At 40.8% G+C, this 267592-nt stretch overlaps 5 protein-coding genes across 15 annotated transcripts; 1 reads left to right on the top strand and 4 right to left on the bottom strand.

Annotated features, from left to right (window-relative positions):
* Nucleotides 1-14333: 14333 nt before the first annotated feature.
* On the bottom strand, nucleotides 14334-16705 carry mdfic2 (MyoD family inhibitor domain containing 2; the record flags this gene model as incomplete). Its single annotated transcript, XM_079578386.1, has 2 exons — nucleotides 16626-16705; nucleotides 14334-14590 (listed from the first exon to the last, which is right to left on the bottom strand). The coding sequence occupies exons 1-2, from the start codon at nucleotides 16702-16704 to the stop codon at nucleotides 14334-14336; spliced, it is 336 nt and encodes a 111-aa protein (XP_079434512.1). The 5' UTR covers nucleotide 16705.
* Nucleotides 16706-75841: 59136 nt separating this feature from the next.
* Nucleotides 75842-245821, bottom strand: foxp1b (forkhead box P1b). Of its 11 annotated transcripts, none has more exons than XM_079578555.1 (21): nucleotides 245713-245821; nucleotides 240035-240113; nucleotides 227982-228065; nucleotides 214842-214883; nucleotides 193718-193784; nucleotides 171796-171965; nucleotides 139666-139779; nucleotides 119744-119881; nucleotides 118902-118988; nucleotides 114633-114783; nucleotides 106724-106910; nucleotides 98690-98797; nucleotides 92583-92670; nucleotides 90558-90641; nucleotides 87372-87576; nucleotides 87109-87185; nucleotides 86331-86432; nucleotides 85329-85450; nucleotides 84522-84591; nucleotides 84201-84367; nucleotides 75842-79711 (listed from the first exon to the last, which is right to left on the bottom strand). In XM_079578555.1, the coding sequence occupies exons 6-21, from the start codon at nucleotides 171952-171954 to the stop codon at nucleotides 79564-79566; spliced, it is 2007 nt and encodes a 668-aa protein (XP_079434681.1). In that variant the 5' UTR covers nucleotides 171955-171965; nucleotides 193718-193784; nucleotides 214842-214883; nucleotides 227982-228065; nucleotides 240035-240113; nucleotides 245713-245821; the 3' UTR covers nucleotides 75842-79563. The 11 variants fall into 11 exon arrangements, with proteins under 11 accessions (XP_079434681.1, XP_079434690.1, XP_079434688.1 ...); XM_079578564.1 differs by having other exon boundaries at nucleotides 84522-84588; XM_079578562.1 differs by having other exon boundaries at nucleotides 114633-114780.
* A 5006-nt stretch (nucleotides 245822-250827) lies between these two features.
* LOC306979984 (eukaryotic translation initiation factor 4E type 3-like) lies at nucleotides 250828-255467 on the bottom strand. The gene is made up of 7 exons (XM_079579171.1): nucleotides 255131-255467; nucleotides 254093-254165; nucleotides 253065-253159; nucleotides 252914-252974; nucleotides 252617-252683; nucleotides 252188-252343; nucleotides 250828-252106 (listed from the first exon to the last, which is right to left on the bottom strand). Exons 1-7 carry the CDS (start codon nucleotides 255310-255312, stop codon nucleotides 252060-252062), a joined length of 681 nt encoding a protein of 226 aa, XP_079435297.1. The 5' UTR covers nucleotides 255313-255467; the 3' UTR covers nucleotides 250828-252059.
* A 1166-nt stretch (nucleotides 255468-256633) lies between these two features.
* On the top strand, nucleotides 256634-259073 carry gpr27 (G protein-coupled receptor 27). Its single transcript, XM_079578235.1, has one exon. The coding sequence runs from the start codon at nucleotides 257125-257127 to the stop codon at nucleotides 258238-258240; it is 1116 nt and encodes a 371-aa protein (XP_079434361.1). The 5' UTR covers nucleotides 256634-257124; the 3' UTR covers nucleotides 258241-259073.
* A 2981-nt stretch (nucleotides 259074-262054) lies between these two features.
* Nucleotides 262055-263669, bottom strand: prok2 (prokineticin 2). The gene is made up of 3 exons (XM_079578913.1): nucleotides 263499-263669; nucleotides 262255-262380; nucleotides 262055-262182 (listed from the first exon to the last, which is right to left on the bottom strand). Exons 1-3 carry the CDS (start codon nucleotides 263643-263645, stop codon nucleotides 262057-262059), a joined length of 399 nt encoding a protein of 132 aa, XP_079435039.1. The 5' UTR covers nucleotides 263646-263669; the 3' UTR covers nucleotides 262055-262056.
* Between the last annotated feature and the right edge of the window lie 3923 nt (nucleotides 263670-267592).

The raw sequence follows: 267592 nt of genomic DNA, 5'->3' as shown, positions 1-267592 counted from the left end.
TAAGTCAATTTTTGACCAGTCACAACAAGTCCAGCATGTGCACAATCCAATAAAAAGGGATTTCTTATCAATTACCGGAAAACCTCTTTCCGCTATCTAAATGTGTGATAAAAACTTAACAGAACAATATGTTTATTTGAACTCTTCTGATAGTTAAACTTTATCTTGGGAGTTTTAAATAATTGATTTGGAACTCATTTTTCCACAAAAATGTTGCATCTTAGTCAATTCTACAATTCTGCGATACAGAGTCTTTTCATTTCATAGATATAGAAATTATAAAGGACCACTATTGTTATTTCACTCACTTTATAGAACCAAACTTTGGAAGAATAGTTTTGACCGTGAAAATGTACACATCATAATAGGAGCTGCTAAATTTTTGAGAAAAATGAATGAAACATAAAAATATAGGTCATACATTTTCTGACAGTAGTTTAAATGGGTGTTTGTGTGTTATTGCTACCTATGGATGCCTAAAACCTTTCCACTGTTAGTTACTCTTACTTTAGTTAATAATGCTAAAACTGTAACTGTGACCTTATGATTAACAACTACGTTTTGTAATCATTGATTTCATTGAGCTGCAGTTTTCCTGTTTATATTGTGAACAGAGATCAGTTGAACACAATATGTACTTTTGTTTTTTTTCTACACCATGTTTCATTTGCTTTTGCCATTTATAGTCTCCATGTTAATGATGTGGCAAGAAGTCAAAAGTCAAACTCTTCTAAAGTGACGAAAGTGCAGTATCCATAGATGGCCTTGTCCCTGCTGGCCCGCACCAGGGAAAATACCTTACCAGGCTCAAAAACTCTTGTGTACGATCAGCACAGATACAGCTCGTGGGTTCAACTCTGCTCTGCCCTGTTTCTTGCCAAATGGCTCTCAGGAGTGGTGCTTCTTCTTAATTGCTCCATTAACTGTTTGTGTGCGGGAAAACAATACTTGAAGGAGAGGTTAGCTGAGGACGTAACCCCAGCTGCAGCAATTACACAAAAGTAGGAGCCCAATTAGCACTCTCTGCAATGTGACTCTGTTGGTATTTATGTGAACAACTTCAACTTGTGCTCATTTACATAATTGTGGGATTGGTTCGTTAATGAGAACGGTGTGTGAGTGGATCCTATTAAGATATGCAGTTAGATCTAATCATCTCTTCTTTTCTCTGACATTTTTCTCCAACAAGGCTGTCACACATGACTGCAATTCCTTTTATTTTGTTTTTTTTTCTTCCCTGGAATCTCCCCCCAAATAATTGTATTGGTCAGTTTCACTGATCCACCACTGAGGGGCAGTGTAGAGACAGCAGCTTCAGACTGGCACAATGAGAAAAAGTTTTCTTCAAAGAGTTGGTTTACCCAGAGATCTGAGTATTGAAAAACATTGTCTTTACCTGACATTAGTAAAAGAACAAAGGGTCTCACGCAAAGAAATTCAATCTATTTCTATCCATAGGGTCAACTCGAAAGATTACACAGACAGATATGAATTAAATAATGAAAACAAATGTAAGAGCACCTAAGAAACCAATCAAAAAATAATTTTATGATGTGATATAACAACATAGTCAAACTAAAGAATGCACTGACTGACATTTAAGTACAGGATCTGTCAAGAGTTGCCAAATTAATGTGTGCTTATTGCTGTTACTTTGATATAATGTTCACAATACCTTATATAATATCAGAAAAAACACTGATCCACTGACCCGTTGAGGCTATGTCATTATTTGCCAAGATATCAAAGTAATATGAGCGAGCCTACTATATATTAGATCAGCGTTATTCAATCTGACTGAGCAAACAGACATGCCAATCAGAGAAACTCGCACTGTTACTAAACAAATACATATTATTTCTTAATATATTGGTCATTTGGTATGCATTAAATAGAATCCAATTTGATGTCAAAAGATGAAAATGAAAGAAGAAGATACGTGTAACAGTCATTTACATCAGTACATAGAACTCTTGTTGAACCAGTCATGAAGTAGATTTGGAGGTTTCCAGCTTTAAGTCAATGCTGCTGTTATATATCACAATAACTCAATGTTTTTTTTCTTTACAATCGCAGGTGCAACGGTATCTTTGGAACAGCAAAACATGATACTATCTTCCTCGAACGCTAAAGCCTGCTTCATGAAGTGTAAGTGATCTTCAATCCATTATTTATGACCTCCTTTGCTGCCATTACGGTGAAGAGTGGGTCCCTGTTGTACAAACCGCTGTTGTGCTAAACACGGCAGCAGAGTGAAGCCACTCAGGCGCTCTCCTCTCTTCAGATCAGCTTTGAATAATCGGCGCAGTTCATTGTAGCAGCCAAGTGCATAGTAGTGGCTTCAAGTCCATTCAAGTATAGTTGGTGTGTGTTGTTTTTAACCCACTTGTTGGGGGAAGTAAGGTATCTACATATTGATTTGTATTTTGTTCCACGAAGCTGCAAAACAAACTGGAAAAAACTGTTTAATCTAGCCTTATCTGGAGTTAAAGGTTGTTTTCGTTGCAGTTCAGAACCTAGATATGTTGGAGAGCCTGTCCGTAAGTCCAAGGGCTGGTGATGTTCAATCTCAGCTCCAACCAATGCCTAATGTTTTCTGCTTCTGAGTGGATGAGTTCATGGGACTGTGATGGCGGTGCCTGTGGTTTTTTGTCAATATTGTAGCACCACAGGGTCTTACTGACGTTTCGTCAAACACAACTCAAAGCAACAAAGTGCGATCGTTCTGAATGAAGTGCATTTCAGTGGTTCATGCAGACCGGATTTACTGCCGAAATAATAGATTAATGATTGGCCATTCTAACAGAGATTTTGATTCAAATATGATTAAAAGTGCAGTCCTAAAGACATGGGTTATAAAAAAAGGCGCCTGAGCTTTATGGCAGCAGCTTTCCCCAGCAGTCAGCAGTAGCAGTGCAAAGAGAGATCAGAAACCAGGTGACACGAGGCCCCTATGGGTTTATGGGCCACATATTAACATTTGACAATATCAATAATCTTTTACTGATGGATAACAGTGTCCACCCACTCAGCGACATGTTTTGAGGATGAAATGTTGCTCATTATGAACTGAGCGGCTCTCCCCCGATGCTATCATCCGACGTGTGACTGCGCAACAGCAGAAGGAAAATGTCAACATTTATCTTGTAGTAACCGAGCAGTGCCAGCTGAACTTCACACTTAATGACCTAATGAGTTTGAATGATTGAATGATGGTGAAAGAGAATGGGATTTTGTAATTGCAGCACATCAGACTTTATGAAAGAAAAGTGAAATCTACAAACGCGAGCTTCTCAAAATGGGGACAGCAAGGCCGTTTTGTTTGGTCCAAGTAGATTTCACATGAATTAAAGGGATATTTCAGGATTTTTGAAAGGTCCTCATTAGGTCTTCATTATCCAGAGTGTTGTTGATTTCTGGAGATATATTTTTAATTATTCATCAGTTCTTTTATTTGAAGAGTTTAGTGGTGCTAGGCTAGTGCTAGGCTAGTGCATGTCTATGGTAACTAGTAGCCTGCCTTAAAAACAGTCTGACCCAAGCACAGTGCACCTGAGGCAAATCACTTATTACACCAGACTACCCATATAAATGTCTGTGTAGACGGAATAATCTTTGAAATATAGCCATTTTGCATTTAAAAGAACTTATATTTGAGCTGCATCAGCTTCCTGGTTGTAAGCTACGCAGCGGCAGAGTGATCTGCTAGGTTACCGGATCTACAGTCGGGGGGAAGGGGAATTCACAAAGGAGCTTTCTACAGACATGCGCTAGCCTAGCACTAGCCTAGCCCCACTGAACTCTTCAAATATAAGGACTGCATGAATTAAAAGAAGGAAAAAAAAAATATATATATCCAGAAATCAACAACACTCTGGATAACTAGGAAATGAGGCAAAAATGTCAAAAATCCTGAAATATCCCTTAGGCTCCATTGATGGACATTTGATCAGTCAACTAATTCCTGCTTGTTTTAAGTTTTAGAAAAAGTCTTTACTTCGTTTTAAGTTCAAGTGATTTCATTTGTAAGACGATATGTATTTAAACACAATGATAAAGTATGACTTAAATGCCACTATTTTTACCTAAATGATTGCCTATTTAGAACAAGAACATACAGTAAAAAGTATCCTATTGGATGAGCTACTGGTTGTAGATCACACCTCTAACAGAACACTCCATTCCATAATCAGAAACCTGCACTTTGTGTCCATTATAAAATAGTTTCTGTCCTGACCAGACAGCCACTGAATATGCAACTGTTTTGTCCAAAGGTTTCCTATTTTCTCATAAAAGATCAATAAAAACATGATAATTACAGATCAAATGTCCATTCCCTCGCTGCTTTGGGAGATGTTTACGTCTTGGTAGAATATGACCCCCTGACCAGACATTTGGACTTTAATAGCGTCAATACTCTCCAGCCGATGATTCTTTTGATCATGTTGTGTCTGGCCGCGCGGCGCGTGATGCTGCTGAGCGTATTGCACTTGACTTGCTCAAAGAAGAGGATCCTTGTCTTCCAGTGTTTGTGATCTCATGTGTTATTCATGGAGAATCTGTTGTGCTGTTTGCTCGGCGCTTGCTACCTGCTGACTTCTCAAAGAGCCGTTTTAACAGGCTGCCGCGTGCACTCAGATGGACTGCAGACGAGCACCAAAAGCCCCGTGCAGGCTTCAAATGGATCATTAGAGCAGATCACAGAACACAGATTTTGACATTAAATCTAAATGAAAATAAAATGTGCAATAGTCATTTGTGGCCAAAAACGCTTTCCAGTCTACAATCCAGGATAACGGGAAAACTTTGCATTTGAGCGTAGTAGAGAAGTTCTGTGTTCTGTGTCAAAGTTTCTTCTCGCTCTTGTTGTCCGAATTAAGATTAACAACAGATAAGCTTGATCCTATAGTTACTAGTCTAGACTAGAAAAGCTTCTTTAGATATCGTATCTTCTGGACTATAAGGACTATAAGTCGCTCCAGAGTATAAGTCGCATCAGCCAAAAAATGCATAATGAAGAAGACAAAAACATATACAAGTCGCTCCAGAGTATAAGTTGCACCCATTGGCGAACTCGTTCCTCTAGCTGTGGCCAGCACGCTTTTAGCCCACGATTAGCCTTTTTAATTTTCTTCATTGGTGCAAGAGTAACATAACACTTTTCGCCATTCAGTCACAAGTTTGTCGCTCTCTCCGAAACTTTCTTTCTGCTGCTCTTCTGCTGTTTTCGGCTGCAGAATATGATTTTCTTTTTGGGGGAATTTGAGTTCAGTCTTAGCAGATACTGCCCTCTAGCGGCTGTCAGTGTGAAAATAACGAAATTGTGTAACGATATATTTTGATATATAAGTCACATCTGAGTATAAGTTGCACCCCCAGCCAAAGTATAAAAAAAAGAGCGACTTATAGTCCAGAAAATACAGTAGACTCAGTCAAACCAGTTTGAAAATCCCGAGATTTGAGAGCCACTAACATATTGTATTAGAGAGGCCATCATCAATTATAACATAAATTAATGAATAAAACACTATGCTAAACTCAGCGTTGATGAACCCCAACCCTTTCACTCAATTCAACTTGTGAATCCGAATTCAACATCAGTAAACCATGAGTTAATCTAAACTCAGACACTTTCACAGAATGTACTTTTTAAACAGTGTTCACCGCTTTGACGCTTCTGTTTCCTATTGATCCTAATGTATTAAACTGATTTACGATTTCTGACACCAGCTCTTATCTCCAAAACAATCCTCATGTGACCCGAATGTAAACCTATCGGACTTTTATTCAACATTAACACCGGGCTGGCCAAACAGCAATCCGACTTCTCTAATTACAATGCAGCTAATGTATTACTTCCTCCCCGTGCGGGATTACTTTCATCTCCCCCATTAAGATGCACATTTTGTTTGGATACTCAAATTACCGAGGCCCATATTAAATCTGACTGCGCGAAAGGCATTGATCACAGCCTCCGATAGCTGCCCTCCCCAACTTTGATTTAATTTGCGCTTCCATTAATATCTATGAGACGTCCGATTGTCGTCCTGGGCATATTGATGGTATTGTAAAACCCTGCCTTCATATAATGTTCCCGTCGGCACAGTGGGGAAATGTTACAAAGAAACAGACCAGAGGAGAGTCTTCAGATAAATTTTAACTGGCACAAAGAACCGTGGCCAGATAGGGGGGTCATGATGGCACCTGTATGGTCTCCAAATTGTATAATAGGATTGTACCTACTTACTTAATGCCTGTCCATCACAATGTCTTTACAGGCCTATATGTGGCTGCATCTCTATGGCTATTATCAGGCCAAATCTCATTAAAATCTCCTCCGATAGATCAAAATCACTCATAGAAAGCACAATACAACTCCAGTGCACGCTGGATAAGTGTCAGGCCAGGCTGATTTCATATGTTGATTAATGAAGTGCCGAGCCAGTATATATACACCCCCTTCCCTTTTGTTGAAGGCCTGACATGTCTGTTTTCTGTGGGGAAAACACGAGCCGAGCCCAGAGCCCAGAGTTATGCTGTAATTAATGCAATCATGAGGATGAAAATAGATGTTGTGACTAAGGAGGGACAATGAACAGTGGGCTCCTCTTGTGTGGTTACATGTAAGCAAGTTACAATTAGCAGCATAGTTGGAATAGAAACTCTGAAAAGTTGACAAATTGTAGAAATAAACTGTACCTTTTTCGCTTTTTACCTCAGATTTAAGTCCAGAGAAATTGCCTTTTTTTGTTGTTGTTCTGCATCTGCTCCACAATCCTACAATGGTGACAGATTTAAATGACTCGTCTTTAGAAAGATTTGGATATTTTTCAAATGCCAGAAATGAGGAACACCTTTGGGACCTTGAATGATTACCAACATCTAATAATTTAATTTATGTGTCTAAAGGAGCCCTCATTAACATTCACTTCTGTCGAGCGGGAGCCTGGTGCAGGCTGCCTCACAGTTTCTCTTTGAGCATAGCAGCATGGCCTCAATGTCACCGGAGACACAGCATGTCGTGCTCAGAACTAGCCACGTGATTTGTGATCCTTCTATCTTTCTATTTGTGGTGAAGCAAGCGCACTACAATAAAATAGACTACCCAATCAAAAGCAATAAAGTAGCAACATTGGACTTTCTATGGGAAAAATAGTTTAAAGGCTGAGGACAGAGTAAAGACGCAGCAGTGTGTGGAGAGTAAAATTAAAGATATATTAAAAATGTGGCCAAAAAAACCAAAACAAAAACGTAGGCAATTATGGTTGGCAGCTGAAGATATTGCAGTGTCGTTTGCGGATCATCAGCAGGTTTTTGATGCAGATGACTGAAAGCTGTAGTGTTTATTTTGGTCTGAGCTCTTTGTTAGCGCTCAGTTGCCAGAGCACACCTCAGCGTCTGTGCAGCAGATGTGTGCATGACACAAACTCAATAAGAATCGGCGTGGATTGAATCTGACACGTGCTGGTTGCTGACAGCTGCTTTGTTCTGTGGTCAGATTTCATATTTAACACATCAAAGAGTCAGGATACTTCACACTCTGCTATCTCTGATTCTGAGGCTGACACATACATACACAGGCTGTTTTCTTCTGAGACAAGTCACAATGCAAGTGCTTTACTGGCAGACGAACAACGTGGATTATTATTACACTATTATTGTCCGTATAATGTCACTATCACATACAGCATCATAACTTTTCAAGAAAAGGAAAGCAATATAGTGACCAAAAAGATCAGCCATTCTAAAACTCACTTTTAATTCATGCTCAAGTCATCTCATGTCTTCAAAAGGGAGAGGAAGAACGTAGAGAACAGTCAGAAAATGATCATCTTGCATCATGATCATCAAAGGAAGGTTGATATTTTCTCAACAACATTACCTCAGTTTAGTATAAAAGAGTGGTTCTTTCCGCTAAAGTGGAGGAGGATAGTGATCTACAGCGGACCTGCAGCAGAGCTCATTAAGTTTAGTGGAAACTCAGCAGCCTGAAGGAGAGTCAGGCCCTCCACACCCCCATGATATAAGGTAAGTGAGGCGGGCCTAATCACTGGGAGTTAAGCAGCACATTTAAAGCAGTGTGCAGAGAGAGAGAGCGCGTAAGAGAGGCAGCCCTTCTCCAGTAAGTCCTATCCTGCAGTATTCTGATGTCTCTAACAAGAACACAATAAATTGCTCCTCATTATTCAGTAATTAACTCCAATGCGCCGGGTCCCCATCCCCCTGCGCCGCGCTCTAAATCACCGGCTCGTCTGCGGGGCTCTTTAATTTCCTCTGCCGTGGGGGGGAGGAGGGGAGGGGGGGTGTTGGGGCGTGGAGGTGGCGGGGGCAGTACAGGCTGGAAGGTGCCGAAGTGGGCCACTCCATCATCCCCCAGGCACCACACCGCAGAACCCTTTCCGCCCTGCAGAGCCACACCCTCCACCTGCCCCATCCTGCCGGCACCTGCTGGAGGTCAGTGGTCACCGGGGCCAGGAGCACGGTGTACACAACAAGGGCATTTTTGGTCAACAAGCAGTTTAAGAGCTTAAGACAAGATGTGGTTAAGGTGTACTTTTACAGTCAGCCTCATTTTCGCCCCCAAAAAACGCACAAAAAGATCAAATTATGACATTTACTATCAACATTTTGAGCAAAATCTTACATAGAATCATGTTATATATTCTGGTGAGAGTGCGCTCCAAACTGTATGTCATGATGGCATTTAATTTTTAAAACCCAGATCCATAAAAAAAAGAAACATACGTGCATGCAATAAAAGCACACTATTCTAAGCCCTGCACACGCACCCTCCCCCGGTTCCTAATTGTTCAAACTATCTCTTTAATTGTCGGCGGAGTGAAATCACCTGTCATTTCTGCTGGGACTCCCGCGTTGATTGAAAGGTATCATAAAAAAAAATCCGCCCTGGGGCCTGGTTTGGTCTCGGTGCCTTGTGGGATCTCCCTGAGTGCCTGTAATCTCCGCCCATGGGCACCGCTCCCCCCTCTCTCTTGCCTTTATAAGTATGTGCGGACTGGTGACACAAATCCAGGCGCTTGGCCCAAATAACACATCCAGGATCCAGGAGAGTCTGTGGTGTCAGGGGGGAACTCCTGGAGGATGTTGTGGAGAGTGTTTTCCGCCCCTGACCTAATTGAGGAACGATGCACGTGGCGTTTCCTCCGTACGCCGCCCGGGTCAGGTTCATCTGTGGGGCTAATTGTGAGGCTGCCACTTAAAAGTAGGACAAATGAAGAAATGACAGAAAATGAGGACAGATGACAAAATACTTGATAGATGTTTAATGGCTTTTTACAATATCTTTATGCGGATGTAACAAGTTCATTCTGCAATAATAAGTCAAAGTTATGAAGTGTGTAGACTAGTCAGATTGAGGGACCCAATTTTAACTCTGATCATTTCATTGTGACCCATTTCCCCCTAAAACCAAGGTTATTTTTTGTGAATTATTCCACTTGTTTATATAATTTAATAACTATTTAAATCAAATCAAGCTTCAGATGATAAAAAGGACGTGCTCTTTCTTACTTTTCATAACCCTTCTTGCTTAATATCGAGTGTGAGTGTCACAACAAATAATAGCACATTTTCTAACTCAGTGTTGACTTTCATTTAGCTTTCGTTGCTGTGCAGTGAAAAGGGCGAAGTTGGCATTTATATATCTTTTTGTTCATAGAAATTTGAATCTGTTTCTTCATGAGTTTAACTCTCCACCCACATTGACTTTGTACACCCTTTATGCTATCTTAGCACATTTTCTTCAGTTCGGCTTTACCCAAATCTGACTGAAGAGCAACAGTGTAATGCCTCATTTGAAAGCTATAGACCTACAAAAGTGATCGTAAGTGAAGCGTTTTGTCGTGTTTTTATCTCTTTTTTGTCACTTTTTCTTTATTTTTTTTGGTCACATTTTGTTGCGTTTTCATCATGGCTTTTGTGTTGCTTTTCCAGCACATTTTTGATTGCTCTTTTGTCACCTATTTACTGGGTTTTCATCACTTTTCTGTTGTGTTTTTGCCTAGTTTTTGTCACTTTTTTGTTGCATTTTATTCTTGTTTTTGCTTTTTTTTTAAGCTTTTAGATTTGGGTAAAGCCAGACTGGAGAAAATGTGCTCGGTTCAGGTGGGGGTTAATGGGTCAACACAGTGAACATAAATAACTCTTAGATTTGAAGAATTTTCTTTTATGGACACTCTGTTTTGCCTCACTGGGCCAATAGAGGGAGTAGAGAGCTAAATGTCGAATGTTCCTCACCTGCTCAACAAACGCTAGTGATCAAATTAATATGGTCATAAAAACAAAGAGACACAAAAAACAATTGTCTCCACGTGTGACAAGAACCCCTAAACCATCTGGCCCCAGCTGATGAACAGTTTAAGCTGGCTCTCACATGAGTTTAACTTAAAACTCAATTATTGTTCAATTCAAAGCTATGATCTGTAACTTTTTGACATTTTTCAGACTCACAAAAACATCTGACAGTTGGGAAATTGGACAAACCCCCAAAAGGCAAATCCTCTCCTCATTTTATTTTGAGAGAATAACATATAACAGCAGGAAAATCAGGATGTCAAACTTGATGTTCAATAACAATGTCGATGTCACAGCGCAAAGCAATGTAACAACCAACCCCTATGACAACCAACCCGTGTGACAAACAGCCCCGGTCTAGTTGTGTGGCTCAGAAGGCCCGTCTTGATAGGCAATATTTGAAATTTAGTTGTGCTGATGAGGAAGAGCAATACTGTGTAAAATGATGCATGCAAAATGGCTTTATGGACTGATGGGCACACAGAGAATTGCTCCACTATAGGGCTTACATGAAGAGAAGAACCAGAAAAATAAAATAAATGGCACCATTCAACAAACTTTAAAACAACTTGTGTGAAATTGTGCACAGTGAGCACCAGACCCATGTTCTTTAGCGCAAGAAACACAAGCACCACATATGAAAAGGACATCAACTAAAACGCATCCATACATCCGTCACCTGGAGACCGCCACAATGCCCAATGCACCCCACAAACCGGTCTTTCCAAACGCTCCATTTGCTGAAGAAAATCACGGAATGTGTTGGCCGCATTAACACAGAAAGCCCATTAGACAAACAGGCCTGACTTATTGTGAAGACCCAGTGCTACATAGCGCTTCAAGACCCCATTTCCAGCGGGGCCTAATCATGAGGGGCACTACAGAAGAATGCTGACAAACTTGCTGTTTGAAATAAAACCCCTCTAAACACATGGCATTAATATTTAATGGTGAAGCCGCTTTCTCGGGAGGTTGCTCCAGGCTGCAGCATACTCAGAGGGGAGACTGTATTAACGCTGCGAGCTGTGGACCGAGCGCATCCTCCTCACGCTAATGAAGAGAACAGGGGCTGAACTCAGGGGAGCGTGCACGTCCGATTAGCCAGCGCACATGCATGTAAACACGGTCGAGCGGCAAATGATTACAGCACTTTGGTGATGCAGGCCACGTGTCGGCAAACAACAAGGAGCAGCAGGCACCTTCTGCACTCTGCTGTCACTTAGGCTGCATTCAGGGGAGATAGCACAATTGCATGTCTAAGCTCTAATGTTCAACTGAATTCTTCTCAAGATCTTCTGCAGCTCAGTATTGTGTGTTATCATGTCGCTTTCTGATTGGTCTATACACCTGTAAATCAAGCCCATTGGAACTGGCGGAGATTCTGTTGGCACTGCTGTTTTCCATTCAAACTATTCTTTTTTTTTTTAATACTCAATCGCCAAGGGCCTCAGCAGGGCCGGCAATAGCCAAAGGCAAGATTGGGATTTTACTAGTTATGCATAGTACAGGCAGTATTAATACATGTGTCTGTTTTTCTAGCACATACGCAGACATGGACAAAGCGTGAAATTTCTTTCCGATCCCAGTTTGGGCTTTGTTTACTAAATGATTTTATTACATGAAGTTAAATCCTGCTTATTATGCTAACACTTGCAGATATATTGTGTTGCCCTTTTGTGCATGTACGCATACTGTAAATCCCCACACTATTTACCAACACCAATTGGCCATTTTTCCTCAAACTGACAGCCAGCAGAGTGTCCCGTTGGGGGACTAAAAGTGCTATGTTCTAATAGGCCACAGGGGAAAGGACCCGCCCGTACTATGACAGAGTGAGCAAAATGCAGCCATATCTCTTTAATACCATTTCACTGTAGACTTCTATTTTAGATATTGTTTTTCTTCTTCTTTCCTAGAGCTCTTTATGCATTCCTCTCCACAGTAGTGTTCTGGATTAAACTACTTTCAAGCAAGTGGGCTAATGCTGTCCCCAGAACGCCAATTAATGTACGCCCGACCTTGTCCACACTGGTCTGTACGGGACACCATTTCAACATGACCAGCAAAGAGCTGACCATTTAGATATTATAGTAGCATTACAGCTCCTAAAGCCCGCGAAGCTCCCAGCGCCATCAGGTAATTTGAAAGAGATCCAGCGAATTTTAAGATGTGCAGATGTTTTCACTTTCAAACCAGCATCTGTTTATGTTGGGGAAACCGCAGAGGACCTCTGATAGGTTTTATGGGGCAGTTTGAGCAGAGCACTCAGCATTGTAATTGGGCTGTTGCAGGTAATGAGAAAATTGGTCACAAGCAGTGTTCCCCCTAGATACAAGCCACAGCATACAATTTAACACAGCACTCACATTTATGTTGCAGTCGGGCACATTTGAGCTGAAACATGAAGCAGAAGGTTGAATATATGTATACAAAATAGATATTAACCAAAATAATAATTTGCTCAAGGGGAATATTAACACTGAATAATCTGCCTTTATATGTGTCGCCGGTGAAGTCTTGATCACCGTTTGTTTGGCACATTTTAATCATAACCAAATAACTTTACTACTTTACTGAACATATAATCAGTATACTCAAGAGTCTAATTAGGATTTCTTACCATCAAATCATCAATGTATAAAGAATAAAGTTAATATTTATTGTTGTACAATGTTTTTCTGGAGGCTAGCTCTTCCGTCAATGATATTGACCGTCATGTTAGACATAAATGTGAGGATATTAAACATAAAACTTTCTCTATTTGGCTTTCAAACGTATAGTAATTGATTGTATATGAATTAAACAGAATTACATACATTCTTTAAAGATAGAACAATGTGCACATTTTCATATAGTGAATCAGGAAAAACAAAACCAGTATCATCTAAAATGCTCTCAGTAAAACAAGGAGAGTGTGCATTGAAGTCTGTCACGTGTCACTGAAGTGTTTGCCAGATATTTAAGTGTTCAAAGTGCTTTAAATACTCAATTGGCATTCCTTCATTTATTTCAAAATGTTAATGAATCACTTGTCATCGTTTTTAGCATTTGTCGGCACCAATAGGCAACACTATACACACAGCGCTATTACAGTGTTGTTTGTCCAATGAATTTAACAGACGAAAACAAATATTTTCTAATTGAGCACCATCCAGTCTGGCAGTGTACGAGGCCTCTGCTCTACGGTGACCCCTCAGGAAAACCCACAATATTTAACAACAATAGGCGCCAGTTTGCTATTGTCTCACTCACAACACAGGCGCTCTCTCAGCCCATTCACCATTATGTGACAAGGACATCTTTGAGGCTGGAGTGATCCAAACAGTCATGTGGCACTTGAGAGGACTGTCTTTGAGGAGAGGGGTCGAGGGGAGTGACAAGGACGAGTGCCCTACAAACGCACCATCCAGCCGCTCCCGAGACTCCAGTGGCACTTGAGTTGAAATAGGCACGCTCGACAGGGAACGGGCTTCAAGACTTGTTTCCCACACTTCACGCAGACCCGTGTGCAGACTGGAGTGTCTGCTGTGTGAATCCAGTGAAGAAGAGCAGCTCTACTTTGTTTGTCATGATACTGCTCTACACGTGGTGTCTATGGAGTGTTTCTACACTGTACCCAGTGCACTGCCCATTGTTAACTTTTTGGAAAACATAACACATTTTCTGTCAACCTGATTGTCACTGGCCACTTGCACAGCTGCATTAATGACACTTTTAATTCACTCACTGATCATAACAGTTTTATTATTATATACATTGTTATGTCCGTTACACTTCTGAATCTAGGGCAACAACAAAATCTCTCAGTCCCTTCTGTCCTAAACTTTATTTCTTTTATAACTAAACTCATAAAACTAATGTGTTCCATATTGAATGCCTACATACTAACAGCAGCACAAACCCACTAAATATGCAATGCGCAGTTTGGAAATAGACTAATGATGTATTGAAGTAAAATTTCAACACACTCTCAACAAAATTTGAAGGCAACATTCTTCCTTGATTTTTATTTTCCTTTTTCAGTGATAGCAGAGTTCAGACACCTCCATTGCGAGCTCCAGGCAGTCATTTGCGTCCTTGCAGGAGGCCAGCAGGCCACAGTCCCAGTCTATGGAGGAACCTTCTTCACTGCTGACCGGAGACGGCGCTGCAGGGGTCACCTGCTGGTAGTTTGGACAGCAGTGATTTGCCACTTTCTCACACGACGCGGGCAGCAGCGGGATCATGTCGTAAAACTGGCAGAAGAGGCAGTTGAGGACAATCCCAGCACAGTCAACTGCGGAAGAGAGTGTTTTGAATGTCTAAAAAAGCAACCTTGTGCACTTTTGCAATAAGCTTCTTAAACGGCCTGGGGTGAATAATAGTACATATTAAAAGCATATCTTGAGGCATAAATCTTGTGTGTCTAAGTATAGCAGGTGGTGTTCTTCACATTATATATGAGAACATTTAAAAGCATCCCCTCTTCCGTTATACATAATTTAGAAAATGCCTGGTGCCCTCACAGCAATGTGCTGGGGCGACATAATCAATTCTAAACTGTCTCTCCTAGATTTTGTGGTGTGTTGTGGCTTCACTAGAACAAAGCCGTCCTGTGCCAAATGCTGCTCCCATGGGTGCTATGATGGTCAAGATTAGCAAACAACACTGACAGACACTTATGATAGGCATAGGAAAGCATGTATGTCTGACTCAATACATGAAGGTGGGCCAAAAAGCATTAAATTAGCATTAAAATCAGGGTGAATTCTTTAGATCTGTTGTTTAATAACATAAAACATTAAAACATTAGTGTTTCATCTTCCAAAAGGAGTCTATCATGTGAGCTTTTAAGAATTTTCATCATTCATCACCAAATACAGACCTGCAGTCGTATTTCATCGCTTTCCTGCAGTTTAAGTATTTGGTAATAATGAGTAATGAGTTTAAGTGTAACGTTGTCGTTTCTTGTCTACTGCTGAAGCGCTCCAATATGGGCATTCTTAAAGCAGTACTAAGTAACTCATGCCCCTAGAGGCCATAAGTGCCACAGCAGGTGTCGTAGCATGTTGCGTTTTTTTACTCATTAATTGTCCGTGAGAGTAAATGCTACACTGACAGAAAACACAAAGGGAGAGAGGGATATTGTGCATCAATCTACACAATGGAGATAATTTTTTTCACTCAAACTTGGTTGCAAATACTGTTTAAGAGGCGCTAGCCTGCGGTTAGCTTTGACCGTTAGCCTGTTAGCTTCTTCTTTGTGATTCCATTAGTGTGTACTGGAGCCTCCGACTCGTAGCCATCCCATTAACACTTGTATAACCGGTATTACAGAAAGGATTTATTAAGGTAAACAATTTACTTAGTACTGCTTTAAAGCCCATATTCCATCACTGAACCGATCTGAGCAGTTCTATGATGAAGGTGCATCATCTGCGTCATCTGCGCCAACGGTCACTCTGACCACCACCATTCATTCCCCCGCACACATCATTCACCCTGGCCTATTATACATGTTTTTAGTGTATAATAGGCGTGAGCACTAACTGCTGAGCCATCGTGCAAGAAAATCCTTCATTCCGACTGCTGTCAGAAATGTAAATGACAACATCTCGGAAGGCAGTGTTTATCTTGTTCTTTCCCCCCCCCTCATTTTTACTGGTCCCCTTGTGTCCTGATGCACTTACAGTTCATGACGTCTGTATATGGTTGTATGTGTCTCCATTTACTGTTTTTTATGACCAGAGAGCAGTGAACAGAATTGCCCATTGGGATGAATAAAGTTGTTTTGTTTTGATTTGATTGATTGAAGAAGCCCAGTTTTTCACTCCTTGTCTTTTGATTACATGAACATTATTTCAGATACCAACGTCGAGATACCCCAAAGAATGTTTATAAGCCTCAATTATGCATGATACAACCACAGAAACTCTATGGACAGATCCAATTTAGCATGATTAAATTAAGCTTTATTTAATAATAGAACAGACTCTATACAGTGGCGTAATTACCACAATTTGCTTGGTTTGTGGGCCACTTTTTTTTTTTTGCCTTTTTAGCTGTATATCTATGTATGAATTATTGAACCATTTTCATAATTGATTATATAGTTGGTATTTAAGCATACTCACAGCATGATGAGGCATAAAGCGCCCAATTTGTCTAATGTTCTATTCTGTCTGTGCTGTGTGCGATTAATATTATGGATATTAATCATAGTTTGTGCCATCACTTATGTTAAATGGAACTGTTAATCTCATAACAAAAAAAGGCTTGCTGTCAAACTGAACTTGCATAGAGTTTAAAAAGGCGTAGTTGGGTTCACTCACTTCCTGTGTTGCTCGGCTGAGTCGTCAGAGAGTCCGTGGAGCTGTGGGAGTCTAAAGATGGCGGCCTCCTCAGGTACATCCTCAGAGAGAACAGAGGAGAGGTGGGGCTATCACATTGTTGGGGTTGCGCGCTCTCTCTGCCACTGTCCTCTGGCTCCGTGTGTGCATCCAGCTTCCACTCACTGATGTCTGACTGGCTTCGTGCGTTCTCTGTCAAAGACATCACACGGGGATGAGGGTGCCTATTTGCTATCTTACACCTGCAAAGGCATACTTTTAGGACAAATTCGGGCAAAAAAATGGCACAAAGAAACAAACCAACAGAATAATCACATGAGTGTCGTAAGAAAGACAGCAAGTAGTGAGTAAACAAATGAATTAAAAACTTTGTGTGAAACTGTTATGGTCACTATACCGTTTGTGCTTTCCATGGTTTATGGAAAGCTAAGAGGAAATAAGAGTAATATTATCATAAAATGGGCTTATTTTTGGCCTTATGTAAATATAACATATATTTATGTTGCAAAGGGGTGAGACGTTGCTATTACCCAGATGGGTTTTCGTAAGGAACATTTTAGAAATCTCGTATACGAATGAGGGCCGGACTTTGATTGACAGTCTGTTAGCATTAGAGCTAACGGCGCGGCTACGACCGAACTACACATGGCCCTTATGCCCTTTTTAGGAACATGCTACGTCAGAGCTGGGTAGGAGGAGTCCGTAAATCCGCCATGATTTCCCTTTCGAACGTGTTCATTATGGCAAATGGGGAGGAGTGAGGAGACGGAGTCTATTAATATTATGTCTATGGCGCTCGTGCTTCACAGCTATTAGGTTTCCGGGGTCAATCCCCAGCTGGACGGGGCTTTTCTGTATGGAGTTTGCATGTTGTCCCCATGTCTGCACAAGTTTCCTCCAGGGAACACTGGTTTCCCCTACCACAAAGAATGTGTCCAATAGGTGAATCCTCCAGCCAGGTGATTCTGACCATTAACCTGGCTCCACATATGGGTTCCCGGGCGCAGCACTGCGGTCGCCCCAGCAGCATCAGAGGATCAAGTGGGTCAAATTATGGTGATAATAAAGTGCACCTTACCCATATGTACTGATGCCAAAAAGCAAACTTTTCTGCTTGACTGTTTATCATGAACAGCATGCAAGTAAGTCACGCCATGAATGAGTAAACGACCTTCGAGCTTTCTGATGCCAAATTAAACCCAAGTGATACAACATGGTCACAACATGCTTCAAGGCTGAACACATGTGAAAACAGGAACACACTGTTTGTTCGACATCTTAATGAAACATTGTGGCTCCTGCTGTTTACAATCTCACTACCTATTTACCATGCGCTCTGTTATTCACCATCACATTCTCTTTTTTTATTTAACAATTAATGCTTGATTATTTATTTACACACTTTTGAAAGCTAAATAAACTCTTTGTTTTACACACATAGTTGCAAGCGACATACAAATGGACATTGCTTAAGGCTGTGTTGGCCATGATAAAGATTTTATTAGATGTTTTTCCACAATAGTCTCTTGAGCGCTCACCTTACGCTAACCTGTGACTGGGTAGGAGCTAAACAAGCCAGTGAAATGAACAACAAATGGCAATCAGTGGCAGTGTTGGTATATCAGCGCTGCGCTCTGATGCTGTGGGTTATCTGATGAATTAAGGAACAAGTGCAGATGCTCTATGCCCATGACCATTAGCTGATAGAGAAATGAGGCCTCCAGGCAGGACATGCATTTTTCAGCTGTGTTGGAGTGTTTTTTTCCCAACCTGTCCCCCCTCATTAGACACCAAAGCTGCTCAAGTTCAGAACCTAATTTGACTTTGCAGTTCAGATGAAAAATGTGTTTGTTTAAGTGCTTTATTCAGGCATTTACAACTAATATAGCCTTGATCATTTTTATAGTATACCTCAAAATAACACGTCTGAAACACTACGCTTATGTTTAACTATATGATAAAATGCAGTTATGCTTAAGGCCAGCAGAGGGCAACAGAGGTGAACAGAGTTGCGGAGGAAAACAAAAGTCCCAAAGCAGCTGTGTGTGGGCAAACACGCTAATCACATTATTTAAGCATTGATCATGAAGCGGAAAGCTCAGAAACATGTCCAAATCATTCATTATTTGTAATTTTTGGCCAAGACCTGCAAGTTCTGTGACTCACTTTTGGGTGCAGACCATCAAGTGCCACTGCCATACAGCAAGTGATGGATGTTTATGGGTGGTCACATGCACTATTGTATTATAATGAGCACTTGAAGCTACACAGAGGGAAGCCACTGTAAAAGAGCGGGGCCAAACAGACTACAAAGATATAAGTGGCTGTATTGAGGATCAATACTCCTTGCTGAAGAGTCTGGATCACTAACCCCTTCAAAATCAATATGTCTGTAGTTCAACATTATAGTGAAAATACAGCAGCACAATGACAGTCGGTGCTATTTCATTTTGCACAAATCTCACCTCTTGTTTTCCACGTCGAGCTCTCCTCCGTGGGGCTCCTTCTCCCCGTGTTTTTCGCATCAGCTTTGGTAATCATTTCATCTGCCATCTGCTCCATTGCATCACAGAAAAAAAATTCTCTTAGTTTGACAAGGGTGATTACCTCAAGTGAAAAACATGAGGCCCGTGGGAGCTGGAGTTGAACAGAGTGTTACCGCTGCTTGGGGTCTCGATGTTTTTTTTGTGTGTTAATCCTTAGCACTGGGTCTCCGAGCGATGGACATCTTTGTCTCCTCCTTGTGTCTGTGTGAGGATGTCAGGAAGCTTTTTTGTTTATTTGGGTGATAGAGGCAGAAGCAGAGTGGGCAGGATGAATCACACTTTACATTATAATGTCCATTTGGCCTACTGCCTGCAGAGCTGCGAGCCTCTCCAGTGTTCCAATGACGCTGCGAAAAAACACACTTTACACTTTTATATGCAGTCAGCAGAGGTGAGGAGAAAACGTGCATTGCAAAGTGAGAGGACATGTCTGCCAATTGTACTAACACGTTTGTACTTCTTAATATGACACATGCGGCAATCTTATTCTTTGCCATGTGAAGATCAAACTGAATGGCACAGACATATATTTAGATGTCTTTTTTCTCAGCAAGACCATCATGGGGTTGTTTTTCGGATATGTAACTTCTGCCACTGATTAACGCTGTATTGTGATATTCTTGTTTCCTATCCGAGGCGTTTATTGTATCTGTGTATGTACATCCATGCGCGGTTGTTTACACGCCGCAGACTTTTCATTCCCACTTCATGACTATGATAGTGTTAAACATATGCACAGGGCGCTGAGAGCCAGTTTGTTTGTTGGGGTGAAACATGGCGTGAAACAGTGCGGTGCATTCAAATTTCTCCCAACACACGCCAACCAATTTACTCTAATTAGGCTCAACACTAGAGTTGCATTTTAATGGCTTCCCTGCTGTGTTTGCATATGTTTAGAGAAGAGGAGCTATGCTAATTGAAAAATTAAGATGTGAGAGTATTTGCCCACTGAGCTCCCACTATGGTGCACTGTGTGTAAATAGAACTCCTGAAGAGAACTTGCAGTGAGAGCGTCACTCTTCTCTCTGGGGCTGCCCGTGATACTGGTGCAGTAGTGTTTTTAATTAAGTAGAGAGGGGGTTATATGGATGTCACATGGAAAATAGAAAAATATGTTAGAAATTATGTTATGTATGGGCGACAATAGCTTAGATGGTATACGGATCATAACCAGGGGGTCAGCACAGGCCATTGGGTCCTTGAGCAAGATTCACTTCATCCAGCTTTCCTCCAGCAAGTGGAAAAGCACTGTATGCATCGAAATTAGCAGTATATAAGTGAGAATTAAACAACGAGGAGCCGTGCATTAGACAGTTTTAATGCACAATGTGGAGGCAAGAACACCACAACGCGCAGGAGAGTTGTGTTCCTCCGCAAAGTGCATTAAAACTGTCTAATGCACGGCTCCTCGTTGTTTAATTCGCTTATACTATGGTCACACAAACTGGAACTGTTCATTGTGGCCTGATTGCTTTTTTAAATCCGGCACAGGAGTTTTTTTATGTTTTAAGCTGTTTTACCTGAAACTAGTTCCAACTCAAATGTTTGCCGTTACTATGGAAGCAGCTGCTGTGGACTGACATGAACATGATTGAACTGTTGCCAGACTAACTGTGCGTTATACAGTTTTAACGCATGCCAGTTAGCCAATCAGAATTGAGTATTCACCCAGACCATGGTTACATAATCTATGTTTGATCCAAACATGATGGTCTGATATCAAAATAATCTTAATAAATTGCTGTTTAAGCATTTCCATCACATTAAGGCATTACAAAAACAGGTTCCTCCATTGTTGTGCATTTCGCTGTTCACCTTGTGCTTTATTGGCGTGAAAGCAGCAAAACACATTGTTTGTTTTCTAGTCGATGCATCAGCTTTCCCCATCTCTCTGTGTCAGTTACGGTGAGAGTGATGTTCAGTGACAGGCAGAGATCAAGTTCACGTACAAATTACAGGCCATCTAAGTGACAGCAGTCGACCTCTATCACGGTGCTTACAGTCTCCTCCATTATTTACAGTGTGTACACAGGCTGTCCATGAGCACACTCACGCCCATTCATCTCCTCACTGTGGAGCTGGTGTGGTGTTCTGGAACCCGCCATTACCACTCCTCCATCCTCATCTTTGTGGAGCCTGTCTATTGATTGTGGTGTGCCATTTTAAATATTTTCTCATTGCAAAGCTTGGGAAGATATCTTTACTCTTTGTCTGTATTATATTTGATCTAAAGTACAATCAGTTTGGCAATGAGGGAGAAGTATGTTTTTGCCAACACTACAGCAAACAGGTTTCTTTATATGGATACCCATGCACAGACACAACTATTATGCAACTTATTCTTTCTTTTATCCCCTCACACTTTTTCTTCTTCTTTTCAGTCCAACTTACAATTTCCTCTTTATGCTTGTTCATGTGCAAGGGAAATTTGTTTTCTTTTTTCTTTTTCCTTTTTTTTTGTCTTCTTCTTCTTCTGCTTGTACCTAAATGTGTGAGTTTGTTAAACATGCTTATGGTGCACCCTCCCCTTTGGCCCTGTAATGACTCCCACTGAGGATACTTGTCAGCACTGGCTCTGGTGGTGACAGCTCAGTCCCTTGTCACCTTGAGACCGGCTCAGGCACAGGGGCAGCCACAGTCACTTTTTAGCAACAATTCAACCTTGGTGCATTTGGGCCTGATTGTTCAGGCAGACGGCAGAGTCCTCAAGGTAGACAAATAATGCAAATTTAACATGCCACGGGTCGGACCGCAGCCTTCATTTGGGTTCAATATTGGGATTTAGAGATGGCTTTATTCTCATGCCACACCAGTATTTACTCAAGTATAATTAATGAAAAGCACACAGTGTCCTGGGCAACAACACAGCTGTGAAACACCCATGGGCGATGTGTCTGCAAGTCAGATGTTACATTTGTGTAATTTGGAATAATGAAAGATACTGGCAGTTACATCCAATATATTAGGATGCTTTACAGATATTTCATAAATGTGTTGTTGCTGTTGAATTTACTTTGAATAAATTCATTTTATCATAAACGATAAAATAGGTGGTTTTATGGACCTATCAAAGGACTAAGAAAATGCTTGGTAAATGTTTTTGTATTCCTTTGTATTTCAACTTTTCTAATGTAAAATGTGTACATTCATACGCGAGCCTATCAAGGGTTAGCAGTAAACAACTTTTGTAAAGTGAAAATGTATGTCACAAACTGCAACTTCATGTACGATAAGTCAGGGGTAGGTTTTACATACTGTAAGTTCTGTGAACTTCAACCTACTCCTTTTTTTACTCTAAAACAAAAAAATATAAATGCGCATTATGTGATGAAACAAGTCGGCTATACGTACATGCTTTATAAAATGTCATTTCTTCATTATGAGAGTTCTTTCTCAGACGTTCTGGGGTCCCCACATAGGGGGTCACATACGCCCAGGTTGGAAATCACAGCTCTAAAATAATATTTTTTAAGTTTTGTTTTTGCATTTTAGAATAAATATTTTTAGACAGACAGGATGTGGAGCAAAATGGGAGATCTGTGTGTCTCAGATGCAGAGCTGCAGTGAATATGCAGGACTCTATTGTGGACATACTATGAGCTGTAATCCTTTCAGTTTGTCCAATGTGTCTGTGTTTTCTGCTGTTACTCTATCAGTAAAGTCAACACTATCTTGAATTACGTATATTTAGAGTAGATACAAGTTAATAGAGGCGTCAAAGTTACTTTTTCTTGCAATAATTCCGTTTGTTCTACTCCACTTCCACTGTACCTCAGTGATAAACTCACCTTATTTGCTCTTGGGAGTGATTCATCCCAACCTATTAAGAACACAATCATTCACTTTGGAGATTTTTTTAATTGAAGATGCTTAATAATCATCTGAGGTTTTTTTTTTTTTCAACTTGTTTAAGGACGTCTGCTTTTACCTTATGCGACAGCAGCGCCGTCTGCTGCTTGTCACCAAGGGCGGAAATCCGACTTTCCAAATTAAGACTGCAGATAAATGACCTTACAAAGCAAAGGAAATCAAAGAAGTATGGGAATGGGGTAAATTGGATTCTTAGGCTCCTAACAGTATATGACTTAACCCAACTGGGGATAGTGCACTGTGGAAGAAGTGAGTGTTTCCTTAGGCAACAGCCCCACCTGGGACCTCGCCATGATCCATGGGGTGCACGTCAAAAGCCTTCAAGTTATTCAACCCACAAAAAAAGCTAAATAGATTTTTTTTCTATTAACATTTGGGGCGGCATTGCTCTGATTTCAGAATGCTGGTTTCAGGCCATTTTCTTCATTTTCCTTTGTCAATATCTGTATTTAATTTGCATAGCTAAGAGTGTTAATGTCTGAGGTCTAATTGTGTGTCAGCAAGCGTCAACGAGGATTAAACAATGGGTATTTCAAACACTTTTATGCATCAAAAACAGCCATCAAAAGAATTTGAAATCAGTTTTATTTATTCTCGATTGTTAGTTGAATATTGTCCTTTTTTAACCACTTTGGCTGTTGATTAATACAAAAAATAGTATATTTTTACATAGGCAAGGCAAATGTACTTATACAGAACATTTCACACACAAGGCAACTCAATGTGACTCACAGCAACACAGAAAACACACAAACACAATAAAAACACAAATAAAAATACACAATAAAACAAATGAATTGATACGACTCATAAAAATCTATAGAAACATACTATACTATTATGTCATTCCCTCATTAAAAACATGCCTGAAGTGTTGCCTTGGCACATTCACGTATTTTTGAGTAATCTGTAAAAACTCTGATGGCAGACATTTTAGGGATAGGTTTGCCTGAGTCCTCCTAGGAACGCCCCCACCTCCTGGAGACGCCTCCGAGGTTTCGTCACCAGCCGAGTAACCAACCACTGCTCCTCAGCAGAACCCCCTCCCCACTGATGCCACAGACAGCGTGTGGAGGGGGCGTGTCGGAAAGGATCAGAGATTCTTAAAGAGACAGAGGCCTATTTCAAGACATTCACTACAGTCATTTTGAGAGAGCAATTTTATACACGGCAGTTATTCTAATTTACTGCATTTACAGACCAACAGAAGGTTTCGTCATCATTGTAGTGTGCTATAGACTGGTGCAATGTGATTGAAAAAAGCATAATACCCCCTCTTTAAAGTTAGTTAAAATACAGTCAATTGCCATAGGCAGCAGTAAATAAGCATGTTTCCAGCCTGAACATAAAAATAGTTAGGGTTTATGTCTGTCTCTTTGCTGCATGAAACTGAAACACAGCCTTACCGTGTTTAGTCCTAACTCTGGAAACCACCGTGAGACCCCTCCCTAAGGATCTCAGGGCCCGAGGTGGTTCATACAGCTGTAACAAGTCAGCAACATACTTTGGTGCCCGACCATGAAGAGACTTGTACACAAGCAGAGCTGTTTTAAATTCTATTCTCTGAGCGACAGGAAGCCAGTGCAGAGACCCGAGCACCGGACTAATGTGGTCGTATTTCCTGGTTCTGGTCAGGACTCGAGCAGCAGCATTTTGAATATACTGTAGTTGTCTAACAGCTCGTTTAGAAAGGCCAGTGAACAGGCTGTTACAATAGTCTAACCGCCTGGAGACAAATGCATGAATTAATCTCTCCAAAGTCTGATTTAGACACTTGTGTTTTTTATTTTAGCAATATTTTAAGATGGTAATAGGCTGCTGATGTAATTGGCTTAAGGTGACTGTTAAAATTCAGGTCTGAGTCCATGATTACACCAAGATGTCTAACTTGATTTTTAGGTTTCAGTGAAAGAGTCTCAAGATGATCAAAGACAACCTCTCTGTGTTTTGTGCTTAAGTTAAATAATTGTTGCTTCATTATGTCACCTACTTTTTTTCATACTTTGATTTCTAGAAATGCGTTTCATTTCTATGTTTTCCCCCCATAACTACATTTTGCCAGTTCTGGATTGGGCCCTTCCCCCTTAAACCTATACGCACCGCCTCTACTGTTTACATAAATGTGGACGTGCCGTCGCAGTCGGGTCATTTATGGAGTGATATTTGTAACCGCGTGACAGCAGTATTTGCAGAGACATAGAGGCGTCATGAGAAATCCCTGTTATTACTGCCCAATTTACCCCTCCATATAATCAATGCTGGCCCTGCCTTGAGCCCTTGCTGCACGGGCTTAAACGCTCCAATCGATCACTGACTCCTTCTCACCAATAAGCAGTTTCGAATGACTAATCGCGTGGCCCCTTGGAACGGCCCGGGCCTTTTTCGCTATTAGTGTAATGACGATATGACATCAGACAGTTTTCAGCGCGGCATTGTCTTGTTGTTATTGGCCAAGACGGATTATGATTGGCTTCTGGTCATTGCACATTATGAGATGCACCTTAAGTAGCTGCTCCATGCTGTGTCAGGGTGGTAATAAGAATGTGATTCATATATACTTTGGGAGTAAAGGGGGGGGTGGGGGGTACGTGGTTTTTCTCCAACCTGCGTTTTCTGCCGTCCTTGATGTGGGCAATCTGATGGCACTGGCTTTGTAGATCAGATGGCTGCTGCGCTGTTCATTGATACGCCGTTTTTTTCTTTTTCTTTTCACGCATTTACATAGATTCACTTTATCGCGCTCATTACTTTCATTACGACAGATACGTACACCTCGTTAAAAGGGCGAAACAGTTGCCTTTAAGTTGGGTATCTCCGACCAGATAACTCCACAACAGCTGTTAATTTTTACTGATGATACAGCTCATGCTCGTATCTGTCTGTTTTTGATGGCACGGGCAAAATGGAGAATTAATGAAAGTTGTAATGGGTGTGTTTTATCTGTTCCACATTGTCCCGAGCGTGCACCTGTGTATAGCCCACCACCATTCACTTATGCGTTAACGGAACATCTAAGCGCGCTTTTAAGTTGGCCGCCGTAGCCTGATGTAATTTATATTTTTAGCTTCAGTCCTCGTTTCTGTTGGCGCCCCATGAAGTCTTCCCCATCTACGTCTCAGTTCCTCGGCCAAATATTGACTTTGCGATCTGATTATTAAGCAATTTTCCACCCAACTTCAAATTACTATCTGAACAATTATTTTAAAGACCCAGTAGACCCCCAAGGTCTTAGGAACTGATTATGCAAAAAGATAATTGCTATGAAGATTTTAAAAAAGAATGAAATTGCTTTGACAAACCTATAAGTTGTTAACTACTGCTCAGTGCAAAGGAATATATTTGCTGACAAGGCCAAGAAGGAGAAGAAGACGAAGGATGATGAGAGAGGAGGAGACGCGCCTGTCCCATGTGCACAGGTGGGCGGGAGGTAACGCACCCTTTATTATCGCGGCTAATGGTGTTCCAGATCTGTCCTCAATTGTACCACAAGAGATGAGCGGTTAATTGATATTTACTGGGAAGGTTACATTGTGCAGACTTCAGCAGTGTGCATTGGTCTGTTGAACAAAAGGGGACGTCGTTGTAGATATTGACCAAGTCCAAATACTGGACAGGGAATAAAGAGGACATGATTATTCAAATGGTGCACATTTAGATTTAAGAATTTTGGAAGTTGACCCCAAAAATTACTGCACACTTTCTGGAAATCTATATATCTTTCAGACACTCAACACTTTTTTTTTTTTTTTTCATTTCTCATGGGGGTGAACTCTAAGACATACAACTTTTTTTAACAGACCCATTTCTCCCAAATATGGTTCACAAATCTGTCAAAATCTCTCCTCTTGACAAGTGTGCCTTAGGTTGTCTGTGTTGGGCAAGTTACTTAAAATGTTTAATATATTCTTTATTAGTGATTACAGCTCTAAAGAAAAAAAATGTTTGTAATACAGATTACTTTTAAAAATGTAGCTGAGTTACACTACTTTTGAGTTACTTTTACTCTTATACACCAGTGTCCAGCTTGATCTGGCATGCTGCATTTTAGGTGGAGTTTGGCATTTTTTTGTTCATGCATTTCAAGCAGTAGTAAGTAAGTCGTTGACCTTAATAAATCCTTTCCGTAGTCCCTCTGGGGGTAAGGTTAGGTTAGGTTAGGTTAATTTATTTGTACCCGTGGGTAAATTCGTTTTGCAATTCTGAGAACTAGTCGACACATTAAAACACATTATACAAAGATGAAACATCACACATATAAAATATAAAACTTGTAAGTGCTCCACATACTAACAGGATGTACCTTTGATACAAAAACAACTGAAATTTAAGCCACTTGACAGTAACAAAGATTTTAAAAAAAACAGTGTCAGGGGCAATTTGATCCCGACTTGTTAATAAAGGAAAGGGCAGCGGGAACAAAGCTTTTCTTAAAACGGTTTGTGTGACTTATTGGCATCAAAAACCGACGCCCAGACGGAAGCAATCGAAACTCTGAGTGCAAAGGATGCTCAGTGTCTTTTACGATGCTTCGTGCCATCCTCTCTACCTGTCTATCATGCAGAAAGTCCAAACTGGTCTGAGGCTGGCCAATGACTTTACTTGACCACTTGACCAGCTGATTCAAGGCGTTTTTGTTTCTAACAGAAGAGCTCCCGTACCAGGCGACCAGGCAAAAAGCTAGGGTCACTTATATACAAGTGTTAATGGGATGATTGGGGGGTCTTTCATCTCCCCCGGTGACTCTGGCCAAAAAAACACGCTTGCAGCTTTTCTGCATCGGGTCGGAGGCCCCAATACAGAATACACACTAATGGAATCACGAAAAATAAACAGGTTAACGGGCAAAGCTAACTCCGGGCTAGCGCCACTTAAACAGTATTTGCAGCCAAGTTTGAGTGAAATTTTTGTAATCTCCATTGTGTAATTGGATGAACAATATCCCTCTCACCCTTTGTCTTTTCTGTCAGCGTAGTATTTACTCTCACGGACAATTAATGAGTAAAAAAACGTAACATGCTACAACACCTGCAGTGTCGCTTATGGCCTCTAGGGGCATGAGTTACTTAGTTCTGCTTTAAATGCTCTTGTAACTTGAGTTGAAATGTAACGACAAATATATTCCCGTAATTTGTGTCAGTAATATGTTATATTCCTTTGTTACTGAGAAAAGTTATGTATTTATGAAGTTGTTACTTTTAATATAGTTGATGTTTTTAGTGGCAATATGCTTCCTCTGCTGTATTCCTCACTGTGAATTGTCCTGTTCTTTCCCAGGCTGACATGTTGTTATGTCCTGTGTCCTCCTGTCCGCTCACAGCCCATGTCCTGTCAGTGCTCCAAGATGTTGCCATGATTTACACTGCGCTAAACCAATGTTGCATAATTTGTGTTTTAAGATATGATATTAATCCTCCTTTTCATTGGGGCGAATGGTTACTTTGCGGGTTAAAAGTACACATGGTGAAAAATGACACCTCCTTCTGAGTACTTTTGAGCTGTAGGCTGACTTGTATAATTTTCCCATAAGCTCGCTGCCTTTAAGTGTGGAACGGGACGAATTATATGTCTCTGAATGGCTTCCATAATAGTGATATCACTTGCTAGAACAAAAGGAGGTAGGTTCACGATGAGCAGGGGATGCTATAGCTTGATTGGCCATTTCCACTGCGCTGACTGGGGTCATGCACCGCACCGCTGCGCCTCGGGGTGCAAGAGTGACACTGCGGCCAAGACGTATGGAGCACTCTCCCGGCAATCCTCGTTAAACCTGAAACCGCCGCAAAAATAATAGTTATTAAATTAATTGCGGTCTCGTAAAATATGTGTCAAAAAATTATATGCCGTTCGATTAACACATAACATGAGTGTCAGATCCGTAATAAAACGTCTGATCAATAAAACAATAACCGTGTTGTTAAAAGCAGTCACGGGGAGGTGTTGCTGGCAGCGGGCTCCAGAGGTGAGCAACCCTTTTAATATAAACGGATTTCATCTTTCCACTGTGTCACCTAAATCACCTCAATGTTTGTGTATACAATTAAAATAAGATAATAAATTGCTGCAATGGATGGATAAGAAACGCTCCCTTCGACCCCATACATCAGCGAGTGTCGGCGGCCCAGAAAATGCATGTCTAACAATCTGTTGATTACCGTGTGCGCCGGGAGCCACGGCGGGGTGACGCTGGCGCAGGATACATTATTTTAACATATTGTTATGTTTAAATCGATAAGTTTTAAACGAGCACTAACGACTGCTATTAATTACACTTTCAGAATCTTTTATTAGAAAAAAAAAAGGAGAAGTTAGCAGCAGTGATTTAATGAATGGTTTATTATTTCATTTGCTCGGCCCCCCGACCATTGTGCCCAAACGACTGGTCTTTTATCTTGAAAAGGAATGAGGCGAGGCGTAGTTTATTTGCAGCGCTTGCGCGATGATAACACTTGAAGGGCGTATTTGTTTTACGCGCTCAGAGGAAAAAAGGGGGGACTGCTTTTGAGCCACGCGGAAAATCATCCCCATCCTCACGCTTTTTTTTTTCTATTTAGCCCCTAAGATATTATTATTTTTTATCAGCGTGTTTATATGAAGTCATTTGAGTGGGAACGTCAATTTGGAAATGAAATTGTCTGCGCGAGGGAGTCATTCAGATTGGAAATTAATGCTTCTGCAATTAAAACTTGGGACTTCAGTATTTGGTAACAATTATGATAATGGCTCTAGCTGGAGGTGTGAATTTCACAAGTGGCGGGTGCAGGAAGGGAGGGGGTGTTGGCAGGAGAGTATGGTGAAGAGGTATTACAGGCTTAGAACAGGCGCTACAACAGTTGCACACAAAAAAAGAAAACATTAAACAAAATCAGATGTTAGTCTTAGTAATAGGGAATTACAACATATCTTGAAGAAGTTCAGTAAGCATGACAGGATGCCGTCTTCTGCAGTCCAACTCTCTCCTCATCGTAGTGTCCCTGCTGTGAGGAAGCTGCTATGCCCCCCTGTCCTGGTTGATGGTTCAGCTTCACCCAAATCTAAAAGGTTACATCCTATCGGTCAATGTAGACCTACAAAACTCATCTAAACTGATCTTTTTCCTTGCATTGTTGCTTGGCGTTGTCACTGGTTATACTTTTTTTTTTCATAGTTTTTTTGTTGTTGCATATTTGCCACTTTTTCCATCACTTTTTGTTTTTGGCACTTTTCTGCTTTTTTTTGTGTTTACGTCACACATTATTGTCACTTTTTCATTGCTTTTTTTGTCATGTTTTTGTCATTTTTTTATCACTTTTCTGTTACTCTTTTGTAGCTTTTCTGTTGCGTTTTTGTCACACATTTTTCTCACGTTTTCGTCACTGTTTTTGTCACATTTCTCTCACTATTTTGTTGCATTTTCATCCTCGTTTTCGTCTCGTTTTGGTTGCCATTTTGACGCTTTATTGAAGAAGCTTTTAGATTTGGGCACAGCCAAACCGGAGAAAATGTGCTTGTTCAGCCGGGGGTTAAGGTCCTCAATGACCTTGATCCAGTGATGACTGCTGCTTGAAGTTCCTAAAACACTAACCAAACGGGCTCTGTGTATGTTACAATCTTTCTTTTTAACAGACAGTACCACACAGATGTCGGTCCACTCTATTTAAAATATGTTTTTTTTGTTTGAGCACACTGATAAACCTGCTGTATGAGGCCATCTGCATCACTTCTGCCTGTGACTGAGTGTGTCCTACATTGTGCTGTGGTAATAGAGTGGTTTATCAGCTCATGTTGGGAGTAGCTATAGGCTAAGTATGGTCGCGAGTCACAATTACCCACAGACACAACATGCTGTTTGTCTGCTCATGATTAATGCGCTGGATCAATGTGGGGCGCCTTTTTTTTTTTTCACGCGACTTGCTGATGGAAGATTCCTTTGAGAGATTTTTTTTTTTCTTTTTGCCCATATTTTTCCTTCCTCCCACTGCTATCAGCCAAATTGGATGATCAGTGGGGGAATTGTGCAGCTCTCTGGGGGTTTTCGCTGCAGTTTGTAGATTTTGCCTTCAGCTTGTAAATTCACTCAAACTAGGAAAGCCCTTTATTCTGGGACTGGATTGTTTTCATTGAGTATTAAGCAAGTGCCCTGAATGTGGCATGGGTCTTTTTTTTTTAAAGGCGTCGTCAATGTGTTACGTCACATAAATCACATAAAGATGCAACATGTGACCCAACTGTCTATTCGTGAGCTGTTAACGTCTTAATCCCCACCTGAACCATCAACTTTTTCTCCTGTTTCGCTTTACCTAAATCTAAAAGCTTCTAGAAAAAAAGTGTCAAAATAGCAACAAAAATTAGACAAAAAACTGACAATAAAAGCCACAAAAGAGCAACAAAAAAGCCACAAAAGACCAACAAAAGAGTGACAAAAACATGACAAAAACAGCAACAACACAAGGAAAACGATCCGTTTGTAGCTTTCAAATGAGGCGTTGCACTGACCTGTAAGTTCCAGTCAAGAAACTGGAAGCAGTACAAAGGTTGTTTACCTTAATAAATCCTTTTCATTGTCCCTCTGGGGTAATACAAGTGTTGATGGGATGATTGGGGGTTCTTTCCTTTCCCCCTGGTGTCTCTGGCCAGAAAACCACACATCGCAGCTTTCCCTGCTCCGACTCGGAGGCCCCAATACACAATAATGCAATCACGAAGAAGAAGCTAACAGGATAAGTTTGTGTGAAAAAAATATTGCCATTGTAGAATTGGATGTACAATATCCCTCTCACTTTTTGTCTTTTCTGTTAGCGTAGTATTTACTCTCACGGACAATTAATGAGTAAAAAAAACGCAACATGCTATAACACCATGCAGTGGTGCTTCTGGCCTCTAGGGGCATGAGTTACTTAGTTCTGCTTTAAATTAGATTTCAAATGGGTAAAGCTGAACTGGAAGGTTAAGGTGGGGGTCTTGGAAACTTGGAATACATGCTCATGTTCTGTAATGCTCTGTAATTCTGGGTGGCCTACACCTATACTGTAACAGAAGTCGTCTTCTGGAGTTGGGATTCTCCTTGAAAAATCTATGTTTTACCATTTTGACTTCCAGTGTTAATTAGGTAAATAAACATCTCAGTGCAATACAGTACAATGAGCCAGTACCGTCTAAAGATCTGATTGAGAAGCTTCTGAAAGATCTGGAAAGGCACAGCCCAGTGCACATTCCAAGCAAATTGAATCCTAAACATCCAGATCTCACGTTTCTCTTCACAATTACCTAGAGACCCACACCTTTGATTACACTCATTAACCATTATTCTGAGGGCCGTTGTGAACTAGCTGAACCGCTGCATTCAGAGCACTCCGTCAATGTGACTGGCGTGCTCTCATGTCCCATTTCAGTGACGCTCAAACAAAAGCATGTGGCTCATCGGCAAATGGCAATGCTGGAAGTGCAGAGACCTGTATCTACCTTGCTCTGTTTCTTCATAAAATGCCCTTTCTTGAACAACAGTTAATATTTAATATATTTTTTCCATATGTTTATAATTGTATTTACTTTATTGCCACACGGTATAAGAATTACCGGTCACTCAGTAATTGAAAGAGTGAATCTCATTGTCCAATTACCCGCATTATCAGTGGATGCCCCTCTCATTAAAAGGAGAGGGAGGACAGAGAATAATTAAAAAGATTTGCAGTTCCGGCCATTTAACGATCACACTACGTTCGCCTGATACATTCACCAGGACCAAGTGATGCCATTGAAGGAGCTACAAAACCAGTACCCACTATACCAGTCACTGTGGGCCAACCGTCTTTCTAATTCCACAACGCCGTAATGATTTCAAAAGCATGTTACAGTGGGAGATTGCTATACTTTCTTGAAAGGTGGTTATTCAAGTCTGTGAATGCCTCAAGTGCCCTTAAAATCTTCTGATTATTCCGGGAAGAAGTCGAGGAGAGCCTGGCTATGCAATGTAAACACTTAAGATTGGGTGTAATAAATCTTTGTTTTGGCTCTTTAAATGTTGGTAAAAAATGTTCCTACACCAACGAGCTGACAGATGCTTTGGGAAATAGTCGTCTTTCATAGTGAAGTATGGGTGCAATTAGCAAAATCTCAATAAATAACGCGTGTGTCATTTGGATCTCTCGCCACTGGGGCCTGCACAACTCTGAATGTATTCTGAAGGACCCCAGGATTCACTATAAACATGCCTCGAGGGCCTCTCACCAGCAGTGTCCGTTTCACATCCAATAATCCAGAATCCGTTAGTCATCGATCATGGCATTACAGCTTTTCACAAAGTATAAATGTCTGAGCTTAAAACGGTTCTCATTCTTTGCACCCCTGTATAGGCCCGGGTCTGCTTTACAGTACGCGTCTGTGTTATGCTCTAAATAAATCGCATTTCCAACAATCCCATGTTGTATGTCTTTACAGAAACAGCTTCTTGCTTTACCCCATATTTGACAGTATTTATATGAATGCTGAGGTGTGTGGTTGTTTTTTTAATCTATCATATTGAGCCCTGTCCTCGATCTTAAATTCCTCCGTTTCAGTAAACATTCAGGAAAACACCGTGGCTGCTTCTGTGTCACTGTACAGCAGAAGAAAGCGTCTGTGGTTGACCTCACTGTGCGCAGAGCTGACACTGAGCTTTGAGACGGCCACAGCATAAACACACACATGCAGGATGGGACCAGTGTTCCCTCTGTCTATTTTGTTTTCCATAATGTTTCATACTGGTGTTGAATGAGTTCTCTTGTGTCTCGTTATGTTCCTATTTAGAGTGGCTGTAATGGAAGGTTGAGCACAATGCAAAAGATGAAACTGCCAGTTGGATCAACACTAAAAACCTGGCTAAACAGAAAAGGGCATCAGCATGAAACTTTCCTACACCAGCTATAATATATTTTGCCTTTACAAAAATCAGGTTCATTTAAACAGTGGGAGTGCTTGATTCTTTTGATCCGTTTTACAAACTTTTAAACCAAATGAATAATATGATATCTCTGAAATGAGGACATTTTGTCAGTGCCTCATGCTTGCAGATCCGGAGGCTTGTTTTTGCAGGTCGCCCTGTCTCAAGGCCCCCAACTTTTGAGAGCAGAATCCCATCCAAAGTTGATCCGCTCAGGCCAAGGATTTTCCTTAACCTCTTCTGAGAAATGGACCGCAGGGTGAATTCATAAAAGAGCAGTCTGTTGGACAATTTGTCTTTTGACAGGAAGGAACATTGGGAGCCTCCAGAGGGTGGTCAGCGGTGAGTGGCACAGCCAGCCTGGGGCGCTACCTGCAGGCCACTCTTCCCATGATTTGTCCTGGATGAGAGGAGGCTGCCATCTGGCCCGGCCGGGGAATAGGCTGCTGTGTGGAGCAGATGTTGTGTGTGAGCTGGCTCCGGCTCAGCTCAGGAGGAAGACGTGTCCATCAGAGGTGGCACAGGGCTCTCTCTGACCTTCAGCCTGTAGAATCTCACACCACACTTCTTCTTTATCAACGAGGAAAGAAACACTCTTATTGGATATTTGGGCAAAACAAGTTCTAAGCATTTTGTTCTTTTTCTTATTTTCTTTTTTGTATTTTAGGGGTTAGTACTCAATACTATGCAAATCACAGCATGCTTATTGGCATATTATACATTTTTGTGATCCCAAATTATTGATTCTTAAAGAAGTAACTTGTTAACCTTGATAAATCCTTTTCGTAGTCCCTCTGGAGGTAATACAAGTGTTAATGGGATGATTGGGGGGTCTTTCATCTCCCCTGGTGTCTCTGTCCAGAAAACCACCCTTGCAACTCTCCTGCCTTCGGGTTGGAGGTGCAATACACACAAGTAGAACCACAAAGCAGAAGCTCACAAGCTAACGGGCAAAGCTAACTGCGGGCTAGCACCACTTTAGCAGTATTTACAGCCAAGTTTGAGTGAAAAAAATTATCTCCATTTTGTCATTGAGTTGTGGCACAATGCACAATATCCCTCCCTTTGACTTTTCTTTCAGTGTAGTATTTACTCTCATGGACAATTAATGAGCAAAAAAAAACGCAACATGCTACAACACCTGCAGTGGCGTGTATGGCCTCTAGGAGCAAGAGTTACTTAGTTCTGCTTTAATGTAAAAAAAAAAAAAGAAAAAAAAAGGTCATTCATAGTGGAGCAAACTTTGTGCTGTAAAAGCTCTCTGAAAGAACACCAGAAAAGTCACTTCTCAGCACTTTTTGAGATTACAAGTTCTGACATGCAGCAGGACATTGGTATCAGTTTCCTTCACTGCCTGATGAACAAAATGCAAGAGCAGGAGTATTCATATCCTCGGCCTCCATCATCCAGATCTCAGCAATCAATAAGCGTTAAATCAGTCAATTAAATGGCACTAAATGAACTGCCTGCAGGTACGACCATCCCTAAGCACGTTGCCGTGAATATACAGGCCATAGGAAATTTATCTTTCGGAAAATGTCGCGACAAAATGAAGTTTTCAAGTCCACTACGCGTCATTCATGGGAGATATATAAAAAAAAGGATGGACCACATTTCTGGCGAAAGGCTATAAGAAGAGATAGGGAAAGATTGTAGCTTGGCATTTGATGTGAGGAGCAAGTCAATGGCCTTTGGTACCAGTGATCTACAAATGCACGAGCTTTTTAATCACACTACTTTTTTTTTTTTTTTTTTCAAACTTTATTTATTGAACTTTTTAATATAACCCAACATACAGTTGCAAGATTGTAAATATAGTGTGTCACATTTCTTAGAAATTAACTGCATGTAAAAAACTCCACCCACCCTCCTCCCCAACCAAAGGCCAATAAACCAATCACACAAAACATATACACACGCACACACAAACAAAAACAAAAACACACTTCCTTAAAAATACAGAATTTAAATTGAATCTAGAAAAAGAGGGAGAAAAATATATAAAAACAAAGGAATAAAATAAGTAAATAAATAAAAATAAAATAAATACCAAAATGAAAAAAAAAAAAAAAAAAAAAAAAAAAAAAAAAAAAAAGAGAAGAAAAATTATGTAGGTACGTGCAAACATTCTAATCATCCTCAAAAGGAATATTCAAAGAATCGATGTGTCGCAAAAAGGGATCCCATGTGTCGTAGAATGACTTTACTGCTCCATTGAGCGAAAACCTCAGCTTTTCAAGCTTCAGATTATACAATACCTCTCGTATCCAACGAACATGTGATGGGGGACAGGGAAGTTTCCAATTAAGCAAAATCAGCCTGCGGGCCAGCAAGGTGGTGAATGCTAATACGCGTTTAAATGCTTTTGGCAGGCCCAAAACAGCAGGAATACCAAAAATGGCAGATATGGAATTTGGAACAATAGTACAACCATAGGCTCTGGACAGTAGGTCAAAAATGTATGACCAAAATGGTCCTAACTTGGGACATGACCAGAACATATGTACATGATTTGCTGGTGATAAATTACATCTGCCACAGGAATCGCTCACAGAGTGATAAATTTTAGACAACTTAGAATTAGTGTAATGAACCCTAAAAAAAACTTTACATTGTATGAGTCGGTGTCGAGCACAAATAGATGATGCATGAACTAAAGATAAAGCAGAAGTCCACTGTTGTTCAGTTAATTTAACATTAAGGCTCTCCTCCCATACATTCTTAATAGCTGTGAGGGAGGTTGAGGAGGCTAACCAAATAGATCCATACAGGATTGAGATGCATCCCTTAGCAATAGGATCCACAGAGAGAAGTGAGTCTAACAGAGTTTCTGGGGGGCGATTTGGAAAGTGAGGAAAAAGTTTTTTGACAAAGTCCCTAACCTGAAAAAAACGAAAAAGATGGTGATTTGGAAGGCTATAAGTAGTGGAAAGCTGTTCAAATGAAGAAAATACATTATCCTTATATAGATCAAAAACTGACTTTATCCCATTGTTATACCAGACCCGGAAAGCTGGATCAGTTCTGGATGGTGCGAATGTGCAATTCCTATAGACGGAGGTTAGAGTAGAAGGGCCCGAAAGCCCAAATTGTTTTCTGTATTGGTTCCAGATCTTCAATGAAATTAGAACTACAGGACAACCTGCCAAGCGTGAGAGCGGAAGTGGAAGTTGTGAGCACAGATAATCACACTACTTTTGAGAGCGGAAAAATATTGTGCTCTTAACAGTGATTAGCTATTTAAATGATAGCCAGTGGATAGAAGGGAATTGGACAGTGATACGACATTGAACACACACTTTTTGGCTTACTGTAAAGTTCTGCATTTGATTCAATTGTTTATTGATGATGTTTTCTCTCACTGGTGCATCTGGAGAAAATATGTGGCTCTGTCGATACTGATGTTCGTAAAAAAAAAAGAAAAAAAAAAGAAAACCTCAATCTTCCATCCACTATAATTAAAAAGAGAAGAGATCAAAAGCAAGACGAATGTGCAATCATTTAACAAAAGGAAAAACAATGTAATTAAGAATGTATTAATGCCCTTGTTTAGAATGTTGATTGAGTCAACTACCTCCAAATGTATATTTGTAACAAACCTTAAAGGCACACTGCGTAACATTTTGGACTATACTGTTGCCATCAATACAAAACATGATCCCAATGACCAGCTCCAGACAGAAAATGTTATTTGTGCAGTGGGTAATCAAAAAATGGATCCGGATGAGGACCTAACCTGTTTAAATCTCAGATTCTGCTGACTTTAGTCACATCTCCATAAAGGGGAGCGGGAGACATACCCATTCCCAGTAAAGTCACAGTCATGTCTTAGGAGAGCTGAGCTGCTCGCAGCAAAAGCAAAAAAAAGTTTGTTTGTACATTTTTGAGGAATTTTTCAATGATGAAAATATCTGTCATGAAATAAATGCTTGTATATCCATTTTGTTTATTGGATGAAATTTTACTTGTTGTGGCTTTAAAGCTGGGGTACCTGACTTTTTTGTTGTAGCGTTAATGTCTTTTCATAACCTCAGAGTATGTGGTAAACACAGCAGAAAACAGACCATGTTGCATTGTCTTCACCTAAAGGTTTAGTGAGCAATGAACGATAGAAGTAGAATCTAAATTAGCATCATTTATTTTGGGAGTGGTCCTGCTTCACTTTGCCAGTGCTCAAAGCTGCACACGGGCGTGAAACTAATTCATTTTCTTGAACCATTCTGATGTGCAGAAGGGTTTGTGACAGCTAGAAATGAGTTTGGGCCAAAATTCAAAAAGTTTGAACAGAAAAAATCAGGTACCCCAGCTTAAAGCCTCGGACTATAAGAAAAGCTGATACCAGTAATTCTCAATATAAAAGAAAAGTTAAGGACGGGAAGGCCTTGTCACACTCAACTAAGAGTCATTCCAACTGTATGTTGTCAATGCCAAAAATGGACAAAGTAACTTGCATAATGACCTTTGTGACGATGTCAGAAGAAGGGCTGTTGAGTGTTACATTGTTGCTAATGTTTTCTGCGCAGCCGAAGCAGATCGACACAAGACAAAAGCCCGACATAATGCTGGGGGGCGCGTTGGCGACCTGGCTTGTAATTTGGGACGTCAATATTTAAATTGTTGAGGGGAGCGTTATGGCCGCTGCAGTCCAGCCCTTCACCTATAAAAACTAACATCTGCTGGGGCATACATTAAGTTTAAAAATATCTGCACAGAGATCAGCCGTTCAAATACAGTCAAGCAGATGTCCGTTTTCCAAAGTGCCAGATGGAACAATGAAAGTGAGATTGGAAATTTACAAAGTGCTGTGAAAGGTCAGATCAATTAAGAAAGCTACGGTGGCTGCCATGTGACAATTAAGACCCGTTTGGAACGCCGCTATGGGGAAGGAGGGAAACTTCTTGGGGGCATTGCAAACACAGTGGCAGGATGGGATGGACTGAGGTGCATTTAGAGCGGGTCAAGGTTAACGACCCGCACAGATAAACCTGATAGAGCGCCTCACAGCTCCGCGCACCACCTTTGTGCGTCAGTATTAAGTAGCCAATAAATTAGTGCTGTGACTTTATGTGACATTGAAATGGGAGAAGGAGGGAGGCCGCACACAGCGCTTTATGGCAAATGACAGTGTTCCTTTCTTTGAGATAACTGTGTCTTCAAGTGGCAACGGCACGGCCTGCAGGAGGTCACATTTAACTGAACTTACCTGCTTTCTACTCGCCTTTTAGCCTGTAATTGTTGATGCTTTTATGTGCATGCGAGGTATAAATAAATATGCCTTGCCTATTACATAATTTGCATGTAAACTATCCACTGCTACAGCAAAAATAGCTATTTAAGTTCATACACTAAATCCTCTACCGTTTTTGTTGAGAAAAAATGTAAATTTACTTGTATATTTCAAGGCTGTTTCTCATAGAGCATAGAGAGAATACTTCTGGGTCAGTTTTGGCTTAGTGTGAATTATATAGTATATGTTTCTGCATTCAACTGCAAATTCTTGTCCCTGGAAAGTCAGATGAAGCCAGAACAGAGGACATGGAAATGCTCACTGCCATCCACCTGCAAGAAACACTCTGCCCAAAAAGAAATAAACAGGGAAAAAGAAAAAGACAAAGGGGAAAGCAGCAGCGGGGTCACAGTCAATCTCACAAGGGCCACATCAATACAGGGAGTCATATGAAGAGCAGATGAAGATGTGATATCCATCGACAAGGCTTTGGCGCCTGCAAATACATAACTTTTCAAATCAAAAGGAGAAAGTTTAGTCGGGCCTTGGGTAAAGTTAATGACTTGAACTTATTGCTTCCAACTGTGGGCCATATCGTATGACATATTGCTATTGTGATACAATTTTTTGATATCGTAATTTTCGATATTGTTGTGGACACGATATCATTTATGTTACGCTCACCTCTATCAGAGCAGCATAAACACTCTTCCTAAGAGGCGAAAGGCTGAGATTTGAAGTAATTTTTCCTTTGTCAATTATATCGTCAAATATATCGTGATATTTCTTTTTTATATCGTGATATAGATTTTTGTTGTTATAAATGTGCTGTACAAATCAAAGATGACATTGACATTAGACACAGTATAATAAATATAATAATTCCAATTGCTTCATAGTTATTTTAATTCATATTAACATTAACTCAATTCAATCTTTGAAACAGTTCGAAATATGAGATTAATAACCAAACAATATCAACAGATTAGAAAAAGTCTGGTTGACAAAATGTCCCAGTTTTCTATAGCCCACTTATCTTCTTCATCCCATGAGAGCTCCTGCTTCACCACACCTGCCGTGTTTCTGAAAGGAACCCACACGGGCCTGTCCTGAAGAGGCTGCTGTCCCAGCTGGCTCCCCCTGCGCTTCACACAGCACTGAACCACAAGGGGGCAATATTTGCATTGTTTGTCTGCGTCCTCCCCAGGCACATTCATTTCCATGCAGCTTTCACACATTCAGAAAGTTGCTATGCTCTGTTTCGAAATATAAAGAGTATAAGTGCGTTAATATTATGAGCTTCAAGTGGGAAAATAAAATACACCTTACAGTAAGCATTTTAGGGAATAAATCCACTATAAACTGTAAGACTGTGAGTGTTTTTAATCAAACATTCATGACAATTTTCAAAGCTCTGTTGATGCAAGAAAAGAAAAGAAAATGCAGCCGGTCACATCACCTTTATCTGTACAAAAGGGCTCAAGGTAAAATATATTTGTATTTGAATTTTATGAATAAAAACAGGAATTTCATCAAGCAACGAAGGAGAAAAAAAAAGTGGGGAAAAACCACCCCATACTCCTGCGTATTATGTGTTCAAAAATCGACCAGTAAATCTGTCCAGCTTCTCCGATATCACGGCCATTTTACCAGAATGCTGAGATTTGAGCATGTTAATTCGTAATCAAATTCTTGCCCCTCCTTTGTCCATCCCAGTGATAACCCCCTGCTTTATTTGCCTTTAAGAACAATGTATCCAGCTTTAACCACTCTTTGAACTGTGTCCCTGGCACAGTGAGCGTGATATGTGTTATATCTGTTAATAGCTGCATTTGCATGTCCTTAAAATACAGTTTTAATTATAGATAAGGCATGCGATAGCAGCACCTCCGTGTCGGCTATTGCGCTCATATAATACTCTGGTCATGTGGTCACCGGAGATATTCCACACGTACATGTTAATGCAGCCCTGGATAGTGATAAGATGGCAAAGTCAACTCGTGGAACAGGACTTTGGCAGATGGACTGAAAAACATTTAACTAAACAAACACACCTGACTATATTTGGAGTTCTTCAGCATCGATTTACAGAGATTTGTATAGGAAACATCCTCCTGACGGGGTGTTTTAGGCCCAGTTTTGTTCCTCTATATATCGGGTCCCGTAAAGCAGTTGCCAACCCTTTTTGTCTCGAATACTCCTTGAGTCGTTCATTTATACTCCGAGTACCCCATACCTCGAGGATCTAGCCAATATTATTACAAAGTGACCAACCAAACTAAGATTATTCAGTATTTGATAGTGTGTTGTGTTCAAAAATCAAATCTTTAAATGCAAAACATACTTAAAACTGACTTTCCTTTGAAAAAAAAGCAGTACTAAGTAATTCATGCCCCTAGAGGCTATGGGCGCCAAAGTAGGTGCCGTAGCATGTTGCCGTAGCATGTTGCGTTTTTTTCACTCATTAATTGTCCGTGAGAGTAAATGCTGCACTGACAGAAAAAACAAAGGGAGAGAGGGATATTGTACATCCAATTACACAATGGAGATCATTCTTATTCACTCAAACTTGGCTGTAAATACTGTTTAAGTGGCGCTAGCCCACAGCTAGCTTTGCCTGCTAGCTTCTTCTTTGCGATTCCATTAGTGTGTATTGGGGCCTCCGACCCGGAAGCAGCAAAGTTGCTATTGTGGTTTTTTTATTGTGGTTTTTTTTCTGGCCAGAGACACCAGGGGGAGATGAAACCCCCCCCCCAATCATCCCATTAACACTTGTATTACCCCCAGAGGGACTACGGAAAGGATTTATTAAGGTAAACAAGTTACTTAGTAGTACTTTAATATTGAGATTCTACTGTTTCACTTCTCACTTTCACTGTCTTTTAATCTGAAATAATTCCACGTACCCCTAGGGGTCCCCGTACCCCTGGCTGGGAAACACTGCTGTAAAGTTTCGTATTGCATAGAACACATTCCCTTCAATATTGTACAGCCACTACGTTCCGTTTTGCATGTATTGATTGTTGGGCCACTCTGCTTCTGCTGTTTTATAAGCATTAATTAGACATCAATATAATAGACTTGGACACGCTGCCGGCCCGTTGTCCTTGAAGAACTCTCGTCGCAGGTGTTCAGACGGAGCGCTTCCCAGCCTTTGACCTCCGCCCCTGCCTCTTATTATCATGTGATTGACAACGCTGCCCTGATCGATATAGTTCCCTGGACACAGTTGCAGATTACAGATAAGGAGGCACCTGTTTGTCAGTGAGAATATGCAAATGTGTTAATTCAATAATTCTTTTAGTGTAGCCGCAGTGTGAGGATATTAAACATTTTGGCAGCAGTTTATTGTAATCATGAGATTTTCTCCACATTGACCTCCTTCTGACTTCAACCCCGGGCTAACCTTTGACCTTTTATGAACCTACTGATGCTGCCTTTTGTGTAACGCTTGCTCACTCTTAATGGGCCGAGATTGAAGGTAGGGCACAGGCGCTCTGGTTTGAAAAGGCATAGAATCACAAGCAAAACTAAGCTCTAATTCAGCCTCTGAGGTCCTGGGATTTTTGGCAGCGAGTTCCGAGATTCATTAAGTTTAGTTAACCTCTTAACCCCCACCTAAATTGAGCATATTTTCTCCAGTTTGGCTTTACCCAAATCTAAAAGCTTCTTGACAGCCTGTAGAGCAGTGTAACGCCTCATTTGAAAGCTAAGGCCTGCAAAACTGAGTGTGACTTTTTTTGCTGCGTTGTCGCTGCGTTTTTGTCACATTTTTGTTGGTTTTTGTCTCCTTTTTGTTGTGTTTGCATAGGTTTTTTTATTATTGTTTTTTTGGCCGATTTTCGGGGTTTGGAACAAGGTTTTTTTGTTTTTTGTCTGTGTTTTTTTTTTTTTTGTCTGTTTTTTGTTTTTTTTTGTCTGTTTTTTTGCCAGTTTTTTGTTCTTTGTTTTTGTTTCGAGGGAGCAGTTTTTTTTGTTTTTTTTTGTCTGTTTTTTGTTTTATTTGTCTGTTTTTGTTGTGTTTTTGTCTCCTTTTTCTTGTGTGTCTGTTTTATGTTTTTCGTCTGTTTTTCATTTTTTTCATTTTTTTGTCTGGGTTTTTTTTTTGGGGGGGGGGGGGGGGGGCAGTTTTTTGTATTTTTCTGTCTGGTTTTCGTAGTTTTTCGGCTGGTTTTCGTCTCTCTTTATCATGTTTCGGTCTTGTTTTCGTTATGTTTTTTGTTGTATTTTCATCTCGTTTTCGTCACTGTTTCAACGCTTTGTTCAAGAAGCTTTTAACATTTGGGTAAAGCCAAACATGCGCTCGGTTCAGGTGGGGGTCAAAGAGGTTGAATGATGCTTTGTTTGTGATCATATTTGTTTTTGTAATCCTGATATTTGACTCCCCCCTTTTGCACATCAACAATCACAAGCACACGTGTAGATCTCCTCTTCACAAGTGCCTGATGTTTGCCTCTCTGCAGGCCTCGCCGTACACTGCTCTCTGACTGACTGAGCTCATGATTAACTTCATATTCTTATCCTCTACAGCCGTGAACACAACAACACTTCCTGCTGAGGCAATAGCAATTTGTGCTCTTCATGACTCCGAATCATAAACGCAGCGTGCGCCGAAGTGCATAGTGAGTCTGATTATGGTGAGGATGAATAAGAAAATAAAACATTTGAGGTAAAACAAAAGGCAGAAATGCTCAATTAAAAAAAAGATGTTATTGTCAAATGGCATTACAGGATTTTGCTCCAGTAACCATCTCCATTTTGTCTTCATTGATCTACATGAGCCGAGGGGTGTTTATATGTGCGTGGTGAGACACAGGGATTCGGCGCAATGCAATTCATTCCTTAAGTGCAGTGGAGGCCATATCGCCAAACATTAACACGGCCCGGCATCTCCACGGCCTGATAATTAAGTAATCTGCTCAAACGATGCCAATATCATCAGTGTCCTGCTATCCGCTCCCACACCCGCATTATCCCACATGATTATTGCATTGTGATTTCAAAGAGCCATAGAAGGGAAGTAGCTATTGCTTCCAGAGGTGCGGAGCCAGTCCAGCGTTTCACATCACCTGTCACTGTCTTTGTATATACAATATGTACGGTATGTAATAAATCATTTGATCATTAAGATTAAGAAGTCATGTCCAATCTTGAACAAGGAGAATTTAGACCTTTTTTTTAAGATGTAAGAGTTTCTGTTTCAGACTAAATCTTACTTACTTGTGTGCCGTTCAAACTTTTTCTCCAGTTCGACTTTAACCTTTAAATCTAAAAGCTTCTTGAAAAAAGGCGTCTGAATATGGACAAAACGAGACGTGAATGGCAATGAAAATGCAGCAAAAGAGGCAATTAAAAGGTGACAATATGGCGACAAAACAGGCAACTCAAACGCAGCAATACAGGCGGCAAACAAGCGACAAAAGTGACAAAAATGCAGCAAAAGAGGTGACAAAAAAGTGACAAAAATGCAGCAAAACAGGCGACAAACAGGCGACAAACAGGCGACAAACAGGCGACAAACAGGCAACAAAAGTGACAAAAGTGCAGCAAAAGAGGTGACAAACAGGTAAGAAACAAGCAACAAAAATTGACAATAATGCAACAAAATAGCAACAAAATATGATGAAAAAGAGACGACAAGACGCCAATCAGTTTTGTAGGTCTTAGCTTTCAAATGAGGCACGACACTGGCCTATAAGAGCTCCAGTCGAGAAACTGAACTGGAGAAATTGCGTTTGGTTATTGTCTTTTTTGGGGAGGGGAGCGCTTAAGCCTTTTGCTTCGGCCCACTCCTTTTGAGCAGACTAACTGCTCAAATATACTAAATTAAGGCAGAGGTTAAGAGGTTAAAGGTGCTAAACCTGATCCTCCTTTAGTATAGTGTAACCCAGACATTTATGGGAAAAACACATCTAATTATAAAGCATTCTACCAATATTACGAAGCTTTGCAGGCTATAGTTTACTGGCATTTCTGTGAAAGTGACCCTGAAAAGTGACACTGTAAGTTGTGAAATCTCCCTATAAACGTGTCCCTGTGAAGAATTGGGATGCTGCAAATGTTAGGAAAGTCTTCTATTGAGTGTAATGAAAAAATAGGGTCTTTAAGGCGCAAAGAAAACTTACATTTGTCACATAGTAAAGCGCGGCATGCTTCCCTACAGTCCTCATAGCCATCCCCCATTCTGTTGGTTTTGTCACTCCTAAAATATTTATCCATATTGCAATTTACAACAATCTACAATTTATACCAGCAGCGTGCATCATCCATCTGTGTGCTTGTCCAAATGCATTTCCTTTGTTTCCTTAGAAGAAATCGAATCAGGGGAGCTTTAAGACAAGGCTTTCTCTCTCTCTTCCTCGCCTCTAACAAACGCTAACATTTTAATTCTTGCCTTCATCCCTCAAGACTGAAAATACGATTTGATGATCACCTCGCCGCTAGAGCCGTGTTTAATAATTCCCAATTATGCAGCGAGGCACCTAGACGGCCGCGTGCTGCGCCTGCCGCTGCCTTCTGTGTGCTCACTCACCTCCGTATCATTGATGAGCATGTTCCCATCTTAGCAGGTTACTACACAGGACCACCGCCTGCCGTATGAATAATACAGCACTAAGGGAGTTTACCAGGCCACCACTTCCAGGCTTTTTTCTTCAATTTGTTACGCAGTTTACCCAAACATGCAGCCTGGAGTGTCTTGGGCCTCGTGTGTGGCGGATTTACCAGCGCACAGGGATCCGAGGCCTACTTATTGTGTGAAAAACACTTGTGTAAAAAGCACTGGGTGATTCAGTTATTTACTAAATTGTCCTTTTATCACATTCTTGCATTCAACTCGGACAAAACGCTGCAAGATCTCTGGAGGGAACAGGCCTTTCTCTTGCCTCCGTGCGGCTCCTGGGATATTTATTATTTACATTTTACATTTATTAACTCTATCTCACACCATGTGTTGTGTTCAGGCTGTGTCTGAGACTGTTCTGAGTGAATGTGGGACAGCAAGAACTTTTACTGCTGCTTTCTCTTGATAGCAGAAATGTGGTTAGGTATTCTGAGGGATTCATTTATTTGTTTGGATCAGTAACCTCGAGCACATGAGTTTGGCTTTACCCAAATCTAACAGCTTCTTAGTCTATGTAAGCTATTATTTTCATCCAGGTAACATAAATGCTTCAAGAATTAAATATTTCAACTGGACCCTTTCTGTTTTGATAGAAGCGTCAAAAAAGAAACAAAAACGTGCCGGGAAAGCAACTATAACACAATAAAAAGGCGACAAAAACACAACAAAATAGTGACAAAAACAAAAAAACAAAGTGGCAAAAGAATGACAAAAAAGTGATGGAAAAAGTGTCAGAGAAGCAACAAAAAAACAATGAAAAAGGGACACAAAAAAAAGCCGGACTGGAGAAAATGCGCTCGGTTAAGGCGGGGGATAAGAGGTTAATGAACACACATTATGAATGGGGCTACAGTGACATGGGGCGGTAGAGAGTGTCGTCTCATGATCTGAAGGTCAGGGGTTCGAATCCTGGCTTCTGCAGGAACACTGCCATTGTGTCCTTGGGCAAGACACCTCCACCACATTTCCCCCAGTTCCTGCATACATTGGTGTATGAATGGGAGAGTTAAATGGGTGAGTCGTTCCCGACTGTAAAGCGCTTTGAGTGCCTAATTTACAGTGGGAGGAAAATGTATGTGAACACTTTGGAATTTCTCACATTTTTGCCTAAATTGGTCATAAAATGTGGTCTGATCTTTATTAAAATCATAAGAATGAGTAAACAGTGTCTGCTTATACTAATACCACTCAAACAATTACATCTTATCATAATTTTAGTGGCTGTAGCATTTAAACAAAACTGTCGCAGTTAAGCGAGATTCCCGGGTTCACTTACTTTTTCCTCCCTGTCCTGTGAATGTTTACATGTTATGGCCATTAAAAAAATGATAAAATATAAATGTTTGGGTGGTATTAGTTTAAGAAGATTCTGTTTATTCATTCTTATGATTTTGATGAAGATCAGACCACATTTTCTGACGTGGTGGAAAAGCACTATAAATATTGAGACCATTTTCCAGTTTATAGTCGCCCCACCTGGCACAGGAATCGTAACTGGCCAGGACCTTTGTGCTGCAAAACAAGCGTACCAACCGCTGCGACATCGTGCCGCCTAAACTCATATTGTTGGCGAGTCCTTTCTCCTCCAACTCATGTCATGTAGCCTATTAAAATTAAAAAGAAAAACACTTTTAAAACAACTTTGCACTTGACATTCCTTGCATTTTTGCTTAATAACACCACACTCAAATGTCAGTTGCGCTTCCAAGATTTCGATCCATAAATTCTAATGGAAAAAACCTCTTTACAAATGAAGTTACAAAACATCAACGCTTTCTCACCTGCGGAACCAGTGCCTTTGCATCTATTACGACCAGTGGAATGCCTCACACAGACGCACTGGTTCATTCCTCTGCTCTCATAAGCATCCCCTCCTGTGCTTCACACGTCACCTTTAATCTGTCGGCTCGGGTCCATATGGAAGCCGGCCTTAAAATTAGTGATTGCAGGTCACGCCGGGGTCAGCGCTCTGATCAAAACCACGTGTTGGCAACATTCTGTGGACATTTTTCACGTCAGTCCTCGTGGAGATCAATCCGTAACGCTGACCCACCGGTGCGCTCTGGAAAGAAGGTGCCGTATAGTTATGAACTCACGGTGTGGACCTGCGTGAATGTTTGGCTCATGCACAATGAGGTTTAAGGTGGGGGTGATCTACTTTGAAAAGTTTCCTACCATCAGTCACCAGCGTCCCCCCCCCCCCCGAACATCGTATTGTCTAATATTGCATGTCAGGCAGAGATTTGTCTTCATATCAAAGCAGCAGATGACACTTTGGTTTGGGGGATTGTAGCCTGGGAAAAAAAAAAAGGGTTTGAATGAGACAAGAGGCGAGAGAGTGCTCATCTATACATGAAAAAAATAACATTACACAATAACACAATATGGGTACATAAATGAATATAATCATAGGTTGAATCACGTTATTTTTATGGTGGAACTACATACATTGATTACGAGATGAGAAGTTAACAAGGACACAAGGAGAACAAAACAACAATAAAGGTTACAGTAATAATTCTAAAAATAAAATGATGAAAAAGAAGGAGTGAAGAAACAGAACAGACGTCATATATGTTCTTGTTTAGTATATCCTTGATACAGGAGCAAATGCCGACTTGAGCGACCGAGATGGAGTGTGGGGATGTAAGAGCTCAGGAAGGTACAATGGGGCAACATCATTTAGACGTTTCAAAACAAACCGAATCAGATTAAAATGGATCCAACCAGTGAAGTGAGGATAAAATTGGGGTGATGCGCTCAAATTTATGTGTGCCAGTTTTACCACCCGCCTTAACCGAGCGCAATGTCTCTAGTTCAGCTTTACCCAAATCTAAAAATGTACAGCTTGTAGGGCAGTGTAATGTCTTATTTGGAAAATGTGACCATGTTTTGGTCACATTTGAAGTATTTTTGTCGTGTTTTCATCTCTTTATTGTTTGGTTTTCTTGGGTTTTTTGTAATCTTTTTTGTCATTTCTTTGCTGCTTTCTTCTAATTCGTCTAATTTTTGGCACTTTTTTTATTGTGCTATTGTTGCTTTTCTGGTACGTTTTTACCACTTTTTTCATCGTGTTTTTGTCGCTCTTTCGTTGCTTTTTTTGTTCACTTTTTTTTTTTTAATCCTAATTTTTGTCACTTTTTTCACAAAGCCAAACTGGAGAAAATGTACTTGGGTCAGGTGGGGGTTAGGGTTAAAAGACACAGGCCTGACTGCAATAAAAACAATTGGAGAGATCCAATCAAATATATGGTCACACATATCATGCCATCTTTATGTTTCTAAAAAAACTGACCATACGAAGCACCTGAGCCGCAAACTCATTATTATGATTCATTTGATTCCTTCCAACCAACCACAATGTGTTTGACGCTCAGTAGCTCGCAGTTGAGTCTGCCATTTCCTGCGCCATGTGCCACGAGGGGGTCAGCCCCGTCCATTGTGCGTCCACAGCCCGCAGAGTGAGAGACACAACCATCTCCTAATATTGCAAATGAATGCATGAATGAACACAGGGGTGAGTAACTGAATTAATAAGCAAAAAGCATTTACATAATTGCATGTGGGGTATGTGTTTTCATATGTTATTTCCATGTTAACACTCTATAGAGATTATTCAGCCAATGCCATGGATCCAGCACGTAAATACAACTTTTTAGAATTAAGAAGCTGTAGAAATTAAAATAAATATGCAAATTATGCATCAGCTAAGGAGACACCCGCGTGAGCCTTCGGTGCATGGGTGAATTGCCTAAATTTCGGTTAGAACATCTTTTATTTGCATGAATTTTAAAACAGATAAATGAGCAAACACACATATATCAGATTACCTTTGCCCGCAGCATTGATCTGAGTGAGTGCCAACCAACCGTCCATTTCATTCCGTTTCAAATGTCAAGGGGTCTTTGTTGAACGCGTGTGATCACCTTTGTAAGAAAGTTGTCACCAGTGTCCGCTTGCATCATTTGAAGTGCTATTTTTCTTCATGTCACTGCTGCTTTGTGATCAAGATCGACGCAGCGACTTATGCGTGCTGACATCTTTTGAACTGTGACGAAGCGGCACTATCAGTCGGCGGCCCTTTTGTTGGTGTTTTACGCCGGATAAGAGACCGGTTAACCTTCAGAACGTCATGCTTTTGAGAAGATTGTGTTAGTGTGGAGGTGCAGGCCATGAAAAATACGGAATGCATAGCGTCAAATGAGCAAAGATGTGTTGTGAAAATAATGAACAGTGATATAGGACTGGTAAATGTTAACAGCATTTACAAACAGAGTTGGATCCAATATTTTAGATCAAGCAAATTTGTGCAAGACAACATATCGTTATCCAATCACGACAAAGATGCAATATAAAGTCAGATTGGGCACTGAGTTGCCTTGTGTACGAAATGCGCAGTATAAACATGCCTTGCCTTTCCTTGGCCCTTTGACACACATACACCCACCTCCTGGAGAGTGTTTTTGATCTGACCTATTGTTGTGAAGGGGTTTTTCTTCAACAGGGAAAGAATTCTTTGGTCATCCCCCACATTTGTCATCCGTGGTCTACCAGATCTTTTGGTGTTGTTAAGCTCACCAGTGTGTTCTTTCTTTTTAATAATGTTCCAAACTGTTGATTTAGCCACACCTAATATGTTAGCTATCTCTCTAATGGGTTTGTTTTGATTTTTCAGCCTAATAATGGCTGATAGTGATAATTCTCGACATGAGATCCAAAGTGTTGACAGCAACAGTATCCAAAATGCAAATATCACACTTTGAAATGAACTTTGGACGTCTTATCTGTTTGTTTTAAATGGGATAGTGACACCGGACCATGGAACAGCTGAGCAGCCCGTTGTCCCATTACTTATGATCCCTTTAAAAGTGGGCGGCTCACATAAAAATGCCTGTAATTCCTACTCTGTTCATCCGAATTGGATGTAAATACTCTCAAATTGAAGCTGAAAGTCTGCAGTTTATGTATGTGAAATCGATTTTGGTGTTTTATAGAGCCAAAAACATAAGAATTGAGTTGATGTCCCAATATTCATGGGCCCGAGTAGGAGTGATCTTTTGGGCCATGAGACAAGTCACTTCTTTCAGACAAATGCGCATCAATGAAAAAGTCGTCTGTCGGTCGTGTGTGTAGCTTCACTGTGAAAGGTGTGACCAAAGCTCAAAACCTTAAGAATCGGGATATTAGTAACTTTTTGGGCAAGTGCGTAATGAGTTTGAACCTTATTATCTACTCACTTTTTGAAAAACAGAATTAAAAAGAAGAAGAATAAAATATACTATAATGTTTTAAATCCATACCCTGCTTCAGGCCTTAAATATATATAAATATCAAGCAGCCACTCTATTGCTGCTACAGTCTTACAGAAATCATAAAAGGAGTGATCGGATAGACTACACTGATGTACTTACTCCTACTTCATTAAGGATCTCAAAAATAGCAGAACAAAGAAGGGTCATTTTTCCGAGGTGGCCCTTGTTGTGAGGTGTGGAACAGAGGGGCAGATGAAGAGAGAAGAAAAGCTGTGAGCTGACCAGTTTCCCCTTCACCTTTGTGCCGACCGTGTGGGGCTGCTCCGAGAGCCGGTTCAGGCCAGCGGAGGAGTCGGACTGCAGCCAGCACAGAGGCGCCCTCACCCCCACCACTGGTCCTCAAACCCCCGCACCCTCCACCTTCGCAGGGTCTTCCTGGCCCGCAGCTAGGAACATATTTTCTGTTGCGCAGGGTTAAAGTAGAGGGAAGCCGGGCACATCAAAAAGCACAAGTGTGTTTCTTGTTGACCAGGGCAGCCAGTGTCAAGAGATTTTATACAACAGATTTTTTCTTTCATTTTCTTCATTTTGCAGCTTGCACAAAGTAAATCTAAATTTTAGAAGTTAAATAGAATCCTAAACAAATCATACTTCATGGCTTTATTGTCCCTTAACCTGACAAACTGATTCACCTATTGATCTATTGATTGATTTATGCATAATTATGTTATCCAGAATGTAATTTTTATTTACTTATGTTTGTTCATTCATTTGTTATTTTATTGTTTATTGTTCCTCTCTTCTATAACCCAAAGTTTGCAAAGATGTTCAACAGCATTCAATAAATATAACAAAACCTGACAGTAAATAGATATTTAGAAAGACAGAAATGCTGCTATGGGATCTGACCATAGATCTGACATGTCGTCTCTCATATGAAAATCTTTCTCTTTGTTGCGAAATAATGATGTTGCAAGATAAATAAAACTGGAGTAATATTAAAACTGAATGATAAAATGGCCAGTCAGTCGGTAAAAGTGTGTTATAAGCAGTTATTGTACTGATGGTGGCAGCCTTCATTGATTATTTCAAAGTCATTGAGCATGGACCAAAAAGACTCGATCACACTTCATCTGGAACTTAAAGGAAATGGTATTACTAATTTTGTCGAGAAAAACAGGCGTTTAGTTGAATACAGACTGGGAGCGGCTGTGAGAGTGGGCCAGGCTAAACATTTGGTTTCAAAACAGATTTGTGTGTGTGTGTTTGTGTATGTAGCAATAAAAACTCTTTTGGTTGCGCAGACATTTTATTTTTCTTTTGATGATCTAAAAGCACCTCTTTCACTCGTGTTGCGTGTGCTTTATGACATAAGCCAAGTGAATCTGTAGATAATGCTGACGAAGTTCTGTCCTTTATTAATAGTATTGGCGTCTAGTCACTGTATTTGTCAAAGGGACACCATGACACACACCTTCTGGGGTCGTTCATACTTCATAAAAGAGCCGTTGCTCATAATACCTGAGAACTAATCACTGAGAAATAAACCTTTCCATAAAAGTCATAAAAACTCACAGCGCGACTGGTTTTATCCATTGAAAAAAAACATTTGGTTTCAGTTTGGCTGGGGGTGCGACTTATACTCTGGTGCGACTTATATATCATCATTTTTAATTTCACATGTTTGCCATTTTCCCACTGACAGCCACTAGAGGGCGCTCTATGCTTGTGTACTAGTATCTGCTACTCCTGTACCACTGAAGATTTAAAAAATGGTAATCGAGCAGCAGAAAGAAAGTGTGGAGTGGCCGAGAAACTTGTTAGGGAGTGGTGAAAAGTACCTCTCTTACCTTACCTACTCTTACTGCAATGAAGAAAACAAAAAAAGCTAATCACGGGCTAAAAGCTCGGTGGCCCAGCCAGTGGAAAGAGTTTGCAAATGGGTGCTTGATCACTGTGCTGCCGGGAGAGGCTTGTAAATGGTGCAGTTTCGCCTCCACGCCCAGGTAGTTGCCCAGGGTTGTGCGACTTATACTCCGGAGCGACTTATAGTCCGGAAAATACAGTATGTAAAAAAAGCAGGCCACAACATCTGTCCTGAATACATTGAACAACCACACCCTTTCTCCAGTGTTGTGTATATTGCTGTGCTTTTTCTTGTGTTATAGGATTACCTTAGAGAGAAACATGAAGAAACAGAAATCTGTCTCTTAAAACGGGTTCAATAAAGAGCTCTGTCACAAACATCACTAAAGACAAAACAGCATTTTAACTCCACATTCTGACAATGCCACTGTCCTCTCAGACTATTGCAAAAACAGCAACCCATTTTTCTTGTGTAACCAGCATTTGGCTTGTTTACATAAATTCTGCAGCAGTTAACACATTTTCACCCCCAGAATGCCTCACTTCTTGCAACACACGGGCTTAATTTGTTCACTTAGCTGTTTGTATCTACCTATTTGTTCCTTTACATGACAGGGTAGAGCTTCCTGTCAGGAGTGTTTGTGTTTCCTCTTCTCGTGCTCCCAGCGCTGAAATGTGCTGAACTAACAGTGCGCCGGATAGAGGAAGAGGCGAGAAAGCATAGCCACACTGGAGTAAATAACGCTTTGCCTCCTTAAATAAATCATTTGTTTGTGATTTAAGTGAACATTGTGCCCTGTTTTAGAGCGAGGCGGATCCCACAGGCAGATGGCGGGGCCTATGTAAGATGCATGAGAACAAATTTTTTTTGACAAGTTGAGTGATAGATTTGTACGAGGCTTAGATGTTTTCCGTAAGTCTCTGAGTGCTATTAATACAATTTTGAAGAATACATGTAATTTTTTTTCTTTGTTAACCTCTTAACCCCCGCCGCAACCAAGCACATTTTCTCCAGTTCAGCAGTACCCAAATCTAAAAGCTTCTTGACCTAAGACCTTTCAGCCTATAGACTAAGGTAATGCCTCATTTGAAAGCTAAGGCCTACAAAACTGAGCTTCTTCCTTGTTTTTGTTGTCAAGCTTTAGTCATTTTTGTTTTTGTCACGTTCTAATGGCTTTTTTTGTCCGCATTTAGTTTTTTAATGTAATTGTAATGAAGCCACAAAATGTGATGGAAGTGCAACTAAAAACATGACAAAAACACAACAAAAATGAGACAAAAACGTAGGGCCGCGGGCCGCATCTGATTTCATGTGGCCTTTTGTAGACCATGACTTTCTGAGTACGACCAAAAAAAAAAAAAAAAAGGACGTCTCTAGCCCATTCCTGTGCAGAGTTATGGATTTTTAAAGAAATAGCCACAATGCTCACTCCAGCCACTAGGGGGCAGCTTAAATTAAAAAAGGGAAAGAATTCCACAAATGTCCAGCAGAGGTCATTGACATAATAAGAGATCAGGATATAAACAACATTTTACAAAAGGGAGTGTTTTTATTTACTTTTTAATTGATGGAATATGAAGCAAAAGTGTTTTATTGGTTGAAGAAGTGCATTCTCTACGTGGGGATGTGAAGATAATAGAGATGTGATGGATACAATAGGGTTACAACGTATTTTCTGGCCTTTGCTAATAATAAACACTTGTTCGTTTACAATGGTTTGTTGTTGCAATGCTCCCTTATTTGTGCTTATTATTGCAAACTATCAAGCCATATTTAATTGTGTTTGACATTTCTTCATGGAAGACCAGTGTCCCATTGATTACAGGGACAGAAGCAAATGTGCAATTACACCAGAATTTTAGTCTGACCTTCAAAGCACCTGAAATTCTCACTTCTGTCTGGGCCTCGGAAACCAAACAAAGGTCGATTTGTCAAGACAAATTGACCTTTCATATTTCAGTACATTTGTGTTATATTTGTTGCTGTTGTTGTTTCTATTACACTCTAAATGACTCTCAAATGCACCCAGAGTCTCTTCTCTACTCATGTAATCTTCTCTCCTAATGTTTTTCCTCCTTTTTGTTGAACATGTGCCAGCAAACTTTAACTTAGTTTAGGTAACAGTTAGGAGAAACGCAGTGCAGGAAGAGGAAGACAATAATGCTTGCACACCCCTTAGGGTGCACATTACCATTGTTGTGAGCCAGGTTTAATGTACTTCAAACAAGGTTTATTATACACTGCTCTGCACAATAGTGATGCGGGCTGAGCAGGGAGTGCACAAAGTGAGGGAATACTCTGAGTATGAGTGCATGTCCAACTTACTTATGATCTGATCAGAAGTTATTATAAGTCAACTACATGAACAATATGGCCAATAAAATGAGTTGCAATCCAATTGGCTGGAGAGCTTCGTAATTTGGAAATACAGAAAACTTTCTTCAATAAACTAGAAACGGCTTCTAGCATTGAGATATGTTTAGGAATTGATTTTGCGCAAATAAATTTAAAGTGAAATCTCACACTATGTACTGTATATCCACATATGTGAACTGCTTTATTGTCCATTGTACAATGACTACAATGACAATGGTCCATTACTTGTAGGGCCCTATTATCCCGTTATCCTAAGGAAAATATGAGTGCATACTGTGGCTTAAAGTTAATAAAAACATAATGGAATTTGAAATTACACCATAAATGCTGGTAATCTGAACTGACTCTCCCTTCAGATAGAGGCTTTGCTCTCTGCTCGCAAAAACTGAAATATTTTTAAAATGTTTCTTCCCTCGGGCAATACGTCTGATGAAAAGCTCCTGATTGTTGTTTTCACTGAAGGCAAAATTGCATAGTCTGCGTCCGGGTAGTAAAGTTCTTTTTGCATTTCATTACAAGTTTATAATCCCTGTATGTGACAAATAGAATCCATCTATCTATCTATTTATTATGCAATATTACCACTAACATTAAATTCACTGTATAATCCGAGTAATTAACCAGTGATTTAACCCCTTTTATCAAGAAACTGCTCAATAATACAATACTTCAAAGACTTCTATTCCCATACATTTGACACCAAAGTATTTTAATAGATCTTGACCTGCTTTGTATTTAGCTCATCTCTATAGCTCCTTGTGCCCTAATCCCAATGGGGTCTAGTGGGGGGGACCCTCCCCTCTCAGATGTGAAGTCCAGAAGGGTGCTTTTAGTCCATCCCACAGAGAGGCCTACCACTCATAAATATTGCAGCAGAATAAAGTAGGCTGATGGTCAAAGACAAGGGAGCCTGGGTCTAATCAAGTGTTACTAAATGTTCCAACAAAAGGGCAGTATTAGGAGTATGGGCTGACGCCGGCTTGAGCATTTTAATGAATAAATTATCAGGACATACCTTGACCTCTGTGAGAGCAATGAGTACAAACAGTCCATTGGTATGGCTGTGTCCCATGTCAAATTCCAACCTGCCTTTTGATGTTGTTTGTGTAAAAGGCAAATAAAATAATGAAATATTATATCCCTTCCCTTGTTGATTGTTACATCTTGCTAAAGGCATTTAACAAATTTGATTTTGTAAACTGACAAAATAAGATCAAGTGCCTCTGACTTCCAATTGTTCTGTGTAACTATGTACACTGCAAAAAGTAATTAACTTGATTAGTATAAACATCTCAATTTGAGCATAATAATCCAAATTTTAGTTGTTTTGACTTGTTAAGTTGTTGTTGGGCATTTGTCCTAGATTATTTCACTTGTTCTGAGATGTTTCTGACTCGTTTCAATACATTTCGTCCTTATTTCAGGTAATTTTCTTTGCCAATGGGGTAAGAAAATTGGTCTTATCTCATTGGCAATTTTACTTTCATATTTCAAGCGAGATTTACCTTAGAACCAGTCTGAAATGTCCTCAAACAAGCAAAGTAAACTGGGTCCAATCAGGATAAATGTCTAAATTAGCGAAAACCGCTCAAAACAAGATATATTACCTCAATTCAAGTCATTTAAGACAATGCTTGATATTAACTTTTTGCAGTGTACAAATCAAACACGGAATACCACCTAGATCTGTCAGTAATAGTACATCACCCCTGACTCATTCATATAAATGCACTCTCACTTCACTACACCTATTCAGGCATATCTGTATTTCCTGTTTCAAATACCCATATGTCACTAATCGCCATGCTTTTCAACAAATGCTCACAGTCCCACGCAAAGCAAGGAAACTGAAATATTGCTTCCGAAACTGGCTCAAAAACAACCTTAAAATCAAATATGAAGTGAACACATATATCCATATACACCAGTCCAGCGGTGCAGATGGACCATCTCCTGTTGAGTTCTTGCCAGAATTTCTAAGTGCAAGCTCCAAGCAAGAACCGTCGTGCTGCAGAGCTGTTGTGACCTTTATTATTTAATGAAAGTCCAAAAACTCATACCTAGATCCCAGGTCTTTCAGTAGACAACAGTAGATGTCTGGGAGATCTGCAGTCATGGAGAGGTTTACCTTTATTTCAATTATGCAGAACACTGCGTATGAGTGACTTTGAACTCAGCAGGACCCCCACACCCTGCGCTCTTTTTGTTCATTACGTGGTGCTACCTACCGAGATGCAATAAAAGACCAATGAATGGTGCACATCCTGTATTGATTTGTTTGTGGAATATTAGAGTGATTTTTCAGATCTATTTTTTAATGTCCTTATTAAAATCCTCTTTGATCTACACAGTACAACAATAACACAATTGCCTGTGTTGTTTGCAGCCCCCTGATTCACCGTGTCAATATTAATTGGACTTTTATTGTCTTTGAATCCCAAAACGCAATCATTTTATTCCATTTTCTCAGATACAAAGCTATCCATCAAGCCCCACATATGAGTTGTTTTGATATGAATTAAATATTCTTTTTGAAATACAAACATTTTTAATCACTGGGATGGGTAGTAGATTTGACTTTGAAGGCCTGGTTGTCTCTTCATTGTCTCGGTTGCGGACACTGGATGAAGGGAGGTCAGAGATGTACGACAAGCTCAAGGATGTCATTTAGAGGTGACTGAAAAAAGAGCAGGATAAGGGGACAAACATAAAGACAACTGATAGGAGAAAAAATGTCTTTTGTCTCTGATTGAAAGAAAGATGAAGTGCATATTATTGAGTGCGTCTTAGCTCAAAAGTACTGCGAATGAAAAGTACGGCTTGAAAATAAATCTGTGATGGAGCTAAGCAGCAATCGCTTGATCCCATAACAGTTCCTGAGTTGATGATTGAATTCCGGCATATGGTTCCCCATCAATACAAGTGTAAATGTCCTCAATGCCCCTGTAACATGGGAGAAGATGATGTTTTCCAACTAATATCTGTTGTCCAGTCTCAGAAGTAGCAGGGGCAAACCTCATAATTTGCTTGGCATCTGCCACCAGTTGCTGCTTCCATCTTTGCCTCTTTGAAGAGGACGACTCATTTGCTCATGAAGATATAACAAAGTATCACTACTGATTACCTATTCTCGACAGCATTTGTGGTCCTGGCTTAAATAAAGCCCAATAACATGACATCAATTGCGTTTCTTACATGTGGCATTGTGGTTTTCTTTTAGCTTCTCATTTGGTCTTCTGGCCTGACATATTGCAGATGACAATTATTTGCAAACTAAACATGAAATATACCATCATAGTGAATGGCTGCATGTTTGACAGTTCTGGTTGTACCGGTGGTCCCAGTCCAAGACAGCAAACCATGTGCCAACAAACACAAATGACTTTCTCTACTGCTTGTTGTGATGAGGTGCAGTGCAGAGAAGCCAGAGTAAACTGAAATGGTGATTGCTTGGACTAGAATGCGTGTCCCTTTGTAATGTTTAGTTAAAGAACAGTTCCACATTAGAGCTGGGCTGGGAAACAGTTTGTATAAATATCTTTCAAAATGAACGAAATATTGTATGGTTTCGCGATAGGTTTTCTTCATGGATTTCACGGCAGCAAAAGTTATTTAACTGTGACCTTGAATTCGAAAAGGACGTTAAATGTTCCCTGCAAACTGCCCCACACATAGAGAGAGACAGCCCTGGTAAGTTAGAAATGCAAGTTCTTTGTAATGTACTATGTGAATTGTGTGGATGATTGGGAACTCCAACCAACACATAACAGAGTTACAAAGAGCTGGGTCTGGTAATGTCCTCATTAGGATGTAAAGGTAATCACACATGTTTGTATATAAATAAACAATAGAATTTCTCTAAAGACTCATCTTCCCGTTTCAAACACCACGCCTAATTATAGCCTTCAGTCAGGGGCTTTGATGCGTTTTCCCTCTGCAGGAATCCCTGCTTCTCTTTTCCTGGATGTGCTCGTGTGTTGCTCCCGAGGTAAACGCCTGATGGCACACAGCAGGCTCTGATCACTCCCAGCCTACAGTCCATTTATCTGTGGGTTTCTTTCATTCTGAACTCAGACTGTATGGAACAAAATCGTGACCACAAGTTGTGTCCGGCTAGTGCATCACAAACTTATTTAAATATTGGCAATCTTGACAATCAATCACAATTTGAATTTCTGAAATCGCACTTGAGGCCGAGGCATTTTAGACCAGTGAAGACATAATAATAATAATAATAATAATAATAATGGTTCCTTCACTATTGACAGCACATTTTGATCCACTTTACTTAAATGTGAAAGTGTAGCGGGGCTAGGCTGTGTTCAACAAAGCTGAGGGAGATGCAAACATGTCAGATCAGTTTATTCGTTGAAGTAATTGTGTTGTCTAACTATTATTTCAAACTATGATGTGTTTGTTGGGGAAGTATGCTGTTTTACTTTCAAGGCATTTCACCCCACAAACCCTGAACCTAATCCACAGTATTAAGCTTTGAACAAAGCCTACTCTTTTCCTGAAAGTACCTGTTAGGGCAAATGAAACAGAGCTATCATCCACTTCACTCTCTCCATCTTCTACTCTTGCTACCAGATAACCTTGGATTTACCAAACATAAATCACTGCATCATTAGTCTGCAGGTTCTTACTGTTAAACTGTATCAATAAACTACCGATCACTCTCACCAATAGGTTCCTGTCTAATTTTGTTGAAATCTATGTACTCGTAAGACCAAAATAACAGAGAACATGTAGCCCACAGGACGAGAAGTGTGAGGTTCCCCCACATCCACAGAGGTGCCAGTGTCTACCTTGTGCAGCGGCGTTTCCTCTTGGCTCTGTTCCCAGTCTGGGCCCACACCTTGCACAGGCATCAAGGTGGGTCCATGTGGAGGTGAGGATACAGCGGGAGAGGGGTTCAGAGGGAGGCTATAAGCAGCACTGAAGCTCTTTTCAATGGAAAGCAGGCCGTGGTGACATCCAGACATGTGTGGACTAATAGTTTTTACTGATGCGCCCTGATCATGACTTGTCTGCATACGAGCGACTTCTTGCGTAGCTCATGTGTTTCTCATCAGGGGAAGTCTGTGGTTGCCTTCCTGATTCTGCTCGACTGGAAAAACACAGCTAATATGGTGTGATCTGGAAAAAGCTTTGATGCCGAGGCTTTACAAATAAACCTCCCACTGCCATATGGTTTACATTCATTCTCCTGATTTATTTCCTATAAATGTCTATTGGAATACACTGCAGAGCCTATGTGTGTGTGTGTGTGTGTGTGTGTGTGTGTGTGTGTGTGTGTGTGTGTGTGTGTGTGTGTGTGTGTGTGTGTGTGTGTGTGTGTGTGTGTGTGTGTGTGTGTGTATGCGTGCGTGTGTGTGAGTGCGTGTGTGTGTGTGTGTGTGTGGGTGTGGGTGTAGGTGTGTGTGTGTGTGCGACTTGGAAAACAGAAGGCTAAGGAGGGTGGTTTGTGGCAATGTCCAATGGTTGTGATTTGTCTGCTTTCTTTTTCTATATACATGAGCAAAATGGGCAGTGAAAGAGGTCCAAAATAAGCAAATAAGAAAACAACAGTCTCATATAAGGCATTAACTTCAGTGCACGGTGGGCGAGGAGAACACACAGACATGCAACACTTAAAAAGCAATTAAGAAGTAATGCTGGAGCACATCATGGTGACTCAACAGATTCCAAACTCTTCGAAGCAGTTGGGCTTTTTTTTTTTTTTTTCAAATTAGACATGAAGGTGAGCTCTTTCATACATTATATTCAAGCACAGGGGACCCAGTGGTGTCCTAGATCAAATTGGGAGAGTTGAGACGTTTCCCGGTGCGCCACCAGAAAAACAATTGACAATTGCTACTGAATACAATAACTGAGAGACATTAATACTCAAATCGATAAAGACTCAATCAAATCAATCGAAATCAGAAAGAAAAATATATAGTTTATCTCATTCATGGAGTCATGGAGTCAATAGGGAGAAACCATTTGGCAGAGAACTTACTGCTGCTGTCTGCTCGCCTCACAAGAGCATGTGAGTGGAAACAATGTCTAGAAAAAGACCAGGTGAGGCTGACAAGGCGAGGTTAAGAAAACTGGGTATTAGCAATGCACATGTAGAAACTGAATAAAATAGATGTTTGTGTAACATGGTCTGCTGACAGATGGAGATGTTAGTCCCTGAATATGATTAGCTGTCCAGTGATGTGAAAAGAAAATGTGCCCTTGCGCTGTTGCAGTCTTCTGTTGCAATCTATACATTTTGTAAGGCACATTGGGTTGCCTTGTGTACGAAATGCACGGTATAAATAAAGTTGCCTCGCCTTGCCTTCTGCCATTTATTCCAAAATCCAGAATTATACGACTTCCTAAGACCATACTCAGCTGTTAGTCAGACTGATCCCAATGAATGTTGGATTCTGTCAGGGCAGCACTTTGTCCCCAATTATGTTCGTTTAACCTGTAAGAGCTGGAAAGGTGCTGTGTATAAATACAAGGTTAAAGCCTGTGTTTCTTTAACCATAAACATGTTGTCTCGCTCATTCTTAGCGTACAGCTTGATGTCATCCATGTAGAGGAGGGACTGATGGTGGCCCCGTTCCTGAGTCGGTATCCATAGCCAGTCTTGTTGATTATTTGGCTGAGGGGGTTCAGACCTATGCAGAACAGCAGTGGGGACAGGGCGTTTCCTTGGAATATGCCGCATTTGATGGAGACTTGTGCAAGTGGCTTGCCATTGGCTTTAAGGGTGGTTTTCCACAACCTCATCAAGTTTGCAATGAAGGCTCTTAGAATCCTGTTGATGTTGTATAAGTGAGTGTCTCGGACGATGGGGAACAGACGATGAGGTGCTGGAGGTCCCGTCATGGGAAGACAAGCCCCTACACGGGATATACCATCGAAAAATAACTGAAGTGGCAGATATCAGGAAATTCTACCAATGGTTAGACAGAGCTGGACTGCACTCATCATGGCTGCACAGGAGCAGGCCTTGAGTACCAGAGCAATAGAGGCCCAGATCTTCCACACCAGACAAGACTACGGTGTTGACTGTGCAAAGAGGCCCCTGAGACAGTCCAGCACATAACTGCAGGGTGTAAGATGCTGGCAGGGAAAGCTTACATGAGCGCCATAACCAAGTGGCTGGTATAGTGTACAGGAACATCTGTGCAGAGTATGGGCTGGAAACCCCAAGGTCAAAGTGGGAAATACTTCCAAAGGTGGTAAAGAATGACTGAGCCAATATCCTGTGAGACTTCCAGATACAGATGGACCGAATGGTAATGGCGAACCAACCAGACATTGTGATGGTGCGGAAAGAGCAGAGGAAAACCTCCAGGTATTCTGGTTTCCCCTACCACTAAAAACATGTACAATAGGCCAGGATGAATTCGAGTGTGCTTGAGAGTGCGAGTAGGGGACAACCGATGGAAATTAGCCCATGGCTGTAATCTGGCGTAGCTGTGTGGATTTGATTTAGAACAAGTGACTTCATATTTGTATGGCGCTAAAATTGCTCTGGTCATTAAAAGCACACTACGCAATGGCAAAATAACAAGCATATACTGATTTTTTTTTCCCTTGCACTTGCAGTTCTTCACATATAAATGAATAAATACATAAACACAGATAACAGTAACCAATATTTCCAATGTGTTATTATCTAATCTACAATCTAATTATCTAATATCAACTATCTCCTTGCTTTGACAGCAGCAGTGTTTATTTGTCCCTTTATTATGCTCAGAGGCTGCTATACAAAACAGCTTGGCACACACATGTCAACTGCTTATTTCACAGCCACAATCAAGAGTAAACTAACAATAGAGGCGTTTTTCTCTTGTCTGACCTTTTCCTCCATGATGTGTTTAATCTAGGCACAAAACCCCCAGAAATGCTTGTGTTCCATTTTCAGCAGCGTGCTAATATTCCCGAAGCTGAATAACACATATGAGAATGTCAAAAGGCTCGATAAACAATAAAGTGGTGGAAAAACTGAAATATGAGTTACCTTCTCTTCAAAAAAAGAAAGCAATCCTTTACTATATCCATGAAAGAAGTTGCAGAATGTTATTTCTGGCTATAGTTTAGTTCAGCATTTACCAGGCAAAAAGAGGCAAGTCTGTTACCTCTGATTGAAATGTAAATGTGAGCTTTCTAGCTGAAGTATTAGGCCGGTTGAGTGCACCATGCGGAGATATGAATTGCAATTCCCTGACAAATGTTTCTTCATCGGACAGTATGTAAATGGAATATAAGTGACCAGCCGAATTTGAAGCAAAAAATGATGCAGGGGCGACAAGTGTGAACAGGCACTGATATCAGACATGGTAATTAGATCATGCAAAACAGATCGATCTCTATAAAAGTGTAAAAGCATGTTCTTGTTTAGTAAGTGACTGCTGTTTTTATAACTGCAGAAGATGAAAATAGCCCTGCTGTACATGCACGACTTTAAAATGACTGTGTTTAACGTTTACATTAATTGAGGTTAACTTTAATGTTCCAAAAACCTCCGTACTTAAAATCATGTGCCAGTGAGCACTGACCTAGAGACCTGTTTTACTATCACACTGTTACCTGATGTCCATACAGCTCTGATTTATGACTTTAATTTATATAGTGTTCCGCTGGATGTCCTCTTTGGCCCAATACAAAGATCTCAGTCAGCTATTTTCCCTGTAGTTACATCCATGTCTCAGATGCATACAAATAGTCAAAGTGTGCAGTGGGGCAAACGCAAAATCACAGAAAACAGAGGACTTTATTCTGTTAATCACCAATGAATCTGATGTAATGACAGTTGGTCTTTAATTTGACGTCTTTGGAGTGTGTGGCTGTAGCGCAGACCTGAGGTGTGGTGATAGTTACATGTTTTAGAATGTTCCATAATGTACAGAAATGGCCTGGCCTTGACAATACGGGGCACTGGTGATGGGTGGACTGCCTGCCCCAGCCCAGTTTCCCATTTGTAAACAATAGGGTGTGGATTAGTTTAAAAACAATGTGTTTATTTAAAAAAGGAAACTTCCTGTGTGGACCCAGTCAGACTCCCATTAATTTTATTGGCAGTGGCTCCGTCTCTAAAAATCATTGTTTAGAAAAGGGGAAAATACAGCACAAAGGGCAAAAAGCATGTGTGTGCCTTTGGACTCAGTTCCTGTGTGATAGCAGCATTACAAGAATTAGAGCAGCCATTTATGTTTTAATCATGTGAGGATCTGGGCTCACAACACATTAATGAGAAAACATAGTGTTTTTGTCTCTTTGCTACGTGCCATGTGTATGGTGGAGTTTGGAGAAAAGCAAACGCAAACAGAGTTTGTGCTTATTCTAAAGTGCCTTAAGCGCTCTCCTCTCTGAGCCTGCAGGCTGCGCAGCCCAGCAGCTACTGCCCAAAGCCACATCCTGTCCAAAAGAACAGCCTTGCACTTTCTCCTCGGGAGAACACACACATTCATGTGATCTCAATTACCCAGAAAGCAACATGGAGGCAAACTCACACCTCTGCGCTGATCTGTTCCAACGCTAACACAAACACTGCAAGTTTAGATTAGATTAGATTCTTATTTATTGTCTCAGAACAGAGACATTTGTCTTGGACAATCCAGGGCAGGTATAAAAAAGATAAACAGAACAGAAAATCACACAACAGTCCACTCACATACACAACACAATGGGTATGTCTATGTTCAGTCTTTAAATTTTTATTTTTATTTTTTTATTATTATAAAAAGACACAGAAACGTGTACAAAAAGAAATCCACCCACATTCCACCTCTCTTAACACCAAAAGATAAAGACAGAAACCTGAAAATGAATTTCAAATTCAAGTTCAGTCAAGTCATTATGTTCAGTAAGTGAGTCCATGTCCGTTCAAAGATTGTGTACTCTGGTGTGCAGTAAAACAAAATGTCTATGTTTAAACACACAAATACTGACATCTCCTAAACTGGTTGGCCGAGCCCTTCCTTCCTTTGCTCCAGCCCTGATGGTTTATAGGTTAATTTCTTAGACTGACACCATGAGGCGGATGGGAGCATTAAGTCTACGCAGTGCCCTCACCCGTGGCAGCGGTAACAGGTAAACTCTGGGAGGGAGTCTAAGCCCTAGTTAGCCATGTAAATTCCTCCCTTACCGACAGCGCGCTCCACCAGATCCCTGTCAATTTCCTGCCGCTGTGCTTCACTGGATTTACATGAATACTCTATCACAAAAGCTTAGCTCGTTTATGCCCAACTTTTAGGGGTAAAACTGCTCATTTCCCTCCTGTTTATATTTTCTTGTACTCTCTATTGAAAGAATGGTTTTATTTACAAGCCAAGCAGCGTGGCTCTTTTGTAAATTGACTCCTCGGTTTTGTCCATGTTCCAGACACAAGAAGGTTAGCTGCCTGTTCTCCTGATAAGCTGGCAGAACCTATCACCCCGGCAGGCAGATAGCAGCGCTGTATTTCTGTCAGCCTTTATCATCAGCTGAGGTGAAACTAAACCGGTGTTAAGCGTGAGTAGAGGGACCATTTCCCTGGATTACCGGCGTCAACTTTAATTTCAAAGACCAGTGGTGTATCCAGACGAGGTGCAGGCTCTGCTGGCTCCAGATTGGCAGCGAGTACACGATAAGGCGGCGGTAGTATTCACTGTGGGGGCCTATTGATCTGCATGCGGTTGGCTAATTTCATGAAATACAAAAAGCAACGCTTCCCATTTAGCACAGGCACACTGGAGCTTGTGCCAAGAGCGGTACAGAGAAAGCACACCACAGGAAACGCCATATTCATTGGGAATGCTATAATACAGAGGTGACAGTTCAGGCTCGCGGAATACACTGCAACAAATGCGCTGAAAGATGCCTTTTCTTCAGGAAAGAAAAGAGGAATGGGTTTGTGTGTGGAATTCACTGGCTCAGCGGGAAACTCTCAGAGCAGGCAGCATTTGTCATTGCTGGAAGATGTTGGAGCAAACGTCAGGCTTTGTGCTTTAACAGTGGCATCCTCCCAGGTTAGGAAAGTGTTGTTTTAGGGGAACTTTTTAAAATCTCTTTGGAACCGGCTGTCATCAACTGTTAACGTTATTTCAACAAAAGTAATATAATAATTATGTGTTATTTCTCACAATAATAACTTTCTATTCTCAATTTAACAACCAAAAAAGAAAGTCATTTCAGATAGTAAAAATACAGTGTCACTTTATGAAAAAAACATCACAACATGAGGGTGGTTGTATTTTACTGTCTGGAGAGTGCAAATTACTAATGTGTTACAAACAGTGGATTTGCCTGCGGTGGTGAGCGCTGCCTCCACTCTGCGTGTGCTCTGATCTCCTCTCAGTGGGGATCATGGGGTTATGACATGCACTACCACCACGTGCACTACCACCACGTGCACTGTCACGCGCACACTCCAATCAAAGTGAATAAACAGGAAGGGCTTCTTGGGCCATAAATTCTTAAAAATTGCTCATTTGAATTTGTCATTATGCCCATTCCTAATGGTTCTAGGTGTGTTGCGAAAATTCAAATAGGACACTAAAATATGTACATATTCTGTGCGGAGATGGATTAGGTTTTGCAATGAATAATTAAGCGGGCATTATTATTAGACTATGCATTTCAGTGCGCGGCTGCTAATAATGAGTCATCAATAAAACATTGTCCTAATGTCACAAAGACAGTTGCGTGGCCGCTCTAATTTCACGCAGGGTCATTAGTTGGTGCAGTGTGAATGGCGATCGGTGCACACGACAGGGCACAGTATAGAACCACTGATGTGGCCTGACAGTCGCACATCAAGCGCTACTTCATTAATGTTAATCAGGGACCTATATGCAAATATTTAAACTATTTTATTTTTAATGGGAAGGTGCTTTTTAGTTCCACTGCTTGGATTTGCATAGAGGTTGAGTCTATTGTGTTTTGTCATTGATTTAAATATGTGTCCTTTGTGTTATTATTTTCACCCTATACGGCGTTCTCATCGTTGTAAGCCCGGGTCCTCTGCCCTTGCACTGCCCTTTTCTGGACGGAGTTGTCTGATGCTTGTCTTGGGATCTGCTGTAGTCACTCCAGTTCGGGGTTTACTGCCCCGTGAGCATGGGCATCAGTGCTGCCTTCAAACTTCAGGCCTTTTTCAGCTCTTTCTGAGGCCTTGGTATTTTGGTGTAGTTTCATGTTCCTTTTTCCCCAATGTTGAAATCACTAAGTAAGACAAGTTTATTCATTAAACTGTATTCACAGATAAATATAATATATATTGTTCTTGGCTCGGGCGTTATCTACCACCTTCTCGGTGTTTCCCACTTTGACCTTGGGGTTTCCAGTTCATTTTCTGCACATATGTTCCTGCACATTGTGCCACCTGGTTATCATGCAAGCTTGTCCTGCCAGCTTCTTACACCTTGCAGTTATGTGGTAGGTCTGGACCTTTAAGGAGAAGTGCCATGTTCTTCCTCTCCGTCCACCATTATTCAATAGCACAATAGTACAATAGTATTACAAGCAATATTGTAATAGCCTATCATCTTTGTGGTAAAATATCTGACCGCCCAACTATAATCAATTTACTAAAACTTCTTTTAACATTATGGCATGTGCATTGTGTGGGAAAGGAAGAAAAATCTTATTTGCAGTGCTTCACAAGGGATAATTATTCATTTACATACATGTAGCAGAGCAGCTCATGTCAATGTTTTGTTTAGCAGTGCATCATATTAGATTTGTTAGAGGCTGTAGGTACAGCACATGTCTTTGGGCTTGAGGAAAAGAGCTTTGCTTTAATTGATCACCTGACAGATGGTTAGCGGAGCAAACCTACAACCTCCTGAGAGGGAGGAGCGCTAACTACTCTGCTACACTGTTGTATGGTCCACTACATTAGTCCACTACATTAGAACTCACTACATCACACGACAGTCTGCTGACCTCCATGGCCTCCAAGCTCCTTTGCAAGTTTACATGAGCCACCTCATAGTTTATTGGTTCAGCATCCTTGTAATATCAATGGCTTCATCTCAATATAAAAGTGTGGTGGACCTGAGCCGTAATGAGAAAGTGAAACGCAGAGTGGAGACATGCCGCGCTGTCTTTTATTGCCAGCCAGCAATAATAACTTAATGCAAATTGTAACTAGTTAAGCACAGCCAAATAATCTGATCGCGTTGTCGGCAGCAGATTGCCATTATAATGTTAGCTTGTGCAAATAATCACATTTTCAGCCTGACACAATTACATTATTTGTTCTGCTTGTATCATACACCAATAAAAGCAAACATCATATTAGGATTCATGGCACTTTTCGCATCGCGTTATCAATATCTGGAAATAATTGTCTGCCGAGAGATTAAATTACATTATTGTGTATCTTTTTCATGCCTAATAAATAATGATGGATGGCTCTTATTTTCATCACCACCTGCAACCATTTTGTCTTCTCCTCGCAAGTTCTGAATGAGAGGAGGAATACGCATATGCAAAGTGCTGTCTTTGGTTTGTGCGGAGATAGATTCAGAAAGATAAAAGTGAAGCCCGCAAATATTAAGTCTGAGAGCAGTATAACTTTTGCTAATCATGTGAAACAAACCAAATTCAATTAGTCAGCACAACTTCTTTTTTTAATAATTTATTGACTCAAAGAAGAACTAAGTAACGTGTTTACCTTAATAAATCCTTTCCGTAGTCCCTCTGGGGGTAATACAAGTGTTAATGATATGATTGGGGGTCTTTCATCTCTCCCTGGTGTCTCTGGCCAGAAAACCACAATTGCAACTTTCCTGCCTCTGGGTTGGAGCAACCAATGCACACTAATGGAATCATGAAGAAGAAGCTAACAGGCTAACGGGCAAAGCTAACTGCGGGCTAGCGCCACTTAAATAGTATTTACAGCCAAGTTTGAGTAAAAAAAAAAGTATCTCCATTTTGTAATTGGATGTACAATATCCCTCTCTCCCTTTGTCTTTTCTGTCAGCGTAGTATTTACTCTCACGGACAATTAATGAGTAAAAGAACGCAACATGCTACGATACCTGCAGTGGCGCTTATGGCCTCTAGGGGCATGAATTACTTATTTCTACTTTAACTAAGACATGACTACAAAACATGTACAGCAACCAAAGAGGAACAAGACAAGGCATGTTAGTGAATATAAAATGCATTATTTTATTTTTAATCTGTTTGGGAGTCGTTGCAAATACTAAATAAAGTGTTGCACGGGCCACTATTTTTACATACTGAGATATGTTCTTACCTGAGCTTAGTTTGTTCTTACCTGAGTTTATATGTACCAGTTTGGCCTCTCCCAGCATATTCCTGTAGCTCCAAACGGGGTTGAAGTTGGAAGCTACCACGCTCTTTCACAGGCACAAAGACCACACAGGTATCAACTCATCTAAACTCAGGTAAGAACATATCGCAGTATAAAAAAACAGTGGCCTGTTCCTTTAACTGAGCACACATCTCCAGTTTGGCTTTAGCCAAATCTAAAAGCTTCTCGACTGACTTCTCTCAAGGCCAGAGTAATGCCTCATTTGAAAGCGAAGACCTACAAAACAGATTGATTTTTGAGGCGTTGTCACCACATTTTTGACTTTCTTGTCATGTTTTTGTCACATTTTGTTGCTTTTTTGCTGCGTTCCTGTCACTCTTTTTTTTTGGTCACGTTTTTTGTTGTCGTCGTCGCTATTTTTTACGCTTTTTTTCCAAGAAGCTTTTCGATTTGGGTGAAGCCAAACTGGAGAAAATGTGCTCATTTCCGGTGGGGGTCAAGAGATTAATCTTGAAACAAGTGGAAGACCTCACAGAAGTAAACCAGTCTGAAAACAGTCCTTTCCTCATATAGGGGGGGAGGGGAGCACGGTGGAGGATAAGAAAAATCAGACCACGAGAGCGAAGAAACAAGCAAACATGGTTCCCGGGCTGCTGTCTGTCTGTCTGCACGTTGTCAGCAGCTCGTCAGCGACAGATAAAGCAATTCGGCTGAGTCCTGTGTCACTCATTTGCATGTCCCTTCCTTCTTTGCTTTAATTCCATCTCTTCATTAGCTCTTGCCGCAGATAAGAGCATTGATTGGACTCCCCGTATTTTCCCCGACGCCTGAGCTGTCGATAACTGCCTCCTGTTGCACACTCTCTGCTGCTGTGTTGTGATAAAAAACCAGGCCGTGGACACAGTACTGGCAACTCTCTCCCCTCCGCTCCCTCTTTCCTCCCCCACAGCTAATTGGCATTGGGCAGAAAACACTATAACTTCATAACTTCGGAAGTCATGCCTTGTGCACAGCTCCACATCGGCTGTTGTAGAAATTTACATTTTAATGAAATATTTGAATAAGCACTTGAAATTCACTCCGGCAGGTCCCCCCCCCCAGCTTTCTAAAACCAACATGTGTGTTTGTGTTTTTGAGTGACAGTGTCGGTGGAATTAGCATGCCACTCATACAGATTAGGAGAGCATCAGTGTAAAGTCAGAGGGTTCAGCAGGTAAATACAGCCCTGGCATGTTTAAATGCTGCTGTGATTTTTTTTTTTTTTTTTTTTGCATCCATCTAATATTGTCCACATTGAAGTATTTCTGTCATAAAGTGATGCGGACGTTTCTGCATGAGCGAGGCTAGTGCATCAAAAAGAACAGAACAATTACGGATGGTGTAGATAAATATGAATATTGCATGAGCTGGGTAGAGGTGCTTTGGGGTTTGAACAAACAATTTCTGAGACAATGTGTGCAATAAACTCTTTGTGAAAGTAACAGTGCACATTTTCACGGCGTTCTATGAGGCTTATTGGTTGTTCTGATCATGAAATAATAACAGTACATAAACGTATTAAAGGCCCTGTACCGGATTTTTTTCAGTTTCAACTGAAATATATAATGTATGTAGAGTGAAAATATATTAAGACGTTTGTGTGGGGGGAAGGAAACCGCTATGTGCAGTGTCGTAAACCTGGAAGATCCACTGATGCACTGTTGCCTGGTGCATAATGTTATAGCAGAAGTTGTCGGTTGGACTGGGTTGTTTGAGTTGAGGAAGCTTGATTTCAGTTCCTGCAAACACGAAAGAGTTGCTCTACTCTGAAACATGCTCATAAACTCATCCTTGTCAAGAATCGAGATGTGAGGAATATGCTTGGAAATCTAGGACCACGATGCGAGCTGTGTTTTGATGTAAAGCACTTAGATCTGCCAAGTGTTGCTACAAAGTGCTATAGAAATAAACTTTGATTGATTCATTCGCAGTTTAAACACAACTAACTCCCTTTTTTCACATTAAAAGTGCTGAAAAAAACAGGTACTAGGCTTTTACAAAAGGAAAACATCAGTCAAATGCCATTGTTTGGTCCTTGTCATTGTGTTATGACTCACAGGACCCAATATATCTGGCATATAATATGAAGACGAAACTAAGCTTGGTCTGTGGGAATTTTACAGCAAGTCAAAGCGCTATTTAGGATTGCCATAGTGTAAGTTTTACATTTTAGAAGCATGCCATGGTTTCTATCCATTCGAACTATATCATTTTGAACAGTTTATAGATAACAATAGAATTTCAGCTAGAGATGCAAGGGTACTGCACTGCTCATAATTTCTTGAACATGAGTGGAGAAAAAATAAAAGTGGGAACAGAAATAAAAAAAACAGCAACATTCAAACTGTAATAGCGCCCCTGTTTGAAATGCTAAAGTGCTAAAGTAAAACTTTGTTGGAAGCAGTGATCTTTCCTCATGTGTGTATGTGTATGTTTCCCTCAGGTCTCGTGCTTTAGTACACCGTGAGTGGATGCCCGCCCTCACCCCTTCGTTTCCAGGCGAAGGAGACATCTGAGCATCTCGCCTATTTACCCAATGAGCGTAATTAGCATTGGCGCCTGACGCGGGGCCCTGCTAACTGATGTGATAAGCACCTTTATACTTTCATCTTCCTTTAGCGCACTGTGTTTTAATTGCCTGGCCTCTCTTTGAAAGCGAGCCTTGTATTAGCGCTGCAGCTGTGGGTCGGCTGATTGTTGTTATAGCCGGGGTTTGATTCAGGCCCGACTGTGTTTGCTGTTGTGTGTATTCTTGTGTCGGTGGGCCAGCGAGCCATGTCTTTTGAACAGCATGTGGTAATTGAAACAAAACAAGGCCTCATTAGGGGGAACGTCTGGCTAAACTCTCCATGCAAACAGCTCAGGAGGGCCCCCGCGCCGCCACAAGAGCGCCCCCCTGGAATAAAGTGGTCATCATCCAATTAACACTACACGTTTTAATTACGGAGCAAACCATGCGGCACGCTCTGTCAATTTAACTGATGTGCTAAGTGCCGGGTTTACAATATCCGAAATAGACAAATAATTGGGACCTAATTACAAGCAGGTCGATTGCACAGCAGCGCCCGCAGCCGGTCTTAATAAACAAATTTTGACATCAAACCGCGAATAGCAAACAGTGGGAATGTTAATTGTCTCCATGTTGGGAGTTTGCCAGATCGGAGTGTTGGGCTGGAGCAGAATGGATGAGGCTGTGTCTGTCTGTAATTACAATCAAGTGGGAAGCCCATTTGTTTTTGTAGTCTGATCGTGATAAATAGAAGGGCAGATGCAGCAGGTTGAATAACGCATGCAGTTCAAATATTTGTGGAACTAATTCTTGTTTTGTGTCAAAATAAAATGTATGCATGATTAGCATAATACTGTGTATAAATATAATGGAGTAAAATGAGAGTTATGACAGTGTCTATCCACAGTTGTTGAGTGCATTTCTAGTGAGGAATGAGAAGCTGAGATCCCCTTAATCTGCTCACTGTAGCCTCTGTTCTTTATCAGTAATAGATGGAGTTTATTATTTATAAGAATCATAAAAAAATCACATTTGTAACTTCAAAAATCCTATAAATGAAACCATAAACTTACAAATCTTAATGACCAGAAGGTTAGCTCTCTGAGTTCTGAAAAGACGGTGAACCTGGCTGAGAACAGTTCTCCCTTACTCAAACAGTCAACTCTATGATAATGTCTCTATGATAGCGCCTTTCACAATTCCTTATAAGCGCTTCACATTGTATTATTCATTGACTCCTCATTCACACTCTGTGGTGATAAGATACATCCATGGGTCTCCAATCCTATATACCCGGTGAGCTACTTTTACGTATTAAAACGTTAGAGGCCTAAAAACACTCATGTAGCTATGTGACTTGGGATGAGGACAGTCCTGGACAGTTAGAAGCCAGAATGATATTTCAAAGAAAATTTGTTTTGCCCTCATACTTTGCTATATTTATGTTTACAGATTGCGTTCAGCATGTACAGCAAGCGGGTGCATAAATTCAGAAAACCTTTGGCGAGCTCCCTAGAAAGGGCTGGAAAGCTACTGAGCGGCACGGTGGAGCAGTGGTTAGCGCCCGTGCTTCACAGCAAGTAGGTCCCAGGTTTTGATCCCAGGGCGGACGGGGTCTTTCTTTTGGCCTTTCTGCTGGTTGGGGATCCCTGTAGCCACAGCTGCACTGACAGAACCATAGCTGCATCAGCAATCATCACCAATCACTTAATTTCACTCAAACGTTTGTTTCACTCAGGCAAGTGTTATGTACAAGGACTCGTGGTGGGGCTAGAACTGTCAACATTCCCACAATCGGACAACCACATACCACAAGAGCCACTTAATCATGGTCATGCTATTATTACTTACTTATTGTTTCCTAAGTGACCTTGGTGGCCAGCCGTCTGAAGGTAGGACCAGGACCAGGCACCAGGGAGAGGTCTTTCAGGGGTTGTGTGGATGAGACCTCCTTCGTCCATGACAGTGTGGCGCAACCACGGGGATGTCACAACAGTCGTCCAGCCAGGCCCCATGGCCGAGGAGGCGGAGCATCCCTCTCTTGATGGCAGTGGAAGTGGGTGTGATGCAGCCTACTCATGCATAGACCATCATTTTTTACATGAAACCACTGGCTCCTGAGGTTCTCTGTGGAGTATTAAGCTGATGGCTGAATCAGGTGGAGAGTGTCCAGGTTTCAGATTAGCACGCAAGAACGGGGACTACACAGGTGTTGAAGGTATGCAACTAGTGAAAATGCAAACCTTCTCACTTCGCCACACTCTTTGAAGGGGCCCAAAGTGCGTCTGCTGCAAGAGGCGAATGATTTCAGAATCCGACAACATTACATTAAAGAGTGGTGACTTTGCTTGTGAGGGATCAGGGAAACCCCTGATCAAATGTGGGGGAGCCCTGTCAATTCTGACCATCAGCGCGCAAGGGGGTTGGTGGAGGCCTGTGAGGGCCCAGCCTTCGTCTTGTTGGCTTTCATACTGCTTAGAGTTTTTTACAGGAGCAGAGCTGTTATAGCATTGCTCCCGACCCACCTCTTTTCTCATCCCAGCTTGGGACCAGCGATGGAGGAGTCCCAAGCTCATATCTCAATTAATAATAATTTGACTATGCCATTCTGAAAGGGTTGCAAAAATAAAACTATATGACTATTGTCCTACCTGCCAATAAGGTTTGCTTTAAACCAGAAACTTTAGAGTGTGTGTGTGTGTGTGTTTAACATCCAAGCAAAGCAATTTAACTGATGTTTAGAAATTGTCCCGAGGTGTGCGGAATAAAGTGAATGAGCCTAAACATTGTGTGCTGTCAGTGCATGATTTAGCGTGCGTCTGCTGTGGGCTGGTCCTGTCACTGCTCAGTATATCCACGGCCCCATTAATATTTCATCCACCTTTATGGAGTCTAATCATATCACATGTTAATGCCTGTGTGGAGTTGTGACGAATTTATGTGATTGGACACAAACAGCTTCCATTAGAGTGTGTTCGCTGTGCCATCACTGTCCAGACAACAAGGCCGCTCGGCGTGAAACCTCTGAAATACAGCCCGCGGAAAGACTGCTTATGATTTTATATTGTTTCCATTAAATCTTGTCTCTCAAAGGCCTTAATTAATAACACTCTTGACATTTATGTTTAGCAGCGAGAAGCTCCGCACCAAACGATTTATGTCACCTAAAGCTTTTTAACAAATCAATGCAACTGTTTGTAATTGCTTGTTTCACAAGATTAAAAGTGCTTAGGCCTGATCTCTGCCTGGTGTTTAGTGGCCACTGTGACCTGCGTCCTCATCGTAAAAAACATGTCACACTGGTGCAGCATTAGCCCCGTCACCAAATCCATACTGCTGTTATTTCTGTGATTTTAATGCGCTGACAATTTATAGCTGATCAAATGCAGTTACCTAAATTGCTGTAAGGAAGACCGTTTATCTGTCTGTTTTTAATTACAACATAATTTAAGACTGAGGCGGAGGCGACAAACAAGAGCTGTGTTCATTGATTCTGATTTGAAATAAGTACAACCTAGCAAGGGCAATCTTTATTGTAGATTTCATTCACTAATACCTGTATTTTAGGTGATCGATGATTCTAATCAACCTTATAGTACATAAGAAAATCTTTGTCATGAAACCTTAACATAATTACAGTACATACACTACAAGTTTCATTTAAATATGTGAACTGGTCTCAAATCATCACTAAATAAAAGATCTTTTTAGTCGAAGAAAAATCCAAAGACGTCAGGAATCTGATCAACCAGCCTTTTATTGCATGTTTCGAATGCTCACGTCAGTCTTCGCCACTGACTACAACAGAGTGCTCTGTTTCAGACGCACTGGGAATGATAAAGATGGGGTGACGAGCATCAAAATTCTCAATAAAAACAGTAGAAAGAAACAATAGAGTACATTTTCAAAACAAGAAATGAAAAGAGGAAAAGTAGAAAAATGATCTGCAGTGGCGTGACAAACCCCTCCCCCGCTATATGAACCGTTGTGGATGAGGGCCATGGGACAGACAATAGTGCATTAGAGGTGTGGGCGGAGCCTCTGGTCTAATAGACACACCCCTATGTCACTGTGCCCAATGTGTGGATTATGGGAACTGGATAATGTGATTTAGTTTGTTGTTTTTTGTAACAAATGTACAGTATTGTGAAATGGGTCTTTATTGCCTTTACTGAAAATAGCAACGACTTGTGATTTTAAGTAAAAAGGAATCATGTTTTTTAAACTGACATTGTTTGTAATGTAAATAAGCGCTAGTTCTTGTTCTTTCAAAGAACCAAAGCCACATGTTTAAATTACAATCCAGTTCTCATAATGGTTGACCTTTGACCTGTGCTCAACTGAGTTTGCTGTGCTTGATAAGTACTCATTTACAGTGACCCTAATGTAGAAAAAAATAATAATAAATGTTTAGAACATGATCAACTACAGTCATGGCATAGATGATACATCTTTGATGCATACATTAGTGAACTCTCCAAGAGAACCAAAAAAGACAATGCTTAACAATATTCTTTACATCTTGGCACTGCATATTTTTCTTCATTTTCCTATTTATTTCATATAAAATATTAGAATGTTACACCCTTATATTATTACTGTCCTCTTAACCCCCCCGTTTTGCCGTGACCCTGGGATAAGTCATGCAAGAGCACACCGCCGGTAGAAGGCAGTGCTTGGACTTTTAAAAGTAAGTATCAAAAGAAAGTCTATACAAAATGCTTTGATCAGTGAAAACAGAGAAAAATCTGTCTATATTACAGCTTTAGACCCCCTATGGCCTGCCCCAGCCCCACTCACCCACAAGTCTGCTTAAGGATAGCTAAGTAAAATACATTTGCAGCACAGTTTGCTATTTCCAATACATACAGTAGTTTTTCTCATAGCTATTTCATAGGTAATACAAAGGCATAAGCAAACATCATAACACAAATGTATTTCCAGATAAAAAAAGTGATAGAAGTCGAGACAACGGGGGAAGACAATGCAGACATGTATGTACAACCCTCAAAAACAACCCAATGGGACAGGATACAGCTTGTCAACAAAAGGCCTGAGATTTGGATTCGACTACACATGCAATACGTACAGCGAAGTGCAAGGGGGTGAAATGTTATTTTTTCTTGCTTAATTGAGTCATTCCCTATAGGTTTGAACTGAGGTATGCACGCTAACTGTTTTCTCATGCTGTTATCTTTAGTCATGTCAGGCTGCACATGCTGAGAATGTTTGGACTCGACCAGCAACTCCGGCCCAGGGATCGGAGCGAGGTTTGGGGAAGAGCTCGCCCCTGTTCTCACGGTCCTGCCCAGAATACAAGTATTCCTCAACTGTTTGAAAAATACGCACGAGTTTCTATCTAATGAGCAAAAAGAAGGTTTTAACCGTTATGTCTAAGTGTCTATTTAAAGGGACAGAAGTGTTTTTTTTTAATAGTTGCCTTCCTGCAAAACAAAAATATCAGTTTGAACCATAAACACCACATCATACTGACGGGGACTCGCACATGGGTCATTTAATGGGTAACTCCTAATTTTCAAGATGAAGAACACAGGACCAAATCTATGCGCTCATTCATAAACTACCCTTCAGTTGCCAATTGCTCGAAGACAAGGTCATAAAAGAGTTTGTTTCCTCCCTATATTCAATTTTGGTCACTCCAAACATTGGTACAGCTGTCCTGTCCCAGTCAAACCCGCTCCCCTTTGGTTTGAAAGAAACAAATGAGAACATTTGAGAAGCTCTTTCCACCAGTCGCACATCACTGGCTCCACTCAGCAACTGACACATCCAAACGACCAGATATATTTGGCCTAACCTGCTATTGCAGTATAGACATAATCTTTGGTTGTCACAGGTATTCCAAAACATCAATAACAAAAGAAATAAAATAATAATACTTAAAAAATAAATAAGGAAAGTGGTTGATTGCAGTCTTGGTGTTGTGGTCTCTTAGGATTGTAATGTAAAAATCCCATATAAGATTTTTGGATGAACAGCACTCTTAGGCCATGTTTACATACACATATTCTAAAACAATGCCATTTTATGTATCATATTTCATTGTCTATTATAGTGTCATATCTTTGAGTATCTGACAGTTTGTCTCCTTTCTATCAATCATATACAACAATGTTTTAAATGTTATCAAGTTTGGAGCTCAATATAGAGCAATAGTCAACCCGGCCTCCAGTGACATGTACTGTATGTTTGGGCTTGGAATGTGCAATAATCTGGTCTTTTGAAATTGTAGCAATTTGGCATTTTCCTTTTGAATAGGAAAAAAAAAATGCAATTTCAGCTTTGTACAATTATTAACACTTGCAAAAAAACAAAAACAAAAAACCTACTCATGCATAAGAAACACACGTACGCAGAGGGGAATGCATGGCCTCGACCCGGTCACATCACAGCATGGGGAAAAAAGAGTAGTTTGATTAACCGTTGCGTTTTCAGAATCATAATTAGCTGGTCTAAATTATTACACCTGACATTTTCATTTTATTTCTTTCTTCAAAAAAAAAAAAAAGCCTTGACTTGTAAGTGATCAGAAATTGTGTTGCGGCTCGAGGCGCTCCGCCGTGGATGGGGGCTATTTTAGAGTACAATTTCATAAGGATAAATCATAACCTGCATGATTTCTCTGTCATTCATTGGCATCTTAAATTAAACTTCATTGATGCGTGGAGAGAGCCTTCATTACGGGGTAGTGCATCGCCGGCGGACTTTCGCTAGCGGGAGGGCGAGGTGCGGGAGGTGTCAGAGCGGTGACTCGAGAAAATACTAGTTGGTACGTGACATTCGGTTACTTTTTCTTACAAAAAAAAAAAGGAAAAAAAAAGACAACGAGTAAGGATAAAGAAATCAACATTCATTATCAAGTGCTGACCACAGAATCTCCACAGCATGGGCATGAGGTCTGATCCGTTTCAAGACACACACAAAAAAAAGATGTCACATCGATAAACAGCATGAACGACAGAAATTAGACGCAAATGATCTTTTATAAAGCAACAACCTCCGAGAATAGAAACCCAAAAAATAAAGAAACACCCCTCCCACCCGACATGGAATCAAACCAATGAGAAGTGTTGAAGGCAGTGACAATGAACACACACTTGCTCTCCTCTCCCTCTTGGTGTAAATTAAATGTCACTCAATTCTCCCTAGAGGGAGAAAAAAATAGGGTGGGGGAGACGTCATGTGACGGACACCTCTTTGCAGTCCAGCGGTGCAGCAGTCCGTCTTTGGCTGCGTGGCAAAAGGGGCAACTTTGCAAGGGACAATTCTGACCACCAAAACTGCCCGTACCAAAACTTGTCCATGTAAAAGGAATCAAAAAAACAAAGCCATTTTTGGGGCTGTAGGTCTCTCGAATGGCACTCAGAGTTTTTGTTGGAGACCGCAGTTCTGTGTTTGACCTGCTCAGAAACTGTCCCGGGCAGGTTAGGCAGACTGCCTCTACAGCATGTCCTCATGTCCCGGCTCGTCGTCGTAGTCCCTGTGGTGGTCGAAGTCCGGACTGTGGTTGGCCGTCGTTACCAAGGACAACGGGCCATCGTGGTCGTCAGGGTCCAGTGGTTCCTCCTTAACGCTGATGTGGTGGTGCCTGAGACACAAGAGCCAGAACAATGACTTACAACTATGCAAGTGTAAAAAAAAAATAGTACTTCAATCAATATATTGAGTAGAATAGAGTGTTTTTGAGATAATTGTGTATTTCTTCACATATATGATATATTTACTTGACTTAGATTTACCAAATAAAACGTGTTTTAAAATGATTACAAAAACAACAAAAAAGCATTAAATGCAAGACAAATGAACACACACACACACACACACACACACACACAGTCATTAAAGAGAACTCAGCAAACGTGTCTTAACTTGCATTAGTCTTCTATGTGTGTATTGAAAGAAAAAATCCTATGTCCGAAAAGTACATAAATAAATCGATAAAATAAAATAATGTATTGACTGTTGCCAGCCATCTACCGTACACATTAATAACCTCACACCGCTGCACTGAGCTCCAGACCTGGGCCTTTCTGTTTATAAAGAGGAGGCAGGGGAACAAAAACAAATGTCTGGCTCTGAGTGGGGGCCTCGCTGGTGCTGATGATAATTTCAACTTCCCTTTGAGCTCTTCCAATCCCCGTAAAGCTGCGGGCTTTTTATTTTGGTGGCAAGCGACAACAGGGTATTCACTTAGAATTGATAAATGAGTTAGATTACCAACGTGCGACGCGGACGGGCGCAGAATGGACTGTTGAGTCGTCAGCTCCTGGTGGCGCGATGTGTGTTCCCCTTCCTGCTCATTAACATGCACAACCTGCGAGGCGGGTCTCAGGAGGACGACCCTGCACCGGCTTCTATCATTAATCAACTTCAAGAAAACACTGCTCCAGACACCAGCGTACATACTCTCAACTGCAGAATTAATGCATTTTTTTTCCAGGCAAGTGTCAATAAGAGGGGAGAAAAGAGCTGGCAGGGAAGGCGCGCACACGGCACTACAGCGCGATAAGAAACAGAACCCTTCTGAGAATAATAACACTGTCACTTGTAAACAAGGCGAAAACACGAGGCGCCCCTCTACCCCTCACTGAGCTCAAAAAGAGCCACTAAAGAGATGGGATCTGCCAAATTTCTCATTACAGAAACAGAGCAGGAATAAAGCGCGGGGAGAAAGGGAGAGACAGGAAGGGGGAAAAAAGAACACATTATGAGCAGCTGGAGGGGACGCGGCGGTCTAACCCGCGGTGCCAGGCTGCTGGATGGAGGCAGAGCAGTGTCACAGCAAAGCACCAGGCTCATTTACTAGCACAACAAGGGACAGGCCGCTCACTGCTCGTCTGTGTGAGATCCACACCACCGCAACACTGTGATTATTGCCACGGACACACTCATATGCTAATGCCATATTTAAGGAGGGGAAAAAGTGAAGTCAGCTTTTCGATCATTTTCACATCAAAGTAAGTCTACAAGTGCCGTAGCCTCAGGACGGAGCACGGGGCCGCGGGGCAGACATGAAATTGTTATTATGATGCGATTGAACTGCATGCTGATTCCACACTTCAGCGTATAATTAGCCTGATACCTGATTCCTGTCTGGGAGTTTTTCCTTAAGAGAAGTGCTGTGCTTACAAAGCTGGCTTCTGTCAACCAGCAGGACACTCTCACATGTGGAAAACACATGTACAACACAGGCCTGGTATTTGGAACACAGGGAAAACGAGCAACAACTTTTATTTTCTCACCCTGGACACGGACTATTCAGCCTTCTCTCCTCAGGCAGGAGGCTACAGTCCACTCAGACCCGTACCTCCCGCCACTTGAACAGTTTTTTCCCCTTCGCCATCAGTCTCATAAGCAAAAAACCAGACCCAATAGCTTAGTTACAGACTCATGGATGTAATCTGCTCTGTTGCACTGTGTGGTGTGTCCATACTTAGATCCGCTGCTATCACTTTATCACTTTATACACCTACACATCTTTTATCTTATTTATTTTAATATTCTTTATGCATGCCCCTATAGCCTTATAGTTTAATGTTTAATGTTCTATAGCTTATTTTTATCTAACGTCCGCGTTATATGTTTTATGTTGCACGTCTGCACCGAGAAAAAATCCTAGTTTGTGAACCTGTTCTGAAACAATGGGAATAAACTAAAACTGTTCTCATTCTGATTTGCCCTGAATGGAACTGTATTTATCATGATTATATTAATTATTTCATTATGATAATTATTGGCAAAATATTGTAGTTTAAGAAGCATATATTTGTTTCGATTTCAATAGTCCTATCACATCTGCACTATACCTGTTCACTGTGCTATACATACATAATAAGGTGCTACTAATCTATGACTTCTGTGTGACTATTGAAGTATTGTGTCTGTACTTCACCATGATGTGAGCAAAGTTCTTTAAAAGCGTAAGCACACAGATAAAAGTGATTTAGTCATTGTATAAAGCTCCCACACAGAACTGCAGAGTGTGTGTAGGCTGAGCCTAAAGATAGCCTCGCAGGGGCACAGGGAGACGCAGGCTGCCTCTAGGCCAGCAGCAGCAGCAGCAGCAGCAGCAGCAGCACGCCCATCCTGTCTGCGCCTTTCCTGTTCCACAGCCACGCTCACAGCCATGTTCACACTGATTAGGGATGGCACATTCTCCTCCATTTGGCCACCAGCTCATTACTGCACCTTTTTGTTTTCAGGCACAACCCCCCCTGCCCCCCCTGTTAAGGAGGAGGAGGAGGAGGTAGAGGCCTTCCCCGATCCACTTCCACAGGCGGCACATCGGTGGTCTGCTCTTCACATCTGGAAGCCATGCAAGCGTGTGCCGTATTATTTTAGGCTTCAAACAACTTAGCGCGCACTCCTTTTACGACAAGAGAATGGGGAGCTGCGGTTTTCGAAGCCAGACCGCAACTTTCCTTACATGAGAATCTTGGATGAGTTCCCCCAGACTAATTACGCGTTTGTGTTTTTTATTTTTTTATTTTTTTGCTGCATTTCTCGAGAGCTGTTTTTTTAGATGCATTGCTGCTGAAATTTCCAACAGCCATCACTTGTTCTGGCATTTAGTAAATATTGTAACAAATTGCGTCGGTGTTTACAGTGAGGTGGAGACAGACGGCAGGGCGCGTACGGGAGAGTTCATAAAACAACACAAGGGCTGCTGGTGGAAGCTTTGAAAAGGTGGAGTTTCCTTTCTGCACGGAGGCCCGCCGCAGCTCTCTGGCCTTGACCTCTCGCATGTCAACCCACACCCCCTCGCTTTATTTATTGTCCTGTGTGCTTTTCATCTGCTGCCACACATTAGCTCTTTTCACTTGCTCTAACTGGAAAGATTTTCAAACACAAAGACAAACACACACTGCTTTTGTTTGCCCCTCGATACTTATCTAGGAACAAAACGACTGCCCAGGTGCTGACTCTTGGTGGCACTGTTTCAGTTGTATGTTTAAGAGGTAAAAATAAAAAGTACAGTAAGCTACGTTCAAGCCAAAGTACTGCTACTAAACATACATCTCAAAAGGAGTCGACTAATTCAAATCTACAAACAGCTACCGCACTACAAATGCTGGGAAGCCTAACTGTATAACCATTTAGACTCAAAGGAAAAACAAAATATCACAAATTCAAATAGTTTCTAGCCTTTCCGATATTCTATTACACTTGTGTTAAGGGAAACATTTAGTTTTAAAACCTGACACAGTCTAGAATAGTGAATGTCTTAATATAAAGTGCACCTTTGGAAGTTTAAACAAAGCGATTTCGAGAAACACATGTGTTACCCTCGTCTCTTGATATCACATGCGCCGGGTGACCTAGGGTTACAAATACAGACGCGCTCTGAAGCACAGATGAGGTATTAAGCCTAAACAATGAGGCAACTATCTATATTTTGATTTATGTTAATACAAACATAGTCCCTTAATACGATACATTACTGTCACACTCATTTGAACAGAAGAATAAAATTAGGGCCGGGACTTTTTTTCCGATGAATTCCAATTAATTAATGACATAAGGTTTAATGCGATTAAAAATATGAATTGGAATTAATCACACTTTACTTTAGCGACACAGACACTTATTTTAGTTTCCTTTTTTCCTGCACGATGTTGCTTAGAGACGAACACGGCATAAAGCCAAAAACAATTTTACTGTCAAACTTGTTTATTCCCACAGTTAAGCCGACATGAATCATTCTCCAGTGTCTTAGGGCAGGACAAAATAAATCAATTGTCTTTGAAGTGTTTGAAACGATATGATCACACAGGCCTCACATCTCCACTTAAAATAATTTGAAATTAATGAAAATTAAAAAAAAGCAACTAAAGTATACTATGCTTAAATATGATTAATTGGGATGAATCCATTACAAAGGCCATAATTAACACCACTAAGCAATATATTTTAACTGCTAAAATGTGTGCTAAGTTCTTCATGGCCAATACCTTTTGTCAATATGAAGCTTCAGAAAGTCTACATAAAGTGTGTCTGAAAAACACACTTTTTTTCAGACACAAGTCTACATAAAGTGTGTCTGAAAAACTCTCCTGCCTTTCCCAGTGTGCACTCACATAGCTGGCAGGGGCGAGCGTCCTGGGCTGCTGTCACTGCCGTTGCTGTTTCCATGGTCCATTGCTCCGTTCATCTCCTCACGGATGGCGTTGGCCAGGGAGTTGAGGGTGGGACTTCCAATGGAAGCAGTAGTGTATAGAGGTATGTTGTTTTCTGCCATTGAAGCCTGAAAAGTGAAGCCCCAAGCATTAAATGTGAAACGGAAGAGGGTTGTCAGCACTTTCTTCATTGGCCATCACTCTTGTGAGAGCAGAACATAAAAACAAAGAGTAGGAGACAAGGCGTGAGAGAGTGAGGAGTGAACTTGGATTGTATTTTACCTGGAAGGCAGCAGAGAGAGTCGGACCATAGCCCAAACTAGTCTGAATGTTCTTCACTAAGGCCGGACTTCTGCAAACACAACAATTAAATTACAACCACATACTCATGTCTCTGCTCGCATGCATTCCGCTCCTCTAGGATTAGGTTTCATAAAGAGAAATCAATGCACTTTGTATAAGAACTAAAGACATTATAGTGTAGTAAAGTGGATAATAAGGCTATAGTTCTAAGTGTTCAATCACTTGACATTACCACACAACTATCTTGAACACAGTGAAGAGCAGAGAAGAGGAGGCTTATGAGAAAGCATGATGGATGAAGGCTAAACACAAAAAGCATGATATGCACAGTGAGGGCGGGGGCATGCAGGGGTGAAGGGCAGGGTGCTTACTGTACAAGCGGCTTGCCAAAGTTCTGGTCAGGGCTGTTTTTCCGAGGGCGGCCTCGCTGCACGTGACGCCCGCGCTTAAACTCCGTATCATCAACAGTCCAAAAGGACCCAAACTCATCCTCTACCCTCACAAAGCACTTATGCAGGGAAAGGTTGGTGCGAATGGCACCCTGGGAATGCAAAGCCAGCGGGCACAGGCAGATGCAGACAGTGACAGGACAGACAGGCAGACAGACACAGGCACAATCAGACAAAGCCATGTGGTTATGAAGCATCACCCACAGCCGTCTAAAAGCATGAAGGGGAGCTACGCCCAAGCAAGCAGGACTTTGGACAATATGGCACAGACAATGAGATGGAACAGCGGTGACCTCTTCAGCAGCCAATCAGAACACAGACAGCAGGCCACACCTACCCACTGATCTTTTGAGGCCGTCTCTTTTGGAACTCTATTTCGTCCACTGTCCACACAGCCCCTTTTACGTTTTCTACTCGTACAAAACACTTGTGAAGGCTAAGATTATGCCGGACTGCATTCTGCAGTTGGTGTGAAAAAAGAGAGAAAAGGAGTGCTATCAGTACATTAAACATCTCTTCATAAGAAAACATTCACTTCACAGAGAAAATATTTGGACAGGCTTTGGATCAAACCAAAAAGAAAACAATAAATAATCCTGCACTGTTTTTGGCATGAAATAGGCCTTAGGTTTCAAATGACCAAAACAGCACAATAATATTTGCCGGTTTCCACGGAAACACTCTTGCACTAATGACTTGTTTTTATTTTCTGATTATGCAGACATCAGAGCAAATAAAACATATAGCTAATGCTGTATTTTGAGCTAGGTTGACCTACAGTAGAAAAGCTTTGGAAAGGGACATGCTTGTACTTTACAATTTGTCCAAAGTTATGTTTTATGAATTGGACAAAAACTTTATTGTGAGTTATTCTACTCATAAGAATCATTTCAATGTCCATCAAACCTATAATGCGCAGACTATATCTGTGTGGTCTAGCTTAGAAAAGCCACAGAGGCAGACATTTTACTGTTCTGAAGTGCAGCCATGTTGTTTTTGAAAGTTGTTGTGCTGGAGACGGTGTTTGTGGTCAGCTGGAAAACACAGCGTTCAGTTCTGAAGTCATTGTTGAAGGGCTCAGCCAGAAGTCACTGGCATAATATTACCCCGTTCAGCTAATGCCACCCACTACTAACAGCCCCTCGCTTTACTCAGCTCCCTATTATTTTCACAAGAATGCACATTGCTGGCTTTGTGGTCCATATATTTGTCTAAAGGGTGGGGTCATTTGGATAGAATAAATGGCCTATTGTTGAGTTATTATTATAACTTTTTTGAAAAGGTCTGGATATCATTTACTTCTGTTTTTGAAAGCGTTTTATAAGAAGAAAAAGTGTACCTTCCACGTTGCTGCGTTGCGTCTGAAATATGCAAACATTCGTGTGAACCAGTTGTAGATTTCGTTTAGTGTTAGCTGCTTTTCTGGAGAGTCCAGGATAGCCTGTGTGATGAAAAGTGACAGAAACAAACATTTACAATTTTGCAGCCTTCACAAAGTGATCAATAATTCACAAGTATGCTGTTTGTGTTGAGCTAAACAAGGCTGAAAGAAAATGGCTGCTTTCTCCTTCAAATGTTTATTTGAGTCTGCTGCACTTTTAATTTCCAACTGGCAGATTTGAATACATTTTCTTGTGTGGGTATAAATGAAGGGCAAAAACATTTCTCAGGCAGATTACAGGGCAGCAATTATGGCCGGCCCAGATTAATTTGAGATGCCAGATTACTGAGGCCTGGCGATAATTGACTAGCCATCTTAAAACAGGTTCATCCCTACTGTTGTGTGAAATGAATTTGTTCATAATCACAGCCACCGAAAGGCCTAATCAAAAAACAAATGTCATACAGGGCTGTTTTTGGAATCCTGTATGGATTCATGTACTATTTGGAGATGCTAAATCTGCTCTTCTGCAAATTGGGTTTGACATTTTATGAAGAAATTGGGACAGAGGACGGACCACATGCCAAAACTAAACCTTTATCCCACCCTCTGGATGTAGCTAAAGAGTCAGCAGATACAATAATGTATCTTCTTAGCAGGGGTTGTTTCTTTCTAGTGCGAACAGAACGTTTTGTATGCAAGGGAAACATAAATGAATGATAAAAAGGAATCTTACCTGTCTTATTAGTGAGGCATATGTAAACGGGGGCCTAACCTCTGCATTCATGTAAAACTCTTTGTTTTGGCTGAGATCTGCACACAAAGAAAAGCGTCAAAATAGGTACGATGAGTAATGTTTTTTATCTGAATATATTTACTTTTATACTTTCATAACTGGGCAATAAAACAATCTCAAACTATGTAACAAGCACATTAAAGGGCTGGGGAGTTTATCTAAGTTAAGAGAGAACACAAATAAAAGAAGCGCTGGACTGGCACCTGGAGAGATGGGCATGTTGTACTTGTCGGAGTAACGCCGTCGCATGGGGCCCACACTGTGCAGGCTGTTTGCTGTGATGACTGAGTGCGTTTGGGACAAGGGCGTGAGGGGGGCCGTCGGGGTGGTGGGGGTCTGGGGCAGGCTCAGAGGAGGGGATGCCTCGGGGACCGACTTGGACAGAGTGACGCTGGACACCAGGTTTAGCTGAGGAGGACAAAAACAGATACAGGTCATCTAGAATTCTTACTTTTCTCACACGTGGAAGGAAAACATGACAAAAAGGTTATGTAAAAGTGTCTTGTAAAGGCAAAGGTAAAACATGTATCGCAAACAGTGCGGACAAATGATGGTGTTATTCTCACCTACCGCTGTGCACTGCTGTTAATAAGGCTCCTGGAGGAAGAGGCCAATCTGGGCTAATTACAGGCTGAAATTGTATTGTGGAGGCACTAATTAGAAGCTGCTTATGGAGGTGATCACATGATTAACTACTATCTGACTGACCTCTATGATCACAGCCATGCTAAAGATGAACTTTTTCATTTATTAAGATACATGCTGTGCACCACGGCCTGTGTGTGTTTTTGTGAATGGAAGGAAAGGATTATAGGGAAACGGGGTATACTCATTTGTGAATGCAGTCCGGAGGTACTATATAGCAAGAAAACGACATGGCCGCCAGACTGGAGCAGCAGTCAATCGGAAAATGCTATCTGACCCCACATTTCCAGATAATAATTGCCGGCAAAACTGACACACAAACACACCCCCATATAATCCCACATAATAGTTCTAATTGCTAATTTGCAAAAAAGAGGCCATCTTCCAAATTAGATATGACTTGAGAGAGAGGAGAAGAAAGGAGGAAATGATGAGTGGAGAGGATACGTCTAAGCTTTGGTCTATATGAAATTTTGATGGCTGAGTAAACAGAATAAGAACATTTTGGTTTGATAGTGTCGGTCTTTCAACAGACGACAATTTGCCTCATTGAGTAAATAAAAATGTACGTAAATAAATACAAAAATAATGATTCGACACATAATAACATTTTACACATTTTCTAACCCAGGTGTCCCCTTTATATACTCACCCCCCTTTTTTTTTCACAGACTGTTTAATTTGCTCTTCACTTCAAAGAATCATTTTTTTCTTTCTTTTACATTCACTTGCACAGATGTCCACAATTGTCTATTTACATTCCCAAGACTCAACACTGGCTGTTGGCAGGATCTTCCCAAATAATTTAGATTACAGCTGGACGCGCACACCGCGCCTGCATCAGCAGTAGCAACGAAGGTGTTATTTGGAATCATCATCCAAATAAATCCTTGGGTTTGTGTTCCTCTGACACATTCCTATCAATAGACCAGCGCTGTGGCGTTGACTTCTCTTGCTGCGGATTAGCAGCCTTTGTTTTATGTTTCATCCATATTCCCTGGCCATAAACAGAGCAAGCCTTCAACAATAGGACAGACAGCCTGGTAATAGCCTCGCCTTTGTTCGCCTCACCATTTGGGCTCACTCCAGTGCCTAGACAAAATGAGACTTCAGACTGAAATTAATTAAATGGTAATTGGTGATCTAATTATACTGGCTTTGACTCTGCAAGCTGCTAAAGAAAATAAACAAAAAGTCCCTCCTTAATTATGTATGGCGTAAAAGGTCAGATTTCTGACAAGAATCCTTAGTGACACCCAGCGCAGGCTCCCACCCACAAACACACAAACACACACACGCACAGTAAAAGTGGCGTGTTGTGTTGTGATCCGCCCCCACTCACCTCAAAGAAACACAACGAAGCCAGCTCATTTAACACAGCGCAGCCTCTCCATTCGTTTGTTTGCCTTTAATTATGACTAAATGTAAGGCAGTGCATTCATGGCAGATACTTCCCCATGACAGCGGGTTACATACACATTTGCTAATGATATGCAAGGATGCATAGCAGGGTAGAAAAATGAATAAATAAAAAAAATCTACAAAGTCAAGGCTGAAGAAAGACAACTGATACTGACCCTCAGATTTCTGTGATATTAAATGTATTTATTTATTTATGTGTTTGTTTATTTATTTATTTATTCAAATTCTGTCCAAAGAGTAAGCCCTGAACTGTTTGAGCAAACCCATCCCTCTGCCACACCAAAGCGCATTTATCCTTGTAACTCTCAGCCAGGCGGCTCTGATCGCATGAGCCTATTTATTTGAATAAATCTCCGGCGCGGTCCCCTCGAGAGCGCTAACGGCGCACTCTAAACACAGCCGTTCTCTCAGTCACTCTCCGGAGAGATGAGGGGTAGCCCGACTGGAGATGCTATCTACCGCCCGGGCCACTTTTCATATACAAATGTCTCCGTGTCACAGCCCTCATCATGCTCCCTAATCGGCACCATCGAGCATGTGTGTGACAGAGCACACGTGTAACAGACATCTTCAGAGGGCTTTGGTTTGGCTTTCTCAATGACTCAACATAATATATCCAATTGTGTATTGTTTTGAACTGTGAAATAAAACACTCTGACAGAGCACATAACTCAATAAGGAAACTCAAAAAGACAATACACTAGAAAACATTTTACCTTTTAACAACTTGCAAACTCCTTCATTTTATAAGTGTAACAAAGGTTCACATTTTTACCATACCTGCATTTTTATCAATTAAAAAAGATACTGAATAGAAACGGTTTGATAGACAAAATATGTACATGATCTATACAATCAACTATTTATTTATTGATTAATCTATATTAATTTGTTTCGTCTTCCGTGGCTTTAATTCCTAGCGATGAGCCAATTGAAGTGGTGCATAAATACTGCCTGCCGAACACAGCCGATCATTGTCACTTTTTATGATTGTTTAAGACAATGAGAACACGGTTTCTTTGTTATTTTGTATTTCTGTTTGCCTCCTCATCTCTGGTGGAGACTGAGCCAGTTCCGGAGAGTGCATCCAGTTCATCACAGACACCAAATTGAATCTCGCATGTCAGCAGATGTGCTCCAAACAATATTTAGTGGCTCCCTCCAGAGAACAGCTGTTTTATTTTAGCGGATAAATACGGAGAGAGAGGAAGGCCATTAATGAATACATGTGTGCCAATTAAGACAAACAAAAGGGGCGGGGGAGGTGTGTGTGTGTGTGTGTGTGGTGTGTGTGTGTGTGTGTGCACGGGGGCACTGCTCACCGGCTGTGGCGTGGCTTTGGGCTCCGTGGACTTGACATGAAGGTGCGTCATCATGGCCTGCAGACGCTCTTTGTCTTTTGCCAGCTGGAATAGAACAAATGATGCTTTGAATTGACCCGTTTATCAATTACACACAATAGTATAGCTTTAAAGTATGATGCATTGACACGTAGGGCAGCAGCGACTGATCAGATGAACTCTGACTAGTCGACAAATACAGCTTTTTTCATTTGCTGCGGCTCATTTCTTGAAACAGAAATGACATCCTCAAAGCTCTAGATGCATTCGGAAAAATGGCCTGCATAATTCTCCTTGCTCCCCTTCGCAAAAAGCCTCCGTAGTGTTCTATAGCGAAGCTTCGGCTGATGTTTTTGCCTTTTTTTGCACTGTGTGATGGAGGTACAATCATTGCCAGCACTTCTTGGTTGCATAGGGCCACAAAAGGACCGTCAACACGAGGAGCATTGTAGAAGCTGCCGCCGTGGCTCTGAGGATACTCACCGGGAAGATTTAAAGATTACTCAGTCATGCGTGAGCTGTCATGCTGCTTTTTCCAGTATGATGTCTGCCTGTAACTGTATATCACATACACAGACTCTCCTAATAAACATTCTGAAACTGCTCTGTTCTGCTCCAGTCTAATTAATTTCTACACTGTTTCGGAGCTGTCAACAACTCTCCGCTTCAACTCAAGGTTAAAGTGTCCTCTGTCTCATTGGCAGTAACAAGGCCGAGCCCCCTCTACCTGTCCCAACTCAGCGCTGTTTTAACTGCCAGCTTAAATTATGATGAGGGGCTGCATGTAGAGGAAGCGTGCCCCTGACAATTCTTCACTGCGTCCCTCTGGATCACACAGCCGAGCGGAAATAATCAACCGGTGCTCTGGCCCATCGTTCGAGCGCCTGAACTCTGCTTGTTTGAGGTTAACGCACAACTGTTTTTGGTTTGCCTTCCTATGTAAAATTGTTTTTTTTCCCCCTTATTCAATGGCTCTGAGAGGCTGATTTGTAAACTACAGGTGCAGGAGGCTCGGAGAACAACGTATTTGATCAATAGCAGAAGCTGGGTCTCATTAAAGCAGAGGTTAGGGTTTTGTAATAGGAAAAGCATGAATGATTTGATAGTGTAACTAAAAGCACTTGGTGAGCCGACTCTCTGTAAGGCATTTGAAGTGAAACTCAACACTGAACTCCGCTCAAATGCACCGTCCAAAAATACCTGACAAAGTACTTGGAGGACAATAAGGGAATAAAGGAAGAGCGGGGTGGTCTTACAGTGAGTGCTAATAACCTGAGGCTGGATGCATTGCTTAATGCTCACACTTCCAGACTTATCAGATCGCTCTGGGTTGATGACATCGGCAAGTTTGTTTGGCTCCGAAAAAAAAATTCAAATTGCAGGTCTAAGACCACAAGTGCAAATTACAATAATTTACAATAAAATAAATGGACTGGGGACACATCCTATATAGATTTTATATGCGGGAAAAAGTTGCTTTAGCGTTTAGTTCCGCTTTATACATCTCATTCAAAACAGGCAACAGCATGTTAAGGTCAGCTGGTGTAACAAAACTGGTCAATGTCTGTTCCAAAACATACAGTTTTACGAAAAGAAGATGCCACTAAAGGGCCATTAAAAAAAACGAACATTGTTCATCTACAAAGCCCCTTTCCTCTTTGTAATTCCCTCCTCAGTGGCCGCTGCTCTCTTGCCAGCTCACTTCACCCAGTGTTTTATTGTCGCTGCCAAACAGTTCAAGCTCATAAATAACTTTAAAACCCAGTAAAATACAAAATGTAATTATCTTCCCTACTTAGCCCGGGGCCCTTCATATATCTTGTCCTCGCTGTCATGCATACATAACACATTTTTAATGACTGGTTACTTGCAAATGTACAAAATTATTTCCATGGGGCGGCCTCCTGTGATGGCTGATGTGACCGTGTTGAGGAGGGGCAGTGCGCAGACAGGCGGACGCGAAGGGGACATGTAAATATTTTGGACAAAACAGCTCGGAGACAATACCTGGAGCTCCAGCTGCTGCACGACCTGCATTTGGACTCGACACTGGGCCGTGCTCCGGTCGTCCAGGGCGTGCTCATTGTTAAGATGCCTGCGAAAGAAAAATATACAAAAGGACAAGCTGGTGTCAGTATGGCTTCAGAGTGCTGCAACCTTTTAGGTAAACTAACAAAGGCCCCCAATGTTTTGCTAATGACGCAGTCCGGTAATTGAATAAAGCAAGTGCATGAGAAAGACGTGATAACATTGAGGGAGATTTCCAGAGTATGGTTCAAACACAATGCTAGTGCAATTGCATTACAAAAATAACAAGGATTACTCTGAACAAGCTCAAATTAAACATTGAAGCAGGATATGTTTGCATTAGGACAACAATCTTTGTTTTCTTACAAGTTATAAGAGTTGGTAAACAATCAAGCTTTGGCAGTTCCTTCAGGGATTCATAGGAGTGATGCTGCTTCAAAAACAAAGACGATGCATAATAATAATTTCCCGTCTTTTTTTTGTTTTTTTGTTCATGAACAGTATTTTCCCCCTTTTGGCAGCCCGAGCGCGAATCTGTGGCAGCGAGACTTGTTACACTTTAAAATAGCTTTTAATTATGTCAATTTCAAATCCGTCTGAGAAAGAACTTAAACTAAATGATAGACTCACACCCATATGCCTACTCTTCTCATTACATCTGTCCTATTTAGGTGTTTTTCAGCTAATTGCGTCATTAAAATCAAGAGAAAGTGAATAAAGCAGGAGCAGAAGTCGAGGACAACAGGACGAAGAGATGGGATCTGTCACAAACTTGAATTATGGATATAATTATGTGTGATTATTTTACACAGCCAAGATGTTCTCCTCTTTTCCTGTACGTTTAGGACTAATCTAAATAAGTAGCTCGCTGTGCTGCAGACAGGGTTTTTGTGTGATTTATATAAAATGGTGGAGATAAGGTTCACGACTGAGGGAAATATGATTGGAGGAATTTTATCAGCGGCCGCATGAATTACTGTTTGAAAATGCTTATGCAGGGGCATTTCATTAATCATTTAATCATAATCCGAGCAGGATGTTTGAACTGATTTCACAAATACCCTTTCATTTCACTACTTCATTATGCTCGCTAATGGATCCAATATATTATATGTATCATAAATTATATCACATCTTGGGTGACCATGTAGGTCACTGTCACCAGGAATGTCTGCGTGCACACAGCGGCACACAGCCGGCTGAGTGTCGGCTAAAATGCACTTTTTCTGTCGCAAATCAAAACGAGTCAGGCAGGTTTAGCGTCGGGAAAGAGCAGTAAATTAGACTGCAGTGTTTTATGTACAGACAAAACAGAACATTGTAAATAGACGAACGAAATACAGCGAAAATTGAGCCTCACCAACATGTTTAACCTTGATCGAGGCAAATAACAATTTAGTTCATTTTTCATGTTGCACGTCCACTTTTTTTTACAGAGCATATTTATCAAAAAGCAATACATTTTTATCAGCAGGTTAAAAGGAGTATGCTCTGAAAAGTAAAGACAATAATTGCTTTGTGTTAAATAATGACTTGCTGTTAATTGTTCATGTTCAAGATAAAATGTTCATGATAAAAAACAAACACAAAACTGCATATCTGCTGTAAATACGAAAAGAAAGAAAAAAAGCTCATCTTCTCGTAAAGATTTGTTCTGTCTCTCCAATAAAATCCCCCCACACATATACACACTGCAGGTCATGCTATTGTGTTCGCAGAATACCGTGTCCACAAAGCGATACACTTTGAGCGCTTGACGTTAATTATTGCGGCTAAAAAAGAAATTAAAAAGGCATATTCAAAGACAGCCCGGACAATTCCCCCACTCTAGATTCAATTCTCAGCGCGTTCCATTTAATCAAATACATTTAATTAAGTAGGCCGGGAAATGAATCTGGTAAACATTTCAGGACATCTTACTAAATTTCAAAGAGGAAAATAATAGGTAAAGACGTTTCAACTTCAATTTAACCAGCACGGGCTGAATTTTCAATGAAGACCGGCTTACGTGAGCAGCTTTGGAATTTGTCTGTTCATAGGAGACGCGAGCTCCTTTTCATCCTTTGTTACATTCCACTTTATTTCTCCTAATGACATGGAGAGTCACAGTGCATAATTAATAGGAAATGAAATATTCAAATGGGCCTAATGCAGCCTTGAGAGGAGCGTCTGGACACGGGAGCAGGGGCTAGGAGCAGGGGGGGTTGACATCGGCGTGCACTATGAGCGCTGGCATGTGTCACTTTCTGGACTTCAAATGAAGCCACTTTTAAAAGCTCTCTGGCAGAATGACAGTCTCTAATGCAAATGGCCACAATAAAACAAGTCCAAAAGACATGCCCCCAACACAAGGCTTTTTACATAAATATCAGCTGCTCTGAGCACTATTTTGAATGTTTGTAATTATAGTATACCATTATGTGTGCAGCTTAAGATGGGGTTTTAAAGTGTCACCGTGTGGAAGTACTTTCTTGTACATAAATGCATGCACTTTAAAAACATGAAATAATTAGGATTTTTTTGTGAACAATGATAATTAAACCTCATTGACTACTGGTTGATTCATTCATTTTCTGTTGACAAGAGCCACAGAGTATATGTTGAAAAGAGCCACAGAGTATATGTTGAAAAGAGCCACAGAGTATATGGCTCAGGTATCTCACTCAATCACCAGACTTTTGGAGTGTCTTTCCTCTTTAGAGCAATAACACACTTGGTTTGTGATAAACAAGAGTTTACTAAAACTAATATATATTAGTAAAACAGGGCAGGATATCTGAAGTGTTGTGTCTAAAAACAAATTATTACTGAGTGCACAAACGCAAACAGGTTAGACTGCTTGTCGTCCTTGTTCTATCTTACATGCACAAAACTGGGGTTTATTGTGAATAGCTTTCAACAACAGAGGAACCGCGATGTCGCCAAGAAGCGCCGCTGTCAGACCACTGCTTCTCAGGGATCAAGAATAACATTCATTGATTTTAGAAAACTCCCAATAAGTTACCTTAGTCACAAAAAATGTTTTTCACACTCAAAGGTACAGCCTGTTCTGCCCCCGAGCCATTAACAAAACATTGTTGTTGTTTTTTCTCGTATAAAGCAGTTATTTCTATAACCTTTTGACTAAAAGGTTATATTGTTTATCTTAAGGACAGAATTGAATAAAAATGTGCACAACTGTTTGTTTCTAATGTTCCATGACAAGCAAATCACTCAAATCTGTGCCTAATTGTTCAGGTTTTCCAGATTTCCATGCCACAGTAAACATACTTATATTGCTTGAGTCATGTCTACCCTCTTGATGACCTTTGAGTGGACGCTGCATAGAAAGGTTGTGACCTCTCTAAGGCAGGTTCAGTAGTAAATACTGCAACACACATCTACAAATTGCAACATGGCCTTTATACTGTATTTACCAAGTGTGTAAGAATGTGTGGTTTACTTTGAAGAATAAAATAAATACATGGCAGTTTGAAACAACATTTGGTCTTGTGTTGCTGTTGGCGTGTGGAGCTTAAGTCTGCTTGAGTCCTGCTCACCTTTCTCGCTGTGGTACACTGTGTTCTGCTGACTGGACTTACAGAAAACTTTAAAAGACGTCTTTTGTACAAGCCTGATGTCTCCTTTGTTTTTATTTTTGCTTCTTTCGCCGAGCCTGCAGTATCGGTTGCTGGGTTTCATGTGGAAGTGCTTAAGGCTTTGAGAGTTAACACCTTGGTGAGCTGCTTGCACTCTCGCCTGCTGTTAAACAAAGGCAGCTTTGTGGAGACTCTCCCCAAATGTTTTCTTAACATGTTCCAAGCAGTTTGAGCAGGCAACTAAAGTAAACAAGATGTTGCCATGATAAAAACACTTGTAAAAACAGAGCAGAGTGCACTCTGGCGCTTTTTAAGGCCGAGCCATACCGGCTGTGCAGAATTTAATTCCCTTCTCTACTATAAACAAAGGGCGAGGCAATGTCAGAATACCATAAACAGTGATGGATTTGACGTGGCAATCCCACAGTTACAATAAGTATAGCCCAATAACGAAACTCAATTTTATTGTCTACAAATATACCAAAAACATTTATTAACCTTGTTTTTGTTTGTTATCAAGTACAAATTATGTCAAAAAGTGGAATTGCTATGTTGTGCTGAACTTAATTTGCTCATTATGAACTGACCTTGAATGTGCATCACTTATTGGCAGCCTTCTTCCAAAAAAAATGTGTGATGCTGAAATAGTAGGTTAAGTCATCTTCATTGTAAAGGTTTTTTTTTCCCCATGCATTTTTATTACTCATTACTCCTTTATATAAATTGCTCATTACAATAAAGAAGCAAAGCTTCTACTTCAATGTGACAATGCATGCATCTTTACAGCTGACCCTGTGATAGCCTGCCGGGTGTCTATGGGAAAATGTGCGCGGGCTGAAGTGCTTGTTTTAGGATAATGGAATAGTGTCATATCTTGTTTAAAGAGCGCCTAATCCGGGGTGACAGTGAGCCATTGATCTGCTGCCACAACACACATGTTTCCATCCTCTCTGTAACCATGGCGCTGTTATGTGTTACATTACCTACATCACACGGCCCATAGGCTGCTTTAGTAAACTGGGCCTCCGACTCAAACACGAAGCCACGAAGTCAAACAAAGGCTCTGGACAGTGAACATGGAAGGAATATAATAGAGACACGGACTTCATAGAGGTGAAGTATCTAGGATGCTATGTGAATTGAAATGGCAAATGACTTGTAGCTGCAGACCAGCTACTTCTGTATTTAAGTCACTGGAGCATGAGAACAGAGAAACATCTGCAGATAGCTAATGCAAATGATTCCACGACAAACTGTCAAGGGAAAAAGACAATATTTTTAAGCAATCAAAAAGAATTAATAAGGTTTACGGCAAAGTCTAGTGCTATTTGAACAAACAGTGAGTATTGTTGCAACAGTGGCGTGATAACAACTACCTTATAAAATAATTACAAAGACTACATGGAAGAGAGGAAGAAAGGCCTAATAAGCATTAGCAAGTGGCATTTGTGCTAATGAAAATGAGCCTTGATTAGCAAATGTGACAGGGTTAATGACTTAGACAGGATTGGTCAATTAACATTGTCAAAACTGTAAGTATGGATTTTATTGCCATTAGGGCATAAGAGACGACACATCCCAAGCTTTATAACCCTACAGCTGAAGCTGAATTGTTTTAAATATATTTAAAAAATCTTACAGCTTATGCATCCTTTTTGGACTGTAAAGTGCAAAAGTAGGCGGACACATCAAAGTCAACTCCAGGCTTGTATCATTTGAGCGAGGCATGAGAAGGTAAAGAGAAAGACAAAAGCACTACTGGGAAAACAGACGGGAACACACAGTCATCTCACTGTCCACCGTCCAGTGACAAGGGCAAACATGCCGAGAGCCTTAAGTGTGGGCTGCCACAGATAAACATCCCACCGTTGTTTGTTTGGGAAAAATGGCCCCCCGTCACCATGGGAACTGCACTTATCACAGGAATTAGAGGCCCATGCCGTTCCCAGAAGGAGACCCCACCACGGTACCCTTGTTAAGACCAGGCCAACGTCGGGTACACTCAAGAATAACAACCAGCAGCAGCAGCACCTGTAGTGGCTGTGTGTCGCCGGGGGTTACCAAACGTGTAATCGACCCAATGCAAGGACATAAGGGCTGAGACGCTACCCCTGAGGATGACTTTGAGACTTTATACAGTATGACAAGTGTACCGGAGAGCTGAAAAATTGTTCCAAGGAAAATGTACGAGAAATTTCGTAATGTTATTAAGTTAAGGCAAATCTGAAAAATGTTTTCCACTAAATAAAATCTATACTTTTTCCCTTTTGGAAGTGAACTTGGTAGCGTATCATGTCATATTTATGACCATACATAGTGTATGAGCCATATGCTTGCATTCTCCTGCAAGCACCTGGGTTATTCTGTCCATTGTCCAGCATGTACTACATTCTTTTCTTCATTCACTACTGTACACAGACAATCGAGGTAAGGATGAATCACTTTGTCAGTGGACCACATTAGGCACAAGTCTGTTTGATTTTTGTTGTCAAGACTAAATGTACTTACTTTAGGAATGAGTAGAAATCATCAAAGACCGCCTCGCAGCCAGGCCACTTGCAGACGCCATGACCATACAGAGGATGAGTGTGATGAGAATGCTCTTCTAGTGTGGACCTACAAGACAAAACATACAGAATTACACATCAATAAAAGTCATGGCATTGTTCGATAACTTAATAGATGTCACACAATATGACGACTGCTTATCTGATCTCGATCTTTGAACCTTGGACAACAGGACGCACTCAAAAAGAGACTTGTGTTGAGATTGAAAGTCTAAATCAATACATAATAATTTAGTACCAGCACGGCTCGGTGCACTTCTCTTTGATCAAAACGGCTAGGGGGCTCCCTCAAGCTGTTATTTGCTACATCCTATCCCAAAGCCCACCTGGAGATCTGTGTACAACAACATTGCCCCCCCCCCACACCCCATCCCAAATGCATCAACCGCTTTCCACATTGTTCACAAACTCTAAACATCCTCCGTCTGGTATCAATTTATCTACGGACCAACTCATGTCACCAAGGGGCCGACGACAAGCACAACTGTTTGCATCTATGGGGAGCCTATGCCTGTGTACAATCACTCTAAATAGCGAGGACATCCCCCTTGCAAAAACAAACTTTACAACATCTTCCATATGGCGAGAGGTGCGCAGCCGCGGCTAACCACGGCAACTGCTAAGAGAGCAAGACAGGCCGCCATATGGACGCAGACACTATACAAGACGCACAACTTTGAGCTACAAGAGCCTGGGGGACTGGCCTATATCACTACCACCTGTGCTTGTGGCGGCTTGTGCTTCTCGAGAGGAGCAGTCCTCCGCTCTCGAAGACAACACGGGCCGATTGGGGAGATTCATTACGCCACAAACTGCAGTGGGAATAACTGCTGCGTGGGAATAGCTTAGAACCATCAAGGTTTGTGTTTGCTAATATTAATGCGAGCGGTTACAAGGGATGGAAAAGAAAATACAAAAATAAACAAATTACACTATTTGCTTGTTTTTCACCAGCAACTGTGACAATCTAACAAAGCACTGGCCAATATATCACCCAAAAAGATAGGGTATACATTAGAAACTACAACAATCCAATTTTAGAGGATTAAACGCTTCGATTAAAATCTCATTTGTATCAGTGTTCACAAAGCAGCACCTCAAGGTAGAAATTTTAAAGGCCATCTCCTGTTTTCTTGTTATAATTACTTGTTTAAAAGTTCACATTGGTCATAACATGTGATAATTGCATTGCAATTAGCAAGCAGTCAAGCATTCATGAATGTGGTTAGCAGCTCCCCCCCCCCCATCTCTGAAAGGAGTAGATATTTTTTATTCAATTATGAATTATGCATTCACATTTAGACCTCTGTTTTGATATGGCTAATAAATAGACAGCGGAGGGCCTACTATAATGAGGTTTTAACAAGAAAATGTGAAGGTAAGGCTGGTTTTTAATTTAAAGAGATCTCTTTTTTAATTCTTGCGAGCTGCCTTGTTGGTTAATTCTGTATTAATAAGATAATGAAATGTGGAGTGTGCAGAGAATCATTGAACTCAAAGCACCAGAAGAGGCTGGCGGCACAAGAACCTTTTGAAATGCTGTCTGGCTAAACAGTAGTAAATGACAAGTTAAACTAAATGCATCACATTAGGGTGTTAGAGGAATATCCTTTGATTCATAAGGGGTTTTAGGACCATCTAAAGTGCAGGAATAAGAAGGGAAGATCTCTGCTTTGCAAGTTGCCTGTGCTGCGTTAAATTTGACTTGCACCCATAACAGGTCTGTCAGGATGTTGTTATTGTCAGGCAGCCTGGGGGAGAGCGCTCAAATGATCTTGTAGCAGAAATGCATGTCATCAGCTTCCTTTTGGAGACGAAGGAACATTAAAGTGCCTGGAGAGCCGGGCCTAGCGCTTGGGACCGCAGCGTCCAGGTGTTGCGCTGTGTTTATGTGCAGACAGACGTCAGGAGATGCCTTCCACAGCTGCGCGCCAGTTGTTTTCTACTTCACTTCTTTTGATGAGATGCTCTGGGCCATAAACAAGTCATGATGTATGGCGTGGCGCACTGATGGACTCGATCCATCAGAGAAAATGGGGCGATTGATGTCCATAGAGCGAGGTCAGTGTCTCGCCACAGAGGAGTGAGCCTGATTATGTTTCATTAAGCACTATTACCCACAGATCTCAATACATTTGTTTTTTTGTGAACCAATGACTGATTGTATAACATATGGTTCATCATACAATATAATAACAGTGGGATCTTTATACTGCCTTTCTTTATATGAAGAAGAGAGTCAAGACTGGCTGGATCAAACTAATATTGGGTTTGGTAAGCAAACATTACATAAAACTATTAATTAATCCAGAATATATTACGTTTATGCACAGATGCACAACATGCTTGTTGTTGTTTGTGAACGCAAATTTGGTGGCAATCCAGCTCACAGTGCAAATGACTACTAGTTGTTAAAGCAGTACTAAATAACTCATATCCCGAGAGGCCATAAGCGCCAGTGCAGGTGTTGTAGCATGTTGCGGTTTTTTACTCATTAATTGTCCTGGAGAGTAAATACTACGCTGATAGAAAAGATAAAGGGAGGGAGGGATATTGTTCATCCAAATACACGATGGAGATCATTTTTTTCACTCAAACTTGGCTGTAAATACTGTTTAAGTGGCGCTAGCCCACAATTAGCTTTGCCCGTTAGCCTGTTAGCTTCTTCTTTGTGATTCCATTAGTGTGTATTGCGCATCCGACCCGGTGCAGGCAAAGTTGCAATTGTAGTTTTCTGGCCAGAGACACCAGGGGGAGATGAAAGACCCTCCAATCATCCCATTAACACTTGTATCCCCTAGAGGGACTACGAAAAGGATTTATTAAGGTAAACTAGTACTGCTTTAATTGTATGTTCTACTAACCATTGAAGTTGATGTAAATAAAAATAATGCTTTTCCAGGTTATGTCCAAACCACAGGGAGCTCAAAATGTTTAATATGGACTAAAAAAGATTCAGTTTATTCGCACCTCCGCCTAACCACCCACTCTAATCTTCACTCACCACTCCTCTCATAGCATTGAATGGTTTACCATAAATGATTTAATTATCTTTTTTTTTCCCTCTGTGAGATGAATGAAAGGCAAGAGAGAGATGGGGGAGCTGTGGTAAATCTGATTATTTATCTCCTTAACAGATTGCTGTGTTACAGTCCCTGAGCTGTGGTTACTGATGGTTGCTGGGAAGTAAAGTGGGCCAAGAGCCTTGTGAGGATGCTTCCCCCAACAAAAGCTGATACACACTGTAAGGGGAATTTGTGTCAGATACAGATCACGTACATTGTATTTAAGTAAGCAAGTCAGTGAGGAAAGATGGGTTTTCTAGATGAAGTGCATTGCATATGATTGTGCTATTTGTGGCACAAATAAAAAATAATAGCCAAATGTGCAATGAGACAACTAAGCGCAGATAAACACGCGCCTTGTCTTCCATTGCCGTGTCAATCCGGCAGTGATTGAATTTCTCCCCCTCTTCCTTAAGACGGAAGTGCAAAGCCGGTGAGTGATTCCTGTGGATGCACTTAAGGTTTTAGTTGCAGGCGTCGCTGTGCCTGGCCAGATTTTATATGACACATGAAACTAACTACATGGTACTTAGGCTCCGCTGTAAACCAATCTGAAACCGGTCGGGAAAATGTGCCCATCAGCACAGAGCCTTGTTTCTGTTGCATGACAAAAGGACTAGCAAAACCGCATCAATTAAAAGTTCATTAAGTTCAGCGCTGGGAGGATGAGTGGATGCTCTCTATTTACACCCGGGCCGGCCCAGCCCATTATCTCCAACCTGATTATTCAAATCCCAGGATTATAACTGCCATTTCTCTGAGCCCTCGCTTTGAATAGTCACACTTGTGTTTCATGTTTCTGCCCATAGAGATGATTAGAATTAGTGTAAGTCTGCATCTTCAAACAAGGAGAAATAAAGCTCTTGACAGTGTTCCAAAATTAACACCAAAACAGTTAATTGCTTATGAAAATTGTTCTGCCCAAACCTCAAAGGGCAAGAAGTATATGCCACAACACGCTCCCTTGAAAGACGTCCCATCAGCCCTTTAAGGGTTACCACTGCAGATGATTAACATGGGCAGTTTGGCGGGCAGTTTTATTCAAGTATGGGCTAGCACAGTGGTTCTCAAACTTTTCACTCCAATGAAATATTTGACTTTCCCACCAGCACCACCAGGCCAAGATCAAGATCAAATCAGGACTTAAGTGAAATGAAACAAAATTATGTAATGTAAAACATTTCTAAAACAACAACAACAACAACAACAACAAAAACACTAAACATTAATGAACTAGCAAAACATAAATGGTCCAAATAGTCCACAATTGGAGCTGCAACACTCCAAACGTGGACAGACAAAGGAAAATTAAATCTATTACTTGAATAATAACACGCAATCCAGCCCTTTGCTTTATTTGAATTCTGTCTCCCGCTTACTTCCTGTTCCACATAGAGTGGTGTTCTTGCATGGACTGGGTATAATCCAGATGGCTTCATGAGAATCACCTGCTCCTTTTTTTGACAGATCTAAGATATGTCGAGAATATTCTGCCGGAGCGTGCCTTCTTCACTTTAACTCGTATTAAACTGCTGTCGACATCTTCTTTAATCTCTGACAGCCCGTGCACGGAGCAGCCTATGCCAGCTCGTGCGCTCTGTCTCCGGCGATGTTACATGCAGTCCTCAGTTGAGACCGCTCTGCGCCTCGTCTTGCTGTTAATGCTCACCTTTCTACTCGCTGGCGACAGAGTGTGATGAAGTGAGCCAGTCAGGATCGCTCCCCTGTGATTACCCCTGGACTGCTCCAAAAACTACAGCAGACATTCAAGCGAACACTGGGTAAAAAAGCATTGAGAGTCACAGGATATGTGAGAAGAAGTAGGTTTCTCACTGTTGGTAAATCGTACGTGCAGGTGATGAACTTGTTCTCTCAAGGTCTCATTTGCATCATGTGTTTGTTTGATGATGTTGGAAAAAATGCAATTCATTCATTTGATTCCATCTACATAAGACCCCATTGGCAATGTATTAAAAGTATTGTGTTAAATTTAACCAGGTAACCAGGTAAGTCCCACTCCTTTTCATACAATAACAATATATTACCAGTATTTTGTTTCTTAAAGTAACAGATGTATTACTCATAGCCTTCTTGTGAGCATCCCTGAGATCCAAGCCTGCATGTCCGGCCCTCGAGCGACCCCCCTTCACCTCCACAAGCTCGTTGGTTTGGTGTTGCTAAACATGTTTAGACCGGGAAGGATTTTTTAATGTGACGTCTAGGTTTTGATCACTAAAACACAAATCAGACGTTAGGTACTGAGCTCACAGTGCCTTGAGGCTCCACACCAGCAGTTCAAAAGATCAGCCTTTGGTGCAAGAAAACAAGCAAATGTGTAAGATGCCAAATTAATTCCTTCCTCCAACTCACAGAAACAGCTTGAGGAGACGATCAAATCCCTTTTCGCACATGATTCACCCTGCTTTACAGAGTACAATATGCCCCAAGTCAGTTTGTTTTTGGCACTTACAGTAAGAACTTGTTGGTCTTGTTAAACCTAAACTGACACGTTGCTTAAAAATGCCAACTAGTTGCTTGTCAACAAGGACATAAAAAAAATAAAAAATAAGCTTTTGTTTTTTTCCCCCCTCCACTCCAGAAATACACAGGCAAATGTGGTTTAGGTTACAACCACCATTTCCGAATTGAAACAATAGCAAAGCGGATCAATATCTCGTCTTATTAAGCGTACGTTGATCCCATTTCAGTGAACACAATTCTCTAAATCCCTGAATTCCTTCTAGGTGTTCCGCTTAGATTAAATTGCAACCAGGGAAAAAAAAAGTGTTGGCCTTAATGGAAATAATAGTTAGAAACTATAAATTAAAACTAATCTGTGTGCAAACTCTAAGGGGACGTGTCAGTCAAGCAGGCTCCGGTGAGAAATGGCTATTTTAAATGGGATTAGGTGGCACACAGGCTGCTGTTTGCTTTAGATACAGATGACACCGAAGGCTGCTCCACGTCGAATTACTAATGTTGTTGTGTAAAGGCGTTGACATTTTGTGATCATCGCCTCATGGATTTATTCAAAGAGCATGCCGTATTATGTAGCACATTTATTATGATGCAGTTATGGCTTATTTATTTTCAGAGGTATGCAGAGTGGGCGCCTGGTAAAACACACCATGCATAATTCTGAACATTAAAAGGAAACGGTTGAATAGGAACAAGCCTGGCGTCCCATTTTGTCTATGTTTTTCCTTTATAATTACTATTCGATTCTTTACATGTCAGAGTGATTTTGACATCCAAAGGGGTAAAGCAAATGGAAGCGTTTGGACAGATATTTGCCACAGTGCGTGAAAGTACCAACTATAAAACACAAAATAATAGTTTTTTTTGGTGAAATGTCAAATTAATTTAAGAAACAAGACCGACATAAAGCTACCCATTGAGACAAGCAGCTGTGATTTGCCAAAAGAAGGCACGGCCATAAAGTCAGAGAAGGTGTGGCCTTTCTCTCCACATGCCTGGACTGGTTTCCACTATACTCGCCCATCAACCCAAAACATGTACAGTAGGCTAGCCTTCCAGATTGTTACCCCAGACCAAGGTCCGGGCACCTATTTCCAAATGGGACAATAAAGGGTACAATTAACCCTTTATAGGGCAAGTGACTATTTTTTTTGTAATTTCCGCACACTTTACATACGGCCTCCCTGCTGTAGGAGCATGTAGTCCTCACTCAGCCAATCAGAAGAATCACCCTACATCACAGACCCCACTACTGTGGCATTTGACCAATCAGCAGAGACCGGTCGTGCTCTCAACTTCCTGTTTTCTCTGAAGTCTGAAAAAGACCCAAGTCTGGCTAAATTCATGGTACATTTCTTTCAAGTTGATGAAACTCACACATTTTATTGGTGAATAATTGTGGTAAATGATTATATATATGTTGGTTTTAGAGCAGGTGGTGAAATTACAGCATGAAAAAGGCAGGCACCATATTTGATCATATGCCCTGTTCACCCCTCCCACTGCACGTAAAGCACAATCACATTACAAAAGCTCTTGCCTATGACAGGTGTGATCATTCAAACATCAATATCACAAAACACAATGTCTCCTTTTCTTTTCTTTTTTTTTTTACCAGTTCAGGGCATGAACCAAATATGGCAACTTCGCTCACATTGATTTTCTGCATTATAATGAAATTCTTTGAAAAATGCTACAACAGGAATACACATGTGTTATGTCCCCCAATAACACTCATCAGTTTAAACTATTAATTTTAAAGTATTTCAATGAGTGCCCTATAAAGGGGCAAAAAACATAAAAATAGAAGTGATCAGATTGGCCAGGATAAATAGAAATATATATCGGATACAAATGTGCATCATTCTCTATGCACTTCGAAGGACCTTTTACTAACCATGCGGCATGTGCATGTTAACCTCTTAACTCTCACCTTAACCGAGCGCATTTCATCCGGTTCAGCTTTACCCAAATCTAAAAGCTCCTCGACTTTACAACCTATAAAGGCCATTGTAACGTCTCATTTGAAAGCTACAAAATGGATCTAAACAGATCTTTTGCCTCGCTTTTTTTGCTACGTTTTTGTCCGTCTTTTGTCACTTTTTTCACATTTTGTCTTTTTGTTGTGTTTTCACACTCATTTCATCTCGTTTTTAGCGCTTTTTTTTATTTTTTACGCTTTTTTCCAAGTGGTTCAAGATTTGGGAAAAACCAAACTGGGGACAATGTGGTCGTTTCAGGTGGGGGTTAAGAGGTTAAAGCATTGGCCTCTTATGTGACACATTAGATCACACTTTCTGTCAGTAAATAATGGACTTACTCAACAGGGTGAGATAAGTGCAATATGGTTTAGTTGGTTTATGAATGCACTTAAGTTTCAGTGGATAAAAACACAAAGCAGAAAGTGACGACAGAACATGTACAGCACTCACCCTTCCCGCTTTTGACTCAGGTACTGCCCGTTGGTGGGGGTGTGCTGGTTGAGCATGTGGTTCTTTGGGGGGGTCGGGGAGGACAGGTCCAGCCCCCTGTGGCCGTTGTTGCTGCCGTTGTACTCCTCCTTCACATGAGCGTTTGTCACCTCCTTCCACAGCTGCTGCAGCTCGGCTGGAATCATGCCTGAGACAAACAAATTGGATAATTAAATCAATTAACAGCTAATCCGACTTTCCTCTTCATCACTTAATTAAATCAAAGCATCTGTAAACAAAGCCCAGTATTAATTAGACAGTATTCCACTACAGGGTAATGCAGTGTCAGTGAGCCCCCTCCTCTGTTTCTGCCTGCGATGTGAAGCGTATTTATACACTCAAATCCCTGGCATTCACACCCATTACATGCCCAGAGTAAATAATTAACATCCAGACATGGCATGAAATCTGAATAATCGCCGTCACTTTCATTCAACAGCAGAGACAGAGGGAGAACACACACACACACACAACAAAAAGTTTACAATGGCAGCACTAGAAAACATCGCAGCCCTCCTTGAGAAGAGACCCGAGGGTAATATACTCACAAGCGCATTAATGTGCAAAATACTTAGCGCTCCGTACCGCCTCCAATTGACACACAAGACTTAAAGCTCATTTAGTGACTCAAGCATGCAACAAAAAAACAAAAAAATTAAACAAAAAACTACAACATCGGTGGAAGACATTTGTCTGGGCGCTACTAACACATTATGAGCGTGTGATTTACCGTGAATTTTACAGGCAATTGTCATTCAAACCTTTGGCATGAGTGTTCCACAATCATTAGGATACAGCACAACATGTATGGCTAATACTGACATATTGAAAGATATACAGTATACCTCTAGAAGAAGAAGAGCTTTGTTTATATAGCGCCTTTCACAGACATGGTCACAAAGCGCTTTACATGAGACAATGTAACATCTATAGCACATCGACATTCACACTGCTGACTCGAATGACGCTAAATCCCTGCCATTTGCACTATCCCATCAGCCCTGGGCCATCTTTAGCCTGTCCAACCATGGGAGTGGATCTTCCCTTCAATGTGGTTTTTGAGGTTTCTCTTTTTTCCCACTGGGTTTTTGAGATTTCCCTTGCCGAGAAGGAGGGTTTGAGGACCGGGGACACTCGAGGACAAGTATCCATCTGCGGCTTCGCAGCTGATTGTTCCTTTGGACATTGCATTTGCACTTCAATTTCATTGTTTCATATCTTGAAACTCACTTTTGGCATAAGTTTGCGCAGACCATTTGATATATTCCTCATGATTATCTAAATACACTGAGGGGAGTATGATAAAAATTGGGCATATCAAATGCATTAAGGTTGAAATTATTCATAGGCAGTAAAAGTCAGAAACTTTAAAGGTAGAAAAAAAAAATCCACATTTGAATTTGACTTTTTGCTGTCTTTTATTTTTCTTTTGCGCAGGCAGGACTCAGACAGAGATGGTTTATTGGCAAGCTAAGTTACCTAAATATCCCTGAAAGAAGCTTAAAAAAGAAGCTGTGTTATTTGCTTATAACTGACAGCGATCCCAACACTCTGGGCTAAAGTGCGGATGAAGAGGGATAATAATGTGTTTGTGCATCTTAAAATGAAGCCTTTGAAGCCACAAAAATATATATTTTTTGTACAGCATGTGCTTGTGTTTGACACAAATAAGGCTAAAGCCGACACGCAAAATAAGATTAACCCTCTTGGGTGAAAAATATAGTGATTTGTAAATTCGGTCAAAATGCACAGCTTGGCGAAGAGTTAATAGGGTCTGGGGATTTGTAATGACTATTCAAATGTGTGCTTAAATATGCCACATGTTTAAAGCCTGGAGAGAGAGAAGGGCTGTGGAGAGAATGAACTGCGGCGCAAATGGCCAAGACCACTCGTTTAACATTACAATTAATTAAATCCATTCTCAAAATGAGCAGCAGTAAATGAAAGATGATTTGCACATGCTTATCTTCTTATATTCTCCAGACCAGCCCCCTCCACCCATTTTCTCATCAGCTGCACAGTAGATACCAGAAGTGCCCCTTTTCAAATGTGAGACAATGTGCACAAAATGCTTAGTCTTAATTTATTCCTGTTGTGGAAAATAACTGTGAGGTGAAGATCTCAATACGATCAGCAAAATATTTTTAATTTGATAAGCTACTAAAGATTTTAATTATGCTGGTAATGGAGAACATTGGCCTAATGAGGCGGAGGACTCCAGAGAGACGCAGGGCTAAGAACTGTGAAATGAGTCTGATAGGATTGCTGTAAATTCACACGAGATGGTTTGCATATCAAAGAGCAGGAAATGATTGCAGGACAAATCAATAACCTTTCCACGTTCCAAGGAGCGTCTTTCCTCGTTGGAATATTTTAACACACTGCCTCCATTCAGTCCGCCCGTATTCTCTCGTATTCAGCCTGACGCTTGGCGTGGGCTAATCTAAGAGCACTTGTGTGACAGGCGAAACATGCCTGATATCACTCCTTTGTTGTATCATGCTAATCCCAGGCACGAGTTGCATTACTTAAAGGGACTTTGTTTGGTCATATATTGGGGTATTTTAATAGGCCTTTTTCTGCACAAATGAACATATATAGAATTTTAAGGTGAGACATGGCAGGTGAAAACATCGATTTTTCACTCAAAGCCAATGTTCAGATTCTTAACTCGTTCTCTCCTTAACATCTTATAGTTAAAACAGACCAAATTCATTCTCTACACTGCTTATTTTATGTTGTTTTGCTGACTAGTGCGTCAAAGGATTGTACTGCAAAATTCATTCACTATTATATAACAATATGTTTGGTATCCACGTGTTGTATGTAAGGCGACCGAGATGACCCCGTAATCCAAACTTGGTCATTTCCTTTCTGGGGGACAGCGGCGGCAAAAAAAGATTTTCCTTATACTCAACACACAAACACATAATCACTTTAGTAGCACCTATAGCCTGTAAACTTTCTAATACATTTTTCAGAGGGATATTTAAATTTGTTATTCCTAGCTTGACCCCAAATACACATGTTTTGACTCACACAGGGATACAGCAGCTGATTTATTTGTGATAATATTGTGATTTATTTGTGAATTGAGATCTTTGCCATAATTTACATATATATTCTGTATCGACATTTTGCCTTATCAATTTTTGTTGTGAAATAACACGGTTGCCAAAAAACACGGATTCTTGCCTTGATACATTATCAAGGCAAAGGAACCAAAGGAACATGTGTTTAGATGTTGTACATCTAGTGTTTTGTCTGTCAAGGCTGGTTTGGAGAGGGAAGGTCATGGCTGATGCGAGTGCCCTGCGCCTGGACAGTGGGAACAATCATTTTCCCCCACTTGGTGCCCGGTGACAGTGGGCGATGTATTTTTAGCCGATGCGCTTGACAGGGCGGCCCACGCTGGCTCAATTACCCGGCAGTCCTGGTGACCCCGGCACCGCTGTTTACTCAGACGAAACCACAGCGGATAGAGCGCTGTGATGAGCGGGCTAACGGACTGGGACCGAGCTGTCTCCTTCTGGATACACCGCGCGGTTTTACAGCTCACAGCATCACCTCTACAACCTCAGCAACAGCTATGCCTCATGATTCCACATAAATGACAATAAAATAGCATTACACAAAAGTCTCTGGGGGCTTGGGTTCGGGCAAATGCATTGGGGCCTTCAGATCAAGTCTCCATTTGATTACTATGGGACATGCAATGACACCCGAACTCTTCTTCCGGAGTTTGTCCGATCTTTTAAATGCCGGATTGGTTTATCTTTCCTGATTCCATTTTTCAACACAAGCGTTTCACTCATTACGACTGGGGGAACAACGGACAAGCACTCTAAAAAATGTATGTTGTTGGGACACTTGATTGATCACCAGCCTCCCAACTCAATTTTAGCGCGGCAGGTAGCGCTGGCACCGAGACGGGCCGAGCTCTTCAACCTTTTCCTGTCCTTGTCCCCCTTGTACCCAGGTGACCATGTTCAAGCAAGCAGAAAGTTGATTTAAGGTTCATAATGACATCAGTTGCAGGCCATCACACCCCCCCCTCCAAATAAAAAATGGGTCCATCGCTGCGGGCTTTTTTAGAGCGAGCTGTTATACTTCTCACAGTGTAGGTGCCATGGGGGGACGGTGACATCGCTATTAGTTTATTGTTCACTCCTGGGCTGGGACCTTTACGGCACCCCTGTTTATGTTGCGGTAATCACTGGCCCGCTGATACGCCTCACCCCTTAGGTCTGAAAGATGTCCTGTCTGAATGCAGCAGGAACTATTACCCCCGGTCTCTGCTGTTGGATGTATCAATCACTGACAGGAACCTCCCCCCCACCCCCTCCCCTCGATGTACCACTGCGTCTACGCACATTCTTTGCTTTCAAATTACACACAGATTTGTCTTGTCACTGTCCCACTGGCCTCTCCCAGACAGTTTAAATAATGTTGGTTACAAGCTGCAACTTTTTTTTTTCTCCCCCCAACAGAATAGTGTATGGATCACCAATGCACTTTTTTCTCTATGTGGTGCATATTTTTAGCTCAGTCAAGTCAAAGACAATTTTTTATGAAATATCCTTGAAATTGGGACATTTAAAATGCCAGACGGTGGACATCTAAAATTATTCATGCAGGTGGGGAACTTTAATGTTAACAATTAACGTTTGCAGAATTATTATCTCATTAGTTTCTGTCCTCATACAGCAAAGACTGAAAAATTGTACTGTATGAAAAACAGGCCAAATGTAAAGACACCAAAAAGGCAAAAACAAGACTCAATTTATTAAACCTTCTGAAATGTGACATCCTTTGGAATTTCCACATTAGATATCAGATACACCCATATCAATCATACCACAGTATAACAGAGGTGACACCCAAACACTGCTTTATTTTTTAATGTCAACACCAAAATATCTGAATGAATTTGAATGATTTTAATTTAACGCCGAACTAAGTAACTCATGCCCCTAGTGGCCATAAGCGCCACTGCAGGTGTAGTAGCAGGTTGCCGTTTTTTACTTACTTTATTAATTGTCTGTGAGAGTAAATACTACGCTGACAGAAAAGACAAAGGGAGAGAGGGATATTGTACATCCAATGACACAATGGAGATCATTTTTTTCACTCAAACTTGGTCCGCAGTTAGCTTGGCCCGTTAGCCTGTTAGCTTCTTCTTTGTGGTTCTATTAACCACCGGGTCGGAGCCACCAAAATACATTGGTGGCTCCGACCCGGAGGCAGGAAAGTTGAAATTGTGGTTTTCTGGCCAGAGACATCAAGAGGAGATGAAAGACCCCACAACCAACCCATTAACACTTGTATTACCCTAAAAGGATTTATTATGGTAAACAAGTTACTTAGTACTGCTTTAAATTCCATATTTTCCTTTTCAAATTCACTGTTCAAATAACTGAGATTGCAACCTACAAATTGACCCTGGGATATTGGTGTGTGAGCTCTCCCCACAGTGGTTCAATGATATTGAGGTCAGGAGACTGTTCATGCAAGACAACCCAGGAACTTGGCTTTTTGCCAAGAAGAATGGGCTGCTTTCCCATTAGATTACATACAGAACCTTCTCTCCAACAAAGACTCCAAGGGGGCAATACACAGTATCAGGAACTGGGGTGTGCAAACTTTTCAGAATCATTTTGGTATTTTATTCTGTTATGTAGATTTAAAGAGAATGAGTTCACTCATTTATTTTTTCCACAATAAATAGCTTCACAACCTCACTGACCATGAGCGTCATTCATATTCTTTGAGAAATGGCCCAAAAAAAAAGAAATCCACCAGGGTGTGAACACCTATTGGCACAATTGAAAATGTCTTGGGCCAAGTAGCAGCATCTGAGCAATGCAAGCCTTAGCCACCAGTGACTCACTTATCAGGTCAAGAGGACATGCTGTAAGTGAGGAGGGGAGTGCTGAAGATCAGATTTACGACACATTATATTCTCTCCAGACAATGGATGACAAATACGAGTTGAATGCTTCGAAGGCATTCACGTCGGAAGACTGTATGAGAGGAGATATGATTTGTAGTATAGTTATGGTACGCTTATTTAGGGTCGGACTTTGGTTAAAAATTGTTAGAGGTTTACCCGATGATTTTCAGAACTACAGATGAAAATTTTATGTTTTGCTTTAATCTGGCTCAATTTAAAAATGAACCACTATTTTATTTCTAGGACAACACACGGCGAACCATGCACATTTTAATTAAAAATCAAAGAGTCACATTAAACAGTCAAAAGACAATTGTGCTCAACAATATACTTTATCTCTACCCTTTAAACTCGTCAACCATTGGACTGACTTATGCATATCTTCATTTAAAAATAAAATTATTGGGCCAATTTACTGCCCCCGAGTTGGGATCTGTAATCAGTAGCAGCCAAACAGAGTGAGAATCCTTGCTTTCAACACACTGCTAACTGCTACAGCTAAATATTGTAGATTACATCTGAGCAGCATAGCCAAGGCCACTGAAGCATGAAAGGAGTCTAGCCATGTGGAAAACAGAAAGGTCATCAATAACTTCAAACAGTCAAGCAGAAAATGTGTAGAATAGGAAGACAAACGGGGAGCCGGCAGTGCTGGTTAAGTGTTGTAACAGCTGCCGGAGAAAACAGTTATCATCAGCAGACAGATACATTCTGACTGGGAAAATAAATACATGTTGTTGGATTTACAGTGGGTCTGCTGATAATAAACACTGACATTCATGAGAATTAAACAAAAGAATGGATAAAGTTATGCATTTGTTTTTCCGTTGCCCTCATCAAAAACAAGCTGATTATAATATGAAAATGCATTAAAAAAATGGGAAATGTTTATAGCCTTAGTGCACATCTAATGCTTTACCTAAGGGGTGTGTGTGTTTGCCAGACATGTGAGCCACTCAGAGGTAGGTACACGCCTGGGCCTATGGCAGTCGTCTGAAAGTTGGATGACTGATTCCATCACCAGTCCAAACAATAACAGCACTGTACAAACGCTGTTTGTGTTTGTCTATTACCTAAGCACCCCAGAGCCCTCCCGCCTTTATCGCCCTTATCTTGTTATTTCATAACTGTTTGCTTTAGCAGGGCATGAATAGTGCATGTCATGTTCTTGCGATGGCGTCTTTGTTACAATGGCACCACTCCTTAGCAAAATATTAAAAAGTAAATACAGCAAACAACTTCCTGGCCAAACAACAGTATTGACTCCTTATCAAGTAACAACTGGTTTCACAAAGTTCAGTTGGAACAAACATCCAGTGTACTGCGGTGCTGAAGGTCAATGCCACGGAGATGCCAGTCTAATGAGAAGAGTGTTCTGTGGGAATTAAAGCTGATAACTATACTGGCCAAAATGCACTATTTACACAGCGATGGAAGTGTTGAATGATGCATGTACAATAGGCGCGGTCAGAGTGTGTGAAACCACATACACACAGCGCTTACTTGGTTAAGACGGGCATTGTTCACTCAGTAATGAGTACATTTGCTCAGGTATTATTCTGTAAACCAACAAACTGACTATAAATACACTCATACCTAAGCAAACTGGACAAGCTAGAGTGGTAACAACAAAAGAGGGATTATTTGATTTAACCTGCCAAAATACAGTAATAACATTCAACACAGGTGTCACAAGACTGAATCAACCTGTCTGTCTTCCACACATATGATGAATGCATTTGGAATTTGTAAATCTTTCATGTTACATATCTTAAAGGTTAGTAATGCAACAAAGTAAAGCACAGTTCCATTGAGCATAAACAAAACTACAGTGAGCACAAATTGTATTTGAGTAGCTGTATCATTGTAAAGTTGAGTTGTAGACAGTGGCATTTTGTGCTGGGGCAGTGTACTGACCCTGAGCAAGCTGGTGCAGTGGCAGGCTGCTCTGGCCCGGCTGGATGCTCAGGAGCCCCTGCCTCTGGAGGTTGAGCAGGTGCTGCTGCTGGACCTGCTGCACTTGGAGGAGCTGCTGCTGGAAGGCCAACTGCTGGGCCGACACCTGCTGCTTGAGAGACACAGGCAGAGAGATGGAGACAGAGAGATTATTGAAATGTTTCTGTATAATTAAAAACAATTAATTGTGGCTACAACCAATACTGTTCAGGACATAGATAAAACCTCAGTGTAAATGACAAATGCATTCAGATAATTGAGATTCACCACTGATACAATTGAATAAAATGTTGTTTTGATTACTTTACACAATTATTTATTTTTAAATTCATTGTTTGCTGCCATGCTTTTATGTTCACAATTTACACATTCTGAGTACCATGTGTAGTAATAAACAGTTGTGTAGCTTCTCCTTCATTCATTGAGTCCTTTTATATGAACTAAGAATAACAGCAGACAAGACCACCTGGTTTATAGCACATTAAAACAATCTTCATTACAAAAGCCAATGAATGCCTCCATAGAGTGTAATCTTGTTGAGATTTTTGCAAGCGTTTTTGCGAGACCACTCAAGACAGGTAGCCCGTGCATCTCTGGTGCTCTTAATTAACGAGGAGTCGCACACCGAATGACAAACAATGAAACAACATTGTTAATCATCCATAATAAGAGCCACAGGAATTTAATTACACCCATTCATAATTCAGCAAACAACGTGTGACTAAATCAAAGTGTTTAATATCCACCCGAGCAGCTCTCCCAAGTCTCGCGGCACGGCGCTGAGCCAGGGGACACTCGCATTAAGGCTGCGCTGCCACCGTGGGCTTTTCCAATACAGCTGTTTTTACCAAGAGCCGATGCACTCAATTCACTGCCAATAGGGGGTTTTTGCAATTAAATGTAAGTGATATGAAAGGAGAGATGGCCAAAAGACTGACAGTGTTATAATAATAAACAGTAGGAAGTTATCTAATATCTCCATCTCAGTCAAAACAAATGAGAGATTGTTTATGATTATAGTGCAGCGCAAAGGTGCAGCCTTTGACCCTTTTAGATAGGCTTTCAATATTGGATTATTGGAAAATCAAGCTTTAATCGCACTTCAAAAGCTATTTATCTATGTTACTCAGACACATTGTCGGAATATAACTGAGTGTGATTTTCCAAACATATAATATATTTGCAACATAAAGCAACATGTAGTGTCTTTAGGCAGAAACAGGCCTGCAGTGATGACAGTTGAGTGAGATAACATTAGCACATTTTGAGTCACAAAACAAAGATAGTAACATTTTATAGACATTTTTTTTATATTTCTTATTTTTTTCATTAGTTGATGCAAACTTATCCAAACACCAGTTTTCATGTAAAAAAATAAATAATAATAAGTCATATACTTATATACTTATATATGCAGTATATGACTTATATAGTGCTATCTCTTGCAGTAGAGATAGCACTGGGCACCATCAGGAATGAATAAGGCTGTGCTCTGTTCACTGGGACTTACTTGGGAGATAGACCCAGATAACACACTTGGGCTGGGACTGAACAGGATGCTGGCAGGACAAACTACTGTTTACGGGGGTGTGCAGCGGGCCAGTTGTCAAACAAGATGCAAAGAGGGGGGGGAACTAAAAGCGGCACTGCCAAGCGCTGTGTGCCGCACCCTGTTACCAAAGACAGGATACACTACTTTGTTTACTTCTCACAAACACAAAAAAGGTCCTGGGCAGCACGGCTGTCAGGTCACCGGCTCTCCAAGCGCTGAAAGAGGCAGATAAAAGGCGTCCCCCCACCCTCCCCGCGCCTACCTCCGCTTTCACAAAGACCCTCAACCTTCCTCCGCTGCTACAGCCCCCCCGCCTCCCGGCACCAGCGCTGCTCCTGTACACTCTCTAAAAATACAGCTCTCGAGTTGTAAAAGCAGGGGTGTCTCTTCGGATCAGTCAGGACACGATGGGGACTCAAGACAGTGAACAATAACAACAACTTGTGGGTGAAGTACCAATTCAGTACACTTAAAAGGCAAAAATAACAATGTTTTAGATATACATACATCACTTTGAAAGGTAAATTCTAATTTTTAGATTATTTAGCACTAAAAACTTGGACAGTATTGGACAGCTATCTCTATTCCTTTCAGTTTCTACCAAAAAAGGACTTGTACATAATGATTAGCATTAAATTTGCATACTACTTGCGCTACTCAATTTATCAAGGTTTCAGACAGGCACCAGAAGCAGTGACTGTATAATTCTTTATCTGGGTTGTAAACTTGTTTTACTCTGTCCTCAAGCACGACATTCCAATTGCAATCACAGGAGAAAACTGTCCACTCCTTTACCAATGTAGAGTCTCGTGGACAGGAAAAATGGACTACTGTACAGTTAAGATAGCACACTGCAGGTGGCTCATGACGAACCACCTCTCGCTCATATCAAAGAGGAAGAAGTTCTCATGTTCTCTCTGCCCCTCGCTCTCCGGTGACAGCCTGAGTCCAAGATAATGGCGGTGCGAGGGTGAGTTCACAAGGCGCAATGTCTTTCATCAAATCGTTAAATAAAAGGAAAGGCTTTTGGAGGGAGAAGAAATGAGCAGAAATGAATTTAAGTCTCTCCCTTGGCGGGTTTCTAACCCCCCCCCCTCCTTCTGTGCTCTGGACCCATCAGCTGACAAGCGTTCCTGTGCTCACCCAGCATGGAGAAGCATAAAAAAAAAAAAAAAAAAAACCCTCCATACACCAAATAAGAGGTTAACAAGAAGTGGCACGAGGGAGAGACATGACAAATGATATAGAGTGGCACTGGCAGCCCCTTTATTGTCAAGCTTCAAATATAAAGTTAAAGATCTTTGAAAAACTACATTTTGATGTCTTTAAAAAAAAAAAAAAGCGGCACAAAGCCACAACAGGGGGTTATTGTCTGGCAGCCACAGGGGAGTCAGTGCATAATTCTTCGTCTGTCTTTTGTGGAGGAAAAAAAAAAAAAAAAACACATGCAGAAGGGGGAGAGTCCTCTGGAGGCTGCATCCACTTCCTGTGATCATACATAATACGCTTCAAAAGTTGTTTTTTTTTCTCCCTCTTTTATTCTCCATTCACTGATCAATTGCACGTCCTCGCCGCGCTCGCGCTCTCGCCCTCTCCTCCTCCTCCTGCTCGTCGACTGTTTACATCAGATGCAACTGGGTGACAGGCCCTATCTAAAGGCCCGCCGAGCTCTCCTGTCATGTTGATTTATGGGAGCATCACGCCACGACTTGTCCAAACTGAAGCGCGCAGTTCATTAATTAGCGCACTCTGACTTTGAAGTTGTGCCGCGCGGACGTGTACATGCCGAAGTGCAAAAAAAAAAAAAAAAAGAGCTCCCATTCTACCCGCGCTTCTTGCCTTTTTTTTCTTTTATTATTCCTGAACGTGGATCTCAACAGGGACGCGCAAATTCCCAGATCATCTTTGAACTTCTACTGACCGGGCAATAATAATTTTCTTTGTCCACAAGCGATGCCTGTATCCGGCAGTTATTAACACGCATTAAACCTCTGCGCCTCAGAGCAAAGTCCCATAGTTGCCGTGAGTGCTAGTGTATGAAAAGGGGGGAGCAGCAAAAAAAAAAAAAAAAAAAAAAAGGAAGCAAACTAGGAACAGTTTTGATCAATAGTTTGAACTTGCTTTTATATCGTTTGGTGTCTATATATCTATTTTTGCTTTGTGTGTGCGCCGGTGTTTGCTCGGTTTAAAGTAATGTTTATGTTCCTCCATGATCTGCTTTCACTATCTTGCACTTGTTTTAATTGGACAGAACGTTCCAGAAAAAAAAGCAGAAAGTGTACTTAACAGAGAATCCGGTAGTTGTTAGATTCATCGAGCAAATCTGACATTAATCGGAAGCACAAGATCATTTAACCCCACTATCTTTTTTGCACACAGCGGAGTTCTTGGACAGTATTCTCAGAAGCTTAGGTTTAAGTTTATACTTCCTTATCTTAAATAAATTAATGTGTTTGCCTCAAAAGATAAAAAAATAAGTAATTGGTAGGAGTTTACGCCGCAGAATATTGTGAGCTGACGTTTGTGCCTTATTGGTTACCATCCCATGACCAGCACTCAAAAGCACAATACAAAAACGGCGGTGGACGACAGAGTTAAAAAAAAAAGTACCATACTTCTGCTGCTTTGTCTGGATGGAGCCGTGTCTGAAAAAGTGGCAGTGGTGTCAAAAAGTTTACCTCTTTGGGCTTGCTGCCTGCATGCTGCTGGAGGAGCTGGAGGTGGAGTTGTTCCTGCTGCTTCTTGTAAAACTCTTGGAGCTGCTGCTGCACAACAGAAAACGTATTACATTAGCTTAGTTCTTGGACATATTTGAGAGAGGGCGCTGCCATCTCTAAGAAAGGAGAGGTATGTGTTCTGCTATTGTGATATGGTTGTTCAAAGAGGCTGTTTTATAATTCAAATCTGAGGAAAGCTGTGATGAAGCTGAGATGTCATTAAAATACTCACTACAACTAGCCTGGCTAACACCAGACTAAAATCACAAGTGATATTTAGTCTGGGGACCACCAATTCATTTTCTCGTAGGAGAGGTGTGGTTTACGATCGTCCATACTCGTTTATTGGGCGATACGAAAAAAAAAAAAAAAAGTATCATGCGTCTGCACGTAGCCACAGCCAATCGTATCATCGTATGAGATGACGTATGACGTATCCGCTGTAAACTTTTGAGCTAAATTATTTAGAACAAGGTCTAAAGCTTGATCGAACAATAGCATCGCGTCTGCTGCTGTCATGTTGGATCCGTAAAAAAACTTTTTTTTTATATCCGTAAATAAACTACAAGCTTTCGAATAGCGCGTCATCGTCTTGCGTCTCTCCTCGTTCTGTGATTGGTTCCCAAATCCACCGGAAAATTGGGCCATGGTCTCCAGGCTGTTGTGCAGTTCGAAATAATTCGAGCGCACACAGCAGCCTGGTGTTAGCCAGGTTACACTACAACAGTGGTGCACCATGGCTCAAATGTAACGCTGACTTATTGCACAAAAATGCGCTCATAAATAAATATGGATGTGTTTACCTGCTGTAACATGAGGGCCTGCTGCTGCTGGAGGAGAACCTGGAGCTGCTGTGGGCTCAGGACCTGCTGCTGAAGGATCTGTTGCATTTGCTGCGGAGTTATCACTTGAGGTGTCATCATAGCCACTGACACTGGCACCTGCACACACAAACATACCACTTTTAATACAAACAAGAAGTAAAGTGAAAAGTAAACTACAAATGATGAAGCAAATGTAAGGAATTCTACAAAGATTTTTAGTATATTTAGGCTAATAATGTTTGAACACGTAAGTACATAATAAAACTTGATCAACAACAAAGAAGTGCATTTTCTTCTGTGATGGAACATGACCTTGTGACCTTTAAAAATATATCAGCAGCAAACTTCCCTAAATACTGTACGAGATTCAAAGAAAAGAGAGCATTCACACGTCTTTTCTTCCGAACTGTATTTCACTCACTTCTTCCCCTCCCAACATGTCACATGCATATTTTATTACAGACACTACCATCTATTACTGAAGACAGAAAGCGCCTGAAGAGGGAGGGGGAGGAGCTAAGACGAGGATCTCCGGGGCCCTTAACAGTTCCAAAGGTGTGAGTGTGCCACTCCTTAAAGCAAGTGATTTGTTGTGACACCCAAAGGGCCCCCCCACTCTGTGTCAGGGTCTCTTAATTGCCACGACATTGAAGGGGACTTGGACTGTGTGCGTGCGACTGCCACTTACTGCTGTGATGCTGCATAAAATTAAAAGCAAAAACATATCCGATGCTTTTCACATTGCTCTAAAGTCGGCGAGTGTCTCTTTGGTGCTGGACACAACGGGCGTCCGTCTTCTCCAAGGTTACCCCAATTGAGGATCCGCCTCGCAAGCTAAAGGCTTGAATTTTTCATGCATCCCTGAATTAGTGGTGACTAAGGGGCGCTTGTCTTTACTCTTATGACACACACGGTGCATGTATATCACCTTATTCCCTCTCCCTATTGTAGCATAAAACACAAACAAAGTGGCCCCATAATGAACAGCTTGTGGTGCAAATGCAACCCAAAGGGCAGGGGTGTCAAACAGGACAGAGGCATTAAAAAAAAAGAAGCTTCACTTTATTGAGGAGTATCAGACAAACGGTCATGGGAGGATGAAGGAAGCATCACAGCCCACCATGGACTAACAAACTCTTGGCCAATTCTCATTTGCAAAGCACTGCCTATGTGTGCCTTTGTGTGTGTGTGTGTGTGTGTGTGTGTGTGTGTGTGTGTGTGTGTGTGTGTGTGTGTGTGTACGTGTGTGTGTGTGCGCGAGTGTGTGTGTGTGTATGTGTGTGTGAGGGGTGTGAGGAAAATGCAATATTAATTCCCCACTGTATTATGTCTTAATATGCAGTTCATCTTGACTTTTGCACATGACTTGTCCTGTCATTTGCATAGCCCCTGCCGCCCATTTCCTAATTTCACAGTCATTATCCAGCAAAGTCCTTTTTTCCTCCGAGCGTCGCTAATTTTGATGGACTATTTTGAAGGTCAACCGTCAGCTCAGTCTTGTGCGAGCTGCCACTGCATAGACTAAAAAATAATATCAGCCAGACAACAAGCAATCACAACTAATTCAATTGCGCATGCATCTTTTTTTTTTTTTTTTTGGGTGGGGGGGACGGACAGATACCATTTTCAAAGTGGTTTTACACTCGTCTCAAGCGTCTCCAACAGAAACTAAAGCAGCTCGCTCTGTGCAAAGCTGCGAGAGGCTATTACAGACCACTGTTTTATTACCCATTACTACTGAGGTCATTAGCAGCAAGAGGGATTGTACGCTTTTTAACCTATTGATCAATGTAACTACTACCATTTAATCCTGAGCTGAAGGAGTGAAAATCTGCCTAAGACTAGCCGTCCTATTAAGTAAAAGGTGGGAGGGGAGGGAGAGGGGCGGGGGCTCTTTAGCTAAAAAATATTGCCTTGGACAGTGTATTATGCCCATTTAACACAAAGCTCCGGCTACACTTAAGAGGACTCTATGGTGCACAAGGTTTTTAGCTGCTCTGGCTAATTTAATGGAGATCTTTTTTATATTTTACACCAAAAAGGGCTCAGACTTTTGCACAGTACAAAAATAAGAAAACAAATAATGCTAATAACCACTGGGACGTCTCAAAGTGATCTGCTGCTCTATTAAAAAAAAAAAAAGAGGACATTCTGGAGATGCCAGAAATAGCTGACGTTTATGATTTTTGGTGAAGGTGTGGCCCGATCCAGGTGCCTCTCATGCATAACCATTGATAGGGAACGTTCTCACACAGCTGCGCAGTGACTGCAGGCGATATGCGCTGGACCGGCTCGGGCCTGCTGTACACACACACACATGCACACTCACAGGCTACACAACATGCGCACTCGCTTCATCTGTGGTATGTCACATATACTGTACATGCAGACAGGTGCAGACAGGAACACTTTATGCTGTGGTGACAAATAAGGGGGGTGTAGCATTATTTTAGAAATATGCTATGAATATTTATACAAGTGATTTCTCTGTTCTTGCATTTTTTTATATTATACAAGAGCTGAAATGTCTGATGACTGTACGCTGTTACGGTATTAAGAAACTCTTTACCATTTCATTCATCACATTGATTTTTACGGGCAACAGTTCAAGTTAATCTCCATACTGTGTGACTAAACCCGATACTTGAGATACTTTTCCAACAATAGACATTGATCCTATCACCTACTTGTTGTGTAACTAAAAAAAGCCTTTCAACCAATCAAACCAGAACCAAATCAAACAAAGGGCAGGTATGATGCAGAGGGAATTAAACCAATGGCTCTTGTTGTGTTAAGCTCCTCTAACTCGACAGAAAACAAAACAAAGTTCGCAAAGCAAAGACAGGTGGAAATCTGTCATTGTGAAGGAATTGTAGGTTGCAAAAGTGCCAATAATAAAAAAAAAAAAAAGTAGAAAATATAAACAAACTAAAAGCTAAAAAAAAAAAAGTGATTTGGATTATGTGATTGAAAAAAGAAATTTCTAAAATCATAGCAGCCACCACCTATAAGTCAATTTGTGTAAGCAAACCGGTACATTCACATAGAACAGCAGTGAAGAATATGCGTAACCAGTTAACCTATTGATAAAGGAACAAGGTCTACTTTGCATTTTCTTCTTTACATAAAATGATACATCTACATCTTTTTTAATTTTTTTATTTCCATAGTGTAATCTCCAATTCCAAAATATGGTCTGGCTTTAAGCAAAACTGTACATGTCTGCGCTCTATTGTAAAGTCAGCGGTCGAACTCGACGGGAGAAGAGGCACAGGTAAATACGGCTGCAAGATCGGTGGCCATTCTGCGGCTGCCCTGCCATCAGGTAATTAACGTGAACATGAGCGTGGGACAGCCAGGGAGAGGTGAAAGTCAGGCACGCACACACACACACACACACACACACACACACACACACACACACACACGCACGTATGACCGTCCACAGAGGTGCAGCTCTGAAGAAAGGAAAACATAAGACGAATTATCAAATTTTCATTAGTGCTCCCGGGGGTCGTCTTGTTTTGGAGGGGCATCAAATGGAATGAAGAAGTGAAGAAGGAAAATAAAAGGGGGTACAGTATAATAAGCCTTGTAAAAACAACAGAGTGCCGTGCGTTTGATACCGTTGTTTTACCCCCCGTCACTGAGAAAATGTCGCCGAATGAGCGTTTCATCGCTGAATGTAATTAGCCCTATAGATGAAAGGGGGTAGGCGAATTCTGCATCGAATGGTTGATTAAAATCTCTGCGGAGAGTTTAATACGTGATTTTAAATACAAGATTTTGGAAGAAGTATATAAAAGTAATGTGTGAATGTTATTCTAAGCTGTGGAAGGTGTGAGAAAATACATAACATGATAAATTGAGCAATACTCATATTCAAAGATGTCAGTTTTTTACAATAACACTGTACAGAAAACTGCACATTTCAGTGTCTGCTAAAGGTGACCTAACAGAAAGACAGCTCTTGGTCAATCCATCAAAAAAAAACAAAATAAAGAGTAAAATTGACGACTGCACGCCTTAAATTCTCTGTTTTTCTGCTCTGTACTGGCTATGGAGTCATGAAGCGGAGGAGGAGGAGGAATGCGGAGGGAACAACTGTAAAAACAAAAGTCGATTGCATTTTAATTAACTTTTCAACTGCAAACAAACAGATTTTCATCAGCCAGCCGCAGTGTCAGCTTTGAAAAAATAAACAGCAGAGCCAAAGTGAGCCGTGCCTCTGTCCACCCAAAACATAATACATAAATAGTTCCCACAGTGGACAAGAGCAGGTGGACAAAACACACCGAAAATCTATCCATAAGGGGGGGGGAAAAACAGTGTATTGACTGTTTAAGAATATTAGTGTGAATTGTATATAGCAAAAAGTCTAAATCTAGAAAACGCAAACCAAAACCCATGCTACCATTACATCACTCATTATAATACACATGTTTCCAGCGGTTCATCCCTGTCACTCTTCCTGCCCTGTCAAGCCACACCTCCAACTTCATAATTCTCCCTCCTCAAGACATCCGAACCTCTCCAACAAATTAGGGCCGGCACGTCCCAAATCTCACACGCTTGCCCACTGCGCTTCCTCCACAGTTACCCGGAAACTCAGCGGTGTGGCGGGCCGCGATCCGCGCCCGTTACGCAACAGCGCCCGTTTTTCTTTTTTTTTTTTTTGATGCGCTATTTGAGTCAGTTGAGATTTAATTAAGATGGCCGTCTCTTAAATCCCTCACAAATGAAACCGAAGTCAAAAGACAATGGCTGACACATCCCGTGAACATTTGTTTCTATTCTCTGCACACCGGCGAGCGCGACGCTAATCCCCGTTTCCATGACGGCAGACTATAGGGCTATGAATGATGTTTTAAAATTGTTGTGCTCAATTACTTGCATAAACAATCTTAATCTGAAATCATAGCACAGGAAAAATTAAAAAAAAGGAAACCCACATTTTATCTGAATTGAGTAAAGAAAAACATTTTGGATTTTTCAAAAAGTTCACAAGTTCAAGGTCAAGCACATTCTAGGGATTTTGAAATTCTTTTTTTAAGAGGACATATATATATTTCCAAATTACAAAATGTTAAATATTTTACCAAATTTAATTATAATGTTAAAGCCATTTAGATAATTCAATCTACTAATATGCCAATAATATGTTTAGTTACAACAAATTCACAAGGAAAAGGCAATATATATATTTAAAAAAAACCCACAGATTTTCAAGGACTTGGATAACTCTTTTTTTTATACATATACATATATGCTGATAGAGATAAATGGCAAAAAAGATCTAGAGCCGTAAAACGGTGCAGCGTGAAATCTTATCATGATCCTCCCTCTAAACTCTTTGAAACACATGGCATCTCAAGTGTAGAGTTAATCTCCCTATCTGAAACAGAGACGCGTATAATGACCCTTAAAAATGAATGAATGCCTCTTTTTCAAGTAAAAACATGTTTTGGTTGTGGAAGTCAGGGAGCAACAGCACAGAGCAGCTGGCGGCTCACTATATCACTGCTAAACTATTCCCCTGTCTCCTGTGCCTGCCTGGCCCGCTGCTGGAAAGGCTATCCCAGCAGCTTGGGTCTGAGCTGGGGGGCTGTGGCTTCTGGCGCGGACCCCCCTCCACCCTCTTGTTTCTGGGTACACACAGTTAATATCTGGTTGCCTATGTCATGGTTTAGAAATGACAGGTGCTGGCAGAGCCCCCGTCTTGACAGGCCACTGCACAAATAACGCCCCTGCCTGAAAGGGCTAATGCACTACTAATGAACAATAAATCAACTTTGATTACAAACTGTCAAGCCAATCAGCTCGCACTCCAGCTTTCCCAAACTGCGAGGCTCACCACAGCTGCATGGCATTACGCCGCACGCTGCCCCATCCCGGCTCCACACCGCTCAGCACACCTAATTTCTTCATTCTTTATAAAGGCATGCTTAAGTTGGACTGATGCAAGGTGCTGTAATGTCACACGATTCAACACAACAATATTCAGGTTTAAGAAAATACCAGCATCAACATTCACACAGAAATATACAAACACAAACATTTGCAAAGTCAACGAAAATTCTGAAAGAATTGTCAGCCTGTTCAAAATCTACATCAAAATGTGCAAATTAAGTCAGCAGCGAACAAAACTTTCTCAGCTGTACACACTTCTCCAAAATGGGCCGCACACAGAGCACACTTTTAACATGCCGGTGAGGGCGATGACATTTGTAGTGACAGTGTGTCTCCAACGTGGTTTTGATGTGACCGTGTCACCAATAGAGCTGTGCTAGACTTGTCTTAATTCAGTGTGACACGATAAGGACAGGGAGGATTAGTGCAGGCCAAAGGCAAAGTCTGACCAATTCACAATAGATATTTTACAAGCAAAGTTCTGTCACTCAAGAATCCCCAAATGTACTTTGAAATGATGAATGCTTAATAAGTGAGTCAAGTTGTTCTTTCAGCAATAGTCAATGCACCTGTTTTTTTCTGACTTTAGAGCTAAGTTCCTGCTGAACTGGTTAGCTCACTTATCAAAGTAAACAATTTAAAAACAAGCTAAGAGACAGTCATGCTCCTACTTTAAAAGCACAAAGTTGACAGGTTACCATGTAAAACAAACACAGACGAAAGAAGAAACTGTGGTCTTACTCAAAACACTTTGCTAAAAAACTCTCATGCCAGAGTAACTATAGTTTAGTGATAAAACTCCACAGAGTATTGCTACAACACACAACAGAATGTAACTACTGTCATTGTCTCAAGAGCAAAAATACAGTCTGGATCAGAGCTTCCTTCACATGACAAAAAATTAACCAATTACACTGACTCTACATCAACATAGACACAAGTCTGTGTTTCCCCTTCTCCCCGGTCAAATTAAATTGTCAAGTTTCCAGAGACAAGAAAAGCTGGCAAAATCACAGAAATCAATCATATTGACAAACCTGACAAACTCCATTTAGCTGGCAGGGTAAAGAGAGCGGCGGGCCACGCGGTGCGGAGTGAAGCCGAGCGGAGAGCTGAGCGGCGAGAGCAGCCAGACGAGGGAGGGAGAGAGGGAGAGAGGAGGAGCTGTTAGCGGCAGGAGCAGAGAGGCTGGGCACACACCACGGCTGCTGTGCTCTGCTGTGGGGCTGTGTGTGAGCCTACTGCGGGATACACACAGATTGCAAGGTTGCTTTGCCGGCTGACAAGATACAAAACTATCCAATCAACCACGCCCTTCTCCACCAATCACAAGCAGCCTTCTAAACATAATCAATTCAAATGAGTGCTGACAATAGGAGCCACAGGCCGGACCGCAGGTGAAACTGGGGCTTTGTGTGGGGCCCCTTTAACACACACACATACAGAGGCACACACAGTTGACGGCTGTTAACCCTTTGACCCATGCTGGGTCTCCGGCAGTGCCATTGAAACAATGGAAGCCCAGAGAAAGAGGCTCTTTAATTAAACTGCAGATAAGTAAACACAGCGGAAAGAAAGAAAACTGGCCTTTATTGTTCTGCTAAATGTGATTGTTTACAGTGGCAGCACAAAGACACAACTCATTTCACATGCTCAGAACAACAAATGCACAAACAGTCCAAGGGCTCTCAAGCCACATTTTTTGGAGTTCAGCACAACACAGCCAGTTTATCATCTATTTATGAGAACACTCTGTTATATTTTGTTTTTCATTCAGTGTTAATGTGCAGACAAACAATGCCACATACAGAGCTCTATTTTTCTGAAACACACAATAACGTAACATCTGAAGCTCAACAACAGCTGCAACTTTGATTCCCTTTAAAAATCCACTGTTTGGTGTGAGACGCACTGAAGGCACTTCCATTAATAGAGAACATTACAGAGGCTAGAAGGCAATCCATCCAAGTCCATCCCAATGAGAGCAATTAGCTGTCATGATATCATCCCACTCTTTAACACCCTCCTGCACTCAAGGAGACATCCAGGGGAGGGAAACAGGAGCCCGCCCCCTACTGGAGAACTCAAAACTCACAGGACTGTATGGAACCAAACTGATTATTAATTCATTTATGTTCATCAATATCATCATCAAATTTAAATGAATAAATAAATTAAATAGTTCCAAATGTTATCTTTTGTACTTATACTGCTTGACTAATGTCACCATGAAAAATGTCAACAACTACCACTACAAAGTATATATATATATATATATATGGATTTGGATTTGAGTAACAAAATGTACATAATTCAGAGGCATCCTTTAACATGGCATGTCCTTAGAGTGTAATGAATGTGTTTTAGATATAAAACAGTTCCAATGTTGCAATACCTAGATTAAATGAATGCAACAATAGTGCAGTTTTCCCTGCAGTAAAGTATAATTAATTTTGAACAATAAATTCCAGTAGCAACCATAGGGGGGAGAATAGACAAATTGCAATCCTTCCGACACATTTTGTTTTGCTATGAATAACTCTACGGTGAATAAAATGATGAATTTGAATTTTGACAGCAGCATATGATACATGTATTATTCATTTATGTACAGACAAAGTTTTAGATAGTACTAAATTAGTTTATGTGAACTACTGCATGACCTACACAGGGTTTACACAGACATAAGCAAGTCAAATTTAATGCTTTTTAATGCCATTTTAATGCCCAAATACTATAATGCCACAAACGCAGGGAAAAAAAAAACTGTGCATATTTAATTTTTCTCAGAGGAAATAGGTCTACATGTATCCAAAAGTGGTCAAAAATAGACAATGATTTTGGTATTATAACTTATACAGTAAAAAATGTTGATGAAATAACTCAATGCCAGTTTGAATCCAATTTTGTCATGATTTAGTTACCTTTGATGCTTTTTAATGTCCCACTGAAACCCTGCTGTAGAAATGACCAATTCTGGCAACAGACGTAAATACTCCCTGTACGTTAATAAATACGCGAGGGGGAAATCTGTTTTTATGTAAAACTGTATGAGTAAAGACAGCGGCGCTCCGGAGTTGAGCTTGTCAAACACAAGTGGTTTGGGCTGCACCCCCTCGTCCCCTCACTCCCTCCCTCCCTCCCTCCCCCGCCTGGTACGCTCTCTCTCCCTGGGGTGGCACGTCGGCGTATTCTCAATAAAACACCTTCTTAGCAGTAATAGGCCACTGTTCTCATTTCAACGGTCCCAAAGGCCTGATGATAAATTTAGCAGACAAACAGTTCAAGCTCCTCTTCACACACACCGCCGCTCTGTTCCAGTGCCTCGTGCGCCTGCTCCGTGTAAAATAAGTACCACAAGTGAAGTCTGTAGAACATATTTTTGAGCGAGGAACAACATCAATATCTACTAGCCTTGAACCGGCGTCCCCAGTGGTAAGTTTACACAAAGCACTGAGCGATTGTGTTCATGACAAAGCGGATGACATTATTAAATACTCCCATTTCCTGCTTGACTTGCGGTGAAAGTATGAGTTAACGTCTGGTCTGGCTGCGCTCTACGCTGCTCAGTGCCAACTCAAGATAACGGCTGACAAAAACATCACCAAAACCGTGGACATGACGACCACTTTCCTCACTTTTTGGAGAAGATTTGATTACAGTTAGTAGAAATGTTTCGCAGAATTTGACAGCTATCGCGCTTGGACTTTTGGTCATGCATATCAAAATCCTGGACACTCTTTTATACACAACAACAGACTTTCTTGCTAGCTGCTGAATTAATGAATAATATGAAATGAATGGGAACATTTTAGAGATGCTACCGATACTGGGTTTGAGTATCTGCCGATATCTGATATTTACTGATAACAAGAGACTTTCTTAAAAGTGTCTTTCTCTGACTGAAAATTGACTCTTTTCTCCATTTTAAGATCAATAAAGTCATATTTTATTGTCATGATTTTACAGATCAATTATCAATTAGCCTATATCTATTGATAAACTAATGGATAAACATTTAAGAAGGATCACTGGACTTTTCTACAGTAATTATCCTTGGGTCTATGACAGGCTTTAGGTTACATTAATACAAACAACTCACATGAGGTGAATTGATCATTACAAATATGTTACATCAGTTATTTCTTAAACTAAAATACAAACACTTGACTTCAGCAGTGGTTATTTTATTTTATTAGGCTTCTTTAGGTATTTCCATCATAGTTTCTGATCCAGCCTTGATTAGTTTTTGTTAGCCTTAGCATGTACCCGCTATTTTTAGCATGCTAGCACCGCATTTTAGGGCGACGATCAAATATACATTTGTGGAGGTTAAAAGTAATTCTACAGGTTCTTAACTTTAAAATGATATACAGCCCATATTTACTTAGATTTAGGGGGTAAAAGTTGTGTTTTTAAGGCGTTGAGAGCCAAAACTGGCATCGGTTCAGTATTGGATATTTATTGCCGATACCCGATATTGGCTACAATATCCGATCGGTGCATCCTTAGAAAATGCAACAGTAAATGTGAATGTGAAATACAAATAAAACATTTATGTTTGTTCATCAAAATAAGCCTCCTGCACTTGAACAAATGTTTCTCTAAGGAAAAAGAAGCAGAGAAACACCATAACTCTGCATGTTGCTTTTTCCTGTGAGGCTGCCGACCCAGACCATTGTCTCGACAAAACAAACTGCATTTCCCAGAGGGCACTCCTTGTTTACCGATGCCAGGACTCAGCGGGGCAGGTGTGGACCTATATTAAAACTGCTCTGTACAGATTCTTCATACAGACACATCAACAAAAGTGCATTCCTACACAATCCTATAATTACCATGTGAATACATCTACATAGGGTTCTGACAGAAGGAGACACATTTAGGTCTTGAATTGTTGTGCATCTGTCCAAAGTGTTACTTCTTCAGATACTATCTCAAAAAACTTTAGCGCTTGTATTTTTAATTCGAGAAGTGAAACCAAGTCACCACAGAAACTAGTAAACAGAAACCAACAAAAGTCAAAACAAATAGTGAATGTGTGTGTTCAAACAAGAAGTTTAGAGCCGCAACCTTTTAACACAAATCAGCACTCACATAAATAAAAAGACAAAATGAACACATGGAAATAAAAGAAATGAGACAAGTAATAAAGAAGTTGAGTAAGAAGGTGGAAAAAACAGCTTAACCATATTAAGTTCAAAGCACAAATATTATTTTAGGTAGGTATTACAATGAGCTAGACCGCAGACAGATATAGCAGGAATAGTCTGCCACCTTCCAGGATTCCCAACACGTGTCAACTCATAAGTGTCCCTTCTACAACATCAAATTATAGAGGTGCCTTGCCAAGAGCAATAAACACAGCACGTCTTTGTTAACATCGTGCCGCAGTGCTAAACTCAACCACAAGTAATTGGAGTCTCCTTTGCAACATATTACAGAGTGTCAGCCTGTGCGTATCTGAAGCCCCGTTTTGGTATTTGTTAAGCGTACGATATGTAGAACGAGCCCGGGTGCGTGCATTTATCACCTGCCACAAAGGGAAGCGGAGAGCGGTTCACGCCGGAGTCACTGTGTTGCTCCAGGTGTCCCATAAACGGGTTTGGTTATTTACTTTTAATCTCAGAAGAGGCGGTGTTTAGTCAGCACATGTGAACTGAGAATATTTCCTGAGGTAATATGCCGTTCGCTGTATAATAGAGCTTGTGTTCTGGCGTGTACTGTCAAGAGTGGTTTTCACATCGTCAAAACAAGAACACTTAAGGTTTGAGCAGCCTCGGGTTGGGTGGGAGGGGGATTTCTGTTTGTCTTTTTTGGGGTTATTTATTCCCCGTGATTTGACTAGGGTTGTTTTGGGGGGGAAAAATAAGCACAAGTAAAAATAACTTAAGCTGAACATTGCTGACTCATGTATTCTTACGAATGAATGGATGACTTTACATAGATAGGTTGGATAATAGAGTAGATCGGTTTGTGGTTTGGATGAATGTGAATGATGGATATATTAAACCACCTGCTCAGTGGCAAGGAAACTAAAGCAAAATCTGATGTAAAGCAACTTTTCCCACATGATCTTTTGCAAATAAACTGATGAAATAAACAAAAACATCTCCTAGTTTCATGAAAATGACTGCAAAATGTGTGTCTTCAAATATATGTTGGCAACGCAACTCTTAAAAACAAAGTCATTTAAAACACAATTCCTGCTTCAATAAAAACAACAATAGAACTTCCAGCCAATAAAAATAAATAAATAGTAAAACACCACAAATACCAGTGTTACTTTTAACAACATACTGTGATTTAGTTTTAGTCTTTTAGTCAAATAAATATAGATATTGTTTTGTTTCAATCTGATATTAGTTGAGAAAAGTTGCCTATATTTAAAAGCTATTTAGTCAACTTTAAACATTTATATTATTGTGATCAAACATATCTAATCATGCTGCACTGCAAACTAGAGCTTCTCACACGGACACAAGACGATTTTTTCATTGGCATTTCAGACGCTTTAGCCCATTCTTTATTTTTTTTCATTTTTATAAATCAACGGAATTATCTTAAGATTATAGATTTTTAGCCATAGTATAAGTCATCATTAACTCATTCTGATGTAATTTGAGTGAAACTTAAAATATTTTGTTAAAGGGGATAGATTAAAAAATGGCCATTTTATACTCACTACTGCCACCTCAGGTCACACTTGTAACTGCACCTTCTATATTAAGCTCGTGCATGACGGCACTTCGGACCTAAAGTAACAACTTTTTGAGTGACAATGCAGGATTTAGAGGCAGTTGTGGTGAAAAGGTCTGGGCTCATTCTACACCATTGCTGGAACATGTAGGGGGCGGAAAATACATAATTTAAATTAACATTTTAGTTTTAACACAACTCTGTGCAGTCCCTATAAGTCTTTTCGTTGACAAAATGAACACTGTTTTTTTGTGGACTCTGACCTGTCATAAAAGTCACACCCATATTGCAAAGAGTAATATAATTCAAAGAACAATTAAACAATCCGTACAAGATTACCATTTTATAATGTTTGGACTACTAATGTGCTGTATGTTTTCCCTTCTGGCAAGCAACACCCAGTTGTTAAGGATGAAGCCAAAATTCATTCCGGTTGATACTGGAATAACAACTTAATGTAGACACAACTCAAATTGATGAATGATTTTAAATAGTAGGAATCATTTTTGTGTGGAATTAATCATGTATTTTTCATGGGAATTGTTCACTTCAGTTGGTCTAATGTTGTGAGATGACCATCTGCTACATGCATCTTTACATATACAAAGCTGACCAACAAACCCTGCTGGTTGAGCAACGCAATCCGCACCACTTTATAGAAAAAAAAACAACGAAATAATTAAAAGCAAAGTATTATGAGCGTGAATGTGGATTCAACTTCTGTGCGCGGTGCCACGCGAGTCCAAGTGAATCACACATCATGATAAGATGCCGGGGAGTGAAGCCCGTTTGAAAGGGCACATTTGTGAGTATGTGACAGGATCACTGCTCCGAGGGAAATATCAGACAACAAATGAAATCACATCCCAAACACGGATAATTGGCTTCTGTGCAGTGCCGCGATGTAGTCACTCCACGTCGACATCCTGGCTTACATCGGGCTCCCCCCCAAACCACCACCCCCCTCCCCTCGCCCTCCACTCCCCCGCCCCCCCAAGTGCTTGCCTGACTGCACAGAACTGGGACAGATGACTTCATTCTGACAGGATTATCCCCAACCTGGTTCTAATCTGTACAGTACACATAATACATTTTTACAATATGACAAGGAAAACAGGCAGCCGAGGAGACGGGGCCTGATCCAGGGGCTTGTGTTGTGTTGATCATTCCTGACGCGCTGTATCACCTCAAAGCAAAGCAGGCGTCAGATCCACATTTCATTACAGCATCACCTTCAGACTTGAACACCCCACGAGCAATCACGCACGCGTTAGCACCGGAGACACTTTGGGAGATTGACAGAGAAGGGAAAAGGGAAGCACAACATCCTGGAGGTGAAAAATGAAGAAACTCCAGCCAATTTCCCTTTTTTGTGTGTATGTTTTTGAAACTTTCTTTTGTATGATCAACAGACAGGCGAGAGTTAGCAGACGGACGGCAATGCAGCTTTTGAGCTAGCCCATAATCGTGACTTGTTTGGAATGCCTTTTGTCATTGTTTATATCTTCACATGAGCAAGTCCTAAAATTACAGGCTATCAACAGAACATACACATTTATAAGGAGAAGCACATCCCCATAGACAGTAAAAAGAACAAGCTGTAGTTATATGGGTGGGATTTTGTGGTTTTCTGCACATCTGCACTGGATTGCCTCCATTTTTGTGGCGAACAACCTGTAGAGATTTTACCGTTAATAGACTGGTTAATCTTGGCATGCTTAAGGAGCTGTTAAGTGAATCAATTAGGAACTGGCATCGCTTTGATTTGGTTGGAGTGTTTTGGGAGGCTGCCACCTCTCTCTCGCTCTCTCCCTCCCTCTCTCTCCATATTAACACATTTTTTCCTCCCTCTTGCTCTTGTCAGCATCTCTTTTCATTGTGAAATACTTTTAATATATTCAGACTATAAAGCAAATAAAAAAGACTGCGCTGTCCAGATGTCCCCCTGCGCAAAGAGGGCGCTTATCTCACAGCTGCTTAAAGGGGGCATTTATCCAGACTTGGCTCGCAGTCACCTCGCAAAGGGGGCAACTACCTGCGCGCGTACACGGCCAGCGCTGCGATCACGCTTTATGCCCGTGTCCGCTGTTGGGACGCTTCAGAATCGCTGCCTCAGTTGGCCCTGCAGCGTTGGCCCGACTCCAGCTGACGGGTTTTGGCCTAGTGCTCTAATGACTTACAGATTGGTTCACTGTGGTGTACATGTGTAGGGACAATGCCACAGGCCTAGTGCAGAAGAAGAAGAAGAAGAAGAAGAAAAAAAAAACAGTAGACAGGGGGAAAAGGAGAGCTTCTCTGCATCCTGTCGGCCTCAGACGTGGCCCCTGGATCGTGTCACCTCACGCTTTCCCTCAGTGCAGACCGCAAATGAAGGATGGGAACGGCAAACGCAGGGAGGAGGGGCCACTCGAAAGGCAAAAAGGCTTTCATCCTGTAAACCGAAAAGACATTATCTTTTGACCGGGAGATGCCCTCTGTGGGCCAGCGCAATACGGTGTGAAAACAGAGGGAGGGAAGGAGAGAGATGAAAACACTGTCGGTGTACTTTAAAATTAGTGTGATTGGCAAACGAAAGATCTAGTTCAAACACAATCTTCTTTATTGTGCTCAACTTTGACCAGATGCAACACACTGAACTCTGTTCCAAATGACAAGGGTGAAAACAGTTTTTGAAAAATGCATTACAAGAAAATAAGTCAAATCCTATATTCCTGAAGAAGTGTGTTACATGGATTTCAACTTGGAGGAATGAATCTTACTTTTAAATCACATTTATTAATGATAAAACTCCATATGCCCAGTCTCTTAAAAAGGAATCAGCAGCAACAAAAGACAGCATAAGCCTCTTATAATTTAGGCAATGAAAATAATGTGAAAACAGTTAAAAGGCCAATGCGCTTTTTTCGTCTTCAAATAACATATTCCGTCCTAAGGTCTGCACTTGATTCAAGTGACTGCACTGAATCCTCAGCATATTTAGTACCTCCCTCCCCGTGCATGCCCCTTCTAGATCAGTTTGATTTTCACTTTTAAATCCAAGCAGAAGCGCCGCAGATAAAAAAAAAGAAAAGAAAAAGCAACGTGCCATTCAGCACGCGGGGCCGAGCTGGCTGCGGGCCATACCTCACACTGTAGCGGTGGCATGAATAATGGAGGCCAATCTCGACACAAAATTAAAGAAGAGAGAAAAACAAAAGTGATGGCATAGACACCATGTTGACACGACATGTTAACCCAGCTGAACGCCACATAATCCCCCGTAGGAGGGAGCGGCGCGGCGTCTTTTAACCAGCCGCGCTCCTCGAGAACAGCACCGCGCGCCGGCCTCATTTGCCCCTCCCCCTGCCTCGCCGCCGCCGCCGCTACTGCTGGACTATCAGCAAGGGTCCACCAGTGTTGTTCCTAATTACCTATTTCTCCACTCCTGATCCTGCGGCTGGCATAATTAGTTACCTGGGGCTGCAATCCAATTTGAAGTGATGACAAGAAAGTGATCCATGAAAAAGTAATAAGTTAAATCCAATTTCAGCTTTCCTCTAATTAAATGCACATGGAACTAATGAGACAAACCCGAGCATTTCACTGATAATGGTAATTAGCGGGGTGGATGTTGCCGACTCTTGTGCCACTGCAGGTGCCGCGCGAGCGAGGTAAAAGCAGCATGGATTCTTTTAATTACATGTGTCACTGTGTCAATGTAATTTACTGGCTTTTTGACCAGTCAAGTATGTTTAGCTGCGTTCAAGCTCGTGTGGCAGATGTTTGTGTATCCACTCTGATTAAAGAGCTTCTATGTAATGTCACCAGCACAACTGATAGATACGCGTCCAGGGGGAAACAGTGGGAGGGTGTTGCTGCACTGGGTGATGCTCCACGTTAGACATTAAAAAAAGAAAAAAACAAAGAGCCCAGCGGATCAAGAATTGTACATTTTCCCCCTACTTCTTGTGCTCACGTTTTATCCACGCGTTTCCCGCTATAGAGTGCTTCATTATTTTTTACTTGAATCGGGGTAAAATGAAAAGTGCCTCACATCTCCAAATGAGTAAAAGTCTCTTCTTGTGCCTAATGGGAGAGCGCGCAGAGATGAATGCAGGCTCGCGGGCAGATCAGGTGCTTTTATGGGGTGTCGGCTTACAACACAGCCGCATAATTGTGGGATCATGTCTTTTGATGACCTCGTCGGGCTCACCAGAGAATCATTACCCAGGCAAGTGATGGAGATAGTGCACGCTCTGAGGTAAGGGGCTCCTCAAAGTGTTGGTTTGTAGCTCACACTGAACGAGAGCGTGAAAACACAGCCCTCTCAGATCAAAACTAGATGTGTATAGGGAAGCATGGCATTTGCTGATCAGTTGCAGATTTTGAATGTAATCTTTGTGTGCAGGAAAGTAAATGCGAAAACACAAATTCTTGCATTGTATGTCGGCATGATGTACAATCGACTTTGCACTAGAGATGCACCGATGTTTGAGTATCTGCCGACATCCGATATTTACCGATACCAAGAGACTTTCTTAAAAGTGGCTTTCTTTGAGTGGAAAATTTAATTGACTTCCTTGAATTCTCTTTTATAAAATCGATAAAGTCATCTTTTATTGTCATGTTACAGATTAATTATATCTATTGATAAACTCTTGGATAACATCCTTGATTAGCAAGGATGACTTTTCTATACTCAATATCCTAGGCTTTAGGTTACATTAACGACTCACATGAAGTGATCTGATCATACAAATATGTTACATCAGTTATTTCTTAAAGCAGTACTAAGTAACTCTTCTCCCTAGAGGCCATAAGTGCAACTGCAGGTGTAGTAGCAAGTTACGATTTTTTAACTTATTAATTGTCTTGGAGAGTAAATACTACGCTGACAGAAAAGGTGAAGGGAGAGAGGGTTACTGTGCATCCAATTATACAATGGAAATATTTTTTTTCACTCAAACTTGGCTGTAAATACTGTTTAAAGTGACGTTAGCCCGCAGTTAGCTTTGCCCGTTAGCATGTTAGCTTCTTCTTCATGATTCCATTAGTGTGTATTGCTTTCTCCGGTCCGGGGGCAGTCAAGTTGCAAGCATGGTTTTCTGTCCAGAGACACCAGGGGGAGATGAAAGACCCTCCAAACATCCCATAAACACTTGTATTACCCCCACAGGGACTAGGAAACAGATTTATTAAGGTAAACACGTTACTTAGTACTGCTTTAATCTAAAATAAAACACTTGGCTTCAGCAGTGGTTATTATATTTTATTGGGCCACTTTTTATTTCTATCATAGTTTCTGACCCAGCCTTGATTAGTTTTCAAGGCATTAGCATTAGCCTGCTCCCGCTAGCTTTAGCATGCTATTGCTAACCGCAGAATTTTGCGCAGCGATCAAAATACATTTGCGCAAGTTAAAACTAAGATTAGGTTAGCTTAGATTTAGGCGGTAAAAGTTGCGCTTTTAAGGCTGGTATCTGTTCAGTATCAGATATTTGTAGCCGATACTCGATATCATATTTTTTCCAGTATCGGCTCCGATACCAGCTTTGGCTCGGTGCATCCCTACTTTTCACACATGATTTCTGCACTTTCCTTTCCTTATATTCCCACATTGTGCATCTACTAAATGAACGATGCAGAAGTAGTCATTCATCTCTGACAAGTTTGTGATTTCCACTCTGGGTTTACCCGGCCTTGGCACGGGCACAAAGTGAACACTGGCTGGTGTGCACATCGTGACTGAATTAGTGGTGTTTCCATGAATGCACGTATGTAGGACTGCACTATGGCACTTCCTGTCAAATGCATAAGCCTCTAGTTGTTAAAGCAAGACTCACCATCAAAAAAGAATTGTAATACCAGCCACACAATGATGTTTATGCATGAACTGGCTGCGAGCTGATAGGCTGTTAAATTAGCGGGATATGTAATTTCGAGACAAACAAACACTTGTCTAGACCTGTAGCATCCTTTGTAATGGCACTTTGAAACCAGTAAAATGAAACATCCAACATTAGAGGGCAGGCAATTTGTGGTGTTAGTTAGATACTCCAGCTCCGTCTCTTCACACGAGCCGTGCAGGAGAGGGGAGGGGCAGAGCAAGAGCCCGCTCCTCTTTTCAATAGCTGAGTGACAGCTTGGCCAAGCTCTCTGTATACATTAATAAATTAGAATTTTAATTTTGTCTTTGTCTGTTGGAGATGGTCTCACACTTCACTATGTACCAACAACTGGCTATACGCTGGAATCTGCCGTAGCGGTCCCCTCTGTTGACCTCTGCAGCACAATTCCCTGCCAGGCTGTGGAAACGGTTTAGTTTGATCCTTTCAACTTACTTGAATCCTGACAAATATGCACACAACTGAAAGGTCATCACAGTCATATTTCATCCTCTGGAGCTATTCCGAAGACATCTGCACAACAAAGAGGCTTTTTCGCAACCTGACATTAGACCTAGCTGCTACAATAGCTCATTAAAACCGGCCCCAATGGGATAGTAGGGGTATTAAATATTATACATACATACATACATACAGAACGGGGCCTCTGTATTAATTACCAAATATGCCCTGAAGTCGTTTGCAATTTCAGACTGACACAAACAAGCGCTCCCTGTTCAAACAAAGATATACATCTCTGAGGCAGCTGATGCGCCCAACCTCAAATTAACGTAAATATTGTATCAGATATGCCAATGTTTTACATATTAAAGGCCAACCACAAAAAAAGCAAACATTTTCTTTTAAACCCATGTTTGTTCAGCATGTGACACAGTCTCCCGCTTTACATATCGCTCAACCCAGAAATTAACGATATCTCCTTCAGCGCCTTGTTATTATACTTAAACTTATTACACGTAGACTATACCTAATTTGACAGACAGCGTCATGTACCAAACTGGACTTTCTTGTTATTGCTTTGCTCGACTGTACGTTATAACGTGATGCATGCAAAAGAATCATTTGAGAAGCAACAGAAAACATTGAAAAGGCTGCGAGTTGGTGTCGTATTTGTTTTGCTCCTGTACGATGAAGGATTAAGCAGTAACCCTTCACTTTTTTCAAGTGGTTCCAAATGTTTCAAAAGTTTTAACCGCACCACTAATATCAGTGCAAAACCGATCATGCAAATCGCTCAAATTGTACAGTAGAACACTTCAAATGACGCAGAACAAGATTTAACTTCCTGTTTATGAGCTCGCTGCTTTGTAAAAAAGGGACAGTTTGTTTGATTGTCTTAGTCTCACAACAACCACAAACTGCACACCATTAAAAACTTGCAAAATGCACGAGCGGCACACACTGTACCTGTATGCTCTGCTGCTTGTCGTTGGCTTTGGGGGATTTACGGCCAGCATTTGGGTGAGACTGAGGCTGCTGCTGCTGCTGATGGAGGAGTATCTGTCGAGCCACTTGGAGGGCCTGAAATCAGATCGGTTTACATGATTAAAAATTGTCTCCTGATTTCTTAGAGGAACATACATGGAAGTAAAGCTTTTGTACAAAAAAAAAACCCAAAAAACTATGATGATGGTGAAGCTGGAACAAAAAAAGACTCAAAGTTGTACACAGATTGTACAAGCAGACCACTACACATATTTAAAACATCATCACACATTTAAAACTCTTGCTTCTCCTTTCGTTCTCTTTCTGACAGAAGAACAAATGCGAGTTGTTTCAGAAACGTGTAAAAAAGACACAGCCTCTGCCATGGAAAACAAACTGCGGCGTTGTCACATGTTTATTGCTCCAGCTACTCCCTTACAATAAATAATCAAACATGCCATCCAGAGCAAACAAAACAGGAGAGAGCTCGCGGCCTCCAAAAAAACACCCAGCGATACAAAGAAAGTGATGGGTTCCCACACCTTCCACCAGTAAACCATCTGGGTAAATAACTGGCCTCATTCTTTCCACTTTCCTCAGACGATAGCTCCCACAATTAAACAAACAGTGCGGGGCCCGAGCAGCTCATCTCACGTAAAGGACAATATATACGTCAAGGAGAGCGCAAAGTGTAACAATAAATGGAATGTGTTACAGTACGTGGAGACAGATGGACGCCAAACATAACGGACAGAATGCATTATGAGTATGTGAGCGTCCACCGAGGACTTTTTGAGCGAATGTTCCCTCGTCAGGAAACATACCTGGAGTTATGATTTGTTTAGTTCTTCCACTATTGACTAACGAATATTCACAGTTGGTCGCTTTCCCAACACCTCCAAGTGCAAGCCCACCACCTGCTGATGTCATAAGTTGGTGGTGGTTTGTCTGGCTTTTCCCCCACGCTAACACTGATAGTCAACAAATATCATTACATTGCTAAATAAATAATTCTGTTGCCGTTTCTGGATTATGGTTTGTTTCTGAACATCTACAAGAATCACAAAACATGCAGGAATTAGTTACAAAAACTACAATTCCCACACACTGTATATCTTAAATACAATAATAATATAAATGTCGAGGTGATTTCAGCTTGGTTGTAAACTCAGGATCAGAACATTTTCACAGAACTTTTCCAAAAGAGATAAATTGATGCCTAGTCACTTTTGCAGTAAATAATAGATATTAAAGGAGTGTCTTCCCTGAGCCCAACCTAGTGATGCATTTTAAATAAGTGCATTTCAAATAAGTTTATATAAGGGAACATTGTGTTTTTGCAGTATACATTAGCTGACTGGGTCAATGTTTGTTATTCTGCATGTGTAATTGTCTCCTCCTTTGAAATTTGTAGAGGGGAACCCCGGAGACAGCATGTCAACTCATACAGAAAGTGAATAAATTGTAGTGAGAAACGAAGTGAACAAGATCCACTCCCACATGAGAAGGCAATATTATTGAGATAGTTATCTTCCTCTGCTCATTACCAAAACAGACATTTAAATATGAACAAAATCTTTCTGGAAAATTAACTAATAAAATCAATCTGACTCCAACGGTAACAGCAGCAATATACCAGTATCTTCAGCTATCAAAGTCTAATCTAGCACACCTACACAATACTTCAAGATTTTGCAATTTAGGCTTACTTGTAATGCAAATGATGCAATAAAAAGGTCTGATGATGGAATTTGTGACTGTGGGGTGTGGTGTTCCAGGAACACACAAAGATAAACAAAGAAATGCATTGGATTTCTCTGGAGCCAGTGACACATGAATTGAAATGTGTGTATCAGGCTTTACAACCCGGGGCGTTGAGTCAACAGGATATGAGGAGTTTGGACAGAAAAGGAACAAGTTTCCAGTCAACAATATTCAAGAATTTAGTGATGAAATAATTACTTTAATACTACATACATGTCAAATATGACACTGGCAAAGTGGTTAGCACTTGAAGTGCATCATAAGTTAGTTCTGGACTCTTTTTTATACTAGTATTTATTTACTTGGATTTACGTGCTCTCTCTGGATTTTCTCAGTTAGAAACACAAGTTTACATTAATCAAGGGGATAAAGGACCAATGTTTATAATTTTAATCTTTCAATTGTCTCAAAGACTTTTTTGTTGAGGAAGACATAATGGAATGCATATTTCCCTGAATGTCACCTCTCATGACATTTGAGTAGATTCCAAAAGAAATAACGTCTTTATGTCTTATGGTTCTGAAATTAAACACTAAAGTCATAAAATACGTAAAATAGGTGAACAAACTGGTGACACCGCAATGTTTCTCTGCTCCCCTGAGGACTAGGAAGTTGTGGGAGGGCTCAGACTAAGCTCTTTCCATTGCAAGAAACTGGAAGTCTCTGTCCCTTTTGGTTCTGTAGATATCGGACGATAAAAGGCAGATATCGGCCGATAGCCGATATTGAAAATACCGAAATATTGGCACGATATATGAGTCAGCCGATATATCGGTCGGCCCTTGAATAAACAAATACATTTGCCTGAATACAAGCATGTAATGCAATTTTTTGAATTTCTCAATGAACATCATGCTATTAGTGCTTTATCTAATACGTTTGAATTACTAAAACAAAGCCTCTCTTGCTTCACAGATAGAAGGTCCTGGGTTTGATTCCCACCCGGCCTTCCAGTGTGGAGTTTGCATGCTCTCTGTGTCTGCGTAGGTTTCCTCCAGGTACTCTGGTTTCCACTACCGCTAAAAATATGTACAATAGGTTAATTGTCCAGCTAGGTGATTCTGACCATTAACCGGGCTCCACATAGACATGGCTCCCCAGGCTCAACTGTTGTATCTGGATCAGTGGAATGTTGCTGTTGTGTTTAGACATATATGACAAGCCTAACGCTCGTCTAAAATAACCCATGGCGAGATGTCACTGCCATGTTTACACAGCACCCTCCTCCTTCTTCTCTGGAATTTATCTCCTTTGATCTCTAATTCAAAGGTGCAGGACACGGGGAGGCATACAAATACCAGAGCAGCTTGTGGTAAACTAAAACGTGATGACAGACTCAAGTGCATTTTTAGTTTGATATGGAACTGATTTTGGGTGAAAAAGGAATTCATTTAGGTATTAAGTCAAGCTCAAGCTAACATGCATCTTAAATGAATGTGAAAACTTCAAATATTGCAAAAAATAGCCACATAATTGTTTTTTACTTGTACTATTACTACCACAAATATAATGGTATCAGTGTGTTGAATGAATACAATTATATTACAGCCAGTAAATCAACAAACAACTACAAGCCGCTTTGACTGGCTCATTGTTGCAGTCTGTTACTGTGTGTAGCTGCACTTGTAAACAAGGCTGACGGCAATCTGGGGGGACCTTATAAGTAGCTGAGTGAGTAATAATTGAACTGATGAATTATTAATTATTCATTTAAATGCAGCCGAGCAGGCCTTTGTAATGCACTGTGCGTTGATAAAGAGAGTGACTTGTGTAATTACGTCATGCAGAGCGGCGCAACACAACAATAGTGCTGTTACGGGCATCCACTAAAGCTTGTTACAGTGTGAGAAAACAAGATAAACGCCTACATGCACCAGACGCTCCAATGAGTTGTGTTCCATAAAAAAGAGCCTGCAGGTGCTTTTGATTAGAAAACACCCTCCAGCCCATGACAAGGCGTTATCAGGCAAAACCAATGTGCAATTTGGTATCCTTGTCATTTGCAATCCTCTTTTATTTTCTCTATTTAAAGCGTGTTCAAAGTTTAGAGCGTCTTCCTTCTGTGAACATAACTTCCTCAATAAACAAGCGGCCTTTTATCTGCATCTCCGTTCACACCATATTAGTGAATGGAGGCAGGAGCGTCTCTTATGTCCCCGGGCTATCACGCTGTGATAAGGGAACCGCTAAGCACTGGATGTCTTTATGTGCAGGCGGCACATGTGGATTATTTACAGGCTTTGGGGTTTCCTGCTGCTAAAGCCAGCTCCGAGTGTCTTCCAAATCCCAGCTAAGAGCAGCACCACAGTCAAGTCTGCTCTCGGCTGAATGTGTTGCACCACAATCTCCTTTGAGACGTATGTTCCACATGTGCCTTTATGTTGGGTTTTCCATGCAACTTACATAAACCAATATCACAAAGGTTGACAATAAATGTGTTATTCCACTGGTTTTGGAAACTCAAACATACCCAAAGTGAAATAATTAGGTTGAATAATTTGAGTATTAGAATCTCTAAGATGCAAATTAGGATAAATAAAACATAAATATAAAGCCAAACTCCCAACGTCGTAAGCAACTTTGCAACAAATAATGCATTGGTTTTATAAAGCGCTTTTCTGGACACTCAAAGACGCTTTACATTGCATTATTTATTCACTCCATACTTGGTGGTGATAGGCTACTATTGGGGTAGACTGGCGGAAGCGATGCAACCAGTCTGCACCATCGGCCCCTCCGACCACCACCAACCACTCATTACATGCACTAGGCTTCCTGGTGTTCCCACACGGTCTCCCATCCAGGTACTGACTGACTTCCTGCTAAGCTTCCGAGGTCTGATGGAAGCTGCCATAGCAAAGCTGGTATGACAAAAATGGCAGAGAACTTTTTATTCTTCAGCGGCACTTGTGTTACTGTGCAACTTTGATCAAGTTCACTGTGGAAAGTTTGCCAATATATTTCAACACAAAAGACATTTTGTTTCCTAGTATACATTGCGCTTTACATCAGACACATTATTTACATTCAAAAGGCACTCTACCTTATTAAAGCAGGAATGTATTACTGAAACTTGCTATAAAATGCATGAATTAGTAATGTTAAAATTGGTTGTTGTAATTTGGACAACAACCATGAGTGCTGTTGTCCAAATTACACAACAGCACTCATGGGTCTCAGCAGAAGGTGGATTCTGCTATTCTGCTACAAAGATAAACAGTGGGAGAATGCAGTGAAACAGTGATGGAGGAATGCGGTTAACTTTACTAGAAGTAGCCATTTGGGCGGTTTCCATGGGGATCCAGACCTGGGAGAGTCGTGGAGAGTTGTTTGTTCAGGTCTATCAACACAGAGGCCTGTGTACTCCTCTGCGCGTCTGGTCTGCCTCGCTACAGCTGGGGAAGACCTTGAACGTGAAATGGTTTCAAGCAGATTGCTCCTAATTGCTGGAAGATGTGCGAGCAGGTGTAACCGGATCCCTGCGGCCACTCGGAGAGACGGAGGCGGAAGGAGGTCTGTGGGTTTGTGTGTAAGTGTGCGCGGCATATTTACTCAGCAGCCATCTTTATTAGGCAGCAGAGACAGAGAGCAACAACACCACTAATAGGTTAGCTCTTAATGTAGTCCCTCTCAGACGACACAGGGCCCTCTGGCTCTACCCTCGGCCTCTGCGGGCATCCACGCTCATGGCCTAAATGTCAAGGTTATCTGCTTGACTTTCTGACTGATGGCAGGGCTTAACCTTCCTGACATTTATCAGCACTGCTGTTCTTTTTGCTAACACAAGGTCCTTTGCCCCATGATGAGAACAATTCACTTCATTTTGTCCAGCCTCAAAACACAATACAAGATAGAGCTGCAAGATTAATTGCAATCAAGTCAGATTGTAATATATAAACACCAACATTACCGCTCTCAGAGGTAGGCAAGTTTGCGTCGTGGGGGTAGATTTTCTTACCGCAACACCAAGGGCCGAATGTCACAATTGTAGCCCGCACCTTTTTCTGTAAGTTTTGCGCATCATAATGAGGTGTTTTGGAAGGAAACATTGCCAGTTTTCCAATACTTTTTTTGTACTTTATTGTGTATTTGGTTACATTTATGTAATATTACTCAAAATCATCTTGGGAGCCAGAGGTTCTATGCTGGAGGGCCTGACGTCGTCTACCCCTGCTCTAAGAGTCTTCTCTGGTATCCCAGGTAGACAGTCGTAAGAAATTCTCTCAGAAGAAAGATTTACAAAGCATCATATTTGTGAACAAGCCTGAAGGGCTTTTCAACCATTTATAAAGTCTTCTGTAAAAAGTTGTGTTTGAGAAACGGTTTTATATTTGTCTAAGAGAGGATGGTGAATGCAAACTGACAGATAGTGGCCTCCAATAGCACTGATCTACATACATAAATTAGATTGGCAGAACTGGGTGATAGCAGACACCGTTTGAGTGCTGTTGACTATGCAAACACATAATAATGGGATTTACGTTGAATACTAGCCGTTTTAATTGAAATGCATATCATTTTATATATTTCGATGAAAGCTTGATTTTTAAACATAAGCCTCCAGATTCATGCCTATTTTTATTAATTGCCTTTTTGTTCCCCTTCCGTCAGTGGCATTATCTGCAATGCAAAGTAGGAGAAGTCTGCTATCCCTGTAAGTATATAATTAATGCCATTTCCAAAAAGCCACTCCATATGGAAAACAGGCCGTGACGCGCAAACCTTGCACATTTTATGTCCTCAGCACAACACTCTCCCGTCTGTGTTTAGGTTTCCAAACTAATTCATGTAGAATACATAAATAAATCAATGTTTTATACGTACTTCCAGCCATTAGACCCTCTACCTTCACTGCACTTTTCAGCTAATCCATTAATATTTATGACGACACTAAACATTTCAAGTGTCTAAATTTAACAATAAAATAACACATGTACGAAAGGAAGTCACAATCTGACTCTAAGTAAACCGTTTGTCCTGCTGTGGTCTGGGGAAGAGCATGGACTGACTGAACTTTTCATAAATATTTTTAAGTAATATTTGGAAATGCACAAACTCATTCATGTATTTGGATTAACATTACACTTTGGGCTTTCTGTATAATAGGCAGTAGTTTAATAGGGGGTTTTGTTTGTTGAGTGAGCCTCCCTTCTATTCCTCTTTGACCACAACAGGTAATGCAGCACTGATGGATGCTTTGTATCTGTAGAAGAAAAACAAGAGTCACAGCAAAATTATGAAGTGTGAGTGGATAAGGAAGAGAGGAGGCTGAACAGACGAGTGCAGACAGACGGAAGAGAGCAGAGGGGAGAGTAAACCTGCCCCAGTGTGCTGCTGGGGCGCTCTGAGCCTGGTACAGAGCCGCCCCCTCCCCTCTCCGCGGCCCCACCAGAGGTCAGCTCAGCTATGCGGGCCTGACAGCTTCCGTTTGCTGTGCGCTGTGCGTTTGTTTGGATACCATGGCATTGCTTAGCCAGCAGCTTAACAACAGATGGCTAAAGAAGGCCTTTATTCACCCTGGTCCAGATCACCAAAACTCACCAAGGGATGAACACAAGCAGCAAACAAAGACACAGCACACATGCAAATGACATGAGCAGTCAGAGTTGCACATGCAGCAAGTGGGCACAGAGCAAATTGATTTTAGCTAACAGCAAACATTTAATATCTTGGCTTTTTAAAATGCATGCAAACATCTTCTGTGTGTTTACACACACGGGTGAGGAGGCCAGTTCATTTGACTGCAAATTTTTGTCACGGCTCCAGACAGGAATGGATCATTAGGGCAATGTGTTTGGCTAACTGGCAAATTTCCCCTTTTAGAAGATGACATTGACTTTCTGTGGTTTAATTTATTGCTACAAACAACAGAAGTGACAATCAACCATTAGGCTAAACGCAACCTTTTCACTTTTCAGGGTGGCAAAAACGGCACACCCAGCAAAGTTTGAGGATTTTTAGAAGAAGAAGAATAACGTTATTTATATAGCGCCTTTCATAGACATAGCCGCAAAGCACTTTACATGAGACAATTATACATTCACTCCATTCTCGGTGGAGTTCAATCTATCCTGGGAGACTGACATAAACGTTGTCACATCTACACGCATCTCCGACCACCACCATGCATCCATTCATTCATGTTTTTAGTGGTGGGGGAAACCGGAGTATCCGGAGGAAACCTATGCAGACTCTCCACACAGAAAGGCCCGTCCAGGTGGGAATCGAACCTGAGAGCTTCTCGCGGTGAAGCAAGAGTGCTAACCGCTGCAATACCGTGCCGCCCACAGAAAATAATAAATAGTTTTCAGTGAAGTCGACATATCCTTCCACTGTTTACCTGTGAAAGTAAACAGAGGTCGTCAGTGTCAGTATTGGACAGTATGCACTCTAAATACGCTCCATTTACGGGCCAAAGGTGCTGAGACAACATCCTCCAGCAAAAAAACAAAACAAGCCGAAGAGGAATTCCATTTTTCTTGACACATCATGAGTGTTTGTTTGCGGAGTGATTTGTTGAATGGACTTTAAATTTTAGCGTGTAAATCACCGCACTGGGATGATGGGGGGGGGGGGGAGACACTCACTACTCAAAGTGAAACATTAGATTTCAAACAATGTCAGTCAGCCTAAAACATTTGTGCATTTCCAAATCTCATTTTACTTTGGCTAACACAATAAATCCTATTTTCTTGTAAACTGACTGTGGAGACGCATGAGGAAACACGAGCAACAGCAAATCGGCTGCATACACAGATGTCTTATTATGCCCAACAACTTCCTGAGATGATTCAATAAGCACGGCATTCTCAGCTCAGGCATTTCCGCCCCCTGCCATTATAAAATGAAGACGGTGTTTATTACAGCTTTAGTGTGGTGTAAACTCATAAACAGCCTCCCGGACTACAAGAGGAGCTGTCAGCTAAATATTGTCTCTCTCACAAGCCGCTCTTCCACCTCAATTACGCCTTTCAACTTCGCCAGGCTCAGTATGATAAAGTGGCCGTAAAAATCATTCACATTAATACACCATTGTGCATCTGCTGCTAAAGGTAATTAAAGAAGTAAATGACTCATAAGAATAGACGTATTAGGCGCAAAATGAAAAGGCAACTGGGCTGTCTGCTGAAAATATGTACCATTAAGATACTGCGTTTTCATATCGGGGGTAATCAGCTCCACTAGCCTGATGCTGATTTTATTCACTCCACTGGAAAGTCTATCAGTGCACCGCCGCATGTCACCGTCTCCTGTGTGGACGCCGCATTGCTTGGTTATAGCTGCACTTAAAAAAGGGGAAGGAGAAAAAAAACAGAGGAGGTCACACGAGCAAATTTGAGCCGTCTACTCTCGGGGCGTCATTTAGATGTCGGCCAGATGGAAGAAAGAGCGAGTGAATACAAAGGAGTGAAAGAAATAGCCGGCGTAAATGGTGTGGGAACAATGCAATGGGCAGATCTGTGCAGCCCCTGTCTTCCTGACCTTAGCTTTTTTTTTTTTTTTTTTTTTTTCCCCTGCGCGTATGATGCCTCAGGATGCCCGCCGCTGAATACGCCGATAATATCCGTCAAAGTTGATAAAGTGGTAAGAGAGGCATGCCGACTGCGCAGGGTGCTTAAACGGACTGTTAGAAGCCACGCGCTCCTCCAGATTGCATCTTTGTTGGAAGCGTTGCATCACTTGGTAGCAGCGGAGTGTTGTGCTTGGGAAAATGGGCGCTTCCAAAAACCCAGCTTGAGACCTCGAATACTGTGAGCGGGTTTTATCATGCGCGAATGATATTGTTTAGAATGGGAAGAGCTATCTGGCCGGGTCTCATAGACAGAGGACTCAACATTATTGATACGCTCGAGACTCGGGATACGACCAGTAAAACCTTTAAATCCTATTTAGTTGTGGTGAATATAGATGAATATAAACTTTCAACAACTATAGAAAAGTGCAAAAGAGTACTCCAGAAGTATAAAAGTGGGAGAGAATGTCCAATCCAATTGTTGATATTGAAGTTCAGTTCTGGCATCTTGTGTCTATTTCACAGTAAATGCAAGGACTCGAGGCCAGACGTTAAGATTTTAATGAGAGCTATAGGTTGGTTGGTTGGTTGATTGTAATATCTATTGTTATTTTTATTGCGATAGTGCCTGTAAATAGGAGTGTCCCAACTTTTTTCATCAAGGGCTGTATTTTGAAGTTTTTAAAGCACAAACCAGTGAGACATTCAACTGGATGCTTTAAAGAACGACTTTGTCTTAACCCTCGCCTTAACCAAGCACATTTCCTCCAGTTCAGCTTTACCTAAATCTAAAGCATCTTGACTGGAGCTTACAGCCTTATTTGAAAGCTAAAGCCTACAAAACTGCCAAACTGGAGAAAATGCAGGGGGTTAAGAGGTTAAGTTTTTGAAGCAGAATGAATAAATCTGCAGTAAAAACTATCTCTGTGCAAATTCAACAAGTAGCTTGAGGGACACCAAAAATTGGCCAGGGGGCCGCATTCAGCCCCTGGGCCACATTTTGCTGTAAAGGAACACACATGGGACTCATGAGACTCATGTGTGTAAGTTACATTTACTCAAGTACTTCTTAGAATAGTTTTATCATATAGTATTTTTTATTTCTACTTGAGTAAAATTATATTGAAGTATCACTGTCAGTAAATATTTAAGCAGCAAATCTCTAAATCTCTAAAATAGATGCAGTTAATCTCGTGCACCTTATTATTTGTTTTTTCTGCATTTTCATGCCTTTTTCCCTTGGAATTGTCTTTTCGAAATATGAACATTCAAGACATTAATATCGAAAAAGCAAGATATAAATGATAAAGATTCTCATCAATAAAACTGCACTCTTTTGTATTATGATGGTTTTATTTTTCTGAAAAATGCTTGGTTTTCACCGAACCCGTAGTTATATCGTGTCGATGTCGAGATTTCTGGCATGAATATCGAGATATGAAATTCTGTCCATATCGCTCAGCCCTATTTCACAGCATTTATGGCGACATTGAAAATAAATCTGCCTTTTACTCAGTTACTCACAGTACTTAAGTAACATTTTCACCAAGTACTCTTACTTGTGTAATTGTTTGGGTCACAACTTTTTTACTTGTACTTGAGAAATCTCAAAGTAACGTTACTCTGACTTGAGTCATTATTTTGGCTACACTACCCACCTCTGCCCCACACTCACACTCATAAACACTCATTCATCCTGCCTCTAGAGAGGACCCTATCATACATGTCTTTAGTGTCTGGGGAAACCAGAGCACACTCCTAAAAAAAACACACAAAAATGGGGAACACGTGGAAACTCCACGTTTAAAGGCCCCATGCGACCCGGAGATTGAACCTGGGAAGTTTTTACTGAGACGTATGAGCGCTAAGTACGCCACCACCGTACCACCCAATTATTGACATGGAAATCAGACAGAATAATGAGTAGTAGTAAGCTGTTGGGTTTATATCCAGTAAATCATTTGACACAGGGTCTATAAATCAGCTATCCAATGAAGACCAATGAATGAATGTACGTGTATGGACACTTTGGACCAGGTTGAGTGGCAGTGACAAATCTCAGCCTGATAGTAAAACATTGTTTAATATAGTAAAAGATTTGAATATGTGAGTCTTTCCAGTGTTGTATAAATGTGCAAAAATAGAAGAAGGGTTGAAAGAGTTGCCAGAGTCATGAAGCGTCACGGAGCTGGAGGGCCCGAACTGATGGTCTGTTGTGAGCTAACCCCTGTCCAGCCTCCACACCACGGGGCGTTATTTAACTCAGCGTTGATGCAAAACCAACTCAGCTAGATGAATAATCCGCCTAATAATGAGGAAAGCAGACAACAAGCGTGACACCGCCTGCAGCTAAGAGAGACTGTTGGTCAAGAGGAGATGGATAAGTAATGACATCTGCCCAAAGAGCACATGAGAGCCTTCGCAGATCAAGTATTTTGTTGATTTCATTAAAGAAACAGCAGGGATATTTTGTTTTTTGCAGCTTTTGTTTTATGTAGCCAACATTAACCCTTAGCCCCCGGTCTTGGCGTTCCTGGCAGGCTTATTGAATTTTGATGCATTTATTTATTTAATATATGATTATTTAGTTTTTACCCGCAAAACGGCACACATTTAAAATAAACAATATATATTTTAAAATAAATGTACATTTAAATGGCAAAAAAGTCACTATTATCAGATGTTGTTTGTTGTAAATTCAGGTATCATTTTATAAAGTTAGTCAGTTTTGCAACATTGATTATTTGTGCATATTTTGTATAAACTTTACATTATTTGTATATGGGTCCGGGGTTAAACCAGCATTAGCACTGGCTCTTCACTAAGGCGTTGTGCGGTTTACAACTGCGCATCATTTCACGCTGCCTCCGCTGCCTTGAACTGTCCTGACCCCGGCCCTAACGCATGATGATCTGTCCACGGAGAATTCCCAGTGTGAATGTGTGCAGCGAGACTTCCTCTGAAGGAGAGGATTTTCTATAAATCACTGGCCGCTCCAATTGGCTATGGATTGAGTTGCAGCAGGGAGAGAGACAGCTCCCAGGGAATAGCAGCGTCTCTGTTGAAGTCATTCCAAGATGGGTAATATGATCCTATGCCGCCAGGAATAAAGAAAGGGATGAGAAAAAGAAAGAAAAAAAAAATCTGATTGTTCCGACCATAAAGAGGTATAATATCCAGCAGAGTCTAGACACAGCCCTGTCAAACCAGGCAGTAAAGTATTCTGAGAGTCTCTCCTTTAGGCAGATGATGTGACATAAAGTAGCCTCACTTTTGGCAGGTTTGGTCAGCGGGTTATCTTTATTCTTGCATAAATGCAGGTTTTTAATAGCAACTTCATAGAGTCAAGTTCAAATGACTAGTTACTATATGCCAGGGTTCTTCTAGCCAGAGGCTTGTTCTGAACATGTTGAACACAATATGCAAACATTTAAATGGAAATATAATGCCATGTAAAGCATAATAGGAAACTCATTTTCTCTAGTTGTGTTGAAAAATCTTATTGGCGTAACTCAAAAACAAAAAAAGTTGCTTACTGGGTAAAAAGGTTGGAGAGTCTTGCTCTGTGCATATCGAATGATCCTAACGAATATTAGTGACCAAGTGTGTCTTTGGTTTCCTCATCAATCTAACAAACGCACTAAAGGCATACTCTTCCAGTGCTTTTCACAAGCTTGACAAGCGTCTCTATCACTGTACGAATTATACATGCATATGCAGAGGTGGTAAGCTACTTGTAGCCACAGCTGACAGAAGTGAAGGAGCCAATTTGCGCCATCTGATCATTCATTCATTCACTCACTCACACACAACACTCACAGCGGCAAGTTTGCTGAAGTATCTTGGCTGAGGGCACAACGACAGACACTACCCTTTGAGCCACCGTTGCCCCAATGTTGAAACAGAACTGTTAATCCAATAAATAATGAAATGTTTAAAGGCACACTGCGTAACATTTTGGACTATACTGTTGCCATCAGTACAAAACTCCTAATCACTCCTAACAACCAGCTCAATACAGAAAATGATATTGCTGCAGTAGGTAATCAAAGAATTTATTTGGATGAGAAGCTTTGAATCACAAAATTTGCTGACTTTAGTCGACATCTCCATGGAGACGAGCTGGAGACGTACCGACTCCCGGCAAAGTTACAGTCATGTCTTAGGAGAGCTGAGCCGCTCACAGCAAAAGCTCATGTTTGTTTGTACATTTATGGGGTATTTTCCAATGACGAAAATATCTGTCATAAAATAAATGCTTGTAATTCAATTTAATTAATTGGGTAAAATTCTACACAGTGTGGCTTTAATAAAGAGACTGTGCCAGCTTTCGTATCTCATTCATAGAGCAAAGAGTGAACAGTACGTAGCAGTACTTGAGTCAGGTCATAAAAATGTTAAAACTGTGTAAATGTGCCTATAGATTAACAACAAGATGAAAAGAGCAAAAGACAACACAGTGAAATCAACTAAAGATAGAAGCAGTGTTTTTCTTCAACCTCAGCACAAATTGCACAAAAATTTGCGTCACAAAAAGGAAACTTTGTAGTTTGGATCATTTACATCGAAACGCCCACAATATGTAACCAGCTTCCGAGTACACACATGGGAATTATTTCACACCATAACCCATGAACTGCCAAATCAGGCTCATTTCTCAACAGTGGCCTCTTTTGGGGTGAGACTGAGGGAGACATTCATTTTTACTGTGAACTACACACACACATGCACCTACACACAAAAATACTAAAGCTGCACCTATTTTACAACAAGAGATATAGTGGATTGTAGAGATTTACTATAGGATATGTGAGCAAAAGAAGCATTTTCTATATTATGGATTTTCTTTCCCCTTTCTCTCTTTTTGTATCACACACCAACCCGAAAACTATACACAGTAAAGACATAAAACAGTGTTACTGACAAAAGTTGTTAACTCTTTTCTTTTTCAGACACACATACATTAATTACCTCCTAACTTGGCTTAATATATATATATTATTGTAAACCTAGCATTTTAGGCATCAGTCCGATCCTTCCTCAATTGTTTCAACTCTATAGTCCCATAGATTACTTTTATTCACTATACAAGAAATCATCATCCCAGGACAAGACATTGCAGAGTCGGACGTGAATAGTCTAAAAAAGTAAAGTGCGTGTGGCAGAAGTGGCCCAAACAACAAGCACTGCAGGAACCAAGGGCATGCGGGCTATAGAGCTGCTGGGATGGGGGGCGGTGTGAGGGGGATGACAGACTGCTGTTCAACTCCATTAGCCGCTATGTGAGAGGGGTGCATCTAGCAGCACACGACCTGTGAAGAATCTTAGATCTCGCTCTATCTCAGAATGGGGATTGCCGCATTAATTCTAGGAAACTGTAATCTCTCAAGCAAATCAAATTACTCTCATTAAGCGCAAGAAGAAAACTGCCTCTGTAATAAGTATGTATAAAAAGTATTTATTACCAATAATCACCCCTTTATTATGAGCTAGCTTACAATGGCTTTTATTTTTGCTGATTAGGTTTAAAAATGGCGAAACAAGGAAGGGCACACAAGCCGTCGATGGCGCACAAAAACACACACGTGGGTATACAGCTCATGGAGTTTATGAGAGCGCTTGATACAGTGATTAAAGGGGAAGGGCTGAGGGATACTATGCTCAGGGGCCTTGGAGAGGACGTGCCTCACCTAGTCATAAAAACACACCTCTGTCTTTAAGCCAGCACCAAAATGGCTCTCGGTGGGTTCACTCGGAGGTGAATCACTAAAGAATTTACATGCAAAGTAGAACGTGTCATCACCCAGACACTGGCACACATATACAGTAGTGTTGCAAAGGAAGTTGGCTCACACTCAAAGTCCAGTTGGTGAGGCCGACCCGGGTCATGCACTATTAAAGCGTGGCTATTTCTGAAACGCACACACACACACAAGGCAGTTAAAGTTTTTCCACATCTATGTTTATTGGACATGAGTCACAATAAAGAAACTTTCAACCACAGAAACAAGGACTTGCTTCTTTGACTTTGAAAATCTGATGTGAGGTTTAAGTGAGTGAGCGCACATTTTGGAGAGCAAGTACGATTCCGTAAAGCAGTGTTCATGAACCAGTGAGCTGCACTATTTACTGGAAATTGTTTAAAATGCAGATCAAATGACTGAGGATTAGGGATGTAACGATTCCCCCAATTTGATTTGATTTCTGATTTTAAGTTCCCAATTACATTTTTTTTTAAGGGACTATACGATTTCCTCCCCCTACATGTTCCAGCCATGTCCTAATGTGTAGAATAAGCTCAGACCTGTTCACCACAACTGCCTCGAAAATCCTGCACTGTCTCTCAAAAAGGTGTTTATTCGGGTCCGAAGTGCCGTCATGCACAAGCTTAATATAGAAGCTGCAGTTACGCATAAGACCTGAGGTGGCAGTAGTGAGTATAAAATAATGAACTTGCATCTAGCCCCTTTAAGTAAATGAATACCAATAGATGTTTCTTTTGTTTTAACAACTGCATTTTTGTCCTTGCAACAAACTGTAACTGTCTCATCAAGCCAAAAAAAATTACAAGACATGAAAATGAACTCATGTGTGCTAGTACATTTTTTCAGCATACATGCTGGGTTGCAGGTGACATCACAGCGTTCTGAAGGCCTATATTATTATATAGAGGTACGATGATTTTGCAACCCAGCAATACTCCCATTTAGAATTAATCTTACAGTGCAGTTTCTTTTCCCCCGCAACCCTCGAATGCCTCCTCGTGCAGCCTTTGTAATCATAAGGAGGAAAAAGACATGACAGCTCTCTGTAGATATTGGATTATTTGATAAACGGACATTTGATGAGGATTTCAGCAGAATCAGAGATGGTCAGTCAGATGTTTGTCAGTTTACGATCTTTGGTAAACTTCTGTCATAATGCTAAACTCTGCGTTAGCCGCTAACTCTAATCTCTGACTGTGTAGCCGCTAACTTTTGCTGCACTGCTGCCTTGTCGCCCACACGTGTTTGTGTTTACATGATGTGACGTGTGTTCGGGGTGTGGCGGGGGGAGGTGTGGAATCTTGTGAAAAAGTTAGCTCGCTGTTTCTAGCGATGTAATGTGAGAATGCAACTCTTCCGGTTGGGCAAAAAGAGTAGATGAGGGTGGATTTAACGTGGATTTCAATGAATCGTTACATCCCTACGGAGGATTGGTTCATTTAGGTACCTTTGTTACCCGTGTCCTTTTTTACGTAGGTGAGTTGGTGCATCAACCAATCACACGTCACGAGAGTGAAACATCACACACATCAGCTTAACCCTGACCCTGCCCTAGCCACTAACCTTAAGGATAGTGGGCTGGTGCCTAATCTTAAATTCCCCCACTTCTATTGACTGAGGAACATAGGTACCCGGGAACATAGGGCTGAACTTGATCTGTATGTAGTTATCCTCAAATAGGCCACCAGTTTCAAAATCTACATAGACAGCTATAAAAAATGACCCATTGAACTTGAGAATCTTAGAATAATAATTTCAGTGTAGATTGAATATACAAACTAAATCAAAAACAACTACTACAAAAGCTAAATCAAACTACAACAAAAAATACCAATCTGAGATGTTTGGGAGAGAAATATTGGGATACATTTTCTTTTTAACACAAACCTAACATAACGCCTTCACAATTTGGCTCTCGTATCTAATATTGCCTAATGAAGACTGTAGGTGCAGTATTTGTAATCCAACAAGATGACTTAAGTGAAAGGTGAAGTCTTTGCTCTCATGCCAAAAAGTGACATCATACCAGATGTGGAACTGCTCTGCCGGTAAATGCAACACATTTTTTTTCTCACGTGCTTCCCGTATTTGATTGTTCCTTCATAACTCCGATTAATTACATCTGGAAAAAGCACAACTCACAGACACCGAACAATAACACATTGCAGCGGGGAAAAGATAAAGATGCTTTTCCTCAACAAAATCAATTAGCTTTAGGGGTCAGCGGGTCATTCATTTGCCACTTCAGCGTAATTACCTGTTTTCCTTCTCCTCATTTACTTCTTTATTCACGTGGGACGTTGCAGACGCGCCAAACCCCAAAGAGTACACTTTTGTGATTATTCAAATTAAACAACCATTCCTGGGAGACAATACGGCAAGGCTAATATGCTCTAAAAACAAACTTCCCTGGAGCAAAATGAGGCTATTCTATTAGCGATCAGCCTACATAAAGATCCTTTTCAATTTGACTCGCCTCATCAGTAAATAAATAATCAACCTCAAGACAAGAATCGATTGAAGGAAATCCACAGCTGTATGAATTATGATTTTGTCATACGACCTCAATTAGAAAGGAGTGTTTGGCAGGAGAACAGGTTAGAACAGCAATGTTACCCTGTGGCTACAAATTACTGCTGGTACCTCTTGGACTGTCGATCAAAGAGGAGCTCCCACTTAAAATGATTCATTGGAAGGGATGGGAAGAGGAGGGACCGCTGCGCACAGAACATGCTCTTTTCTAACTTGAGGAAGCCGTGAGCACTTCTTAAAAATGGTGTGGTTTCGCAGAGGTGTGTAACAGACACAAGAATTTATTAGCTCTAGCACATAAAAGCGAGCCTGGTTAGCATGTCTGCACTGTATCCCATTAACACTTTGTAAACAACCACCCATAAAGATAATTATTTTGATTGCTAGACTCTTGCGTGGCCTTCCCTTCCTTTTTTGCTTTTTCCATCCCTCAACATCTGTTTAAAATACGGGGCAACTTGGAATCCAGGCAGCTGTTAAGGTGGTTAAAAGAGAACGGCACACACATGCATGTATAAATATATAGCAGTGGTGGGTAACTTATTTTCCCTTGCTTCAAAGTTTTTTTTGTGTGTTTCTGCTTATGTGGTAAGTCAGTGGAAAAGCAAGATCTCGGGCTCCCCACATCGCACCTGCCAGGAAGTGACCCGGCCCACTCCAGCCGTGCACCGCTGGGATGTGCCAGGACATGCGGTCTCGGTAAGAGCAACAAACTGAGAGGGGGCAGAACAAGACGTGAAAGACACACACATAGGGTTGTCACAATAATTACTACATTACTTATTGTTCAATAAATAACAAATAAACGATACATTTGTGGGCTTGATATTTATCGTCTGTAAAACTTTGATACTACTTACTTTGAACTTTGATGTACAACTTTGATTTCTAACTGAAGCAATTGAGTTACATTATATTTCATGTTTATTGCAGCTTGTGTGGTATTTTAGGATATGATCATGAACTTAGCACAAAGGTTTACTGTCATTTTCATGCCTGAGAGTTAACAGTATCTAATATCGTTAGACTCAATAATATCGTTTTTCGCGATACTGACCTGTCTCAATATATCGAACTTTGTTTAATGAATAAATTTGTTGTCGTGACAGGCCTGCACAAGCATGGGATTAAGGTCAATTTCAGTTACTATATTCCAGAAAGATAAATGTAATGAGTAAATGAGCAAACAAAAGCGGCTCTGGGTTTGTTTTTGAAATGAGGGAACGGAGAAAAAAATGGTTTAAAAAGCTAAAAACAAAAAGTGGGAGTACGGGCCCTTTTCCGTGCCCCTTGGTGGAGGTCCGTGCACTGGTTTGATTGTGCGGCAGACATGGGGCAGACACATGATCGAGTACAGGAGTTTGCGATAATTGACCGAGATGTGGCCCGCGCCGAGTCCCCCCCGTCCTTCTCGCCATCGGATCCCAGCGGGCCCCGTTTTCAATTTAACACGAGGCTTGACCAAATTCACTTCAGTGGTGGACAAAGGCACATCTCTGACACTTTCACATCACAGCCACTGCTTTGCTCAGATTACCTTTAGACTCCTCTCCCTGCCCCCCCACCCCACTGTACGGTAACGCGAGAGGGGTGTCCATATCCCGTCTCTGTCCTTCCATTCCAAATCAACCACAAATAACTCACAGCTTTCTGCCGCCTATCTTGATTTCACTCCTTCAGATAAGGGCACCATTTATTGTTTTCATTGAGCTTGAGTGCTAAGACAGAGAGCAGCGCATTACTCCCAGATCGAGATAAATACACCACAAATGGCTAATTCAATCCGTCTTCCGTGCCGGTTGATGTTTTGAAGAGGGGGCGAGTATCAAAAGATCGCGTGGTGAAACTGGAGTCTACCTCTGTGATACCGGCGAGAGACCTCATCAAATTGAGGAGGAAAGCGGAGTGTAACTCGACTCGTGGATCCCTTTGGAGAAACACTAAACCGGTGCATTACAAGAGTCTTAAATATGAAATATGATGGGAATTCATGGAGATGATGCGGCACTGGAATGTCATTTTACGGATGTGTGCCGTTTAAAAGGTAAAGGTAACATCTGACACCGGTACTGTCATTGTGTTTAACATACAGTAGTAGGTTTGCGTGAACTCTGGGAATCGGAGAAACTCATGGTTGGTCTGTATCTACACATGCATGGCAGCTTATGATAAAATAGATTAATAAATCATACAGACAAGTGAGGAACAGTGCCATCTTCTGACAAATCAATTGGCAAAGTATTAAAGCAGTGGTGAAAGAACTTATAAAATCGGCTCAGAATCTTTGAAGGGAAATATCAATCTTTCCCAAATAAAAAGATGGGCGGATGCAGAAACACACTTTAGGTCATGTGTAGGCAACGTCAGGTCCGGAGGCCAAATCCGACCCTCAAGCATAAAAACTTCTGGCCATTAGGAGGGTTTTAAGAAATATTATTACACCATTAAGAGCTCAAATACCTGGTAAATTACACCAAAAATGTAGAAAATACTGTCAACTCCTTAAAAATGTCCTGGCATAACACCCCATTTAGTCATATATGATGTTCCACACTGGCAGTTGTGGAAAGTGGTGCTTTACTTTGGGCTACAAGTGGGAGGTCCAGCCCTTGGTATTTTGATGACAAAGAAAATTGGCCATCCACCAAGCAAACTTCCCTACCCCTGCTTTAGGTTGTTGCGTACCTGTATGGTCTTTGTGCGCACCCGTGGAAGAGCTTGGTCGCTTCTAATTTCACGCCGTTTGGGGCTAAAGGAATATACTGGGAGAGGCCAAATGCTAACAACGTCTTTGGTCTTTTTGTGTGACTGAGGGCACACAGTTCTTCCATACTGTGATATGTTCTCACCTGAGTTTAGACAAGTTGTACGTACCTGTCTGGTCTTTGGGCGCACCCGTGAAAGAGCTTTGGTCGCTTCTAATTTCACGCCGTTTGGAGCTATAGTAATATACTGGGAGAGGCTAATGCTAACAACGTCTTTGGTTTATTTCCGAGACTGAGAGCACGCACAAAGACCAGACAGATACGTATCAACTCGTCTAAGCTCAGGTAAGAACATATCTCAGTATGCAAAAATGGTGGCCTGTTCCTTTAAGGTGCTTTATTTGTCGAACATAAAGGTGTACAACAAAATTGCACAGATCAGATGCAGGGTGTGGCCGGAGCAGTGCAATAATAACCACCAAGTATGGAGTGAATGAATAATACAATGTAAAGCGTCTTGGAGTGTTCAGAAAAAGCACTATATAAAACCAATACAATATTATTATTAAGATTTAAAATCTAAATGTGGGCGACATGGTGGCTGAGTGGTTCGTGCTCTTGTTTGACAGCAAGAAAGTCCTGGGTTCAAATCTCGGACCAGGCTGGGCTTATACTGTGTGGAGTCTCCATGTTCTCCCTGTGCCTGGGTATCGTCCGAGTACAAGTGTAACAGGGGCTCAGGACTAACTGCCCATGGTTGCGGAGACAGCAGTCTGAACAGAGATGCCCAGACTTCCCTATCCATGCACAGCTCCTCCAGCTGTTCTGGGGGTATCCCAAGGATATAACTGGGTAGCCTGGTAGACCACACTCACTTCTTTTCTGCACGAAAGAAGGTGGGTCTGGACACACACGGTAAACATGGTGACTGATTGGCGGCTGAGGACATCACGACCGTCACAGAGAATTGACAAGGTTACGTCAACAGTGACATGTGCAGAAGTTATTAGCCAAAACTAATCATGGATGAAGTAGTCGAGGATTTTGCCTCTGCGCTCTCGCCAGTTTATATTCAGTTCATATTTTGTGAATTGGACTACAGCTGTCGTCACGTTCGCTAATTGCTGATTGGTTTATTTCGCTGACAATCTGTGCGTGTTAGGCCCGCCCGTTCAAACTGGTCCAATTGCTCCGATACCAGAATAATTTCTCCCTGCGTGGAATGGACAGGGAATAGATTTTTTTTTTTTTTTTGCTCATGTATGTGTTGTATATTGTTCAGTAATCTAATAAATACATCCAAATACCACTGGACAAAGGATGCCTGGCTGATGGGTGTAGGTCTGCCCTGCCAGTGCCTGTACACTGAAGTATTTACTGATGTGGTTATCTTGTCCTATGACAGGCAGGATCACTCAATCAGCTCCACGATGGCCGCCGCGCTCGGGCAAGCGGTACATGCACATACTTCAGGGGTATAGGAGGCGTCAGACAAGCCAAATCTCATCAACAAATGCAGTTCCCCCTGTGCTGCAGCTATCGGAGATGAAGATGATAATATGTAGAAGTGAGTAAAGTGACTGAGACAGCGCAGGGAGGGACGGTGGAACCTCTTGGAAGCCTCCCAATGTCTGACGAGCGCAACACCAACTGATGGCAAACACATAGTTCTCAGTAAGAAGCAGTTGTTTCTCAATTCTCTCTGGGTAGATCAAAGAGCCGGCATTCATATTCAGCAGGCATTTTCACATTAATAATCAAGAACATGAAATAAAAAAATAATAATAATTTAAAAAAAACTACTCTATCCGGTTACATACCAATTAAAAACACAATAGTGACCAAGTCCAGCTGCATATCTAAAGATGCTTTTCAAAAATTAGTGACATGTGCGTGGTATTAAAAGGTTAAAGAAATTTGCATTTGGGGAAAATAAATATAGTGTTGAGTGTGCAGATAAGAGTGCAGTAATTAGGGGCAAGCGTGGCACTGCTGGAAAACATTTGAAGAATAAACCTGGGCTAGTTTGCTTCTTTCCCTGTTGCCCTACAGATATTTTACATTATTCAATCCAAAATACCATCTTTCTGATTCTAACTTTTCTTTTGCATTTTAATGTTTAATAAGACCCCCTGGCTATCTTTGGGCACAATTATTAGATATCTGCTGAGAGAAATTGAAAAATTAATCATACTCTCAATTTGGTTCTCTCTCTGATACAGTGGCTGTGGCGTCTTAAGCTGTGGCTTATTCCGCTGTCACCAACACCATCAAATCTGTCTGCTGTGGCCTGTCGTGAGGCGAGTACGACGGCATCAGAATAGCAATTAACTGATTATTTACAGTTTGGCGGCCATCCCGGTGAACAACAACACAGATAAGCATGTTGCAAACTTATTACTGACAAATCAGTTTCCTGGTACCTCGTGATACTGCATAAACGTGCCAGCAGAGAGAAACAGGCATAGAATATAGGCGTACACTCTGTTAACTTTACTAAAAGTTGGTTGTTTCTGGTTTGTAGCAGCATCTGGTGGGAAAGGTTTAAACTGCAACTTCACACCAAAATTGTAGGTCAATTATGGTAACAACCGTATGGTAAAACAAGCATTAAGGTAACAACATTGCTACAAAAATAAAGCAGTGATAATGTGCCTAATTATTTGCTCAAAAAATACATTAACAATAGGTTTCCTGAAGGCATTTAAGTCCTTGTTGAGAAAAGGTGTGTCATCTTTCAATGAACAATACTGCATTATGGATGGACTGCATTACCCATGTTCTATTTATTGATTGCATTCCATTCTGCCACAGGCTTTTTGTATAATCCAAAAGGACATTTTGTAATGGCTAAGTCAAGCGAAAATAGTAAATATTACCAGTAATTATAATAGCACAGCACGCAACACATCATCCCTAACACAGCACTACAAATGGCTCGTTTGTGTGACTGTCCACTGCTGGGTCTCACATGGGGGAGCCTGCTACCCCCCTCCCTCATCAAGAGCGTCTGCAACATCTGCCCAGCAGCAGCACTGCAGCCCTTTGTCCACTCTCTATCTCCTAAGGCATGTCATCCAGCTTTAATCAAGCAGAAAATGGTCATAAATATTTCTTTCTGCTAGATTTCACATTCGCATTTCACACAGGGACATGATATTCCCCCCCTTCCTCCCGGGAGGACCTAATGCAAAAAACACTTACTTATATTCAAGGCTCATGTTCCCTCAGTCAAACACACAACATTCTGAGGGGGGGAAAAAGTGGTGGGGGAGAGGAGGGGGCCCACATAAAGGACTGTCTTATTTCCTTTGCCATTTGCGAGTACTCTCAGCGCCTCTCCATTACATCATGTCAGAGATTGTAAACAAGCAAATAACAACACTACATCAGAGACCACACCGAGAAAAGGCGCTTTCCACTGCCTCCAGTCACCCAAAGGCACTTGTTTTTATTGTCCGTTTTAATAGTACCGTTCATTTTATTTCCAAGAGAGAAAATTTGCCACGGATTTATCTGGACTATTGTCTGTGGCCAAGATACGTATTTATGGCACACGTCATTCACAGGATGCAGAGGTGCCATCATGGTTATTTATGATGCCACATCCCATCATGGCATATCATTCTCTAAATGGTACACAGCAATTCACCAGTGAATACTGACCTGGGCTATTTTTCTCTCAAATAGAGGCCATGTCACCGCTGAACGCACTGGGAGTAGTTATTAATCACTCATACACACTTGATGGGTGAAGACACGTCAAACAATCAAATTCACTCTGAGCGACACACACTGTTTGCCTGTCACTGTATATTTACTTTAATGTAGGCTCATTTCATCACCAAGCACTGGTTATTTATCAATACCAATGGAAAAATATGGTTGTCCAATTTTCTTTTCCATCAGGTAAAAACAGTATGGGACAACAAGGTCAGTGTAAGCAGCAACATACTTCTGTCAAACATGGACTTCATATTTCATTTGATGCATGTTGTCATCATCTGTTGATTAGAATCATTTGCAGGGAGCTGTTGAAGAATGGTTATTCAGGTTTTAGTATAGGTGAGACAAAAATATATATATATTTTTGATCCAAACATGCTAGAGAAAATGTTGCTTCTTGCTGCACAAACATTGCAGCAAAGGAGGTAAATGTGTAGGCATTGCCTACATTGTCTAGGCAAAATGCATTTACTGGATAGAACAGTATGTTTCTGTTGTACACCATGCACAATTAGTATGTAGTGTATTAGCACATTTCTGATGGACAAACTTTACTATTTTAATATTTGTATTGATTTTTTTTCCACCAACAAGCCTGTTTTATAGCAAAAATCCTTGATGATTTATAATGCATTATTAAACCACATGGACCAGTTCCACAGAGCTGTCTCTAAAGAGAAATAAATGTCTATTTACTTAGCTGCAACAAACAGCAGCAGGTGGAAAACAGGCATTTAGCGTCTCTAAACCATTAAAGGCTCCCTGTTCCCATGTCAACCAGTCTGGCTCAGACCTCCAAACTGACACCAAGAATGAACGCTCATGTCTATTACCTCCACTAGGCCAAGTCATAATGAATAAGATATAACAGGCAGAGCGGCGACAGGGTTTTCACATTAGATTGCCTACGCTGGGGATACCCTCTATGCATCTGTGTATGGAAAGAGACTAGGCAAGCGCTAACTCTGAAAATAAAAATAAAATATACTTACAAACATCTCAAAAAGCAGCCTAATCTGCAACATGTATTACCAAAACAAATAAGTGTTTAAAGAAGCGACAGGCCTGGTTTCAATTTCAATAGCTCATTTAACCCTTATCTGTCCAAATCCTTAGGGTCCATTCTCTGTTAATTGGATCTACATTGCTCCTGCATTGGGGGTGTTAACAAGCGCAGCCTATGAATATTAATTACCCTGAAGTTTTGCTGCATGGGAAAGACTTACTGATACATATTAATTCAATGAAGTTTTTTAAGTAGTGCTCTCATTAAAAATGAATGGGCCAAGAGCTTGACTGTTTCCCCAAGAGGATTTGTGCATCTTTAAGTCTATCCCTAATAAATTGGGTCAAATTGAAGGATCGCCTCTTCCTAAGATGGCATCATTATCATTCAACCGAATGTAAACATTCCAATGGCACAGGGTTACTCAAACACTGTTGACAATAGACATTAAAGCCAGTCCTGCTCTGCCTGTACTTTCCCGGCTCTAATCTCTCGAGACTCTGTTAAAACGGTTACTTATTTACAACGCTAAACACACAACTTGTGCAGCTAAACAGAGCAACATGACTCACAATTGGCCCCTGTGTTTGACTGCCTGTGTGGGATCTGAGATATTTATTTAATTTGAATAGAATACAAGCAAATCTCACACAAACTTGTGCACAATATATTAGTAGTAACAATTTTACTACAATCTTTCATTTAGACATTATGCTCATCTACCTACTGATTATAAGAGGCACCTGCTATTATTGAAGGATAGGACAATGCAAAGATAGTAAAGCCAGATGTGCGCGTAGGTGGACTGATGGACTGATTGTATTGTGTAAATTTAACAGTTGTTGCTGTCGATATACAGCACAACCAAAGGACAAAACAACAGTAAAGCTGGGAATAGTGACGACCTGCACACAATGCAAACTGGCAGCTTTATTTCCCATTCTAGACCCTTAATGTGAGACCCTAATGCACGGCAATTATTTTGCAACTTGTGACCTAGAAATTTCAGAATGACAAATGCTACATTAAAACTACATCTTATATGAATAATATCCACACGATAAATGCGGGAAAACAGAGACAATGAAGTGTTGGATAGCAGTACAGTATGTAGCAAAGCAAAAGTGTTTATTAGTTGCATATAGCAAATAATAGCTAAACAATATATTTTGGGCTCAATATTTATCACCAGTGCATTTATTTACATTTTTGTCATATTTTTCTAATGTAATGCTTTATTTTTCCACCCTACATAGGTGGTATGTTATAGTGGGATATGTTATAGTACTTTTCAAGCAAAGCTTTATTGTCATTGTTAAGCTTTAGAGTTAATTTCTACTGCATTAAAAGGTCTTCAATGATATCGCAATATTTTCGTGGCTCAATATATCGAACTTCAAATGCTGTCAGGCCTAGACGCATATCGGATAAATTCCTATAAGCATCATTTAAAAGGTCGTGATTGTGGGACTGGGTTATATTTGACATGGTTCGCTCACATGCAGTTGTTGTGCTTTAAATAAAAACTACAGAACCCATTAGTCCTGTGGCTTCTCTCTAAGCCTTTTAATACAGACCCAGAGCAGAGCAGTTCCCTGTCTGCCTCCAGCCAGCTGCTCCCAACACCTGCTCCTGAGTTTAGAGTCACACAAAAACACACAGAGCCCATCAAAGTCCATCCGGGTGCCACACAATGAGACCACTTCACTCCTAATGATACCAGTATACACTTGCATCACATCAGACTCTGAGGTGTGGCCAAAAGTACAGCTTTTTCCATCAGGACTGATCGTTTTGGAAAAAGAGTGGAAAAGGAATTTGGAGTGGACAGGTATTTCTCTGAAATATACTTGTGCAATAAAGCTGGCTGTTTTATTGTAATAGCTAAAGCTTTTGAAGCATTTCCAACCAGTTTGACAGTTATTTTAAATATTGTGTGTGCAATGGTATGATGCATTAGGTGTCTGTATGTTTCCACTCTGGTCACCTCCCTGTAAACAGCTGGGGAATCCCCGTCCTGCTGCCCACATCAGCTCAGCGTGTAAACAGGATGTAGAGCCGAGCAGCAGTCAACTATTTTAAACTCCAGTGCACAACCTGTGGCTCATCTCTTCCCAGTTGTGGAGGAGCAGCAACTGGAGGTAGACTCAACAAAATGGATGAGTTCATGGGCAGACTGGCCTGGCAGGCATCCACAAGACAAAGAAGAGGTGCCGGGTTGGTTTACCTGCCAAAAGCCCACTAACAAAACACTGGTGACAGGAGCATAAGAAAAGTTGCACCTAGACTAAACAAGATTGGAAAGATAAAAGAAAGAATACATGACACTATAACAGAAACACATTTAATACTTAATACTGTTTAATACTTGAGGTCATTTGTAAGACCAATGGCAAACGTCATAGTCACTTCTGTTTGTGTAATATGGTGCAAAAGCTTTATGTAAAGAAAAGTTAAAGGGATATTTCAGGATTTTTGACATAGGGTCTAATTTCCTTGTTATCCGGATTGTTGTTTATTTATGGAGATGTATATCTTTTTTAAATTCATGCAGTCCTTATATTTGAAGAGTTTATTGGTGCTAGGTTAGAACTAGGCTAGTGCATGTCTGCATGGGTAACTAGTAGCCTGCATAAAAAACAGTCTGACCCAAGCACAGTGCACCTGAGGCAAATCACTTATAACACCAGACTACCGATATAAATGCATGTGTTGACTAAATCATTTTCTAAATACAACCATTTTGCATTTAAAGAACTTATACTTGAGCAGTATCAGCTTCCTGGTTGTAAGCTATGCAGCGGGTGAGAGATCTGCTGCAAATCAGCGGGTGAGTGATCTGCTGCAAATCAGCGGGTGAGTGATCTGCTGCAAATCAGATCTCATGGTTTTGAAGAATTTTTTAATGCAGGCTACTAGTTACCATAGACATGCGCTAGCCTAGCACCACTAAACTCTTCAAATATAAGGATTGCATGAATTAAAAAATATTTATACCTCCAGAAATCAACAACACTCTGGATAACTATGAAATGAAGATGAGTCAAAAATCTTGAAATGTCACTTTAAAGGGACTGTATGGCATTTTAAAAATGTTAAAAGTAAGTATACATAAAACTATGCTAAAATCCTGCACTGACACTCAAAAAGGTGTTAATTCGAGTCCAAAGTGCCGTCATTAATATAGAACCTGCAGTTACGTGTAAGACCTGAGGTGGCAGTAGTGAGCATAAAAATAATAATATACCAATTTGCATCTAGTTACTTTAATGAAATGACAAAAAAATAATAATAATAATAATTATATATATATATATATATATATATATATATATATATATATATATATATATATATATATATTGGCAGTGGGATTTCTACGTTAATAATATTTTCCTTCATCTTGACATAGCAACACATCATGGTTCAATTTTCACCTCCATCTGTGTGATTATTAATCAGATCACACATCAATTGCCAGAAACAGCGCAGAAATCCAGCCTGTAATAAAACTGTCATGTGCTGTGGTATAAAGACAGATGTTGCCAGTTGTGTGATAACATAATTAAACTGTTCTGTGAGGGATTCCATAAAATTATTCAAATTGGACGAGCACTATCATTTTACCAATAAAGCAATTTAGGGCAATATGCAGTGTCATAACACTGATGTTATCCTCTCCGCCAGATTTTCCAATAAGTTGTCGGGTGTGTGTGGCCTCTTGTGACAATATGAACAGCGGAGGATACCTGAGAGCTGCTGGTGATAAAGCTCTAAGGGAAGACAAAGTGCCTCTACAATGTACAAAATATGAGTGTACACAGAGAATCATCATTCCCTATATTTCAATAATTAGAAATACAGAAAATAAACCAGAGGCTGAATCCAACTATTAAGGGCCCTGGAAATGTGTTTCTGCCACACAAAATATATATTATATATATAATCAAACATAGTTAGCAGCATATTCTTTGGTCTTCAACAGTGGATGGCAAAAATGCTCTTTCACTGCATATAATCAATAGATAGCAGCATCCTCATCTATAGGCACACTAAAATCTAATGACATCAAAGATGCATCATAAAAAAGTGCTGACATCTCTGAACAGGGCTTTCACCAGCGCCACTTCCTGTTTGAAACAAACACGACAAAACAAACTATTGCAAAACATCATTCTGCCCAACTATTGTTTATGCTTTCTCCAAAACAATCTTTACTTCCTCACAAGAAGTTCAGAACCAACACTTCTGCAACGACACAGACGCTAGCATTAGAATATTCCAAACCATGTATTGTACCAAGTTATACCAAGATTATGAAGGATTGGCAAAGAAAACCAGGACAAAATGTGTCTTGACAAAATTTCCATTTTACAGGTTTTACAGGAAATAAAAGGGATAAAGTTATCAGGTTTATTAGTGTCCATAATAGCATAGAATCTTAAAAAGTAATAAAAGTGTGCGTCCCTAATCTATAGATGAACAGAACAACGCTAAACCAGAACCCTGACTCATCTCAGGCATTAATTAAGCGCTAAACCCCAACAAATCTGAGCTGGTTCTGAACGCCGCACCACGGTAAGATGAGAGCATTACACCAAATTCAAAACTGGCATCAAAAGAGGGGCATATTTCTGACAAAACTGAAAACTGAAAGGTGTAGAACTTCAGCGGAAAAATGATAAAATACTTGACTTCGGTGTTTGTTTCTTTTATGTCCGATCGGCTCCCTAACACCCAGAGAAATGTTGTTTAAACGGGCCGTTTTTTACTCCCCGTGCGTGTCTTACTAATAGAGATGCCTAAATCGAGCTTATGGTCCACTTCCCTCAAATCTAACTGGCCCACAAGATGAATTCCCCTGTCAGAATCAAGATGATCAAACACATTACAATTATTTCATCCCCCATCTTTATTAATGAGCACTGTCTTTCATACTTATGTTCCCTAATAAGAATAAATGATATGTCAGTGTCAGGTTTGTTGTTTGCACTCACTCAGGGCTCTCCCTTGGGCATTTATCAATTGATTTTTGCATCACCTGAAGGCGCAGCTCAGATGCATAGAGGAGAACAAAGAATGCAGTGGAAAAACATCAACGCGTCAGTTAAGCTTGTGTTAGTGCATGCCGCAAATAAAACTTGAAAAGAGGGAGCGTGGAATGCCACAAAAGTAAAAAGTTATTGAGTAATTGAGTGAAGATTGTAATACCCCCGGGACAATTAACATGATTCATGATGCATGAGTGAAAATCCTGGTTTAGTCTAATGGGAGAATATAAAGACCACAGGGGTAAGCAGCCAATCAGAAGCCAACGTCAGAGAGTGAGACGCACCATTTGCCATTCATCAAATGCAACAATTTATGTGTCCCAGACTCCTAGTCAATGCCAAGTTCAAAACAAAGAAATTGAACAAAATATACTGAGTGGAAAGCATGGTTTGAAATACAAAAATTAAGTTTACGCTCTAGCGTTTCTCAAATCCTTTCATTCCTTCACTTGGCCAGGATGCTCCCCACCAACTATGGGCAACAGACAGGGCAAACTCAGGATAAAAGGCAAAAGCAAATCTAGCCCACAACCCCCTTGATGAGAAGCAAATGTGTTCACCACTCTGCCAAATTTAATATGTCAACTATTAACTGACTTAGCAACATCATGCAAAGACATTTCATCTTCTGCGTACTTGAGACAACCACATGCTCTATCCATTCACTTGCATCAGCTCATTTAAGTTATAGATGAACATAACGGTGTAACTTTATTGTAGACCTGAAGCCAAGGAGAACACACCATCTTTATATGTCCCCCGGTTTTCTTTCTGATGGACTAAAAGAAGGGTCCACGCCTGGATAAATGTCTCCTTTGTAGCAAAAGGGCTCGATGTCTGTCACCCTTATTAATGTCAAGTGTACATCTATGACACCCCTCTACACACCCTCCACCCGACTCACATTCATCAAAGTTGTAACGCTGTTGTCTTTGCAGAGCGAATCCGAATGTGCCCCTGGCCAGGAATGAAGGAAAAGTCAACAGGAATTAAGTTTCAGTGCAACTGTTTACTCAACTGTGGCCTGCAGTTATTGAAATTTTATCCATGGTTTTGTGTGACTACTGCTGTAATGAATTCAGTATGGCTCTGATTTTCTCACTGACGACATGCTTCTCTTGAGCTGGAAAAGAGAGTGGTGGTGGAGTTTTTGAACTGAGTTGTGGGATGAGGAGAGGATTTTGGAGCGGCCTAAATGCTGTATGGTGGAGCAGGGTGTTACTGCCGCAGACTAACTGAGGAGTTTGCAACACAGCCCACTTTATACAGAAACACAGTATGTTACCAACAAACATGTATTAAATATGCACTTAAATGCCAACATCCCCTGTTTTAGGGAGCAGCAGTGTGGCTGAGTGTGGCTGTGGCTGATGGATGTGCTGTGACAACAGACAGCAGCAAGGAGCCTGTGCATCATCACCAAACAGCTCGTGACATCAAGCCCAGCCATCCTGTCGGATTGGCCTAGATAGCACAAGACACACTGATCTTTTAAATGTTGTTTCCTTAAACACGTTGTTGTGTGCCACACATAATGCTGACACTCACAGGAAAAGCTTGTCTGTTTGCTTCAAGTCCAAGATGTTCAAACTGTTTAGGGCGTCTTCAGTAATAAAGCTCCTGTGCATCTCCACCCCACACTAGCTAACATGGCTGAGTGCCACATTAGCATGAGTGTGAGCTGTGTTTACAACAGGTCAGGGAAGATGCCCTCATCCTATTGGGTGTTCTGCTTTTTTCGCTGTCCACAACATCCTGTGACACCTACACTTTTAACACGCGTCCGAACAGAATGATGAATATTTTACAGGAATGCAGATGCTGCATGCTACAATAAACACATCCACAACTAAAGACAATCATAGAGAGAGCACTTCCCTGTGTTTAAATATTAACATAGTGCCCCAATATACATAAATAATAATAATGATAATGTGTTTATGTACCCGGTGTACCGGACTTGTAATGAAATATTAAGAGGTACTCTGAAAGTGCCTGAGCGTGCAGTTGATGTGCTTTAATGAACTGCAGACAGGTGTGAAGGGCCTACCTGGTGGTGCTGGAGATGCACGAGGTCAGCTGAAGTCACCTCCACTGGCTGTGGGACGCTGTCAGGGCGCCCTTCTCTGGGTCCGCCTTCTGCACTCACGGCTCCATTCTGACTGGCCGGTCCATTGCTCGTCGCCTCCGTCCTAGATTCTTGCATCATGACTTAAAAGCCTGGGAGAGAGAAAAAAACGCAGACAAGAAGAAGAACGGTGAAACAGCTGTTAAAACACACAAGTATGAGGTCGCATTTCAACTGTGGGCCAAACTATAAACATATGTCATACGCTTCCCACACAATTTCACGTTTATTGCAGGTTTGGTCTCTGGTTTGTGTTTGTTTGCTCGAGTCCAATGAGGCAAATACCCATGCTGCAGCAGGCCACCTCTCCACAAGCTAATCAACTGCTTCTTTCCCTGTAGATTTTTACAGTGCGGTTGTCTGACAAATAGTACTCACTTTTGTTTGTGTTGTTCATTATGGGAGAAATATGTGGAATGGGTGGGGGGTATGGCACGCACTAGGAGAGGAACCCAACCTGGGCCGAGCGAGCACAGAGAAGCCCAGGAAAACACTGGACCTCCAAAACAAAACACTTTCTATGGAAATGGATATATTTACTCGCAGGCTCCCAGAAGAACCACGGCAGAATGTTTTTTAAATGGGAAACAGGGCGACTGTGTGAGGCCTGCCAAAGGATCTCCATGAGAAATATGCAGGCAAAAAACAGGAAAATCCTTCAGGGATGCTCAATTAACACCAAAACACGGGTCTCAATATAAATAAGAGCTTTCAGTTATACATGTATTTATTTTAAAAAGTTGTCTCTCATAACTGTACATCCTCGGAAAGAAAATACACAAGCTCTGGCAGCGGACATTTGCTGCGTACTATTTTTGCTTTGTGTAAACAGAGAGGATTACAGCCTTTAAAAATGACTATGAGGACCTTTAGCAACATTTTGAAACGTACCATTTAATGTAGGTTTTGTTTTCTGCGTTTTTCTATGTTTTATTTTCTATTGAACGCCTTGAGTTAAAAGTTAAAGTGTAGGTTTTAAATCTAGACTTTGAGCAGCAGATGCTCTGGAAAAACACCTTAAATGTCGTAACCTTCGCACTGGGTAAACAGTTTAAATGTGTTAGTCGGCAATAATATTTACTGTAATCAAAGAAAACATGTTTTGCTAGATATACAACATCTTATTAGTGTGGAAAGCAGTTTCTGAACTATGCGGGTCATTGGAAAGAGAATGTTTGCTTAATATTGTTCTTGTAATATTGTTAATAAATAAATAAAATAAAAGACGGGGGAAAACACCTTCTCCAATGTGGGCGGGTGACACAGTAGCAGATCTGCATCTCTATTGCTCAATCAGACAAATGATTTACAGCTATTGTGCCTGTGATGCCAGCCTCTTCAGTGCATGCCGTCTAGCCTCCCAATTCCAGCGTGGTTAATGAAGCTGACCAAGTGGGCCAGAAGCAAATTAACTTGGCTGATTAATTATTTATATGAAGCAGAATAAATGCCTTTAAAACACAGGGCCTCATCATGAAAGAAGGTGAAAATGGAACTAAATGCAGATTTATGGGCCAGCGTTTTAGCCTTGTAATGGGAAGGCCAGTTACCAGCTAATAGTGCTCAAATACATAGGCACAGCGTCTCCAGAGACCAGGTCTAAACAAGATGCAGACACCACAGGGACACACACTCACAGTGACAGATAGGAAATTGGGGTTGACAACTTGTCACTTAAGGATATTTACAGAGCGTAGGTGAGATAGGATATAGCTTTAGTTAAAAGGGGGAAAATGTAGCACATTAACAGCGCAGTATAGGTAGTGTTACCATATGAAACAGCGATTCAGTGATTCAAAACGGCAATGTGGTGTTATTTGCTAAAGGCAATACTTAAATCAGCTTGACTTTGACATGAAAGATTCCTGTGATTGCTTGTGTTAGTACAAGAAGTTCAGTGCGCAAAATTCTTAAATATTTTCAGTGTTAAAGTGTATCAAGTTTCAAAGATCTTGAGTGTGTACGATATGACGTATTTTTCCTTGTCTGCTCTTAAAACCGGTACTGAAGGCATATCAAGAAAGAAGACAAACAATTGTGTGGTTTTAATTGGGATTATGAAAATGTAAAACAAATAGCATGGCAATCAAAGAGTCTATCTAGTCTCTCGTTTTTTCTGTGGTTGTTATTGAATTGGTCATTTCACAATGATGATAAACATGAGCTGAACTACAAGAGTAACCTTTAATACCCTCCTGCAACTATGGGCCAGAGGTAGGGTGAATATTGGACATCAGTGAGAGATCAAAGCTTGATCACATTTCGCTTGGTACCAGCGCAGTTCGGATACCTTAAAGAAGTGCATCCTCGTACCTGATAACCAACTACTAAGCAGGACTTATATGGCAGCCCTCAGTAGTCATACTACAATAACCCAAATGGTTTGTATCTCCTCTGGTGTAGAGTGAGTCATCTGAGGGTTCAGTGGTGTGTCATAACGCCCCCACACTCAGGGGCCTGTCTGAGCAGAATGGGCCGGTCCTGCAGCAGCTCCCTGGGCTAGTGTTAGAGCCTCCCCCTCCCTCCAGACACATGTTGACCCAGCTCACCCCTGCAGTCTGGCACAGCCTCCCTCCATAATGGGATTCTATAAACAAGAACCAAGTAAGCAAAGCTGAGGGATCTGGCCAGCTAAAGCTCCATCTAGAGGCCTCTGTTCATACTGAATCCTAATTAGAACTATGCTAAATTAAATGCCATTTGTAATAAACCATGCACTGATGTTATCCACCTCACTTATTCTTCAAATAAAAGGCATTTTTCCTCTGCCTTTTTTCCAATGTGGCTTAAAAGCACTGAGAGTAATGGCTATTATACATGCACAGCCATCCCATGCAAAATGTTCATGATTATATCGGAAGGGCGTAAATTTCCTGAATGCATAGCATCTCCAAAAGTAATCAAGAGAATGAGCTGCAGGGCTATTTTAATGTATGCAAAACTAGTGACCCACAATAAAGGAGCGAAAAGGGTACAATATATGCAAAGTAATGCATGCATGCTTAGGACCGGCACTGATGAGGGGATGGCTAAAATTAACACCCAATTAATTTTCAAATTGACAAACAAATGAAAGCCATAAATCTACTTTCTCATTAATTTCGCAACAGAATAATTCAAAGCAGCAATATCATGAGAGAAAAAATTGGAGGAATATAGAACATGGAAAATGGGCATTATCCATCATAAATATCAAGTAGATAGGAAAGAGCCTTATTAGAGGGCGCTGCTGATAACAATGTTAATCTGGGAGGCACTGAGGCGGGGACGACATCAGCAGCAGCGGGCACATGACTGAGCCATGCAACTGTTTATGCAACTGTTTATTTAGATGCAGCTCCTGATACACACTTCACTGACTGTTACCACTCTCTATTAGGCACGAAAATAGAATGAAAGGAAATAAATTGTTCATATAATACAATCATTTACGTATGTTATTTCATAATGAGCAGCACAATAAATGCCTCTCATAGAGCAGTGTGTGTGAATCAGTGATAAAAAAAGACCCTTAATAGATGCCTCATCTGACAGGTTACCTGATAAGGGAGAAGGGGAAAAATACAAGTATACACTGTAATACTAATAACCAGTGCCTTTGCAGCACCACAAAATAAACACAAAGGATAGCCATGAGAATTGTTGTGTTATTTATGTGGTATGTCAGTTTTTCATAGCAGCGAAACGAAAGAATCCACATAAATGAAATTTCAGGACATCAAAACAAACTTCAGTTCAGTTGAACCAAGCAGAGCTGTGCTGTTGTTGATTATTAGATGCCTGCCTGTTTTTTGGGAGCCAGGGAACTGCTTGCAAAACAAGTGTTTGGAGCAAACAGTGGGTAATAAAAAAAGGTCAGAGATCCTATTTGTTTACAGTGTGTTGTGTTTTCCCTATCTGGAATATGGGAGTACAGTACAAACAAGAGTCATGAGGCTCCCACCTGAGCAGACAGGGTGAAGGTTAAGCAGAGCCTGCGGCCTGCCGCTCACTGGAAACCCAATGCCTGTCCCCTACACAGGTCTGCAGAGGACTGGAGCTGGGACAGCCTGCGCAGCTGTGCCCTGACCTCTCCACTTGTTGTGTTTTTCTTTAATGCTCATGACAGTAGAACCTCGGAGGCCACCTGCTTCCATTTGCCAAGTTCTCACACAGCCCTGTTTACACAAGCGCAACAAAAGCACAACATTTCTTGGGTGTGAGATAAAGACACACAATTGAGGAGACAATAGGCAGAGGTTCACTTGGGTTTGGGTTGGTTGCCACACTAGACAACACATCAATGCGCAGCAAAGGTACAACGCAATTCTTCTCAAGGTTTTGAAGGTTGTTATGTTTTGCTGTATTTTGGCGGCTGCTTCTAGGGAAAAGTCCAAAGACAAACACAAGCTGTATGGTAAATAATCCATTATCGCAGCTCTCATCACTGATAAAGTACTCTGGGAACCTGCCTCTTGGAACGTCAGCCTGACAACAGACACACAAAATGGAATGCATCCCAATAACTTTTTCAAACAGTGGTCCCACACCCTCGTCTGTATTCAAAATCAAATCAACACAGCCACAGAGACAGAAACCGCGCACTGTGGGACTCGCTGATGGAAGGAAACTTGGCTCTTCTATTCAAAAACATCATTGTTGTGGACAATTACAAATCCAACTGTGATAACTTCATAACACATACTGTATTAGTGAACTTGATAAAAATAAAATATTTTAATGTAATGCAATATAGTGCTTTACCTGTTACCCACTTAGCAAAATACAATGGTCACACTCATTTCGGCAGGATATATCCTATATCCTACAAAGAAATATATATATATATGTTTAAATGTCTCCATATGTTTACCCTGAACTTTCTACTCCTTAATACATGTGATTAATCTATGTGTTTAAACTGTTACAGTCTTCTCTTAAATAATTGGCAACATGATTTTATAACATGTTACATTGTAAATTAAAGTATTTTTTGCGATTTTTATATTTTATAAATTTAAATGCATAAACTGCTTTATATATATATATATATATATATATATATATATATATATATATATATATATACACACACATTGCATTGTGTATTGTACCATCATTATTTTAAAATGAATCCATAATAGGGGCTGTTTTATAACTGACAAAAAAGTTGCTGGTTTGCCCATATGGAAATAACACTCTCTACATCATGCAACAGGAAAACATAAGATAAAAAGAACCATGCAATCCTGTGTGCCAACATGCACTTGCCAAACGTACCACTCAAAGCATTTTCAAACTTAATCTCTGTTAATCTTTCCCTGATATAGTGATAATATGCAAACCATGACTTCCCCTGACTTGTCAAGACTGAGCAGACCACGCACATCTGCAAACAAAAGCATCTATTTGTTTAATGAGTGATTGTTGCCATAGCCACGGTAAATAGAAGCAGCTATTTCATATTAACCAGGTGGTATAATGAACCCATTTCCTAGGTGACACCCGGGGCAGGCGCAGTGTAAACAAGTGCAGGGGATGGGCCTGACTTTAGTGACTCGTGGTTGATGCAAATGCACTAGGATAAACAAACGAGCATAAACAAAAAGCCATTCTTCTGACGTTTGACATTAAGGCGGTGGTTTGCAGCTGCTCGCGGCTGTGAATATGGACGAGGCACCGAGCTCCTATGGAAACGCATTTTAGTCATGGGAGAGCCAGCATTTTTTCCAACAAATAGTAGGTCCTCACAAGGGCCACAGCATGCAACTTGTAAAAACATGTTAAACATTTACTCAGTTCAATTATTCAGTAACTGGCGTTGTGGAAACAACAACAGGCTCCAAGGCGCTGGTGTTCAAAACAAGAGGAAACAATGAACAAAGTCAGATAGAACAGAACAAACAGAGGTGAAATGGATCATCAATCTGTGCAACACCACAATGACTTACTTACCACATTTTAAAACTCATCTGGATCATTACTGTCTTATTAAATAAAGTGAATAGGAAAGTTGGCTATTATTTTTGATACTCAGGTTTTTGTGAGCTCAGTTTTGTTTGAATCTGAACTTTTTTATTTGTGTCTGATTTGTTGATTTCTAATTCTTGTTTGTGAAGCATGAGAGAAAGTGATTTAAACATTTATACACTAATTTAAGTTGAGGATGTTGTACAGGATTGTATCATATTGTGCCGAAAGACCACACGAGAAATAGCAGTAGGTAACTAATAGTTAGACATTACATTGACATTAAACATTACTTTCTGAGTTTATCAATTAAAAAACACAACTATATGCGTGTTTATGAGTTACTTTATATCTGCAATAACAGCCATCAAACATACAACGAGCTATAAGCACAGTGTCCCCACGTGATTTCTTCCTGGACAATAAGATAGGCACTGTACTTCCTGTACCCTTTTACATTCACGCTTAGTAGGGTCCCAAACAAATGAAGAGATGGCTACGGATTTTGTAAAGGACAACGAGCTACTGATGGACAGTCACAGCAACGTGCTACAAACATCATGTTCGCTGTGAATCCTGCCCCAAAGGAAACGCCAGTGGTCGTAAGGCAGGAGCTTTAATCTTGCAAGCTAAAGGCTAGTGTTAAATAATTACAATACAACATGTAAACAACTCAATAAAATGCAAACTACTTACTTACTACTTTCTTGCACAGGCGCATTAAAACCTTGCACTAGTTTTAAATTTTATTTTGTGTTAGCCGTTAGCTTCAAGACAAAAACACCCACCATTATTGTTACGTCTCATGTAATGTTTTGAACCTGCTCCAGTCTCATCCTGTTTTTCTCCCGGTCCTTAACCAAATCTTGAGCTATCGCTTAATTTGTGTGGGACCCTGTTAACTTTGAATGTAAAAGACAGGGGAGAGGAAGGACAGTGCCGATGTTACTGTCCAGGCGTAAATCACATGGCCCGTGGTATAGCCCATCAGCCGAATTAACCTTACAATTGGCAGCATTGACGAGGCAGAGCTTTTAGCTGCATTTCACAGCATTTACACAGCATGCTAATTAGTAATAATAATAATTATGAATAATTCATTATCCTTATTGTTATTATCAATTAATATATTAACATTGGATATTATAATCTGTCAGCTACTTCCTTCTTGTCATAACTATTTCCACTATTTAAAGCAGAACTAAGTAACTCATGCCCCTTGAGGCCATAAGCTCCACTGCAGGCGTTGTATCGTATTGTGTTTTTTTACTCATTAATTGTCCGTGAGAGTAAATACTACACTGACAGAAAAGACAAAGGGAGAGAGGGATACATCCAATAACATAATGGAGATATTATTTTTTTAATCTAACTTGGCTGTAAATGCTGTTTAAGTGGCGCAAGCCTGCAGTTAGCTTTGTCCGTTAGCCTGTTAGCTTCTTCTTCGTGTGTATTGTGCCTCCGGAGGCAGGAAAGTTGCAATTGTGGTTTTCTGGCCAGAGACACCAGGGGGAGATGAAAGACCCCCCCCAATGATCCTATTAACACACACGGAGAGGATTTATTAAGGTATACAAGTTACTTAGTTCTTCTTTAATGAAAAACCAATAAATAAAGTTATATGCCCTATCTAATGTGGTGCGTTAAAAAGTGGGCTGTTGAGGCGGTATCCCTCAATCAACAAGCCCCCACCCAGCTACCCAAACTAGTTGACTTCATGGATGATGTTTGCATCCTGCTGTGTGATGCGTGAAATAGACAAAGCTTTATGTGCATAATATTAATTCAAGACACTGTTAAAGTGTATCAGTGTTTCTCAACTATGGGTGTAAGGACCCCTTGGGGCCTTTGTAATTGTTTCAGATTTGTTTCTTCTCTTTTTTCAAATAATAATTAATTTAGCCTCATAATTTCATATACACATTGTCACATTGTCTTTTGCGAATAAATAGGAATTTTAATTGATCAATTTAAAAATAATTAGCAGCACCCTCGATGTAGTAGGGTACTCAGAAGGCCAAGGTGTATGCAAGAAACGGGCTCTCATACAGTATATTGATGTTCACACCACAAACAACTTTCTTTTGGTTCGTAGCAAAATGTCTGCTTACCCCATGCTGGCTGGTATTAAACTTGAGAAAAGGTGTCAAACACAAATTTATGACACCTTGGAATGACAATGATGGGATTCTCAAGCATGAAATTAACACTGTGTGAGTGTATTCCAACGGCATGAGCACAGGGAAACCTCAACATGGGATCCTAGGTGAGGTGATTATATTATCCGCTACAAGCTCAGGTGAATTAGAATCAGGAACAGTTGTAGAAGGCAGAGTCAAACCATAATTTCAGAAAATACACATAGCTGCTTGTCTTTCTTGTGCGGAGCTATGTGCGCAACACCATGGAGCAACGGCTCGCTGTGCACAGACAATGACGGAATGTGCCAAAGTAAGGCAGGATATTTTTAGTACAAGTCGGGCCGATTGAGACTGAGTAAATAGAGAAGTCTAATGAGTTGAAATGTGCTTGTACATGGATGGAATAGTAATTCTGGGATGTGGGGCCTGTTTTGGGAGCGGCTCGCGGCTCACACATTTTCTCAGTGCCTGTCCTTCATTTGACTTTGATAATCCCGCTCACATGTGGCTCATGCCCATTAACAGTGCCGCGCCAGGACACAGAGGGGGGACGGGGGCCTCGGCTCCTGACCACAGACCCACCAGAAAATGGCTCTGTATTTCCCTCAAGCTCATCTTACCAATTAGAGCTGTCAAACACACAGAGCCCCCCCAAAACATAGCTCAAATCTATCAGCGCCCAGTGGGATGTGGAGACAAGCGTATTGTTTTACTACATAGCACTACGACATTTAGGCAACAGCAGAAATGATGCATGTATTTCAACGAAGAATGCACATAGTTGTTTTTTTATTTAACAAGGCAAATATGAAGCATTTGGCGCACTAATCCTAACTTTCGAAAAGGTGTGGACGCTATGCCTTCCAAAAAGTTATGTATCATTGTTTTGATTTCATACCAACACTTGTAAACACTTAAGGGGTCATTTACCAAGTGTGTGCTCCTTAAAACGAGGAATATGTGCAAAACTGGAGTAGCAGCAGCCTTTGCACATGTGTAACTCACACAGCATTCATAGCGCTAATACCGTTATTCCAAATGGTAAAGCCGGTGCAACATGCCCAGAAAATAGCATTTTCCAGCTTGCACTCGCTATTTAGTACCTGTCTTGATAAACAACTCAATTAGTATATTGCCTTAAAGAACTACCAAAATCCTCCTGCTGCTTCTGAAAGTTCTCACTTCACTAATATTGGTTACATTACCTTTTACTTACTGATAAGGTTAACCAACAGAAGGAGTGGGTGAAGAAACATGAGCGGCATTAGACAAAAACAATGTGAATCACGATATGGCTGTCTCTACAAATCGCCAGATCGTCACAGGGATCTGATCACAATTCAATTTGATTTTATGCAATTTTCTCATCCAGCCTTAAAATGTTGGCCATTTCCAGTAGCAAAGTTGAGCCCTGCTTGGTGCACGTCATCTGCTCTACTCTGCTTGGCTCAAGTTGCACAAGTGGAGTAGAGGGTTAAGATGTGTGTTAAGCAGAGTCCAGACACATTAAATACGGACTGGAGGAATAAAAAAATAAAAAAATGCTAATACTGTATGTTCGGACCCAAATTGAGATGAAGAGATTTCTATATCCAGTCTCCTAATAGGCATATCACTAGGCTGCACAATACAAATAAATATTGCAATATTTTAATTATAGTCTTGAATATTGCGATATTATATTAAACCATTTTAACACAGAACGCTCACATTGGGACAGTCATGGTGACATGTAAACAGGTAGCAACCTCCCTCTCTCTCGATACAGCTGCATTTTTGCCTTTTTCTGCAAACTGCATTTGTGGTTTCTGTGTTCCACATTGTTTTACTTGATACTTTTGTACGTCTTTGCCGTTCGGTGGATTTTTTTTTACTGTCAAGAGTCCATAATAGTCCTGAAGAAAGCAGCTTTTTAAAAGTAAACAGCTAGCTTATCAGCTAAACCCATTTGAGACCTACTTCTGAAACACTGAAGAGGCACCAAAAGCCCCCACACCTGCAGCACAGTGGAGACGTCACAACAGGAAACAAAAAAGCGACATTGAGGAGGTATCCGGGCGAGACTCACATGTAAGCCACACGTGCCCTCTATTGTTCTGGCTAAAAGACGTTCACTGGAGAGTAAACTGCTAAACACTTCCCAGAAGATGGTGAAAGACTGTTGTGGAGCGGAGGGAGCCGTGCAGGACGAAGAGGAAGGAGGAGGTGGAGGAGTTGACCAGTGCAGGACACCAAGCTCTGAAACAGGGACAAACCCAGGGGGCAATGCACCGTTTCAGAGGATCAGAGGAGACTGAAGGCAGCTAGCCAGGTTTCCTCCAGGTGCTACAGTTTCCCTGACCTCCAAAAACATGCTGGTCAGGTTGACCCACAGTAGCGGGCGCGGTGGCTCAGCACTAACACCTGAACACTATTTTGTTGTAGGCTTGTACAATGACAAATAAAGCTCTTACTTACTTAGTTACTTACTCTGAAACAAATGTATTTATTTATTTTTAAATGAAGACAAAACAATATTTACAAAGAGGTCAATCAGGACCAAAACAAGGTTAAAATGAGCTAAATAAGAAAAATGTAATGTTTGCCATTTGTTTTACCATGTGTTTTTTTTGTTTTAGGATTTGTCAGATAGAATTATGCATTATCGTGTGGCTTTTTGTGACATGGATACTGCATCACACAATAGTGCAGCCATACCCATTACAAACTTTTCCAAAACAGCTCAATCCAAATCAGACCATTAGTTAAATTTGACAGAATCCATCACCACCTAAAGAGTCTGTCATTCCTGATTGCACTTTTATTTCTAATCATTGGGGCTGGTACTCATATAACAGTCCCATGAGTATACAGGCTCGAGTGAAGGGAAATTGTGTCAGATGCGTTTTCCTGGGAAAACTACGGTTGGCCTCAGCGAACTTGTCTAATTAATACTGTCCGCCTATGCAAAGAGAAGAGCAGTTTTATTAGAGCAGCTGTCGTATGGGGGTATGTCATCTCTAAGGAGCGCTCTCATTCAGAGTGGAATGACTAACCGGGGAGGATTTTTGGCCATGCTTTTTGGTTCTGTTAAATCAGTACGACTTCTGCGGTAGGCTGCAGTTCTTTAACCAAACGCGGGCCAGTAATTACAGTGGAGTAAGTCATCAAATCTGGTAGATCTATTCATAATGGTCTGTGCCTTTATGGCTTTGCCCATAACAGAATAAATGTGTCCAATTATATGGATTTAGGTTAAAAAAAAAAACAACCCACATGTCTAAATCCTTCTTTTACTTTGGAGTACAGTTATTATCAAATACAACTGTCCTTCCAATGACCTCCATTCATGTAGTGTCCTATATCGGCCCAGAGAGACGTCTCTTCATTAACCTTTACTTGAAAATACCTCCGTGGCGATTGCACTTGTTTTCCCCGATCTATTCAACATGGCAATCAGCGTTTATTTCCACTAAAGCGCGTGTAGGCATCTGAAGCACAACTGTTTCTGTTGAGCAATTCTTGTGTGACGCTATAGTGGGGTCATTTAAGCCCACCAAGCATGTCATTATTTTAAAAGCCCCGGGATCCCAGAGAAGGGTTAAAGCGGAGGAGAGTTTGTGCCTTCCATTAAGCAGTTAAAGTGGAGACAAAGGGCGAGAGGCTAAACACCAAAAAGACCTTCCATGAATTTGTGCCTTTTAGCAGAGTCTTTCTTTTGTTAAATACAGCCAGTGTCAGAAGAATACGTCGCGCCCATAAAGCCGCACAATGACGATGTACAGTGGCACTAATACAAGGACATAGTTCATCGTGACATTTTGTGCAATTCCCAACTGATTAGGGTCATTACGGTGGACGCCTGATTTATGCTGTCATTTCCTCACACCGATCCCGCATCAATGAATCTTAATGAATTGGTAAATAAGGGTGATGATTACACCGGGTGACACGGCAACATTTCTCACCCGCAACGGCCCGCAATTTATGTAGACAATTAGAGACCAAGAAATTAATAAAAATTGGTTGACGGGGAAAGAAATCTTTATGGCGCAAAATGGAAGAGCATTTTTATTGAAGGGCAATTGTACCAAGTGGTGGAGAAAGTCTGCGACGAAGCCGGGCAAAGACTATTATAAGTGTTGAGGTAGGTTCGGCTGTGAGGAGATATCGTCAAAGAGTCTCCCATGGATCGATTACATTTACAGAGAGATACATTAAATGCTGTAAGAATTAGTGGCGTTTTCAATGTCCCCTGAAAAATACTTGTTTAGTTAAGTGCCTTTTTGTAATCATTCTGTGTTATCCTACTCAACTTACTATACTTTACTTTACTTACTTTATAGCAATATTTCAAAATGTATAATCATTTGAAAAGATAAAGTTGTAACTTGTTTACCTTAATAAATCCTTTTCGTAGTTCCTCTGGGGGTAATACAATTGTTAATGGGATGATTGGGAGGTCTTTCATCTCCCCCTGGTGTCTCTGGCCAGAAAACCACAATTGCAACTTCGCTGCCTCCGGGTCAGAGTTACCAATACACACTAATGGAATCACGAAGAAGAAGCTAACAGGCTAATGGGCAAAGCTAACTGCGGGCTAGCGCCACTTAAACAGTGGCTCAATCCGAAACCATCAAATTGTAGCCTCTAAGCACTAACACTAGCAACTAACTCCTTAACCTTTCATGGGGTCAACTGTTAGACCTCTATGCAGTTAGGGAACTAGACCTTCAGCAGCATTTGCACAATCCGTCCGTCCTTAAACAGGGGAAGGGGAAGTGACATCACCAACAGCTGCTTTTCTTCTTCTTTAAAGTTATTGGTGGAGTGCAGGCCAAACAAAAGTGCATGTCGCCCCCTAGTGTACAGTGTCCAACAACAACATAGTGTCCAAACAAAGACATTTAAGGAAAAAAATAAATCCAAATGATCCAAACATTTCCCTTTAGTGTTATTTTATTTCAACAGCTGTTTCATAAAGCTACATTATGCAAATGATCCATGTGGCTTAAGTTTCTACTAAATGAAAACAAAAGCATTTAATCTGTTTCCTGAGTTTACTCTTTAACACTGACATGTGACTGAGCTGTGGGGACGACAACATGGATTTATCACTTTTATAAAGTTTGGCTTGTGCAGAATCTTAATTTTTAATTATTATTATTTTTATTATTAAATGTGCTCCTGTCAATCAACAGTGGTTGCGCATGAATCACGAGGGTGGGGGCGAGGGGGGTGGGGTTTTTTGGCGCAGTGGCTTATGGGATGGCACATAGCTCCTAATCACTGGTTAGTTAGCATCAGAGGTCCCTATGCTAAAGTGGCCATGATAGTTAGCATCAAGGCTCCTTTTCCTAACTACTTCCTAACTGACTTACCAATTCGGAGGCAACTTGCCATGGCGGACGCTGACGCACATCCGGTTTGGCGTAAGAGCTCTTAGCAATCTGCCCGTTTCGGAACCAGCCAGTATTTACAGCCACGTTTGAGTGAAAAAAAAAAACCTCCATTATATAATTGGATGTACAATATCCCTCTCTCCCTATGTCTTTTTTGTCAGCGTAATATTTACTCTCACGGACAATTAATGAGTAAAAAAAAACGCTTCTGCGCTTATGGCCTCTGGGGGCATGAGTTTGTACTGCTTTAAAGAGGTTAGCATTCTTGAAACTACACTGACTAAAGAGACTACCATGGCTTCCCCCCGAAGGCTCTTGCTTGATCTGTTCAAAGACGTAAAGTTGTCGTGAGGATAATCTTGCCCTCATTGAAAAAAAAAAAATCTAAAATAATAATCTTTTTTTGTTGGTAAAAGGTGGTGCTTTAAATCCACGACGGGAAACAACTTTAAAAGGAAGAGAAGTTCAGACAGCGATCCTGTGAGATGTGAAGAGAGTGGCTGGCCGCAGTGAGCTGTGGAGCCAAAGTCCTTAAGATTCACCGCAAGCCTCTCAGGTGTTTGATCAGCATAAATACAGCCAGTATGACAAACATGTTTACCTTCTCACAGCAAACATCACACAATCGGACGCCACGAGGTGCTGCTTCTCTAATGAACACACAGGAGCTTTTATCAAGGCTGCCCGTGTCCCATCGTCGCTTTTATGAAGACTTCAAAACACATCTGTACAAAGAAGAGCAGCTAAATTATTTGCTCTAAACATACAATGGGGCAATATTTTTCAATTACCTTCTTGTCTGACGGGGGGAAATCTTTGTTAAAAACACATCTTAATGCCCTTCATCTTTTTTCCAAAGGAGGGATATCAAAATACAATCAGCTCTTTGAAGATATGTCTGATCAACACATAGCCATATACAATCTGATGAGACTCTCTTTAACTATCGGCAGCAACATCGTCATTATTTTTTATTTCCCATGTAGATTAAGAGGAGCTGCGTTATTATAGCGAGGGATAGACCTGTTTTGTGCATCACTACAAAGCATGCTGGCTTATTAATACCAACTTCTTAAAAGAGCACTTAGACTTCTAATGAGAGCCTTTATGTGTTACATATTGTGACTAGATTTAGTGAGAGGAAGCCGCTCTCCACATCAAACAAGCCGACCTGCTATTAGGCACAGGGATGAGGGATGCTCGGTGAAAAGAAGTGGAAAATTAAAGCTGAAGCCAGGCAGGAAAGGCTTAATTTACTGGCATGTACAGTATGCAAATGAGATTACTCTCAGCTTAACTGCATCATTTATGTCCGTAATAACAGCATCATTATTACTGGGCTCAAATTAAATTACTCTGTAATTAGCATATCAAAGTGATTGGTTAAAGTTTAAAACAAATACCCAGTTCTATTAATGAACATCTGTAATCATCATGTAGACTTTCAGTAAAAACATACAAAACAAATATGTGTTTTGTGGAAGAGACGGGAGATCTGTCTCAGTGACAGCTGGCTCAGAGTGTGAGCGTCTGCTGTATGGACTGTGTGCTGGCCTAAAGCTGGAGAGGAGAGTGCGGTACCTGCAGCTCCACACACTCAGAAGAGGTTTCCTAAACTCCAGGAGATCAAAGATCCAATTTCTCACACTTGCCACTTGAGGAGCTCATCAATAAAATACTAATCACTTCACGCCTGTTTCTGAGAATGGAATGGCAGCCAAAGGCTTAGGAAGACTTCTATATCACACGAAATACACGGCCGCTCTGCCTCTGACTGGTCTGTCGGCTGTTCAGTGTGCAAACTTCAGAATATGATTAGTACTCAGCTCCTCTGCAAAGCTCAAACTTTTAAATCCACTACACATGGCACCAGCAGCAAGTGCACTAGAAAAAATATATAGTTGGCAGCAGATCTACAGATGTTCCCCCTAAAATGACTTTTTTTACACACAGTACCCCATGCTTTATCAACTGTAGCTGTCGCATGTTACAGAAGAGGCATCTTATTTTATTCATTAAGAAATCCATTTACAAACCTTATTCTGCGCAAGTATGTAAAAGATGTGTGTTTCAAGAAAGAGTCAGGGCAAATCCACTCCATCAGCTAATGAGGGCACTCATTACACACAGAAGCGGCTAATGAAGGTGCGGTGGCTGGCCGATCCCCTCACCAGCATAAAGCCCTATGAAATGCTAATATCTCACTTCTAATTAAAGGATACTCAGTCCAAATGCACCTTCACGGCTAGTAGCTGGCAACATAAATTTTATTTTTCAACACTACACTTCACCTCGAGAAGAGCCCAAGAAACATTCCATTAATTCATTTTTAATACCCCCACTGGTCCCACATTTGATTTCGCTGTCTCTGGCTGCTTTTTCTCCACTCAGCGCATAATGTTCAGTGCATATCTTTAGTGCTTACAGAAGGATACAATTGTGACTTCCAAAAGGTTATTCACAATAAAGGTTTAACAACATATCAGCTGTTAAAATGTATAGAATTTAATAATATACTGCTTCTTATGTTTGTTCAAACGTATCTGTACATAATAGAGACTGATTTAGGAATATGTGACACTGCATACATATCAAATTATTATTTTGTACAGGAGGAAAACATTTGTAGTATTGTTATGTCATTTCCATCCTATTGTCATGTTATGTCAATGGTACATTACATGTTATAAGTGTGCCTAATGTCTGTCCAGTGCACATACAATCTGCATTGGCCAGTGCAACAGTATACATTTTCCATGCTTGCACATCTTTGGCCGTAAATACTGTACGTTCACATGAACACCCGCTGCCTTCTCAGAATCTGACCTTGGAGTCAGTAAACAAGCAACTGGAAAAGTTCATTAACATCAACAAAGAGACTTTAGCCTGTATCGAGAATGGAACAAGACAAAAGGTCAGTGCCATGGGTTTATCAGCAAAACATAACGGTGCCCAAGTGGAAAAAAAACTCACTTTCAAGAGCCTAAGTAAATACAGTTAACAGGACTTTACGCAAAACAGGCAAACAAAACTTGAGTTGCTGCACATAGAATACTGAAAGTCACTCAAGAGGAACACACATTTCAGAGTTTGTTCTAGGCTGTGTTTGTGGGGACTTAAGTAGTTTAATTGGAATGAACAGATTTTGTGCATCTTCAAAATTGTCATGAAGCACAATCAAACACAGACAGGCAGCCAATCAGAGAGCAGTGTGCTTCAACTTTGAACAGTTTGCGATTGTTTGGTAGCTAGTAGCATTTCTGTTGTATTTTTATGAAATAACTCTCACTTTCGCTGACCAACACAATACATTATCACACCCTCAAGTTATATTAAACTAATCGTCTAATTCATACATTCCTTAAGTTGATGATTAAAATGTTTCATACTTTTGCCACATTATGTAGAAATTAAGCAACAAATAGGTTTATTTCATTGCCATATGCAGTCTATCTTTGTATCCTTTTGACACTGAATTACAACCGCTTCCACACAATAGACAGAAATGTGCTGCTGAAAAATGCAATCAGATTTACAATGCAAAAATGTGGACAAGATCAGACCTTCACTCAAACTCGAAACTAATAAGTTTGCCGTGACAAAACATCTCTTAACAAGCAACCCCATCTGTAGAGCGCATCTCCTCCTTATCGTATCCCTCCAATGCTGTTTTGATGGGAAAAAGTAAAAGGCATGAATCTAAAGGTCAGTGTTAAGAGCATATCACATGACGTGTGTTTGATCCTGGCCCAAGTATTTTCCCAAGGATTCTGTGGCTCTGTATTGTGTAAATCAGCCGGACTGACCTTCTACATTCCACATGCTCTGTCCTCCCATTCATCCAGCGGCACAGATAATACTGGGCAAATATCATAAACGTGAGGATTTTAGGATTGGAGTGAGGCTGCCATCATCCTCCTCCAACTGGGGAAAAGCCAACCCATGCATCTGAAACAGCACTGGACAATCTAACTGCTGGCCTACGGTAAGTACTTGACCTCCTCAATGATTTGTAGCAATAGTTGGATTACAGTAGTTGTTATCATTATTAGTATACGTGCTAGTATTCTTGTGAAATACTGTATTAGTCCTAATCTGTCAAATGCACTTCTGTGAAATGTAGTTACACAAAACACCAGCAGATGGCGCCCCTATGCTGTGGGAAAAAGGGAAGGAGTTCAAAATCCTGATTCAGGTACATATCATAATCAACGTATAAGTCTGTGCCATGGTAGAATCAATATCAGTCGCTCTAATGTAAAAGTTTTCTCCATGAAAAATTCCAATTGGAAATGACTTCATCTTCACAGAGAGCAATGTAAAGCTTTATATATCAAAGCCACAAGCGTTAATGTTCCTCTAAAACACATCTCAGCAGAGCTCTCGCGATTATTGTGGAAGATGACCTCATCCGAGCACTATATAACCAAACTTATCCACAACGTTCACGATTCATACATGGCTTCAGCTCGTGACCCGGTCCTGAACCAAAGGAGGCGCACCAGTCACACCAGACCGTCCCACCCCCCACCCCTCTGGTCCACCCCTCGATAAATAACTTAACACAGCAAACAGCAAACTCATCAGTCACCCCGCACACAGCCAACACCCGGACAGAGATCGATGGAGGAGGCAGACAAATAAAGAAAGACGGACGGGGGACAAGAAAAGACGACACAATAAATGCAAGGAGGGGGTACATTGTGAGGTAGATAAATATCACATCGGAACCTTAGCCAACACCGCCGAGGGCCAAGTACTGTAAGGCGCTGAAAGACTATGGCATTTGTTTCTTATTGTCTAAGTGGCAGCTGAAATAGTCTCCCTGCTCGGGCCCCTCAGCTCCGCTCAGGCCGCTTTGACAGGGAGGTAACCATATTAGGATGTGTATGGTAAAGTAAACAATAACATAGTTGCAACGAGATGGAAATTTTTCAGCTAATGGTGTTTGTCATTCTTGTTTTCAGTGCTCAGAGTAGCCCAGAGGTAGTTTTTTTTTTTTTTTTAAAGCCTTCCACAGAGACTTGGTTATGAAAAACAAACTGGGAGCCAAGGCTAAAGAAAGTGCACAAATTGTAAATAAATATAACTTTAAGAAATGAGCCCACCTTACTTGTTATCACTGTGCAAAGTTTAATATATGACCACTTTTATAACAAGGTAACATCTTGCGCATACAGTAGCAGCCCCTCTCACATAATGATCTGTATTGAATAGTTGCAATAGTTTATACTAAAACTTGTGTGTGTTAAGAAAGTTGTATATTAATGTAAACGTGTGCGCTTTCTTTGCCTTTACTCAGATCCCTCCAACTCCCTCGCAGCCTCCTTTATAATCTCACACCAAAAACTCAAGCTGTTTATTTGCGTGGGGCTAAAACATTCCATTAAATAGCCCCACCAGGTGCTTTATCCCTAAAAGGGATTTGTTTTCTAAAATAAACAGAGCAGGACTGCCAGAGAGATCTATTTACCATGACGTGAAGTGACTCCTACAAAGGCCAATGTTCCTTCTTTTCAACTTTTAAAGCGAAAAGTTTGTTACCAGTAACGCCCTGACATGTATTGAATATATTTGTAAATATGTTCGATATGACTTTGTGGTCACGTTACTCTCCGTTGAGACTTGCTGTTAGCCCTATTTCACCTTGTCTGAAGCTGGGGGTCAGAACTGAACCTGAGTGAAAATTCAGAGAAAATAGAAGCTTTGACAATTTTTATCACTTGTTATTTCTTCTCATCTGGCAGTAAGACAACTCATCTGCAGATGGAATATGCTTACTGCAGCCGCCTCAGTCAATCTCACACAAAGGCTGTGTCACACCGGTGCCTGGTGGAGGCTGACATTATCAAAGCTGTTCTCTGTCCAAGGCACAGCTCAGTTTATACATCTGTCAATACGGAAAAAGAAGACATGTCTGTTTGATGCTGATAGAAAAATAGATTGAAACTTGCCAAACGCGCTTCTCCTCCAAAAGGAAATTTTAAGTAGCGAGAGATGACACATCTCTGATAACATTATGTGTACAATTGACTGGAGATAATAAACATCAGAGTGTCTGAGAAGCAGAGGGACGTGATGTTGCTCCATTGTGTGACACTGTGTTGGGGGTGTGCAGTGTGTTTAGGCAGAGAATACAGAGGCAGGCCCTGTGCCAGGGAGCATTGTGCTACAACTGACAGGGCAATGGGAGCAGAGCATCTGATATGAGCAGACGGCCTCAGAGGTGAGGCTGTTTACAAGGCTTTAACACATCCTGCGACTCAATCAAAAGGAAAAGCATGCCATCGCTTCATATTTCTGCTGTGCTTTCGGTTATGACATCTTTGTAGGGATGATAATTTTTCATTTTCACAGTGCATGCATCTATTCTGCCTGTCAGTGTTTTTAACCACAGCAGTGGAGCTCACAGAGTAGATTACGCTACTAGCAGTGCATGAAAAACACAGCCACAAGTCGGCGAGTGACAGAAGCGTTTAACTTTGCAGAGAAAAATCTCCCCCATGTGGCACTTGCGCTACAGCCGGTTGTTTATTATGTTCGGAGCTAAGCATAAGCGATTAAAGGAGCTCTTAAGAATCAAACTGTTATAAATGCATGGAAACACAGCCGCCTGTAAATGCCACAGAATTAGAAGCTTACCAAGCCTAATACTTTTCATGGCAATTTTCAGCTTGATTCTGATATAAAGAAATTACTTTTTTTTTTTTAAGTAAGCAATAAATGCAGTCAAGGGAACTATTACAGAGCCCCTATTTTCACTCCGAGCATAAATCTGCACGAGACCTCTCTGTGGCTCCAACTCATGAATCCACTTGTTTATTCCTAACACTTACATAAAAAGTGGATTAAACAAAGCAACCGCGACTGCTCAGACCAAGCAAAAGAACACTCATTTACAAAAAAAGGAGAAAACCTAGAAAGGAAGAGATGCATGTGTCCTCCTGCCTGAACATGGCCTCATGAAATTTAAATGAACTCCAAGCAGATGATTACATTTCAAGCCTTAAAAAAACATATTTTGGACGTCAAACCGAGCGTTGTATTTTTCTTGATACTGATGGTTTAAATAAATTCTCGGAAACAGGAGACCTCTTCATTCCAAGAGTGACACATTCGAGTTATTAAAAGTGTGTGTTTATCCACATGCCAAATGAATAGCATGTGAAAGGCCCTTAACACACAGAAATAAACTAAATAATAGATACAAAAGAAGCAATTTAAGTAAAACCAGCAGCTATGGAACTTAGACAAGGAACCAAATGGACAATAACGAGTTCATTCACATGAAGACAAACATTAACGTACAATTATTCACTCTCACATTGATTAACGACGAGCATTTCTGTTTTCTCCACGGACAACAAGGGAACATGTTTATAGGTTTGATCTAGCTGCATTTCTCACACACTCTGACACACACATGCTCTACGCAGGTCTATTGCGTTTTAAAAGAGCTTTAACCACCAAGACATGTTAATCCCATAAGCTGCCGCAGGGATTTTACTGATGCAATCAAAATCACATTGGAAAGTCGTGGCCGATAATTAGCCTGATTTTTGCCACATTAACATTAATTACACAAGCATCTGAAAGGTTTCAAGGCTGATCTCCCATCTGGTGCTCTGGCAGAGTGGAGGACGCACTATATCGAAACTTTTATGATAAAACAACCACATGCATACAAAATAAAATCAGACTTGCGTGATAATAGTGTTTAAATGTCATTAAAGGTCTGATGCACATACGTTTTGCTTTGAGAATTATTGACGTTATTGAATTTTGCTTTTATATCTGCGGCCTCTGGAAATACTCATTCTGACTTGGCATTATTAAAAGTTGAAAATATTTGCAGGTAGAATAATTACCTAAATGTACATGTCACATTAGAATGCGTTAGCCATTTGCAATAAAAGAAAATGAGGTATTATCTGGAGAAGATGTAATATGATTTTATAAAGTGAAGAAAAAGTTCTTCAAAAGTTTTTATTAAAGGGATATTTCTTCTCCCGAGCTGCCATGTCGGTGGAAGAAATATTTGATTGTCTCAGGAGTGGACATACAATTATTAAATGAAACAAATAAAAGTATAATTACAAATAACCTCGCAAAAGAAAATGCCTGAAGCAAAACACTAATGACACGAGTCAGAAAGATATTTCTAAAAGACGAACCCTGACTGTTGGTTTATTACTGTACCAATGCCCTGAGCCTGGCGCACCTGTTGCTCCCCTCCTTGCTTCATGTTCCTTTGAACACTCCAAATAGTACACAAACAAGACGACCACAGTGCATCCAGTTAATTTTTAAGCTCTTTCTAAACAGCATTCACACGCACAGCCACCCATGCCCACTGAATCGTCAGCTCTTTACCTTCTTTAAGGACTTGCTTCTTTAAAGCAGTCTTCGGTTCCAGCCGCAACACAGCAGCCTCCACACCCTGCAGGAAACAACACAACAAACATTAGAGGTTATAACATTTTTACAAGCGCAGACAACATGCAACCCGACCACGTACGTAAAAAACAAGCATGCACAATGAGTTTGATTATGAACAAAAAAACAAACACTTGAGTCAGTTCATTTAAAATCCATTCCATGCATTCCTGCGCTGTTTGCTTCCCTTTGTTCAAAGCTATGCACCTCTGATACACTGAAACAGGCAACACTCCACTATCCTGCTCCACCGTGCTATTGTCACCACAACGACTCCCACTGATAGCACCCAACAATAGGCCTGTTAAGTGCATGGATGCTTTATTTGCAAGACAAAAACTTTTCAAATTCCATACAGTAAATGTCCGAGCCAGTGCCCCCTGCTGGTATAAAATGGGATTCATTTCTTGGTTGTGAAGTAGCCTATATACTATACTCTATATTTTATGTATATTCCATCAAATAATAATAATAATCAATATATCATTTTTTTGTCATTTAAAGGTGTTATTAATAGAGACCTAACTTTTGAATTTTTTTGTGGTATAACTTAAATGTGTCTAGAAAATAACCTCAGCTATACAAATGCCAGCAGGGAGCACACATTTGTGTTCTTCGGGTATAAGAAGGGAATTTTTAGCAACCAGTTACATGGGAATTTGCATTAAGAAGAGAATTTGACTACATGCAGGATCAGAACAAGTCTGGTAAACGTGTCTGGACAAATTAATTGTATTGACCTCCATTGAAATATAGGTAGATCTCCCTCGTTGCAATTGAAAGTAGCTAAATATGCCAAATTACTGAAATTGCACAATAAACAAAGAGCAAAATCCTTGTTTTAAAAGCTAATGGCCCTTGTTTTACCATAAATATCAGATCGTATTGTAATAATACAATATTTTCAACAGACAATCATTGTTTCCTGTTGTACTGTCAAAAAACACACCGTATTGGACTCCTATACTTCTCCTGGCCCTCCCTCATCGACATGCATCCACATCTCCAAACTGGGCACTCAACCTAGTCACAAAAAGGACAGAAAAAGAGCAAGAAACCAAACCTTATTTTTATGGTAAACTGAAAAGTGACTGAGGGACAATATCTGAGGTGCATTTGAATAAAGGCATTAAAGCATATCCAAATATGAAAGCGGGGGGGTACTCTTTGTCTCTGGTCCTTTTTGCCATTTACATTTGGCAGTCAAAACTGTGGCTAGCCGTTGTGTTGCTTTTATCCAAAGCAGCTCCGATAGAAAGTGTGTGTTCTATGGACATTAATTATGTGTTTAACGCTGTTGAAAATGCGAGTCAACATTCAACTTGCCCTAAACTCTAATGCAAGTCGAACAATCAGCTCAACCAGACCATTCCAACACATGACCAGCCTATTACTGTGATTCATTACTCTTCAATTAACAAGTCATCAATGGAACCGTAAATCAATGGTGAGTGGTGACATATGACAGATATTTTCAGTTTCAGACTACTAAACATCATTAATTCCCATCACCTGAAAGAGCCCCGGGAGCTAAATGAGTTTACCCAATGCATAACATCCATTTAGATAAATGTTCCATCATTTTAATGACGAAAAATTTGTACGTCAGGAAAAAAAAGGACGAGAACAGGATTGAGATTGCAGCTGTGTGCCTTTTCTCCTTGTATTATAAAGCCCATCTCGTAATACCTAAACAGATAATTGTCTCCATTTCAAACAGCACCGAGGCAGTAATGTTGCCATTTAGAGCAGTGGGGGGCTCCGAACGCGAGGTGAGGATAAACAAGCACACGCTGCTTCACCCGGGTGGGGAAGCCGAGCCCATCACACACTCCCACGTGGAGATTTTAGGGAATAGAACATCTCCCGGTTGCGATAATTACCCACCTAGGAGGGTTATGTGCGGGCTCAGTAAGAGGCCCAAGCAGAGAATATGAATCACAATGCAACAATTTTCACAGACAGGTAAAATAAGTAGAACTTGACAAGACTGTGCTAAAATGGAGAGATGGTGACGTTGGTGTACGATGCTGGGAAAAAAATGTGTGGTAGTATATAGCATATAAACACACAATGACTGGCTACTATGGCTATACTGTGGCTACTTAAAGGAACCGGCCAGCCTTTTTTCCATACTGAGATATGTTCTTACCTGAGCTTAGACAAGTTGATGTGTACTTGTCTGGTCATTACGCGTGTGCTCAGTCACGCAAAAAGACCAGAGATGTTGTTAGCAATTAGCCTCTCCGAATCTCCTCTATGGGGCCAAACGGGGGTGAAGTTAGAAGCGACCAAGCTCTTCCACGTTTTCCCTATTTAAATATGGTTACATGAGTAGTTACACGATCCAAGTATAGTGACACAAAATTAAACATGTCGATTTTCTAAGCGGATAAAAAGGGGTACTATATTGTAAGATGTAACAACACCTTAGGAGCACATCAATGTCCGCGCAGTAATATCTTCACTTTACGACAAAGTGCTCCTAAAGTGTTATTACGCCTTACAATACAGTACCCCTTTTTATCTGCTTAGAAAATCGACATGTTTAATTTTGTGCCACTATACTTGGATCGTGTAACTACTCAAATGACCATTTTTAAAGCAGTAACTTGTTTATCATAATAAATCCTTCTGGGGGCAGTATATAGGTGTTAATTGGATGATTGGTGTCTCTCTCTGGTGTCTCTGGCCAGAGGACCACACTTGCAGCTTTCCCTGCACCGGATCGGAGGCGCAATACATACTAATAGAATCACAAAGAAGAAGCTAACAGGCTAAAGGGCAAAGCTAACTGTGGGCTAGCGCCACTTAAACAGTATATACAGCCGCATTTGAGTGAGGAAAATTGTGTAATTAGATGTACAATATCCCTCTCTCCCTTTGTCTTTTCTGTCAGTGTAGTATTTACTCTCACGGACAATTAATGAGTAAAAAAACGCAACATGCTACAACACCTTCAGTGGCACTGATGGCCTCTAGGGGCATGAGTTACTTAGTACTGCTTTAAATAGGGAAAACGTGGAAGAGCTTGGTCGCTTCTAACTTCACCCCCGTTTGGCCCCATAGAGGAGAGGAGGAGAGAAGCCAAACGCTTACAACATCTTTGGTCTTTTTGCGCGACAGAGAGCACGCACAAAGACCAGACAGGTACCCATCAACTCGTCTAAACTCAGGTAAGAACATATCTCAGTATGCCAAAAAGGGTGGCCTGTTCCTTTAAAACAAAACCTCCATTCTGCAGGTAGTTCAGATAAAGTGTCTTGCTCAAGGACACAATGGTAGTAATTTGTAGAGATTTTTGACCTCGTGGTGAAGGTAGAAGCATAAATCGGCATGTAATTTGTTCTTTTGTGATATTTTCTATCCAATTTATGGTAGTTTAAAAAATATATTTAAATTCAAAACACTATCAAGGAATCAGAGTCGACCTGATGGATAAGGAAGATCAAAAAAGCCCGAGAGAACATTGTGAGCACAGGGTTGTTTTTTAACTGAAGAATTGCCGTTTTGCCTCTCTTCCGGAGAGTTTTCTCAAATGATACGTGACAACCTTTTCTTCCATGCAAATCTCCAGGACAACTGAGCGCTAACACAAACAGGATGAGTTGATCATTAAAAAACATATGTGTTTATTAAAACCAAAATGTTTGCAGGAATATATTACTTTGCACTCTGAAATGTGTACACCTTGAAAAAAGCATGTGTGCAAGAGATAACATGACAGTTAGATCACCACCTCCAAATCAGATTCGACAAATAAATGTTTCCATTCTCTATGCAAATACTAAAGGCTTCATTGTAAATGTGGGGTGATAAACACATGCAAAAAGGCTGTTTTAACGGGAAATGGACAATCACAAGGGTTTTTCACTATGGTAATCACCTTCTAAGCGCCAACAAAGACTCATTTCATGCCATCCACAAACCTGTGAAGTGGACTTCCTATTTTGGAGTAGGGCACGGCTTCACAATGTGCTCTCTGTCTGGTCCCAGCTATGTTATCAGTGGCTTTGGCTTTGTTGGAAGATTGCACCTTCCAAATATGAATTAATACCCCTCCAATGAAATGCACCCAATCGCAACAAAAGGCGACACTGAGCGCAGAGCGGCTCTTCAGCTCCTCTAATGGACAAGCTCTCGTGTCTCTTCATTCTAGGCAACACAAAAAGGGCCCCATGAATATTTACCACTAAGTAAAGTTATTCCATTAATTACTCCAAGCACGCTTAATACTGTACCTACAGCGACTCCTGAGCCAGCCTGCTAATGAACCCTCATGCATCATTACCATATTAATTAATGCTCAACTCAATAGCTGTCAATAGCAGGCTGCCACAGAACTCTGTCCCTGGTGCTTTAATCACTTTGTTTTGGGGTAAATAAAGCTTATCTCCTAAGTGTGCCAGCTAATGCCTAATGGACTATTTACAGGGCATTTGTAAAGTAAAGATCTGCATTTGTTTATGACCATGGTACCTGGTATACTTCACCCTTCAGGCCATGCACTATGTATTACCAAATAATTGATACAATTTGCAGCTTGTGAATATGAATTAACAGTATTAATATCTTATTTATAAATAGCCTATAGGTGAAGTTTGTTTATAATTTGTTTGGTTGTGTATATCAAAATATAAAAAATATTTTTATTACACAAATTTATTTACATTATTACATGATATGTATTTGTATTTACATTGTGAGATTCTCCCACCTCAAAGGAGAGACTATAGAGCTGTACAGTAAGTCTCTAGCCCAGATATGGGCAAACTTTTTGATGCACTGGCCACATTGGGTTTTTGAGCTTGACAAGAAGGCCAGACCAAGGCTAGACTTGGGTTGTTTCCAGCAAGTACAATTTTCAAATAGACTGTAATTCCCTAAACACATTTTAAAAAGCAACAAAATCATCACTATTTTAAAATCACGATGCTCATTATTATTCATGTATTGAAAAATATGTTCTCAATAGTATTTTCCTATTTACCACAAATCACAAACTGCAAACAACTTGAGGGTTTGGATGAGGCAATGACTAATTCATTTTGGGGTATAAATGTGCAAAGTTTGACAATTAGCTAAGATATCTATTGTCAACAGAAAGCACACACATAATGGGACTAATGGTAGGCTTGGTGTTTCAGTATTAGGACCATTGTGCAAACAAGGAGCGGATGGGAGTTTACTGGGTTCTGTTTGTGTTGAGACACACATATCAGCAACCAGGGTCATTGCTGTTTTCTTTTAGGGCGTGTCTAGCATTAGGCGCTATCTGTGCTGTGAAACATGCAGAAAAACTCAAACATGAGTCACTTCTTAACAAATGCTTACTGTGTGATCTATGTGTTGAAAGCTCTTCCTGCTCAACCACTCTCACTTTCTTTAACTCAATGAATAACAGAGCAAAAGTCTCGTAAAGGGAAAAAAGTCAGCATTTTGAAGAGAAAAAAAGTGGCAAAACAGCATTGTTACTTCTTCTTTTTGATGTGATTGGCAGGATGCGGGCATTATATTGTAACACCCACACAGACAGTAAACAACAGCACTTTCTGACACACAAACAGACTCAAAACCCACCAATTAAACTCAACTTCAATCCAGCCAGCCATTATTCTGGGTGCGATTCTGTGTTGTTGTTTTTCTAAGCTTAAAAGACAACAGTGGTGTCTGGTGAATGTCAGTCCGCCTGTCTGATCCCCCAGATTCTTCGGACCTGCCCTCACATTTTGCTGAGCTATAAGAACAAAGTACACACACAGCGCACAGAGCTTTGCAGCCTTAATACCAAGGAAGAGGAATTTCACTCCGGACCAAAAACAAACAAGAGCAAATATTTCACACTGTTAAATCAGCTACACTCAAAACACTGTTGAGTTTCCACAGACCAGTCAATAGCCTTCATATACTGTATGGACGAAACATGGTTTCAAAACTCAAGTGCTGGTCAATAATTTGTAATCTCACAAACTTCTGAACAAATACAACAAGAGAAGACTGTGTGTGAATGTGTCAAAGACTGTAAGGGCCCAGGGCTGACAATATAGAGATCAGGACACTTTTCTGCAGATACACATTTTGTTCATGTATCATGTAACTAAATAATGGCTCATCGAATGTACTACTCTGTTTTTGACCAATTAAAATGAAAATCCTTCTGGACCACTGTTTGCCGACAGCATCGAGTTCAGCAGAACTGGAGCAACTTCCAATAGGCTCAGGCTACTGTCGCTTCCTCCTTCACAGACACGTCACATCAGGAGCCAGGCGGGTCCTGGCCCTGACAGGCTTCGAAAAAGCAAAGTTTCATTTATCAATCACATTTTCGCACATTGGCACGCTAAAGCAGTGCTTCGTGAGTGAAGTTTCAATTCCTCACACACACCCTGACTATTCACACAAATTATATTATGCATGTGTCAAGTAGGCCTGTCACAATAATTACTGTATCGACTTATCGTTTGATAAACAAAGTTTAAACAATATCATTTTGGCTCAATCTTTATCGTTTGTATATTTATTGGCAGTTTCATAGTATTCTATGTAATACTGTAATTTCAAGTAAGTTGAAGCAAGTTTCAACTTGGGTGTGATTTAAAATGCAGTTTAGAACAATTAGGTTGTAAGTTTATTGTCGGTGTGAAATAGTCCTAGAACTTCAGCATTGGCAGATGCCGAAACAAAGCAGGATGGACTGCCATAGAAATAAACAGCCATGATTTTTTTTAACTTTTTTTTAACTTTACACTCTGAGCTAGTCAAATGAAATGTACCCCTCTACAAGAAATTTGGTCGCCCAGCTTTAATGCAGAAAATGCAGAACCCACAAAATACAGGGGACAGTTCAGGGGACACCAAAATTATTATAAATAACTCAGCCATACTTGTCACACCACATGTTTTCTAGGGCTGGGACAAAATATCGTTCGCAATATATCGCAATACTTTTTTTCAATACTTCCAATACTTATATGAAATATGTTAAGTTAAAAGGATGAATTGAAGTTGAAAGGACGAATCAAAATAGTCCTAGTTAATGTATTAAGCTATTTGCAGTAGACCACTGTTTATGTGCTGCTATGATTTAACAGACAAAGTTTTATCTTCCTTTTATCTTCCTAAGTTTATCTTGCACTCCTTTATCTTTTCGGGAACCGTTATTCACCACTTTGCTACTTTTTGTTGTGGACACTTTTGGACACATGATTCTTTTCTATTTACACATTTTAAGGAAAATTATGACCTGTCACAATAACAAATTTGAAGTTCGATATATCGAGGCAGGAAAGTATCGCGATAAACGATATTATTGATTCTAACGATACTAGACATTGTCAACTCTCAGGCACAAAAAATACAGTAAACCTTTGTTCTAAACGTACATAATCATATCCTAAAATACCACACAAGTGGCAATAAGCATAAAATAAAATGTAACTCAATTTGCTTCTGCTAGAAATCAAAGTTTTACAAGAAAAAATAGGGGGGAAATGCTGTACAGACAATAAATATTTAGCCCAAAAATGTATCGTTTATCTGTTATTTATTGAATGATAAGTTGATGTAGTAATTATCGTAACAAGCCTAATTATGACTTATTGTAATGACTTACTGTATCGCAATATGTATTGGAAGTATCATGACATATCGAATCGTGGCACGTGTATCATCCAGGCTCTAATATTTTCTATACAAATGTCCAGATTGCTCTCAACAGTTATATGAATACGTTATAGCCGAGGGGATGTGGGGGGGAGCTCCAAAGGTATGTGCTCTAAATATGTGCAACAAACAGCATGGCCTGGCTCTAAATTAAATATGCAGGAAGAGGCCCCTCTGCATGAACCCACACTGTGCCCATGGAGAGGCAGCACACGGCGGCTGCCTGCTGAGAGCCATACCTGTCCTGGCCTCCTCTAATTAGACCCGAGCACGCACAACAAATGTACATCAACACAGTAATACAACAAAGACGCAGCACAATCGCCTGAAATGACCTCAACGGCACAAACACAGTGGGAAAATGCAAATGAATTCTGTATTCTCACTGTGATACTTTAGCTTCGGAAGCAAGACGAACATGAGAGAAGGACACAGGAATAAAGTGAGAACATTATGGGGTAATTACACACTTAGACTGTAATTAAAATCACAAATATCACATTTAATTAATTTAAGTAGGACATTTTTTGGTGTGGGTAACCATTAGATTATGTGCCAAAATTAAACAAAAGGCCCTGTGATCTGTTAATTCAAGTTGCACACTTTCTTGTTACAGCTGCAATTAGAGGTCTGCGTCAGGATTCATAAATCATTTTTTTTTTAAAGTATAAGAAAACACAAAATTGAAAATGTTGATGTAAATAAATCAATAGGGAAAAATAAATGTTAAGATGAAAACTAAGGTACAAGTCTGTTCTTCCAGTGCAAGAGCGAGTTGAGCTGCATATGAAGTGAGCTATGTGACAGTAAATATAACAACTTTCCATTTTGACAACATTGGAGACACGCCTCTACAGTACATTTGTCACAAAGTATCTCTGCCTGCATAAATTAACCTCTGTTTTAACCAGCCAAACCAATAGGGTTGCACATATAATCCCCCCATAAATAAGCAAATTAAAAGATCATTTAGGCAGCACAACATCCACCGCAATGAAGAAAAATGTCATCGAAGAGGTCTTGTCGTGCATCAAACACCCTAACCAGGTACTTTATCCATCCATCCATCCATCCATTTTCTTCTACTTGTCCATTGCCGGGTCGTGGGAGCAGCTGTTGGAGCTGCCCAAATCCCATTGCACCAGCTCCTTATGGCTCCTCCTGCAGGGGGTGGGTCCACGGGAGGACGGCCTCACAATTAACCGGGCCTGTTGGTCTCTCATAAGGGGCTTCTGAACCGCTCTTTGTCTGACCCGTCACCTAGGACCTGTTTGCCATGGGAGACCCTACCAGGGGCACGAAGCCCCCGACAACAGAGCTCCCAGGATCATTCAGGCGCTCAAACCCCTCCACCACGTTAAGGTGGCGGTTCCAGGAGGGGCCAGGTAGTTTAGTCCACTACAAACATGTTCTGAATTATATGGGAAATTAAGCAATTTTGTATTTCAGTCTTTCTGTAATGTTAAAGGAACAGGCCACTGTATTTCCATACTGAGACAGATACTTACCTGAGCTTAGACGAGTTGATGCGTACCTGTCTGGTCTTTGCGTGTGCCCTCAGTCACGCAAAAAGACCAAAGATGTCGCTAGCATTTATCCTCTCCTCCTCTCTTCCAAGCTCTTCCCCATTTTCCCTATTTAAATGCGGTAGTAACATCTTAAGAGTTCTTCAGAATTCTTTAGGAGTGGAGATATTACTGGCCGGATGTCGAAGTGCTCCTAAGGTGTTATTACGCCTTACAATATAGTACCCCTTTTTATCCGCTTAGAAAATTGACATGTTTAATTTTCTTAACATGGATCGTGTAACTACTCACGTAACTGTATTTAAATAGGGAAAACGTGGACGAGCTTGGTCGCTTCTAACTTCACCCCTGTTTGGGTTCATAGGAATATGCTGGGTGAGGCTAAATGCTAACAACATCTTTGGTGTTTTTGCGTGAGTGAGCACACGCACAAAGACCTGACAGGTACACATCAACTCGTCTAAGCTCAGGTAAGAACACATCTCAGTATAATGGCGTTGCACTATAACTATAACTATATCGAATATGGATTTCAAAACAATCACAAATCTAACACAATATTTTCCAGAATAAGGTATGTTTTAATCAGCAGGATACACTTCCAGTTCCTTCTTAACTTAAGCAACAACGTAAGTTAAGAACCTGCTGTTGACAAATGCCAAGTAGGATTAACGAAAAAATAATAAAAAGAAAAAGTCGAAAAGTTCAGTAGGGAATAAGATCTTGAGGCAGTAAACGGACTGAAAGGGAGGGACAGAGAGAGACCTCTGGAAAATAAACAGGGTGTAGAGTTTCAAAGGCGCGGGGGACACAGACATTCCATTGTTCAAGCCAATTATTGGTGGAAAATAATAACAACAGATGGATCCAGAGCAGCCAACTTGTGCTGGAGCACCCTGGCGCTGGAGAGCAGATGATGAAATGTGAGAGTGCTGTTGTAAGGGCGGAGAGCTGTGGGAGGGAGGGTGTCTCTGCCCTCACAGTCACACACCAGATGTGAACTTCCACAAGGACACTTTCAGATACACTCGGGCCGGGCATAGACGGACAATGGTGTGGTCAACACCTATACGCTGCAGTCATTTGACACAGATGGCTTTGTGTTGTTGTGTGATGAACTGGAATCTGTGGAGTCTTTCATGTTCGACTAAAACGGTTACTTGAATATGGTTGGCACATGCGTCTGTGTCAACACCAAGATACACAGGAACTGGACATTTTGGAAAAGTCTTAACTTTACGAGGAAAATGATGAGCAGTTGCAGAACAGTCGCAAGGGGAGTCAACTATTTTTGTGGCATATTTGGATACACTTTATTTACAACCAAATTTCTAATCCTTTTTTCCCGTAATGCCATTCTTAGAATATAACAAAATAAACCAAATGCACGATAACGTGGGAAGCAAAAGTGTGAGATATTTTCGTGACAAAATACATTAAGCACAAACCGTACACATCTCATGTTTTTGGTTTTTATTTTGTACCTTTGAGGTTTCTCAGGATTGCTGCTGTTCACACGCAGTCTATGCAACAGTGTGACAGAGCTCAAGCCCATTGACTCCATTCTCAGATCCCTCATATCAACCACAGACTGACAGCAAACACAGGGGGGCTCACAACCTTAAAACAAAACCAATTCTCTGTGTGCCTTGTCAAGGCTGGGAGATGTCTGCAGATAGCAGTACAAAAGATCTGCCCTTCTTTTCACAAGAACAGAGAAGTTTTCGTTTCATTAACTCCAGACTAAAGCGTAATTATCTCCCCATAGACCTTAATCACCAGTAGAAGGATAATAGAACAAAAAGCAGTTTCACTCATTAAAGTTTGTGTTGTTCTTTTTTCTCTCGTCTCTGCTCTTTAGATCAGCCCATCAAATAATGCAGAAGAATCAAGAATCTTTTTCTTTTTATATATATGTATATATTCCTACAGTTTCCATTATCTTCGAGAATGTGACAAGTCCTTTAACTCCATTTGAGACCTCCATTCCTTTGGAGCCAGTTTGGCCTGTTGCAGATGGAGAGTATAAAACTGGTTAATGGGGAAAGAACCTCCGACATACAGTGCACTATGTCTTCATAATATTGTGTCGCTACAGCAGTGTGGTGAACACATGAGCCCATGCTATAATCTGGTGTGCTGTGCATGAGTGTGTTTATTAACATGCACTAACCTGACCAAATAAACCAAATAAACAGTATGCCAGTATAAAGAATAGAAGTAATATTACTCAGTAGGCCAATAAAAAAAAGCATACAGTCGTCTAAAATGTGAACATTGCTTGAAGGTGCTTGTGATATGATACCCCACATGACAAGTCTCTGAAGGATTTGCACAAGTGTTTCTATGTGAGGAAAACGCGGGATAACATTGCCTAGATTTAATTAGCTTATGAGAAATAATTGCCATTAGCAAATCTTGTCAAATGGGGTTGAGGCGTTTTACAGGGAGAAAAGTCATTTTTGGATGATGGGAAGACAAAGGCTTTTCAAACACGAACTGGCAGGCCATCCGCCGTTTTAGCTGCTGACACTGAGGTCGAGTTAATTAGACTATTGTCATTTTAATCAGGACAGCTCGGCGGCCCTGGCTTCCTGAAAGAGGGACGCTTCTGTTGTGTCTATGTGCGCCTGCGCTCTTCATGTGTGTGTTGGGCCCGAGGTGTCACCCTGCTATGGGTTACGGCTCTGGCTTGGTGCTTTCACATGCTTGGAACATTAATGAGCTGGAGACAGTCGGGGAAACAAAGGAGCCTAGAGGATCACCAGGAGACTGCTCGCCTAAGCGTCATGCGCGTCTCTGTTCATTTGAAAATAATTTAAATATCAAATATTTGAAATCATTTGCTTCTCCCCAGCTATCAGATACTGAATACAGCTTCTTTGATGTCTTGGTTATAATATTCTTTAGCTGCATTAGCATTTAAAATATAATTACTGGAGCCATATTTTCTATGTGCCTACCATTCTGTAGCAGTAATGGTATATTTTCTGTGATTTACATATTTTACGAATACAATAGGATGGTAATAAAAAAGCACAGAATAGTGTCTCATATCTACTGTGTATAGAGTATTTGAGCTAGTATGACCAGCACTTAACATGTTCAGCAAGTAATCTGTTATTATTAGACACACAGAAGATCCATATAATAATAATAAAATGGTTTAAGCATATTGTTGAAGTCTATTTAATTTTTTCAAAAATTAAATAGATCAAACTAAACTAAAGCCAAACAATATTTTTCCTCACAAATTCTTCACAGCAAGAACCTGTGTGGAGTTTGTATGTTCTCTCTGGGATTGCATAGGTTCCTCTCTGGGGCAAGAACTCTTCTGGAAATTAGATTCTTAATCTCAGAGGGACTTTCCTGGTTAAATAAAGGTCAAAATAAAAATACATAAAAAAATTAAATGTTCTTGTAATCGAGCACTAAGAGCTGATTATAATAGTAATTAGAACTGCCTGATTATTCCAGAGAGGTGATAATAAAATAAAGCATTTTTGCCATTGTAAATTACTTGATAAATGAAAGGAGAAAGAACAGTTTGAAAGTGATTGCCAATTGGGATTTGGGTGGAGCGTGAGGGGGTGAGGTGGGTCTCTGCCAATCAGTGGAGGTGATGAAGAGGCCAGTGCAGTATTAAGAGCCAAACATCTTTGTAAGTTTTCCCGTGGCCGCAGTCGGGGTCGCATGTGGACAAGGTGACAAATGTAACCCCCTCCTCCTGACACCGCTGTCAGCCCCAGGGCTGGACTGGCCAATGACATTAGCCAAGCGTTTGAGTACAAAGTCAACCCGTGCAATAATTCATATCAGCCCACCTCCAGGGATGGCACACTAAAAAAAGTCTTGCAAGTGCATTTGACTCTTTGCCATTTCTCACTATGTCTGTTTGTGATTATATTAATACTTTTGTAAGCTCATCGTTTTGAACATCACCCATTAATTTTTCACTAGGGCTTAATATTAATCTGATCAAAAATTATCTTACTTCAATAATTCAATATGCGCATAAAAAATTCAACAAACAGAATGTTCTGCATAGTTGAGTGAGAAAAGCTGGAAACATTCTCCACCCAGGGAGAAGGATAAGAAAGTTGGATAAATACAATTGAAAAAGTGCAATCACTTCGAATTAACTATTACACCTTAAAAAGCTAAATGTTATTATGCTCATTAACCAACGGACTTGAGATCTTTGTTTTCTTTATAGTGAGATAAAGACATCTAACCTGTGCGGTGCGTCAGAATCACAAGATGCAGAGATTTACAAGGATAAGATGGTGAAATAAAGGGCCAAATCTCTGGTCAAGCATTCTAACTGCCATGCATGTGAGGGTTTGTGTTATACTGTATAAGACATTTTGATTAGATGCCGAAATGTTGGCCTTAAATCAAGCGGATCCAGCGAGATCAATTTATTAGGCTTATAATTAATATACCAGGATGTTTTGCTCTCCATTGTTTGTACGGTACAAGAAAGAGTGATTGAAGAATATTTGAGTGAAATGGGTAAGAGAAAGTATAACTGTCAAGGTTCATTTAGTCAAAGACTAGGATTAGAGATAAACGGTGAAGTGTCACTTATCAGCTGTTATTTCTTTCACACGACCATCATCGATAATGTCAATGCAGTCCAGTCCATAATGTGATTATTCCTTTTACAGTGGTCCGAAATAGCCCATTGTAAATGATCCTGTTCTGCCTTTTCTCTTCATGTTCGTGAGAGTCTTCCGGTGTTGCATTCATTTTGATGCAACTCTTTTCTTGGAAACAGTTGATAAGTGACATATCACCACATGCCGCTGATACTTCTGAGGACGGCCTGCAGATTGCTGCTGAAACATGTAAAGGTAAAATGATTCAACATCTCTAATCCTAGTGTCTGACTAAATTAACCTTAAAAGTTATAGAAATAACTAGATCCAATGAACAGTAATAAGCTTATCTTATATATGGGGGTAATGGAAAGCATGTTTTCTCTCTTGGTAAACACTATCACACTGTCTGACACTCTGTCTGTCAGCCCAGTCGATGGTATTTTCTCTTTCAAAACTAAATGAGAAAAAGTGTGTACAGTGTGTTGATCATGAATCTTTTTATTACTTATTTGTTTGTTTGGGTGGGGGGGATTTCTGGACCCCAGGCTTTATCAGACAAAACGGCTCAGGGTAAAAGGGGCTGAAGAACAGGGAGCAACACCTACACTGTTTAAGTTGTCAGAGCCGGGACTCAAACCCACGCTGCAAAGGTCAGAACAGCGCTCCAAGGTACACGGCAGCAGCCAAAGCCAGTCACCACACCACATACTACATTTAGCAGCTGCAACAGGGAGAACATCCCTCATAAAACCATTGACTCTCCAAATCATGATGAGATACAGCTTCACAATTTGATTTATTGACATGTCAAGATGTTTCATTCTAATTGTTTATGTCCTTAGCCTCGCAACAAATATGACATCAGAGGCAGACCACACAAGGCCAAGGTGCTAAAAAGGGCCAACCTCAACCTCAAAGGTGAAAGAAGAAAAAACAATCTGGTTCATTAAAGGTATGAATGACATGATAATAATCTATTTCAACAAACATCATTAATCACATGGCTAGAAATGAACACCATCTAAATTTAAATGCAGTCAAAACAGCTCGGCTTGTTGATGTGGGTTTGGTAGTGTGAAAAGAATACAATATAATTGTACATGGTCATAATGTGTGTGGCTACAAATGTCAAACCGTGCAGTGCTCATCCTTCACTAACCCTGTCAGGCAGTGTCCCAGGACTTCTGCTGCCATCCTCTACCTTTGTGTGCCTCTTGCCTCCACCCCTCAGAGTCTGCCTGTTTGGGTCTGACCTGGACAGTGAACACAAGGTCGGTAATGAATGCAACACATGATGGATGTGATTAACTTATTTGGAACAAAGCAAAATCCAAACTCTTTTATGAATTGAAATGTACCATTCTGATACAGAGTCACAATAATTCCAGCCACAAGAGGCAGAATCCGACTGGGATCACTTTGGATCTTTTTTAAATTCTGCCTTTTAGCTTGACTCATTTCAAAAGTTTATTGCCTGCATTTATCAGGTGCCATTTGTATATAACTCCCAGACAAAGGCTGTTTGTGTGCTTTATCCTGCTTTTGTCCCTCTATCTCACTTCTCTTCTTCCTTGTATCATCCCTTGCTCGCAGCTAACAAAGTTGTATGCAAATCTGCAAAGTCAGAACACATTATAGTGTTTGGTGTAAAATTTGAATATTGAAATAGAGCGCTTTAGATCTAGATACTCCCTGCCCATTTCCATGTGTCTAAACGCACAGTTATGTAGGGGTACACAGTACACGTTGAAGTATGATATTTGCATGTTTCAAAACAACATCCCTGTGACTGTATTCTTTACATATGTTTAATAGGTGCTCAGAAATCCACACCATATGTGTCAGAGGCTGGCGAATCACCCACGTCTATGCCACTTAAAACAAATTGGTAACACTGATAATAAGCCATATTTACATAGTGGTGTGTTGCTGGGAGAGATCTCCATCAGTCAAACTTCCCCTGACGCTTTAATGGAAAGTTGGGATGTAACTTAGTGTGGCCGACTCCTGCCCCCCGGAAAATAGCTCAATTACACCAAGAGCTACAAACACTCATGTGGCTATGGGGCCTGTAAACATGTGGGACAGCACTGGGGGCTATTGAGCATGCTTCACTCACTCAAAACTGTTCAATGATGATGATCACTAAAGCAAAGAATCCATTTTGGCATTGGTCGTACTGAATAGGATATGTTACTGTGTGTGCACGAGCACTGTCCATGAGACAGAGAAGAGAAGAAAAAAACGCGTCCCTTTATTTGTCCTTTACATGTATATAATTTATTTATTTATTTAACTTGGTAACACTTCATTTTACACTGCCCTTGATACATTGTACCTGCCAAATTTAGTACAATGTAATGTGCACAGTGTGTAATAACATGTACCTATGTGTTACACACACATACACAATGGAACACTATGTATTTGTAGTTTGTAGGTACATAATGTAACAAGACATAGGACCCAAACCCGAACCTTAAGCCCTAACCCTAACATTATGCACATCTACTACTATTATGTAACAGATGGTTACAAAGCAGATTATATTGTACCTTGATAAATTGTACCCGTTAGGTAGTACTTTAAGTCCTTTCTTCTTCTTGAATCATATTATTCATTTATTCTAAAGAAGTATACGATATATGTCATTCAATAATACATGACAATACTAAATGATGGAATTAAAAAAGAGCAATTCGAAAAAGGCCAAAAATTATAATAATTATAACCATTTTATTATTCCTCATAATGATCAATCGCGATTTTCAATTCAATCTTATTATTTCAACTAATAAAAGACTTTTACTAATATAACTCATGAACATAGACAATATAGCTTTTAAATAAACCTCAGCTCAAACAGAAAATGAATGCTTTCCACTCCAAGACACAAAACGTTTCCTTTGCGCTTCTCTAAAGTCCACAGGATTAACAGTAGACCTGACGCTTAAAAAGAACCATGATGATTATTGCGATTGACCAAAGCTAAGATTGCAATTTTAATTCCATGTTGGTAAATTGCACAGCCCTTCATTGTTAAAAAGTACATACAGTCTCACTTTTGCCAACAGTATACACAATAAGCTGACAACCCTGAGGTAACACCCACCATGAGGCTCTTGTCTCAAGCCATTCCCTGTGTGCGCGCTGAGGCTTCGCAGCACTGAACAGAACCCGTATTGCTAACCATTTTTCAGAATGAAGACAGACAACACAAGAGCATTCAGAATGATGCCATCTGATGTTATTTTGTCTCGGCGCATGAGCGTTTGTCCTCACGCTGTGTATTGAAAAGGACACCCCCTCTGGCTGTTGTGTCATTGGCAGTCTACCTGTCACACAGCTGATCTGACGCTCTTTGAATGCGCTGCGTACATGTGACGAGAGCTCAGACGACAAAGTGCCTTTAGTGTCAGTGGGGCCTGTCCTCTTGCAGACAGGGAGCTGGGAGCAGCAGAGGCGATGCGTGTCTCGTCTGGCAGCAGCGCGCCGTGTCCCCGCCTCATCACACAAACATGTCTGATGTGTGTAAGCCTCCTGTTCGCATGGACCAGGCCTGACACATCTGTTGCTTGTCAGATTGTATAGCACATGTGAGTGGCAACACAACCAGGGTGTACTCCTCCTTAGACCTTCACCCATGCTGACAAATAAGGCTTTGGGAATAATGTAGACATATCTATAATTCATTATAACACACTGTAATGCACATCATCAAAACCTTGCCATATCCAGTAATTCAAACATTCTGGTTTTCAAAGCATTTGTGTGAACCGTAAAAAAATACTACATTTTCAAGGACTTTGATCCTTCATAAAAACTCAATATATAATGTGTAATAAAAATGCCATAGGAATTTCTAATTGCTGTACATGGTAGATAGAAAATCAATTAATCCTCTCCTTTGTCTAATTGAGAAAATTTGCTTGACCATAAATCAAAAGTCCATCAGTGCTGCATTCTTCACAATGTGCTCTTTATGGGCTTTTAAAGGCCCGGGTTACAGCATTCCGCAAAACCACCAAAATCAAGGAGATTCTTTGTGAGACTCTTACTGTCAGCTTAAATCTTTGAGCGATGACCATAGCTAATTGGATCCATCCAATCCATCCATCTATGAAGTACACATGCCCCATCAGCAAAAACCAAATGACATTGTTCCACTCAGTGCAAGGCGAGCGCAGCACTAAAGAGCCAGAAAGGTATTTATTAATGGGATGTTACACAAGCTTAACGAAGGCACATTTACAAGTGCTTCATTCCTTCATGCTGTTCTTTCCAGTCAATATTAAAAGTGCCTCGAATAAAAGTCATTTGCATGGTATGGTGTGAACTTTTTTTTTGAGGTAAAAGTACTTACAGTGCATTTTGTTTAAACTTTTATGAACTGTCATCTTAAAAATACACAACTACTTTCCTAACACAAACTGCAAAAGGTGGCAAATTTGCATGAGTATCAATTCCCGGCCTGTTATGTAAATGCTGTCTCTTTTGAAGAGGGTGGGGAAAAGTGAGATGGCTTCATTTACATCGACTCTCATATTTTCCGTTTACTATCAAACTGCTACAAATGCAATCATCTGGAAACTCCCAGGAGACAGCTCCAAGTCCACACTACACACACTTTGTCCTGTCACTAAAGTATGTTCGGGTTAAGGCGGCGTTTCATCATCATCTAATCTGTTGTTTTTGTTTAGTTTTTAGTTTTTCAAGATAGGATAAGATAAGCCTTTATTGATCTCACAATGGAGAAATTCACTTGTTAAATCAGCTCTCAAGAAACACTCAGGGTTGTGCAAAATTAGACAGGTAAATGTGCAATCAAAGAACAGGATTATTAAATAATGTATTATACATTGGACAGGTGGCATAAACATGTTTTGACAAGATTAAACTTATACAGAAAAACTATGAAATCTGAAGAGCAATTAAAATCGTTCCATTTTGCAAAGCAGTGCATGAATGAGTAAATGTCTAAATAAGTAAATGCAAGTAAAACATGTATAATAGGGCCTCCTCTGGGTCCAGGATGAATGACGGTGTTATTGCAAGTGCAGGATTATATATTCAAAGCCCACTTGCATGAATTTAAATGCATAAATCTTGTGCGTTCAATAACATGCACTGTCCGGACTAACTAAACATCTAAAATAAAACTGTCATGAACTGCCTTGGATCTGCAGGTAATAAATAAGTGTTAAAATCTGTGTTTGTAATCAAAGCGATACAGGTGTGAACAGCAGACGTGGCATCACTTGTCAAACTAGGAGCCACGCACTGAAGCAGGCCTGGCAGGGAGGCACAGCACCACTGCACGACTAATGCATTCCAAAAGGGATCATTTACTTAAGGCTTGCATCCAACGATCAGTCTGGCCTTCATTAGCCCCAATCTGACACGGATGTGGACAACATGTTGGGTTGCCCCATGAACGCTGCCTCTCTTCCCTCTCTCTCCCTTCAAAGCCGCCTCTGAGACCTGCACACCAAACTCCACTGGAAATATCACAGGTTGTTAGCATTCCACAGAGAATTTTACATGGGTGTACACTCCAGCCTTAATTAGACACTATTTGATCATCCAGCAGCTGGGCTTTATTACATGCACCAGTGTGGAGCTGCCTACAGTCAGCCTCTCAGGGCCCGATCTGGTGTTTCTAAACGCAGACTATAGCGCCACATTTAGCGCATTTAAGTGGGAAGTACGTAGGGTGGAGAAAAACCCATGACCAGTGGTGATGTTTTGTACAACAGCCTTTTCCTCCAACCAGACGCCGCGGCCAGGAAGGGTCGAGGGTTTGTGGAGGTGAACATGTGCTTTTGTTTTGGTCACGTTAAGGCAATTACGGCCGAGCGAGTCCCGACCCGCACCACAGCGGGACCGGCTATAGGCGACATCTCTTTCTCTCGGGACACAAACATTGTTTAGCTCACGATGGGGTTAATAAAGTTTTTAGTATGACCTGCGAGAGTCTACAATGCTTAAGGAAGAACACAAGGCAGTGCGATATAAACGAGGAAATTAATGTAAGGCTGCCATCAAAGCACTACTCTCAGTGCTGCGTGTAATAAACCATGGACAGGGAATAGTATCTGCCATACTATTCCCTGTCCATTCCACGCAGGGAAGTTAGTCTGGTAATGGAGCAATTGGAGCAGTTTGAAGGGGCGGGCCTTGCGCTCACAGATTGTCAGTTAAGTAAACCAATCAGCAAAACGGACGTGACGACAGCTGTAGTCCAATTCAGAAATTTTCAAATGAGTATAAACTGACGAGAAGACGGAGGCAAAATCCTCTGCAACGGCCATAGCCGCCAATGAGTCAGTCTACTGTGTATGTCCAGACCCACCTTCTTTCCCGCAGAAAAGAGGTGGGTGTGGTTTACCAGACTACCTCAGTCCTCTCTCTTTTTAAAAGCGACACTCTCTCACAAGTGGCGCAAGCCCATAGCGCAACAGCTGCATCACATGGAAGATAACCATAGCGCGCGAGGCTTTCGCTGTCCTTAAGCCAGGCACAAGATCTGGCCCTCAGTGTGAAGGAGCTCACAGAGTCAAACGCGAGAGTATAAGAGCCTAAAAGTAGCGTTGTACTTTGCTTGTGTTAGATAAAGGGCCTCCATGGCAAACAATCCACATTGATTGATTGATTGGATACTAACTAATAACAAAATAACAGAAATACCTTTACCATTGCATAATAAGAAACTCTCAACCAGAAGAAAACCAAGTAGATAAAGTATACATCAGGGCAAGGTCAAGGGCTGTGAAATGAACAGTGGTTAAAAGCTAGGACTTGGCTGCATGAAGGTGAACCATGTTATATTTACACCACATAACACTCTTTGAAATTGTTTTGTAGAGTAAATTTACTGTCAGTCTGGGCCATTGTTTGTTTTTGACATGTTTATACAACACACACGGAGTAATGACTTTGAAGAAAGTCAGCGGAGTCGCACAAACTATCTGCAATTTTCTTGACTCTCCAGCACAGTTTGTTTGGATCAACATCAAGAAGGACTTAAGCAAACTGAAAAAACTGTGTCAGCAATAGAGATATTTCAATGTGAAAACCATTCAATATTTTGTGTAAAATGACAATGACTGGAAAATGATTTGCCATGTTAAATCAGATAAACACAGTAGTTTCTGTGGTACAAAGTGAAACAAACATCTATATCATGGTCCAAACCTCAACAAAGCATTTTGACGACACTGATGATTATCTAAGGGTCTGTTCCATGTGGAGTGACACGTGCGTACTCACAGTGATGTGTGTGGATCCTCAGGATGTCACCGATGCCGTCTCCTGATGGACAAAGCACAGACAAAGAAGAGTCAAACCATTTGTGTTCATGTACACACGTTCTTAAACTCTACTGTGATTAACTCTATTCGTAATTCACAAAGTGTTATAAATTACTGCAACAACACAGAATAGAAAGAAACTATAAAAAACAATACTATTCAATTTACATAATTGGTTAAAAAATAAGCTCAGAACAGCCTTGTTTGTGTCATTTCTCAAATCAACAGTGAAACTGTTCCCAGACACAGTCTGTCATTCAGTTATTGCCCTATAGCCCTTCGCCTTAACGTCTTCCCTCCGTTTGCAAACAGAGAGGAAAGAGACAGCAAAATGTGTTTCCTGAACGGGGTGAGAGGTGGAAAAAGCTCATCCTGCTATGGACTTATGAGTCGCCCCATCAGAGCCGTGGCCACTGGCCTTTTTGCAGAGGCAGCAAAAGTTCCCCCAGTGGGAAACAAGTGCCAACTCAAACATGGCAGGCTCTGCTCTCTCATGTGAGCCTGCGCTGGGTTTCCGGAGGGCTCACTGCAGCTGGAGAACTTTGAATAAAGGTAACAGCAATGTCACAGCTACTGTAAACTTCGGGCACCACTCCTGTCAGCAGGACGTTCCCAATCAAAGCAGAAACAACCCCACCTAAAATACAACACATTGTTTTTTTTCCCCCATCGGCCAAGTTCAAACTTCCCACAAAGCACAAAGAGAGGGCAGCCCCTGTTCCCTCAGCCTGCCAAACAAAATGCCAAGAGGGCGACTGACATTCAGGCGCACTATAAAAATGTGAGCAATTGGAAATGATTAGAGCCTTATTTTATTGTTGCCTGACACGACAGAGGAAACCAGAACAATCAAGCCAACTGTCTTTTTCTGCTGAATTTAGAAACACTAATTAGTTTGCTCTCATAAAGCCAACCTGAAAACGACCAATTAGAAAGTGAAAATGAGATGTGCTGAGGAAACAAGAGCATGTCATTTCCACTGTTTAAGTCCCATATGGACCACTTTACAGCAGTGACTTTCACACATACTCAGTGATTGGCAGTGCGCCTACTGAACTCTGTGCCATAGTAAAACGTCTGACCAGTTAACAGCATTTTACATCAAATATGTTTCAGACGAAGGAAACTTTTAGAGATCAGAATTGCCTCATCGAAACTGGTTGAGCGGACTGACTGTGCAGATGTCTGAGGAGGCTGTAGCAGCTCCACACCAACAGACCGCACTGTGGGCCACAGTGGACCACAGAGGCCTTCTCCTTTTCCTGTCACTTATTACGGACCTTATGATATCAGTCCTTCTGTCTGATATCATAATCACTTCCCCATTCACTTGAAAAACAAAACTATACCTTTGCAACTTTTGTTTTTTATCAAAGATATTGTGAGCACTCAAAAGGAGTGGCCATATCACAAATTCAACAATACACAACAACATTGAGCGAGTGGGTTTCAGCATGCAAATAACTGCCCAGTGTTGAATGGAGTCTCGTATGGTCAGTCATATCAAACTGTTTGTAAAAGTAGTAGCAAATCGGTCACTAATCCCAGCACAAACAGTGGCCATATTCATCACTGTCAGCATTAAGACGGATGGGCTGTCAGTGCCTTCCCCTGTTCGGGATCCAGCTCCTGGGCTGAGGAGAGGCTCAGAAAGGCCTGCTCCTTTTGCTGGTAGGAAGTCTCCGATGCCAGGCTGCTGCCAACGTCCTTGCAGCCAATGGCAGAGAGGCCAGTAAGTTCACATTAACTGCAGAGTGTAAGTGCGCTGAACATCTGCTCATGAATGAGAGCACTGCCCACTAACTCAGCGAGCTGAGGCCCACTGATGAAAAATTCAACCTTCTCCTCGCTGGCACGCTTGTTTTGCACTATTCTCCTGAGCCCCCAGAATTATATTAAGAGAATTTCAGCACGGCCTGGTATATCTGAGCGAACAGCTGGCGTTGAACAGGGATCTGCCACTTGGTGAGAGCTCTGGGACTTCGCATGGGATCTGCCTTTACTGCACCGTTTGTCCTTGAAGGAAAAAAATACCAACATTAAACAGCAGGTAATAAGAACAACGCAGGGGCAGCATGTGTTCCAAAGTGGACAGAGTATAACTGATCGATATGAGGGGGGGGTCACAATAAGTTGCCGTCTCTGGACACTCATTCACAAAAGCTGTCCTTTGTTTGGCACATTTGGCACATTATACGATTACAGAGAAGGGGCTGCCCCAGACCCACAATATGGAATCAAACAAATCAAGAACAGGCGATATGGCCTAATGTTACAATAACAGAAGTTGAGGATTCTCAATTTGAAAACAATGTACAGTTGAGACTAAAAAATGTGTTTATTTATTTAACAGTTACTTCTAAAAATTCAGAAATACTCTCCCCATTTAAAATTTTAGCTTTTAGGGAAGTGATGACTCCTCGCCAAGCCTAAGAATAACAGATTACCAAACCCTAATTTCACTTCTGCCTTTTGTGAAATACAGTTAACACATTTCTTGTTGTCACTTTGTCAGCAAACAACAAACACAACAACCAAGCTTGTTCAAAATCCCTGTAAGCTTTATCACTCATAATTCATTCTTTTTCTTTTTTTTTTCTTCTTCCGAGTACAAAGGCGGTACAGCTGCCAAGCAGAGCACCGTCTAAATCAGACAAGTGGATGTTATATCTCGGCTCAAACCCAACGGGAATGTGGAGAGGAGCTTGTTTAGTCGGTGACAAATGACAGCACTTTGTCTACCTGATGAGACTCCTCCTTCATCTAATATCTAACTTCACATGGAAATAGGAAATCGCACATTAACGCCCTGACAAACAATTACAAGCTTGTCATTAACAGAAACCCTGGGCCCTGAAACCATTAACAAAACACAATGCGGCGCAGTGTGGTGACAATCAGGAGATCAACAGACAGCGATGAAAGATACTCGCCCAAATCTAACGATCCTGGAATATTTAAATGTTGGATCAAATGCCATATCGTGTGTAGAAAATGTTTATAAGTTTAGACAGACATTACTGATAAGCTCACACACCAATCACTGTACAGTTACAAAACAATTTACATCAAAACCGTCTTTATTCAGCTAAATACAGTAAAACAAATAAATAAATCTGCCACAGAGAACTACAGCATTGGTGTATTGTATTATTGAAAGTCAACACTCTTAAAAGGGCGCGTGTGCAAGCGATTAAATCAAAGCATTAGTATCTTTTTAATACATCTCCCGGGTGTCAGGCTGCAAATGAAAAAGCTGGCCCCAGTAAATATGACTGCTTACTTTTAACGCAAACATTGTTGACACCTAATGTGATTTTAGCGGGACACCAACGTGAAGGCACACCGGGCTAATATAATGCTCTTAATGAGAATTCCTTGCAGCTCGAGACCTTGGCGAGATAGCCATAATGCATGGCTTCTCTTTTTCATAAAATAATTGTTACAGTTATTAAAGATGAATCTCATCACAGAGGAGATGACAAAATAATTCATTACCAAAAGTGTGGCTTTAAATAGCTGCAAATGATGAATCCCTACCCCCCGCGTAGAGGAAATACGTGCAGATTAGGGGCTAGGTGACTTTAAACTGTTTTGTATAAATCCATGATAGGTAGGTAACAGTAGTAACAGTAGTAAGAAATACTACTACTAAAAACAATTGGAATTTATTTGAAGCAAATGAAAAATAGGGCACATGACCGTAATCATGTGACATTCCAAATGACTAGAGGTTGACCGATATGGGTTTGTCTAAAGCCGATACCGATTTTTCTTTGCCGATTTTTTTAAATAATCCTGTAAAAACATGAATACTTGGCCACTCCCACAGGCTGATATATATCTTATAGAGTTCAGGACTGTGATGTCATATCGCTAAGAATCATGGGATTAGCAGAAAGATATACAAATGGAGATTTCAGAAGGTAAAATACTGGGGTTCACATCAAATCACTTGGACACTACAAACATGGCAGATGTTCATAGCTACGGTGGATTATCCCGAACTCTATTTACCTTATTCCGGAAGTTCACATGGGCGCTGCCATCTATTGAGCCCGACCCTTCACTTGTAGTCGTTTACATGGGACTGGAGAAGTCAAGACAAAATCAGTTCTACACGGACACAAAGCCATTTTTAGGCCGGGCAGGGAAAAAGTGCAGTGTTGACTTGGTGCAAAAGAACACTGGACATTTTACACAAATCAGTCTACTAAGCAACAGATTTAAGCACCGAACATTTTCCGCTTAATGAACGGACTTCGCACTCTACCGGAAATGTCAATACAATGGAAGTGCCAATCCGTGGCAGAAAGAAGCAAAAGTGGGCAGAATAAGGCGAATACTTCCGGGTCCACCTGAACTTTATGCTGCGTTCATGTGGACTGGAGATGTGACATCATTGATATTGTAAAATCCCCAAATATCGGCCCAATATATTGGCCGGCCCATATATACCTCTACAAATAACCATAATAAACATTTTCAAAACATCAAAATGTCGCAGTCATTTTGATGTTGACAGCAGCACCGCAGCAGCATGTTCCTGCTTCAACCAATCATTGCCCGAGATTCCCCTCTTAAGCCCCCTCCTTAACTGCCTCGCCCTTTTCACAGTGTGCTGAGACCCTCCTCCGCCCCTCCTCCACCTGGTCTCATCTCTACTTGTCGAGGCTCGTCGTCCACTGGCCGCCTCAGACCTCATCCTCTCCCACCACCAGGGGGGAAGACTCTCCTACACATAATCATGATTCACGTCCGATAAAACTCTTCTAATGCCGCTTTGCTTGAGTCTCTTAATGATGAAATATGGCTTAAGAAGACTGAAATGACAACACCAATCATGTTCTAAATGAATTACTATTTGGGACTTTTTTTTTATCAACAAGCTGAGCATGTGTGAGAAAAAGAGCGGGCTGGGCCACAAGTGTACATCCCCCCAAACCAACACACCCACCCACACCCTTCCCCTCTTGTCTGACTTTATTTATGTATTCAACAGAGATCATTTTCAGTGATGGCATGGAAACTTCCCAGCATGCCTTTTAACCTGTCGTTTTTCACTCTCTCCGCAGCAGGATGTCCAGAGGAAATGCTTTATTAAGATCCTGCCGACATGAAGAGCCGCTGTGACTTACTAGTGCATTACTGTCTAAAAGCCAAAGTTATTTAGACCAATAAAAGGCTAATATATTGTTGGAGTGGAATTACACAGAAGTTATCTCTGCCTTAATAACATCACCGCAACCCCTGATGTTGTTTAGATCAATAAAGCCCATTAAAGTACAGACCTCAAGCTCAGATAAGGCAGCACAGCCACAGCAAAATACTGCATGCTGGCTTCAGAGAGGTCTTTCTCCGGCAAGAAAAAGGGCTCAAAGCAAGACCGACACTTTATACTCCTCTACTTTAAATCTGGTCAAGTCTATAACGTGCATCTCAGGGTCTCCTCAGGGCACATAAACAAGTGGAAAGATGCTAATGGCTTTTAGATACAAGACCAGTAGTGTAAAAGCGTAGAAGTGAAGCTGATGTCATGGCAAATGTGATTCTTTTCATTTATAATACACAAAAGCAACATTATTTTGATTGAAGTTATTGAAATTTTGGGTGTGGATGCGCTGTGTATGAAATGAGGTGAAATATTTGATTTTATTTGATTGATATTTTACAGTAGAGACATGGGGCTGGTGGGTTATGGACATGTTTAAAATATGCACTTTTTGAGTTGAATCTCAATTTTAGAAAATATAAATCTACTTGCAATACTCAAAAATCAAAAATAGTGCATAAGTTCATAATTTGGGTAAAATAGCACCACCTTTAAACTTGAGCTACTAGCAACACCATATTTCCAGTGCTATCTGCCTTCCATGGTGTCCCCATTCTGACTTGTGTCCACAAGGTGTTGCACTAAATCATCCCTGCCCCGACTGTTGGAACGGGCCCACCTCAGATGTGATGACAATTGTGGGCGTTCATACCTCACAATGAAGGGACACCATGTGCACATGCATCTGTAAATTGCAACACAAAGAAACATCACAGTTCTCCACAGGAAACCACAGAGTTCTGACGCTATCAATATAAACATGTGAAAGGCAAACAAGCTGTTTTCTTCAGTACACGTGCACAACATCTCAGAAACTGTCAATAGGAAGTTTATACATATAACTGTGAGGCAAAAGACCATCCAAAATGTTTGTTTACAGTTTTTTTTTCTTATGTCTACAAAAAACAGCAATTGAAATTACGCATAATTAACTTTTTAGATTATTTTTCAAACTTCAGAAGAAACCCGGTGGCTTGGGCATCTGTTTCAGATGCCTCCTGGTCGCCTCCCTGAGGAGGTGTTCCAGGCATTGGGAGGAGGCCCTCGGGAAGACCCAGGACATGCTGGAGGGACTATGTCTCGGAGCTGGCCTGGAAACGCCTCGGGATCCCCCAGAAGTGCGGGAGGAAGTGTGCGACTGTGCGTGGATAGGAAAGTCTGGGCATCTCTGCTCAGACTGCTGCCTCTGTGACCTGGCCCCGGATAAAGTGGAAGAAAATGAATGGATGGTTTGCAAAAAACATGCAGTAGCAATTTACCTCTCATGGGTTTGAGTAATCCCAGTGTTGTCGCTTGCTATATGCTCCTAATGTGCTGTGCGTCGGGCGTCAGTGCCCACCACATTGAGGCCATTGTGACAGAATTACATTGTACAGTATTTGTGCCTCTGTTTTATTAATGCAGTTGGCCAATAACGGCCTCGCATTCAATGAGAACAATGAGAAAGATTAGTCAAAGAAATGTGTGCAGTAGTGGCCAGCATTGAGGTGACTTCACTCACAGGCCTCGCTCTTTGTGAGAAGACTCCCTATTCATTCAACAGACAAAACGTAATATATTTATCAGCAAACATAAATTCAGATTTCCCGTGAGAAAGTTCACAGCCTGTGGTGTCTTCAGGAGCTTGCGCTCACAGCAGCAAATTAACAAATTACAAGATATGAAACCATTTAATCCATTTCTACAATTATTTTTTGTGTAGTTTCGAGAGTGTGTTTAATATTCACCCTCATCTCTCTTTATCAATTTTTTTGGTAGTGGGAGCACCACAAAACATTTCTGTATAGGGCACCAAAGTCGCAAGTGGCGGCAATGACTAATGTTAACTTTGGTTGATTCTTCTACCACAGAAAGCACTTTGATTTGGATTTCCTGGATTTTGCTGCGTAATACATAAAGGCATTTTCAAAGATCATAAACCATCGCTGGATCAAATTTGAGTCGTTCTGCACTCAAACTGTAAAACTTATTTGTTGGCATGCTGTTGGCTGAAATTGGTGGCTTGTATTATGCTTTCTATGGTTAAGTTTTTTCTGCAGCCAGCGGAGGACGCTCCAAGCTATAAACAAGATACTTCAAACAGCAGTTCTTACTCATCTAGGGTCTTTTCCATGCACACATTCATTTCAATTATAAAACACAAAATAACAGAACTGAAGTACCCAACACCAGATTTATGAGCCAAAATCATGCACAATATGTCCACTTCAAACGTTTTTTCATTCAAATACAACATGATGATCGCTGACCGTGTAATATTAACAATAAATGTATCATGGGATATTGCACTAAAATGGTAAAAAGCGGACAAAAGTACACTCCAAGTGAAAGCATAAATAAAACGTGGCACATCTTTTACCTTCTTCAATTATGTGCCTTTTGACATGCACGCTGAGCACAGTGTAATTAACATCTCTGGAGATAATGGGGTCGCTACTCACTGATCAATCTCACACATATATTATCTGCGTTTTCACCATCCTGTTTTTCCACTCGGAATGTAGCCGACAACACACTTTTTCATCAATTTGGGTGGGGGGCATTTAATAAAAGTCTGTTAATAAGCCTAATGACTCATCCAATTGAGCTCATCTTCCAAAACATCAATTAGGCTACGGCGCATCATGCAGCCTTAGCACACTCCATGCTGGGCAGAGCAGTAATGTGAAATGCAGGTTTCATTAAGCTGGTGGAGCTGATATAATCTACGTCATATTTCAGAGGAAAAACAACACCAAGTTTAAGGAGCCTTTGCGAATGATCAAAGTAGTCATGATGTGAAATGGGACTTTGACGTGATGAAATAAACAAATTCAAAAATATGCTAATAACACTACGCTAGAAATACTAGCAATAAATGGGAATATAACATTATTAGTCAGTCAATCAACAAGTTTAAATGCAAGAGCCTAATGGGGGTCATTTAAATGTACATCTGCAAATGAATATGGTAATAAATATGATATAAAGAGAATTACCAGAGGACTTAGAAGCAGTATTTGCCAATTTGACAGACGGGGAACTAAAAAATGTTGTTAATTGAGGAAATTCTATATTTGAGATGCACAAGTACAAATAAACAATTGTTGGATCGCTCGAAAATTGGTCCGTGGAAACGCTCTGCTATGAGCGGAGACACAGACACTCCAGAAAGTGGCTGGCTAGCCAGGCTAAACGCGAACAAGGGTCTTCAATTGAAGTTGCAGTATTTCAGCTCACCTATTACCATTTTCAAGTTTTGAGGGTTCTGATGTCTGACTTTATGGCAAATGATAAATTGTGTTATATTATACTATCCCGCCACAGTAATGTAGCATTTACAGGAAAGCAGGAAGTACTTTATCTATTTGCGCTTGGGTGGTATATCATCTCACAAAATGGCACCTGTAAATGAGCAGCTTTTCTAAATCATAGACTGTGTATGGTGGGGTGTCGACTGTTCTGCAGCCAAAGAAAGTACGATGTAATTACAATGATTTACACACCTTGACACAACTATTGCTTTACAAGACGGATTCCGGGTAAGAAAGATACAAGGCCTGGTTCCACAGACGGTACAGTTTCTGTCTGTCACATTTCAAAACACGTTTACCTTGGTTTAGGGACTTGATATTATGAGAATGAGGTAAAGTTCCACTAAAGTATTTGTATTTTATTTCATGAAATAACTGATCTAACACAATATGATCAAATCACATTATGTGAGTTGTTTATATTAATGCAACCTAAAAGCCTGTCATTTACCCAAAGAAATTTAGTGTAGGAGGGTCAATTGATCCTTGTTTATGTTTTTACATTATTTTATTCATTTATTAATATAATTGATAAATGGTAACAAAGACTTTATTGATCTGGCACTGGAGAAAAGAGGACCATTCATTTTTTCACTTAAACCCCCATTATTGGTATCGATATCTATAGTAGGCCTACCTACTAAACAGGAATGTTTTAAATAAATCAGCAACTTGCCCCTAACACAGCACCCCTGCTGTCGCAGTTCAACACTGACACAGTTTACAGTTTGGAAGGTTCATATTTGGAAAAAAAATGCCAAAAATATCGGTCAAAAATATATCGGTATCAACAAATAAAATCCCCAAAAATCAGCCTTAGAAAAAACAATATCGCTCAACCTCTAATCTCATGACCATCTACAAAACGATTTTGTTCGCACCCCAATTGTATTTATTGTTTTCCTTTATTGTGCTTGCATCTATGGATTACATCGCCTATACAGACCTTTTTTAATGCACTCCGCAGACCCACAGCTTTCCTTGTCAGTGACCTGTGATGACTTGGGTCCACCCCCTGGGCCCGGCAGGAAGGCATGCTGAGTGAGCTCTCTGCTGGCTGCCTCCAGACCCAACCTCTCACACAATGCAGGAGACAGCCCCTCCCTGTGGGTCCACTTCCCATTCCTGATCAAACCTGGGGAATGGAGTGCGAGGGTGGAGATGAGAAAGATGGCAGGAGGTGTGTTGAGGAGGAAGAGGAGGGAACAGCACATCCTGCGTGAAACCGCATCCTGAACAAGCATCTCTGCATCTGACTGTAAATAAATACTCTCTCCTGTACACCGTTTCCGTCAACTGTCACCGCCTTGGCTCCAATCACCTTCAAGTCCAAACAGGAAAGTGCACAGAGGCCGGGGAGATGGCAGATATGAGCTTTCATTTGCTTCTTACTGCACTTTAGCCCAGGCACACATTGCTTCCTATTCTTTTCTCCGACCAGTGGCCCGGCCCGCTCCAGAGTCCTTCCTGTCACCTTTCATTAGCACATTATCCGGGAGGAGGTTCCCTTACTCCCAGTTTATGGACTATTGTGTCAGACACTTACAGGCACGAGTCTTATCCTCAGAGGAGCGGGGCTGCCAAGTTACCTGTAAATCCCCCGTGCATTATCACAGAGATGCAGCAGGGCGACAGAACATGACATAAGGCTACAGCAGACACACAACTAAAGCTTATACTCCGTGAGCTACATAGTTCATCCGGAGCTACAACCAAAATATCTGATTCGGGGTCAAAGCGAGCAAGTTTTTTCAAACAAGCAGAGCATTATTTTGAACATTTGAATGAAGAAAATAAGCCTCAGTCTTGAGATATTTTGACAGGTTCTTCTTGATTATACTTTGCATTAGTTTTAATCAAACTTTGAAAATACAATTTGTATACCTCTTAAACTTCTTTTAAACTGTAAATTCAAGGTGGATTTGTTGCATAGTGTTAATGTTGCTATTCAGAGTAAAAACAAGCATAATTTACCCAAATTTCACCAAACACCCACAGAAGCAACATTCTCATTCCCAGAGCACCAGAATCGACGTGTCAACTACACACAGCCACAGCAAGGCAAAGATTTTCACATACACTTCAAAGGCACAATAATATCAGAGAATAAACTAGTTGTTTATGCATTGCTACAGCCTGTGTTAAAAACAACAGTGCTGTACACTGGCATCCAGGCGTAAACCACAAAGTAAACATAAGAAATGTCTGCATTTACCGGTCCCAAGTAAAGTCTGATGTCCTTTAAAAGCTCTTTTTTCATGTGTTTCCAGCTTAAATACAATTGCAACAAGTCATCAACTATTGAAGAATATCCGTATGATATCCTTATAATCCAGTTTTCTCTGTGTTTTTGAAAAACCACGTGTTTAGCTCACGTAGCCCATTGATATCAGATAAATTCTAAAGTGACTGCTCTGTTACAAGGTAGTATACAGAGTTTTAGATAGAATAATCGTTTAGTAATAAGAATTTAGCACCTAATAGTAGACATCAAGAAAATGTCTGCCCAGGAGCAACCAGTGCTTACTCATTATGACCCCCGCCGAGAAATACTGTGCACAGTTTGAATGAGCACACTCACTGGCTGAACACATCCCTCCACAGCTCACACGCCTCAACCTGCCCGCGGCTCTGTGATGTGTTTATGCTTTATCGTCCGGACCCCCGATTGTTGTTCATTTCCTGAGTCAAGACAAAATAAGCACATAAAGGCCAAAATGTGCTCCCTGGCCTTCAACCACATCACTGCACTTTTCCGCACAAGTGGCTAACCACAGATAATTATACAATTAAAACAATTTTCCGCATCTATCTGTCAGACTGATCTCATTCACCATTTGAATGACGCTAATGGAGCAGGCTCTTTCTCCTTCCTCCCAGTGGTTCAGAATCGCACTGTGGTGCAAAAAGGTGAACTGCAGGGAGGAACGCAGCGCAATGGTGTTGCTGCTTTTGATGTGCACATTTTAGTGACTGCTTCAAATTGCTTTCTATCTATATATCTTAAACTCAAAAATACACAACATAAATTGCATTATGTCTGAGAAAGCTTGTGTCACCAGCAAATCATTGTTTTGAGTCCAGGGTTTGATGGAGGCAGATGATTTGCTGGTTAGAGACAAAAAATAATGTTTACAAAATTACAAATACTGGGCACCAGTCAAGATTTTGCCAAGTCACTCTGTCAGGACGGACGTTTACAAAACCAATTTCATATTACAGGAGGAACAGACCCGCACAGGCCGTCTTTCTCTGTCCACCCATAGAGCACAAGAAGAGCTCAAGAAAGCATCTGAATGCAGTGGCTCCAGTTAATGTTTATCAGCCGTGTCCATTAGAAACATACAGTCCCTATGGCTGTGGTTTAAGGCCAGAGCCCTAAGAGGAAGAGGAAACACTCTCTTTTATGGCTGGTACAACAACTCAAACCAGTGGCCACAAATCAGGCATTGAGTATTGAACAGACAGCAATGCAGAAATGATCCTCTACATCAGTTGTTCTCAACCTGGTTCTCTCTCATGAGGGATAAAATAATCATTTCAGGGGAAGGTGAAATCCTATTGGAGGTATATTTTCATTGTAGTTTGAACAGAAACATGCCCTGTGACCAGCGGTTGACAATGACAGTACAAAATGACTATTCACAAAATGTATACAAAAATCCACCTCTAACCACCAAAATTAACATTATTGTTGTGCACAATCTGGGGGATTCCTCATGACATGTTGTGTAATGAATTGCCACAGGTATTGCTGTGAAGTCAAAAACACAACCCGACACTGGAGATTGTAGTCAGACAGCAGAGGCAGGAGCCTGCTGGGACACTTCATCACCATACATGCCCCCCTCACTGCTGGGGATGGCAGGCAGGAGAAAGACTCCTCTTCGCAGAAACAGATTTAATTGCACGCAGATTCCATTACCTCTGCACAAATGTCACATTCTCTTCTGATCAGGGGGCACGGCTGGCACACAGCCAGAAAACAGCGCACACGGGACTGAGCCAATCAGGGCTGAGAGGGCAGGCAGAGGTGAACACAGGGACCGGGCAAGCACACAGAAGATATTTAAACCCTACTGGTTATGAGAGCCAGTCGCTGGCATTGAGCTTTCAGTTTAGGATTTATAATGTAACTATCATTTCTGAAATAAAAGAAAATACATCACACAGTAATCTAAGTTCACCTAAATGTTCACCTAAATATCAAACTACAAACTTGATTGAAACAAACAGTCTCAAACCTGATGTGATTTCAAAAAACTTTTCACAAATCCACTTCAGAGAATGATACACATTAGGTTAATGCAACTGCAGTTGGTAAGATTTAGATCACACTGATAACACTATTGCTTTAGGATTGGAAAATGAGGTGTTTATGAAAAAAAAATCCTCAACAATTCTGATCTGATTCATTCAAGTACTAGTCTAGGCCAGGAACAGACAATGAGAGTGTGAAAGGAGAGCCACATACCCTGATCACTGGTGCAGGACGGGCCTCTGCTCCATCCCTCCAATCAGAATTCAGCTTGTACTCTTGTGGGCGGGACCAGGAGAGCTTCAGAAAAGCCACAGAAGAGACGGAAGGATGGGGAAAGATGTGATTACAAACAGGAAGGTAAAGGCGGGGAAAGCACCTGATCTGCACCCCTGAGCCCACAAGTTTAAAAATGACATCAGAAAACGTGAAAATGTTTGAAAACGTGAGCAGACAAACTCATTACTTGAGTTTTGCCGCCAGTGCAATTCATTTTACTCTTTGATTTCATTCATGCAAGCAAGCCATTGTGACACAAGTATTTCAATTCAGAAAAGGGTTCCCACTCATTTCTCACTAATATTTTACCAAGTAAGATGTTGAGTATCAAAGTAAAATTATACTCACAAAACAAACAAATCTGAAGACAATAAAAAAAAGTAAAAAAAAAAAGAAAAATTAATCACTGAAAAACAAATTACAAATTTGAAATTAGAGTTTGTTCATTCTAATTCTAAACCACAGAATTAATTTCTCCTTTTGCACGATAATGAAAGGCACTAGTTGCTTGTAATATTGTAATAGTCTTGAGTTTACGTTTGCTCATAACACCAATTCTTAACCAGTCTGATGTAAATGAAATCTGTTTCCAATTTGAAAGTAGAAAACCTCTGAATCGTAGTTTGTTTATTCAAATACATAGAGATTAGGGGCGTTCATCTGTATCAAAATAAACAAGTGGAAAGATGCTAATGACTTGCAGACACAGTTGAGATGACTGATCATGTAAATGAGAAGACGACTCTGGTTTTGGTCCCATGTGTTGCGTCTCAGACCGCAGCAAACACTGGGCTCCCACTTAATTGGTGCTTCTGTGGGAACTTGTGTCAGGCAAAGCATCTGTGGTCACTGGCCCTCAAACTGTCAACCACCACATTTGATTGAAATCAAGTCACATCAAGCAAAAGCGTGTGTTAATGTACTTGTTTTTATAGCTTTTTTAGTGTAGTTCTGGGGTACTATTCTTTTCACAGAACTAATTTCACTTGGTATTAATCTTCTTCCTTCCTTCCTTCCTTCCTTCAAACACATCTTGATCACATCTTACATTTTGTTTGTCAGAAAATGCCGTGCTGATCTATTCAAAGATTCCCCGTTGCCTGGATTCCACATTAACAGGCGCTTTCCTCACTTTGCTGCCTCGGTCAAGTATCACATGGTACTGCAGCGTTGTAAATGTGGGAACACCATTGCAAAATGGTAAAAACGTAAAAAAAAAATATATATATATATTATTATTATTATCATTAATATTATATGACATTGCATTTCAGTATTGCAATAAGAAGAGTTTACAGTGTACAACTCTGCCACATCATCTTCTTTTTATCCCTCTGGTTGCCATGGGAATAAGCCAAAACCTTTTTGACTAAACTGATATAAATTAATGATAAATACTAAGTTCAAAAATCCCAAAGCATCTGTCCCACTTCTACTGTATCTATAGCTCCCCACGCAGACACAACAAACCTCTAAGCCGCCATCAGAGCCCCTAATAACTCAGCGGAGTGGAATCTAGCTAACCCCACCAGCCGCTGTTTCTACAACCTGTCCACATTCCTGTTCCGACCACTGAACCCAGATAAGACCCTTCTGATGACGCGCTTGCATGCTTGTTGTTGCTCCTAAAATATGTTGTGGAAAATACATCATTTTAACATTTTTAAATTCCGTCTAGGCCCTTTGAAGCAGAATAAAGTAACTCATGCCCCTAGAGGCCATAAGCGTCACCCAGGTGATGTAGCATGCAGCATTTTTACTTCTTATTTGTTTGTGAGAGTAAATACTACGCTGACAGAAAAGACAAAGGGAGAGAGGGATATTGTACATCCAATTACACAATGGAGATACTTTTTTTTAACTCAAACTTGGCTGTAAATACTGTTTGAGTGGCGCTAGCCCGCAGTTAGCTTTGCCCGTTAGCCTGTTAGCCTCTTCTTCATGATTATCTTAGTGTGTATTGGTGGCTCCGACCCGTAGGCAGCAAAGCAATTGTGGTTTTCTGGCCAGAGACACCAGGGGGAGATGGAAGACCCCCCAATCATCCCATAAACACTTGTATTACCCCCAGAGGGACTATGAAAAGGATGGCGAGACACTGCAGGTGAATAGGACTTTTTTTTTTTACATTCATTCATTTATCAATTTGAAACTGTTGCTGTACGTAGATTACTGGTATAAATGTGAGAAAAAAATATATTGCACGTTTTCTGTCATTGTATGTTTTTATGCCTAAAAATGACCAAAATGTGAAAAACGGATTGAGCCAGATTAAAATGTATGGTTTTATTTTATTGATGAATGAGTTACCAAGACTTCTTCAGAGGGGATTTTGGATATCTTGTTTAGCTTTAAAATAAGCTATTTTCTAAGTAAGTAAGTAAGTAAGTAAGTAATGTTTATTTATATAGCACCTTTCACAGACAAAAGTCATAAAGTGCTTCACAAAAGTACAAAATAGAAATACAAAGTACATTTACATTTACAGTCACAAAAAAAGTGGAAAAATCTATAAAAATTCAATTTTCTTATTTTTTGTCATTCAAACACCCAATAAATCAGGCTAGGAATTAGATATTAAAAAATCTTAAAAAGTCTTTAGGGGCTACTGACATTGTCGCCACAATGAGAGAAAAATGCATTTTGAGAAAAAGGCCCATGAAATTATGTTTTCCTCTATAAATCTATGAAAACAGGTAAACATTAAATCAGTGCAATATTTAAACATGTTGAAGATGTGAAGATTAGGTATATTTTTTTTGTTTCAGGTGAAAGCTTATATGTTCAAAAACCAATTTGGTCCAAAACCTGAAAACTTAAAAAAAAAATAGTTTTGCCTGTAGTGTCTTATGAGTTCGTTCTTCTTTAAGTAACAACATTCACTTAAAAAAAACAAACCACATTTATCAAGATTGCCTGTTTGAGCTGTGACTACTTCTGTCCGTTATTATTTACTAAAAAGAGATAAAGCAAAATACGGACCCTACCAAAAAGTTCAAAACTTTACAAACCTAGTTGAAAGACGCTTTATCTGTGGTCAGCCCTCCCCTCCTCAGCAGAGTCCAGTGTTGCGGGAGCGCATGGAGCGGCACCACTTACAGCCATTGGTTCTGTACTGGATCAATGGCCTGGCCCATTAAGTCGCACAATTCCCAATTCCTGCTCCCGGAGACCACCCCTCGCTGACCCATGCTACCGGCGACAATTACAACAGAGTGGTCTTCCAGGGCCGACCCGGACGCCCACTTGACCCGCGAGTGTAAAGACGCACAGGAGATCCACATGATTTAAACTCCTCCCCAAGACGTGCTGACAAGGTTAGAGGGTCAGCGCAGACATTAACAGGTCAGTGTGCGGCCCACTTGGGAACAATTACTCCCAGTCACAGCTAAGTGGACACTTGATTGAACACGACGCAGGCAGGACACACTTCCCACAGATAACAATCCCCAGAGCCATTTAGGATAAAAAGCCCTTGTGATGCAGCCTTTATGGGCAAAATTCATCTTCCTTTTCCCTTTTAAAAGAATGTGAGAGTGTGATCGAGAGCCATTCTCAGGGAAAGATGAGTCTCTCAAAGCATTACCATTTTCTCGCAATACTAATAGCTGCTTATGACACAGAAACAATTACAAGGTGACTTGGAGAAAAAGCCGAACAACAGGACAAGACGTTATTTTTCATCAGGGGAAAATGTCTTGCAAACAGCCACAACAGATACATCGCCATGTTCGAATCTAATTAACTCCTTTTTTCTCTTCAACCTTTAACCCACTGGCTGTTTGACCCCATTCCCGCTACAATGACTAAAAGTTCGCCTCAAACATCTGGCGTCTCATATGAGCGAACAGCTAACCCTCCCGGATTTACTTTGTCACAACTCGACAACAAATGTTTCATCATAGAGTGTGGGAGTAAACTCACTGAGCACACATTGTATCTGTGGATCATTGTTTTGTACACAAAGTGGGCTTATCAATACTGGGACACTGTGCGCAGATTTGCATAAGCTGTGTTGTGTGTGTGTGTTGTGGTGTTTACAGGAAAATCAGTTTCTGAGTTGTTCTGGGTGGACAGTTGCTAGTGACATTTCTCCAAGAAAGCCAAATGCAGCTGCAAGAGAAAAGAGAGGATTTTTACCCCCCCACCCTAGCCGAGCGTATTTTCTCCAGTTCGGCTTTACCCAAATGTAAAAGCTTCTTGACAGGAGCTTACAGCCTATAGGCCAGAGTAATGCCTCATTTGAAAGCTAAGATCTACAGTACAAAACTGATGGTGACTTATTTGTGGCGTTGTCACTGCATTTTTGTCATGTTTTTGAACACTTTTCTATTCTGTTATTGTTGCTTGTTTTTGTCACTCTTCTGTTGTTTTTTCACTGTTGTTTTGTGTTGTGTTTTTGTCACTTTTGTGTGGCCTTTTTGTTGCTTTTTCATCACTATTTAGTCATGTTTTTGTCGATAATAAAGAAAAGAATTGTCTTATTTTGGCTTTTCCGGCCCATTTTCGTATCTATTTTTATGTTTTTTTCCAAGTAGCTTTTGGATTTGGCTAAAGAGAAAATGTCCATGGATCAGGTGGGAGTTAAGAGGTTAAACAACATTTGCACAGTGAAAGAGTTTCAAGTGATATACATGATTCAGGCCTCTGCCAAGGCATTGCCACCCACTATCACACAAATGTATTGATTTACCTCAACATGGAGACTGAACGTCAGAGAAAAACATTCAAATGAGCCTCTAAGTGAGCAAATAATGTAGATTCGTTCTTTATTGTGACTGGATTCGGAAATTTTGACAACACAATTCAGAACATGAAATGCATCTCCTAATAAGTAAACAACCAAAATGCTTAGAGAAAGTTTAAGACTCCATAATAGTCAAAACACGTTGGTGATCTTGTATTAAAACTATGAAAGTCCCTTATCTCCTGTTCACCCACCATGTCTGATGAGCACCTGTTTTTGGAAAGTCTACAACCTCACCTGTTGCAGTATCAGTGAAGTACTGTGCTTGTTCATACCGTGTTTGTGTGTACCCTTGTGATTCACTCATGTAAAAATATGGCCACTGTGCAACAGGCCCCGTCGATGACCCATTGTTTGCTGTAGCTGTCTCCCTCATTCCCCTGGACAATAGCGTAACCAGGTCGGCATCCAGTGAACACCATCTGGGTACCACTTATTTAAAGCTGGCATGTGCCCTGTGGCAAAAAGCCTGGCTATGACAAGCGGAGAATAAATTGCATGTGTAATATTGTTACCATGACCAAATCATTTTGAAGGAGCCTTGTTTCAGTGCGCAGATAAATCAGCTATTGACATGTTTAACAGGCACATTTATTGCCAAGACTGTGACCAGTCCTCAACACAGTTACACCAAACAAGTGTCACAGTGGCTCCAAAGGCATAAACAGGCAATAAACGCATTGTAATTATAATGCCAACTCTTTAATTACGTTTGTCATTTGGGGATGGTTGTGATCGCTAATTGTCAGCATGATGTGAAATGACTGGGAAACAAGAAAAAGATCACGCCCCAGGCCCAATGAGCACCATATTCCCCATTCTGAAAGCAGGTTAGGAGAAGAAAATTCAGTTGGCAGGACTCCAAGTAGGAACCGCCATAACAGGCTTAATCAAAGGGACAAACTTAATGCTTATCACTTACTGGAATAAAGTGACAAAGTTGAAAAGGTGCAAAAAATCGCTCAGGTGAGCAGCCCTAACAATATTTGTGTTTTTGCACCAGTGAAGTATTTATACATACTTATATAAATCATCCATATAAGTATTTATGGAAGATTTTTAACACTAAAAAAACACTGAAGTACAGATACATATATGTAACTCTATAGTTATAGCATTAGTTATAAAAAAAAAAAGTTGTTTGCTATCCGTTCATGCAGTATAACCCATTGTGGCCACCTATATATACTGTCCAAAGTTTCAGTATTTGCCTACACTGTACTCTATGATGCAGTGAATGCAATGGCATCACTGAGTAAATTATTTACAGTACTTGTGTCGTGCTGTAGGTTTGCAACCACATAAATCTCCAGCCTTTCAGCGAGAAAAGGCAAACTATGAGCAACTGTCTCTACATTTGGTGACATTTTGCAGAGAACTCTATATACTCCCAAATGGCATCTTTCCATTTATTGAAAAGGCTATACATTAGGTCTGATAGCAGCATTATACTACAGTCAATAAAGGTGAAGCAACTCCAACATAAATTTAATGGTTGCATAACGTCATACTTTATCTCAACGGTTTCAGTAAAAATGGATATGGCCACAGCTACCAGTTTACTTAAATGATCCTCACCTTTTTCATCCCTGTGACTAAATCAGGTTCAACTGAACACGTCACTGTGCCCTGGACACTATTGATAAAAGATCAGAGTCACTGTGAGAGGGAGGGAAAGAGTAGAAAGGATACAGAATTTTCCTCTGCCATCCATCTCACATTCTAATGTGGCTATTATGCTCTAAAAAGAGACCGCTCATCTATTCATTTTATGGGGCATTTGCAAAAAGATGACACTGCAAGAGGGCTGGTCAGAGTGATTAAAATTCTCTGAATTAGCCCCTCAATCAGAGCACACACTGCGTGTGTGAAGTACACAGAAATGCACTCAAAGCTGAGGCCAGCTCTGCTCTGTGTATGGCGGAAAAAGATTGATTTACTCATCTCTCAGTACGAGACATTTGTGTGAGGAACTGATTGCCCATCACATTAAAAGCAATGATCATAATACACAACATGAAAAGGCTTTTAGAAAAATATATAACTCCCAACAAATGATCATTCAAATCAGGTATAATCATAACCTTTTACAACATGTGTGCTGCATTGACTGCAAAGTGTCATCGACTGTAAACAGTCAATGGTTAACAGAAGCTGAGCACAGCGACAACAACCTGCACAGCTAAAGACTCTTTATGACACCAGCTTCACTTACATAACAGTAACAGCTGGTCAATGTTTACCACTTTGGCACGCATGCAAACCTTTTCTACGTCTCCACAGCAGATGGACACATTGTGCTCATAGTAAATAGACAAATTGTAAATATTGCACTTGTAGGTTTATATTAGGTCATCAGATCAATATCTGTCTGTACGCATAAAGCTGTTTTTAGGCAATTCTTGGGTAAATTGAATTGGATTTTGGTATGCAGTCTAATGCTGTTCTTTGTTTTTACACTCTCTGCTTACATTTAGGCGACAGTGGCTTCACAGTGTAAAATCTCATGACCTAAAGGTTTCCAGTTGAATCCCCAAGTGTATGCTGTTGATGTGTCCACGGGCAAGACACACTTCGCCATGGTGTGGATGTGGTGTGTTGCGTGAGCAAATGGGTGGTGGTCAGAGATGCTTTTGGTGCAGATTGGTAGCCATAGCTTAGGCCCAAGAGCAGTAAGGCCAGAGTGTTGTAAGACAAAATAACATAAATACTAGGATTTCAGCTAAACCATGATGCTGTTGAATCATAAAAACAACAGTGACAAAGTATATCTAGACACCATATGTGGGTGGATCGCCTTACTATCTGCTTCAACACATAATTCCAGCCTGTGTTAATCTATTGACTCAAACGATCAACAAAAAATAAGTCCTGTGAAAATAATCATCTCTAAGCGAGTGGTTTGGGAGTGGCACGAGTCGGCAGAAAAACAAACTCCCTCCAAGGAGCGCTCGGCCAAATGCAAGTCACGGCCCATGCCGAGTCGACAAACAACAACAAGGATCTTCTGGGAACGCCAGTTATCAGACGCAAACACAGAGGTGAAACTTTCAATGAACTGAACTCTGTGGTGAGAATAAAACAAATCTTCTCCAAAGGTGAACGAAGTAACTCAACTAAAGTCACAACAATGACTCATGTATGCAATTGTGGGAAAGTACAACTACCAAATAAATGCAACACCACTGTTGTACACACTATCCAAGACTTCTAGATAAATCTTGGACAAGGATATTGTAATAACTTTATTTCACATTTGAAGTATTTCAGAAGGATTTTTGATCTGGCTTGTGTGCCATCATGTTTCTCCAAACTATTTTGGGGCCAGACTATATATTATTCATCTGTCTTTTTTTCTCTCTCTTACAACACTACTACAGGTAAACTTTAACACTTTGAATATCATGGCCCAACAACACACTAACAATAATAGAGAAACCATTATCTGTTTTATGGCACATTGAAGAAGACCTTTATTTCTTTATGGGGGTTTTTCTTGTGAAAAATACATTTAAAAATATTCTTTACAGTGAGTGGGCTTGCCTCTCTTCAGACCTTCCCCATAAGGAAGCGGGACATCAACAGGCTGTCTGCGAAGAGATGCTTTGACTACAGGTGGCCAAACATGAGGTTTAAAAACATTAGGATCTCTATAAAACTATTGATTTTGATAACCCACTGCAATTAGCATTGTCTGTGTCTAGGTGTCCTAGTTGCTTCTGCGACATAGCAACATACAACCTGGAACATTCCTCGTAAAATTACTTTTCTCTTTAAAATTTGTCCAAAATGCAACTGCACATCAGTAACAAGGCATCTTTGCTTTCCACCTCTGTCAGCAACAAACAAAGTCAAATCCTCTCTCCCCAGCCTCCAAGCCTTTAGTCTCAGGTCAAGTGAATCATCAGGCGTCGACAAATAGCTCAGCAAACCGCACTGAGATGACTTCACTGTGGCAGGAGCTTTCGAGCACTGCCTTAATATCCAGGGGACTCTGAATGAAGAGGTAATGAATCTCAGTTAACAAGGCCATTATAGGCGACAGAGCTACATCATCGGAAGGGACCCGAGATCCACTAACCTTTTACGAACAGCTCGGGGACACAGCTGAAAAAAAGACAAATAAAAAGGTTGTTGCCCGTGGCTTCACACACAACAAAATAACAGTCTCAATTAGCTCTTTTCTGATGCTACAAATGTTACACTAACCTGCGTTCTTTCATCTGTGCTTCGACTCGAGCGGCGCGTTGCATCCTGGGTAATTACGGCTTTCCAATTACCAACCGGCTGGTAAATATATATCAACTAAACAAGCAGCAACCCGTCAATTAGGAGCACACTTTTATAACGGGGGGCTTCAAATGGTGTTTTTATGTACAGACCGAAGGAAAACACGCCGTTCGACTTCAAAGTGAACTTGTAACCATTAAGTGCATTTAAGAGAGGGTACAATAATTGAACAGCCTGTTTGGGCAATTACTATGCACCTTTAATTAAAAGCATTTTAATTGGCGACAGGGAAAACAGTCAACAAGGGAGAAGGACCTTAAAATTATGTTCTTAAAGGCATGGTCGAGTGTTTTCCAGCAGCAATTATATCAGATTGAATTGGGGAATATTAATATACAATTACCTACAGCAGCTTGTTATCCAAAGTGTTCCAGTTTGGGGAGAAGCAGCAAAACCAAACCAAAATGGAAGGGATTTTATTTTGTCCAACAATTGACAAAAAAAAACCCACAACTGTCAGCTTCCAAGAAACGATTATGATGTTAAGAGGAAGTTTAAAGGATGTTTATTAAAAAAAAAACGAGTTGAGTCAGTGAAAACCAAAGTCAAACAGCACCAGAATATCAAGATTGTTTGAAAACGCTCTGGTTCAGTTTCTGGATCTCCGCTTACGACATGCTCTTGGGCGTGTGACTGCTGTTACTTTTTTTTTTTTTTTCCAGTTTTGCTAATGCTTCGATCTACTTCTCCAGTGATTATGCCAAACTGCCTGGAATCATACACAACCACATAATCTCGCAGCCAAATAATGGACGTTTACTCTGAAAGGCTGGCTTGCTGTAAAATCATAGTGAAAGGACAGACTTTTTGGATTTAAAGGCAGAGAGTCTGTCAACAGAATTTGCATTGCCGCACTCCTCTCCTACCATTACTGTCTCCTGTCTCCGGTGCTCGAGCCCCGGCTTCGGAGTGCTCTGATGGCTTATCACAGAGCGAGCGGCGAGGGCTAAGCCAGAGAGATGCGCTGAAAAGACGTGATCAAAGCGCACAAACTCTCCGCCCAACAACCACGATGGGAGAACAGACCTCTGCATGTTATGGTTCTTATTAGGTCGAGGTGAGTCAAGAGCTGTCTATCCTCAATGAAGGCATCCAAAACACAGTAAAATCCTGATTACTACTCTTTAACTGTGAGAGAACATTGCAGAGAAATCACAACAGCAAGAAAAGTTCTTACATACATTAAGGGATGAATAATGAGTATGCTTACAGGACGTTTTAGACAAGAGTGTAAAGAGAGGAATCTTTCTCTATGAGACATGGCAGCAGTTAGTCCATGAAGATTACAAAGAATCAAGTGAAAAAATATGGATGAAGGCAGTGATCCAGGGTAGGGATGCACCTATCCGTAAAAAAGTACGATATCGGGTATCGGCTGCAAATATCCGATACTGAACCGATGCCAGGTTTGGCTCTCAACGCCTTAAAAACTTTTACCACCTAAATCTAAGTGGGCATGCTGTTTATCATTGTAAAGCTAAGAACCAGGAGAATCCAATCGATGGGGTTCCTTTTTTCCCCAAATGTGTTTTTAACGCCGCGCAAAATTCTGCGGTTAGCAATAGCATGCTAAAGCTGGCGGGAGCATGCTAATGCCAATCAAGGCTGGGTCATAAACTATGATAGAAATACCTAAAGCAGCCTAATGAATAAAATAAAATAACCACTGCTGAAGCTAAGTGTTTGTATTTTCGTTTAAAGGGGCTAGATGCAAGTTAGTCATTTGATGCTCACCACTGCCGCCTCAGGTCTTATGCGTAACTGCAGCTTCTATATTAAGCTCACACATGACGGCACCTCGGACCCGAATTAACACCTTTTTGAGTGCAGGATTTAGAGGCAGTCGTGGTGAACAGGTCTGGGCTCATTCTACACATTAGGAAATTGCTGGAACATGTAGGGGGATGAAAATACTTAGTTTTAACATTATTAAACTCTGTATAGTCCCTTTAAGAAATAACGGATCTAACATATTTGTAATGATCAGATCACTTCATGTGGGTTGTTTATATGAACGTAACCCAAGGATACTTACTGTAGAAAAGTCTTGCCTGTTAAATGTTCATCCAAGAGTTTATCAATAGATATAATTGATAACATGACAACAAAATATGACATTATTGATCTTACAATGGAGAAGAGTCAATAAAATTTTCTACTCAGCCACTTTTAAGAAAGTCTCTTGGTATCGGTAAATATCGGATATCGGTAGATACTCAAACCCCAGTATCGGTATATCTGTAGCAAAAAAGCTGGATCGGTGCATCTCTAATCCAGGGTTGACCTGAACCTGCCCAAAGGAACCTCAGAAAACGTGGACGTGTACAACGCTGTAATTTCCAAAGTATTAGAGTCCCTGCGCTCCTCTGATGACCCACTTCTTTTCTCTCTGTCTCTCTCACACACACACACACACACACACACACACACACACACACACACACACACACACACACACACACACACACACACACACACACACACACACACACACACACACACACAGAAAGAAAAAAAACGGCACTGCTAAAACTTGACATTTTTTTTCACCCACCAAAAAATTCAAGTCCAGCCCAATTTTGCAATAATCTAGTCAACACTAAACATGTTATTTTTCCCCGATTACCTTGCACAAGAGTTTATTCAAATGCATTGCAAAACTTGACTAACAGAAAAGCCCCATCTCTTTTAAACGGTATCTATTCACAGGCCTGGAGAGAATAAGGTATAGTTTTAACTCATATCACCATGAATTTGCTCGTGCCACACTTTTTAATTTACCAAACTATCTAATGTCCCTCTGGCACACATTCACTGATGATCACACACAAACAAAACCAGCTCAAAGATATCCTGTTCAATAACAGAGGACGCAGAGCAGCACGTTCGTGACCTTGTTGGAGGAACAACTCCAGAGCAGCAGCCTAAACACAGAGACTCGCAACTGACTTACAGCTCTGTCGTAATCAGCTTTCACTTGTGGCTGTCGAGTCTTCCCACCGCTGCGAACATCACTTCCTCCTCATGATGCCCTGAAAGAAGATAGGACAAGCACTGTCATGAATATCCTTACCATACTGCTAGGGCTCTGAAGCTTAATGAAGCTACTTTCTAAACCATCACATACTGTATATGTATGTATGTATGTATGTATGTATGTATGTATGTATGTATAAGGGAAATTGCCAACCAACAAATTAATCTATGTAAAATAACCAGGGGTGACAAAAAAAGACAAGTTGAGTTTTAACGAATGAAAGCTTCTGAACTCTAATCCGAGTGTTTCCAACGTAATGTTACCACTTAGTTGTGTTTTATGATACGTACTACTGCACTTTGGTCAACTGTGTTGTTTTTAAAGTTCATTATAAATAAAGATGGATTGGATTGGATGTTAGTTGATGATAAACACTATCTCTTCTAGGATACTGTAAGTGTAAACCATTTAATACCATACAAGTGGCTCTGAAAGTTGGTAAGGAGCTTCATCTAAAATCTTAAAAGGTTGGACAATTATAATGATAGAGAAGCACTTTAAACAAGTGTTTTTTCCATCTTTGTCTAAGAAAATTGGGGCTTTTAAGACAAACGTGCTAAAGGTCCAATATTATCATCCATTCAATTTATTTTTTTGCAATTGTACAAATTTGAACTGGTCATTTTATGTTTCATAAATTAAAAGCCCAAGTCAATTCCAGTGCCATGAGTTCATAATACCTTTGTGTAACATTGTCTTTGACTCTTTTCATAGTATTGAGATGGAGCGGTTTGGGGGTGTTTCTGAGGCCCCCTCTACGGTGAGGTCTGGACCGGTATGTCTGGGACCAGTTTAAAGGAGGGGTTACATGCAGAGTCACACATTGCTTGACTGATTTAATACGCACAAAAGCAGAACTAAACAGATTTGTACAATCGTACCTGTTTTGGCAATTACCAGTGATACTCTGTGAGAATGGTGAGTAGTTGAGCTAAAATGGCATATTAGCAACAGTTGTTTCCAGCTAGACACTCGCTTTGAGAATAGAAAGCACCTAACACTAGGGCATGGTGAGCTGAGAAAATGTAGTACAATGGAGCAGAGTTGAATTAATACAACAAGTTAGCAATAAACAGGAAGTAGTTTCCCACAGCTGTAGAAATACCGTCGTCCCACAACGCGACAGTCCTGTCGGTCAATCCCAAAGGGGTCTTGAGTGATTTATTCTGGCCTCCACAAAAATGAACTACTGACCCATGGTGTTCATTATTGAAAGACTCCTTTAAGCTGTGGTAATCAATTTATTTTCTTCAAGTAGAGAAAACTTGCGCTGTTGATGTGTGTCATAGATATAATATACAAGAGATTGATGATTATCCATTCAGCCCCATTGTAATGATTCCGAGTGGTCTGTGAAATTAACATGGCTGCTCAATCTCCTCCTACGAAGCTTACGAACGCTTCCACTTTTTAAAAAATCCCAGAGTCACGTCATAGCAATTTTTGGAAAAAATAAAACTCTTTGGAGCCAGGCTTTTAAGCAGTGCTAGGGAAGGTCAAAGTGCACTGTTTACCAAGTTTCTTTTGGAGTCGCCCCTGGCCACCATGGGACGCTGCTACAGCAATGTCAGCTCTCCACCACGAGGACCAAAGAGAAGCACGTTCCGCACCAATTGATGTGTGTCTAAATAAATACAAAGCATTTTCCTTCATCATGAACCAGGAAGTCAGAGGCTAGATTAGCATAATGCTAGCATTGGCGGTCCACCTGGTTCACATCTCTACTGTCTTGCTATGAACTCCAGCTGAGATGGGCTTCTAATTAACTTAAGTGAAGAGTCGCGATGTGCGGGAGGGTTTGTGATATAAACGCCACAGTTGAGAGATTTTACTCAACTACCTACGACTTTCTCTGACGTAATTCAGGTTGTGCAGTTTTAAAAAACAAGTCACTGGAGCATATATAATGTGCTTTAACACATTCATATCCATTAGTATATGAGCAGAAAACAGAAACAGAAAAATTTAGACAAATATTGCCATTGACAGTTCACCGGTCGAACCCCTGCTCTCGAGTCTGAATCTGGTTCTAAGGACAGATGACACTGTGACTTTGTAAGTTTTCATTCACGGGGGTTCACCTTTGGCATGCTCCAAGTCAAAACTTCTGCACACAGGACTTTAGTGCTGGTACTGCTGTCTCTTTAGAGTTAGTAGCTTTCATTCATGTACCAGTAGTAATGAGAGCCCTCGATTCATATTCCTTTGTGCCAGAAGAATCAAACACGCAGTATTTAGAAAATTCCCTTTTATTCAACTGTCACTGGCTGATTTGTGAAAAAAGAAAAAAATCTGTGTGGGTTTAAGGAAGCCTTATATAACAATTCAAAGGCTGGATAAAAAAAAAAAAACAGAATCCTTCAGACTTTTAGACTGAGACTTTCCAAATAAACAGCTATGATCTCAAAGGGGATTTTGAGGTTAGTTAGTTAGTTAATTTATTGAAACTGGGACAATGTGCAAAACCATTAGTCTTTACAAAAGAGGAGATTAGTTGTACCAGATTTAGCTAAGTAGCTTTTTTCTATCTGCAGTCACTGGACAGGTGAATATACAGAAGGTGGGCCAATAAAATGTGTATGTTCATCTCTCTCGTTTTATTTGCAAATAAAATGATTTAGTACATTTTTATTTTTTTATTTTGTAATTTGTAAATTAAAGTATTCAAATATCAAATAAGTAAAGTGAGGCAAGGCATGTTTATTTATACCGCACATTTCATACACAAAACTATGTTTTAATCAAAAGTAAAAACTACAGCAAAAAGTTATAATGATGGTGTACTTCCGAAAGCAGACTATATAATACTATTATAATCTTTTACCAACAAGGCAATGATGAATTTAACTTAAACAATCTTGTGCAGTTTTCAGTACCTTCATTTCAAAAGAAAGAAAAACTAATGAATTGAAGTGAAACTGGAGGATTTTTCTCGGTCAAAAAGAACCTTCCTCATCACTACAACAATGTTGTCCCATGGTCTGAGGTAAGGGGTGCAGGACAAAATTGCAATATTTGGCAACTGTCTTGAATAACCTGAATATTGCGATATGATGCGAATATTATTGCAATAATTGAATAAACCATTTCAACACAATTCATCCAATTACAATTAAATAAAAAATGTTATCTATAGCAATATCAGTGATGGCAATGTACTGTTTTTTTTTTTTTCATCAAATTGTGACAAAGCAGAACTTACAAACAGGCTAAATCTGGAGCCAAACATGGCTAAAATAGAACTAAGTTTGGAAAATCTTAACTCACTCTTTTTTTAAGTGTATTTGTGTTAGACTGTGTTACGAGGGAATCTTAGTCAAAGGAAGGCTTCAGTAATATTGCAGTGTATTGTGGCTTCTTTCGATATGGATATTGTGTCTCTTAATATCGCAAAAACTATATATTGTGCAGCCCTAATCCGAGACATAAGAGCAAATCACTCAGGCGCCCCTTCCACTCTCACTGAACGCATGACTGACTTACTACTCTCTTAACCCTGCTACAGACTAGGCTGACACAATCAGAAAGACGATATGAAAGTATACATAGGGTACAGATTTCCATGTCAAGTATAGTACAGGCAAATTTTAACACCACATGTCGACAATGGGCCTGCACTTTTCTTTTTAACGGTTTCGGGACGACAGCATCAGGTGCATCCAAGTTTATATTTTGGCTAATTTGGTTTATCTACTACGTAATGTAATTATCATGATTTGAATATAGATATTAAAATCTAAAACGTTGCAATTTTTTTGTGAAACCTCCGCTGTTGTAGCCAAATGATCAGAAGAAAATGATTATATAGGCTTCTTCCCGGTGTTATACCTCTTAAAGACATTACGTGTGTGAAAGTTGCAAAGAAAAGTTTCTATTTGGAATTTGAAAGCTTCTGAAAGCTGCCTGAGCTTTTGCAAAGGTCCATTTGTGCATAAGTGAGCACAGAGCGGCCAATGCTTGTTCAAATAATGTGTAGCTCATGACAACAGCCCAGCAGCAGCCTGTTTGATCTCCACTGTTTTCCTTAATCTGGGTTGTCAAGGTTCACTTGTTGGAGGCTGTTTACTTTACTTCTCCTACAAAAGTGTGTTTTTTTCTCTCTCTCTCTCCCTCTCTCTCTCTCAGACAATGACTAATCCAAAGAGCAAGAAGGAGGGAGCACTGCCAGCTATGGCTGTTAAAGCTGCAGTTTCCCTTTGATAAATTCACATGCTTTTTGTCTGTTGCCAGCTGTGCATTCACTGTAAAACTGTTAGTGTCATATTACATTGTTATATCTACACGTTTGGACTAGTGTAATACTTGTCATATGGGGCACAATTAAGTTTTTTTTGTTTTTTGTTTTTTTTTACTATTGCAATGTCACACGTGCAGCAATCTTACTTTTTACCAAATTGATTATAAGGTAGGCTATACTGCCAATTAACAGTCTGGAATACTTTGTAGAAAAAATAAACTAAACTAAAAAGTATCTAGCACTTTCCATCTGAAAATGTCAAAATCCTGGTTGAGAAAAAAAAAAAATCTTCTCAGGAATATTGTAAAAAGTTACATCCTTCTAGGGCCATGGGAGTTTATGGGGCAGTAAACTCTCCAGCCCTTCATCAACCACGAGAGTCGCCCTAAATATGTGTTCATACGCTATTTCCATTTGGTGAAACGTATCTCAAATTGATGGACTACAGAATTCTACACCGCGGGAATACATATATACATATATATTTATATATATTCAGGACCGCTCGGAGCATGGAGAGTGGCCAAGCAGGGCAGCCAACACGTGGGATAAAAAGACCTCCTAACTTTGCCATAGAAATCGCCGCGCTCCAACTTCAACTTTCCCCGCTTGAAACTTAAAAGCAAAAAAAAAACCTCCACTGCCCTGTGTGGACAACTAACACGCAACAAACAAAAACAACCTAGCTCGGGCTAATTTAACTTTTACATCAAACTCAGCGCATTTGAAGAGTGGCTTTGTTTTCCTTTTCTTTTTTTACCTATACGGACTCGCAGTCGGGAATGAACGCGTGGCGAGCGGTGGTACAAGAGCGTGCGTAAAGATCAGGTGTTGGGAGTCTTCGAGGCAGTTTGTAGTAAAGCGGTAATAAGATAAAAATAAAAAACAGTGCGTGTCCGTGCAGCAGAAGAGGAGGAAACAGCAGCAACAGCAGCAGCAGCAGCAGCAGCAGGTAGTAGCTCTATTTACGATGTAGCATAGCGTTTGTGATCATGCTGAAACTTACCGGATCAAGAACGCTCTAACTGCAGTTTTGAGAGCGACATGCGGACAGCGCGCACCGATGATGTAGCGACTAAAATTACGAGATAACTGCCCCTCGTGCGTGCGTGTGTGCGCGTGTGTGCGCGTGTGTGTGTGTGTGTGTGTGTGTGTGTGGGGGGGGGGGGGGGGGGGGGGGTACAAAAAAACGCGTGTGTGCGTCAACAATCACGGCCGTAAACACGCTATATTCCTCCGCTCGAGGGGTAGAGGAGGAGGGGGGGCTGGTGGGGGGAAGAGGAGGAGGAGGGGGAGGGGGGGGGGGGCACTAACTAACTTAACTTCACTACAAAGGCTACAAGAGGTAAAAGCTTACCCTTTTGGAGACGCAATCCGGCGTGGAGTTTACATCCACAGTTCCTGTCCGTGTCCCGTGGAAAGCTCCGGTGTAGCCTCTGTCTTCTTCTTCTTCTCTCCTTCTTCTCTCCTTCTTCTTCTTTATTATTAGATTCTTTTTTTCTTCTTCTTCTTCTTCTTTTTTGGTGAACCCGCGGAGAAAAAAAAGAAAGGAGAGAAAGAAACGGTGGAAGAATCGCGAGTGTTTGGATGTTTTTGTTTTGATCTTCCAGGCGTGACGTCACATCCACCTGCTCAGCGCTTCGCAGGTTTTTCAAGAAAATAGAGCTTTTACAACGAACGCGCCCAAGTTAGGCTGCGATTCACTTTGAAGCACTTAAGCGGTGCACTTTTCTACACAGGGAAATGTAATGATATGCATTCGTTTTTAGCTCGCAGTGTGTGACAGGAGAGAGGGGGCTGTCTATGAAAAGCTAAAATGTCTGACTAATTACCACTGAGGCACAATGAAATGAACTCATATTTAACTTTTTTTTTTTTCATTCCCTTATCTCCAATACTTCAAAGAGATGGAACCGGCTATTTTCTGTGCAATGATCACGTCTTTGATTGTTTTTAATTAGCCTATATATCATTTTACATCATTTTCACTCATTTGTAAAAAAATAAAATTAAAATTAAAATCATGGCTCTCTTCATAGCTATCTTCTTACTTGTTTACACACAATGAAAGGGGGAGTGTGCGCACATTTTTAACTTTGTTGTTGTGGTTGAAACTCCTTGCCTAATTTCTGAATTTACTGTCACACATCAGCAACAACCAAGGCACAAGAGTGATATATAAAAAGCTACATAATAATAGATGACAAAGTGAAAAGTAAATGCATCCAATGTGAGATCAATGTAAAGTATTTTCTCGATGGGTCGTTTTTCACACTTTTTCAGATTTTGCAACATACTGAAGGAAAAGACAAATCGTATTGCAACATATAATAATTACAGAGTCTGTAAATGCAAATGTAAAACTATTTTTAAAAAATAAAAAAAACTTCTGTATTGGCTTTTAGCATATAGGACTAAGTGAACACCAACACAGCATCAAGTAATGTGTAATGTATACATGTAAAAGGCTTTAACCTATGAAGTAAAGCACATTACAGTTATTTTACTGTATGTAAAAAATAATCATTTTAAAAAAGGAAGTTGTAATACATGGACCTAATGCTGACACTTGCAGCATTGGTTTTATTCAAGATTTTTATTTTTTTTTTATTTTTTTTTATGAATAAATCAACAATGAAATCAACAACAAAATTGGCCACTGTTTTAGTGATATTTTTCTTTCCTTAATCCTGTGAGCCCAACAAATGCATTACCTTTGTGCAATTCCAATTTTGCATTGCATGTATGTGTAATTTTTCCAAAATTCATAAGTATGATTCAAAAGCTACCATTGTATTAGTTTCATAAAATCTTGTTTGCACTGACAGAAAGTTTTCAAAATTGCACTGCAACATATTCTTTTGGTATTCACACACACACAAAAAAATGTTTCTCATCTTCTCATCTCAAAAGTATCCTGCAAATGAGTGATCTTAAGAGCTAGACCTGCTATATTGTTATGAATGTAATTAAAAGCTCTGCCACTTGCCTCTCAAGACGAGCCTAATCAGAGGCTGGGCTCAACAGTCCAGCTAATGGTCATTGTAAAGCAACATTAATTTAACCTCAAGAGAAAATATTTTGAGTTCATTTCTCTGCCCTTGATCAAGGACTGAAAGCACAGCCCGCTTGGTTATAAATGACATGGGCTTATCACTTCTGCATCCGGGAGCGAGAGTGATGTTGACGGAGGATTTGAGGGAGCTGTGTTTGTTAGTAAACAGCGCCCCCTTCTGACTACATGTGGATAAGCAGATCACAAAGATACTGGCCTGCAGAATGGATTGGTAGATTTAACCTTTTAAATCCACCGTGTTTTTTTTTTATGCAGAGAACACTATATCAGAAGTAAAGCCATTCTATTTACGTGCTACCATTCTCAAACGGGGGTCCCGGGAGCCCTATAGCCATAGGGAGCGGGTCTTTGAAAACATGGAGCAGTTTTAATGAGAATGTGTTTGTGATGATCCTCCAACAATGTTAAAAAGCTATGGTTTTAATAAGACAATCACTCAAAAGTCAAAGCTTGACTTTGTACCTGGTTTTAACACCTGAATGCATTGTAATATCATGCTGATAGGGATCGGGTGACGCAGGGGATGACGATTATTAATATCTTAGTATTGTTTTCATCAAGTGTTGTGTTAGTGGATACTGTTACTGAGAGATGTGTCACTCATGAATGTCAGTGCTGCCATGTATGCTGTCAGTCCGCCAATGTGGTGCATGCAAAGTTTGTGACTTGTATCTAATAAATTGAGGGTCACAATCAGTTGTTACTGTCTCTCTACTCACCCACATGTATTTAGCACAAGTGAATTAGTTATCATCATATTAGTTATTAAGTAATCTCTAACCTTACTGGATTCGTGGTATTTCATTTGAACACAATATATTCAAGAACATGTGAGAACGAAAACAATGAATTCCATGCTGATCAATGTTAATTAGTTGTACATACAGTATGATAACTAAATGTATTATCTGCATCTTTGCTTAACTGAATTTTACTTGCATTCCATAAAAGTACTTCCAATTACAAATCTATGGTTCTCTACAAAAACTTTATTTTTTTTTCTTCTTTTTTCCCCCATATTCATCATGAACACAGACATAATCAAACCGTGAATATTTAAAGAAGGCTTCTCAAATAAATCAGTCATCTGTAGCCATGGCCTCCTAGGGAACAGTTGCAAGTTAAATTGGACACACACAAAAAAAAGATTTAACACTGTTACCATGGTGAGAACAATATTGGCCGGGGGCTCCTCTTTTCAGTGCTTCAAGTTGAGGAGCGTGAGAAATAGCTCATGTTGGAAGAATGCAGGTAATACGTTTGAACCTGCTGTCCTTGCGCATGTTCAGAAGTGTGTGTCAAGTTATTTCTTTTCTGAGAACGCAGCAGACTGCATTCCCATGGAAAATACAAGGAGATGGTCATGGGGTCAAGTCTTTTTCTTATAAAGGCTACTTATTGAGGCGGATTTTGATAAACCTCTGAAATTATCTAAATGAGCGTCAGGATGTTTCAAACAGTTAATCTGTAAAGCAGCAGTCATTGACCATATACTTTATTTTCTGAGCCCATGACTTTGCCCCTACACAAGACAAGATATCTGTCTCTACAATATTTCTTCAGCTATGGCATTACATTTACATTCACTGCTCCTATGTGCATTATACACCTGCTTCTATAAAGTATTTATTATTACAACATGACAATATAGTCTAAATGACAACGTGATTTATGTTGTCTGCAATGCACGTTATAATCATTATTATTATTGACTGAGTGAGTGTTGGCCTTGATTCACAGCAAGTACTTCGAATGTATTGCATTGTATTGAATAGTATTGTATTAGCTGACACGTTGCTGTGCAATCTTCATTTACCAATAGACGTTGCTGACCAAACGTTTTCAAGTGGTGTTATGGTGCCATCATGTGGTGAAAGAACTGTGTGAGACACAATAGAGTTTATACAATGTTCAAAAATGATCATGACTAATAATAATAACAATAAAAATAATAATACAAAGCCATTTTGTATAGTCAATATTTTCTTCACTTTATGTAAGGAAACTGTAACAAGTGATTTAAAATTAAATCAACTATTCATTGGCTGTCAACATACTTTAACAATCTCCAACTCTCGGTGGAGTCCTGATGCCAGAGGGGAACCTATATATGTACATGTTTTAGTGTTAGGGAAAACCAGAGTACACAGAGAAAATCTAGGAGAACATGCAAACTCCACATAGAAAGGCCTGAGGAACTGAACCCAGGACCTTCAAGCTGTGAGGCACACGTGCTAGCCACTGTGCCACCATGCTGCTTCAGTTAACATATTATTTGCAGAAAATATCCACAGTAAAAAGAGTAAATTATATTTTATTTATTTCAGTACTGACCACCTCTGGTTGTTGAAACAGTAAAGGTTTTAATACCATTTGTTGTCAAGCTTGGAGATAAGACCAGCTAATGCACTGCCATCAATCGCTGATTGAAATTGACTGACAGTGCAGTACGGTCGAACAGGATTTGTAATCAGGCAGAATACAAATAGGGAAATAAAAAAAATATGAACTATTGCTGTCTGCTCTTCTAGCATTTTCTTCTATTCCAGGATATTTAAAATATAGAGGAAGGTGTGGGAATCTGAGATGAATCACTGTTTCTTAAGTGAATAAGGCTTGGTATACCAGATTAAAGGCTAAGACAAAGGTGTTGGATAATGACAGTAAAATGTAAAGACAGTAAAAAATATGTGTCATAAAACCACTGTATTTCCATTTTATTGACTGCCCTGTCAACGCAACAACATGCCCCAAGTACAGTCGGTCAACTTTACACTTTACACTGTCGAAATGGAATAAAAAGCACATTCAAAGCAGACGGTAGGTGACAGTTCTTTGAAGTAGCCTAAGTAAAGAATATAAAATCATTTAAATGTATATTACACTATTCAATCCTATACAGAGACACATTGGCAAGGTCACTGTCACTTGTGGTTCAAAACATAAGGTACATTTTTTGAAGGAGCTGCCCACAGCTGAACCCAAAGAGGTCTTTTTAACACATGGATAATAAACAAACATTCTAGGTAAGTGGCTTGTATGGGTTTTCAGTGTGGAATAGGGCTGGGCACTTTTAAAATGTTCGGTCGACAACAGTATCGTCAGTGAGAGAGCCATTAGAAAAAAATGCAAGAAAGTTATAAATATCCTATGTGTGTCTATATCAAAGCTATAAAATAATAAATTATGCTTTCCGGAAAAGAAGCAAGGATAAAATAACTGTGTGTAAAGCATGTCAACAAACTGACAGCACTTCAATGAACAGTCCACTGTGTGTTTGCCTTGGCCCTCAGTCGTCCAGGAATCACCACTTTAAAGAGACTTTTCCAATAGTCAACTGTGCTGCTACTGATTGTGATGGGCATGAACAACTTTATCTGTCTTCAAAAGACAAACAAGTACAAAGTTTAGGACACTCAAACCTTAGGATTGACCAACCAAGCTGCCCTCCAGTCAACTTCCTTTGAAGAGAACTATGGTGTGCTTATAACATTGTAAAATAAAAGTCAAAGAACATCATGGTCAATGTGTTGGTGGAACAAGGTAAGATCATACAGGCTGTCACGCAACTCTCAGATCTTCATTGCATCAACGTTTTGTCACTGATACCATTGGCACCTACAGCAGCATAAAGTAGTAGTATTAAATGGAAAACTGCAAATATTCAGGACATGACAACCACCTTGGGCATGTGTTGAGAACAACATCAAATGTATGCTGGTTTTAAACGGGCCTGGTTATATACAGGAAGATATTTCTAGGTTTTTGCTTTTTTGGTCTGTAGATGTATGTTGTGTTCCTGCCCATCATTGTCATGGTTTTACTAGAAACGCATACACCAGCAGATGGTCGGAAAATAGTCAGCATTCTATTCTGCATCCATAATGGAATAATAACAAACTTGAAACGCACACACAAAGAGAAATGTTACTTTCCAAAATGTTTTTAGTTTAAAAAAAATATCAACATATGTGCAGCCAGGCTGAAAAGGAAGGCACCTTTTTAAAATTGATTCTGCTGTTATATAAAGCTCAAGAGTCAAAATTGTCCAGAATCTTAAGAGCGGTGGGGTTTGTGCTGGGATCTAGGCTTTCCCTGAAAGAGACCGGAACACAACTATGTGCAAATGTGTTACCCTGATTTGAGTTTAACAGATGAAGAACATACCTCAAGGACATTCGGTATAGCAGTACTGATGGGAAATCACTCTCAAACTGAAGGATTACAAAGGACAACAAAAGTGCTTTGGCACAGAGTTACAAACCATGACCTGAATTGCAACTTCTAACACAAGAAATGGTTAAGTAGGTTACATTTGTGTTAGATTTATCCTGGGAAACAAGTGAGGTCCACAGAGCATGCTGAGGACGGGACTGCCACATGTCCAGGTTAGAAAGGAGTCAACCACAACATGGTCGAACATAAAATGTCCTTTTCACGAGGGTCATGTATCACCCTCATCCTTAGTAAAGCAAGGCATCAACAAATTCTAAGTTATAAAAATATAGTTTAACTTTCCTTTGACGAATGTAAAATAATACCCTTGCCTATAGTGTGGACAGTGCCTTTACGTCAAAGGCGGAACAGTTCAGCTTTCCAATAAATCAAAGTGCATTATGGTCTAAACTCTAGTGTCTTGAGCGTCCTCCCTCAAAGGCGTGATGTTCCATGTGAGCTGGAAATGTCAAAAAAGCATTGATAATTAGAGTCTTGCAACAGTATTACAATCCATATATTAAAAAGAGAGTATGCTTACATTTATAAAAAACAGCTTTAAAAGATATGAAGGGCAGGAGTTCATAGACTTTCCCCAGGACACTGGCTTCAGTAGCAAGGGAAGCGTCTTTATTCCACACTTGTACCACATCTTCCCGATCCCGAACACTAACACTGACGCCGACAATCTCATCCTCTGGAAAAATAACAACACTTTTTTTAGTAAGCAGTTATTTTTACAGTTAACAGGTGTTAGACACATTTAAATGTCTACATAAAAATATGTAGTATTTAAAACTCATATGAAAAGGATGAGAAGAATTTGGGTCAAAGTAGAGATGTGCCTGGTGAGATGTTCTGGTTGAAAAAATGAACATGAATAAAAAGAACAAAAAATGGAAGGCACTTCTTTCCAGGTTCTTGAATTCCTGGTAATTCTGCTAAAAGTAAATACCGAAATGAGGCTCACCTGAGGCACAGTAATCTGCAAATTGCTCCCCAATTGTTGCTAGTAACAACTCTTTCCATACTGTCAACTGGAAGAAAAAGAACCATTACTTTCTACAACCACATACAAATTTACCTTCTAGAACATGCTTCAAAACATATAAATATTTGTGTACTCCTTTCTCAATCGTCTGAGTGGGAAATGTACTGTTCAATGCTTAAATACTATTTACAGCCCAAACCTCAGAGCAGACAAAGCTCTAGGGACCCCAGTTTGGGAACCACTGGGTTAATGTTGGATAAGAATCTAAACACCTACAGTGCTTTCTTTAGGTACTTTCATCTTCCACACTCCTCCTTTTGCATTACTTTCTTCCTCCCTGGAAAAAGAAACATGAACAGGAGAAATAGTGTTAACCAAACTGATAGCTTTATAAAAATGGGACACCCACACACAAAAGAAATCTCACCAGAGCGGCCTCCGTTCTCCTCTCATTAAGTGATAGCTACATCTCAAAGGTAATGCTGTCACTGGGGGAATGTTGTTGTATACACCCCAGAACATCTGTAAAACAAACACACATTTAAAAAAAAAAAGGTTACACTTTATGTTACACTACCTTGACACATCGTACCTAACTAAATTGAGTACAATGTAATGTGCTTTGTATAAATGTGTAATAAGTGTGTAAGTAAGTGCTTCATTTGACATAATTGTACAACAATATTGCATTCAGGTGTCGGGTTAGTCCTGAGTCGCTGCGACCAAGCGTGCCGCCGTTGTGGGCAAACCTGACCAGCATTTGGAGGTCAGGGAAACCAGAGTACCCAGAGGAAACCTGGCTTCCTGTCTAACCTTCCAGCCTCTCCACCTTCTCCTGTGCAGCTCCCTCCGCTCCCTTCCATCCACAACAGTCTTTCACCATCTTCTCCCCGTTTGTCCCACTTTCGTTTCCTGTAGCGCCTCTTGTGACGCCTCCACTTTCCTGCAGGTGTAGGCGTCTCCTTGTGTCTCTTCAGTGTTTCAGAAGAAGAAATGTGTGGGTCTCAAATGTCTTCAGCACAAAAGCTAGCTATTTGTTTACTTTTTAAAAAGCTGGGTCCTTCATGGCCAGTACGGACTCTCTTCCTCTCTTTACCAAGAGAGAGGGAAGTTGCTGCTTGTTTACCATACCTATGGGTTTCATACACTATGGAATAATGTGGTACTTTGGAGGTAATAATGTAAGAAGACATAAGACCCTTCAGGTATAGATGGGGTTAGAGTCAGGGTCTTACAGACACTCGACAGTAGAAGACATTACATTGTTTGGCAGGTACAATGTATCAAGGGTAGTGTGTTTTATGTACAAATATCACTCTACAAATGTAATTGACAACAAGATAAATATGAAAGACTCCCATTTGAGTACAACTACAGAAGTACTTCCTGAGAGATCCTGTGACATAGCTGTAAGCCAAGTCAAACCGCTTTCTCTAACAGCACCAGAGAGCTCACCTGAACACTCTGCACCGTGTAGATCTTCTTCAGATTAGACTCACATTCTGCTGCTGTTGTACCAGGTAATGACCTACAATGCATGGAGCAAAATATAACAACTGTTTCTAGAACCATACAATCATTAAATCATACAAATGCATATGAGGAAAATAAAATCTAGAGTGACTTCAATATCTAAATTGCTATTTTGAAACCACAGGAATAAGAACACATCTTACTTAACATGCTGCACAATGACGTTTTAGTTTATAAGCATGTTTAAAGCACTTAAAGTGATAGACTATTGTACAATGTGCGTCACAGCCACCTCAATCTAGTGGCTTCAACTAAAATAATGATTGTATAATAAGCAAATATTAATATTATCACCAAGCATTTTAGAAGAACACCGACTTATTTTGGCTAATTGAGCAATTGCATGATTTGTTGTTGATTTATTGTGGGTGTTTGTGGGTTTTGGTTGTTTTTGCAGATGTGAAATAGAAGATCTGCTCTGTGAGTGAGCTGCGCAGTAACACCACCATGTAGCCTGCCAATGTAACCATGCACTAGTCTTTTGATTAGCCTCCAGCTACAATGGCCAATCCCAGGTGTTTACAAATGGATTTGGTCACTTCATGCAGCCAATGCTTTGGCTTTTGCATGCAGGGCTGATCTTTACGGCTGGCCTGTTGTGTCTTTTTAGGCTACCGAGTATTCACCAGAGTGGATTTCAAGACTCGTTTGTTAGTAGCCCCTTTGCTGTGTGCTCAGTTTGGATAGCTTGGTTCAAGCAAAAATGGCAAAACAAACACAGTTCCAAAGGTGTAATGACCTCGTATTACGACACATTTACGGTAAAGAGCCTGACTGCATGTTGTCAGAGACATGGTGGTCAAGGGAAAGTGGGTGAAGGGAAACTCTCTCCCGCTATATTTGCTCTGGAGGCCTGCGTAAAAGCGGTGGCCTTCAAAGACATTCTCGCCCTCCATCATCAACTGCGCTCTCCCGGGCACTCGTCTAACTGCACGGAAAGCCCCGGAGAGCTAGCGTTACCTGTCAAGCCAAAATGTCCACGGAGAATGCAAAGGTAGCGCCGTGTCGTCTTCCCTGTGCTTCTTTGTGATATTATCCAACTCTTTCTCGTCGATGTCAATGTTGTTTTCAGAGGGGACTGTCTGTCCGCCCAGGGTGCCTCGGTCCATCTGCACCTCTGCCTGACCCGCTGGGAGCGCCATTACGAAACACTGGTACTGATAGTGGATATTCAGTGCGATCGCCAATGTCTTTCTTATGTTTGATACCGCGAGTAAAAACAACCGGGTTGGCTCGTAAGCACATCCAGCGCACTACCGCTTTTCCGCCTACAAAGTGATGACGTTCTCGCGTCACTGGGCAGAAACGTCGCAGTTGGTTCTTTTCAGAGAGGGGAGGGGGGAGAAAACAGAGGTATCACTCTGCTCCAGTTCCCAGCAGAAATATGGAACGGGGATGTCCCGTTCCGATTAAGTGTGATGTCCATTGTTGGGCCTGTGCAACTTCTTACAGGCCAATCATTTTACTTGACTTGATTATAATGTGTCTCTTCCTTGGACAAAAGCAATTATATGGCGTTGTTTTTTTACTGTTGTATCCTTTGCGTTATCATCATGCGACTAAGTTGAGGCGGCAGCAGGGGGCGCTGGTAGACTGTAATGACAATGGCAATTGATTCGCCAGCTTGTGTGTTCTTGCTCCCTGAATCCTAAATAAATATAACTTTTAGCTAATACAGTAAAACATTGTATTTAGGACGTGCCAGGCTGCCTAAGCTTGGCAGAGTTAACAGTTATCAGAGGTCAGCTTTTTTCAACCCCTTCAACTATCTTTCATTTTGCGTTGTAGTCATTTAAACACATGTTATCTTAGTGCCCGTGCTTTCCTCTATCACACCGCGGCGGATGGGACCGGTTGTCCTCGTATGAACTGTCCTCTCAGCAGTGCAGACGCGTTGAGGGCATCTGAGGTTCACCGTCTGAACAGAAGGACCAGATTAAAACCTCTACCTGGATCAACTCATCCACTTATAGAGTCAGTAGGCCATGTCAGTCAAGTTAAACATGCATGTCACTTATTCTCTCATGGAAGGAGTCTGCCTGCAATTATACACACATCAGCTGCCATCAGAGCCTTGTGTGCCATGTGTTGCCTATATAGATAGGCTACATGCTGTGAATCAAAGTTGAACAATGTCAAGCGTAAAAGTGTTTTTCAATTCCAAAACAATATCTTTTGAAGGAGTGGATGGGCTGAATTTTCTTGTTTACTCACGATGTCACATTAAGTAAAGTTTTGTGTTTATGCAAGTCAGTTAAGCCTACTACAATTAAAGTTGCCTGTAGCCCAAGTATGGAGGATTTGTTTTTGTTAGAGTCAAGCAGCATTCGCGAAAGTGCAGTCTGTGTTTGTTAATTGCACACCTGCCTGAACCATGACGTGCCGCTTTGTCAAAATCAACCCTGCGGATATTGTGTCCCGTGTTGAGACATCCAGAGTGAGGAGAGGAACATCTGTCTGCGGCTGATCCCTGTCCTGCTCAAAGAGCGGACGTGCGTCGCATATGCCAGACTTTAAGCCGCCGCCACCTCTGCGAGCTGCCGCCTCCGCACGGCTCTGCCTTTGTGCAAACATGTTTGTCTTTGTGGACTCCATCATCGCAGCGCTCGGATCTGAAAGCGCAGTTATGATTGCTCTCCGTTCCGCTGACCGTTTTCGATTGACCCGAGGAGCACATCAAGGTGGAGAGTGAAATGTGTTTTGTGAGCGCCTTATATGCGGAGCCGATGGTGGCGAATACGACAGGTTCACGGGAGGATAGGACACGCGGCAGCACGGCTATTCGGTTTGGACACAAGTGAGATGAAGGATAAGAAGAAACGCAAGAAATGCTGAACGCATTTAGTTGATTTTAACTCACAATGGGCGCGTGTTAATGGAAATACTGTTGGACGTTATTGCGGTCGTCGGTGTTCGGCAGTTGATTTGGGAATACTCCCTGTGTGGTTGCATCGATGGCAAATTTAAGCGAGTTCGCGGAGAGCAGTGCCTCGTTACAGAGCTATGCATCTTCCGCATCTGCTGTCAAACTGGCCTCCCTGGGTCTGATCACGGCCGTGAGCCTCCTGGGCAACACATCCCTGTGCGCACTGCTTCTGAAGGACAGCTCGCTGCACCGGGCTCCATACTATTTCCTACTAGACCTATGTGTGGCTGACGTACTGCGCTCCATCATGTGCTTCCCCTTCGTCATGGCCTCCATCGGCAGCAGCGGCTCGTGGCCCTACACGGTGCTCAGCTGTAAGCTCGTGGCATTTGCCTCGGTGCTTTTCTGTTTCCATATCGCCTTCCTCCTGTTCTGCGTCAGCGTAACCCGTTATATGGCCATTGCGCACCACCGTTTTTACTCTAAGCGCATGAACCTGTGCACGTGTGTGGCTGTCATTTGCATGGTATGGACGCTTTCTGTGGCAATGGCTTTTCCTCCAGTATTTGATGTGGGCACATATAAGTTTATCCGCGAGGAGGAGCAGTGCACGTTTGAGCACCGCTACCTGAAGGCCAATGACACACTGGGTTTCATGCTGATGCTCGCTGTCATCGTGGGCACCACTCATGTGGTGTATGTGAAGATGCTCTGTTTCGTTTATGATCACCGCAAAATGAAGCCGGCCCAGCTGGTTCCGGCCATCAGCCAGAACTGGACCTTCCACGGCCCAGGTGCCACAGGCCAGGCCGCGGCCAACTGGATAGCAGGGTTTGGTCGTGGCCCCACGCCGCCCACTCTGGTGGGCATCAGACAGGCCACGCACCAGGCTAACAGGAGACTTCTGGTACTGGATGAATTCAAGATGGAGAAGCGTATTAGCAGGATGTACTACATGATAACATTGACGTTCCTGTTCTTGTGGGCGCCCTACATCAGTGCCTGTTTCCTGAGGATATTTGTCAAGGGTGCATCAGTGCCCCCTCTGTACCTTACAGCAGCAGTGTGGATGAGCTTTGCTCAGGCTGGGGCCACCCCCATTGTCAGCTTTCTGTTCAATAGAGAACTGCGGAGGGCACTCCGAGCCTGCCTCCCCTGCTGCCTGGCCTCACAGACCCCTATGGAGCCATATTATGCCATCTGAGGCACACCTGCCAAAGCCACCCAGTCTCTAAAGATTTTTGTTTTTTAGGGGGTCAATGTAAAGTTTACAGGCAGCACATTGATGCACAGTTGAAGTTCACTATTGTTCTATTACTTGGCACAAACTTAGGCTTTTGAGAGTTTTCTGTTTGTGATAACTGATGTAAACCCCCAAAAGACTCAATGCAATTATTGGTTTACAACGGGTTACCTAATGAACATGGGGAGAAAGCTAACACCACTGTGAAGAGCTTTTTTTTTTTATATTCAAATGACGTCTGCTCCAGAATGTACACACAACTTGTTCATACAGACTGACTGAAGTTTAGGTGATTCAATTTTGTTTATTTATTACTGTACATTTATATTATTTGAACAGCTTTGAGCTCATATTTGAGTCTGTCTAAGTGATATGAAGGATAAGGTTATCTGCATGCACCTCCTAGTTCAAGAGTAGGACATGGCAGAGCGACACATACTACAGTACAACAGCATACAGGACCAGTATGTGGGTCTATTGTTTTATTGGTTATATCATGCAGTATGTCAGTAACATCAAGACATGCCAAATATTTGAGAATTCTTACCTGCTCTCATTTTATAAAGGTCCTTGTAATTGTTCAGAAAAGATCCAACACACACTACTTTACCAACTAAGATTTATCAGACAGGATGCACTATCGTAGTCAACCCAGACCTGTCTCTCTTCATCTTATTTAATAAAATTGCATCTGCGCACAGGCGATAGTCTGACTGCTGCACATGACGGAGTGTTCTGTCCTCAGCATTATAGGTTCAAGTCAAAAGTTCCTGTTATCTCTCCTCGCCTCTCACCCCCTTTCACCCTGTGCTGTCCTGTCAATGTGCTGTTTTAGCTCATTTGGCTGTAACCCACATGCCAGAGACCCTTAATGACATCTCTGACTTGAGAAGAGCAGCATGTCTCATTATTCAGTTTTAATTAGATGTAAAGTACAACACGTGCCATGTCCTATTCTTGACAATTATTTTTGTTCTATCCAGTGTTATAGTAAGTTTATTTAATTTAAATGTTATTTTGTATAATTTTTAATCTGTCCTGCTTAAAAAGGATTGAATCCAACAAATGGCCAGCAGAGTCCAAAGTTGCATGCCTAATGCAACCTTGGAAATGTAAATGGTGCTTTAAAATGTTTGCATTGTTTGTATTTCTGACAAAATAAACCACAAACTGAAAAATATAAATAAAATGGTTTATTATTTTTCACTGCTAATGGTTGAAGTTTAAAATGCTGTCAGGATGTGTGTGCATTTGTATAGTCCTAAAGCCAGTGGCATTCTTTCATACTGTTACAATGCATGCTAGGGCGAGAGATACATCAACTTATCCTGGTCATGATGATGGTGAGAGAAAAATACCTCATATCATTTTACTTTGCATAAACAGTGTGTTACTTGAGTTGAAAATTTAATAGTGTTTCATAATAGTGCGGAGTTGAAATACCAACCATATGGTCCAGAGCATTATTCTCTGCGGATGTGTGGATTTTCTTTTATTCCGTAAAGTTATACCTACAGGTTTACTTGTTTGCACTGCATTTCTTTATAATGATGTAAAACAACCTTGCCTGAAATGAAACGTTACATTTTCCAAAAAAGCTAAAGCCCCTGGTCTTATATCCTATGGGACTTACACAGCAGGTAATGTAAGCAATGCAAACGTACAGCAATGTTGGAGACATAATCTTATCAAGATAAATACAGTCACGGCAGAAATTGGTTTGCAATGAGCAGAAACATTGAGTGCCACATGAATGCCCATATCTTTTACCAAAATGGTTGGATTTGGAATATACTCATGTGCACATTCACAAGCTGGGCGTAATAATGAGTAAATTTAGCCTCTATCTAAACAAATTGGTGCTGCGCCAAAGGTTTTGTCATAAAAAACTTTGTTTGTATGGACAAGTGAAAGGGACGTCTCTAGCCTATAGCTTTTATTGTTCAAGCCAGGATAAGTTGGCTGAAAATTCAGTTTCCATTATTATTATTATTATTATTATTACAGTAGCCTTGAACCCAAAGTTGTATTTGACCAAACGATAAGTTGGCAAAAAATATATATACTTGAAGTTTGCGAGACAAATGCTCAACGGCGCCCCGTGCACATTGAATGCTGAAATATTTGATTTCAGATGAGTCAATGAATACTGATCTTTCATGCCATACTGATCAAAAAAGCCAAATACAACATATTTCTATCTTCCTTTAGGCCAGTGTGTGGCCCATCCCTCGTGTCCAGAGCCCAAAAACGCAGGAACTCAGGGATAACTGTGAATGTGTGTCACTGTGATCAAAAGCAGGATGTCGACCATATGCCTATAGGTTGGAACATCAAACCTTCAAAGCCATGCCCTTCAAACATCTTCTCTGGTTTTCTTTTGAAAGGCTATTTTAAGCACCAGGTTGAGAATGTTTCATCACATGAATCAAAAAGCAAAAGTTTTCAAGTCATTTGTTTTTTGTTTTTAAATGCATTGAACAAACACAGATTGCATGTAAAGCTATTTCCAAATTAAAATGTTTTTCTTGAGAATATGGGGAATCGGGTCCGTAATGAAATGTGCGGGTATTTCAAAAGTAGTGCCGACACTGTTTGGGGTGAAGGGTTATAGAGGTGGGAGCTTGAGCTGCATGCGCTTCACGATTGCAAGGGGGACAAGTGCCTTTATTACAACCTGTGGGTTTAATTATTATTATTCATATTATAATAATTATTGATAGTAGTAGGAATAGTCGCTGTTGTATGTATTTATTCATTCATTTTCTCCAAACATAAAGATAAGACTTTGTGGATAGACGTTGTTTTCTTCACTGACTGGTGTCCCACATAAGCCTGAGGAGGACCAGGGTTGGCATTATGTGGAGCGAAGATTGATGGCAAGCCCTGCATTTCACTGGTCACATCTCATTATAGCTCTGGGCTCTGTACAAACGGCGTGAATCACACAGGCTGACAGTGATGGATGCTTTCAGTGTCCTGTGTTTCCTCGCGTGGCGAAGGTGAATGTGACAAAAGACATGTTTGCCCTTGAAATTAAATGGCAATTAAAATGCTTTTGGAAACTGCCTCTCCCCATTTCAGTTCCAAAGTGCAAGGGACGAACAATCTTGCCTGCTGGTCACATTTTTTCCAAAAACATAAAGAAGTATCAGTTTATTTAATCATGAGGGCAGTTAGCGTCGCATTAGCCACTTCTTTATTTGCATCATATGTTTAGTTTTAAGATACATTTAAAGGCCTATGGCTCCAGCTTTACAGTACTCAAGTATTTGTGTGATTTGCATTATGCCTTGTAATTATTTATCGTAATGATATAGTGGACATGAAAGGAAGGATGTTTCAGGTGACAGCTTGAGCCTTCGCAGAGTCTTCACATACTCAAGGCCAAATATATTTGAGGTATACAAAAAAATCAGCCTAACGCTAGAATATCCACCCATGGCACAAAGCAACGCTCCTCTGTTTCCTGTCCATTCACTGAAAGAATCAATAGAAAGCGCCACCAAATTTGGATTTCCAATTTTGTTAAGGTCACACAGTGCAATGAAACATCCCTGCACCGTCGCCTCTGCAGGATGTTCAACAGATTAAATTTAACATGTTCTGAAAAAATATTTATTCAATATTTCAAGGTAACATTTTTTTTTTTTCATCTTTTTGGAAACAAGGTCAGAGTATACGGTTTCCATTATAACAGTTTTGATACCAAACGTCCAATCAACCAAATCTATTTGTATAAGGTAAAATAATGGCATTTCATATGGCTTTTTTTCATCAGAGGTAGTAGTCCGGTTGACCATAGGGCAGCAGGCATTTGGATTTCCCTTCCTCTATAGTGATGCACTCCAGGTTGGTCTGACAGGGACAGGTGTGGTGGAGTCTTTTACCTACATATGGAATCTGTAAGACAAAATAGCAAACACGCATAAATGTGAGGATGAACTGAAAACAAATTGACTGCGTTTGACTCACTTTGTGGCTCATGGGGTGACAGTCGTCTCCTTCCCGGCCCATAGGTGTGCACATACGGAGACTGCGGATCCACAGACTCACTGCACAGCACATGCCCCCTCCACATTGAGAGTCCTTCTCACAAGCCTGCAACACACAATGTTCAACCTGAGCTGTAATAATATACAGCAAGGCATCAAGTACAAACGCAGTACAAATCTGACACAAATCATTTGGAATACAGTCACTTTAGTGGCCGACGGTGGTGAAAACAGTCGAGCACATCGAATCCCGCAGGTGCACACTGTCGTTGTGTCCTTGGGCAAGACACTTTGACCATTGACCATTTAGTGCTGTATTATGAAATACACAATAAAATGGCTGAACTGTATGAGGAAATAAGGAATATGCAATAACATACACAAAAATGTTTTCATGTAATCATCCCTAGAGTTCACATCTACATCATGCCATGATTACAATCTGTTATAGTTACTAAAAGTTGTCAGCGTTATGACCAATAATAGACTATATGAAAATGCACAATACTTTGTTTAATTCATTATTTATTTGGAACCCCATTAGCTTCCTCAAAGTGATCGCTAGTCTTACTGGAGCCACTTAAAACACACAATTACATGCATTAGTATACATTTTTTTCAAGCATGTTAACAATTACAGTATATCAATACCTGTAATAGTAATTATAACTGCATCAAGGTTTATTCTCATTCATTATCATAGGTTTTAGGGATTTTGGGATAATTGTTCTTAAGTTCAGTTGATTCCATACAGATGAAGATCTAAATCAAACACTTTTGCAATGAGTTTTAGCGTCAGACTTCTGTGAGCAGCAAACAACAGGCAATCTTGTAACAGGTACGGATAAAACCAGAAAGAAAGACAACACAAACACAAACATGTAACAGAGGAGCTGATGTGGAGGAAAGTAATAAGTACAAAAAACATAATTGCACAGCCAGATGTTCAAAGTTATCTTCTATAGTAATAATGCTTCAGCGGAGCCTTCTTCAGATCACTGTATCTTTTCTTTTTGTCAGCAAAAGAAGATGAAGATGTGGATGAAATGTCATGGGAGCCTGTCGCAGTGGTGTAGGGCTGCTTGTTTCATAAAGAGACAAAAATGACAAACACAATGACAATGATGTACATGGAAAATATTGAGTATTATTTAGCTACCATTTCCTCCTAACAGGGTTCACTGTCCCCAGAGGCAGCCTTAACCCCTACATAGCCCCACTTACCCCTGTAATCACTGCTGATGATCCATGGGACACCAGTAGCAGTGAGAGGAGGAGCAGTATGAAGGACCTCATAATAGTGAGGCGTGCCGGCACTGTGGGACCCTCCATGGCGAGTGCTGAAGATGCTGCTGCCGATGCCCGCCTCATGTGTTGAGTGGTGATGCGCTCCAAAGACTCGTAGCCTCGAAACTCCAGTGTGGAGGGCTGTCCAAGGCTTATAAACCCACCGTGACTCACTCACACCAGCACAAAATCAAAAAGACCAAGACACACTTTCAGTCCAAGTCTATGCCACACCATTCACCTCCGTGCTCCCTGTGCATCGTCGTTGTGCCCATTCACAAACCAAGGCCACACTGAGGATTGTGTCCATACAAAGACACTCCACATCCACACAGTCAGAGCATGCATGTCAAAACACAAATGGACATGGCTGATATTATGTCATGATACAGGACATTATCTTTGAATTCTCTGACCTTGCTTCATTGGCGCAAAGCTTCATCGTAAAAGGCTTTTGTAAGTCTCCAGAAAGTAGAGGCTATTAGTCACCTGATGGAGAGAACTTCACTAGCGACCAACCATGAGTGAGGAGAAGGATATCAATTCAATTAAAATCACTTTTTTTTTAAAATATCCTGTGGGGGGCAGTTTAGGTGGTTGGAGGCTGAGTGGGCTAATTTACATTACAGCCTTCTCTAAGCCTTTATTAACAAATTCTCTTTTGTTTTGTCAACATCCTAATGCAAAAGAGTCTGTTCTTCATATATTGTTCCTCTCTGTAAATTTCAAATGACAGATAGTCGTTGACAGGATGTGGCTTGAACATTTTAGATTGACATCAGATCTGTGCAAACTGACAGTGGCAACTGAGTCACAATCTAAAAGTCGTTCAAACTTTTATTAGTTTGCTCTATGGATAGTCTTTCAGGAGTAACGGGCATGTACACATCACTGTGATATTGTATTTTCACATTCTGCTGCATGCTGGGTACCATTACATTTATTTTTTTCTATACTGGTACTTTAACAATACTTGTTTTATGATACCGATACCTATACTAAAATGTTTATCTGAAAACAGAAAATACTTTCAACATCTGTCGCTGAACATTTATTTATTGCAGTGGAGATGATGATCAAACCAAAAACATATAACCCCAAAGTTCATGTCTTTTGATTCAACTTTATTATTGTCCCGAAGGAAATTATAATGCAGTAGATGTTGACACATGACACAGTAAAAAAAAAAATGTATGTAAACAGAGATCATAGAGTCACAGTCTAATCTATCCGTCTGGCTCTGAACAGCTAGGAGCCAATCAGCACAAAATCAGACAATGATCTACGGGGCCGCAGCTTCCTCACTGAGCAACATGAGAACATTTATCTGAGCAACAGCCTCTGGAGTAAAAGAGGGCCTGGCCCAATGGGTTCTCAACCCGCTGCACCAGTTACTGCTTGATCCTCACAGCGAGAAGGTCCTAGGTTCGATTCCCACCTGGACAGGGCCTTTCTGTGTGGAGTTTGCATGTTCTCTCCATGTCTGTACAGGATGAATGAGAGAGTGATTGTGTGAACGAATGCCGATTAGTCCATAGCTACTATCCCGTGTGGTGGGTTCATTAACATTAACATGCACTGTCCCAACAAGTAAACCAATCAATTTTAAAATAAAGAATATATTATACTGTTTACCATTTTAGACTGTGTTATGGAGCATTGAATGAAAAATTGATAAATAGAGCATTGCCAAAAACTTTGGTGCTATGGTACATGTCCTTCAGTTGACCTCCATAACAAACTGTGTGACGCTGTCCTTGGGCAGTCCACTTCACACCTGAGGACTGGATGTGCACAAACTGAAGGACATGAGATGAGCTGTGGATCATGTCCCTTGAATGAAATAAACTTTTATGAATGTCTTTTTCAAGGATCCAAAGTTCAGCGTACAGTAATGATTGTAAATACAATTTGATTGAGAAATCTTCAGACCATCTTGATCAGGTTGGAAGTAAGTACGCAAACAAGCCTACAATAACACAAACCTTCCAAATAAAATACAATACAAATAGGGAGAAATACTCATGTGTGTATATGTATATGTACATATATGTAATGGGAAACCCAATCGTAGTCTGCATAATCCCTACAAATCCCAGCAAGAATCATTCAACAGAGGTAGTGACGAGCGAAGCAGCACTTGAATTAGTAAGCCAAAATGATATCTTATAAGCAAACATGTTTCGAGTTTTGTCCCTTTTTTTTTTTTTTTTTTTTGGAAACTTACGCTTGTAAAATAGGTCAACATGTTTAGAACAAAAGGAAATATAACCACACACACACATACACTCACTCACACACACTAAACTTTTTATTTTCTCTTTATGTTGCCTTCATACACATTCCATTTCCTTTTCTGTACTGTCTTATGTCAATGTGTTGTCTTGTAAGTGGTATGTATATCAGCATTGTTAAAATAAAAATAAAAAATATTTTTTTTTTTTAAAAGTACGCAAACAAGCCTTTGCAACACGGGGCTGTTGAATGTGGAAATCAATAGTGAATAACAATGGAATAATGAATTTGTTTATTGTTGCATATTTAATGTGTATTTCAAAAGAAACAATGTTCACGATGAGCTGAATGTGCTGAAAACTATTTATAAAATGTTTGAAATAAAACAAATGAAATGGAAATCTTTGATGAACTTGATACTCTCTTTCCTTTTTCCTGTTGGCTCTGACTCAATCATGTCCAATGCCATCGATGCACAAAGAAAATGCTTAGGTTACCTTTTTATTGTTGTAATGAACTACACACACGTCATGATCAGATAGGTCTGGTATAAAGGAAACCGTGTAGGCGCCCATAATTATTATTTGATCAATGCATTTATCTGCCATGACTCATAGTAGACTTTATGAGCTTTCAGCTAGAACAATGACTTTTCAATTAGTGGTCACTCCATGGTACAGCAGCAGAAAATCTCCTTAGGCCGAGGATGGATTTTTTTTCGCTGTGATCATTAAATTAAATATTTGTTGTGTAAAGTTGTAATTGTATTTTGACACATGGTAACTGCACGTCCACATTTTTTTCCCTGAAGCATCAAAGCAGATAAGCGTGTTAGCGGTGAAAGTCCCAGTATCCACTCCACACAGCATCATCCATGACTGTGGCTGTACAAGGGGATCAAAGACGCTCTGAAGGCAAACTCTGTCCCACCGCTCACACTCGCAGCTTCATGGGCCGGCCTGATATCGGAATGCGACGCAGTCAGCAGGGCAGACACCTGAGGGCGCGGCAGCTGTGCCAGTCTGACAGTGAGAAGTATGCAGCGAGACAAACGGCGGCGCACAAAGCAAAAGTTGTGACAGGTTTTATTTTAGCGTCTGCGCTTTAAGCTACAGATGCAATGGGCTAAAAATGGCTTGGATTAGAATAGCATTTATCTTGTCCGACAGGGATCCATAGACATAACGTGGCATAATGTCAAAGAGACCTCACAGTGAGATGTTGTAAAGGGATTGGAAATGTGGCGACTATTGGAGGTGGAGAAAAATGTAAGCTTTAGCTGTGAAACTATTGAAATATTACCAACAATGCCAGTCTGACTCGACAAAGAAGATAAACAAAGAAATGTACAAATGTATTATGTGATTGATATGATTTTTCATTTGAATGTCTGTGTATTTGGTTGAAAAGGTAGATTTTTTTTCTCTGTAGCTCTCAAATCTGGGGCATAACATACCGAGCAACAGGCAGCCTGAAGCACACCATTTTAAAACACTATTAGTTTGTTATAGAAGAGGGAGAACATCCTGCACTTATACTTGGCTGTAGATTTTAGCACCTCTATTGTACAGACAATGTATCTTACCAATTTAAATTAAAATAGAATTAAAGAGGTCAATAGAAGACACTTCATGTTATGTAAATAAACCATTTCCACAAAATCTGTCTATAAATCTTTTTTAAAGCGGAGTCTAAATGATAAATGTCTAAATGTTCAAGGTGGAATTGCAGTTGTCTTTTTTTCCACAGTTAGTGGTTTTAGGCGTCATCCTTTACACTGTACATGTACCACTTCA

This window comes from Gobius niger, assembly GCF_951799975.1.
Source record: "Gobius niger genome assembly, chromosome: 20".
In the NCBI taxonomy this organism is placed as follows: domain Eukaryota; kingdom Metazoa; phylum Chordata; class Actinopteri; order Gobiiformes; family Gobiidae; genus Gobius; species Gobius niger.
This window is presented reverse-complemented; position numbering and strand designations above follow the sequence as displayed.

What these genes read in the sequence shown, in the direction of transcription:
- prok2 (XM_079578913.1), bottom strand. Translation starts at nt 263,645, where the DNA reads ATGAGGCGGGCATCGGCAGCAGCATCTTCAGCACTCGCCATGGAGGGT. An exon ending in CATCAGCAGTGATTACAGGG is followed by an intron (nt 262,381 to 263,498) that starts GTAAGTGGGGCT and finishes TGTGTGTTGCAG; the next exon opens with GCTTGTGAGAAGGACTCTCA. An exon ending in GTCACCCCATGAGCCACAAA is followed by an intron (nt 262,183 to 262,254) that starts GTGAGTCAAACG and finishes TTTGTCTTACAG; the next exon opens with ATTCCATATGTAGGTAAAAG.
- gpr27 (XM_079578235.1), top strand. Translation starts at nt 257,125, where the DNA reads ATGGCAAATTTAAGCGAGTTCGCGGAGAGCAGTGCCTCGTTACAGAGC.
- foxp1b (XM_079578555.1), bottom strand. Translation starts at nt 171,954, where the DNA reads ATGATGCAAGAATCTAGGACGGAGGCGACGAGCAATGGACCGGCCAGT. An exon ending in GCAACGCAGCAACGTGGAAG is followed by an intron (nt 85,451 to 86,330) that starts GTACACTTTTTC and finishes CACCAACTGCAG; the next exon opens with AATGCAGTCCGGCATAATCT. An exon ending in CGGCCTCAAAAGATCAGTGG is followed by an intron (nt 84,592 to 85,328) that starts GTAGGTGTGGCC and finishes TTGTGTTTGCAG; the next exon opens with AAGTCCGGCCTTAGTGAAGA.
- LOC306979984 (XM_079579171.1), bottom strand. Translation starts at nt 255,312, where the DNA reads ATGGCGCTCCCAGCGGGTCAGGCAGAGGTGCAGATGGACCGAGGCACC. An exon ending in TGGACATTTTGGCTTGACAG is followed by an intron (nt 254,166 to 255,130) that starts GTAACGCTAGCT and finishes CATGCATTGTAG; the next exon opens with GTCATTACCTGGTACAACAG. An exon ending in TAAAGCTGTTTTTTATAAAT is followed by an intron (nt 252,107 to 252,187) that starts GTAAGCATACTC and finishes TGACATTTCCAG; the next exon opens with CTCACATGGAACATCACGCC.